Raw genomic sequence first — 225,526 nt, 5'->3', positions numbered from 1 at the left:
TGGGGAGGTGGTGGAGTCGCCATCACTGGAGGTTTTCAGGAGAAGACTTGATGGGGTGCTTGGTGCTGTGGGTTAGTTGTTTGGGTGGTGTTGGATTGGTTGATGGGTTGGACGTGATGATCTTGAAGGTCTCTTCCAACCTGGTTTATTCTATGTATTCTATGTATTCTATGTATTAAATTATAGGCCTTGATTCTTTTCTAAGATTGACGAGTCCTCTCTATAGATTTCATGGAAATAGGGTCAGACCCAATGTTTCTGAGGCCAATTTAGATGTCCTCTCCCAGGCTGAAGTGCCAGCAGCGCTGGTGTTCATGGTCTCAATTTTGCCAGGATGCAGTAATTCAGTGCTGTAGACTACAGAGAAACAGTGCTACAGCATCAGAAAAAACAGAGCTTGTAACGGAGTCTCCCTGCTGTGGTAAAGGCAAATGTAGCACTGAGTAAAGCACTAGACCAGAAAACCTTAGAATAACAAATACCAAACCCCTCCCCTCTGAAAGGTTTAGAGGCAGTGTGCCATGTGGAGCATACAGTGGGGGGAACAAGCAAATATGTATTTACAGCAGAGTCACACTACAGCAAAAAACTACATGGTTTGCATTCTTTAAGTGCACACATACCAATCTTTGTTTCCACCATCATTCTGTGAGGTCTCATCCCAAACTCCGTTCCTGCCCACAGAACCTCAGGCTGAACGGGCGAAGGCAAGTTCTGCTGTTGCCTTTACTTTCAGCACCAGGTACGAGTGTATTTTAACACACAGGATGTTCCAGTTGCACAAATATGCACAGCTATGTGGGGGATATTTTATATAAATACAGAAGGAATTGTTGTTCCTGCTCAGACCCACTGCCAATCCTCCTCCCCCGTCTTTTCCAGGGTATTAAAACTACCGCAAACTACGTTTGTGCTGACTGAAGGAAATGCTGAGCTGTGGTAACAGTAAGGATTTTCATACTAGCTTGTGTCTGTTTTCTTTTCATACAAAAAGTTTGCCTCCCATTAAGACTCAGCTGTTCTGTTTCTGGAAAATTACTCTAAAATCCAGCAGATTTTATCACTATCACAAGCCAGTTACTGGTGATCCCACTGCTCAACAGCCCCCACATGTCCTTTTTTGGATACTCAACCATCTCTCAGGATTAAGTTCCTGTGTAGTCCACAGCAATGTTATGGAGTGTTGAGGCAGGAAACGAAAAACTTGATAAAGCTAATTCATTGCTTTTAAATCAAAACTTTAAATGTACATTGATCTGTTCGTTTGTCTGGAGAATTCATCCACAATGAAGCAGCCTTTCCTTCGCTTGGTCTTTGGTAGGTCAAGAGACACATCAATATTCACACATGGATAATGAATGCCAAGTACAATAAAAATCTGAACCAACCAGCCAGATAGATCCAAGAATGGAGAATTTAAAGTATTGGTTTTCATGATTACCTGCTAACCATTGTTACGTTGTTGGGAGGTGTTTTTCCAACCCCCCAGTACGGTCAGGGCATGTCCAAATTGTAAGCCTGCAGACCATGACCACATTTCAAAATGCACTGCAGATTCCTCTCTCACTAATCTTAGCATATCATTTCCTGACTACCAATGGTGCTATCAAGCATGTCACCTTCTGCTGAAAATAACAAAAATTAGCTCTATAAAAAGAAGGTGATTTAGAAGATTTACTTACTGGTATTAAAAAAAAAAAAAGGTAGTTTAATTTGAGTTCCAAACTCTTGAATTGTTTTATTCTAAATCTGAAACTGGTGTGCCTGCTTGGGGAAAAAAAAGGGAAAAAAAGAAAGAGGGAAAAACCACACACACCCCCACAAAGGAGAAAAATAAGCAAAGAACCCACAAGACTGATCAATGCTTTTCTTAGCAGTTTGTCCCCTCCTGTTCTTCAGAAAAAATTTCTCTTTAAAAACCTAGCTAGTTATGAAGACGTTTTACATTTCTACCATACAATAATTATAGTTAGCTTAGTTTAACCTTTCTATGTCATTCAGCAACACTTTAACTACTGGAAGCCGTAGCAAACTGAGGCTCTAACGATAATATTGCTCCAATGATGCTGAATACTTTTTGCTTCACACAGTATTTCTAGTAGACAGACTACAACAGAAGCATGGGCTAATGCCAAGGATTACTCTCTAAATGGGACCAGTAAACTGTGACAAGTCCATTCCAAAAATGGCAGTATGTTTTTGTAGCTTTTCCACACTGAAGAATGCCATAACCCTAGTCAGTTGTCAAGTCACCAAGATGATGTGTCACACGCTGGCAGTTGCCTATTTGCTCATTCCTGATACTCTTTCAACTGCTCCAATGCAGCAGCCGTGATGCAGACAATGCCTTGTATACAAAGATTTCAAAAACCAGAAAGGAAATAAACAAAAAACAAACCCCCAACAACAACAACAAAAAACAACCAACAAAAAAACCCAACCAACAGGAAACAAAAGAACTGGGCCCAGATAACCCAGTAACAGGGTACAGAGCTACCTTGTGATTCCAAGTTCGTGTGAAGTAAACCACTTTATAGCCATTCAAGCTGAAGCAGTACCCAAACAGTGCACCTAGAATAAAATGTCAGTCCCCCCACCCTGCACCCCCCTCCCTCAAGCACACTTCTTATCAATTTTCTACTGGAATGAGACTGAGATCCTGTAGCTAGCCGTGATGAGGGACGTCTGAGCTCGTTAAACAAATAGAAAACACCTCACCCAAACGACAACAATAACAAAACCCAAAACAAACAAACAAACAAAAAGGACTTTGATGGGTCTGGGAATTTTCTACAAACTATTCTGTGCAGTCATCTTCAAATCACTGTAGTACATGAAATTTATTTCTCTTCGCAAACAGATGAAGGAATCTGAAGACTTACACCGCAAATGTTCTTATAGGAAAAAAAGATCAGTTAGCTGCTTGTTATGAATCCCTCCTCTCTTAGTAGGTAATTCTGCCCAGCAATGATAGCTTTGCCTGCAGCGCGAAACCTGGACAAAAGTGCAGGAAGTATAAGTAGCTCCTCTCAAAACTACTTACATTTTGTCCTCAACTCAAAAGAAGCTCTGCTGCTGCTGCTATAGGCAGTCTTTACAAAGCGCAACCTGCCCCTTAATATAGTCTCTGCAGGGGCAGATTCTTCTGTGGGTTGGGTGGGATCCGGCACAGCTGAACAGTAAGAGGTCACCTTGGAAAACACAGTGCTTCCTTCTTGCATCAAAAGAAGGGACCAGAATATCATTTGCAGACTCCATGGTGAGACATTCGATATTGTGCCTAAAAAGCAAAGTGCATGATCTAAATCACAGTGAAGTTTACAGGAATTTGGTGTGGTTTTCATCCTTCCTCACTAAAAATAAAATAAAATGCTGTATTACATCCTAAATTCAGCACATTTAGAATTGCAGATTCCCAGAACATGACTCTGATTTCTTTCCACCTGCGCAGATTCCCTCTGCAGAGGGCAGTGCAGCCTTTCCAATGCTACTCTGTTTCCTAAAGATTAATGGAAGAAGTTAAAAGGATAAAAATGCTTTTGAGTCTTCTCCAATGTGCAGTATATAAGTACACTATGGGTTTCTAATAAAAGAAACCCAAAGAACCTGAACTCCTGAGGTACTCTCCCTGAATTTAGCAGAGATCTGCCCCAGGCTAGGCACGCTGGCCCAGGCAGCCCTGGGTAGCTCAAGTGCAACCACAGCCAAATTGTGATGACAAGGCAATGCTGCTGTGTTACAGCAGAAGCTGGTCAGAGCAAGACCCACTGCTCTGAGGAACCAGCTGGCTGAAAAAAACCACCACAACAAAAAACCCCAGCCAAAACTCAAGCTGCCATTTTCTGGCCACAAAGCTTAAGCACGAGGGTGGCAATTCCAGCAGAGGCTTGTTTTTCACTTTTGCTGGGAACACTGGCAGCTTTCAGCTTTCGACAGATTTTTTTCTTTTCCCCCCACAGCATTATAATTTTGTCTAGACAGCTAGAAATGAAGCCTGACAAGGTTTTTACGTAAGCTGCTTCTGAAATCTCCTGGAAATTACAACTTTTCAAACAAAATACAAAAATAAAAACATTCTACAATTTAATTTAGCAAAAAGTGAAGCTGGAAAACCTAGGAAGCAGCCTGGTCTTGGAGCTTCAAGTGCTTTGTTTTCATTCTGAAAGCAACACAATCATATTCCCAAAGAGAGAGCACCTGAAAGGAGCATTAATTTCCTTAATGCATAGCTGGTAAGCTTTCTAAATTGGTACTAATACCTCTAATGTACAAGGGTTTACAATTCCCTACCTGGGACAAAACCAACAAAAGGTTTGCATAGGCACTAATTGCTAACTGCCAGCAAATAGCATTTCTGTACAGATGTTAATTGTCATCAGAGGGGGCTCAATAAATACAAGAAAAACAGCATTTTGTAAGTGCTGCATTTTAAAACCGTGTGAACTGAGAGAAATCCCACAAAGTGTGTGTGTGTGTGTGTATTTATCACCGTAAAATGCATTTTGTTTCTTGACCCAGCTGACTGGGCAGAGTTAGGGCTAGCAGTAAGAGTCACATAAGTTCACCAGCTCTCAGAAGGTTATGGGAAAAGCTATGGAGTAGTGCACCATAGTGCAAAGGGTCCATCCAAACACAATCACAGTCCTGGCAGCTGTGATCCCTGCAGCACAACCACCTCTGCCCAGCGCAAGCAGCCTGCCATCAAAGTGCACTGGCTGGGGCCCACACATAGAAGACGGAGGCGAGAAGGAAGAGATTTGAGTTTTGGCCTCGGTGCTATACTCCTCACTGCAAAAACACGTGCTATGTGAAATGCTGCTCCTGGCACAGCAGCAGCTTCTACCATCCACAGCTTCAAAGGACTGACAGCTAACCTCACAGCTTGCTCCAGCCCAGCAGACTCTTGTCGCCCTCCCCACCTTCCCTCCTCACAGAATTCATGCGCTGAACTTCATGTATGGCAAAAAGCAGGGCAACAAAGAGACATAATGCTATGTTTGTGCTTTTGAGTACTTACCTAAGCAGAGCTTTGTCCTTGTTGAGATGCTGGAAGAAGGAAGGTTCACAGATGAGCTGGCTTTCCTGACAAACTTGTTTACAGGATTTTCCAGGTTCAGCAATTTTTACTTGAAGGGCACTTAATGGAGGCCACATCACCTGCCCGTGACAGAAATCCTGCAGTGATAGATCAGATTTTATTATGGTACATCCAGTCCCTTCACAGCAATTTTTTCCCATTACTAAAATAGAATCCCTAAAACCATAGAATCAAATAAGGTTGGAAAAGACCTCAGAGATCATCAAGTCCAACCTATCCCCCAACACCTCATGACTAACTAAATCATGGCTTCAAATCCAATCCTGTTTTGAACACCTCCAGGGACGGTGACTCCACCTCCTCCCCGGGAAATAATTATTATCACCCAAACATTCATTTTGCAGATCATTTTGGTTGCATTCAAAATCAGCACTTTAAGCACATTTGAAAGGAATATTTTTCTTTTAGCATGAGGAAATGATCCCCTTTGATTGCTGCTTGAAATGTAGCAGTATCATTCCTCCCAAAGAATTTTCTTCTTTGCCTGTACCCTTTTCAATTTGTTATAAGCAACTCTACCTAGTCTCTACTTCTGCACCCAAGCCGGTCTGGCTTTCTCAGTGACTCCTGTTTCATTATCTCTGTGCTAGAAGAACCATTTTCCTAACAGCACAAATATCAGGAAGAAGTTCTAGTAGGAGAAGAATTCCAGAGGCTAGTTACCCTGTAGGCAAGAAATGTCTCAAGTGGTCCACGTGGGAAGGGTCAGGGGGCCTGCAGTGTTGTGGAGTGAGCTGAACTCAAAACCCCCTGAAGATTTCTATAAAGCAACCAGGATTCAAAGAGTTTGTTTGACTTTCCTGGTTGAATTGCTAGTAAAAGTGCTCTCTCAACACTAAAACCCCTGACCTGACTATAAATAATGCATGCAGTCAAGTGTCACCACAGTGGAGAGAAGGAAGAAAGAACTGGTGCCTCAACACACCTGCCAGTGAAAACTACTCAAAGATGAGTTCTTAAGGTCTTGACATTTAAAATGAGAAAAAGCAAAGAGAAAATGCTAATCACTGGTTTTATTTCACATGGTGTGATATTCAGACAGTATTTTAACATTTGACAGCTCTCATCCAAAGCTAATCCAAAAATGTGGGCCCAGTCCATCATGGTTTGCTTTCTCCTGGCAAAATTAATACTTGTATGAACAGGTCCCACACTGTGACCCAGAGGTTAGAAAGGCTGAACTACTTAAGTATTAATGAAACTAAGACTCCAAATAATTTATCAGTTCTCAGTATCAGTTTGGTGGTTTGTTTTCTGTTTAGTTTTGGTTTTTGTTCCTTCTGTTTACATTTCTTTGGCTGAAGGAGGAAGTTTTCATACTTCCAGGCCTAACCATAAATTGAATATTATACAATCATCAATCACAGAATATGCTGAGTTGGGGGAGACCTACAAGGACCACAGATTTCGGATCTTGACTCCACACAGGACAACCTAAAAGCTAAGTCATATATCTGAGAGCATTCGTTGTTCAAATACTTCCTGAACACTGACAAGCTTGAGGTAAAGACCACTTCCTGGGAATGCTGTTCCACAGTGCTTAGTCACTCTCTCAGAGGAGAGCTCTTTCCCAGTGTTTTCCCCTGATGCAGCCATTTCCTCATGCCATATTTGAAAAAAAAGACAGACTCATTTTAGAGCATATTTATGGTGGAAAAATTTTAGCAGCATCTAAAAAAAAATCAGCTTAACAATAGATGGTTAGAGGTGTTTTTTTAAGGAGGTTGTTTCAAAAAGGTCATTTTGCTATTTGTATTTACCACTGTGTTTATTCTGTGCTTTTATAAATCAGTATTAAAATACTAGATGCAGGAGGAGGACAACTCAATACTGTAATATTGACTACCTAATACTGTAATATCTACAATATAATACTGCAATATCAGATTGGATTCTTGGCTAGTGCAGGCAGAAGACAAAGGTTTTCAGAGAGAGTGACTTGCTTGTGAAGCTTCACGGTTTGCCAGGGGCTTCAGCTTTTAACATCTCTTAGTTGAAAACTCTCCCAAAAACTGGATGCAGCCTCCTGTTTCCAGTCCCTAGCTTGGTAGGGAGCTCCCTCACCTTATGCCACCTTGAAGCACGTCTCAGCACATCTCCTTCATCGATACCAACATACATGCCTGTGTTTCAGTTTGCTGTTTCTGGCTACTTTTCCTACTAACCATGAAAAGCAACCTAAATTTGCTATCTTCAGCCCACTCTATCTTGCCCCACAACCCTACATAAGGGTAAAATAAAGAAAATATGTTAGGTAAAAGAGAAGGTTAAGTTTCACCAAAGGCTGCATTTGTATTTGTTTCATCTAAAACCACAGTTTCAAGGTGAGACAAGCTTAGCCCTGCCATCAAAGGTATTCCCCCTCCCTCTGGCTTTTCTTGCTCTTGGGTGACCGTCCTCACACCACTCCCTTTGCCAAGCTCTGGTGCTCAGCTGACCCTCTACTGAGCCAAGTCAGTTTGCTAACACAGTAGAGCCCTGCCAAAAACATTTTCTGCTGGGTTCCCAAGTGCTCTGCTTGACCACATCTTTCAAAGTCAGCATGTCTGTTCCATCAGCCCAGCCTGCCTCATCCAACAGCTCCCAAGTTTTCAACAGGGAATCTCACAGCTGCCTCAGCTGCAGTTACCTGGCTGCTCTTTTGACGGCAGTGCCAATTTAAGCAGTTCCACCCTTTGGTTCCCACCCCACACTGCCACTTTGCAGAGCTGACACAACTGTCTGTGCAGCCACAGAGCCAACAGGATCAAGGGATGAATTCATCAGACAGCACAGACGCACCTAACTGCCCCCACCCCGGGCTGCTGGCACTGGCAGGGTGGAGCAGCCTGGAGTGAAAGCTGTTTTAATCCAGCTGAAGACAGTGCTCCTAAATACAAAACCACAGCTCACAGCAGTTGCCTTTCTTCAGGTCCTAAAGACCTTCAGCCCAGCTGCTGGACCTGAAGATTCAGGGCATTCACTGAAACTTTCCTGTGAACACTGCACTCCCCTTCCTGATCCTAAGTTCATGACCCAAAAGAGCAACTCCAGTCAAATCATTCAAATCCCACCATTTCACTGTCCCATAGGGTGACTTGTGGCTGAGTGTATCTGGCCCCATCCTGTTCACATTCAAACCGCCTCTGAAGACCATACTCTTGTGATTAATGCACCCCACAACCTCTGAACCCCATGCATTTTGTTCCAGTGCCAAGTTTGTGCTGCTTCCTCCGATGCCTGCATTCCATCACAAACTCTTCAAAAGAGGGTCTCAACTTGTATTTTTGCTTCATCTGACACGTTAATCAGGCCCAGCGCTAAGCACACGCCGCTAATAATGATGCTTGAGCATCCTGGGGGCTGAGAAGCAGTAACAGCATTTGACAGCTGATCAAAGCAATGAACAAAACTACAATGCTGCATTTATTTCTGAGAAGCTCCCACTACAGGCCAGGGCTTGGCCCTTGGGGGAACTCCAGAAGGGAGAGACAGGTTTGCCCCACTGATGCTATCTCTAGATTGTTTCCTTTTATCGCTTAACTGAGCTCCATTTCCTCCTGTATTGACAAAACCTCTCAATTACAGCTAACTCAGGTAGAAGAATCAAAAGAAGCAGAGATACTTTTACAGGCTATGGCATCAATACAGCATCAAAAAGCATGAAGTGTTCATTGGCAGGAAACTGGAAATAGCTGCATTATGTTAAGGACACTTGTGAGCTGAAGCTGTGTTATTCTGTTTTTCTGCCTGGAATATTGTCCTCTTTCAGCAACACAGGGACGGGAGCATGTGTGGTGCTTTTGAAAGAAATCCTGGATGTCAACTGGCATATCAGAGATACAGGTTTTTCCTATCTCTCTTCTGCAGCAGCCAGAACAAAAGGCAGAGCTGGCTGCTGCAACAGATCTGGCCTTGGGCAGAAGTCCAAGCAAACAGAGTTTCTAGAAATCAGTATCTCACAGAAATCTCTGCCGTTTATTACTCCCAGCTCCATATCTTGTGCTGCTCTCAGCTGGCAATTATTCAGGGGTGCAAAAGCCCCTTAAGTAACTGGTTTCCAAACCATTTAAATCTTCATCAATTGAAACAAAATACTTAGGCTAAAGCTTCTGGGCAGAATTGTCCAAGTGCAACTGGACCACAGGAATACCTCTGTATTTACACGATACTTCATAATCTAAAGATTCTTTGTAAGTACATAATTAAAGAAGTCAAACAGACACTGAAAAATTACTTTGCATTTCTGCTTTGATATAACATCAGAAGGTGGAAGGTTATTTGTCAGTCAAATAATAAATTAACCTCTCCCCTAATTTTACAAGCTCTTACAGCTCCTGAAATTCAGCCACATATGATAAATCAGACACTCAGAGATGAATCAGAAGAAGCAGAACTAACATTCTGGTAGCCAGCACTGTGTCTTAATTTCTAGTCAGTCTCTTTAGATATGAAAAATCCCACTGGTGCCAGATCTGGAAGAAGCCTCCCAATTCCTACATGGCCAAGTCCACAGAAGTGAATCTCTGAGCCCACATGGAATCCCCAAGGGAATTTCATCTCAGCAAGCACCGGCCCAGACAAAGGACTGCACAGTTACTGTTTCTGCTTGAATAGCAACAACACTGAGAAGCTTTGAAATGGAGAGGGTCAACCCTTTGCAAAGTAAAATATACAACTCAGCCACAATTGAAGTTCATACCTGTCTTTCAATAAACACATTCATCCTCTGAAGCATTCCCTCACAGGTAAATTCGTAGGGCAAATAAGGGTCAATCTGTGAAAACAGAGTATGTTATGGTTAGAGGGCTTTCTGGTTCTTTACATGAACTTCATGGTATGCTGTGTGGCAGCAAACAAACTCATTAACAAATCACAATTTTACAAAACCATCAGCAGTTTAAGGTGAATTTTGCTCCTTTGTAGAAGCAATAAAAGCTGCTCACTGATTTTCTTTAAGGAAATTCTGGGTGTACTGCAAAATAATAGATATAAAATAGCTTGAGACCCGATGGGATTCCAGAGCTCCTCTCTTCACTAAGCTACAGCTCTGGACTTGAAGTCAAAACTCCAACATGATGACAAAAAAAAGTAGGGGATGCCTTTGAAAATTACTTCATGCTTGGTTTTTTCCCCCCTAGACATGCCCTCATTACAATTTTGAGCTGCAAGTGCACAAGCCCTTCAGTGGTGGTAAAGTCGAGGCTACAGAATCAGTCACAAGAGCATTTATTTGGGCAGGCTGTGATGCTCGAAGAATCAGCAAGGAAACATCCTCATTGAATGCACAGAAAATGAAGACTGCTGTGTAACTTCCACAGGAAATTTGTATTTCTATACAAATGCACTCGTGCTCATTTTTTCAGGTAAAAACCGGATGTATCCCATACTAGACCAGGACAATCAGATACCACAGATATTATAACAATTTTCTCCCCCAGTATCCTACTGAAGTGCAGCACTCTGCTTCAAGCAGAACATAAGGAATCACTCCACATGAAGTACCCAACACACTCCCTCAAGCAGTGATGATGAGTTGAGGATACATTTATCACCTTTTGATTCAAAATTGATTTCACAGCCTTCTCAACTTCAGAGAGATTGTTGATGTCTACTGTCCAGACGTGGGGCTTCCCAATGTAAACCTCAGCATAGGGATGTTGAGATGTCAACTGGAAGGAAGAAATTATATTGGTAAACTTAATGTGTCAAGATACCCTTCCTTGTCACTCTCCTCATCAGACATTTTGCATGAAATGCACCAGAATAATGTGAGAATTCAGCTAGACTGTAACAGTCAGTACCATTCCTTCTGAGATATCTTTCAGATTTTCTGTCTTTAAGTTTAGAGAGTGAATTTGGTAGGGAAAGTGAAAACCAGGTATTAATGCAGATCATAAGTAACATTGGTGCACCTTTCATTTATGTCTTTGATCCTCATGATGACCCACATGCCTTTTATAAGGTGACCCTACTTTCCTACAGCTCATTCATGGAGCAGCTGTCCAACCCATCCTGCGTCCTGCTACCAGTCTTACCTGTCCTGTTACCAGTCCTGGTTAGACCTGCATGACTGGCTTTGAGAGAGCTCATCCTTGTCCTGTCTCGTCTTCAAACTACTTTCTGTGGGGCCAGTAGCTTAGGATGCCTTTGCACACAGACAGCTTCTGTAGCTGCCTACATTCACTTGCAGCCCACTGCTCCCACTGGCATTTTAAATCCCTCCCAACAGCACAGTGCTTCTCAAGGACTAACCTAGTCTAACCTTTTTCCAGTGGTATTTCCACTGCCACTAAACCTCCATGTATTTAAAAATTTGGTTACCATGACTGAGCTCCCAGGACACTTATTTCTGGACTTCAGATAGCAGAAGCTACATTCCTATTGCTTTCAGTAACAATAAAACCCCTTCCCTAGCACCTTCAGAAATATGAACGTAAACCAGTGTTTTCAGTTCCCCAGAGCTTTAGGAATTGTGCCTTGGACCACTCTTATGCAACCGTCTGAAGCAGTCAGCAACGTTAAAGCCAGATCTGCTCTTCTGACACTAGCAGCTGTTTTAAGTATGAAGAGCAACTAGCAATATATTGTTATGGCACCAATTATTCTGCATCTATATTCTCAAAACCATATTAGGCCTATTTCCTAATACTGAAATGCTTTAATTAGCTGAAGCTCAATGTTTTAGATATTCAGGAGACACTCCCCCAGTCCATTTAAAATCTACACCAATTCTTTCAAATAGATTTGTAATTAATTTCTTGTCACAGTTTTGTTTCCTTCCTAAAAGCAGAAAATGAAAGAAACCACACCCATCAAGTACACATTACAACTACTTTTAGCATATGGGTTTTTTTCCTCCAGGGGAGGTGAGGGAGGGCTGGGGGAAGAAGCAGAATGGAGAGGAAATATTGGTACAAATATTGGCACAAAAGAAGCTGCCTGAAGCTGATTTTTTTTCCCTTTGTTTCTCTTTCCTGGCTCTTTCCCCCAGCAAAATCATGTCCCAAGACAAAGCAACTGCTGGTCTAAAATGAAATTTCTAATTCCCAGCTTTTGTACAGTCTTTGCCACAGGACCCCACCTTGAGAGTTGAGGGGAACAGTCAACTCCCCTCCCAATAAATTCTACCTACAACAAGACAGAAACAGTGACTTGCAATAGTTACTTCACAAGAGTACTAAACAGACTTTATCTTCAGCCTGGTCTATTGATAACCAATTTATCCAATTTGCAGAACTACACAAGTGGTGGGTGGGTTTTTTTTTCCCTTCCCCTTTTCTTTCCTTTTTTTTTTTCCTCTCCCTTAACACTTGAAAAATATGAGAGAAGGCTTTAAGGGCTTTATTAATCCCAGTGAACCAGCACAAGGATTACTCACAATCAGCTCTGAATGCAGTCATGAAAACCAGTTAGAGAAAAGGGTACTCTTAGGATAGGTCAGCAGGGCATGTGAACACAGCAATATCTGGGATGAATGTTCATTATATTATTTCATATTAAAGCAGTCAATAGGGACTATTCTTCTGTGTAGGTCAGGTGCACAGCATTTCTATTAGAGCTGACACATGCCAGTGGGATTTAGCATGGCATTCTGAGCCCTAGAATTCCTATTAAAGAGTTAAGTGGGTCCAGATTATTTATTGAGCCTGACCAGTTATAGTGTCTGGGCACAGAACAACTGGAAATTAGACAAACAGTTGAGTGACCCACAGACAAAAAGCCCTGAAAAGTGCCAAGTCCAAGGAGAAAAGCAGGTTTTTGTGCGTGTGTGTAATTGCTATCTCCTTTGTTAGCAATGCAAGCTGTCAGAAGGGGTGAGTTTCAACTCTTGTCCTGCAGAAGCTGAAAGGCAATTACAGTCCTGGATCATAAAATCATTAGGAATTTATATTCCTAGTTTAAAAGGAAAACTGTCTATTTCTTATCAACTACCTGGCACTGCTCAGTATGTAATTTATATAGCACGTGAGTATCTCGAATTGGGAAATCCAGCTGTGCAAAGTTCTCATATCTAGGTGTTATTTTCTTTACATGGGTATCTGAAGAGAAGGCAAGTTTATACACCTCTGAACTTGCCCAGGGCGCAGGCAGGTAAAGAAAGTAAGTTTATAACCCTCTGAACTCACCAAGGTCACAGGCAAAAGTCCTGAGGTCAGAAATGGCTACATGACTGTTACATGCTTGCAATAGGTGTAGGCTGGATTTTACCTGCATCAAATAAGAAAAATACTCCCCAGCCAGCGCCAGGATGAGGGGCCAGTTTACTTAGCCTCCTTCTTCTCTAACCAAGAGTCTCAATGCACTGGCTGTTTTGCAGCCTGAGGTTTGGTTTTCCTGTTCGCTGAATGTCTTCAGTGTTTATCACAGACACGGTGGGCTGTGACCATTAATACCTTAGCTCAACAGTACCTTGAGCAGGTCTTCTCTGGAGAAAAACACCCAAACTATCCCCGAACACACATCAACCCACAAATGGCACTTTTATAATTTGCTCAAACACACATTTACTTCCTGAACAGCACAGTTCCTTCAACAAAATACCACCGCCTTCAAATGACACATCATTTATCAGATGCCATGATCTCTCCCTGGGCAGAACGTCGGCTTTTCAAGAGAAACTTCAGCTTGTGATCATCTATCAATGAGAATTAGGGAAACCTAGAAGTAAATCTTAACTGTATGCTAATGAAAGATTTTGATTATCCTATAAAAATAAGGACTGACAATGCCACCAAAACGGCTGAAGAAAATGAAAGCTGCATCCCTTTTGCAATAAACCAGGAACATCTTCCTTGTATTTTTTTGACTAAAAAGAAATCAGTAAGACTGATAGAACTTACCTCTCGGAGTGTAGGCTTGCCTTTGAAAAATTCTGTGTTTTTGCTACTTTTTGGTGGGTTGAATCTTAAATTTAGAAAAGCACATCCGTTAGCAATAGCCTCTAAAGGAGCCGGTCCTTCGTATGGAAATCCGAGACCAACGAACAGCTGAAAAGCAGAAAACAAGGGCTGCCTGAAGTTCTGCTTCTTACCAAACCTGAAAGCTAAGAGCTAAGTGAAAATAAACAACAATGTATCCTAAACGTACCAGCCTAAAAAATGTATCCTTAAGAAGCAAATGGGAGAATTTCAGCAGCTCCCCCCCCGCTACCCAAGCAGAAACAGAATGTTCTGTAGCAGACATTAGACAATAATCTTCTGTAATGAGCTGAGGTGGTTTTTCATGGAGCTGAGGCAACAACAGACCCTTTCAGTTATTGTTTTGAAAAAATAACAATTAAAAAAAAAAGTCCTTTGGTGGTTTGACATGAGACTGCTGAGGCTCTCCTGCAGGTACAGGTTTTACCGCAGCACCCTCAAACAGCCACAGTAGTGTTTTCTCCCTCTCCCCATCTGGTTTTGACAGTAGGAAAAGGCTCCTGCCCGGCTGATTTAGCCTGCTCATTAAAACGGTAGATGGCAGCAAACAGCAGCTGAAGACACTACCTACATGCAGACAGAGCTTCCATAGGACTGAGAGAGTTCAGTGCCGCCAAGGTAAAGGAGGAAAAACGCATCAGAAAGCTATTCTTGCATCAGCCCAGCATGCAGGTGCTCTCGAAAAGGCAGTGCTTTTTGCCAGTGTCAAGTAATCTAGTATTTTTCCAGAGTTCCCTCGCTCTTGTTGGGACCTTGACCCCTTTCCTGCCCCAATATAATTAAAAAAATCCCTGAATTAAATTGAGGATTATTCCATCTTTATCTGAACGCATGAGGAATGGGAGAATTAAAAGCTCTGGCTAGGAGCAGCAATTTCTCATCACTGCTGTATGATCTAACATATCTATCTCTCTGTATCTCTCTCTATATGCATACATATATATATAGCTAGCTACCAGGTTTTTTCCCCCCAAGAAAATAGATTAATCTTCCTATTAGGATCATGTATCCAGGATGCACATATTCAAAGAGGTCAAATTATACTATTCTGCTTTAAATTTGCTGCAACATGGAAGTGAATCCCTTGAACAGAAGATTTAGAACTGGAGGCTCTTTCTAGGAGCTGATGCATAAATCTCTAGCTGGTATTGTCATGCACAGGCACTGCAGCATCAATCCTCTCTGACCCATTGCAATGAAAGGATAAAATCTGAGTTGGCTTGTTTTAAACAGCAAGTTAACACTCCCCAGCATAGCTGAGGGCATGCAATTTTCACTGCATGAAGCTGAATATTGATGTTTCAAGTTTTTGAATTTCAGGTTAAGAAAATGCCGCCTACTTGCAGAAAGTTTCTCAGTTCTCTCACAGATTTAAATCTTAAAGGAAACTCTCCAGTGGCTCACCAAAAAAAATCTGGAAGGCTATTTTCACTAAAGCTAGATACCTAAATTTGGACTTTATATATGGCATGAGATACATATATCTTTGAATCAGAAAAACAACACATAGATTTATAGAATAGTTTCAGTTGGAAAGGACCTTAAAGACCATTTCTTTCCAACCCTCCTGCCATTGGCAGGGCCACCTTCCACTACTAGCAGACTGCTCAAGACCTCACCAACCTGGCCTTGAACACCTCCAGGGAGGGAGCATCCATGACCTCCCTAGACAACCTGTTCCAGTGTCTCCCCACCCTCACTGTAAAGAATTTCTTTCTAATTTCCAATCTAAATCTACCCTCCTCAAGCTTCAATCCATTCCCTCTTGTCCTGTCACTACAAGTCTCCTCGTGTCTTTTTTGTAGGCCCCCTTCAGGTACTGGAAGGCTGCTATAAGGTCACCCTGGAGCTTTCTCCTCTTCAGGCTGAACAGCCCCAACTCTCACAGCCTGTCCCCACAGGGCAAGTGCTCTAGCCCTCTGATCATCTTTGTGGCCCTAATACCAAATTTCATCTCACAAGAGGCTTAAAGAAAGGTAATCTCTTGAAAACAATCAGTTACAGACCTGAAACTATTTAACGCACTCTGCACACATTATGTTATTTATTTAAACTACTCTTTAGCTGAGGCAGAAAAACAGCTGAGAACCAGCAATTAAAACCAGCTGAAGTATCAATTCTCCTGTGATCCTGTGTTTGTGTGTTATGTAGAGAATGCTGGTTTGTTTGCTTCATTTTTCACTTTTTTACTAAACGGCTGCTGTGCACTGCTGAACAGTTCTGTGTCTGACTGGTCCGTTTATTTAGGAGGGAGCTCCATGGGGAAAGAAACATGGGTTTATGTTTTGACAGCACAGAGCACACTGTCAACACTTAATCTATAATAAATAGCTTACCACCTGTTTCACATCCATTTTCCAACCTCACCTCTAAGCAGCACCATGCCTTTGAAGGAAGAGAGATGTGTCTGATTGCTAGAATGGTGCCTGTTTGTGTCTGCGCTGCCTGCTGGCCTGAGGTTGCCGCCTGCCTCACAGATGCTTGCAAGCTCCGCCTCCCCCACTCTTTCTTTCAGCCCTCCAAAACCACATCTCCATCAGGTCAGCTGAAATTCCCAAACTGAATCTGAAACTCTGCCCCTGTAAATTGCCCTTTATTAACAGTCCTTGGGTAGGGAGCTAATAGCTCGGTATGGTATAAAGTGCAAAACTCAGGAATATCTTAATTGCCTCGTGAACATCACATTCACTATGATTAAAAAGCCAAGCATTAGAGAACAAAGGTCATTTCTGTAACTCATGACGCTCCAATTTGCTAATCCTTTGAATTATGTGCTGTTCTGTTATTTCCAGAAAGGCTAAAACCGTCTGTCAAGGCACTTCTTAAAAGTATGCAAACAAGGCAAGTCACTAATTGAAAAAGAAGTGAAAAAAAGCAGAAGTAACAGGCAACAATTCTCAGGCACCAGTGAAGCAAGCACCCATCCTCAGTACAGCTGAGGCTGTGTGGAAGACAAGGCTTTGTCCCCCAAAATGGTGAAGATTTAGAGCAGTATGTGTTTCCACTACGTAGTGATATCAGTGTACGCTGTTGCTTCCACCACATAAGGCACTGACACAGGCTTTTTGGGTACTTTCTTACTGGACATTATGTCTGTTAAAACAGTTCAGCATGGAGAAACCCCTTCACCCTATGGCTGAAATTCTATAATGCAAATGCTGGTAATGCTCATGGTTCAGAGCATTAGCCCTGGTCTGGCTTTGCTGGTTGCAGCACAATTGCTATGCAGAGTAGTATTTTGTTGTACTTTACTGGTTGATTAGTGCTTGAAATAATTTTAATTGTCTTTATGTCAGCACTTTTCTCAACTTTCAAATGTTTTTGAAAGCCAGAACCACTATTTTTCATGGAGTGCTCTAAGTGGGCACATGCCACAGTAGGCCTTAGTTTACAGAGCCCCATATATCAAGGTGATGCCAGGACGAACTTACAATATATATCTACAGGAGAGATCAGCGAATAAATACAGATGTAAAATGTCACTGTAACAGCAGTGTGTTATTTGTTTTCCTAAACCATTTCCTTGATTGCAAGGTCTGATACCCAGGTGTGTCATGCCTGCAGGTCTGCATCAATCAACCCGGGAGATTCAGATCTGCAATCTCACTTGGTTAGCTTGAGTAAATAGAATAGAATAGAATTGTCAGGTTGGAAGAGACCTTTGAGATCATCAAGTCCAACCTATCATCCAACACTATCTAATCAACTGAACTATGGCACCGAGCACCCCATCAAGTCTCTTCCTAAACACCTCCAGTGATGATGACTCCACCACCTCCCTGGGCAGCCCATTCCAATGGCCAATCACTCTTTCTATGAAGAACTTCTTCCTAACATCCAGCCTAAACCTCCGCTGGTGCAGCTTGAGACTGTGTCCTAAAGTAGGCATTAAAATTCTTAAGCAGCAATAGTATAGTTTTCATCAGAAAGGCTCCTCAGGAACCTTTTCTGGCTTTGCAGCAAACTGAACCCCTGGTTTGGAATTTCAGGCTCTTCTGTTGGCTACCCAGCATCAGACCAGACAAGACATCATTCTTTTCACTCCTTTCATGGTGTAGTATCTAAGTGGAGACTTCTCTGACATGAGAAGTGCTTCACAACCACTCCCACGAAAAAAACAGTGTGGTTTGTTTATATTTTCTGGAAACCACTGACTTTCAGAGGATGCTGAAAAATTTATTCGCGGAGTTTATGGCACCAGATTGGACCATTATTAAAATGAGTGCTTGAACAAACAGTCTTTCTAAATTATAGCCACAAGTATAAAATAAGGAGTGAATGTTTCACTTCACTGACTGCAATTCTGACTAGCTGGATATTTAAGGGAAAAATTTCATATTCCAGAGACTAAGTGCTCTAGTGCCATAAACAGGAGCATTTATCTCCTCTTCTCCCCTTTCTGACATTACTGTGCTTTATCTAATTTATTCTGTCAGACTGGTAGGCTTTCACCACTTTCACATGCTTCCTCACTAAACTTACATATTCTCTTCCAAACTACAGAAAGAGAATTGTAGCAAAGGTTAACTATCCTGATATATTTTTCTCATGAATATAAAATGCCTTCTGGAAAAGTCAATCCTTTTGTGATGGAAACATCTTTAGAACGGAATTGCTAGTTAAATGCCTGTGCAGCTGATTTTGTGAAGTGTATGGAAGTAAATAATAAATTAATTCATAAAAGGTAGTATGGAAAAAAAAAAAGAAAGAAAAGGCTGTTTTCCAATGTCAGCTTATCCAACAATGCAATGGGATTTTTCCCCAAACTCTCTAAAGAGGCTGCAGCTCCTACTTTTATTAATCACCATTCAGAAATTGTGAAAGAATTTGGATTTCCTCAAAAATTCACAGTGACTCAAAGTAAAAAGCTGCATCTCAAACTTTCTGGTAGGGAGAAGTATTTCTCAAGAATTCAGTACTGGTTCTTCCATGAGAGTCTGGTCCAACTCCTCCAGCTGCCCACTGGGCAAGAAGCCAGGTAAGTTGGCAGGAAGGCTGCCAGCTTGCCTATCCTATTTTCCTCTGATGTGATGAATAGCTTTACATCTTCTCATTAGGAACTGTTGACATGTCTCGTTTTTGTCATGCATTACACAGCTGAACTAACCATGATGAATCTCAAACAGCCTCCGCTTGCTTGGAAAACACACTTACTCTGAAATGTGTTGCTTTACAATACACACCAGAATGAAATGGCAGCTGCATGCTTTTCAGAATAACCGTGTCCTATGCCGACTACTGCAGAGAGACCAACTACATTCTGGGAATGCAAAGCTCCCATCCAGAATTACGCCTGAGCTGTCAACTATTGGTGTTTCACTCTCTCGGGGCAAAATTAGGCAGTGCAACATAAACAGACACTTCTGAACACGCTAAACTTGTTGAATTATTATTTAGCGCTGTTTCTCAAAACCAGATCATTTGTCAGCTGACCTAACAAAAACTTGCTAATGCACTGTTGAAATCACAAGCAACGAAAGACAATCATAGCCCTTGCATCTCCAAACATATATTGAGAAAAAGAAAAAAATCAGAAAAGTTTCTGGAAGCTTAAAGCCAAAGTTTGGTGCTTCGAGGCAGCTAGCAGCAGGCCTAGATGGTTCAAGCGAGCATTGTACCCACGGATGTCACCATCTTGGAGCTACAGCTCTGATTATTCACCTACTTTTCAGAACACCGATTGTCTAGTGACAAAACCCCATAACTAAATTCATTATGAGGCTCTGGTCACGTTGCCTAGCAATTAAAGTGATTAAGCCTAAAAAGTGTCTTTGAAGATCACCGGATGCATGTGCACACATAGCTGAGGCTACCCGGGGCACAAAGCCCCCATTCAAGTCAGTCTGATTTTTGTGGAAAACCTGCACTTATTTTAGCAATTCAATCCATGATCCATTTGATATAAACACAATTGACCCACACAGGCAGCAGATGGCCAGTAGAGACAGGTGAGTGGTGTTTTCTGCTGAGCTACATTGAAGTACTGGCTCTCAGCAGGTATCAAAATCTGAGGCTGTGAACGTACAGACAAGACTTAGAGCGAGGATATCTGTTGATCAACACTGTGAGGCAACTGTGTGCGCAGGCAGAACAGCCAGCACACCTATGAGATACTAAACACCTGCTAGCAAGAAGAAAATCAACCCCAAAGTTCATCTCCAACTGAAAAAGCCCAAATAAATCAGATTGTAAATCTGTTTCCACTTTCAATCTCAGGATGCTGCTGCTTTGTTTTTCGTTAAACTAGATGTATTGGCATAGCATTAGACAGGAATATTAACCAAAATTCCTGATGTCGTACACCATATATTTAATTTCATTTTGTTGTGACATCAAAAACGCTGCACTCCCATTTGCTTGATAACAGCAAGTATTAGGAGAAGCAGATGGATACTTAACTGATTATCATCAGTTCAAAGTTTCGTTAGCCTGGCTGCATCATAAATAAATAATTTCCTTAATAGGAAAAGAGCTTTTGGCATTTGCAAATCTGCCAACAAAAGCTCAGAAAAGCCTATGAAAATATGCTTTGCAAACTTAATTTCAAAAGTTTCTTATGAAAGATTCTATCAAAACAATAATGGGATAAAAACCACTGGCTTCCTGGTACAGAGTTCTGAAACATACTGATGTGTTTCTCAGTGCCATCTACTAAGAAATGCAGCAAATACTCTAAGGATTTTCCCTAATGTAAGGAAATAAAAAACCCCAATAAAGCAACAAATCAAAGCCAAGGCACCACAACAGTATAAAAACATTCTACACATCTAAAATGCTTGTAGGACTCTGAACAGAGTATAGCGGAGATCCCTGCCTTTCACAAAAGTACAGCCTGTGAAATATAAGCAATTTACGATCTCAGTACTTCATGAGATCCTATCTTCCATCTGATATTGCAATTAAAGCTGACTGAAGCTAGTCTGGTTCCTTCCTGTGTCACAAACCCCACATAGCTGCACTGTGAGCTGTATAATGTTTATGGATCAACTTGAATTTGTGCTAAAGCAAGTGCATCTTTACGTTGCATCTTAGAGCATGACAAATATAACCAGTAACAAGTCCATGAGCTGTCTACTTACTGTTGAAAATCAAGCTTTTTGCCTGATGAAGAATTAGAGAAAGACTTAGTCAAACATAACTACTACTATGAGCCATACTTTATAATCTTTACAGACTTCAGTAATTCTGTAGAACGTCCCTTAGCTTATTTTACTATTCTAGCAAATAGAACACTTTTTTCCCCCCCACCCCTAGAATAAAGTCACTGTTTGTGCTTGAGGTTATTACTATGTCAATACACCTCCCACGTTAGTACTATGATTAACACCACGATTCCATGCTCCACACAGGCAAAAGCTGTGTAATCTCGGTCTTATCTATGACAAAAATAAATGTTGACTTGTTAATCTGCAACATTATGTTGTATTTGTATGCATCAAGTACATACACACAGTGGTTGCCTGTAAAAAGTCATAATTTGCCAACAGCTGTCACACAGAGATGTCAAATTACCATCATTTTCCCAAATATTTCAAAAAGGAGATCTCTGCAGTCGTGTGGGAAGACTGAGAGGAGCTTGCTTTTTTTCTTTTCTTTTTTTAAGATTCTCCTGTAGAAGTGCACAGCAAAAAACTATCAACAATAGAGAGTTAAGTGGTGCAGCTCCACAAATTTTGCTAGTTTTACCATAGAAACTATTTCTTTCTTAAGCTAGAAGTTAAGGATCCTATTTAATGTAATTTAACAAACATTTTTTTTAAGTTGTAAAGCGCAGCAAAGATTCTGAGAATGGCACAGAAATCCCCACAAAGCATTCTAACTATGGGGACAAAATTTTTGTTTCAGTGTATATACTGTCCCTTATCTCGAGTTCCCTTGACTAAGGGGCCACAGGCAAAGCACACTACAAAAAGCAGACTCTTTTGCTCACTCTCCCTGCACAGCTGAAGTAGAGGAAGTAACTGAATGGCAAATGAAGTGCTTGCTTTTCTTCTTTTCTCTCCCAGAGAGTGGGGTTGCTCTAGGTTAAAGTCGTTGGCAGGGCAGAGCAAGCGTACCAACTGTAGAGCTGTCAGATATCACCTAACTTCCACACGAGGGATGTAAAAGAAAGCACGTTCTCAGCTGATAATCTCCTGGAGCTGAATACCACATTCAAGAGAATGAAAATTGCATTTATCCATGTTTCTCAAGCTGCTGGTTAGCTGTGCCTGTGGGTTGTCATTTCAATTTTCTAATAATAGCTGTCAATCCACAAAACATGGACACAATGAAAAACATCTTCTTAGCACTGAGAAGACCCCTTAAGCTCCTTTATGTTCGACCATTTCTCTCTCCAACGCTTTTCATTGAAATGCAGGCACTTTAGACGCCGTCTGTCTGTAGCTACTTTTGCCAATACTCGCTCTTGCCAAACTTACTTTGGTTTCTCTCAGCAGAAACTGCAAATCCCGCCCACTGAGTATACCATGGTTTTTTACATAGCCGGGAATATAGATGGTGCTCGTTCCATGAACAGTTCCATGGACTTCCATGTAGGTGTGGATGACGTCCAGATAAGCCTTCTTATCCTGTAAGAATAACAAGAAAATAGTTTCAGTCTTCACTCATTTCAAGTAGTAGTGTTTGATGGTCTAGTCATGGGGTTTGTGGTGTCAGGTTGGACTTGATGATCCTCGAGGTCTCTTCCAAGCTTGGCGATACTGTGATACTGTGACCTGAGATGGTACCACAAAAATCAGGGGGAAAAAATTACTCATTCTTACAAAATTTCCACACTATTTGATCTTTCATTACATTATTAGTCCTGTCTTCCACTAGAGTGGCAGGAAACTACAACTTCTTCATTCACAGAATAAATAAATCAATACCAAGGTCTGATTACTAATTGGGGGAAAAAAAAACCAAACAGGTAACCATGAGATAGTTCTAGTCTCAGCATGCCTAAAGAATATTTTGCCTAAATATACTAAAAAGCCTCCTTTTGAAATACCCAAATATCACTGTTTCTGTCAGAGATGCAAAATACTTAGTAATTATCCTCTTTGTGAATCTCACCATAGTAGGATGCCGTACTGCTAACTGAATAACTGAAAACACATCTTTATCTAAACACCTAGAACTGAGTCCCATGAGATACCTACAAACACTCCACTTACCTAAAGTTTTAAAAGCATTTTGGGAAAGACCCAAAGAAAAATAATGGCTTTAATGTTGCACTAAAGAAACAAACTAAATAAATAAAAAAAAAAATAGTACATAATTGTAGTTTGCAAACAAGAATTACTTTAATTTTCAATGCCATATGTTTTTTTTGAGTTTTAAAGACTACTAGCATTCCAAAAGCAATTAGCTGGAGAGTCTATTTACAGCCAGTAAGCAGCACAGATCAGAGAGACTTTCCCTCAATATTTGCACATAATCTTAGTAATAGCTCTAAAATCAGGCAACAAGTTTCTGTACTTGTTGGCGGCATGACAGTTTTTAAACATTCTACTTTCACTCACTATTTTTGTCATGTAAATTTTGTACACAGCTCTGTGCAAACGATGGCCAGAAGTTCATTCAAAGGGCAAGCAGACTGGTGAAAATTATGGCTTTTCAAATCTAGGAGGCAATAAGGTATCAGGTCTCAGCGAATGAACACAATCAGTCCTTAAACCTTCCTTGCTATATTAATTGTTGGTGTACATTTGAACACACAGGGAATGTAATGTCACATAACAACTGGCATCTAGGTTCAGCTTGCTCTGTTGGAGAAACTGTTTGTGATGAAGTAGATTGTCTGCCTCATTACTAAATCACCCTGTTCTGGTAGTGATGCCAAGGCTGCACCAGTCAGACAATGTCCTGGGCTAAGCATTATATAAAAGAGCCAACAAATGAAGACAAATGTGCTTTCTTGTCTGATGAGACTGCTATTATTGTTAATTAGCACAAATTATTTAAAAAAACTAAAAGCTTGCTCCATTTGCTCCATTTTTATTTTTTCTTTCACTTCAGATCTGAATTACTTTGAAAGAGATGTTCCTCCCATTACTTGTAAAGTAAAATGGTGTAATTAGAAACTGTTGAGAAGCTCATATACTTTGTCATGAGAAAATCCATTGCAGCACTTTTCCTTTGCAAATGGGCATGAGAAATATAGATGGAGTAGGCTGCTCTGGTTTCCAGAGCAGCAGCGGTCTGTCACTAGAGGTATACCTTAACCTGCCTGCCTGGCTTTTAGCACAAACAGGGCATGGGAGTTAGGCTGGAGTGTTCTGAACAGGAGGAGAAAGCAAGGAGCCACAGGTACTGCTGACATGATCTGCCTACAGGAAGAACACTAATGCACTTGCCTCTGATTTTTTTGGCTCACATGACACAAGCTGATGACATGAATGCACTCTAATTCACGGAAAATATGAGAAGCTACAAAGAACAAAACCAGGATTACCTAAAATTGCATGCACTTATTCTAAAGATTTCAACAGCAATTTTACAAACCTGTTATGGAGTATTTGGCTGCTTTAAAATAAACTATTTGACATTAAAATTATTTAGTGTTTATAATCTTTCTAATGGCTCCTGGATGTTGTTTCTTTTTAGCTGCAGAACTGCTGTTGAAGACTTTATATAGGTTCAAAAGAGCAATTATGGAAGAAAAATCATGAATGAACAGATACACACAACTTTAGGCCCAAGAAGCTGATGAACAATTAGTCTTTGGTGAGTGTCAAACATGCCTGATTTCACATTCTTCATCAGACAGCATGTTTTGGCTAGTTTTGCAGTCAGAATACCGAGACAGATAAATCTTTGATCTGAACTGGCCTTATTATCTTTATTGGCTCATTTTCAAAGATGAATGTAAAAGGGACCAGAAGAAACATAACATTTTCACAGGTCTCCTGATTATCTGTGATGTCAAGAAAAATCTAAAGGGATTCTGAACAGGATTTAAAAAAGGAGCATACTAAGATAGGATGAAAAGAAAAAACTTCCATGTTGTGTTTATAGTAGTATTCGGGGAAGGAAGGTGGGCTGTAGGGGGAGGGGTAGAAGGAGAGTTTTTATTTAAACTGCTACAGTTACAACAACATATAATAAAAATTAATAATGTCATAAAATAATAGAATGGCTTAGGTTGGAAGGGACTTCAGAGATCATCTACTTCAACCTCTCTAGTATGGGCAGGGATGCCTCTCAAGAAGACTTGGCTGCTCAAGGCCTTTTCAAACGGGCCTTAAACACCCCTCAGGGAAGAGGCATTCACAATCTCCCTGGGCAGCCTATTTCAGAGTCCCACCACCATCATACTGAAGAACTTCTTCCTAGTCCAATATATTTCCATTAACTAAGCTGACATACAGATTATTTTTAAAACTAATACCTAACAAATCAATACAGCTTAGGAAGACAAAGCAAAAGCAATCATAAAATCAGCACATTTTCAGCATCTCTGCAAGTACAAACAAAAAATTAACTATCCATAACTTTAATTCAGAATATTATTTACTCATATGACTGACTTCTTTCCTGATTCACAGTCTAAAACCACAGATAAAGCATTTAGCATCCCAAACATCATCAATTATTCCGTTCATGATATTTAAAACATAATGGACTTTCAATTGGTGTTGTTGGGCCTCTACCTCTACAAGATAGGGTAACTACTGTAAACTGTGCCATAGAGTCTACAGAAATGATTTTTCCTCACAAAGGCATAAGTAAAAGGATCAATACATAAAAAAGTTATGAATTAATTTTCAAACCACAACAGTAAAACATGAATAAAAGTCCCACAGAAGCAGAGAAAAATCTTTCATCCTCCAAAGGGCAACCTTCTTTGTTTTAATCAAATGAAATTTTACAAGAACAATTGGAATTGAAAGCAGCATCTTTCCTTTGTCCCCTGTACTTAAAACAATTGTTATTAATTTTTCCAAAAGTCTATCTTTCTGAAGGAAACAAACCAAAAAAAGGCCCAACCAAAACCTCAGAAGCACAATCCAAAAAAACAATCACTTGATAGGGTACTTGGTTGCATGGTTTAGTTGATTAGGTGGGTTCGGTGATAGGTTGGACACGATGATCTTGAAGGTCTCTTCCAACCTGGTCTATTCTATTCTATTCTACTCTATTCTATTCTATTCACTCCTTTATTCCCTTGGAGTCAAAAGCAACTTTCATAGTCATCTAAAATGCACCCTATAAATACCATTAATATCATATACTTTGCACAAACCTCACTAACATTCATCTCCTTTTGCATTTGAGTAGCCCTGAATTTCTACCACCCTTGTAGAAAAGCGTTATTTTGGATCATAACAGTATGTATGTATTGTAACAAGCCACTTCACAAAAATAATCAGGACAGATAATTCAATTCTAAACATTAAAATCACTGAATCAGAAAACATGCCATTTATAAATAGAAAGGCTACAAGTAAATAAATCAAGAGGTGTGTTTTTCAAGCAAAATATCAACATTCCTTCAAGTGTTAATTCACTTCCTGACTTTGTTTGCTTGTGTACATATATAAATATTCTTTTATCTTAAATTGCTTGACAGCATACTCTAGATTTTTACCTTCTCCAAAATGAATTCAAGAGGAAAAGATCATGGGCTGCTGGCTAATAATGCAAAATCAACATTCCCTGTGGAGTTTGTAAAAGACTATTTGCCAACGTCTGCTGCCCCTATCACAAATACAGATTTTGAGCATGAAAGACAACCACATTGGGGGGAAAAAAAAAGGCAAATTATTTCCCCTCAGAATCAAAATGGAAGTCTAATGGTGAGTAACAGTCACACAAACCTTTTCTGAAACAATTTTTCAGCAGCTAAAATAAACATGCCACTTAGGAAAGTGCTTTTTGCTGTTCACTGACTTCAGAACTGTTATTACTGTTCATCAATTATTTCCACCTACTTTTAAAAGCATTATGGTAAGGCCTTTCTCATCAAAGAAGTCGAATGACAACTGTCTGATAAGTCTTTCCCTGTGACAATGTTGACAAGATTCAGTCTGAAGTGCTGAAATTTTAAGTTTGGTAGGTGAAAAATTTAAGTATAAAAGCTACAAAACTACATGGTCGAAACACAATGTATTAAGAGCTAAACTCTACTTTTCTTGATGTAGCAAATGGTGCTAATCAACAGCTCTGCTTCACCATTAATTTGTCAGTTCAAGGTAGCAAGAATATTTTGCAATTTCAGACCATTAAGTAATGGTCAGAAATTCAAAATACCAGAAATAAAGCACAGAATGAAACCAAGCACTATATAAGCAGGCAAACTACATGACCAAAGAGCTTGATTCAGAGTCCTAAATTGGTTTATGGGTAGAACATTCAAACTGCAAAATGCATCTAAAACAGCCCAAATACTTAGTGTCGCTTTCTTACATTGAAAAAGTCTGGGGAGAATGATTTTATAAAGCTTGAGAAATGTTAACTTGGGAAAGTAAGTATGATATAGACCTCTGTGTATATTCTAAATGCATACTATGTCTACAAGTCCTAATATTTGGGTGCTTATTTGCCAAACTGTCTAGTCCAAGGTAGGCCAAAATCCACTGGATATGCAATATATGACAACCAAGGTTGTGACACAAACATAAGATTGGAAAACCTCTGTTTTTGAGAGTCACAAAGACTTCTCAAGATAACCTGGAATAATGAAAATCCTGTTTACCATAGAACTCCAAGAGAACACAAATGCTGAAGAACTCAGTACACAACAACATTAAGAGAGATAAACAGATACAGCATTTAACTGTAACAGCTTTACAGTGGTGGATCACAGAGATAATGATGTCTCTTGGAGCTCAAATATGAAACTTTCAAACTTTCAAGCCATGGAGTACTCAATGCAGAGCACTAAATTAATAAATGGATCTGCAGAGGATTCAGTGATTCACAACTAGCAAATGGGAACTCTGAACTGAACATATTATGTGAGATGGAAATAAAGTGCTAACTACATAACTGTAACAAAATTACCATAGTCGATTCTTTCTGTACAAGGAAATCTTCTCTTACTAAATCATTAGAGTTCTCTGAAAAAGCCAGTGAGCATGTAGAAGCTCTTTAAAAAGTTGTTAAAGGAAATAATCTGGACAAGGATAGACTTAAACTGGGTATCAGGAAGAAATTATTTACAGTAAGAGTGGTGAGTGACTGGAACAGGTTGTCCAGCGACATTGTGGATTTCCCCTTTCTGGAAGCGTTCAAGGCCAGGCTGGACAGGGCCTTGAGCCATCCTGGTGTAGTGGAAAGTGTCCCTGCCCATGGCAGGTTGGGTGGAACTAGATAATCTTTAAGGTCCCTTCCAACTCCTACCATTCTATAATTCTATGAACTATGTTGCTTGGGAACAGACAGGAGCCATTCCTGTAAATGCACAGCGATCACGTGGGAGAGAATAGAGAAGTGACAGAGTGTGCTGTCTGTACATGCTCTTCAGAGTAGTAAAACGGAAACTAACTTCAAAACATTCCAGAAAAATACTGAGTGACCAGGAAATGACCAAAAAATTCAGTCTAAATAATGACATCCACGTTGAAGACCAGTTCTGGATTCAGACATGAATAATAGACCTGGTCTAACCAATGCCACTCAAGAATGAAGAAATAAGATCTACATTATGTACTATGATAACGTATGATTAGAGACAACGAAAAAACATGTGATCAGGGACAATGAATAATATCAGTTCAATGCTCAGTAGTAGTCAGCTCACCCACCAGCCAAGCAACTGCCAGAAATTATTTAGAAAGGCACAAAGAAATGAAGGGACTATCATTGAACTGCTCTATAAAGATTTAGGTCACTTCCTCTTCAAACACTGTTGTGATTTTTGTCCCTTTTCTCAAAAAGAAGCAGAGAACAGTGGGCATCGTTCTGAGAGGGCAAGAAGGATCCAAGCTGCAGAAAGGTTTCCACTGTTACATACAGAATCTTCATTAATAATTCTTCAGCTTGGAAAATGGAGAATATGACAGAATATGAAAGAGGTTTACGAAGCTATAATTGGCATGAAGAACAGGGACACTGACTGACTGCTCATAATGCACTAATACAGAAGAAGCCAAACAAAGCTAGCAGAAGGCAGGTTTAGAAAAATCCCTAAGTTAATTGTTCTCCTGCAATGGATCAGAGATTAGAGGGACACCATGACAGAGAATGCTGTGGAGGCAAAGACATTTGCATAGGTTGATGAGGAATCAAAGGCTTTGAAGTGACCTCTTATTGAGATTAAAAAGCGTGTCAACAGTCAGTTTATCAATAGACAAACATATTCAGAAGAACACTCTGGGCTGAAAAAACCTGGAAAGAGAGAATGTGCAAAGGAAGTACTATGTAACTTTGTCATGGCTTTGCTCTTCCCCGAGTGTCCATTTAAGGCTTCTTTGTTCTACATCTACTACATATATTTGCATAACATACACATTAGTACATATATATGTAATTTATTTGCACATATATAATCCCTGGAAAAATAATGAGTCTTGGGTTCCTCAAGATCTGTCAGAAATGCTGCTTATTCAGTTCCTATCCTCATCTTTATATACTTCATTGGTCAATTCTTGCAGTTCTTCATCCATGAAGCCTTTTTTCATTGTCATGTAATCAACACCAATGCCTAACCAGGAATTGTTTGAAATTTCCAGAACTCACAATGAGACATCCCTGGGCCCTGCAAGTGCTGAGGCAGAAAAGAGCAGGGGGAGAGAAGAAAATAGGAAGTGAGACTGCAGGAAGAAACAGGTTGTGTTGGTTTTGTGATAGTCAAACTCCAGTATATGATCACATTCATGGATATTGCACAACCTCATGAATTCATTTTGCAGCTGGAGAGTTCAGCAAAAAGAGAATCTGATCACCGACCTGTCTGGATGTGGAGTATTCATGCATAATATTCTTTTCTTTCTTCATAGTAAGCGATCATTTTCATAATAAATGTTGACCAACAAACTTTCAAAAGCGCACATACATGTATACCTATTTACTGCACCTACAGATTCTCATTTGCTTTGATTTACTTGGGTTTTTTTGATCTGCACTTTCAGAGGCACAGGGTGAATTTCAGAAATGCTGCTTAACTGAACTGTCTGGCACATTTCAATTTGTTGTGTGGCATAAAGCAGGACAGGGCTCCTGGTGCCAGCAACTAGGGTGAGTTTTGATTGATGGATAAGCCCATGGTGCTGCTGCAGAGTTGGAGGAAGACAAAATAAAAACACCTTGAGATAATTTTGTGAATGCACAGACCACGTGGGAGAGAAAAGGTGAGAATAATCTTTCCTTATGTCTCTTTTGGCTTTAAAAAATGGCATTAAAATGTTCGGCCAAAGTATGCTGCTAAATATGAAGCACAAAAACCAATCAAAAGGAAGAGAAAAGGCAATGTTGTCAGCAGCAAGTGTACTTAACAGTTTTATTCCTAAAAGCGTAATTTTTCCTCTCTGACTCCTCATTTTCTTTCCTACCAGTTCACACAAGAGAGCACATGATGGGGAAATTACATGTATCACATGGAGCCATAAAGAGGAGACATTAGTAAGAACGGTCTTGATTATGTACTTTCCTACTGAGAACAAGCTAAATGTAATCATTTTCCATCTTCAAAACATGTTATGTAGAAAGTATATATTTAAGAAGAACACCTATCTTTGTCAAGTTGCATTACTAACAAACTCCCATTATTTTGCCTTTAAGTATACAAATATTTTTAAGGCAACTCTAACACACTATAATAAAATCTACTAAAACAATCATCACTGAATTGTATGTTACACAGATGGCTATTTTCTGACTTCTCTCATAGCACTTCACAAAAAAAGAAATAGCAAATAGCATTAAAAGAATCTTGACTCTTTTTTTCTTTACAGGATTAAGGGTAGAAGTGTTGGAATAGTATGACAGGAAGCTGCAGGAAGAACAAAGCAAAGACGTAGACTGAAACAACAGCTAAGATGTCATGAAAGGCTTCAAACATTCCCTTTTAATTGAAATGTCCTGCAATTAAAGAAAATTTTGATAGTGCAGAGCACTATGTGTTTTATTCTCATATTTTTCATGCCTCCTTTTTCACTTAGGCAGAGATAGGACTCTCTACTACTTAGTAATGTCAGAAATCCCAGATAAAACCCTAAACCTCCGATTACAAAAAACATATCCAAAGCTTGGCAAACATTGCCCTTGACAGCTTACCTCTAAGGATAACCTTTAGAAATGTGGCAAAATCCTCTAGAGCTTCCTATTTGTATTCCTCAACCCACTTAAGACTGATTTAGTTATCAGCGGGAAGTAAACAATACATCTTTTACAGTTTCTACAGCTTACATCCTACCTGACCTTCAGCAAGACACACTCAGACCTGCCCACTGAAATACAGGATGAATGTCACTGGGCTGACAATTTTTTCTGTATGGAGCAGAGCTGAGAGAAGTCATCACTGTATTCCTCCCCCAACAACTCATGATGTTCATAGCAGAGTTTAGCCCCATTGAATTATGTGGGAAGACAGACCATTATCTGTAAGCAATCCATGGTTGTATGGCTATGATAACCTGGTTAGCATACAGAGTTTAAGCAAGTGGGCTGAGCTAGCCTCACCAACCCTGCCCAGCCATGCAGCAGAGCTAGGAATATGCACAGATTTACAGTCGAGATGAAATGATGAGTACTTTGGCAGCTTTTCTTTTTTAATAGGCCTGGGTAGACCCATGTCCATCCACAGCTACACAAAAATGTGATGGCAGTTAGCCATTCTAGTCCTACCCCCAGGGAAAATTGGTCCTGCTCATTTCCATTTAAACCTGCTTGGTTGAAAATTAAACAATTTCTTTGCAAGTGCTATTCCCCAAGAGCACCTCAGTCTGGGGACTGGCACACTCTTCCCTTCACACTGTGCTTCTCTAATGACTGCTCAGTCCCAGCAGTGACACGTGTACTCTGTGGAGATTACACTTTTCGTTAATTGGCCATGTTCAATATAAAGAAAAGGAGCAGGATAAATAGATTAGTCTGCTTCTGTATGAGCCATGGTGGCAGATGAAAAGAGTGTAGAACAGGGAAAATGAAAGAAACATGAAATAAGCAAATTACACAGACACAAGATTAGTTCAGGCTTTCTGCTGATCACAAGAATTGGATTTTATCAGTCCAGATAAGACATCCCACACTGTCACCAATTCAAAGCTTATCTGCAGTGATTGCACCAGCGCGTATGGGCATGACAGCAGCTACAATCTGCAAGCTACAGTATTCAGTTTTTATGTGCTTGCTATTACAAGCATACAGTAAGCATTTTAATATGGTCAGGTATTAAGTCATACATCTTTGATGAAGTCAGACAGGCAGTACTGACAGAACTGAAGCAGTAACTTGAAAAGCAGCAGTTTCAAGAAAGGATACAAGGGTCTTGGCTGAGAAGTCATTGAAACCCAAGTCCCTAATAGTGGAAAGTTGATATGCCTAACAATGCACATAGTATTTCTGTTTGCTTTTGTGCTGGTACAGCCCATATGCCCTTTGCTAATATCCTCAATTCAGGAGGAATGTGAAAAATCTTGCAAAGGTTCAGAGAAAAAAGGACATGTGAGAGGACTTAAGGATTAGAAAGCGTAAAGCTCTCCAGGTTCAGTATATATAGGCTTTTCAGCAGATGACTACAGATTACTTTGACCTCAACCTATATATTCCTACAGGGAAACAGAACAGAAATCAGTCCAGTAGACAGTCTAACTGCTACTAATATTGGAAATTACCATGTAGAAATCTGTAGCAGAACTAATGCAAAGTCTTAAGGGAGAAGGCAATTATTTGAGAATTCTAACAGAGGAAATAGTGGGATTTCTATCGTGTACTATTCAAAAATCAAGATTGAATGTTCTCCAAAAACCCACATTTTTGTCTTAATCAGCCCATGAATATCCTGCATGTCATACAGAATCTCAAACTAGGCAATCACAAATCTCTCCTCTGGGCATATATGCTATGAATACATATTTCTGTACCATTCATACAAACTGAATAAACAAAAAAAGATTTATATGTCAGGTAAAAAACCCCTAGTGTCTAGGCAACTATCTTGTTCTTTAAATCCAACTAGTATTCAACAGGTATTTCTGCTGATATGCACTACAAATCAGGTCAGGAAGTAAATGATTATTACATGCAACTGCTCCTGAGAGACTGATAACAAGACCAGGAACTAAAAGTACAAAAGACTGAGTTAGAAAAGACTCAAATGAATGTTTCCCTGCTCTGCTCCAGCATTCTGCAGACAGGAGAGTGCAGACAGGGCTCTACTAAGTCACTGTGTACCATAAGCCACAGTATTTACTATGATGCAAAGCTAAATTTCCTTTTAAAATACAAATACAAGGCTTTGTGCAATAAGGGCAAGTATATATCTGAGATCACAATCAAACATACACCGCTAATACAGATATTTTTCCCAGCACAGTAGCCAACATTCTGCCATTTCTCTTAAGGTTTTGTTTTGGACCATTTACTTGTAGCTATCATTTTAAAAGAATTTACTTTGTATAATCACAGTTATTAGACTAAATGCTGGTTCTGTGGTTGAGAAAACTGTACAAGACCAATATTCTCATGCCAATGAAGAGTAATGGAAAGAAAATGTGAGACGCAGGTGTTCTCTCACACTGTTACATTGTTTGGTCCTATGTATGTGCTGCTGGTTTTGGCTGGGGTGGTTAATTTTCTTCACAGTGGCGAATAAGGGACTGTGGTTTGGATTTGTGCTGGAAACAGTGCTGGTAACACAGGGATGTTTTCATTACTGCTGAGCAGTGCTTACACAGAGTCAAGGCCTTTTCTGCCTCTCACACCACCCCACCAGCAAGTAGGCTGGGGGTGCGCACAAAGCTGGGAGTTGAAACAACTGAGACAGCTAATCCCAACTGACCAAAGAGATACTCCATACCCTATAAAGCTGGGGGAAGAAGAAAGCAAGGGGACATTTGGAATGATGGCATTTGTCTTCTCAAGTACTAACCATTAATGTGATGGCTTTCCTAGAGACAGCTGAACACCTGCCTACTGATGGGAAGTGGTGAATTAATTCCTTGCTTTGCCTACACACACAGCTTTTGCATTGTCTGTTAAGATGTCTTTATCTCAACCCACAAGTTTTCTCACTTTTACTCTTCTGATTGTTTTTCACATTCCACCAGAGGGGAGTGAGTGAGCAGCTGTATGGGGCTGAGTTGCTGACTGGTTTAAACCACAACAGTATGGCACAACATGTACTGATAAGTTGACAAGTGGCTTAAAATAAGGTCTTTTGAGGCAGGAGGGAAGGCATGCAAGAGTATACAGGCACAGAGAGCTAGAGGTAACTTGGAAGAAATCCAGTTACTGGCAAGTAATCACTTTTCTTTGAAAACTGCATGAGAAAGGCATTCCCAGGTGTGGCAGTCTGGAAGAAGGAGCTCCAGACAAAAAGCAGAGACCACTGTAAGCTTAACAGCACAACATATGTTTAACTTGGTGAAAACAGAATCAAACCTTGGTGGTGTTATTCTGCAGCTCTAGTCAGCAGGTAGGTGATGGTACAGAAAAGTAATTGCAACATTTAAGAAAACAAAACTCTATTGTTATTTCATACAGATATAATGAGATTGGATGCTTTTGGGGTCTGTTGTGAAACAGGTCAAAATAAAGCACATTTTTTGTTGCAGATATAAGAAAAGAAATATCTGAAAGATACATTTGCTTCTGACTGACTCAAGTCCACAAAGTAAGTTAATACCTCCCATTTCCCCTTACCTTTAATGGCTTCTTCATTTTCCAAAATTACCATGGTATCAAGACTAGAAAAAAAAAATTCTGAGGTGTACATAAATAACAAAGGATTCACACTGAGCTAGACAAAAGTTTTCTTATCAAAAACACATCAAAGTGTTCAACTTAATTAAATGTTTATGTACAGAAAAAGAATGTTTTAGAGAGGAGGGCTACTTTTAGAGTTATGCTTTATTACAGAGATCAAAATAAATTTGCTCTAGTATACAGTTACAGAAAACTCACCTTCCAGAAATTATCTACTTTGCCATAAACAAGAGATTGATTCTGCCTTTTGATGTCATTAATGTGTTTAATGTCACTGGAGTTCAGATGTTGCTCTACCACAAATCCAAGGAAGCTGTTATCTGGAGTGTGAGCTGTAAGAAACAAAGCATATTCAAAACCTTTCCAAGTAGCAATTAAGAAAAGCATGATGCTGTCAGAGAAACAGGTATAAGGAACATATTATTGAACAGATCGCTCCACATTCATACTGTAAGATACATTTTCTTGCTTTATTATCAAGAATAGGTCTTCCTAAGTCCTGCTGCATGTGTCTCCTGGCGGAAGCAGTTGTTTTCTGGCTTGTTTCTGACAATACAAATTCTGTAGCTGGACCGAGGCCAATCATAATGATTATTTGTGCACTGAGCTGTCTTACTAGAGATAAGAAAACCACAGGAAAACCTGCTAGACAATCTCAGGGAAGAAAGCCCTGCATTTATTCCTCTTAACAAAGCTTTATATCGCTCAATGTCATAAATAATTTTTAGTACATTTCTTGGGCATACCTCCCACATCGCAAGAGCTAACACCAATCATCCAGCTCACTGCATATTATGTGTACATGCTAATCGTGAGCCTACAAAGTCACACACAGATCACAACACAAATTTCATTGCCTGATTCACGTACATCTGTCATAAATGTGACAGCTGAAGTTGGAAATATTGCTGTTAGTCCAGTACTCAAATAAAAAAGTGCGTGCAAATGATAGACAATTTACTCTCTGTTTTCTATACTAATTTTAGCCTTTGTTGGTCTTTTTCCATCAATGACATCCAGCGATACTAGCCACTGTTCTCCTCCTATATAGACACAGACCTGCAGGCTCATAGACATGAAGAGATTTTGTTTTATAGACAGGATAGAATAGAATAGAATAAACCAGGTTGGAAGAGACCTTCAAGATCATCGTGTCCAACCTATCATCCAACACCACCTAATCAACTAAACCATGCAACCAAGCACCCTATCAAGTCTCCTCCTGAACACTTCCAGTGATGGTGACTCCACCACCTCCTCAGGCAGCCCATTCCAATGGGCTGTTTAATTCCAGGTATGGACTTCAACATTCAAGGCTTCAGGTAAAAATCCATCTCTACTACATAAAAATTACTCCAACATGTGGGATTTTTGTGCATGCCTGTAGTTCCCTAGCCTCTCAAACAGAAATAGGCTGCAATAAACCCTAGGACATCCTCTGTAAGCCTCCCTTTAATTCTGGTACACAAGCTCACAATTTCTTAATAAGCACCCAAAGACAGAGCCCCAGGCACTTACAGTACATGCAGTGCTAAACCTCCAGTCAATAATAAAAAAAAATTTCTACTGCAATTATGAGGTTTTGCTTTTTTGATTCCTGACAATCAGCCAACTGGATAACACAGTAGGAACTGGGAAACTATCCACAGCGTGCATTTCCCTCTGCCATTACTTTTAGTCTCTCAAATAACTACTCTTTCTCTTTTCCTCAGCAACATCTAGGCACTCACTTAGACCAAAGGACTTTTTAGAATTTAGCAGAGCAAATGGCATGTTGCAAATATGCCTAAGAAGGAGCACTTTTCCATCCTTTCGTATTTTTGGATAGGTGCTTGCATTAAAAGGAGAGGCAAGGCAGTACACACTCAAAAGGAAAATAAACCTTTGTTAAAGTTAGCACTTAGAACTGGTGGAATTCAGTGCCTCAAGTATTCCTGACATGAAGCACTCTGATGGATTTTTAAGCAAGATCGTGCAGTTTTAAAGGTGCCAGTGATGTTATGTTGCATAAAAGAACTTAAAAAAACCCACCAACCAACAATCCACCACCACCAAAAAACATCCCCTACAAAAAAACCCCACACAAACAAAAACAAAAAAGAGAAAGGGGGGGGGGAAAAACCTCCTCAGGCTTCCGGAAAGCTCAGAGAACAGTCAAGCTTTTGGTATTATGCCACGGGTTTGAATATGACTTGCCTGTTGCTCAGTAATAATTTTCTGCCCTTATAATCAGAGTTCTCAAAACATAATAGAGTCTGGGGATCTTGGGAAACTGTCCAGGGTTCCAAGCTGTCATAAAATCTTTACTGATGCATGAAATGCACTTTTAATCACAACTCCATAAAGATGGTACTATCAGTGCAGTGGAGGGACAAGAAAAGAAAATATTTGCTGCACCACAAAACACTCTGACTCTTCTCCACCTCGTACATAAAGAGGCAAAATCTTTGAATAACCTATAGCACTGGAATCACTCATGCTTCAGAATGAGATTGTTTCCAATCTATTTATTGTTCTTCCTGCAAAGGAAAACCTGCAGTCACTTCCAGTAATAAAAATTGGAAATGGTTATTCATTGAAATTCCAATATAGTCACACTCCCCTGAAAATTCATTCTGAAGTGACTTGCTCCAAACAAGAAACTGTAACTGTAGTCTATACTGTCACAACTATAGAGATTTATCTTCTTCTGCGTGTCATGGAATGGATTGAGGAGGGCACACACAGAGCACACAGCTGTACCACAAGCAATCATGCAGCTACTTTTCTCAAGCTCATCATCATCCTTGGTGCTGCCTTGAACATGACCTCACACACATTTTTTTTGACAGCTGGACTATTTCAATATAGCACGGCTGGGCTTTCAGCTCTTTTTCCACTTAGGACATAAACCAATAAATATTGGCAAATCGTGTTGATACGGAACATGCACTGTTTACTCATGTCCAAACACAAACTGTGCAACCACTTCCAAGTCACATTTCCCCACCCCACATTTTGTTACTTGCTTTGAAACAACTGTGAATGCAGTCTTTCATCTTTCGAACAACCCTCACTTATATTTCGCTGGAAAAACTTGCACAGTGAATGTTGACAGACAAAATATGCTGCTTCTCAAGAATTTTACAGGGCAGCTGAAATCAAAAGCATGTCAGCCAGGCAGCAGCATGTATAATTCTGCTGTGTAAAGCAGAAAAGTTTGAAAGACTTGACTATGATGTCTGATGAGAGAGAACAGTGCATGCCAAGGCCCTAGTCTCAGGCTCCACCAACAAACTTTTGAGGTCAGGCTGGTCACTACCAAGTGTTTCTTTAGACTTGGTTTGAGAAGTTGCTGCACACAAGAGCATGCACTTCTCTCCTTCCTAAGCCTCACTCACCCTCAAGCTAGCTGGCAGCAGTGCCTCTTTCTGCAGCTTTCAGAGGTAACAGCAGGCAAGAAAAAGACTCTGATTTTAGAACGTAGTGCATAAAGTAACAGACTGCAGCTAGAGCAGGTCACAACAATCATTTAATCTGATACAACTGAGAGAGAATTTTTATTTTTTTGTATCCTGTTTCTTTTTTAGGAAGATATTTAAGAATGCTGAAATCTACTACTTGTGTTTCAATGGCTTTGTAAACTGCTGGCAAAGAAATGTCAGTCAGTTCATCTCAGGATGAAGGCTCACAAGAGGAAAACAACTAGTTGAAAATTTCGAGAAATCCATGTAAAAAGGAGGGAAAAAAATTATTTTCACTGAGTGTTAGTTTATCTTGAGCACAAAGGCATTGCCAATCATCTTCCACATGTACCCTGAGAATGAAGTTACCTGCCACTATTTATATAAAGTTGATATTGTTATTTTTCAATTGCTAGATGGAAGCATGACAGCTTTTCCATGGGCTATGCACACTTACTGACACGATTCTACCCGCTCAGCTGCTGCATTTTGTTAGCCCATGAACATGTCTTTCACAATACAAATATTCTTCTCAATGAGAGGATCCCTTTTCAAAGCTCCCTATTATTTATAAACACAGGGATACTTACGGAACATTGTATAAAACTGCTGTGGATTAAGGTTCCACTTTCCCCATGGTGTCTTGTGGCCTTTGGATTGGGCATAATGGGCATGATTAAACTCTGGCTCAGTTCCAAAGGAGTCCAAAACTCTCAGCATACACCTAAAAGAAAAACATGAATTTACTGTAGGTACACACATGTATATATAACCATATATATATATATGTATATGTCTGTATACACATAGTTATGATAATTAAGAAGATGTGTTTTGGTTTTGTTTGCAACTGATTTTATAAACTGAAGGCACATTTTCATTTTGAACATATCTGCTCATATTGCATTCACAAAGACATTATGAACAGCAAATTCAAGGATGTATCAGACATTCAAACAGCAACCCTGGAGCATATTTTGGGTTTCTTTGTTCTCATGGAACGAATTTATACTTTAACATCCACGTAGAGCTTATGGGAATGCAGCTGTGGTCACCTACATTGCTAAGGCTGTAAAGCAGAACCTAGGCAGAAGAAGAGAGGATTCTTCATCTATTTTCTACTCTCCTCACGCATTAGCACAAAATCAAACGCAACAGCCAAGGGCCACATGCCAAGAAGATCAGAGCAGAATAGTACTTTGTCTTTAGATAATTGTATTTAGTCTCCAGGTTCTGACTTTTGGGTCAATTAGAATTACTGGAGAAGCACTGAAGACAGTTTCATTTGCTGAACGCTTGCAGTTAGTATTTGTTTACAAAACATTTTGTCACAGACTTTTGAAGAAACAATATAGAAGTCAAATGTCTGCAACAACCATTCCACAACTGAGAGAAACCTTTGTACTGGATTACAAAGGGTGTGGGATGAGAGGATCACACTTGGTCCTTTATTTAAACTCCCATTAATTCCTTGAGATAAAATTACTTCATTTGTGACTGGCTGCTTTCAAAAACAGGCTCGTAGCACATGAGAAGAAGCACAAGTCTTGGTATGAAGGTGGCAGCACACACTCTAGCATACAAATCCTAGAACCTATGTTCCCAAAATGCAGCCTGCCAAACTTTTGATATGGCTTGGACAGGAACTCTATGGTTGTGATACCGACCACTGTCTCCAAAGCTGCTGATTCTACCATTCTCAGCCCTCCACAAAGATTTTCAGAAAAGACTTAAAAGCGATGTGTTCCTACATCCTGTGCCACTGTCTTATGATGACATGAACTCTTACCACCGCAGCACATTGTATCACTGGCTTCTGCATGATCAGGAAGAGAAGGGAGACAGCTGCAGAAGTTACTATTAAAAATGGCTAACTTCCCAGTCTTCAACATTTCCCATGCTCCAAGCCCATGTGTATTCGGTAAAACATCAGGATTTTGGCTTTAAAATGGCAAGGAATTTGGCAGCCCAAAAGTGAAATAATTTAGCTGAAACTATTTTTTTTCAGCTTTAAAAGATGAAAGAATTTAGTTTCAAAAGTATATTTATGTATCTCTCATACATTGCTTCTCTCTCTAAAGTATCCATTAAATTGGGAAACAAAAATAACATCGGCAACTTTTAAACTCTCACATGAAATGCCACCTTTGTATGTGAAAGCACAAACAGAGCCATTTTTTTTTTTTAAAATCTTCACAGAGATCTTTCAAGCAAAAAGTAAGTCAAAATATACAACACATTATGAGTCACTAAACAACAAAGCTGACAGATCAGTTTCTGTGCGCTGTTTTATGTCAACTGTTCTCAATGAAAATATTTTACAACAGTGGCAATTATCTCTCCATCATACAAAATACTCCAGCAGGAACAAAACAACTTCTGCACTGATGAATCATTCAGTAATAAAAGCCCTCTTATTTCTTGGCAGGCCTTAAAACAAAATTCATATCAAATATACAGCTTTTGGCCAGGTACTTAAGTACAAGGGAATGAAAAATAGGGGAAAGCTGCTGTAAAACTACGACATTAGTGGAGTTTGTTAAATTATTTATGTAAGGAGTACTACATTGCATGTGGTCATCTGAAAGTGCTTTGTTTCCTTTCTTTTTCCTGTACTCTGATGTGAGATATCTAGCACTAACTGTTCATAGGGATATGTATAACTATGTCCAATAAACAGTCCCTGAAGTAAAAGAGGAAATGTGCAACGGAAACGAAGTTGAATTAGAAAGAAGGGAAAACAAGAAAAAATATTTACATGACTCAAGCATAAAGTATGTCAGAAAAGAGAAAAAGATCACAGCGGAGAAGTGCAAGTGTGTGCAGAAATGGTGCGAGAGATCAAACATTCAAGTGGTGAATCTAAGCTCTGAAATGGAGCAAAAAGGAACTGGTAAAGATTTAAAATTTAGAAATGAATGTCATTAACACCAGTTATGTTGAACCAAGATGTTAATGTAGGTAGGAATACCTCAGTTGTCTGCCCAAGTACCATATCATTCATTTGCTTCACTTAGTGCTTTAAATCTCCTTCGACAGAAATATTTTAAATCAAAAAGTTTTATTTTGCACACAATGTTTAGGCATTTCTAAAGTAAACTAATTCATCTGGAAGATGACAAAGCAGTTTTTGTGGTATTTTTTTTTTTTTTAATATAAAAACAAGGATACATTTTAAATGAAAAATTTAATTTAGTGTGATTTTAACTTCACTTTTTCACTGTTTCCCTTTTCTTCTTAAAATGTCACCTAGCTTTAGCAGTGAAATTGCCCAGAATAACAGTATGCCTTGCAATTGGTGTCAGACTGATTAGTCCATTCACTGAATAATTAAAATGAGGGTTGGTGGGTAGCAAATTGCTTATAGAAACACCCTTAATAAAATCTTCTCTGTTTTAGCATACTAGAAGCGACAATTTTTAGTCTTATAAAAAAAACCAAACCAACTACACAAAAGTAACCCTGGATTCATTACCATTTTTAAAGCAAGCATTTTTTTCCCATAAATATTGAACAAAACTACAATCTTTGCTGCCCTGTTCTAGTGGAAGTATTTTTATGAATTTATTTATGTCTTTTTCCCACCTGTGATGGTAATTTTTCTCTAGTTACATATACTTCATCTCCATTTAAAAAGCAACACTGTCCAGCAGCACCCATCGCTGTCAGTAACCAGTGCTTATGACAGCATAAACTGTTAAATACAGAGTACCTATATGCCAGTCGCTGCAGATATACTCCTAGTGAAACAGAAATAGAATAAACCAGGTTGGAAGAGACCTTCGAGATCACTGCATCCAACCTGTCCTGGGAGCAAGCTGGTCAGAACCCAACCAGTTCTGGTTTGGGAGCTTTGTAGGTGCACTGAGCTCAGGCACAGCAATGTGCCAGCAAAGATACATGGACTCAAGCCTGCTTTGGCTGATGTCCAGCCAGCTCAGATCACGAGCAGCTCATTTCTGCACATACTAACTTTCAGGCCACTCAATACTTGCATTTAAAATGTAAAAACTTAGTCAGAAAATAATCTTCCTAAACCAGATATATTCTGGAGGACATGCATAGAAGCAGGGATGTTGCTCATTTTTCACGATAGCTGTCACGTTAATTTAGTTCAAGAATAAAGCCAGTTGGATTTCTGGCATATGGGAATGAGTCACTGCCAGAGAGACTGTAGAAAAAATTGAGAAAAATACCAGATTCTTATGTGCTGTATGGAGGATGCAGGTGCTAAGAAAGGCACTGAGCTGCACTCCTCAAACTATATTAAGCTACTAATTTTTATGTTGCTTCACTGCACATAAAATGCATTTAAATATTCAGACTTCAAAAATAAAAAATATGATGTGTCCAGACATCCTTCTGCTCAAAAATAAGGTGCACTCAATAAAGTGATCTGTTCTGCTGCATTCATGCTATTTACAGCACCAGTTATGCCACAGATAAAGCATGTACTCCAAGAGTTATTTGTCCTACCCAACACAGACATACAAAATAGTATTTTCGTTTAGAAATACTCAGCCCTCAGAGTAGCAGGGTCATTCTTTTGAACTAGCAGTTCTAGAAACGTGATTTGCAATTAACAAAAACTTCCTCAGGGCTCAAGTTCACTCAAAGATTATATATGGCACTCTTATCAAGTGACTGTTCTGAAGGTGCCTGTTTATTTTACCACTCTATGCAGATCTCAAGGGAAGAAAAAAGTTTTAGTTTATTTGTATTTCGAGTCTAGCCTGCATAAACCAGCTGACCCATACACATCTGCTGGAAAACTATATGGCAGAAAGCAAAACACTTCTCTCTGGTTAAAGCTTTATTCCTAGTGACATGAAATACAACCGAGTGAGAAAGCAAAGTTTGTGAAGATTAAGGGCTATAAAGCTGCTTTATTTGTGACAATGTTAGTTTTACTGGAATTATTAACAAAATAATTATACTTTTATACTGGACTTAGTAGTTTTAACTTAAAAACATTTTGATGACAAAATTTATTGCAAGAGGGCCCTCAAATAGGAGATGATGTGGATGAAGCTGTGAATTAATTCCTCTGCTCCAATTAGTTCTGGTAGTCTCTGGTAGACTCTGGATCTTGTTTTGTACCTGGAACTTGAGTATCAAGTAATTACATAAATTCTCAACAAATGCAACAGTTTGGTAAAAGACTTACTAAACCAGAATGACAAGCAATGATCTTAAAACTCTAAACTTAGTTTGAAGAAAAGCCAGTTGAAAGAATTCTAGGGACTGGTGGAGAGTGGAAGGAAGTAATTTATTCCTCAGAACCATTTCAGAATAAGCAGTAATGGGCAGCTGAAGAAAACACTTTAAAGAAAAGCTTAACACTGTAAGACAATGTCTGGGGCATCTCTCAATGACAAATACATCTGATCCACATTACAGCAAGGCTATGGAGTAGGTGAGGTCCATAGCCTCATCTGGACAGTAGCTCTTCCATCTCTAGAAAGTGAATACCGTAGAGCAGAGGCATTAAGATTTTATTTTTTTCTTGTTCAAGAGCCTAACCAAAACTCCTATACTACCTATGGTATTTATTTAGAGGTAAATTTAATGGTACTTTTCTAAACCAGATAAAGTCAGTCATTGCAACGAATTAGGAATCGATGAAAACCAGACTAGCAACTTAAGATTTAATGATTCATGAAATAAGCAAGAAAAACTAAAGAGTTAACCTAATAATCTAAAATGTAATGGTGTATTTCCATATCCCCATCACACAATACATTAAAGAGGAAAGTGAAAGAAAACCGGAAGGAACTTTAAAACATTTAAGTATGTTTTTATATCCTGACTACAACACTGTATGTGATTGCCTAGTGACAGCTACATCTGGCAGGCAGACAACTAACCGTAGCTCAGGAGAAAATGGGATTATCTTTATTAGCAGGCTCCTAAAAACCAGAATATCCGTTTACTCCTCTGCTTCAAAAAGAGATTAGGAGTAATCTAATCTGCAATGTTGATCACAGTACTCTCATTTAAAATTATGCTGGGACGATCCAATGCTCTAGAAAATCTTCAGGTTGAGAGAACACAATTTTTCTGCCTGCAGTGAACACCTTCCAATACTTTCCTTCAAGTAGGATTTACTAGAATTTACAGATCATAAAACACAGCTAATTCAATTAGTTACAGAAAAATCAAAGTCAGTAATTTAGATTTGGAGTTATTTCATGCTGCCACATACAACACAACTTGCTGATTTAAAGTTATTGACAAAAAGAAATGTAGTTCTAAATCTGCAGACACTAAGAAGGCTGTGCAAAGTAATTTCTTGTGACCACCATCTTCCACTTCTAATGGAAAGATGTTTACAGATTACAGAAGCGACGACTGCAATTTAGACCTACCCCTGGAGACAACTCTGCTGAGTGTCTTAAGAGACGGAACAGAAAAAATTGCATTGTGATATAATTAGAATAGATAAATCTCCACAATCATCAATCCAGTATGGCTACTAACAGTGACAAGCAAAACATGCATTTGGTAGTCCAATTACACAACAAAATCCAATAATACTTATTTACAGAACAAAATTAATAGGATGTACAGAAGAAAGGGAAAGAAAGGCAAAGATGATGACTCAAGATAATATAATTTGTATAGAGTACAAAAAAATGCTTGAATCCATGAATCCCAAATTTGTTTGGTATGCAACATACAGGTAATAGCCCCCTTATTCCCAAGAGTGAAAGTCAATAAAGAATCACATTTTCACTTTAAAATAAATTCAAGTTCATATGAATGTACTCACCTCAGCATTTTGATATGTGTTACTCAACAGAAGCTCTTTAAGAAAGCAGTTAAGAGGTCAAGTAATTGCCATACTTACTGGTAGTGTACCCATGATGGTCCAAGGGTTTTCTTAAACTGAGTGAGTCCCACAATATCAATGTAAATGAGTTCTACAACTTTATCCCCCTGGGTAGGGCAGCCAGATCTGTTACCTACAACCTTCTTCATAATCCTAAATAAAGAAAGAAGGAATATGGAAAAATATTATTTTCCAAATACCTTAAACAGATGCTGTAATACTATTTTTATCAATAAATTCTCTTTCCAGAAAAGCTTTACTCTTATCTTTTCCAGATCAGGAACCATGTAAGAACATGCAAATGTTAAAGATGGTCAGCATTTAGTAAAAAAATGCTTACACAAGTAAAAACCTCATCTACTGTAAACAATAGAATAATATGGTTAGAAGGTTTAAAAATAGTGTACTTTGAATTTATTTGAAATAATTTCTGTCTTCTCTTGACAGCTTTTAAGACATCTCTACAAAATGATGCTGTTATTAGTCAAACAAAACCTGAAAACTACAGAAAAATTGTATATGCTCATCTTTAAACAGATGTTTTATGCCTTATGCTGAACTAGAATGCAAATCAAGAGAACAATAAGCGATGGCCTAGTGTATGCAATTAACTACAGCAAAACTAATGCATTTAAAGGATTAAAATCTTTATTTTAAAGTAAAACACTGAGCAAAGAATGGCAGAAACTGAAGAAAAGGACACAGAATTAGGCTAGTCCGTAACATTTCCTATTGCAGCTGGTTAAAGCACCTGGAATGCTAGAGTAAGCTGCTTAGTTTGAATTTTACAACATTCATTTATAAAGTCTCAGGAGCCTGAAGCAACAATGAAAACACATTATCCTTTTCATAGCAGATATACTTAGCTCATGAAAATAATCTTATCGTCTGTTTAGTGAATTATCACTTTCATTTTACGCTTCAAGAAATTATATACTGTTAATAGAAGCTTCAAGAATTTACAATTCATTTTTTTTTGTATTCCAGTTTCAAAAGTGAAAGTAATCTCCTTACTCCTTGAGCTCTGCCAATGAAGCTGAAATCCGGATGTCATGGCCCAGTAAGTAGAGAGATGTAATTAAATCACTCCACTGGACTAATTCACCAAGTGGGCCACCACTAAACGCATTTTCTGCAATCTTGAATCCAGATTCTTTTGTCAAAAGCCCCAGATGAACAAGAATCTGGAAAGGGAAGTCATATGTTAACATTATCAACATTAAACGTGCTACTGTTAAATCTCACAGCACTTTTTGTTTTCATTAGATTCCAACAGTGCCCAAAAAGAAAATCAACCGAAAAAGAGAAATTCAACACTCTCACCTCAAGAATTTAAATTTTGCAATGGAGCTCTAGGACAGTAACTGTAAAAACCTTACTGCATTATTTTGCACTATTATCTGTGACCAGATGAGTAATTAAACAAACCCCAGAACTGATGCTATACAAAGCAGTCTGAAATTCTGCACTGAAATTGCGGCTTACATTAACTTACACTGAATAACCACTTATATTCTCTAGTAGGATATACTTGCTTTTGAAAGACAGTATAGTTAAGGAAGGGTTTGCTGTTGAGAGCAAGAGATTACTTGAAAGGCTGTGTAAGAGTAACAAGATGCTTTCCAAACCTCTCCTCTCCATGGCCATGGAGGAGTTTTCTCTGCTGTTCCTTGAAAGCTGTGCTTGCTTTTCTAACAAAATACACACGTTGAGGTCCAAACACTTTGCTACATATCTGGACTGTTATTTGAGTGTGGGGACATAGAGTGCCAAGCACAAAAACTCCCAAACAGGAAAAATATTTCCCCTTGCTCATTACAAAGAAGCAATATTTAAAAAAAAAAGAAAGAAAAAAAAAAAAGGCATTTTGCTCTTATCTCTTGCAGATCACAGAACCAAATGGGATACATTAAAATGACATCATCATATGCTTTACAAAACAATTTCTGTGGACTTCAAAAAGCAAAGAATAAACACTGGAGCATCACATCAAAACTGTCTATGCAGGGGACAGTACTGCTCCTGTTTATTCCTGAGTTCATATATTCTCATGATCAGTATTTCTTTAATAAGACAGACTGGAGAACTGCTTGAAAGAGAGGGGTTGCTCCTTGACAGAAGGTGAGCAGACTTCAGCAATGTAATGCGTGACAAATACTAAATACGTAACATGGACTCTAGACCTCATGCGAGGGCAGAATCTCAAGCACGGAGCTGATCTGCAGCCAGCCGGGCTAAGAGTGTAGAAACATGACTGTGTATGGCCTGCTGTCACTCAGGACTGGCTCCAGTAAGAACAACAAAGCAGGAAGGTAAATTTCTTGGTTTTGTTTACAACTTCCAACTAGTTGAGGTAATTAAAAAAAAAAAAAGAAAAAGGAATAGAACTTTTTACTTAAAAAAATCTTACAGGTTATAACTGAACTCATTACAAGGGTTCTGAATTGATTCAATCCAAAATTATGGTCAACTTTAATTCTGCTCAAATCCAAAACAGAAATATGCCATTTATTCTCCATTTTGGACAAGAAGATGTACAATTTTGTTTTCCTTGACTACATCAAACATCATACATTTGATATTTGCACTCTGAAGTTACTTTGGGAACACGAAGATTAAAATAGCCTGTGTGATTGCAAGTGGCAGGAATACAAAACATTGTCATTTACCTTTTTTCGTTTTCTCTTCTCCAAATTTTGTTTTTCTGCAAGTGACTTAATTGCTTCAATCCAGGTATCAGCCATTCGTCTGATGCGTAACATCATCCACCTGAACTCCTCATGTCTTGACATCATTTTGTAGAGATTATCAAAGTTGATACGAATCTCAGCCTTCAATGAAAGGATTAAGAAAAACCCACCCAGCAATGAAATGTTGTTCTTCAAATACTGTAATTCCCAGAATTTAGCAAAATTTCTTAAATGTGCACTCTGATTTACATTCATCATTAAAAAACAAATAAATAAATGAAAACACAAAAATTCATCGCTAGCACTAAAGAAAAGACTGTAGTTCAAATAGTTAAGATATTTTTGAAAGGACACTTGTAAGCCAAATAAATTGCTATTATTTCTATTATATGAGGGAGCTGGGGTTGCTTAGCCTGGAGAGGAGGAGACTCAGGGGTGACCTTATTGCTCTCTACAACTACGTGAATGGAGGTTGTAGACAGGCGGGTGTTGGTCTCTTCTCCCAGGCAGTCAGTACCAGAACAAGAAGACACAGTCTCAGACTGCACCAGGGGAGGTTTAGGCTGGATGTTAAGAAGAAATTCTTCATAGAGAGAAAGATTGGCCATTGGAATGGGCTGCCTGGGGAGGTGGTGGAGTCACCATCATTGGAGGTGTTCAGGAGGAGACTTGATGGGGTGCTTGGTGCCATGGGTTAGTTGTTTAGGTGGGTTGGATTGGTTGATGGGTTGGACGCAATGATCTTGAAGATCTCTTCCAACCTGGTCTATTCTATTCTATTCTATATTTTGTGTATATTTGTATTATATTTGGCATTTCTACTTGGTAGCCCTAGAATGTGTTTGCACTGTTTCACAATGTACTTGTATCTACAGTGTAAGATTTGGTTTTATTCATGTCCTTCAAAACAGGATTTTCTCTAAAACATAACAAAATCAGAACACTGCTCTGCAGATTCTTGTGTATCATGCATTTCACAAACACAAGGAAGTTTCTGATTACACCCTGAAGGAAGAAACAGTACTAGAGTATAAATTTTAAAAGGAAATATTAATTCTAAAGATAGACTAACCCAAGAACAATTGGTTTTACAAAATGAGACAGGCTAAATCTAAATTATGCAAGCAATGTGCATATATAGCCCAGTGATTCTCTTAAAATACCTAAGTGCTACATAATAAGGCTATAACAGTTTAGAAACAATTCTGCATGCTGTAGAGTTTTTAGAGGATAAAAAATTAGGAGTAATCAAAATGTACAACAAACCTAAAATGTTATTGTAATGGAATAGGTTTAAATACAAATGACAGTTTCACACATGGTCACATAACACTGGTGAACAGTTTATGGAACTGTAATTTTTCTCAGTATCTGTGCACCATATTTCATGCATTTAAACACAAAAATGCTTTTTAATGGAAATCTACCACCAAGGCTGCAGCACCTTGACTACAGTCAAGGACACTTCTATTCATTTTTGAGGAGCTGAGGAATAAAAACTGTCAATACTAGTCATATTAGTATTTATGTGGCACAGGATTCCAGGATCTTTTGCATGAATCACAATTACTGAATTATTTCTCAGGTTCTAATGTTGCTCTTACCACTGTTTTCTGATCAGTTTCTTCATTAGGATTTTTTGCTCTCCAAGGTAAACGAGGACACCAATTTTCAACCTGTAAACCAAGCACATGAAAATACATCAGTCTGTTCTCCTTGCAGCTGATCTTCCAGCGTCTCTCACTTCCTTTATATTACATCTTTCTAAGTTTTAAATAAGGCATCAGCTGATTAGTAACTCACTGCAAGGTTAAACTGCTTTTGCAAGAAAAGCTGAAGTAGATACTTTGCCTGATAGAGAAAAGAAAGGGCAACAGTTAGTAGTTAGGGAAGGAAACGTAAAATGGATGCAAGTCACTGAGAGCCCCTGGGTTCTCCCTAGGGATCTTGCTTTTCCTGTAGAACCTTTATTATTCACATGCCTTAAGAAATTAGACATTTGCTTTAGGGAAGGAGGAATCTCACTGTTGCAGGCAAAGCCGTGAAAATAAAGATAAATGTACTGTGAAAAGGGAGAAATGCAAAGGCCAGCTAAGATATCCTCCATCACTACTGACTAAGTTCATAATTCCCAGAGAATTAAAAGTCAAGAGTAGCTCTTAGGGTTTGTCCAGTCACAGACTCAACAAAACACAATTTTAGCTTAATCATGCTGCAGCAAGCCTGAAGTATTAGAGATTAAAAGCTTAAGATCATGCCAAATGATTGCTTAGAAAACCAATCAAATGAAAATAAATTAAGAGACATCATAACCTCATTAAAGAGAAATGTATCAAGCTTAGGTTCCTCAGACAAACTATTGAAATGCATTAATTTGAATGCTACAATTTAATCTACTCCACATTTAATACAACATCTGAAAGTAGTGACTTGATCAACCTCATTTGAAAACATCTGATTATTCAGTGGTCTCCAACTCTAGAAGCATACTCAAAATTGCAGCAATCAACAATCCTAACTTTTGCTAATCTAAGTTGTGGAGTCACTGGTAGAAAAGAATTGCAAGCTCCATATTACAAACCATGCACAGTCCCAATGTCCCTCTTTTTTTTTGTTTGTTTTTAATAGTACAAATATTTCTTTATTAGTCTTGGTATTGTAACTGATCTAAATTAATGACATTTCAAGGACTGCTGTACCTGACCCTTTTCTGGCTTCATGTATTTCACATTGCACCATCAGGCATCCTAAAGGAATTGAAGATTTTTCAGAGCTGCCAAGGACAGTGAGCTGCATGCCTCACTGACTGAAAAACAAATACAGATCTTTTGTGCTTTCAGAAATATTCCTTCTAGTCTAAATTAAACTACAATAATTCCAACCACAAACACTTAAGGAATAGCCTCAAAGTAATATCAGTGTACGCAGACAGTCTAGCACTTTTTTTTCCTTATTGATATTCTGTCAATTCCTCTTTTCATTAGAAAGATCAACTTACAGCACCAGTTTTTAAACACATACTCTTCAAAGTATGCCAGTTGTTTTGTTATTTTTAGGACAGATAAATGCACTGGGAAAAATGCCTAGGTGTTCCCTTACAGGAAAAGGGAAGAATTCTGCTAATTCTTAGGAATCAACGGCTCACAAAAAGAGCTGTTAGATGGGGGGATAATAAACACCAAAAAAGCAAAGATCAAGCAGATGAGTCTAATGTACCATGGGAAAGGGAAAGAAGGAAAAACCTTATTAATGTAATGTATTGACACAAGGGAAAGTGGGGGTGGAGAGGCAAATACTGACTGACAAATCAGACACACTTCAGCAGTGAATTCCAGATGCTGGGCAAAAAAGATCAAAGCATAAATGCCCATAAGTAGGAAACATTATGAATAGAATAGAATAGAATAGAATAGAATAGAATAGAATAGAATAGAATAGAATAGACCAGGTTGGAAGAGACCTTCAAGATCACCGCATCCAACCCATCAACCAATCAAACACCACCCAAACAACTAACCCACGGCACCAAGCACCCCATCAAATCTCCTCCTGAAAACCTCCAGTGATGGCGACTCCACCACCTCCCCAGGCAGCCCATTCCAATGGGCAATCACTCTTTCTGTATAGAACTTTTTCCTAACATCTAGCCTGAACCTCCCCTGGTGCAGCCTGAGACTGTGTCCTCTTGTTCTGGTACTGGCTGCCTGGGAGAAGAGACCAACATCCGTCTGTCTACAACCTCCCTTCAGGTAGTTGTAGAGAGATAGCAAAATGTGACTGTTTTAGGCTGTGCCTTTAAGAGACAGTTTGCTGGTACACTTGGGCTGAATGTTTTGGTATTAAAATGAAAACATGATATTCTAAACAAATTTCATTGGTAGATTGGTAGAATGCAACTTTAAGCTTTAGTTCAGTTGGAATCTTTCTCAGTTCCAGTCTGTTCTGCCTGTCTGCTTCTCTCTCTCTCTGAGCAACTAGCTGGAGTTCACCTTGAGTAACAGATAAGCAAAACTAATCCCTGCATGCGGCTTTGAAGCCTAACAAGAATTCTCTTCCTTAATAACTGCCTTTTCTCTCTCTCTAACCCTTTTTGGGAAAAAAGGGAGGTAGGGGGAAGGAGGGGGTACAGGGGGGGAACCTTCCTCTGTCCGGAGGAGGGAGTTTTGTTCTGTATTACTTTCTTTGCTGTATATTTCTGTATATTGTGTATATATCTATTTGCATTTCATCCTGCTTGTAAATATAGCTTTAATTCATTTTGCTTCTCTGAGTTAGCTGTGGTTTCTTTCTTTCGTGGGGGAGGGAGAACTGAGCCTTCTCTCACCACCACACAAAACCAGCCAAAATGCTAATGCAAATTCTGTTGTTCAGAACATGAGTTAATTTAGCAGATAATTAAAGAATTAACTGGAATTAGTAAGTAATTTTTTTCAGAGAAACTGAGGGGAAAATCAGAAAATTAATGCACCAGAAGACACTTTAAAATGATAGTAGGTATTATCAGGTAGATAAAGAGCAAAGAAAGCAGAAGTGAAAAACTACAGCAGGGAAGTCCATACAAGTTGCAGTATCTGTATTTAGAGGTATCTAGTACTGAAAAACATACTTCCAACCACAGCAGGCATCTCAGAGGGCACAGAGATATTTGTCTCTTTCCCCAGTTCTTACTTTCCTGTTCAGTGAGTGCGCAACAGCTGATCAACAGTCTAGATAAGCTTAGGTGAAAGGCAGAGGGGTTTCAACCTATGCAACTACACAAGATACCAAAGACTTCAGAGACAGCCTTTGTAGATCCACTTGAAAAGGTAACCATATCACTGACAGGCTTCTGTTACAGAATTAAAAATTCTGCCAATTTGATGTTACACTAGATATCTAGCAGGCTGCGACGTTTTACTGCTGCTTTCCCTAAAAGCCACCGCAACTGCATTTTTATATGTATTTCAAGTAAAAAAAAATCCAGTTCACTGTGTTTTTACACTGCAAGATGCAAAATTAAAGTCTACAGCGGTACAAAGCCTGCTGAAAAATCCTGTAAAGAAACAGAACTCAGGATTAAAAGTAATAGTCTGCACTAAATCAGATGAGCAGGAAATTAACTTTGAGTAGTGCACAACACATACCACTTTTGCCACACTGCTGGCCTTCTTCAAGACAGCCCCCTTCTATTCTTTCCATTGTTCTCTCTTGGTCTTCCCCTCATGCCAGTGTACCAGTATTCAACTTAAACTGAGCACTTAAGCATTTCCTTGTCCAGAACACACAATTTCTCACCTTTAAACCCAGAACTAACTTTCAATTGCAGCTGTTGGCAGGGCCTACAGTTCCATAAGAACTTCAGATGACCTAGAACGTGGGTGGGTAGTATTTTTTGTGTATTTGTTTTTTAAACAACCAAGAACTATCATTTTGGCTTATTGCTTCAGGGTTTCTCATACAGAACGCCACAAGGATGCCTATAACTAAATATGAAAATGAACTGGTTAAATATTTTTCCTGGTTGTCTTGCATGACCCAAGTATGTCCCACAACAGCAAATCATTGTACTCATCATTTTTGGACAAGTCTTGCAGCTGTTCCTCTGAGAGTCTAACCATTAACCACTTCCACAGGAACGTCTCTGAAAACAAAGGCAGGTGCTATAGATATTGAAACATACAGGAGAATGCTCATAAATTTATATTTTTCCCAGTAAATACCAGGGAAAATTTAATTCATTTTTCTCAGACTTATTGAAGTAAGGTAAGTACAAGTCAGGTTTTATTTCAGTGAGTACAAACTTCCAGCTATAGGTGTGGGACAAAGAAAGGTAAGGAATGTCTAAATTGCTCGGATTGACTGCAGATTCAAAGACTAATGATTTTTTTAGTATTATAAACACTAAGCTATTACTGAGAACACATTATGTTTATCTTTGTCCTCTTGTACTTAGTGTCAAATTCAATGCCAGTCAAATGCATTAGGCAGTCTTTGATGATGCTTAAGAAACTAGATCCACCTGAGAAGTCTACTGTTCCCCAGTTGTTTTTGAATCACAGTAGACACAGCAGAGTCTGGATTACACAGAACCAGCTCCATAAGTTTAAGTTGAATGGTAGTTTAAAAGTTAAAATATTCAGTGCTGCATGATTCCATATATTAGTAAAAAGTCAGTGCACTGAACTGCTTTGGGGTGTTAATGCCTAGATTCTGATGAAACTGAACTCAAGAGTTTCTCTAGTAGCTTTATAGACAATCTGCTTTCAGAGTGACTTTATATAGCTTACTGGTGAGCTAACACAAAACAACCCAAACAAACCTAAGAAATTCAGAGTATATTTTACAGAAGCTTTACAGATACCTGTTCCAGTAACTCTTCCTCAGATACACCATGAAAAATCAAATGAAGTCAAGATTGCAGCACTCTATATTACAGAGCATGCACTTCAAGCACAGTCATAAGAACCTGGCAAAGATCTGTAGCACTTGGGTAGTTTGAGCATATTCCAAACTGAATGAAAGTACGCTCTAACAGCAGCATTCCACATCCAAAATTTCCTGAAGTACTTCATGCTTTTAAAGAATCATAGTGGGAGTTTAATAAAGCAGAAGCTGAAGGGTGCCCTCTCTGAACACCTGAGGTAATCTTCCAAACAGCAGGTGCAGCTCATCTGCAGGGAAACTAAAGCAACTTACTTTGCCCATCAGGAGAAGGGCATTTTTGCTTAGTGCACTTCTATCCATGGCGAAGTGCTGTTGTTAATTATGTCAGTCCCAGAGTGGGAAATAAAAAAGCCAGTGCTGTCATACCTGTTGAAAGAAGATGCATCTTTATATTTATCAGGCATTATGAAGGCAGGCAGAGAACACAGAATGTTCACTTTGAGGATCTCTTTGAGGATTTGATGTGAAAGAACTGTTCCCATTGGGAAGGTGACTTTCCCAACTCCTCTAGAAGCTGTAATGCATATATTTTGTTTAGCATCTCCTCAGTTACAGGTAGTCATTTTGAAGGTGCTACAAAATGTGCAGTGTGCAAGGTGACTGCCTGCCTGGGGGAGTGTAAAATTAACTTTGGATTTGGTTATTTCCAAAGGCAATGTCAAACATTGGGTGTCAGGTCCCACTGATGCTGCAACATGAAATTTTATCCATAACTATCAATCCTCAAATGGTCTCTTAACTAACCTCAGTAGCATGCATTATATTTGATTCATATGCACCTAAGCCTTTTCCAATAAGACAAAAAAAGACTAAACCCAATTTAAAGTGACAGAAGTAGAAAAGATAAGTAAGCCCAAATTGCCCAAATCCAGGCCAGTATAGTAATGGAAAATATGGACACAATGCTAACTACCATTAGCATTTCAATTTCTTAGGGCCACATGTTCACAGTTCAAGTTGTGGCTGCTTTATATTTCAGAAAATAATACTATTTTTATCAATTTTCTGAGTAATGGCGTAGAATTCAAAGATGCTGGTTTGATGTTACATTACACTGAAGAAATGCAAACCATTAATTCATCTCAATGTCAGAAATGAGCTTACACAAGCAGCAGAAGTTGTGGAAAGGGGTCTTCCACACAAATGTCAGCAACTTCAGTGAACTAGCAAAACCACAAGGATTTGAGGAACTTATCTACTTATGATTCACAGGTGTTTTCACTAAAATGTTCTTCAGAATAGAGCTTGAGTTCCGTATACAAACCCACATTCAAAATCACCTTTGGTTTGTGATTTTCTGCTCTATCCCCTCAAAGCAAAAGTAACAGTACAAAGAAAAGCACTCCTGCAAAACATTCATTATGTTTCCATCAAGGCTGGAAGACTGAAAACAAAAATTTTCTCTACTCATAAACTAGCACATGTGTAAAACCTGCAGTAGTCTCAATGATAGGTCTCTGAAACAGTTTTTGTCTTTTGAGGCGCGCTGGATCCACTTCCAAGACAGGTACCAAAAATTGTTCTTGTACCTGAAAGAAGAGCTGCAGACCCAATGCCTGGGATCCTAATGCCCAGCTCCAGCAGGTCAGTGTTAGCATAATGACCCCAGGGTGGTGGTAACAGCTACTGGCTGAGGAGTAGGCGCATCAGCAGTCCCAGTCTGGTGTGGTAAGCAGGCTTCTCAGAGAAAGAAGAGGAGCACTATTTTTCCACTATTTTTGTCCCTTAAACAGGGGAACTGTGTGAAAAATTCATTTCCTAGAAGATATTTTAAAAAGCTTTACTCTTCAGCTACAAGCTGACATTTTGCAGTGAAATATTTTTTTGTACTGTCTAGAAATTATTCCTTCCACATTTCTCCCCAGAGGCAATACCATCCGTGAAAAAGATAACTGTGCCAGTGACATTACTGTGTTAGGCTTTTTCATAACTAAATGCTAAGTTTAAAAGGAAGTAACTCTTCTCAGCAGCAAAGTCTGTTGCATGGTTAAAAGGAAACCAGTCCCAGCTATACAGATTTAGCTTAACTTGCTTTTCAATTTTTGCTACTTCTAATCCCTGTCTAATTCTTAAAGACTTACTTCTTAGAGAGTCTGAGTCTGGTTTTGCTATTCAGGGCATTTATGTCTCCTCCAGCCTCAAAGGCTTCAACACAATTAGTGTTGAGGACTGCACGGCTGTGTATCACCCACCAGGAGTGATCCAGTGCCTGCAGCAAAACAGCAAGACAGAAGGGCAGAAATTCTTGCAGTATTATCTGCAAGTCTGTACAGGGGACAGCTTTAAATAAAAAAAATCATAAGCCTGAATGTGCTGGATTGCTTTTTGCCTTCCTTCTGCTGCCACAGTGAAGAAGATCTGTTGAGCTAGCTGTTTTTTCATTCCTGAAGGAGTGTCATTCAAAACAAACCAGGGGAGGTAGAACTGCTAATGCCTGCACTTGTAACAGCTCTTCAGAAGAGGAGACTTGGGGCAGCCTGGATTTTAACAGATTTGTTTCTATTTTGCAAATGCATAGGATGCAAATATAACAAGGGAACATGACAGACAATGGAAGACTAGGTTTTATTCCTTGCTTTGTTTCTAAAGCTTCACGTAAAACGTGTGTCTTTGTGGTTCTGACTCATCTGACACACCAAAATGTAGGACTTCAGGCCCCTTGGCTTATGTGTTTAAAACTGTATTACAAAGAGGTGTAGCATAATATCATAACTGAACTGCTTCAGAGGTAAAAAAAAAAAAGATCCCAGAAGTGCATGGAAGAGCAGAGACATTTGTCACAGCAGATTTTAGAGGCGATTTTAAGGACAAAAGGAGACATGCACAATTTAATGAATATTGTGTCTTTTCAAACTAAAGTTGTGCACAGTTTGATGCATATATTGTCTTCTCCAGAGCATGTGTACATGATCATTTTTCTCCTTCTCACCTTAATGTAAAAAAGAAAAATCTTAACAGTAATATCCTTCCAGTACCCTAATGCATTTTAATATTTTAAATCAGCAGTTTTGACTTGAGAGCTCTGTAGACACATTTATCATGCAGCTGAGCAACCATACTATAAACTGTCAACTCTTCATCACTGTCCACTTTGACAAATTACTCTTGCAACAGCATTTCCAAGTTATCCTTAGCAGCCAACACACCTCATAAATCCACATCATTGTAGTGTTATTAGAATTTCATTTCATGCTTGCATTTGCAAACATTTAGGCTTTCAACCTCTGCTGCTAGACATTAATCACAGGATGAAGAATGCCAAATTTGAAGACAAGGTTAATAATATGCTCACCCAATATTAGTTTTACATTCTGTCATGGGAAAACACTGTAAAAAGAATAAAAAGTTCAAGACCTTTGTCTGAAGTTACCATATAAACACATAGAGTAATTCTACTGTTGTTCCATCAGGAGAAGAGAAGTTGTCCAAATTCAATATTGCTGCTGAAAGAAGAAATTCAAATCCCTAGACCCTTCTAAAAAAAAACCATTTGGCATCTCTAAACCTGCTTGCAGTTTTCCATGAGGATAAGCTGAAAGATCAGTTAGGAAAAAACTAACAGCATCAGCTGAGTTTTCAGAACTGATGATCAGAGAAGTCTCTCACAGGAAATACTGTGAGATTTAACAGAAATACAAAATAGTAAGTGCTATTGAGAATATTAGATTCTCACATTCAGTTGACATGTATCTTGGTTTTTAAGATACATCTGTATTAAACATATGAAGCACCTGCTGGTTGACAGAATACTAATGTGCAAACAACTCTGCTGGTGCTAAAGCATAGCCTTTTAGCAGAAACTTACATCAACTTCAGATGATTATGAAATCATCTCTCTAGCTTCTATGAAAAATAATGGGATAAATAATATGGTCATCCTGTATCTTTTACTTTCCCAGCTTTCCAGCCCATAAATAAATCAACACTTGGGAGCAGCAATGGAATGACTCAAGTCTGCGATTCGACCCACCTTATTTTACTTCTTCAGATACATGTTTTAGATATGCATTTAGCTATCACTGCTGCTTCAATCAATGCTCCCAAAAGTTCAATGACAGTCAGCTGAGTAAATTAATCAGAGACTGCCATCACTACAACCAAGTTATTTATATACTTTGCATTACAACTGACTCAGACACGTAATTTAAAAACCAAGTCCCACAACCCACAATCCTCCAGAAACTACACAATTACTAGTAGTTTGCAATTCTGCATCCAAATTGGCTCTTGCAGCTCTTTACAAGCAATAAACCAACAGACAATAATATTACTTCCAAGATCAGTTGCCACATATTAAAATTTTACTAATAAGAAAGAGATCAAGTGATCCAACAGACATGACTTTCTGGCACACACACAATGAGCCAATAGGCAGAGCTCATAATAACTGACTGACAAAATTCGTTCTTGGAAAACAAGTGTAACTCAGGAAACAGGAAGTCTGTACAGAAAACCCAAGGTAAGCAGTTACACAGCTGTGTCAAAACTGGGCCTTGGGCTCCAATAGGTACCCAAAAGCTTTAGTAAATATATACATGGGGGTGTTTTTTTGTTTGTTTGTTGGGTTGGTTTTTTTTTTTTTTTTTTTTTTTTTTTTTTTTTTTTTTTTTTGTTGTTGTTTTTTTTTACTGACTCCACAATTCACAAACAGACTCCAATAGGTGGGTCTGCTGCTTAGGCAAATGTACCATTTAGTTCCAATTTCCAAATGCCTCCCTATTACTACCTCAGGAGCTACATAGAGAGCAACAGGGAAATTGTTCAGAGGCAACGGTTTACAGCTGGGTTTTGTACATTAACAGGACACCTAGTGTGGACTCCCTGGAGAGCTGCTGCTTACATCACTTCAGTTATAAACATTAGAATTCTCCAGGTTAGAAACCCCTGGAGGATTTGTGAATATTAGCAACACCTCATAAAAATTCTCTTTTAATAGCTTTTTCCACTTCTGAGAATTTCTCTGAACAAAGTTATGATTTGTTTTGAGAAAAGTTTGGGAACAGATATCAAAAACACTGACACACCACAAGGTTTCCCTTCTAAAGATTATAAGGTTACTGACCTCACTGAGGTAAATAAAAAAGGAGCATGTGGACCCATCCACACCGTAACTCGCATAACAGGGATCCGATCGCCACATATCTTTCATCCACTGTAACAGAACAAAAGCACAGTCTGTTAGGTTTCAGTACCATGTAATGACTCTATACCATTTCACACTGAACTTGGGAATAACAAGGGAAAGCTGTAAGTGGCTACACCTTGCAAGATAAAAAAAAAAATCACAAATAACATAAAAGGAACGCTGTGAATATTCTGCAGCACATTTTATCTCTGCATTCAGCTACCTTTGGAAGAAACTACATAGCATATGTGTTTATACAACCTGGCAGCTAGGCAAGCAGAGACAAATATCAAAAGGAAAATACAATCAGGATCCAGACATGGGTGTGGCTGGAGTTGACTACATTGCCTATCCCTTCCCACCTTCCCTATGTTACACTTGCTTGGGAATTTAACAAATCATTTCAGTGTCCAAGACTGAAATCTTCCCTATTTTGCCAAGCATTTGCCATTTCTGCAGAAGCAAGCAATGAATTTAAATCCATATTTTAATGTCCAAATAATGTTTTAGTCCTTGTGTAGCCAGTTTCTCAAAAAGAATCAAAACACAGACATAAGATTTAAAAATTAGGTCTTTAAAAAAAAATATTATTGTCTTGTAATTTTAGGGAAAAAAGGCCATGAAATTTCACATATACTTGGTATTTATAAATACCAATCTACAAATAAATTGTAGTAATTGATGCAGGCATTTAAGTGTCCCACAATTTTACTTTTGGCTTCCACTAATAAAACATGTGAAATGTTATCTTGGGAAAAAAAATAAACACAAACAAACAGCCCAAAATCATCATCATAGCATCAGTAAGGTTGGAAAAGACCTCAGAGATCATCAAATCCAACCTATCACCCAACACCTCATGATTAACTAAACAATGGCTTCAAGTGCCACTTCCAATCCTTTTTTGAACACCTCCAGGGACAGTGACTCCACCACCTCCCTGGGCAGTCCATTCCAATGGCCAATCACTCTTTCTGTGAAGAGCTTCTTCCTAACATCCAGCCATTTAGTCCCCTGTCGCAGCTCGATACTGTGTGCTCTTGTTCTGCTGCTGTTTGCATGGAAGAAGAGACCAACCCCCCATTTGGCTACAAAATGTTCCCTCTCTGCAAAATTATTGGGTTTTATTTTTGTTGTTTTGGGGTTTTTCCCCCAACCAAAGTTTGATAGCTTTTGGTATTTGGACTTCCCAACTACATTATAAGTAAAACATAGGATTTCTGTAGAATCAACTTCATACCCCAAAGTTCTGGTTGCACACTTAGTGCACTGCCTTGCTTGTGAGCAGAACAGGCAGAATGTTTTTAACAGAACTGGGGAAGGAACCAACAGTTACTGGCAAAGAAGGGTAAACAAATGTCTTGCTGAAACAGAGAAAGGGCTGGAATGAGATACACAAAGGGTCCTGTTTGTGGAGTATGGAAATGCAGAACAATTCTTAAAGGGGCAGAGAACAGAGCTTATCAAAAAGAAGAAGAAAACTGAGCAATAAGATGATATTAAAACAATAAAGGATTTTATTAAATAATACAGTATTTTAATATATGACACTTATTCCTGGTTTAATAGGATGACATTTTATTTCTCTTCAGCTCTATTATTATAGGTGTGAAATGAGCGATGTTGTAGCGACACACACTCCTAAATACCCTCCTTTTTGACCCACTCATTCTTGTTTCACACCACTGTCTGAATAGTGATCTCTGGCAACATAGGTTCAGATTTCAACAGAGTGCACATAAGATTATAAGCTGATCACTCACCTTTATTTTCCCTTCACAGTGAGGAAAACCATCCATAGGAGGCAATTCACACTGTTCTTGGGCTCCATTTATGAGATCTAAAAAGAAACATGGACCATAACTGAATTTTATTTTACAGTTCTGACAGATAGCCTTATGAATGGTTCCTTTTATTTTCATGAATCTACAGTCCAAACTGAGATGAAGAGTCCTAGTGTATAATATTTCATACAACATTAAACCTCAGTGTGCTCTTTTTTGGCTACAGAAGAAAATGGCTGTAGAGATTTCAACTCTGATTTGCAATAAAAGTACTGAATTACAAAAACTGGTCTATGAAAACTTACAAATTAAGCTAACCCATACTGAGAATAATAAAAAGCAAAATATCTCCCTTACCAAAGCATGCTTAAAACTACTGGAGTAATTTGTTTCTAACTGTCAAACATTTATAAGATGTATATTGCTATTAAACATAAAAACTAGCTTTTCAAGGTTTGTTATCACTTTATCAAAATCCATGACCCCAAACTTGGCAATAGATATATGACTGCATGAGGAGAGGCTGAGGGAGCTGGGATTGCTTAGCCTGAAGAAGAGGAAGCTCAGGGGAGACCTTATTGCTGTCTACAACTACATGAAAGGAGGTTGTAGACGGGTGGGGGCTGGTCTCTTCTCCCAGGCAACCAGCACCAGAACAAGAGGACACAGTCTCAAGCTGTGCCAGGGGAGGTTTAGGCTAGATGTTAGGAAGAAGTTCTTCACAGAAAGAGAGATTGGCCATTGGAATGGGCTGCCCAGGGAGGTGGTGGAATCACCATCACTGGAGGTGTTTAAGAAGAGCCTGGATGGGGTGCTTGGTGCCATGGTGTAGTTGATCAGATAGCGTTGGATGATAGGTTGGACTCGATGATCTCAAAGGTCTCTTCCAACCTGGTTTATCCTATCCTATCCTATCCTATCCTATCCTATCCTAATTTTACAGCTGAGTAGCACTGCATCACATGCCATGGAGAGTATTTCCTGTGGTCTCCCAAGATTTATTTTTTTATTTTACCTATTTTAATATTTTCTCATTCTAGATTTTTGCAGCACTTTAAAGAGGGTAATGCAGAGCAATGCTTCCAGCCCATGAGCCAAGAAAAAGCAGTTTTAAAGGACCATACCACATCAACTCCAGAATGGGACTTTCTTCTAAGAAGTTATAAGAACCCTCTAACCCAGGCCTTGAAGGCAAGAAAAATTATTAATGTGGTAGAGAGATCCATGCCAAAGGCAGTGGAGGATAAGGTTTTCAATTAAGGTACTTCATCCCAGAGTTATCTAAATTATACCTGCATCATTTCTGGCTTTTCCCATGGGCAAGAATCAAGATCATTAAAGCCAGCCATCCATCAACCTCAGAACACTTCATGCTATAGCAATCACAGTGCTGGGCTTCACCTAGAATATGCTAATTAGAGATCTCAGAGGACAAAAGAAAAAGTCTGCAGCATTAGAATAGAGTAGCAACAACATCAGTGGATAAAAGGTAGATCAGTGTGTTATGTACAAAAAACACCTCCTGATTTATCTGACTTTTTTCCCTTTTTTAAAATGTTTTTGCAAATAGTTTGAAGATAAAACTTGAAATGCAAGTGAAGCATTGCAAAATGGAGTGGATGAGGAAAGAAGAACCATGCCAGAAAGAAGACATATTTTTGGCAACCTCTGCAGCAGCAATTTGACAAACTGAGCTGTACTGCCAATGACAATAACACTGAAGCAAAGCAGTTTTTAAGATGACTTTGTAATTTCAAATCAATAAGCACTTTCAAAATATTCTCCTTATCTTCTTGTCCTTATAGGATTCTTGCAGATTGGACCACTGACATCAACAGCTCTGATTTCTACTCCAAGCATGAACATGTAGAGTATGCATACAGATATGAACAATTCAAAAGTATGCTCTAAATTTGTTCAGTACAGCTAGATAATAATGGAACTTTTTGCTTTACTACTGTTGGGGGGATCCGACCTTCCACTTGAATCACTCTGAAATTGGTGCTTGAGATCAAAGAGAGGCAGAGTTAAAAGGATCAATTAAAAAATGAAATCAATATAATGATATTAGAAGAGTGAAGAGCATTATGTTCTAAACTGTGGGCCTTTTAAACAAACTCACAAACCTGAATCCAAAATAAGTACTGAGCTTTTTATAAAGTATGCCAAATTCAGAACTTCCTAAAGCATAAAAGACATAAAATCTATGATATAGCATCAGAGGCATAGTTCAACTACAGGGAAAGTTCAACTTTCAGCATCACACTGAACTTAGGGTTGAAAACTGAATGTCTGGGCAATTCTATTCAATCAAACAAGTCTTCCTATCCCTTTCAGTTGCATTTGAGCAATGATACTTGTCATGCTCAAAGGCTTCTTTGCTTTCCCCTCACAGTTACTGTACATCATCATCATAGAATCATCATAGAATCAATAAGGTTGGAAAAGACCTCAGAGATCATTAAGTCCAACCTGTCAGCCAACACCTCATGACTAATTAAACAATGAATTCAAGTGCCATGTCCAATCCTTTTTTGAACACCTCCAGTGACAGTGACTCCACCTCCTCCCTGGGCAGCCCATTCCAATGGCCAATTACTCTTTCTGTGAAGTTCTTCCTAATATCCAGCCTAAACCTCCCCTGTCGCAGCTTGAGACTGTGTCCTCTTGTTCTGGTGCTGGTTGCCTGGGAGAAGAGAACAACCCCCACCTGCCTGCAACTTCCCTTCAGGTAGTTGTAGACAGTAATAAAGTCTCCCCTGAGCCTCCTCTTCTCCAGGCTAAGCAATCCCAACTCCCTCAGCCTCTCTTTCATAGAATCAATTGACTGTAATTAGCCATTTTCAGAAGAGACAGTTGTAAAACCCTTAAAGAGGAGGTATTAATGGTATTCAACATGCAATTCCACATACCTTTTCTTCTGCAACCATGCTTGCTTAAGGGCTATTTTTCCTCAGTCACTACCCACTGAACAACATGCAAGCACTACCATTCAATTGGCTCTTAGTTGGATTACTGATATGGAAACGGTTAAAAATAGTTCTTGGCCAAAAGTACTACTTGATGCTAGAAACAAAATTTTGACTGGCACTACAGAGCAAGTGAAGCAGAGGTGGGAATGACCCCGGGTGCTGCAACTGCAGGGAGTGCAGCTGGCACAGCTTAGCAAAGCCAGTTAAAAGAGGAATATATGTCTTTTGCTTGCTCTGTGCTAAATGGCATTACTCTACAATGGTGCTCATTCCACCCTAGACTTGATATTACTCCTTCAATGTCTTATTTGTCAAAAGTAGGAAAGTACTCAAGAGCTGCTCTTCTGCCCTTTCTGTGGATTGAAAGGTGTAGCTTGTCAACATGAAAGATCCATAAACTGTCAAAAAACCCCATACAACAAAAACATCAAAGCCATGTCTTCTGTCTCCAGCTAACTATGCTATCAAATGATGGCTTTTCACTCAGAAGGTTAGTCAAGCAAACCTGAGGTCCTTTTAAGTACAGGGTAACACAGCACAAGCTGTAATTCTTTAACTTACTGCATAAATACTTAGTGTGGCAAGTCTATCACTTGAAAACATATTGCATTTTAATGGACATCTCATGACCTGTCAAAGAAAGGAGTGATCAAGCCTCGTTTAAGGTAGATACACAACTGTAATCTAGAAAGCTGTTTGCTGTTATCATGTGCAAACAGTTTCTGCACACCAGTGGTTTTGTAGATAGGCAGTGATCTTTGTTACTGTTTATTGTTTACAAGGTTTTAGAGGACCCCTCTATTTGCCAGATCTGCTTGCAAGAATAAAAAACTGCCTTCTTCCAACAGCTACATACTGCAACAGTCATACACTTCAACAACTTGGATCAGCTGCAGCAGCGCTACATACAGATACTTTCCAAGCAGAAAGCCAGCCCTCTCGGTTCTCTCCAAGAAGTAAAAAGCCAGACACTTCTGTCAGCACAAGCTCCAGATTTTCACAGCTTCTGGTTTCCCTTCTGGCCAGCTGCATTAAGGCTTTTCCAGAGCAGCCCCACTCTTGCTCTTCCACTGGGATATTTACATATATGAAGCATACTGATCTCTCCAGGATAATCTGTATGTATAGGGAACACAGAACACTAACACCGACCTTTATCATCTCTATTCATGCTGTAATGTTTGGTGAAGTGTTAATGCCTCTAGTAGTATTTCCAAGAGTAACTGACATCTATCCCTGTCCTTGCCAGAAACACTAAGCACTCCTAAGATTCAACTTTCTCAAAAATGCTAACATCTTTTTTGTGACCATTAGACTCTGAAGATGCTCCAAAGGCTCACCAGCTCCCCACTCAGCTTTGCTCTGGATTTAACCCAAACACCTGTATCAACTTTCATTTGCTTCATTCACAGCTACTAGTCAGGTAATAGCAAGCACAGTGAAGGCAATCCTATACAGCTTAAACTGCTTCACAAAACAGTTTATGTAAAGTATTACGCAGAACAGAACAAAATGTGGCAATATATGTGTATAACAGGGAATGAATGTGAAAGAACAGGAGAAGCAATGGGGAAAAGCAGCTCTGTTTCAGCTGAGTACTCCTTAGACAAGCAATCTTTCCTTCACACCTGCAAATAGCAAGCTAGCTGATGTAACCAGACTGGAAACACATCTACATCAAGGAGAGTTGCCCAAAGCAATGCACCGCCTGCAGAACTGGGAAGATACTGGCTGCTACACGTAACCCTGAGAATTAAATGCAGAAGTTTGAATTAATTTGTGAACATTTTTGATGGCTCCTGCCAACTACTAACTTGTGCTGAAGCTGCACTAAGAGCACAGTGCAACTCCTAGGTTGAGAAATAACCCTCCCAACGTTTTTCTTCTTTAATGATCAGAACCTGTATGAAGAATTATTGCTCTTCATGACAAACCAGGCATAGAGTGTATGCTGAAGCCCAATGGGGCTGTTTGTTACCTGCAGTAACAGCTAGTAGCAGTGCGTGGGCAACACAAAGGCACCTTTCCCAATCTGTACTAAACTAGCTATTCTGAGCTATAGTTAAAAACATAGGAGGCATCCTTGTAAAATACCTGGTTGAAGATGCTGATCAGTCTCTTTAATTCACAGCTACAAAGTACCAGTCCAGCTTGTCCTCTTCAATGGACAGCTTGTCCTTAGACGGACCAGCAGAAGAAGCATAATTGGGCAGTATTGCCTCTAGCTCAGCCTGGGTACAGGCTGCCAAACCAGCCAGCTCCCTTAGCATGTGCATATGCTTCCATCATCCACACTCTGCTCAAACAGGAATCCAGAGGTCAACAAATGCTGTGTATCCCATGGACAGCTGGGATCAACCTCAACCAGATATCAACAGTTTACACTTCTGAATGGATCACAAAGAAGAGGGAGATGGAGCAAATGGGGATGCTGATTGTGATGTTTGTGGCTGGGATAGAGTTAATTTTCTTTACTATAGCTGGTGTGCAGCTGTGATTTGGATTTGTGCTAGAAACAGTTTTGATATACAGGGATGTTTTCATCACTGCTGAGCAGTGCTTGCACAGAGTCAAGGCTTTTTCTGCCTCTCATGCCACCCCACCTGCGAGTAGGCTGGCGGTGCACAAGAAGGTGGGAGGGGACATAGCAGGCACAGCTGACACCAACTGACTAAAGGGATATTCCATATCATAGCATGTCATGCTCAGCATATAAAGCCAGGGGGAAGAAGATAAAAGGGGAGGACACTTGGAGCAACGGTGTTTGCCTTCCCAAGTCACCATTATGTGTGATGGTGTCTGGCTTTCCTGAAGATGGCTGAAACCTGCCTGCTGATGGGAAGCAGTGAATGCATTCCTTGCTTTGCTTTGCTTACACACACAGCTTTTGCTTTGCCTATTAAGCTGTCTTTATCTCAACCCACAAATTTTCTCACTTTTGCTCTTCCAACTCTTTCTCCCATCCCGCCAGGGGAAAAAGAGTGAGCAGTTGTGGGGGACTGAGATGCCAGAAGGGATTAAACAATGAGACTGATCTGCACATCTGGATCTTCAAAACCATGAAAGTATCAAAACAAGTATCAAAACATAAGCCAAGAGTTTGGAGTTTTTCATTATTTGGAGATGACAAAAGACCCCAAACCTTAATATCTGATGAAGTTTCTTGTTAAAAAGATCTGCACAGAAATATTATGCTGTTAGCAAATTCATGTTGGGTAGGTCTTTTCTGAAGGGGATAAACACATTATTATGCCAGACATGGAATTTACTTTTGTTGAAGAATAGCATTTGAGAAACCAGAACGATTTTTATTCTTAAATGTAATTTAAAATGCAAATTCTGAGATCTCTTTTCCCAGCCAAAATGTAGAATTTACAGCCAGAGTTAGAAATGCAGCAACTGTCAAGTCAGCACAAAGCAACAGCCGTTAATATATACACTTTATTCTCTTAAGCTTTGTGTTAGCCACAATATTAATTTCTGTTCTATGCCTAACTGGTTTTGAAGTCACGTGCAGCTTCTCTCTTCTTGGCTGTTGTTATACAAAGACATTAGTATTAAAGATTCCTCTCATATGGTGGCGTTACATCACAAATCAATGCATGACAAACTGAAAATACATATATAAGCACATTACATAGCTAAGAGCACACAGCTGTTACAGATCATTCTGGAAAAAATAGAAAATATTGATAAAACACCAAGCAACTCTAGACATAAAAGAACCTTTTGGAATCCAGTGCTGTGTTTTTGAAGTCCCGAGATGTTCAATATAAAACTAACAAACTCCATCCCCATGTTTAGAAAGAAGCCATATGTTCACCTTGCAAATGTCTGTGGCTGTTTAAAGATAAACAGTTCTGCACCAGAGATCCTTAGTGCACAGCAGGTGAAACTGAACTTGTGAACAATCAGCAGTTATTTCAGTGCAAAGTCTGGCACATTAGCATGAATAATTCGGCAGATTCGAGATAAGCCATCTAACCTGGCACTGGAAAAGATACTTCTCCCTTCTGTGCTATATGAGCAACTATACTAGCTAAATCTCATGACTTTGACACCATCATAGGTTCAGGTCTTCATTGTCCCTTGCAATTAAACTCCATGTCCACAGATGTTGTTCGCTATAGTGAAGGCTGACAACACCCAAGAGAGAATTATGTGGTTAAGAGCACAATCCATGAAAGGGAATTGATTTTTTGTTTGCTCCCTAGTTACTCTTTGACAAAGCAGTAAAAATAAGGAACAGTGAATGCTACATTTGGTCCCTTTCCTATATTACACATCCTTCCAGTAATGCTTTTTGTAGCAGGCTAAAAAAAATCTGCTTCGAATTTTCTGCATTAGACAGGTAGAAATTGTAGAAACAATCCATTAAGACAGTAATCTAAATAACAATTATTAGGTACTCAGCCGTGATTGCTGTTTGATAGGTATTGTAACTGTCAAAGTTTTAAATACTGGTTAAAGCAAACGAAAAAAACTGCTGGAATTGCAAACTGTGACACCAGCAGAGCAACTCGGCTGCTAAGGTGCAACTCTTCATTCTTTAGGGAATGGGAATATCTTTAAGAATTTAACATGACACAAAAACTTGTACACTTTGGAACCCTGAGGCTGAAACACAGCGCAAAAAAAGCATATTAGCATACCTTTTGGTGGCATATAGCAAAGACAGTAAGTCAACTCAAAGTGTTTCCCATCAGCAGATTTCATAAAATTAGGAACCTCCTTAGCACTAAACAGACACAGTAATGATCAAGTCTATTCACTAATTTTCTCTCTGTTTGTTTCCTTTTTTTCCCTGTTTTTGATCATTAAATAAAATTCTTACTTTAATGCATTCTTGTTTCCACCTCAGTTCTGAAATCTGGTATCTACAGTGAGACACAACAGTGTATTACATACACTGGCTTACTTTGGGTAAGGTCTCCTTTCCCTTCTCCAACTGACTAACACAATCTTAATTTAATTTACTTTTTTGGTGTCTGGATAGCATGACTTATTTAAGAAGAGATTTTGCTGTGTGAGCTGAAAGCACTATCAATGTATTCAATGAAATGAGGTAAAGCTTTTGAGAATTTAAATGCAGAGCACAAAATGCTTTCTGGTAACATTTCAGAAAAAGCAAAGCACCGGTAAGATTTAAAGAAAATTAACTTTTCTACTGCTAGTCCATCCTCACACCAGCTGTGCTGCTGTGTTCCATTAATGCTACCAAAATCAATGCAGTGTTAGGAGAATTCGAGTAGTAGTCAAGTGGTTAATCAAAATGCAGCCCAGGGGACCACTAACAGCCCCCTTCAGCATTACTAATAGAGCTTAGTACTGCAGTGGAAAATATTCACGTGTGGTCTTCTGCACAGTCATTACACTGTGCTGCAACAGCAAGGCTTGAAAACACATCATTGTCCCCAGCTCCACCCCATTGCTTTTGTGGGAGGCAAATGGACAGCAAAATGGGAAAAACTGCTTGATACTATATAGAGTGTGGAAAAAGAATACAATGTGTAAGGCATAACAAATACAAGTCAAAGCAAAGCATCGCCATGGGAAAGCTGTACTCTTGGCTATTGGAAACAGTGCAGCCCACATTCTATTATATGCGGTACACACTGACATTCTGTGGGGACAACTGGTTTGGTTTTTAAGGTATGGACACTGTACTACTTTCTGCACAGAACATTGTACATGCTACATTAACTGAAGAAATTCCTACTGTAGTCCTTTTATGACAGAAGAACTTTGGAAATGCAAAATAATATGCAGCACCTTAGCTTTTTAAAATCTAGTTTAACTCTGCAAGCATGGACCATTGGGGCAAACTGTGGCTGCAGGCTGCTCAAACTAATGAGGCTGAGCGATGTGTAAAAGTTCATTGGAAAGAGCTGTGGAAACAGATCAGCTGATCACAAAGTTATCCAAGTCTTCCGCCCCACCTAAAAGGCTTCAATGTTTCATATCAGTCCCAAGTCCTCAGGAAGAAGGGCACAGAAACACCACTACGAAGGTCCTTCTCACCATAGTAACGTTTAAAAAATAGCCCGCTTGCAGCATTGCCAAAGCTGCCTTGTCAGGCTGCCTTGCTATGCACGAAGGACGCCAAATATCTGACAGGCATCCAAGACATCATGTTTAAATGACAAGTAAATACTCAAGTCTGCATCCTAATGAGTGACTTTAAAGATGTTAACTCTAAACTTGTTAAAAGAGAACTCAGCAGCCGATGCAGCAGAACAAGATAATGTCTAAGGCAGAAAAGCTATGGAAACTTTGAAGATACAGCAAAAATACTCTCCCTTACTAAACAGTGCTACATATAGTAACCTGGTACTTCACCATTCTTAGAGTTCTCCAAGTACCAGCTATGTACCAAAGGAGGTGTGGGGGATTTGATGTGAACCTCCACTTGCTCATTTTTATGGGATCAAAGACACACAAAATGTTCCAAAGCAACATTTTTCAAGGCAGAAGAACATTTCGTAAGCAACCAGCCTGGCACAGTGTTTGGTGCAATTATACTATCTGAGGTGTTACATGGTTGGTTATACTTATCAAAAATTTGGATTGTCACTGAACAATCACAGTACAGTGATGACAATGGCCTCAGAGCCTCTTGGCCCTTCCTTCAAAACAAATATTTATTTTAAAATGTTGGTTTGCAACATACATATTCAGAATTAATACCACTGTAATTTAGCAGTGTTTTAAAGCCTGAAGAATTGAAAGTTTCTCTTAGTTTGCTTAAATCAAGTTTTCCCCATAGCTGTCAGAACACAGGAAGAGTTCACAACTCAGAAAAAGAACAAACCTAAACCAAGCCAATCCCCAACACATAAACCCCACACCCCATGATTACCACAAAAATTCACACAAAGAGAGGAGAAGACCGATTCTTTGATCATGTCTGTGCAAGCAGATTGCCCTATCTGATGAAAGGGGCTTAAAGCAATACTATCCCACAAAAATCAAGGATTTCTTTCATAGAAAAGCACAACTGTTAAAAGTCAAGTTGCCTAAACCAAACTGATCTTGTGACTGTCACACAGAACCAAGGATTGAGCTACATCAGAAGCAGCCATTTAGAAAATCTCTGCTTGAAAGTGCCATGGTTTCACATTTCCCCATTTCCATCTAATCACCTCCAAGCCAGCACCTTTAAATTTACCTAGGGTGTTACTGGTGGCAGCAGCTCAAGGCTTCCTTTTCTAAAGCCTGATGAAAACTTTCTTCTGCTAGGCATCCAAGGTCTAGATGAATACTTCCCACAAACACAGAAAGAATGTCTATCAAGTATCTTAAAAGCTTTTCACATACAGCTTGGATAAATATAAACAGGATAGAGACACAGAAAAGGAAAGGGGTCTCTATTGCTTTTGAAACTAATCAGCTGAAACTTTCTCAGCATCTCTACTAACAAGTCACTCTTTCATAAATTAAACGGAGGTTCTGAAAAAGCAGCTGAAAATTAACAGTATCAAAACAACCAGATTGTTTGATGGTTTTGAGGAGGGAAGAAGAAAAACGAAAGCATGCTCTACTGTATACATGCATCGAAAGAGGAAAAATAAGTAACACCTAACCTCCCACACAGGCTACCCAAGGCGCTCCATGGCTTTGCTTTTTAACTTAAACTGTGCAGGCTCACCCCCTGCCAGAAGTCACATCCTCAACTTTTTTGGGATCAGGATTAAAGATATTTCTGATACTAAGAGCTCAAGCTCTTTCACATAACTCAGAAGAGAAAAGCTGTTTTGCTCTTGGGTTTCCTTCAATGATCAGAGGAAGAAACCAAATGTAGCACCATGTTACAAACACTAAACCTAAACCCACTAAGGATACGAATACACAGTGCAGGCTACATATAAATTAACAGTATCGGTTGTCTGAGAGTCTGAAGAGAGCAATTTCTGGTCTCTAAATAGGAACTAAAAAATGAATCTATTAATATTAATCTTAGTTCACCTACTTCAGAGACAACTGAATTACGATCCTTGATAAAATCCTCAAAATCTTCTCCTACCAACTGTTATCACCTTCTTATTACAAACAAGCATAATTCAGATGGATTTTCTTCAAATCCTTTTATATGCCCAAAACTCCACACATCACTGCAGGGTGATAGGTTTCATTGCAGATTTCACCACTGCTGCCTTAGTTTTACACCATGTTTGACAGTCAGAGGTGGAACAACCTCTAAACACTGAGTCACAGTCTTCAGATGTTTGCACGTCTGCCTAAAGTACAATTATAAATCTTGGTCAAAGAATATGTTTTACTTATGCTAGGTAATCTCCAAATACCAGTATATCTCATGATTCAGTATGGTAATAAGGAGTCTACTCTGCAGAAAGAACAAGTCGTGGGTTCTGTACCAAATAATGTCTATCTCATAAATTGCATGTTCAAACTCCTACCTAGGCTAAGCTAAAACTAATGTACATATGAACTGAAGCAAACAACTATAAATACTAATTTAAGAAAGTATTCCTTTTATGCTATTATTCTTGATGTCTACACAGAAAAGGTGGAGAAGAGTGGAATTTTTTTGTCCCATTGTCAGTGTCCTTAATCTCACAGAAAATACTACTGCGATCTATGCATCTGAGTCATGGTCAGCTGTGTTTACTAACGTCAGATGAAAGCCTAGCCTGGACTGATTTCAGTAACTTGACCCTGGAATTAAATCAGCATTTCTGCATTATCACAATCCTCTCTATCTGTGGCATATGGATGCTCTTCTCAGGACTGCTTTCTGAATAGAGCAAGGCCCCTAATAAAAGAAAATTCCACTTGCACAGAGGCTTTGCAAGGAGAAATGTTGACACCACCATCACCACGATGTGCTTTAAAGTGCATAGTTTCATATTTCCCCATTTCCATCCAGTGGCCTCCAAAACAACATCTTTAAATTTATCTGTGATGTTATTTGTGGAAGCAGCTCAAAGCTTCCTGTGACCAACATCAAGCTGTGCAGTGCAGTCAACACACCGGAGAGAAGGGACACCATCCAGAGGGACCTTGACAGGATTGAAACACGGGTCAATAGCAACCTCATGAAATTCAACAGAGCCAAGAGCAAGGCTCTGCACCTGGACTGGGGCAATCCCAAGCACAAATACAGGCTGGGCAGAAAATGGATAGAGAGCAGTGTTGAGGAGATGGACATGAGGGTGCTGGTTGATAAGCTCAACATGAGCCAGTGATGTGCACTTGTAGCCTAGAAAGCCAGCCATATCCAGGGCTGCACCAGAGGAAGCATGGCCAACAGGTTGAGGAAGGCAATTCTTCCCCTCTACTCCACTCCACTCTCCCCACCTGGAGACTGCATCCAGCTCTGGGAACCCCACCACAAGAAAGATATGCAACTGTTAGAGCAGGTCTAGAGGAGCACCACACGATGATCAGAGGGTTGGAACATCCCTCCTATGAGGGCAGGCCGAGAGTTGGGATTGTTCAGCCTGGAGGAGGCTCTGGGGAGACCTTAGAGCAGCCTTTCAGCATATGAAGGGGCTATGGGATAGTTGTGGAGGGACTTTTTACAAAGCCATGTAGAGATAGGACAAGGGGTAAAGGCTTCAAATTGGAAGAAGGCAGGATTTAGATCATAAATAAATTCTTCACCATGAGGATGGTGAGGCACTGTAGCAACTTGCCTAGAGAAGCTGTGGAGGTTCTAACTCTGGAAGTGTTCAAAGACAGGCTGGATGGGTCAATCTGGTCCCTGCCCATTTTCGGGGATTAGAACCATATGGTCTTGAAGTTCCCTTCCAAACCAAACCATTCCATGATCTCTGTTCTTTGTAGTTAGCAGCTAAATGAATACTACTTTTACCATGAATGTGTTACTAATACTTAAAATATACAATAAAGAAAAAGCTCAGCCTGCCACAATAGTCAGTTTTATAATGGAAGAAAAATATTTTGTTTTGCTCTTGAGGTTGTACCCAGTGATAACCAGCAGTGAGGGCAAATATTTATTAGTATAATCATCTTCCTGTCATTTGCTTATGTCTTATTTTATCACTTGTGCCTACTGAGGCAATATACAACACAGTAAACTTTACACCAGGTCAATAGACACTAAATAAAGATTTTAGGATGATGAGTGACTCTGCTTTTTCTACAAAGGTTTACAAGCAGTGTCAATAGATGCTAAGGTGCACCTTAAGCCTGCAGGAAGCTTCATTTACTTCAGAAAGGTTTTTTTGTAAGTAAAGGGATATAGTTTCATAGTTCATAGTTTCAGTCAGGGTTGGAAGGGACCACAAGGATCATCTAGTACCAACCTCCCTGCCATGGGCAGGGACACCCCACACTAGATCAGGCTGGCCAGAGCCTCATCCAGCCTGGGCTTAAACACCTCCAGGGATGGGGCCTCAACCACCTCCCTGGACAACCCATTCCAGGGCTTCACCACTCTCCTGGTGAAGAACTTCCTCCTCACATCCAGCCTGAATCTCCCCACCCCCAGCTTCATTCCATTCCCCCTAGACCTATCACTACCTGATATCCTGAGCAGTCCCTCCCAGCCTTCTTGTAGGCCCCCTTCAGATACCGGAAGGCCACAATTAGGTCACCTCGGAGCCTTCTCTTCTCCAGACTGAACAGCCCCAACTCCTTCAGTCTGTCCTAATAGGACAGGTGCTCCAGCCCTCTGATCATCCCTGTGGCCCTTCTCTGGACATGTCCCAGCACCTCCATATCCCTGTTGTAATAGGGGCTCCAGAACTGGAGGCAATACTCCAGGTGGGGTCTCACCAGAGCTGAGTAGAGGGGGGAGAATCACCTCCCTTGACTTTATACAGATCACAGAACCAGGCCATGGTGTGCTGTGACAGCTCAATCCACATATAAAACATGCATTAAGTAGTTCCACTGGTAGCAGGACTTTTCTGGGAAACTCTTGCACTGATGAAAGAGGCTATGGAATGCTTAATTTAATACAAGCTGTAAGCAGCAACTCTGAGGAAAAAAAAACCAAAAAGATCTGCAAAAAAAAACAAACCTCAAGAAGTCTTAAAAAAAATTATTAAAAATATTAAACATGATGTTAGGATGCTCCATAAATACTACAGCTGTCCAGACAGAGTGAAATTGCTAGCATTAGCTAACATGAATTTGTCTGAAGTCAGCATAAAATACTAGAGCTGATAAAGAGAAAAAAGACAATCTAACACGTTTGCCTTGCGCGATAAATTGATAGTGTAACACTTGAATAAAGTATTATAAAGCAAACAACAGTAGCATCATGTGTATTCTTATACATGCATGTTTCAGCTCCAGTAAAATGACAAACTACTGGGCAATAAAATGCCTTGTCTACAACAATTTTTGAATTATCTTAACTGCTCTAGCACAATAAAAAAGGATGCTGTTGAAATATTACAGACAAAACCAACACTGAGCCTGGCATCATAATCACAATGTTTACTCACCTGGATTATTTTCTGAACAATTCCTTCCTAACAGAGAAGATATTTATCTTGTGATGTTACTGGAATCATATGATTTTTGTTAGGAAACTGCTATGAAGACAGAAGCAGAAGCAAGTTTCTCATTTCCATTTGGTTGCCTCTGATCAGATGAATTTCTACTGATTGCTTCAAATGGATGAATAGTAGGCACTTCCACACTAGGATTACCTTCAAGCTGTATTCTACCCATTGGAACCATCCAGCCTGAAGATACCCAAACAGTACTATTATCCAAACAGGCACATAACAATAATCAAACCTTAAGAAACTGTTGTTGCTGTTCAACATAGTTGATTTGGCTATTTCAAACTTAGTGTACCAAGAGTCAAAGGTAAAAAAATGAAGCTCTAATAAGACAAATAAGTTCTCTGCCACACAGCACACCTCAGGCAGCAAAAAGCTACGTAAACATCACAAACTGCAAACTACCAAGCTCCTTAAATGTTGCTCCCAAATACTAATACTGTAATCCAGCCAACTCCAAGAATAATAAAGAGAATTCAATTCACCCTAGGAAGTGATGAGAGCTGTTTCCTAGTCAGGTAAGAACAATGATCCTCTGCCCGTAAATGCATAAACAACCTGAGCGTGCTTCTTGCAATTATCAACAAATCTTTTGAAATAACAGCATCATGTCTCCCATTTGTCCAGCTACAACAAGAAAATACACAAGGATGTTTTTCTTTCTATATACAGCCCAGAAAATAAAACAACACTATGCTTAGCTTACTTTCCATTTAAGTAGAAGATCTTTCAGTTAAGGTCTTCTGTTGCACTCCTCCTCCTAGCAACATGGCTCACCCTATCTGTACTCTGTAAGTGCTATACCTCTTCAGTCACGTCTTTCTAATCTGCCTTCAGTCTATCCAAGACAACAGACACAGGGAGGGGGAAAAAGATACCATAAGACAAGCAGTAGCAAACCACACATGCAAAGGGCTGTTGTAAATGTCTATAAGCATATTTTACTATGTGGCAAGCGAAACACAAATGTTTGTCTCACCAAGAGATAATACGCCTTTAATGTCCTGGTACAGACTAATGTGGTTAGGACAGAGCAGCTAACACAGAAGCTGTGCTGCTACACTATACTCAGGTAACCACTTGCACATACTCTCCCAGACTTCCTTTCAGTGGTATCACTTTACCAAAGGTAGCATCTACTTCTGTTTTGATAAATTTAAGAGGGTAACACCCTTTCAACAGAAGTGTTTATTTTTACAGAAAACTCAAGCAAAGGCAACACTTGAGAGCACAAAGCTATCAACCTATTTACCAAGTTGCCCAAACTCCAACTTTGCTCTCGTTTTGGAATTGCAAAGAATTAGCAGGGTGGACTTAGACCTTCCTGTGGGTCAAGACAGCCAGTATCTGTTTTGACTTAGTAGATAGCAAAATAAGGGTAATGGATGAGGCAGCATAAACAAGATTTAGTCAGTGTGCCAGCTGCATTCACAGCTAGGAACGCTAAAGGGACTGAGATGTGCAGGTGAAGAAGTAAGCAAGGTAGTCTACCACCACAGTATGATTCAAATGCTTGGAGAAGTTGCAAGGGTAGTGAATACATCATTCACCATTAATGACTTAAATGACATTTTAAAACATCCTTTTTTTTTAAGTTGAAGGTAACAAGTTGTTCATCTCTGTGTGTCAAACCATATAAACTATTCTGTAGAGCAGGGAAAGACATTTTTAAATTATAACCAGTAGTATCATAAGAAATTCTTTTGTTCAGTCAATAACCAAGAAAGTGCATGTGGCAGAAATGCAGAGCAGATTCATACTAACCCAAACAATCAGGCTTAGAGAGAAAACTTCTGCCCAGTTTCAAGGTTCTAAAGTGCAATCACGTAAAGTATGAAACCTCTATTACAAACCACAGGACTTAAGATTGCCATTGATACATGCTAGAATTTGAATTTTGTGTTCTATGACATTCCAAGTATCTTACACTGAAAAATAACATTATGGCCAAGAAAGCAAAATAAAGTCAACAAACATTTTAAAGAGCCATCACACTCACCTGCTACATTAAGCTTTTCAACTGCTCCTAAACTGGGAGCAGGAGTGGTAGTATTGTTGGTAGAGTTTGCTCCTGTTCCATTAAGTACAAGATTTTCCACCTTGGACTCTAGCTTCCCAATACGTTGCAAGATATTATCCAACAAGACTGCAAGTGTCTTCTTCAAATCTACAAATGAAAATGAGAAGTTAAATTGCGTGATGTTGCAATGCACACTGTCAGACAGAACCAAAAAACAGACAGAAGAATAAAGCTGGAATATCTATAGACACTATATACAGACACTTCCTCCGTGCAAATCTTTGTTATTAGCAGCTCTATGCACTAAAGTTCCCTGCTTTGTTCAGCCTCAGATATAAGTTTCCCTGGATGTGGGACTTGTCTGTGTTTTTATAAAGCACACTGCAAGTCAAATATCCTATGGTAAGGGTGAGTGTATGCCTTCATATGTACACACACAGGAACAAAGAAATGAATACTTTGTAATAGCTCAAGTAACAAGAAGCTGCTGGAACAGTACTGAAATCTAAACCTAAATCCATATTCAAGCACTATCAGAGGAGCATTTTATTAGATGCTCAGTCAGTTGGAAACAAAAATCCCCTTCCCAAAAGGGACAGCTTTGAGCCAGGAAAAAAACTTGTTCCTGTTTTTCCTTCACCACAACCAGATTCTGCACTGGCAAAGTAAGTTCAATATTAAGTTCAATCTTTCTGTCATATACATAAAACCCCAAAGACCATCTTCTTTTCTTCACTCTATTGGTGATTTTCTCTACCTATCTATTTGGTCAGCACTTCCTTTACACAAAAAGCAATAAACAACAGCAGGAATTTGCATATCAAATGACAACCCAGGAGTTCTCGATACTTTTTATTTCCCTTTTCTTTTGTTCAGATTTCTTGAAGAAACACAGGCAGTTGGGCCAGCTAAAAGAGCTGTGAGCATGAGGGGAAGAAAACAGACCACAATCAGACTAACCTCTATAATTATAGTGGCAACAAGCCAAAGAAGATGAAATGAGTATTGTTCTTTGTTCATTTACTCTTGTCTGAGGATTAAAGAATTCAGTATGATGAATTTACATTGTTTTCCCATTTAATTACATAAAATAATTACATGTGTGTACAGATGCTTTCTGCTTTCCACAGCTTTAGAATAACTTTCTTATCTCTAATGGAAAATTTTTCCATACATCTGAAGAGATTCCTTTGCCCCTACACGAGCTGTATTTTTGCCACACTTATTTTGTGCTCCCTTTATAATTTTAATCCATGACCAACCCAACTCTTGTGCAAATAAGAAAGTAAATAACAAAAGGCTATTACTTTGTGAAAGTTTTTTTTTTTTCTTTCAAAATAAAATGAGAGTTGTATTTATTCCATGATGCTATAAAGTAGATGTTTTTCTTTGTAACTGTGGGCCTTTAAAGGCCCAAAAATTGAATCTTAAGCACTAATGATCTGGACTATTTTAAAGAGAGTCCCAGAAGCCACTAGTGTAGTGTGTAGAAGAAAAGAAAGGAATGGAGCAGACATTTAACATGAACAAAATCATGATATAGGAAGTGGAAAAAAAGCTACGAAAAAAAAGGTAGTAAAAAAATCAAACCAAAGAAAAAAAACCCAGGGTGCAACGAGGAAGATAAATAGTTTACACATAGGCATACACACAGATCATAATGGCAAAATATTGTTATTTTTAATACTGATACAAAAAAAATTATATGATAGACTGCTTATCAGAACAAAATAAATAATTTTTTTTTAAAACCCAGAAAATTAAGAAAAAAACACAACAAAAATTCCAAACCAGAAACCAACCAAACAACAAACCAAAGACTGGAGGCTAGTTTGAGAAGGGGAGGGCAGAAACAGAAATGCAATAATTTCTATCAAACAGCTGTTTGCTACTACAAAAATCTAATACTCTGTGTATATTTGGACAACTTTTAAAGGGAAAGTATCTTATACCCCTAACCTGACAGCTGAATATACATTAGAAAGAAAAAGTGAGAAAGTTATCAAGCTGTGCAATCACACCTAAGGAATGACTGAAAACCTTCCGCGTCAATGAAAGCAGCCAACTCACACAAACTTTAAACTTACTCTTGAACATGGAAATCATGACTGTGCTCACTAAGAGCAATCAGAGGATAAGATTAAAAGAAAGAGGAAGGGTAAACAGCAAGAGCATTCATTTTTATAATTAGTGAACCAACTTCTACCAATTTTCATTAACATTATTCATTAACGTGTTTATTCCTGAACAGTTAACCTCATCATTTGCTAACAACACATCATTGGGTATGCTAAATAGGACAAACTAACGTATAAATTAATTATCTAACTCAGCTGCATAAAGTATTGTTTAATATGGTGTTTAACATGCTCATTCACAATAGCACTTTTCCCGCTAATTCTTTTAACTAAATACATTACCATTGTTTTGCATCCTTCTAAACTCTTTAACCAAAAACATCTGTCCGAACTTGTCTTTACATTTCAAATTATTCCTAGCCGTTAAACTTGAAATTTCTGCACAAAACTTAGCTTTACCTTCAGAGAAGCGTTACAAAGTTATTTCAGCCACTTTCAAATACAGTGTAACTTCTCCTAGAGAACCTGACCACTGTTTGGCAGCAAATCAACTTACCCCTCAGAGACATTTGGAATGGGAAATGAATGCCAGAGGCAACAAGCTGCAGGGGGAACTTAGCTCAAGGAGATCGTGTACTTTTACACCTAGCTAGGGCACATATTAACACAGTTATCCTTCAGTTTCTCAAGGCGTATTGTTTGGGTTTGCTGCTGTTGTGCTTTTTTTTCTTCTTCTTCAGTTCACCTACCTTCAAGCACCCTCACAAGAAAATGGGACATTGATGATGGCTGCAGAGCAGATAGGGCTTTGTTTCAAGCCTACACACACAATTCTCTAGAGACCTCTAACTGCTCGGAGGTCTTTAATATAAATAGTGATCTAATACCGCTCTATTTAGCTTGTGTTGGTTTCCAAGACTGCCGTTCAACATGCAGTCACAATTGGTAGAATAAGGATGGCTTGTTATTTTTAAAACAAAGCAATAAAACTGCTAGCTATGTTTCAGATGATAATCTCAGGCTTACAGGCAAGCACCTTCTGTACACAAACTTGAAAATTCTTGTTTTAGAGGAGTAACAGAAACCAGACAAGGCGAGAATCTCTCAGTAGGATATTTTCATTACACACATTAAAATGTGAAGAGGATTAAGAGAGAACTAGAGGAAAAGATGCAGCTAATATCTGTTGATAAATCTATCTAGTCTTTAGTCTTTGCCTGAGCCTACAAGAAACACCTATCCAATTTCTTCAGAACTGAATATTAGGGCAACTATAAAAGGAAACAACTCTGGCTGACTAATTAGCCATTAATTTTCCAGATCGCCTGAAAGGACATAGATAAGTATGAAAGAAAGCAAGTTTGCAAAATGCTAAAGCAGCAAGGTGTATGATATGATCTCATGAACTGAAAAAGGGCCACACCTAACCTGCAATTGGATTGTATTTCTATAATGTTTTCAGGCAATATACTTCTTTTCTGCATGCTTTGTCTCACACATGCCACAAAGTTAACTATCAAAACGTACAAAATGAAAGACAGCATTAAAACTTACTGCTGAACAAAACACTGAAATTCACAAAAGGAGTTTTCTACCCTGAGAAAAAGGATATATTTAAGCTTAATTTAAGATTATGACAGATAAACAAACTTAAACATTAAGTAAACTGATTGAACAAAGAAGTGAAATGGGAAAGAAGAAGAAATAAACACAGCAGGTCTCCACTTTATCAGTAAGGGGAGTTCTACATCCACAGGACACACAAACTGAAAAGCCTCCCACGTTTCTCAGAAACAGCAATAAAAGATTTTTTAAAAGAAGTTCTAAGAAGTAACCAAAGATAGAAACTAGATATAGCTACTAGACAGATGCAATAAAAATTAGCAGACAAGTTCATTTCCAAGTGACTGGATGTGTACTATTTGTCCCACTTCATACTCGTGAGTGAAGACTCTTTTCTCCAACAGTGCAAAAATTCCACAGCATTGTCAGTTGAGCAGCATTATGAAGTAAAATGAAGTTAGAAAAAACCTTAATCAGATTATCACATGATCTAGAGCACACACTTACCGTATGCTGTCACTGTCCCAACATAAGGCCCATCAACCACATTTTTATTTTCTTCAGCTAATGCTTTGATGTATCTTTTGCTGAGATCCAAAATTTGCTCACGCAGAACCGAACTGCTTTCATGTTGTGTTTGTTGCTGAATAGTAAAATGCAGAAGCATCATTCCCCAAATGAAACCAAAAGTCACCAGAAAAAAGCCAAGTTTCTGAGAGGACAGCTTCCATGGAGAGAATGCCATGATTTCCAACAGCTTCACACAGCCACTACAAAGATTCCTAAAGCATGAAGTCAAACAGCAAGTCCATGGTTCAGGTATATAAATATCACAGAGCAGGACTCAGTCTTATTCCAACTCCTTAGTCAATGTATATCCGCATTTCACTTCCATCCTGTGCAAAAGGAAAGAAAAGAAGCACAGTTACTACAACAGATCACAAGTTTTTACTAGCTATAATAGGTCTTCACTCTAACTGGTACAAAACAGAAGCAGACAACATGCTTTCTTTGTAAATGTTTAATTTGTATGTATCAACATTGTACTGCATTAGCCAGAGCACAAAGAAGCTGAGAAAAGCACTGGAAAGAGAACAAAGAGGGAGTGATGCGCCTGAGCAGGTGTAGAACATCTCCCAGTATCTGGATCAAATTCAATGCTTGAAGCAGTTTCTAAGCTGAATTTCAAGGTAATGTTGCTTTTACATATTTTTGTGTGTCTGTGTGTGTACACAAAACTCTGTGATGTTGCCAGTGCAGCAATTTAAGACAATTCTCGACATAATTCAGTTCTCAGAAAACAAGTAATTTTAGCTGGCAGTGACACTGCTTGGAGTTCCTGGCAAGAGCTACGGCATATGGCTAGATAGGTGATCAGGAAATCAGACTCCCTCAGGGGTAAAGAGGGAAAAAGAAATCTACATTATTTAAACCAATACACTCTCCTGGCTTACACTGCAAGCAGTCAGAAAGCTGAAATAATCTCCTGTGTGGTCTCTGCCATTTCTATTTCTTACTTAAAAAACACAGTCCAATGAGTTTGCTCTTTACCACTAAATTCAAAACACATAATTATGAACGCTACATGTCTTTTGTACATAAAATTAATACTCTCAAGAGCTTTTCACACACTAAGGGAAAAGAATTCTAACAATGGCCTTCAAGACACTGTAGGACTGTCTTTTTATGGTAAACTCAAAGACAAAGCCTGGTATAAATAATCAAAAATTAAGATTAGGGTGAGAGGCAGGGTCCTTAGCATAAAATCCAGTAAGAAGAATGGTAATTAAAAGGTAATTAAGTGTAACACAGATTTGGTAAAATGTTATCCTTTTAACTTCATAATACTCCAAGACAGGATTAGAGAACATAACGTTCCCTCCCATTCTGCACTTATACAGATAATGCAGATGTTAGTCTGTTTTAATAGGGTAATTACGCAGAGGACTGCTAACAGTGCTCCCCTGTTTGTTAAAATTCCCTTTAGATCTTCTGCTTTCAGTTGAACCAGCAGTTCTGCAGAAGGGCAAAAATACCGTGGGACCACTTAGCTTCCAACATCTGTTGTGTGTGCATTTAGCATTATTGATTACTATCGATTGCAGAAGTGAATGTGCATTACATAACAAACTAAAAGCAGATGAGGCAGCAACTGTACAGTGCTAGAAGAACAATTTGTAGCCATCTTTTGCTTAAAGGAAGAATGATGCAGAAAAATGAATTGCAAGTACAGTGAAAAAGATTATAAAGCCCTCAAGTTGACTTTTTCTACATTAAAATATGTCAGTAAAGAAAATGAATAGTCTCAACAGAGAAAATGAAGGACTCTGTTTAATGCTGTTCTCCATAAACTTAACTTAATTTTCCACGAAATGCCAGATGGAAGTTTCATTTCTTTCATCTTATTTAACTACAGCCTTGGGACACTCTCAGGCCAATGAAAAAGTACAGTATTGTTATTTCATTAAAAAAATGAATGTTTTATTATTCTCCTGCATTTTCTGGTGTGATAAAATACCGAAATTTCCATTGTTTAAAAAAAAAAAAAACCACCAAACTTAACCACTTTAAAAAGAAATTTGAACTATTCAAGATTAATGTCCTCAGTGGCCTAATTTCAAGTAACACTTGACAATGTACTCTATAGCAGCATGATCTCTTTTTATAACAGTCAGTATTTCTTCGCCAATTATCACTTGTTTGTCAAGTGGAAGAAAGTAAATCTATCACCATGATGTTTTAACAGACAAGCGTAAAGATTTTTTTTATGACTAGCTGTTTAAGGAAAAAAAAAACACAGAACAAAATTAACAGTAAAGATGGCAATTAAAAATGCAAGTGTTTCACAGCCTTCTTTTCAAAGTTCTCGAGCAGAAACACGAATGAGTTCAAAAAACAGCGCACGTCTAACCTTTGAAAATAATCTGCTTGAATACAGGTGTTGACTTTTCTATTCTGTTTATCAAGAGAAACAAACAAACAAAAAAGAAGCCTTAAATCCACTCAAGAAGGAAGGTAGACAGGAAAGGCAGACAGGAAGGTAGACAGGAAATGTTAAGTTTTGCCATAGGAACAGATTAAATTTCCACTGACAACTGGAAAAATGGCCCCTACTACTTCAAGCACTAAAAAAAACCCCAACAACAACAAACCACCCAACCACAAAGACCCCCAAACCACCCCTGTTTTTACTGCCATTTAAGCTATTCTAGTGGATAGCAACTTGATGAATGCACAGCAACATGTACTTAACTAATTAACTTTACAGTACTGCTGGTGCCATGGAGATTTGAAAGTGCAGAGAAGATCCCACCACTCCTGGATGCAGACCCACAATCGCTTCAGTGTATGTTTAATCCTAGACTTGACAAGTGTCAAGAAGTGCCACACAACTATTCCACAGTCTATGATTACCACATACCTGTACTGAAACATTTGATAAGTGGACAGTGGTCCAAAGAAATAAAGGAATTATGTGGAGTGCATGAAGACAGAGCACAGGAACACCTCCGTGGCATTTCTGATATAGAGACAAGTAATAGTGGAAGTGAGCAGCTGATGCAATAAACCTACATTTGTCTATTGTAATCCCTCATGGACTTTGTGCCTGCTGCCAGCTATGTCTCTGCTCATAACAAGTAAGCAACTCCCAAAGTACAAGTTATAGGATATTTCCCTTATTCTCCATTTTTCTCTTGCAAGTGCCCTCAAAGGAGCTGATCTCGTTAACTCTTAATGTCTTTTCCTAGTCTGGGCTCCAAAATGCACAATGGGAGTCTTATCTACAGAAGATATGGAAACATGTATTTGTATATTTGTATGTGCCTGTAAAGAATGACAGATTTTTCTTACTAAGCTTTGGAAAGAGGTGGTCTCACTTTAAGACAACTCTTGAAATAATTCCAGCACCCCTCTGGAAACTGGATGTATCACAGTTGTGAAGTTGTTTGTGAAACCGTTAGGAAGATAATTCCTCCTGATTTACTGAGAGTAGCTACCGTATCAAAACCAAACTCCAAGTGTGAAAAGCAGGGTGAAAGTTGAAAAGATACACAACAAATGGCTCAGCTATGTTCTTCCTTAGATTCTACTTCAACTAGTCAAAATCTCACCATAACTGAACTGGTGGTTTGTGTTTTTTTAAACAGACCATTTACATCCTTTGTGATAAACATATCATAATTAAAAATAGAACTGCCTCTACCCTTCACATATTTCTATAGAAAAGGGCTAACCCTACACCCATTTACAAAGCCATAAGAATTTTAATAGTGTAAGTACTTTTGGTATTTAAAACAGTTTCATTAAAAGGACTTTTTTTTTTTCTTTTCTGTCCTACATTTAATAAAATCCTGCTCAGCTGGTCAAGTCACTAGTTACAGAGGACAGCATCATCATGCCTATGTAATGACAACAAAAAATCCTAATTAGAATCATGTCAGGAAAGTAACCCAATACTAACGTGACCTATACGTCAGGGATGCACGTCACACATTTCTCAGCATGTTAAGCCCTTACTTTTTTAATAGAGTACAGACAGTTCATCTTCATGTGAACAGATTTCGGTGACACATATCCATGTATTCCTCTTTATTTTTTATAGAGAAGAATTAATTATCTACAAGACATTAAGTGAAGTCTCTTTATAAGGATGTACATGTATAAAGCTTGAAGCTCTCTGCCCACTCTGTATGTATACAAAAAACGGTACTAAGGGTCAGCTTGGAACAGCACTGTTCTCAGGACAGTCAGGATTCAACTGCTCATCAGTTCACCACACTGTTCATCTCAGGTGTCACAGTTATAAAATCTTATCTAGGTTGTTATGAACTCAGAAGAAAACTAATATACCATGACTAGTAAACAATGTATATGCATTTTTGTATGAAGTGGCTCAGAAAAAATAGTATAGCCACTGCTAAGAACAGGCCTCAGAATTTAGCAACTGTTTTTCTATACCAAATGTGCAAAGCCCAGTTTCTGGCCTCTTATGCTTCTGAAACTATTAGAACTTCTTGTGTGTACAGCTTGATACTGTCCTGGAAGAGGCAGCTAAACCTGTTTGAGCCACTGCCCTTTCTCCTTCCTCCCTGTTTTGCAGGGCCCAGGTTTGAGGTTGAGGAGCCAGTAGGCAGGTGCCATTAAGGCTGCCTGGAGAGGGTGGAAGCTGGACCCCGAGCCTCATGTTTCAGAGAGGCAACTACATGTGTCAGAGGCTATGAGAGAAGGCATGTGCAGTTTTGCCCACCATACAACATTTTGAACTGATTAGTGGGATTTGAACAGCTAATGTGCCATTGGGCTGTCTTCAGGGCAGTTAGCTTTGGTCCTAGCAGCATAGTGCCTAGATCTTCACCACAGCAGGGTGTCTCACTCTCTCACTTCCTCTTGTTTTGGATACTGCCCTTTTGGACTATAAGTATGAATTCATAGCATCACTTTGTCACGCAAAGGTTTTGATAGTTAACAGCTTAGCGGTTTGTGAGTAACTTAGGCTAATTTACCAGGTTATTTCTAAGGTTTATAGCTTGTTTACCTGTTGGTTAGCTCTGTCGTGAACAAAGGCCTTGAAAACCCAGGTAGAAATTGAAAGCAGAGGCCCCAGAACTGTAAGCAACTGAAGAATGGTCAGTTATTTGTTACTGCTGAAGTGCAACCTTGAGATTTGAAAAAAAACCCTGCTTTTCTTTTGATAGCAGTTAGAGCTGAAAAAGAAGAACTGCTAATTTAAAAAGAAAAGGCACCTCAAATATCCTGCCATCAAGGACCACAGCTACCAGTGCTGAAGACACCAGCTCTGTGGTACTGTGCGCTCACCATTAATTTATAATGAGATTGTAACAAACTAATTGCTCTGAACATGCAGTGGTAATGACTAGGAACTAGAAATAACTAGCCATTAGCAACATGCTAATTGTTACTAAGTATCTACCTAGTGAAATTTTGTTGTAAAGTTTAAAGCTGATTTAAAACTGTTTTATCAGCCTTCTAAATGTGTATTCAACTGCAACATCACACCACTGTGCCTGACCCCACACAATGGGTTATTATGTCCCAACCAGCTCAAAGAGGTGCTCTTAAAAATCCACACATCAGGATCCTAATGCAAATACTGATCAATTTTCCCAATTGTTTTCTCAAGAGGGCAAGCTGCACTTCTGTTTGCAACTGTTTGATTCTGTAGAACAACTTGTTACAGAACAACTGAGGACAACCATAAACATATGAATTTCCTCTATTCTTATGAAGGGTGTGTTAACCTAAAAGCTAACGACAATTCAAGTATCAATCCTATGAGCTGACAACACACCAGACCTACAGCCAGAAAACAGCAGTGAGTGAAAACACCTGCTATATCCCAGCACTTCTCTGCTAAAGGATTCCAGGAGTCATGCTTCCTACAGAAGCTGATGTAATGGATCTTAAAATGGATAGACAATCCTCTAAAATCTCCTTTCTAGGAGTCATGAGTCCAAATTAGGGCTGCTAGGTTTTCATAGTTTAAGCCAGACACACATCAACATCCACATAAACTAGAATTCCTGGCTGATGTTAACCACTGTCTCCTACTGCAGCTGCATTGCCTAAACAGATGTGCACTATAACCCAACTGAACAAATTAATGGATTTCCTGGTACCGAAGTTCTTTTTTTCCTGTGGGAATATCTCAGCAGATGTCCCACCCCAGTTGGCCAATCTGTGTTCCGTAAATGGAGCAATCCGTACTGAAGACGCCCCACTGCACCCTGCTCCCCCACCCCCAATGTGCTTATTGCAAAATGTTGGCTTTCTTTGGTCCATTTGGAGGATGAGTCTACCTTTCCTTCCTGCAAAAAACAGCACTGAGAATGGGATAAGCCACAGCTTAATACTTAATAGAGTCAAGTGAAATCAAAGAACAGTCATGTACTGTGTTCGTAGAGGACAAGAAAGGATAAATTAGATCAGAGAAGCACCTTGATTTCTGATAAGAATACTTGCATTTCAATACAATCTGTGCTCATACCATGTCAAGTATCTTTATACCACTTACATTTTGACTCTGGTACTGACATGGCAATTAAATAACCTGTGAACTTAGGAAATACATTCTACTATAAATCATCTAACACACCTAAACAAAACCCCAGGCTCCAGTGGTTACCCTGAGAGATCAGAAGCAGTATAGCTGCCATTTAGTCACTGACCACATAAAATGCATAAAGGGGAGGGCAGACAGTAGGACAGCCAAAGGCTGACTCTGTACCTGCTGAGGGTGAGAAGGGCTGTACCTTGTTCTCCTTGCCTGTCTGGGTCACAGCAAGAAATGAAGAAAACCACAGCCTTTCAACCCTACCAGAACTTACATAAGCTGCTACTTTTTCTTTCTACAGATAAATTCAGCAACATAACATTTTACAAGATTACAGAAGAGACTGAATCTCACACTTTAACCCAAAACACCAACCTGCTGGTTACTTGGAAGCATATGATCAAATCAGAGTTCATTTATAACTAAGACTGGAAGACTCCATTTCAACAGTTCAAGTAATAATTTTTAAAGTAACTCATTTTTGTTAAGATAAACTTCCAACATTCAGCAGAGAACAGTCCTACAAAATACAAGATACATGACAGCATGTTCTTGAAGAAGCAGGAACATGTGAGCAAAGCTGATAATATTAATGCACATTTGCAAATCCAAGGTCTCAGTAAGGCTTCCAACTGGTTGAAGGTGAACACATACCCTACTTACCTCACAGGCAGTCTCCATTCTCAGCACCTCAGTGAGAAGAGGCAGCTGAAAAATCATGCAACTATTCCAGACTCATATGGTAACAGATGTTTAAGTACAGTTTTGCTACCTGTACATTTTGTAAGTGCCTTAATATATAAAATAGATGCAAAAATCCATTTCCTTAGAATTATAGAGTCTTAGTTTTACTCTTCTGCTGCTGCTCAAGTTTATTTTAAGCTGCATTTCTGCCAACCCATTCTTTTCTTCTAGCTGACAGATGTCACTACGTCTTCTCTCTCACCACCCATCTACAGTTGAAATGGCACCATGTACTGTGCCTGACGTGGCAATTTGGGACACAGTCTCATGAAGTGAGAAAAGCAGAACAACACTGGGTCACAACAGTAGAAGCAGGACAGATGGACTGAGGGAGAGTAAGAGTATAAATACTCTGGGTTTGGGGTTTTTTTAGGTTAGGTAGACATGTTTGCTTTCGAGCGTATACATGTAGTAGTAATTGGCAGGAGGTGATGGGATGGTAGTTGAAGAGAAAAGCACAAAACTATGTAAATTTTCTTCTTCAGCAAGCAGTTTGCCTTCACTTTCAAAAATAAATGTCTCCACTTACAAACAGTTTGGGTGCAAGCCCCATCTTCATTTCACATGTGGGTTTGTGATTCCACAGAGTATTCCAAAGTGTTTCTAGTTTTCTACCTAGCCTGTCTTTTTCTGCAGTTCAGTCTTACAGAAATTAAACCATCATACGTTTTTCCTTTCATGTTATTTCTTACCCTGATATTTCAAGGAGGAAAGCTTACACAGAAAAAGGAAAATAGGATTAGAGGAAAATCTATAGGAAAAAAAATTCCTCACAAGTTGAAATCTTTATGGTTCAAATACTGGTTATCAATAAAAAAAACCACTCCAAGCAATGCATTTAAGGCCATAATCACAAATTAACCTGATGTTCTTTTAATGAAGTGCATAGAGATCAATAAACTAAATCAATTTTAGGGCTAGGAATAGGACTTCCCTAACCTTCAGAAAATGAGGAACATTCCTGACCTTGAACAAAGAAAATTCATGTACATTTTCACATCCACTTTCAGGCAAATAACTGGGTATGTTAACAACTGTCGTCTTCTTGCTGCACCAAAACAAGATGCCCAAACCAGCATTTCCTCACTAAAAAAAGAGAACATTTTCGGATGTCAGCATGTTGATTAAGGTGTTAGGAGATTGGGGATTTTTTAATTGTTGCTTTTCAAGAAGTAACTTACAAAGTCCGAGAACACCAGTCATCACCTACAGCATCCCCAAAACCAGTGAAACAAGTATGTGTGGGTCACGCTTTCATGCCTCTAAGACTCCCATGTAAATGAACAAACAAATCTCCAAGTTATTTCATTAAAATTAATTAATTTTTAAAATAGGACTCATGACCAGTAAGTTTGATCATATTTCTAGTGTGAATACAAGCATACAGCTTTTTCTCTCCCTTTTCTCACAACTACCCTCAGTCAAGGGTATACAGTATGATATCCTCTTGTACCATTCTCTATTTTATATTTGACATTTGTCCTGTGGAAGGCATAAATAGGGTACCTGCACAGAAGCATAACCTTATACATTTCAGATCACCTGGAAGTTTTCCAAAAGCATGAGCAAAACATCCTTGGTTCTTACACAGCAATCCCATGTGTGCAGCTTGGCTTCTGGTAATTCTCTCCCATTTCTTTAGGACACTAGCTGTGGTAGCAAGAGTTACAAGCATACTTTCAGCTTATAATCAAAGCAATAAAACCACTTAGCGCTCCAAGAAATAAGTTTATTATACAGAAATTGAATCCATTAGCTCATGTATTGCATCAAGCAGATACTTCAGGCTCTAGTCTTACCCACTGCTATTAACCACAAGTCAGCCTGTTACATCATAGCTTGCAGTCTGTCCAAGAGAAAAAAAAACAAGTAACTCTCAACAGCATCTCTGTCCAACTCTTAGAGGAAAGTCAAAAAGTTCTTTGTATTCAGCAAAAACGCTCTCATCGTTGTGGATGCCCAGCTATCATCCCTTGTCAACTTGATGGTCAACACACTAAAAGTACTCTTTGGCAATTGCACTGGACCCTAGACAGACAACTGAAAATAAAGGACAAGATTTAAGGGAAGATCTAAATGTGTTCATGTACAAAATACTCACTACAACTTACGGAAAAAGTGTTTCAAAAACAGAAGACAAAAATCTAAGTATATCTGTGTAAGAGAATTAACTTGCTTGAATTTCTTACCATTTGTTGGGGATGATGGATTATCAAACCAAAAATAAATTCTCATTAAATTGGGTTTAAATAAATTGTTGCTACAGGATTCTAGATTGAAACTTTCTGTAAGGACAAATGCCAATGGACTAATATAGAAAAGTCAAGTTAAATCAAGAGGAAAAGTAGAAAGACAAACACAGAAATACTATTAAACAAGTGTGTATCAGATCATAGGGAGAAAAAATCCCCACTACTAAGCTGAACATTAAATAAGTCTTTGGAAATATTTATTTCTTGTTGGTTTAGAACATCTTGAACCTGGGTCAAAGTATAACATTTCTTCCAATGGATTTGTTCTTGGCAAGCATTTTGAATGCATTCCAGTTTATGTGGCTATACAAATGGCTGAAAATACAAGCTGTATCTCCAAAGCACAAAAGGTAATGGAATTAAAATTTCAACACAGTCACCTGTTTGGAAGCAACAGTGCTGCTGATTATTCCATTGCTCTAGTTTCTGCATTTAAGTCCTCCTTATTATTGAAAAGGATAAAATTGTAATTTGCTTCATATCTAATTTGAAAGTTAGAAGAACAGCAAAGTATTTTTAACATATTTTCTGCATCACCTATATATATCCTGTTATCAGCATTGGTAATTATCAACAGCTGATACCACCAAAGATTAGAAGAGTACTCTCCTTGAAATGAAAGCTGCTTGTTTTTCTTACTTCTCTTTGAAAGTAACAACAATTTGTCACAGAGATCAACTTTGCATGCTATTTAGAGGCAATCTAGCCCATCCTAACTGAGTGACTGCAGTGCTACTGGGGCAACAGCATCTAAGCTACACAGCCCACTTTTTTTGGTGAAACTGTAACAATGTTTTAACACAAACACAGCATTCCCACTGTCACAGGGTTTAAAGGGACATACCTGTAGTTCTGCACCTGTTCAACAAATCTCAGAATGCTTGGGGGTTGGAAGGGACCTCTGGAGGTCATCTAGTCCAACGCCCCTGCTAACACAGGTTTGCTTAGATCAGGTTGCACAGGAACATATCCAGGTAGGTTTTGAAAGTCTCAACACAAGTAGACTCCACAGCCTTTCTGGGCAACCTGCTCTAGGGTTCCAGCACCCTCAAAGTAATGAAGTTTCTCCTTAAGTGAAAATTCCTGTGTTTTAAGTTTGTATCCTTGTCCTATCAGTGGCCACCACTGAAAAGAGCCTAGACCCATCCTCGTGACTCCCACCCTTTATATATTTCTATGAATTCATAAGATCCCCTTTAAATTTTCTCTATTCCAGGCTAAACAGCCCTAGGTCTCTCAGCCTCTCCTCATCTCAAGAAAGATGCTCCAGTCCACTAATAATCTTTGTGGCACTTAATGAACTCTATCAAATAGTTCCCTGCCCCTCTTAAACTGGGGAGCCCAGAACTAGACACACAGTACTCCAGGTACAGCCTCACCAGGACAGACCAGGGAGGGAGAAGAACCTCCCTTGACCTGCTAGCCACACACTTAATATACCTCAGAATACTGTTGCCCTTCTTGGCCAAAAGGGCACATTGCTGGCTCACAGTGACGTTGTCCACCAGCACTCCCAGGTCCTCTTCCCCAGAGCTGCTTTCCAGCAGATCTACCCCTAACTTGTACTGAGGTATGGAGTTAGTCCTCCCCATGGAGGACTATATATTTGTCCTTGTTGTACTGCTTGAGATTCACCGCTGCCCAACTCTCCAGCCTGTCCAGATCTTACTGTTAGCCACTCTTCCCAGTTCTGTACCTTCAACAAATTTCTTCAGAGTATAATCTGTTCCTTCATCCAGGTTGTTGACTAATATGTTGAACACAAATGGACGCAATAGTGACCCCGAGGGAACACCACTAGCCACAGGCCTCCAACTACACTGTACCATCGATCACAACCCTCTGTACTCGTGTCATTCAGCCAGTTCTCAACCTACCTTACTACCCAATCATTTAATCCACCTTTCCTAAGCTTACCTGTGAGGATGTAATGGGAGACAGTGTCACAATTCTTGCCAAAGTCAAGGCATACAACATCTACTGCTCTCATCTCCCCAGCTGGTCCCACCATCAACAAAACTCAGGCAGAAATTGAGAGTCACAGAAGACACAGGTAAGTGAAGGAGTAATACCACTAATAGCAGTAATACCAGTAAGGAAAAGTAAGTGAAGTAGTAATACCACTTTGTAGTTTTTCTCTCGTCTACTGCTAGGCAGAGAGAGGTGGGAGGACACACAAACCTATCCCAAACAATTCAGGAAATGGCATAAAAAGGCCTAACACTGAGCTGAGATTCTGAGTTGATGTTCTGCAGCATCCAGAAGCTCCCTTTATTGCTTACATCTCATCATTAACAACAATGTTCTTCTTTTTGGCCTCTCCCAAATTTTCAGGTCCTCTTTACAGCTGTAATCTACTATTACTTGAGACAGCTATTTCATCTACTGGTTCTGGGCCACAGTGCAATGATGCTTTAGGTGCCCAGTGCAATGATGCTTTAGGTGTCCAGTTCTGGGCCCCTCAGTTTAGGAAGGATGTTGACTTGCTGGAACGAGTCCAGAGAAGAGCAACAAAGTTGGTGAGGGGTTTGGAACATAAGCCCTACGAGGAGAGGCTGAGGGAGCTGGGGTTGCTTAGCCTGGAGGAGACTCAGGGGTGACCTTACTGCTCTCTACAACTACCTGAAGGGAGGTTGTAGACAGACGAATGTTGGTCTCTTCTCCCAGGCAGCCAGTACCAGGACAAGAGGACACAGTCTCAGGCTGTGCCAGGGGAGGTTCAGGCTGGATGTTAGGAAAAAGTTCTATACAGAAAGAGTGATGGCCCATTGGAATGGGCTGCCTGGGGAGGTGGTGGAGTCGCCATCATTGGAGGTTTTCAGGAGAAGACTTGATGGGGTGCTTGGTGCCATGGGCTCATTGTTTAGGTGGTGTTGGATTGGTTGATGGGTTGGACGTGATGATCTGGAAGGTCTCTTCCAACCTGATTTATTCTATGTATGTATTCTATGTATGTATGTAATGAATGATCCAAATTACTAGACAGGCTTCCTTTCCAAAGTATGTTTTGCTGTGGCTATTGTCAATGCTTCCATTCAAATTTGGTAGTGAAATAGCTTCATTACCAGTGCTGAAAGCAAACCTTATTGCTCCTGCAGTGCAATTCCAAGGTAAATGCAAATGTTAACATTCTGGTAAATTTAATTATTTCCAGTATCAAGTGCTTGAGTGGTCATGAATTCCCTCTTCCTTCTCAAAGGTTCTATTAAAAATTTGCACAAGAAAGTTATCCTTAAATACACCAGAAAATGAAGTCTGAAGTCTGTCTTTAATAGACATAAAATCACACCTTGGGTCTCAAAATCTCTATTTACATTAGCATTACCACAGCAGAACAGAGTGTGACTGCAAAACAGAATGATTGGTTTTGAGGACCTGCCATCACACCATAGGCTTTTCATTTCAGGGGTGTGGGTGTCAGTACTGGGAGGACAGTGCTGTGGATTGTATCTAGTTCAGTCTTAACAACTGAATACCAATAGTTCAAGAACATTACTTGCATTCCCAGAATATTTTCATTAAAGAGGAATTCAGTTTGTCATTTTCAAGAGTACTCTATTTAAACCAAAGTGTCATTAGCAGGGATATCAATTCACTTGAAAAGCAAGTTGCATTCAAACCACACTTAAGCATACCACAGACACTCATCACAAAAACTGCCAAGGAAATAAACTCATAAATCAATTACCTGCAGTTACTCTCTCAAGTAACATAACACAATTTGTGGTCTCAATGGCCAAACAGGGATACAAAGAACCCCAGCCTTTCCTGTACATGTATTTTTGTTATAGACTGGCACACAACAGCAGATTTAAGACAGAACACACTTGAAAACAGACTTCACTTTGTTTGTATAAGCTGTAACTATATCAGAAAAGGTTTCTTGAATTCCTGCAGCATGGTAACATACAAATGCTGCTCAGATCACATATGACCTATTTCACAGGCATTTACCCACCACAACAAAACGCAAATACTTCAAAGAGGAATAATAATTTAATTTTTCTGCATTTCATTTTTTCATCATGTCTTCTGATTCCATGTCTTTCCTTACTGTGCTAGTAGGGGCCTTCTGAGTCAGCTACTAATTTACAGAAAGCTTGTAGCAATTTCACCATCAGCTTGACTGAAATTCCCATGGGAAATAGAAGCTAGGAGGGACAAAATTAGATGACTGAAAGAGCCTGGTTTTATTTCAAATCAGACTAGAAAAATCAAAGAGACAGAAATTTTATAGTCAAACTATTTAGGCATTAAGACATTCCAGAAAATTAGTTATCAATATAAAAATAAAGCTCAGGTCTTTCTTTTAATTTTGAAGAATCATTTGCAAATGTCATTAGCATTACACGGATGCAGTAATTGATGCAACTGCAAGTTATGAGAAGAAAGTTGTACAGAAAACAATAGGAGAAAAAATAGCTTGAAAATAAAAGGAAAAAAATAGTAGCAAATAAAAAAAAATCTCTGTAAGAAAGACATATTAAGCTGGTTAAGAAGGTGAAAGGTGAGGCAAGAAGAAAGGCAAATGTCCTCAGTGAGGACATGAGGTAACAAGACATTTCAATGCAAGTCTAAGAGGGAGAGTAAACAGAACAAATGTTAATCAGATGAAAAGGTACTAGAAGGAACAGCCTGACAGACAAGGATGAAACAAACTGAATGGCTGAATACACTGGATCAAACAACACCAAGAAAAAGATCAACAAACCTTAAATAATACTAAACCAATATCATGATTTAGTGGCATGCCAACAGACACAAAGGAGATTACAAGTGTATCCGGTAATGCGTAACTAATAAGTTTCCATATACAAATAGGACTAACTACTGACAGAGGAATGAGGGCACTTGTCAAAAGAGTTACCAGTATTTCCTCATACACTTAAGCTGCTGCTTTCACCTTGACCTAGAACAGCGATCAGACCTTTCTAATTCAAGAACCTTCTTAAATAAATTAACCAAGATAATGAGAAACTACTTCAGAACTACTATTCCTCAATATTGCTGTTAGCCTTACCAATATACCAACATTTAAAAAATGAAATTCTCATTTGGTCAGATCTCTATGCAAATTACCTTCCTAACACTTGCACTGATTCACATCAAAAGGATCTGGCCCTTAGTATGTAAATAAGATCTGTACTACTACAGGTATACACATTCAGAGGTATGCTCATTTCTGTAGCTCTCAGTAGTTATCAAGGACAAAAATGTAACAGTATCTTTGCATAGACACTATGAGTCTATGTTAAGGCTACTGCACCAGCACTTAGAGGATGCTGGAGACAAGAACAGTAAATAAAATCTCAGGCACTGGAAGGATGTACTCAAAACTTACATGGAGGATTATGAAAATATATGGCATAAATGACATATTAAGCATTTTACAGTTCAGGGCAGCTGAGAGTAACATTAGTTACTTAAATTGGTGAACATTGTCTCCTTACATGAGGCCAGTGACAATTCAGAGTTATTTTAAACTTGCATTTTTTGAAACTGTAAGTAACACTTTCAAAGGTTCCAAACCAGCCACCCTATTCAACACATTCTATACAGAGTCACGTAGCCAGGTACTCAGAAACACTCTACACCAATGTATCTAACCACAGGTGACAAAGAGACAAAACTAACCATCATTCACAGACTTCAATTTCCACTAGTTTCTCCGTGTTTATTTCAATAACAAATTGTGCTCTGACAACACATAATTATGTTTATTGTCTATAGTCTAAACTCAGTATCAGTGACATGTTCTCACATTAAATACTGCACAAGCATCAAGAAGGGAGGTTTTTTATACTGTTCAATCAAAAAAAAAGACAGACAAAAAGGAGTATGTTTTTAAACCTACCCTTGTCCACAGTTGTAGTTTAGCAAGTACCTAGTAAGCAAAGCTTTCTATGGGACAAGGCAGCTGGCTGCTCTTCTTCTCTTACTAGCACAACACTCTCTTCCAGCCTATGTACTACTTTCAAAGTTTGTATGCACTCACATTATCAGGCTTTCAATTCTGCTTGCTAACAAAAAAAAAAAAAAATCTGCTTTCTGAAGGTTAGTAAATATACTTCATCACAAGCAGCAAAGCTTTCCTATCTCGTACTGGGAATCATCCATACCGTCATGTTCTAGCAGGTGACTGTGTAGTGCGTGTCAAGCAAAGAAACACTTCCTTGCATAACATCCTTTCTGCATTTTTATGTAAGCACCTACCAAGAGGCACACACTGCTAGAAAACAGAATGATTTTGGTGCCTATCAGATTTTTCAGATTCCTTTATCAAGTATGATTTAAATATCACATCTGTTCTCTCTTTCCCCTTGCTTATATGCCATCTAAACTTGAAATTTCAATCTGACCAAAAAACCCAACTCACCAAAAACTTCTTTTATAGATGGAACAAGTTTTGTGACCAGGTTTTAGTTTGTCAGATCTGACACTTCGGAAGCCTCAACCAAAGCTCTGCTTCATCTTGCAAGGAAATCAATACTAAACACTGAGAAGCAAACCCCAAATTATCATGTCATTATCTTCATCAATAAACTGAAGTAGTTAGAGGATGATTAAACAGAGAAAGCTTCTATCAGCTTGACCAAAAGAAAAGATACCACCAAAACCAAATCTGTGTCATTAAGCAAAGGCTCTTTCCAACAGACACAATCAATGCCTTCAGTAGGTTTGCAGCCTGCACAGTACAAAGTGCACTGACTGCAGTATATCCTTATGATTTATGCCTGCAAACCAGAGGTTGCTGAAGTTGAGAAGCTGTGGCTTGTTAGGCTCTAATACAGGTAGAAATTCACTTGTTATTGCTACCCCAGTATACGACAGCAGGAGCAGGGAGGTCATGCTGCCTCTGTACACTGCACTGGTCAGGCCACACCTTGAGTACTGTGTCCAGTTCTGGGCCCCTCAGTTTAGGAAGGATGTTGACTTGCTGGAACGAGTCCAGAGAAGGGCAACAAAGTTGGTGAGGGGTTTGGAACACAAGCCCTGTGAGGAGAGACTGAGGGAGCTGGGGTTGCTTAGCCTGGAGAAGAGGAGACACAGGAGTGACCTTCTTGCTGTCTACAACTCCCTGAAGGGAGGTTGTAGCCAGGTGGGGGTTGGTCTCTTCTCCCAGGCAACCAGCACCAGAACAAGAGGACACAGTCTCAAGCTGCACCAGTGGAGGTTTAGGCTAGATATTAGGAAGAGGTTCTTCACAGAAAGAGTGATTGGCCATTGGAATAGGCTGCCCAGGGAGGTGGTGGAGTCACCATCCCCGGAGGTGTTTAGGAAGAGACTGGATGGGGTGCTTGGTACCATGGTTTAGTTGATGAGATAGTGTTGGATGATAGCTTGGACTCAATGATCTCAAAGGTCTCTTCCAACCGGGTTAATTCTATTCTATTCTATGTGTATTTTTGACAAGCATGCACAACACTAGGCAATTTGCACATGTGTACACTGAGATTAAAAAAACCAAACAACCAACCCACCATACAGGACTTTTTGTAAAATGTGCTTTACAGAGATAAAGCAGAAAGAGACCTTTAAGACTGCTTAATAATGAAAAGATAACCATCAGGTCGGCATTTCCCCCCACTTTAGTCTATATTTCAGTCTTCTTTGGAGACAGAAGGAAGCAGGAGTTTGAAGGACAAAGTACAGCAAAGATCTAACATTAGCAGTAGGTGAAGGATAAACGTCTAAAAAGTTTAATGAGCAAAGCTGAAGTGACATTGCAAGCACTGCAAGTAAATAAACACCAGGGAGATTAAAAAGTAAATCATAAAGTCTTAGAAAAGTGTCAGAGAAACCACCACCAAAAAAAAATCTTCCCACACTACAGCAAAATCCAAGAATCTTGTTTTCAAAGAGCTGATAGTTTTTCCCTTTAAAAAGAGAAGGATGCCAAGACATCCCACAATTTTTATTCAAGGAGCTTGTTAAGATTCATTTTTAAACATAGCTTTGCATAACTACTAAAAAAAAAAAAAAAAGTCATCCACTGAATTCAATTTATTTTAAATAAAAATATATTCACTAACATTTCCTATGCTTCCTCCTCCACTGGTTTGGTTTTTTTTAAAAATTTATTTCAATATGGCAAGAAAGTTTCAGAAGATCAGGTCTGGAAAGAAGATTAAATTCAATATCTGTTGCGTAATTTTTCAAGAAAAACAATTAAATGGGACTGGCTAAACCTAAACCAAATCCAAACCAAAACAGAGTACCACAGTACCACTAAGGCTGGAAGAGACCTCAAAGATCATCGAGTCCAACCTGTCGCCGCAAACCTCATGACTAGACCATGGCACCAAGTGTCACATCCAATTCCCTCCTGAACACCTCCAGGAATGGTGACTCCATCACCTCCCTGGGCAGCCCATTCCAATGATGAACGACTCGCTCGGTGAAGAACTCTCTCCTCACCGCGAGCCTAAACTTCCCCTGGCACAGCTTGAGACTGTGTCCCCTTGTTCTGGTGCTGGTTGCCTGGGAGAAGAGACCAACCCCTTCCTGGCTACAACCAGAATGAACTGAGGCAAGCAAAATGAACAGCTTCCAATGGATCATATAAGTTTATATGCTATGTAGAAAAACAGAATAAAAAGAAGCAAACATAATAATAAAGTTTGTAACAAGGTAAAGCTGGTTACAAATTCCAATGAAAGAGATAACACGTTCATCTCCATCTGACTTAAGCTTCCAGTTTAAACAGGAGGGAGAAATTAGCTCATTCAACTATGTGAAAGACAAAATAGTTAAGATGCTTTCAGTCAATTTATAAAATGCAAGGGCACAGCACAAAACTCAAATAACACATATATATGTGAAAAAAAAGAGAGAGATGCTAATAAAATGTGATTCCTGTGAATCTAAAACCAAAGCAAAACCCACAGTCCTAACCACATTTTTCCAAAGTTTCAGCTCTTATACATATTTATCTGTCTGGGAAATTAAATTCTAGGTCCCTCTATGTATCAACCTGTACCATACATCACAGCCTGCAGAACAAGAAAAGTGAAAAAGAAACAAACAGAAATCACCACAACCACTATTGTGTTATCTAGCCACATGGTTGGATTTTACTGGCCTACACAAGTGAACTGTGCCCAAAAGATTTTTAGTTAGACCTACTCCTCTAGATTACTATTTGCATTACAGTAAAACCTATGTATGAATAGAATAGAATAGAATTAACCAGGTTGGAAGAGACCTTTGAGATCATCGAGTCCAAGCTATCATCCAACACTATCTAATCAACTAAACCATGGCACCAAGCACCCCATCAAGTCTCTTCCTAAACACCTCCAGTGATGGTGACTCCAACACCTCCCTGGGCAGCACATTCCAACAGCCGATCACTCTTTTTATGAAGAACTTCTTCCTAACATCCAGGCTAAGCTAACCCTGGAGCAGCTTGAGACTGTGTCCTCTTGCTCTGGTGCTGGTTGTCTGGGAGAAGAGACCAACCTCCACCTGGCTATAACCTCTCTTCAGGGAGTTGTAGACAGCAAGAAGGTCACCCCTGAGTCTCCTCTTCTCCAGGCTAAGAAACTCAAGCTCCCTCAGCCTCTTCTCATAGGGCTTGTGCTCCAAAACCCTCACCAGTTTTGTTGCCCTTCTCTGGACAAGTTCCAGCAACTCAACATCTTTCCCAAACTGAGGGGCCCAGCACTGGACACAGTACTCAAGGTGTGGCCTAACCAGTGCTGAGTACAGGGGCAGAATGACCACCCTGCTCCTGCTGGCCACACTACTGATACAGGCCAGGATGCTATTGACCTTCTTGGCCACCTGGGCACACTGCTGGCTCATGTTCAGTTTACTATCGACCAGTACCTGCATATGCCTTTCTGCCTCGCCAATCTGAAGTCTCCTCATCCCCAGCTAGAAAGCTGACTCAGGACTGGCACTCATGACCAAAGAGCTCAAGAAGAAAGGCAAAGACCCCCAGGTCCCTCCAGGTCCCTTTCTGTCTGGCCACTCTCCAGCCACTCTGACCCCAGAAAGAAAGGATAAGGAGACTTCAGCTTGTCATACACCACCACCAAGGACACAATTATGCCTTGTGCCCAGCAGCCAAACTATACAAAAAGAAATTATAAGAATGGTACATTGGACAGAAAACACAAAGAAACACAACACAGAAAGCAGTGCTAATAAGACTGGAAGTCTCATTTCTCCCCCAGCCCATAGACATCACAGCAAAGTAGAGTTTTTGGAAGTGATCTGAGAAGAGTATTGAAATAATTTTTCCAAGACTGAAGGGAGAATTCCCATCTGTGTTAGGGAAGAACAAGGGAGGGAGCAAAAAGGCACTCTACAGTCTCTCTCTGATAGGAAACTTGTGTGGGCAGCACATGGGTGAGGTGAAGGTAGGAAGCAAGTCCTCACTGCTGAGTAGGCTGGGAGATTGTGAAAGACAAGAAGATTGTGTTTCAGTGAGGAGGAGTGGAAGAAGGATGGGTAAGGGGAGCACAGTCAAACCAGTAGTACAGGGGAAAACAGAACCTAGCTGTCAGCACAGTAAGGCTACAATTGTGAAAGCCAAAGACAAATCTTGCAACATTAAATTGAGTTTGGAAAGGGGGGGAGGGATGTTTGCCTGTTAATTATGTTATGGGGCAGGATGAAAATGGCCATACCTCACAGAAAGTATGTCCAGACACTACATGACTTGGGCTTTTTTCCTTTTAAATATCCTCATATTCAGAATTTGAAAGGCTATTAAAGACTTTAAATGGAGATGAAAATGGTTTCACAAACATGAAGCTTGATTTATTAGCTTAATGGAGTCTTACTGTGCAAGATAGGAATTACATGCAAGAATATGTCAATGCAAAAAAATTTCAACTAATTTACAGTTTTTATTATTAAATAAGAAAGCTATGTTACTATCCACATTTAATCACCACAGCTACTAAGGAATATGAAAAAAATTCTGAATCTCTGCCAACATCGACATTTTCCTTTACTACAAAAGTGTGCCTTAAATGGAAGTAACATACAGAGAAAAATAAGGAGGTTTATGTCAGTCATGCCAGATGACTGTCAATAAAAAATACTCAGAATCTGTTAGCAAATTCTGGAATGTTTTTTCTTCTAAGTTTCAAAGAATAGATGTCTCAGAGGTGTAACTACAGAAATTGCTTGGTTGGGTTTTTTGCTTTGTTTTCATTTGTAAGAACTTTTAGAGCGCAGAAGGTCATTTTCCTGAATGTTAATGTATCAAATAGGTTACATCCCAGAGAAATCCTTTATGTTATGCAAAGTACTGTCCTTGAAAGTTTTTGTTCTTTATATCCTTTAGCCCACAACATTAGGATTTCTTATAATTACTTGAGAACTAAGGCATGCTTGGAAAAAGAAATAATCCCCTTATTTGTGGCAACTGTCAACAGCACAGCAAACCCCAAGAATTTTCAAGAAATCTCAATAAAGATGCAAAGAGGTGTCTAAGAGATTTATGAAGATGCCCAAATACACAACTCCCACTGCACTAATGAGACACTCCTGAGTCCTCCTGAATACCTTCTACAAATCAGATTCTAAGGATATGTCTGAGCATACTTTGCACCTGTAGTCCTCATCAACATCAATTTAGTATTGTGGGCTTTTGGCACCTCTCAAAGAGCCTACACATTTAAGTCACTTCTGATTATCTCCATCTGTGCACATTTTTTCCTTGTATAAAAGTATCTTATCTCTGTTTATAGCTTTAAACCACAAGCCTGGACCTTGGGCTCACACATGGAGACAGGAATACTAACAGCAATTTATAAAAGAGTAGGAGTGAGGTCTGAATTCTTCAACACCAGCCTTCCCCGACATCTTTCTTAATGTGCTAGAGGGTTAAAAAAAAGGATGATTTCTTTTGAATTTCATATATTATGCTTGCTACATTTGGAAAGTCAACTTAAATCACAGTTCTAAATGAAAAATTCATAAGGATAAGAAAACTTTCCTTGAGATGTTTTTTGAGAACTGTTACTGAAAGCTCTCTCTTCAACTACTCCTCATGGTTTGCTTAAACATGGAAAAACTGAGGGGACCCACATTTTAAGCTTTACATATTCCCAGTTTTCCTCAGAAGAAATAGTTCACTGCTCTGTTTTTTGTGTTGTATCAGCTTTGTACCTGATTTTAGGATATTTTAATAGTCATATTCTAGACATTGTATGTTACGAATATAAATACATTCGTTATATACATAAAAATCTGTATGTGAATACAAATGAATGCAAAAATAATTCTAATGCAGGTTAACATCCCAAATGAACAAAGAAGAATCTGTGGAGAAAGGAAACCCCTATCTGATGAAAATCACGGGAAGTCACTTTCCAACACTTGTCTTTTGAGAGGGTGGTCAAAAGGTCTTTAATTTTGGTATTCAGGAAAACTCTATCAGTTCAAGCACTATCTATTCTCATAAAAAGTGTATATATTTAGTAAATACTTTCTTGGCATCATCTTCAGAACATTCATATTAACAGATGGAATAAAAATGTGGCTCACAGGCAGGACATACCGACCTTCTAGGACAGGACTCATTTAACCCATGTGCAGATGGGACAGAACACTTTACTGCAAATTCCTATCACCAGCTCAGTAAAAGACTGGATGAGTCAGCCACTCAAAGCTGAAGACCTAACAATCTTATAACCTCCTGAAGTCCTTGCAGACTTAATGAATTCAGTAAAATATATACATTGCAGCCAGCACATCTTCACCATAATGCTAGTAAGCACCCCTAAAGCAGAATTTGCTGCTACTTCTATAGTTAACATTATTGAGAAATATGACCTTCTCGAAAACAGGACAAGATTGATAAAACTCCTGCACAGGCAGAGACTGCTGTTGTGTTGTCATGAAGCTCATTAGCTTTGCACAGCTGATGCTGCAAAGTGACAGCCCCAAGGGATCTCACACGGGTTGCAGTCAAGGTAAGAAGAGAAAGAGTGGAAAAACTTAAAACACCAAAATGTTTTACCCTTTTCAAAATGAAGCAGATCAAGTTAATAGCAGAAGCAGGTGAACAGGTTACCACTGAAAGGGTTGGCAAGCTTTAGAAAGGTCTGCCCAGGGAAGAGGTTCATCAGCACTCCTGGAGGCATTTAAAAGATGTAGCACTGAGGGACATCATTGAGTGGTGACCTGGCAATGGTGGGTTAATGATTGGACTTGATGGTCATAAGGATCTTTTCTATCCTAAAGTGTTTCCATTATTTGCCTGTCAAGTTCTCTGCCAGGTCTAAATCTGAGGGTTGGACACATCTTAGACTGAGCCTCCAGAGGAACCATACCAAGATTACCTTGCTTTAGAGATGCCAGAGAATTGTAAGTGAAGAGATGGCTTGCCTGCTTGCATGTTAGATGAATGAGGCTATTTTCACTTTGAAGAAGTTGCAAGAGCTCCAAATTATTCCTGTGTGCTCAGAGTGTAATAGTCCATAAGTAATTACAGAATCATTTTGGTTGTAAAGATCATAAAGTACAATCATGAACCCAACCCTGCCAGGTCATCACTAAATCATGCCTTAAGCACCACATCTAGAATAGAATAGAATAGAATAGAATAGACCAGACCAGGTTGGAAGAGACCTTTGAGATCATTGAGTCCAAGCTATCATCCAACACTATCTCATCAACTAAACCATGGCAACCAAGCACCCCATCCAGTCTCTTCATAAACACCTCCAGGGATGGTGACTCCACCACCTCCCTGGGCAGCCTATTCCAATGGCCAATCACTCTTTCTGTGAAGAATCTCTTCCTAATATCTAGCCTAAACCTCCACTGGTGCAGCTTGAGACTGTGTCCTCTTGTTCTGGTGCTGGTTGCCTAGAAGAAGAGACCAGCCTCCAACCTGTCAACAACCTCCCTTCAGGTAGTTGTAGAGAGCAATAAGGTCTGTCTGGTCTTTTAAATCACCAAGTACTATTATCTCTTATCATCACCAGTTCTGATAAATAGGACAGTTGCAGACTTAAAGGTCAGTGTGATGAGTCAGAGCTCACACTAGGGCAGTCTTACTTGTCTGGTTCACTAAATACACAGACTGGCTACCGTAACTCACTAATATGAAAGCAATCCTCAACAACTTTGGTGCTTCTTATCAAAGGATTTAAACAAAACTAGAAAACTACACAGAATTGCTAAACATTATTTGAATGTATGCAGTTTTATTGCTGGATTACTTACAAAGAATTATGTGTATGCAGAGTTGATTTATGTAGCATGGAAAATCAATCTGTTCTTTTCCCAATAATTCACTTGATCTTTACTATCAAGGTCAGCTGTTCAGGGACAGAAAAAGTAATATAGCTGGTACCAAGTAACAGACTCAGTATAAAATTGTTAGAAGCTCATCTAAGGAAATGGATTTAATAAAAAAAATTTAAAAGCAATTAAGGATTGCAATCATTTATGAAAAAATCATCTCCATCATTCAGAAATCCATCTTTACCATGCTACTCAACTTTTAAAAGTGCATTTGTTTACAATAGTGAGAAAATGAAAATAACAATAGAAATCTTCTCTACTCTCATGTTTTTGTTTCTTTTTTATTTCTTTAGGTAGCGAAAAAGGCAGTTTCATTTATGGAAATAAAACATAATACATCAAGTGATTACACTGGTAACACTTGAGAAGAACCCACCATTGAATGCACCTCAGTCTCTCTCTTTCTAAAAGATCATTAGCAATGTACTATTTTGCAGCAGCAGCAGTAGTATGGCCCAAAAGCAGCATCTCTCTCTTTGTATTTTTTGTTTTCACCATCATGCCTGGTATCTCCCATTATCCTTTACCTCCTACTGCAATACCTAGTAATTAGCCATTGCTACAGCCTTGGAAAGTGACTGAGGAACTCTTTAATGAAATCTCTTTTTTGAAAAAATAGGAACAGAAAGAAAATTCATTAACTATGTGTTCCGACAAATGAATGAGTTTTAAAGAAGCCTAAAAAAGTGTTTCCCACCACAAAACCCATGATTGTTTTCAAACACCTGTTAAGTGGTAATTTACCTAAAAGCAAGATAATTTCTGACATTCTGATTTTGTATCCAATTTTTATATGGCAATTGGCCTTTCTCTCCTCCTGCCCCTTGTCAGAATCATTACATGAACATCATGCAACACACCTTCATTACATCTACTTTAAGAACTAATATTAAAATATGACAAGGATTTTTACCTGTGTTCTGAGTTTTTGATTTAGATCACTTGGTTTTTTCCTCCACTGCTGTAAAGCAGAGAGATCAGTTTACTTGTTTTTAAAGAAAAGTTATCATACAATTCACATAAATACTGCAAGGTTTGTGATCAGGCTCACAGATATGCTATGCATCCAGAATACAAAAAACCCACTCAAAGAACTGATGATCTTTGTCAGCCTTTACATTCAAATTGATCTTAGAATCACAGAATCAGTAAGGTGGGAAAAGACCTCAAAGATCATCAAGTCCAACCTGTCACCCAACACCTCATGACTACTAAACCATGGCACCCAGTGCCACATCCAATTCCCTCCTAAACACCTCCAGGGACAGTGACTCCACCACCTCCCTGGGCAGCACATTCCAATGGCTAACAACTCTCTCTGGGAAGAACCTTCTCCTCACCTTGAGCCTAAACTTCCCCTAGTGCAGCTTGAGACTGGGTCCTCTTGTTCTGGTGCTGATTGCCTGGGAGAAGAGACCAGCCCCCACCTGGCTACAACCTCCCTTCAGGTAGTTGTAGACAGCATTAAGGTCTCCCCTGAGCCTCCTCTTCTCCAGGCTAAACAACCCCAGCTCCCTCAGCCTCTCCTCATAAGGCTTATGCTTGAGGCCTCTCACCAGCCTCATTGCCCTTCTCTGGACATGTTCAAGAGTCCCAGAACTGGACCCAGTACTAAAAAATGATAAAGCACACTATCTTGTCACCTGACACCACTGAGAAGAGTCTGGCCCTCCAGGCTGAATGATCCCAGCTCTCTCAGCCACTCCCGTGCCAGATGCTCCCATCCCTTAAAGGTATAACCTCTCCAGTTAAAATTAAGTGGGTAAGGCAACTCATTTCGACAGACTTGAAAACCACTCAAACCTTATCACTTCAAATGAGCCACATCATCCCAAATGTACATGAACATGGAAGTTACGAAAGTATCCATAAGCACGGAAACCCTTTAGTTAATACTCCTGCCAGCATAGCATCATCATGGATCTAAGGGCCAAGGTCAATTGTATGAGATTTAACAACACCAAATGTCGAATCCTGCACTTCAGTTACAACAACCCCATGCAACACTGCAGGTTTGGGGAGAGTGTCTGGAAAACTGCCTGGCAGAAAAGGAGCCCAGCTGACACACTGGCTGAACATAAGCCAGCAGTGTGCCCAGCAGCCCAAGAAAGCCAACTGCATCCTGGCCTGGACCAGGAATAGTTTGACCAGCAGGACCAAGTGAGTGATCATGCCCCTATACTGATCACTGGTGAGGCCACACCTCAAATACTGTGTACAGTTTTGGGCCCCTCAGCGCAAGAAAGACATCGAGGTGCTAGAGGATGTCCAGAAAAGGGCAACACAGCTGTTGAAGGGTCTGGAGAAGAAGTTTCATAAGGATCAGCTGAGGGAACTAGGATTATTTCATCTGGAGAAGAAAAGGCTCAGGGGAGACCTTATTGTTCTCTACAACTATCTGAAACAAGGTTGTAGTGAGGAGGGAATTGGTCTCTTCTCCTAAATAACTAGTGATAGGATGAGAGGAAATGACCTCACATCTCTGTACCAGAAGAGTGGTTAGACATTGGAACAAGCTGCCCAGGGAGGTAGTGATGGAGTCACCATCCATGGAAATATTCAAAAACATGTAGATATGACAAGACAAGATTTAGTGGGCATGGTGGTGTTGCGCTGATGGTTAAACTTGATGATCTCAGAGCTCTTTTCCAAATGTAATGGTTCTACAATCATCTTCGAAAAAAACCCAAATACTATTCCTAACATCAACTTCAATACACTATAACATGAAATGCTAAGCATAAAATGACTCAGTCTTTGAGGATCATTTACAAGTTTCAATTGTGTTGTCAATTGTGAAGGTGTTTTAAAAAACAATAGGTATTTTGTTGTTACTCCCACTGCCTTGAAGAATCATATCATTACCTCCAGGCAGCTATATTTTGCCAGCTCTGAAGTCTTGATCTGCTGTAAGTGAATCTTTCAATTGCAACTGAAATGTAACTAGACTCAGAGTTAGTAACACCAGTCACAGTCAATGCCAACAAATGCAAGAACATACACATTGGACACATGGTCCAAGCTATCAAGCTCACATATTGTGGAGACTTTCAAAGGCTTACTAAAACTTCAAAGAATAGGCTTTTACTAACAACTCATTCAGATAAAGAATTTTGGAACAAATACCACAGTTCTTGCAACCATTTGCTAGAAAAATGTCATTAAAATCTACCAAAACCTTTGTGGATTTTTTTTCAAGCAACAAGCATCCCTTCATCAACACAATTTCTACCAAGCATCAGATGCAAGTAAGTATACTTTGGCCACAAATCTTGGCTGCATTTAGACAAGTAAATGACACAAGTATTTTGAAATTTCTTTGAAAGAACTGTATCCCCAGCATGAAAGAATGGATAGTTATAGACATTACTCCACTCAACAGGTTTCCATAATTACAGCATTTTATCAATGACATTTTATGCAAGTTATTACAAAGCCCATTGTGTTTCCCAGACAGTCCCACGGTACATAGCACAGTATCATTGAACAAGTGTGTGAAAAGCATCTACTTTCATCCTAATCAATTAAAGACAAGTTTTGTCAATTCTCATACATTTAAGCTCAGATATACTGTATTCTGCTGTTGCCATATTTCAGATCCCTTTCTAAATATCAAGCTTCTCACTGACTTTTTTCAATAGTACCTTCTTTTAGGTACCTTCACCCTCAGAGAAAGATTCTGGTTTTTCTGTGTTGCCTGCTAAGACTTCAAAATCCTGCTCTAAAATGTCTGTTCCCAAGTATCCACATAACTCTGTGTTTTTCAAGGAATATGCTGGATATGGCTAGAACCTCCCTAGTAGCTCTTAAGACAGCCAGACATCTCCCCTAGTGTAATAAATGTGCTTAATCCCATGCACCCATGCATAAATTAAAAACCATTCCCACAAATGGCCTCCTTTCGACGCCTCAGAATCAGAGTTGTGATTAAAAAAAATTAATTACCCAAACAAGTGCAGTATCTAGGCAGCATAGCCTCTTCCTGCATGAATACTGCCAGTGTATCTAAACCACATACACAAAGAGCAGAGAGCTGAAGCTCTGTGTGGTTTATGCAATACTCAGATTGGCTGCATACACATAATTAAGTGCCAAATCTCTACAGCTTCAGCTTTTTCAGATTTAGAAAACTTCCACAAATTAATGAAGCTCTGCAGATATTTTATATTCGTTATTTCTATATTGTGGGAAGGAATAAAACCCACAAGTGATACACAGAAACTGAAGAAGAGGGTAAGAGGAAGATAAGTAGGCACGGACAGGTGTTAAGGCAGTTCTGAAGGATCAAAGGAGGCAGAGAAAGCCTCGGTGCAAGATAAAGCGCCATCTACCCCAACAGCTGTGTGATGAGCAGCAGCTGATCAGTTTCTTCCCTGAAAGCACCATAAATAACTCTAGAGCTGGTGTGGAAGGCAACAGGAAATGGAATAATAAAAAGAAAAAAATAAAAAAGGAAGAGAAAACAAAAGGATAAAACCCACACTGCTCTGCAGAACTGCAAAATTTGTCTTGACTTATGTGGGAGAACTCTTGGGAGCTAGTTGCTCTTTTTCACTGTTAACACTGCCCACAGAACTGCAGCATTTTCTGCATTCAGAAGACAAGAGCATGATTGTAACTGTGTGTGCTAGAATGCAGGGATGTCACGCAAAGATTGATATCGCCCATATGAATATGAGATCCTCCTACTTCCCTCCCTTTCACTTCATCTCCCATTACCAGTGAAATGAAGACCTCACCAAACCATCATGGGAATTTCCTGTGTAATGGCAATAGAAGAGGTTTTGGTACACAAAGTGACTAATGCAAGGGACAGTAAATGTTGGGGTGAGGAGGGCACAAAAACTTAAATCAAGCTCAGTCCAGTATAATGCCTTTTCACTGCAAAAAGGCACACCCCATTAATATCAGCATGCCCAAACTGCAACAAAACCCATACAGTTTCGGCAATATCTTCCATTAGAACATAGTATTACACATACACTTCTCATTTCTCCACCTCGCTTTGGTTTCCCGTCTCACCAAGAAGCGTACAACAAAACAGAAATGAAACAGCTACAGGAGCTACAGTCCTATATAAAATACTCCAACATTCAAGTTACAACAGCCTTTATTTTTCTGCTTATTTACACCCTTTTACTAAAAGACTGAAAGGTGACCTCATCCCTAGGACTGCTAAGCATTTTGGATTCAATCTGTCCGAACAGGTGATAAAATGCTTACCTTCCAAATTAATACACAAAGCAGATGGCAACCCCACACTAAATGTGGAACTGAAGAACAGGATTCTCTCTGCCATAGGTTAGAAGCACATGAAAGCAACTGCTAACAACAGGAAAGCATCTGGGAGATAGGCTTTATATATGGAACATAATTGTTGAGTAAGCAAATGGAACTATGAATTTGCATTTGATAGTTTATCTACAGTCTGCTGCTCTGCAAAAAGCTACAAGACACAGTAAGAAAAATCCGGAAGGAAAAGCTCAAAGCAACTTAGGGGCAACACATACACAATGATACCCTTTTAAGAATATGTGCAAAATGAACAAATTCAGTGGAAGGTATTCCTTTTGCTTAAGCATTAAAGTAAAAGAATATTTTCTAAAACCATGGATGGAGAAAATCATTATGCAGAAAACAGTCAAACCACAAGACTCTCTGAAATAAGCAAACAAACAATCCTTTGCTTTTCCTGTGCACTTTCCAGTTGTCACTCTAAAGCAAAACAGGAAGAACTTAAGAACCTGTCAGTTTTTGGATGAAAATCCTTTTTCTAAATAAGATTAGCTGCAAACCTATAAATATAAGCCAGTAGTCTCCAAAAGTCATAAGTTCATGTACCCCACGAAGTCCTATACCAATCACTAACTAAAAGAAATTAGGTCAGAATTCAAATTGGATCACACTAGAGTAGCATCAATCTTCTTATTTCCAAGCTGTCATATTTTAAATCTTTCATACAGTTTCCACACAAATTATTAAAGAGATGAGCTGAGTCTTTGAACAGAGACTAAAAGTGACATCCCAGTTCCATGTTACAGTTTCAGACACTAAAAAGTTTATCTCCAGTCACTTAAGACACACATTTGTAAATGTCCCCCTTGTAAAGCAAACAAAAAACAAAAGCTATTTAACAGACTGCTTTAGTTTTCTTAAAATGATCTGGGATCAGGTGGCACTACTTCTGAAACTGCATTCTGAAAATACAATTTCTTTCTTGACCAAATTCTGTGTCTAATTTATAGTGGATTAACATACTCTGCCCACAAAACCAGAGAACCCGTTCCTTATTTAAATTCTATAGATCCATAGCCTCATCTCACAGATGAGCTGCACACTACAACTTGAGAGACCTATTATCGGTCACTGGTCTGCTGTCCCTGTACATTCTCACATCTTATTTAGTATATTTAAAATATAATAACCAAACAGCATACAACATACCCAAATTGTTGAAATCTATTGATGTAATAGATACCTGTAGGGCCATGGCAACTGGAGCTGGTGCTACTGCATGTATCAAGAGATTTGGACCCAGAATCTGTTAAAATAAATCAGTGTGAAGATTTAGCTTCAGGGAGTTCTGTTCAACTGAACTGGAATTTACGACATAGACCCTGCACAAACCTTCCAGTGTCATTTACCAACAGTTATTTACCAAATAACTTTTTATTATTACAACCTACTAATGTAAAGTACTGAGACTTTTCATTATATTACCAAGTGATAATATCTTATTACAATATCAAGTGATCAACTGGTTGATGTGAATCACTTTCTGTTTCCTTTTTACAATGCCAAGTCTTCTGAGATGCAGACCTCAGGTTCTCACCTATATGCATTATTTGAGCGTATTACAGTAATTTGGAAATCATCAGCTGCCCTATTAAAGAATTAGCCACTTCAGTGTACACTGTTACATTGCAGTGTACACTTGACTGACTGCCATTTGGGCAAAGAACAGAGATTCACTAAAAGCATCTCACTGGTACTGTGTTCCCAGGAGTGACATCACTCACTCAATGATAGTTACCATCACTGAATCTGTACCTTTTAAACTTGGTACTACACATTGACTATCATATAAGGAAAGGCTGAGAGAGCTGGGTCTGTTTAGCTTGGAAAAGAGGAGGCGGGATCTTAATGCTTACAAACATCCAAGGTTTGAGTATTAGGAAGATGGGGACAGACTCTTCTCAGCAGTCCCCAGTGACAGGACAATTAGTAAATTGACATAAATTTGAACAAAGAAAGTTCCATCTAAACGTAAGAAGGCACTTCTTTACTTTGAGGGTGGCAGAGCACTGGAACAGGCAGCCCAGAGAGGTGGTGGAGTCTCCATCTCTGGAGAATGTCAAGGCCCACCTGGATGTGTTCTGGTGATCCTGCTCTGGCAGGGGGTTTGGGACTTGATCTTCAGAGGTCCCTTCCAACCCCTACCATTCTGTGATTCTGTGACTAGTAGTAGCCATGACCAGGAAAAAGTTTCAGTTACAGCTTTTAGATACAGGCTGTCTCGTTCCATAATGAGAAGCACTATGCTCTCCAAGTCTTATGACATTTTCAACTGTAAAATTCACACTTTATCTACAAACTTGTCACCAAACCCAGGCCTACTGGATATCTAATGACAGCAAGACAATTTAACGCTCTTATTTTCACCGATTTTATGCTGACATTTATGTGCTGTAATGAGCTATATCAATCAGTGACATAAACCTACTTAACACATAGTGAACTATAGAGCAAAATAGGTGGTTTGACTGCTAATTAGACAATACTTCACATTTTTGCTATGCAGAATAAACTTCTTATTAAACACCATCATGTTTGACTGCTCTATATAACAAGTTTCTGGCTGTCCCTGGCTGAGTTACAATAAAAATCACAAGTCTATAGGCTGGTAATTCCATTGGGAAGGGACATTTATTGACTGTAGTTTGAGAAAATACAGAAAATGTCGTGAGAAAAGCCAAACAAAATTTTCACTTCTCACATAGAATCACACACACACAATAACCCAAACACCAAAAAACCCCCCACCCTTAACCAATGATATAACCCTTGGCTACTGTCTCAACTTTGCCAGCAGACACAAGCTCCCTTTCATGTTCCCTGACCCCACCAGAAATTAAAGTATTGTCAGCATAACCTGGACATGAACAAATGCTCTGTAAACTCGAGGTGCAATCAGATCCGATCCCTTGGGTCAGTCTGCTTGCAATGGAATATTTCTGCTAATTTCTTTTCAAGTCCTTAGTCGCCCTGGATTCATGAGAAATCCAAATATTTTCTCAAGAACCCATACAGTCATACAACATCACACTGCTTAATTAAGCAGCTGACAAACCAGTTTTGCATTTGTTGTTACAGGCAATGTAGAGAAATCCAAGTTCTCTTCATACCAAAATTCTGTACCACACTAAAAAACAATCCAGAACTGCTGTGAACACCATAATTAGCCTCATGCTACCTTGTGATAGGGTATTACAGATAAGAAGGGATAAAGCAAACAGCAAAAGAAGGCAAAACAAAAGTCTGTTTGAATGCAAGGCACAATGAAGAGATGTGTGACCCAACTTAACCAGCCTGTCACGAGAAACAGACGAGTGAGCCGGTCCCTAGCTACCCACACCCTTCTTCCCAGCAAAATGGCCTGACAAAAAGGTTTACCAGGACAGTTGAATTTTCTGGCAGTCACAACTGCCTGAGCACTCCTACTTGGCTTTTCACCCGCCCTCAGAAATTGTAGAAGAATTTGAACAGAAAGACTTATGCTTCTTTTCTTCATCTATCCCCACCTCTCCTGGGGCTACAAATTAATCATAAAAGCTTAGGAAAATATAAAAGCCATCAACGAGAGACTGACAAAAGTACAATTAAATAAACCCTGTAATGTAAAACCCAAATTGCAAGCAGGCAATTGAACACAGCATCCCAGGATTGATTTCAATATAAGCAAGGTTGCAAGAGCATCACGTTACAATCTAAGCCTTCAGAGCAAGTTTCTTTAGACATAAATATCAAAATATTAATTTTGTAATGCAGAAAAAGAAAGCAGCCCAAAGCTCCAGCTGAAATATGACCATTCTAATATTCATCTAACCTTTGACCACGGTTAAAAGCTTGATCCACACTGTTAATATTCATAATGTTACAAAGCATTAGGCGGCCTCCATGACTTCCATATCTCCTCATTACACATAGAATACATACACATAGAATAAACCAGGTTGGAAGAGACCTTCAAGATCATCGTGTCCAACCCATCAACCAATCCAACACCACCCAAGCAACTAACCCACGGCACCAAGCACCCCATCAAGTCTTCTCCTGAAAACCTCCAGTGATGGCGACTCCACCACCTCCCCAGGCAGCCCATTCCAATGGGCAATCACTCTTTCTGTATAGAACTTTTTCCTAACATCTAGCCTGAACCTCCCCTGGCGCAGCCTGAGACTGTGTCCTCTTGTTCTGGTACTGGCCGCCTGGGAGAAGAGACCAACATTCTGAAATGGGTACCAAGAAAATGTTCCTCTTTAAAGAAAGCATCTTCTAACATACCTTGTCAGTTCTCCCCAAACACATAACCTTCAGGAATACTGAGATCTTTAAAGTTCCAGAACAGTATAGATCCGATGATCCCAGAGCTACTACTTATGAGTTTGTCCTTGAAGAACGTACTGGCAGTGACACAGCAACTGAGCAGGGTAACTCTAAAACAAGCCTAACATGTCTCAGTGGTTACATGGTACTTGTTAGGAACCATACCCATTTTACTAATGTTAATTTAAGAACTATCTTCTCACACAAAATCCCCAGGACTTTCTTGCCACAACTGTAAAGCATTAATTAGACCGTCACTACTCTTAACAGCCTTCAAATCAGAAATATTTAAACAAAGTCCTGCTTTCACAAAGCATGGATGCTCCTTAATAACAGGTCAAATGAATCAACTTATAAAGACCAGCTAATAATGTTCCTATATGCAGTGAAACCTTATCCTGAAAATGTATTAATGGATGTGTGCCAGTCCTACTTCAAACAAAACTACTGTGCGAGTCATAATTAAGTCTTCCTCCTAATCGCAAACAAGCAACTTCCTTAACTACTGGAAATGTGTATTCAGAATTTAAGGGGAAGAGCAGAGAGGAGATTAAAAACCCCATGCATGACTATTTTCTGCCAAGGGCAAAAGCATCAGGAGTTCTAAAAAGGACTGAGATGACTCTGAACATTTTAGAGAAGGATGCTCAAGGCATATTCAGCAAAAATCCACTAAACACTCAGAAGTCAAAGGGAGCTTTCACAACAGTGATAAATGCTCCATTTAAAAAAAACCCACCAAAGTAATCAGAGCAAGTATAGAGGAAAAAGTGCATACATACAAGGAAATCGGATGGGACAGAAGAAGAAAGTAGTTGGCAGAAAAATCAAGTTGTTTAGATTTAAATTGGGAAATACATTTCTTTAGTCTTCCCCACTCCTCTTGAGAGGTTAATAACTTGTAATATATTTTGCATCTTTGTAGTACCACTCTTTCAGAACCAATGCTTACATTAACTAGGAATTACCATAAAGCTTTAAGTACATAACCTAATATTAGATATTCATTCCAAAATAAAGTGAGTGGGTAGTTAATATTTAGTGGGTAGTTTTGCTATCCTCATAATTAAGATCTGAAAAAGTAGAAAAAAACCCTATCAACATTTTGTAAGTATAATAAGCAATAGTGAGGTTTCCTCTGTGTATTTCTTTGGAAGTCATCATAATGGGCCGTAGCAAAGGAATTTTCATCACCTAGGTTAAAATCTGTTGAATTGTAAATAAAGATCACAGCTGAAGTACTTATGTTGGGGAAAAAAGTACATGTCCACCATCTGGTGCACAGTAATTGTTGAAATTAAAACCACATTTCTGTGGCCAGCCTCTAACAATTTTTACTGATACAGTAATACTTGATCTTCTTAGGGACCATAATCTAAACTCATGCTGTTAGATGATCACAGGACTATCTACTGTATGGCGTAAGCACTTCATTAAGCTGAAATCTTTAAAAACACTTGCTTGCTCCCTAGTAATAATGGAAACAGTTTCTGTATTTTTACGTCACGCCGTTAAATTTAATCCACAGTCAAGGCAAGTTAATTTCACACCTGCTGAGTGATATCCTGATGGATGGCACCACAGCAGGTCATTAATCTTCCTTCCTTTTGATTAATTTCACACCATACACTGGACACAGTCTTTTGAGTTACGATGTCTGAGCACAATGCTTACTTCTTGTAAAGGGCTAAATTGGTTTTTGACTGCTAGCCAAAATGCAAAGAACACAGATGTGATACGAGTGAAAGGAAGCTTCACTAGGCTTGGCACTGAACTCTGACACTGCTACAGGTTTGGTAGGACACTCTCAGCAGTATATTTTAAGCGCATTCTTCTCGCGCACCACCTTAAAGCAAAATATTCTGCACGCTCCTTACTTTCGAGGAACTGCTTATAAGAAATTCTGCAGCCTCAGTAATGCAGAAGTGATGCTACTGAAACAATTGAGGAGTTCAAGTTAGCCTTTTCTTTTTTTGCCACAGCGATCCTCCTATCATTTAGTTACTGAATTTACATAGCTAATAAGGTATAAAGATTTGCTACAATTACCATAGCTCGTTTTCAAACAAAACATAAAATAAATTTTAATATTGAAAGAGTTCACAGGGTGAAAGATGGAGAAGGAAAAGATAACATTCAAAATTACAGCATCAGCCACCATTGCCACCAGAGAACAAGGGGAAGTAGAGAGGCATGTTGTCCCTCTGTAGTCAGTCAACAGAGCTGCAGTCCTAGAAGGCCTCAAGAACCACAAGAGAGGGTCCAGCCACACAAGGCGGATGAGCTGAACCAACAGCTCACAGTTGGGGAACAGGCTAATCTCATCCTACACTTCCCATCCTGCTGTTCCAAGCCACACACTCTCACACTCTCCTGTGTGCTAGATGTGCCAAATCAACAGATCTCTTGATGAGCTGATTCAGATCATGAAAACAAAAGAAGCCTTTTACTTACACTAGCTTTCTGCTTGTTTTGCAAACCAAGCTGTCTAACAGATGGGTCAGGTGTGTATCATCTAGTGACAATGAAAAGGAGAAATTGTATTTTTTTGTAGCATAGCTGTTTCTCTTAGTCCTTCTTCCCCTTTTGTGGCGTGATGCAAAGCAGCAGCCTTCAAAGTCTCATCCTATTGGCTACGGAAGGGCCTGACCTTCCAAAGCTCAAATAGTGTGTGCTTTTATCCTTTCCTTCTCCATATCCCCCATATTTTACAGTACACCTGATGCCAAGGAACCATTGGTTCTCATACCTCATGCAAAGCTTCACCTCCTCTATTCCTGCTTTCCAATCTTGTGTGAACAAATGTTTAGACTCCCCTTGATCATGCAGAAGAATTCAGAAAACAAAAAGTTCCTCATGCTTTTTGGTAAACAGAAGGTATTGCAGCGAAGTCAAAATAGAGGAGACAGTGAAATGGAAAATGGTTTTGTGATTTGATAAATGTAAATCACATAGAACAAGTGATTCTGTATGTGTAGATTTAATTTCTGAGCGTGATGGGCTGCAGCCAGGAAGACAGAAGCTGTTCTGGATTAATCTGTGCCAGCAGACTTCTCCAGCCAGAAGTCACTGCCTCCTCACAGCTGCCCATAGAATTAACCTGAGTGTTCCCTAGACATTTTAGTGAAAGTATGTTGGGCAAGAAGTAATTTGCTATTTCATCTACAAAGCTGGTCTGGCTATTTTACCATAGTTCAGACACTATATATGGGTCCTTCCATTAACATTGCATGTATCTTTTCCATCATACTGTTGTTCTCTTCTGGCTCAGCATAATGACATCATGACTTATTATCAAGAACTTGATCAAAGCCTCAGCATAAGGCTGGAATAGATGCTCATTTGATGTGTGTTGAAATGGTTACCTGTTTATTTGCCAACAGGCAGTTTTCAGCATGAACTGAAAAATTTCACTGTCAGCTTCTATAAAGAATTTAAATGCAGGATGAACTAGAAGCTGGATTAATAATAGTTAGGGGTTGAATGGAAAGTCAAAGTAAATTATCTCAATCATCAGAAGTGGCAAGCTGGATTTCTTGGACACAACTCTCTTTGCTGGCAACAAATTATACCAATTCTGACAGTCAGGAGTATCAAAGGAAGAGTTTGAAAATTATTTACATTAGTATGTACCATGGTTCCCTTTATGAATGGAAAAGTAAACATTTCAGTCATTTCCCGAATTATCCAAAACAGTATAAAAACCAGTTTGAGAGATAACTAAGGTTTTGGTACACATGTTTGTTGATGCCTAGAGGACACTTAGGTGCACATCATTTTATATATCTCAGCTCTAAAAGGCTGCTGAAGAAGTCATTCCTTTTCTACCTAAAATCTCTGTACCTGAAATCACTCAGGCCTCCTTCTCCTACAGAAGCATGCTATCACTCTCCTTTTTCCTCATGCTGACCTTCAGATTCTTTTAGCTGGTGCTTCAGAAAAAACAAGTGAACATCACCCAAAAAGTCATAATTAAGCTATAGTCCTATTTGCCCTCAAGCAATATCAGCTTCCTCTCCTTCCCAAAAAAGGCTGGCACTTCCAAAAAAATAGGAATTTAAATTTCCTGTATATAATTTTAAACTAGAAAACAGAACTCCAGTTCTCAAGTAGAGTCTTGGGATATATTTTCCCCCCTCCATCTCACATAAAGAATTATAGAATCATGAATCATTTTGGGTTGAAACAGACCTTTAATGGCACTCTAGCCCAACCCCCCTGCAGTAAGTAAGCTACATCAGGTTGGTCAAAGCCTTGCCCAAATTGACCTTGAATGTTTCCAGGGATGGGATAATAAAGAATTAAGGTTAAATTTCCCCTAAGTGCATTGATCAATACTTACAAAATTCTTTTAATTATTACACCAATTTGTGAACTAAGACCAAAGTGCAATAAAGAATTTTAAGTTGCTGTATGTTTGCATATACTCATTATGCATGTCACCATATGCCAGGCAAAATCTCCGAAGGTAAATCTCAAACAAGTGATTACCACTGAAGCAACATGATGGAGAATAAAGCAGACAAGAGATATATTTAGCTTCATCCTATCTCTGTCCCTAGAGGAACGTGTTCCTTCTAGTGTGGGAAGGACAGAAGAAGAAAGCCACTTATTTGGTGTGTTAAAAAAAAAAAAGCCTAAAAATGAAGGCATGTTTTTCCCCAACACTGATGACCCACTTTAAACCATCTTATATAACTATAAAATGAGATTATATTTGCCTTGCCATGGATTTAATCTTATGTTTTTGAACCTGAACCACATCAAAAGGTGATTTTCCTTACCTGCCTACTACAAATTTCTGAACTTTCTCTGTTTAAGTAATTCTGTCCATCTCCATCTTTTTCAATCAATTAAAAAAGAGACAACCCAGTGAGGTAATTCTGCACTTGTCTGAATTGCACCAGGATTGCATAATGTGAAGCTCTGTAGCTATGTTTAATACCTGTTACCCTCTTAAATTTTCAGCAGGTTTGGAATTTCAATATGCATGGTCTTTGGCATGTTCTCAAGCACGTACATTTAGCTTTTAACTTTCCAGTACTGGGAACAGAAGTCAGCTCTTAGAAAAACCTATAAACTGAATCATTGTCATTAAATGAAATGGTTTTCAAAAACAAGCAGAAACAGAAAACAAGCAGAAACAGATCCACTTCAGTAAGTATTCTCTAAAAGAGCATGTAAAACTTAACATTAACAAATTTCTGCCACTGCAACACATCAGTCTAGATGTGCCCATAGCTGTAGAGATGGGAAACAAGAAAAAAGGCAGGCCCCTTCTAGCACAATCTTCCCATGTGCCAAATAAAGGTTTCCTAACACACTATATGGAGATCATTGTAATTTGAAAATGCCACAAACATATTAAAAAGCTTCCATATAGTTTTCAGACATTCTCCAAATCACAGGGATGAGATTTAAAAGGCAGTTTAGTCAGACTTACATGGTTCACTCAAACACATTGAATCTCAGGTATTAGTTTAGTTCTCCAGTGTTCCAACAACAAACACATTATAAACAATATTAATGTAAGTATCAAGGTTTTTTCCTCCTTCCCCCCAATATGAAAAATAGGTCTAAAAAATGCCTCCAGTTATGGCAAGGGGTGTCATTTACAGCTCAACTGCTACGCCTATCATCTAGATAGAATCTTTCCACTGTAGCTGTACCCTAAACTCTAGCCAACATCTGTGGTAGGACACATCCTACTGCAAACCTCTCAAGTGTCCTAAAGCCAAAAGGGTACTAGAATAAGAAATTCCATAATCAATATTGTCCATCTCTAGAATGGTGTGGGTTTTTCACTGTGAACTTTGAGCTAACAAGAGAAAGTTGAAAGACCTCTCAGCACAAATATAGTGATAGAAGACTTGTCTCAGAGGAATTTCCATCAGTAGCAAGGATGGAATTTATTTGCGGTATACCGTATACCTAATATGAGGTCTTATGAAGAGGACACTTCGTATCGGAAGTATAAACCCAGTGGAATTATTTCTACTTTTTGATTTTCTTCTGGATCTCCACTGCAAGTTCAATACCCAATTTCCTAACCTCCACCAGGAAGTACCTTCCTAGAACCAAGTTTATGTGAGCTAGGTAAAGGCACATGACCTGAAATATAACCACAGCTTGAAGACATCTATATTCATCATGTACCCAAAAAAAATAATAAATTCCCTTTCAGACAATCCATTTGAAAATTATTACAATCCAGCAGCTAATGTAAATGCATAAGGCTGCCAAAAAGATTACTTACAGATCTGAGCAGAATTTAAATGGTCTTGTAACAGCACTGTAGCAGAGAGGAAGAGAGACCACTACATTACCACTGACACTACCACAGCTGAACGGATTTCTTTACTGTTTAGTCATAGCTACTGAAAAGAAAAAGTCAGAGAGACAGAGGAACAGATTTTGTAATATTATGAAAATATTCACTCGTTTACTCAGTGGGGAAATGTACTGGCAAACACATCTTTGAGGACAAGCAGGCAAAAAATAAGTCTCTCTCTTTTACACTCTGTATTACTGGACTAGATTCATTTATCTTTGCAACGGCCAGGATTTGACAGACAACCTGCAGATAACTATTAAAGACATTATCTTAGCACATTTCAACATCTAGAGCAGTCCATTTGCTTTGTAAGCTGCAACTACAAGGATCCTACAGACTACCCTACCACTGTATCACAGCTTACTGGCTTACACTTCTGTTCCACTCTAGAAAGTAGATAAATCTGTACTTGAGCCATGTGCATGCAAAGTGCAATGGTATCTCTACATCAGAGGCGGGGGAAAAGAAACCATTCATTAGGTGTGGTCTTAAAGAGAAGAACTGTTTGTGCTAATAGCCTGACAAAAGGAATGTATTTTTTCAGCAACGTTTTCCTCTGCACTTCAGAGGGATATGATATTTCTTTCTACAGCTTTGGATCACTCAAATAGCTTCCAAGTTCTACTCCAAGTTAGGCTGCCGTTTTAATGATGAGAGAAGTTTGGACTCAACACACAACATGAGGTTTAAGTCTGAAGAGTGCTTTGGAAATCATCTTTATGCTCCTATAATACCTGTTTAAATCCAAAATTATTGGTGAATACAGTTACTTTAGCACATGACTTTTGAGTGACATTCTTGAGAAAATATCTGATGTTCAAGGCAACTAAGTTGTTTTTCCCCATAGGTAAGGTTTCATTTAACTCTTAAGTTCCCTCCCATTAACTGCATTGCTCCTGCCCTTCACACTCAAGCCTGCTCTACCTTGCGAGAGCAGCATCCAGACAGTTAATTTAATAAATCTAGGAACAATTTTACCACCACTACATCTAGATGTCCTTTTGCCTATCATCCAGCAAGATTCATTAGAATTGGAAGGATTTTTCTTTCATTTAGTTTAAAAACATGAAGCAGAGCCAACTTCTGCTTCATTGCTGTAGTATCTATCTGCTATGACATTCACAACTCCACATTAGACAGCTGTATACAATGAAAGCTCAAAGAAAGATTCAAAAAAGCCAGCTTGTGAAAAAAGATGAAGACAACTGTGAAAAGACAATAGCTAGCATGGATTTACCAGACATTTTAGAAGATAGTATTTAAAATATCTAAATTCAGATCTATTTATGCTTTGCTCTTCTCAGCTTTCCTACATTCTAGCAGACCTCTGAGACAATCTAAAAGTAGCAAACTTATATTTTCTCCATAATGTTTTCATTTGTTTATCTCACTGGCTTTTGGGGGGGGGGGGGGGGGAGTATAATGATAACATTAGAAGAAACATTTAAAATAATCAAGCCAAACAAATTTACTAATTATATTAGTAAAAATACAGGAGCTAATTCTGGTGCAAATAACTCGCAGCGAAAAAACCTGCAGATCCAAACAAACTACAGGACACTCAGTGATTACGCACCTCTTCAATGTGCTGCTTTCATTTCCTGTAGACTCAAAACTTGTGCAACATTGGCAGAGAGTCAGACCTTCACCAAAAATGGCCTCAATTACTACAGACAGTTGCTTGAGGTCAGTTGAAAAAGCCACATCAGAAAAAAAGAGGATCTGTGTGAAAGAGTTAATGTGACAAAGATGCAAGATCAACTGGCCTTCTAAGGGCATGCAATTCTTGCTGGAAATCATCTGTTTTGATCATTAGGTAGTAAGCAATCTAACAGAAAGATTCTTGTTCATCTTGTAGGAAAAAAAAGCCACCCAGACTTGGTGGGTGGGGCAGGATGAGGAGCTCTGTTTTAGTCCACTTATGAAAGTCAGATGAGTTCATAAATAAGCACATTTCCTAAATCATTTAATACGGAAACAGGTTACACAAACATGAGAAAGAATTTCAGAAGTACACTTTGGGGGATGGGAAAGAATGCACATGGGAAAGCTTAAGCGCAATGTGTATGAAAAAATTTCAAGTCACATGCTAAAATCTCATCCTTGAAGACAAGATGCTTGGATATAAAAGGCAAAAGCCATTTAAAAGTCTGGATTAAGATGATTTCTTTTTCAGAACATAGCAGACAATACCCAGAACAATTCTCACACATAATTGAAATCCAGTTTGACTAAAAGGAAAAAAAAACAAAACACCAAACAAAACCCAAACAACCATCAAGGCCAAAAAACCCAAACCCACACGCCAAAAAACAAAAGCATAAAAGAACACACTATGATTAGCCCTTCAGCCTTTTAGGATCTGGAATAGCAGAAGCAGTGGGAATAGAAATAATTAAGTAGCAGTGACAAAGAAAACATTCTTCAAATTACATAAAATAGGGAAGGAAGGAGACAGACACAAACCAAGATGGAAAGAAAAGCATGACCAAAACACAGAAATTCTTCAGAATACTATGTAACATGTTTTCAACACTTCTGCCTGTTGATTATTTTAAAATCAGTTTTACAAGTCAAACATTGGTGTACTTTATGTGATATTCTAAATATTTTTTATAGGGAGATAAAGATCTTAACACTGAAATAAACTGGACAACTGTCAGCAATACACTCAGCCACACATATAAGCCAAGCAAGAATATATTAGCCAAAAAAAAAGAAAAGAAAAGTAGGCTAATAACATATGACAGATTTCTTCCTCTATTTGTCAAACACAAGGATGACAGAGCTGGTCAGTACAAAATACATAGAATACATACATACATAGAATAAACCAGGTTGGAAGAGACCTTCAAGATCATCGCGTCCAACCCATCAACCAATCCAACACCACGCAAACAACTAACCCATGGCACCAAGCACCCCATCAAGTCTTCTCCTGAAAACCTCCAGTGATGGCGACTCCACCACCTCCCCAGGCAGCCCATTCCAATGTGCAATCACTCTTTCTGTATAGAACTTTTTCCTAACATCTAGCCTGAACCTCCCCTGGCGCAGCCTGAGACTGTGTCCTCTTGTCCTGGTACTGGCTGCCTGGGAGAAGAGACCAACATCCATCTGTCTACAACCTCCCTTCAGGTAGATGTAGAGAGTAGTAAGGTCACCCCTGAGTCTCCTCTTCTCCAGGCTAAGCAACCCCAGCTCCCTCAGCCTCTCCTCGTAGGGCTTATGTTCCAAACCCCTCACCAACTTTGTTGCTCTTCTCTGGACTCGTTCCAGCAAGTCAACATCCTTCCTAAACTGAGGGGCCCAAATAAACAACGCAAAGGCTTCAATTCTGCATTTTTGTAGCCCTGACAAATATTTTTATCCTGAGCAACAGGCTTGATCCCCATACTACAGGGAAGGTGGACACACCAAGCACTGTAAAGTTCCTGGAGTAATTTCTGCCAAACTACAATTCTGCATCAGCAGCCTTTTTAATGACACGCCAAATTTTAGTTATTTAGAGAATGAGGTGGGTGGCATATTTAAAAATACTCTGTAGCGTGTGAAAGAGCAAGAGTACACCTTCATTAAAAAACTCTTTTCATAGCACACATCCAAATCAATAGTGTGGAATCTGAGTTGCATATCAGGAATCTATACATTGAGAGGGAATGCTTTTTAAATTTGGATAAACAAACATGAAAATGTGTGTTGATAGGCCTTATATAGAATAAGGCTTTTTGAAAGAACAGTAATAATTTGCTAGATAAAACTGGGGCCATTTCGCAGATTCACAGATTGCATCAGGCTGGAAGGTCATCTTGTCCAGCCCCCCTGCAGTGAATAGGGATGCCTCCAACTAAATCTGGCTGCTCAGGGCCACGTCAAGTCTGATCTTGAATGTCTCCAGGGACAGGGCCTCAACCACATCTCTTGGCAACCTGCTCCAGTATTTTACCACTCTTGTTGTAAAGAACTTCCTCCTTTTGTCTAAAACCTAAATCTACCCTGCCCCAGTTTAAAACTACTGCCCTTCATCTTATTGCTACAAGCCCTTCAAAACAGTCAGAGAATCACAGAATGTTAGGGGTTGGAATGAGCCTCAAAAGATCATCTAGTCCAATCTCCCTGCCAGAGCAGGATCACCTATACCAGATCACACAGGAATGCATCTCCAGAGAGGGAGATATTCCCCAGCGTTCCTGTAGGTCCCCTTCAGATATTGAAATGTTGCCATAACGTCTCTCTGGAGCCTTCTCTTCTCCAGGCTGACCACACCCAATTCTTTCAGCCTGTCTACATAGGAGAGGTGGCCCAGCCCTCTAGCCCTGGTCCAATTACAGACCCTTGAGGGATGCCACTTCTCACCCATCTCCATCTGGACACTGAGCCATTGACCATTATGCTTTGTATGCAATCATCCAACCAATTCTTTATCCACTGGAGAGTTCACCCATCAAATTCATCTGATCTACTGGACATTTACCAATTTTACCAATATTAACCCTCTGTTTACCTAACAACTCAAAGAGGAATGCAATCTTCTAAATTAGATTGATGTTCAAACACCACAAGCCAGCACTGTCACTGACAGCACCATCTTTATCCCTCTCCAAACTCCTTCCCCAGCCTACATGGCTAGAAGGTGAAGACAGCAAGGGAGCACTGCTCTAAAACACCAATTCTCCAGAGAGCCATTTACAGCTGTAAGAGTTTGCCATCCAGTTCTGCACTGCCACACGAAAGCACTGACAGGGAATGGGGAGAGATGGGTATGACGGCACAAACTACATCTAACTGCAGCCTAGGTGAACACCAGGAAGACTGATGACATTGCTATATAAAGGCACCACCAAATGCTTGTGAAATTCTCCTGATCAGAGCAAAGAATATCAGAACAGCATAAGGTACTACAAACTATAAAACAATCACAAGACCACTGAGTTAGGTTATTCTGAACACTATATCCCAGAGTATCAAATTATCAGTTGGGCAACTGAATTCAAGTTGTCCATATCCAACAGGAACAATCCTCAAAGGAAGAACAAGACTTTAAGTACAAGCAACAGTCTGAACAGAGACCAAGACAATGTTAACAAAGAAGCATACTAATGGTAGACAGAGGGGAAAAGTAAAAATCAGTTGTTCAAATACATGAGATGCAGAAAACTTGAACTTATAGAAGAGAAAAAATACCCCAGTAATTTCCCGTATTTTAAGCCCAAATTATGATAAATTAGGTTGTTCAGTTCTCCATCTAACCTCTCTTTTTATATCTAAGAAATGCAAACTTTATGCAGCCCAGTTCTCCCCATATATGTAAATTACAATAGTATTTCTCAAAACAGCTTTTTTAAAAGGTATCTTTTTTCTAAGACTGTTTTCTTTGCTCTAGATGTGGCCACATGCATGCCAACAGTATGTAAGAGTGTTTTTAGATATGTTTTAAGTAATAAAGTACATCAATCCTAGCATTCTTTTGTAACATTATACAGTGCACAAGCTATGTAACCAGTACATATGGAGACTATGTCAGGAAATGAATCAAGGTACAAGGAATTTAATAGAAGCTGAACAGAAGCTAAACCTGTTACAAGCTTCTGCTCTGTATCAGCCAGTAGGGCCCTCAAAGGAAAGTTTAAGTGCACACTTGGGCCTCATTGTACTAGTTTCAATACACGGAGCCAGAGGTTTAAATAGCATCAACTCAAAAAGAGCTTAAGTAAACTGCAATATGCCTTTTATGCCAGTATGGAACTTTATCCACTGCAGTTAAACCCTAACTACGTCATTACAAAAATCCGTTCCTTTTGCTGCTGGTAGCATACAAACAGCACTGCAACGACTGCTCACTCACTGGATGTGCAGCAGCAGCAGCATGGATCAGCCAGTGAACTAAAATTCCAAACTTCCAGGAGCAAGTACTATTTTCACATAACTTCATCTCCAGTAGAGAGACCAAAATCTTAATTATCTTCCAGACCCAAGCCATTCTTTGCTCCCTTGAATGTTCTTTAAACTTACATTGGTGAGAATTGGGTTAAAGTTACTGTAACCTTTTCCTCAAAGGAATTACATATAGTACCTTAAGGTTATCAATCCAGAACCTAAGGAGAGTCACTTAAGAATCCCAACCACAGACTAACAAATAGAGCCATAAAGTAAACTCATTAAGCTTCCCCAAACCAGATCTACATTAAGAGATACCCCAAATTGCTTTGTCAAACACACAGCTTGGTTTCATTTCTAACATCATTTTAAAAAATCAGAAGTTTTTACTTTACTGATTATCCAATTCTTTGACTGTTAAGCTACTGGAAAAAAAACTGGAAATGTGTTTTTAACAAGAACTACTTCTTATCTATAAGAAGTATAGTTCATATTTGTCTTTCAAGATAAGTTATTATATCAAAACAAGGAAAAATGTGGGCTTTTTTCTTAACTGATTTTCAACAAACTCAACCAGTATCTAAGAAAATATCCATTAGTAATAATAATTGAATATGTTACTTTAAAGTATAACCATAACATATTCATTTAAATTGATTACAGGCTCTTAAAATTAGATTCAGTATTCAGAAATAGTTGATTTCATCTACAGTAAAAAAGCTGTTAGCTTAAGTAGAAAAACCACTAGAAGTATTTGCAGCATTCTCCTCCTGTATGCTTTTTTCCCCCATCCAGTAAAACAAAAGTAGCTACACAACTCAAATAGGTATGTCAACAAAATGGAGAGAAATACAGGGAAGGAAAGTGTTCACTCTTCAAGAACTGGGGGTTGGGGGGGGTGGGGTAAGTGCATTGGAAAATGTAGCTTTCATAATCTGGTCAAACATCCTGTACAACCAAGGCTGAAGCCTGTGTGGTAAAGACTGAGAAATCTTTGTGTCCTTCCATCCTTTTCCTGAGATTCTGGGGGTGGTTTTGTTGTTTGTTGGGGGTTTTTTTGCTATGTGTGAAGCAGGTAGTAAAGTTTGTACCCACGTATGATGTACCAGTACCTACAGAGAACACTGCTGTGAAGTTCCTTTAAATTAACCTCAGAAGTTTGCCAAATAGCTGTGAAACTTTGTATGTTAAGAACATTTCAGGTTTTCCCCAGGCTTAAAATGGATCTGTCTGCTTAGTTTCCTTGTTCAGCTGGCTCAGAAATTCCCAGATCAGGTAAACAAAGAAAGAAAGACACAGTAAGATAATATTCTATATTCTTCCTAGGAAAAGGAAATATATTTTGATGTACAATTCATACCAAACTCAAGATGGAAAGAAAACTCCTCTAAGAATTTGAAGATGACAAAGATATGGTTGGCACCATTTGCTGAATACCACCAGACAGATTCTATGCCTTCCATATTTACTGCTATTTCAGTTATTAAAATGAGCAAGCTTTAACTGCATCCAGACAGAAATGGGCAACTCAACATCAGGAGAAGCGAACCATTTTGTGGTTTGTGTTACTCAGAGAATTATTTTAGAGGCATTACTACAGGAAACATTTCTTTCAGGCAGATAGCCTTAACACTACAGTGCACTGAAACAGTGTGGGACTTTCATTCTACAGTTAGGTCATGCAAATAGTTTCATTCAGCATTCAATACAACCATCTTACAATGATTTGGTATAGAATGAATAAACAATGTCAAACCTGGACAACTACCAGGTTAGAAACATTCCTCACATTTACTCTAGGTTTGGGTTTGTTTTGTTGGATTTTCTTTTAAATGAGCTTTTAAGCAAAAGTAATGAATTGGTATGTCTGATACAAAGGTATCAGTATACCATAAAACCTTCTCAAGTGCAAATTAAAGTCAGTATTTTCATTCTTCTTAATCCACAATATAGAAAATTAAATCATTGCACACACTACCTGAACAGGACCTAACAAGAAAACCTCATGGAAGTTACTTAACAGCTTGATAGGAGGCAGATGATGTGCTTAAAGATTTTTGCTATGAATCAAACCCACAGAATGAAGGAGCTATGTTTTAACTCATGTATCCCATGTAGAAAAGTTTTCTGTGACTAATGAAAACACTTCAGATAGACCATGTTCAATCAATATATTCTATAGTTCATCTAAAAAAATCGCATAAGAGCAGAAAAAAATACAAGTTTAATTACAGGGATACTCAAAATTATTTTCACAGTGTATCACATGCATACTAGAGTCATGCTCTGCAGAGTTTAAGGGAAACTTCCAAAAGCTGCACTGAACTTATTTCTCTGCAGTAAAGGAACAAACACAGAGAGTGAAAGATGGGACAAAATAAATCAGCAAGTTTAAAAAATAAGAGGGCGAAGACACACCATTTTAAACTGTTGCCTAACTGAATATATGCAGATACCTTTGTACTAACAAGGATCTTATGTAAGAATGTGTTAATCCACTTCAGTCATGCATACTGTAGACAAGAGGAATGCCACATAATGTGTTACAGTCCAAAGGTTCGGTATCTCAAGATGTCACATGTCCAAAAACCAGCCAAATCACAAACTACCACCTTTGGCAGGAGTGATAATTCACTGGAGCTTGTACTTTTTATGACCACTTAGAATCACAGAGTCATTTAAGTCAGAAAAGTCCTTTAAGATCATCAAGTCCAACCATAAACTAAACACTGCCAAGTCCATCACTAAGCCACCATGCCCGCATGTCTTTTAAATCCCTCCAGGGATGGTGACTCAACCACTTCCCTGGGCAGCCCGTGTCCATGCTTGACAACTGAAAGTGAAGAAATTTTTGCTACTGTGCAATCTACTACTTCAGTAATAACTATCAGAAAATACTTTGCTAGGACTTTAGTACAGATTATATACAATGCTATACCAGCCACAGTGCATGTATGACATATCTGTTTCCTAGGAAGAAGAGAAACATCACCTCAACAGGCAATGGGAAGGAAGCTGCAATAAATTTCATTACCTAACTCTAACAGAAGTGAAGAAAAGGTTTTACTTGTAAAACTATTCTAGGGAAATGTAGCCACAAGGAATACGTTATATGGGGGAAATTTACATACATAGAAAAAAAATACATGACCCATGAATAACCTGATTAAAGTAAAATCAGATTCTGTCTGCTACTTGTCATCAACAAAAATCCCTTTGTCTAAAGCATAACAAGGTCAAAAGAGGTGGCTGATAGCTTTCAAAGATTACATGCTTTTATCACGATATAAAAATCAGCAAGACAAACGTCAGTAGGTTAGACTAATAATCAAGGTTAAACATTTTGGAATGCCTGTGGGATGTATGAAGAAATACAGTTGGCTTAACAGGAATAAGAGGACCTTGTGAGACTCAAAGGGCCAGGATCACAAGATTCTTAACTCATACAAACCATAAATAATAAATCAAACGAATCACTGCATTGACTTAAGCTTTCCTCAGGAAAAGGACTTTGCTTAGAGTACTATAAGATGGAATCTCTGTCCCACAAACTAGTTTTCTCTTCTCGTTTTTTTCACTGCAGTGCCTCTCCATAGTATGCAAGATGACACAAACACATGAAAATACCATAATTTTAGCAGAAGTTCCTCAAAGGAGCTATATCCTTGCCTGAGTGCATGCAGAGACTTTGGGCTTGAATGATTCACTCAATTAAAGCACACAAGGCTTCTCCTTGTTGGAAGGCAAGAAAAAAGCACCACAAACTCATCTCAGAACAGCTGAGCTATTTCAGCTTGTACAGAAGGCTACCCTCCTTGATAAACATTTGTGTTTTCAAAAGAAGCTGCTGCCTCACATCTGGGAGATTGTGCCAGCACTTGTGCCACTGATTCTCCACCATTATGGTGGCTACTCTTCAAATGTCATCCAATTACAAAAGCCTATGTTGACATCCAAAACCCTTCACTAAACTAATGTAAATCTCTACAAAATTCTAGTTGCCTTCTCTTTGTAGCCATGGATTACAGTATGTGAATTATCAACTCGCAGAAACAAACAAGAAATAGTCAAAAAAGATGGGGTCAGAAGTGATGGAAATCAAGCCATTACCAAAACACGATCAGAATGAGACTTATTCCTCACAGAAGCTATACATCGTTATATTGCAAAGCTGGGCTCTCCAGATGCCTGTTTAAGTGCACGTGGATATGTGGCACACAAAAGGCAGAAACACGTAAATAGTAAACTCAGCAAAAGCCAAGCAAAAAAGGATGACCTTAATCCACTCCAATCAGTTATGATTTTTTTTTAAACTGAAGATGCAGTAATAGCAAAAGTGCTTGATTCCTGAAAAAGTTTCCATTCATCAGATTCCCAGCTGATTAGCACTGTGCAGTATGTTCATTTCCTTCAGCAGATGCTTCTGATGTTCATTACCAAAAGCCACTGCTGGAGCACTGCCCTCGTTCCAAACCAGGCTAAGCATCAGAGTTCTGCAGACACTTTGGGAATAACATGACATAAATGAAAATAACCATCAAGTAATGCTTGCCAACAAATCTCCCTTATCACTGCTCTTCCCATCAACAGAACTGAACTAATTCTCCCATTCTCTCATGAAACACCAAGACAGTCTTCTTTAGATAGCAATCTGCTCAGAACATGAACACTGCATTCATGTAAACCTTCAAAACATGTACCACATAGCTAATAATCAAGCTACTACATCAGTGACAGGCAGTTAATGCCAACAGCTCCTGAAGTTCTATTAAAATTTGAGAGCTGAGCTGAAGAAGAAAACTAAGCTGTTTTATTAAACAGCAGCAAAACCTGAGTGAACTTAGCTGACAGCAGCATACAATGCCAAAAATATAACTTTGCAAATGTTGAAAGAAAAAAAAAAATCATTTCAAACTTGAAGGGAAATCAGTGGTGCTAATAAAATTCTACATATTATCTCAAGCATAGAAGCTAATGGTATAAAGCTTGCCTTTAACAAGGGAAAGGAAAGGAATCTGGTTGGAAGGAGATGACTTAAAATTGGAAAGCAACTGTCTTTATTCAAAGTAATTTTAGGAATTCAGAACACTTCACTATTTTGCCAGATTCTATTTCATGACGCAGATTAAGGATTTTAGATGATTTGCACCGTGTTGCTGGCTGCTTCTAAGTTTAGGCAGTTTAGTTTTGGGAGCTTAAACAACCTGATCTTCTTACATTCAGTCACTTCGACTTTCAACATCTTTTCAGTCCAGGCTGTATAAGCTGCCTTCCTCCTGGACAGCAAGATGGATTTATCACCCAGAAAAGAAGCAGCATATGTTCTTATTCAATCCTTACTCTGCTCATACAAAATAAATCCGCATGCTACATAAGAGCAACAGAAAATGGTCTGCATACGCTAAATTATGAAGGACAGACATTTCATTTGCTAAACATTCTGCTCCACAGACTATTTTTTAAGAGTTAACAAGATGCTCTACATCATCTCATACAGGTAAAGACCAGCAAGCAGTACTAGAAGTGACAAAACCACCAGAAAAAAAAAATGGTGAAGGTTTATTTCCCTACTATTAAGCTTGGTACAGACACCAGTAACTATGTGAACTGTGGGTGTTCCAGTGAGCAGAGTTTCTCATGAAGAACAGTCAGAATCATTATACAGGGATGAAGAAAAAAGGTAAATCACCCATTCAGACTAAACTGGAGTCAGTGTCCCCAGGCAAAATGGTTTCAATAATAAACAACAAGAACTAACTGGTTCCTCCTTTTTTGAAAGCTTTTCAGTCTTTTATGAAATGGCAGAAGTATTTTGAAAGAACTCAGATCATCTCATTGATTTGGGAGTAAAGACATACTTCTAGCCCGCAAGCAACTTACAAATGCTGTCCTCCTGAGGACAAAGATTAACAGATACGGTATAAGACATTCCCTCCACCCTACTTGCATTTTCTGTACACAAGGCTTTTTGCGGAGATAAAGCACTTACAGTGCACTAAGTCAAAATTCATTCCTGTATTTAGGATTATGAGTCATGCTGTTGAAAAAGCTATCATACTGTTTCATGGGGACAAGGTGACAGAGCTTTTCAGACAAATAAAGACTGTACACTAAAATAACATGAATCTCAAGAGTAAGCCTTTAAAGAGTATTCTATCCTTGCTGCACTTACCAAGAGAGACTGATACATCAAGACCTAATGCAAGCAGTAAGAATTCATTCTGCCAAGTCTGATGACCACAATGCCAGAAAGAGAAATACGCACTCAAAAGATGAGACTGATATTCTACCTTACCTGCAAAAGATGGAACCTACACTCCCTATGTTAATAGCAAGGAAAGCCTCTACCAAGATTTAGTTCCTCAAACCCAAGGCATATTTATTTTCCCTCTAAATATAATAAAAAAGTACGTTTACCTTAAACAGTTGCTAAAACTCAAGGGAGACAATAAAGCAGGTGCCCAAATTACTTTTAATGTAGGTCCACATACCTATGAGACCACATGAGGTCAAACCTCTGCTTTTCACACAAAGAGAAATGTCTACGATCAAACCACTGAACAATGTTGATGCGTAAGAAATACTCAACCTGACAGGAAAAAAAAAGCCATTGTTATTTCCCAAGCAAAGCTCAATACACCGCTGGCGAAGAAGTAGGGGACATGGCACACCAAAGCACAGTTGGCAGAGAGATGACAGTTTTCAGGAACCTTTTTCTCAAATTCTCTTCCTAGAGGTTTACAAAGTCTGAATTGGAATCAAAACCAGCAGCGGGTAGAACCTAATGCTCAGGTTGCAAATCGTACCATAAGGGAGAGATTTCAACAGACTTCCATCCGAGATTCAACCTCCCATACACGGCAACGCTTGCCACCCGTGCTCCGGTAAAACCCCCGGCAGCACTGCTCCGGCCCTCAGAGGCGCGCTTGCCCGTTCGCCCGCCCGCTCTCCCAGGCACACGGCGAGCGCCCACCGCTGGGCTCCTCGGAGGCACCCCGCAGCCTGGGCTCCAGAGGCACCTCCCCGGTCCCGGCTCCCCTCATGGGGCAGCAGCCCCCGCCCGCGGAGGCGCTCTCAGCCGCGCCGGGCACGGAAGGTCGTTACGCAAGGTGACGGGGGCGGCCGGGCCGCGGCAAGGACGGGCCCCGGCACACCGAAGCGGCTGCCTCGGCGATCCCTCTGCCTCCCGTTCCGCACCCACACCCACACCGGCACCGCCTCGCGGCACCCCCTCAGCGCCCGGGAAAAAGCCTCCCCCGCTCTGGGCCGGCTCTCGGAGGGGAACGATGGGGACCGGGGGAGAGAGCAGCCCCCACCCCGTACGGCTGCCGCGGCGGGCTTGGGGAGTGACTGAAGAGACCACCCTCCCTCACGGGCCGCCGAGCCGCAGCGGCCTGAAGGGGGCAACGGAGGCGGCGGAGCCCCCCCACATAGTGAGGCTGAGTGCGGCACCGATCCCCCACCACTCCCAAACCCGGGGCCGCCTCACCTCCTCCGGCGCCGCCTGTGCGCAGCCCCCCGCGCCGGGAGTAGCGCATCGCCCATGGTCCTCGGCGGAGGCCGGGCGCGGGCTGAGAGGCGGCCGCCGCGCCCGCCGTGGGGGCCGGGCCACCTGGAGGCGGGCGGGCGCCAGGGAGCGTCTGCAAACTGCCAGTCGCCAGCGGGCGGGCGAGGGCGCGCGCACGGTGCAGCAGCGCTGCACAGCAGCGCCCGCCCGTGTGCAGGCGGCACGACCGGCGGCCGCGCAGGGCGGGTGGGGGGGCGCGCGCCAACGGCCTGGCCGGGCCGGAAACGCCTGTGACAGGCCGAGACAGGGCGAGGGAGCGTGTGCAAAGTGCCCGCCCGGCTGCGGAGCGCAGGGACGGGTGGAGGGGCCAGGGCGCGGCGCTGAGGGGTGCCAGCGTCCGCGGGCGGGAGGAGGTAAGCGGCGGTCAGCGGCCGCGGCCACTTGTGTCAGCCGCTGCACACTGTGCGAGAGCAGCGCCCGTGGGAAATGCCCGTCAGCGAGGTGACGCCTCGACATGCTTCTGCCCAGTACCTCTGAAGGGCAGCCTTCTCTCCCGCCACCGCCTCGACGTCGCCCTCCTCTGGGCCAAGCCCTTCTACCGCACCTGCCTATAGGCGGTCCTGCGAGTGTGGGGCCTGCTGGGGAACGTCAGAGAGCATTAGGGCCTAGCGAAGTCCCCTGAGGGGCCGGCGGGAAGGAATGGCCCAGGAAACTGCGACTCTGGCGTCACAGTGCTGGGAAGTCTGTCAGGCAGAGTTCAGGAGAGCAGGGACAGCCAGACATGACTGGAAGAACGCGCACCCTGAAACGGCTTCCTACGAGCGTCTGCCTTCCCAGAGCTTGTGTACCAAATTCTTCACAGTCCCGACAAGCACTTAAGGTTAGATATTGTCTTTGGTAGTAGTTGCGGGTTTGGCTGCACTAGGTGCATACGTTACATCCCCTCACGTTTACCTGAGCGTTAGATATGGGTATTTGTGCCAGGAGTTTCAGGGTATCCAGTTACTTCTTAGGTTGCCTTTAAAACATGCTTCACAAGCTACTAGAGCTTCAGTGTTTGGGAGCCATTAGAGCAAAGGAAGATAATGTATTTTTGTGCTGAGGAGATGACTCTTACAGCGGCGCGACAGCATCTACATCTTTTGTAGAGTGGCGGTTTTCCCGAGCCTGCATACACAGGCTTAAGGGTAGCTAACAGGAGGTGGGTGACACCTGGTGGACAATCCTATTCTCCGGTATCGATAGAGGCTTTCCTCTACAACGTAATACAAGTTGAAATAGATATAGTTTGTACTAAGCCGCAGAACTTAGATCAGTGTCTGTTACAATATTCTTCATATGCTGTGAAAATCATCAGAAAATAGGGACACACTAAAACCCCAACAAAACAAAATCAAGGAAGTGGGTATGGGTTTGGTGAAAATTCAAAAAACATAATTTTGAGTTACTCCATGCAAGAAGGACATGGACCTGATGGATTTGGTCTAAAGCAGGGCCATGAAGATGACCAGGGAGCTGAAATACCTATGAGGACAGGCTGAGGGAGCTGGAGTTGTTAGCCTGGAAAAGAGAAGACTCTGGGGAGACTTAATATTGGCCTTCCAGTACCTGAAAGGGGCCTTCAAGAGGGCTGGAGAGGGATTGCTTACAAAGGCCTGCAGTGATAGGACGAAGGGCAGTGGTTTAAATTAGAGAAGAATAGATTTAGCTTTGGATGTTAGGAGCAAGTTCTTTACCATGAAGGTGGTGGAACACTGGCACAGTCCCCCATCCCTGGAGACGTTCAAGGTCAAGCTCGACAAGGCTCTGAGCAACCTGATCTAGTGGAGTATGTCCCCACTCAGTGCAGGGAGGTTGAACTGGATGACCTTTGAAGGTCCCTTCCAACCCAAACCATTCTATGATTGTTTGTACTTACAAGCATCTGCAATAATTCTGTGCTATTTGCAGTTTCACTTTACACCCAGCATTATGCTGTGTTCCTGGTTGGAAACTCTCATGAGCATTAGAGAGGTTAGGGATTTAAAAATTTTACAAGGTATTGAATGATCAAAGCCTTGGGCTGCTTTCTGTGTAAGATGGGTAACTTCTAATGATCTGCTATGATCTCTGGAACGGGCTCTTGTCATGCAGAAACAAGTCAGGTAAAATAATGGCATCTACAGCATTTTCACTCTTTTCCATTTATTATGCCTTCAGTTTAGGAAAGTCACATGAAGTAGCTGATCTAATATTGCTGTCTCTTTTGAGTCTCTTACATTCTGTTACAGAAATACCAGACAATAATAACTGTTTTCCTAACAGAGCTCTTATAGAAGGGAACAGCACATCTTACTGGCTAACAGTTTTCAAACTAAAGCGTAACAACCAGATCCTTCTTTCAGGAATAGGAAGTTACATCATATTTTACAGTAGGTAGGTCTGTCTGACATAGCTAAATGAAAAAAAAAAATAATGGCAGAGGTGAGCAAAGTATGTACATTGATGAAAGAAATGATAACTGAATAGGAGAGTGGGCTCTGCTCATGGAGTGTTTCCTGAGGAAAGGTTGGATTATCGGAGCAAGAGACTGAAAGAAGAGAGAACAAAAAGCCCTGCAGTAATACTTTATTAGGAGAGTTTGAGAGCAGCCTGGCACTTTCATGCTTATTCCATATTTTAGTGACTAACAGGTAGACCACCAATTATTCAGATTTGACTATCTCAGGCCCGTCCCACATTTAGCATGAAGCTCACACAGTTTCACCCATCTCTTTGCTCATTCTGTGCCCATAGGAAGAGGGTGTAGGTGGAGGCCCCAAGTGAGGCTGATTAGGACAGTTAATGCCATTAATGCAATCAGGTCCATCATGCTGGTATTCTGTCTTGCCTGTTTGCATCTCAGCTACAGGCTCTCTCCAGCTCTAGGACTCTGCTTACCCATCCCATCACTGCTGGGTAGAAGTAGGAATGGCACAGGAAGTGCTAGACGGCAATTAAGGGTGCCTCCTTAAGGATGCCCTATCCATGGAAAGATCTGCTAGGAAGCATGCTTCCCAGAGGTAGTCACACTCCACCATGTGACACCATATGTGCTTTCCAAGTTTCACCACATGTAGAGCTGCCCTACATACAAACAAACACTTCCTGTGAGCCAACATTCAGTGATTAAAGAAGATAAGTTGGGGGGTCTGTTGGATGTGTGAAAGCACTTAAGCATTCTCTAAGGCTCAGACTGAGGATCTTGGTTATACACGCTGTTAATGGAGAACTTCTGGGTTACTCTGAGGTCTGTCTTGTTAATGAGAAAAGCTTGCTTACTGTAAGCTCAACATAAAAGGACAGAAAAAGTCCTTAGAAGACATCGAATGCAGTGGGACTGTTTAAGTAATGTTGTGAGACCTGCATATTTCTCTGATTACTCACACACGTACCTACATAAACCTTTCCTTAGGGAGAAAGGAGTGTGTCAGCTGTATTCCCCTTTGACTTGTAACACTGTATAACAAAATTGCAGCACAAGTGTACTTTTAAAGTGTTATTCTTGGAGAAATATACACAGAAACTATTTGTAATATAGAAATCTGTTTCTTCTGAGGCGGACTACATCCAGCGTTCCTGCTTTTGTTTCAGCTGATAGCCCCTCTTGTCCCAGGTAGATAGTGTTACATCCCATAATGCTTCTTGGATCCCTGCAGCACTAAAGCATTTGGGATAGGAACTGGAGAGCATCTGCATTACAATCTGCATCTCCTTCAAAGCCCTGTTGCCTGATCTTTGGAAAGTCTCCATCCCTCTGTGCGGGGTTTCTTACCTGCTTTTACAAACACCCACACACACACCCATATGCTTTTTCTGAACAAAGGTTTAGTTGTTAGCTTTGCAGATACTAAGTGGACTCTGGTGGAAGGCTGAAAATTGCATTATAAATGTTGAACATGACTTCAATAAAATGAAAAAAGGCAAGAGGAAAAAGAAGAATGAAAAACTGAAACTTGAGCCAGAGATAAGATAAAAAAGACCTTCCTGAAAAGTATCTTTGTTGCTTTGCTGCCAAACAGAATAACTATGTCTTGAGACTCCCAACGTGAGCTTTTAAAGCTTTCTGTTTGATGTCTCCCTCAGCTTTATTGGTGCAAATGAATTTACTGCAAAATGATAACTGACTCCAACCTCTGTGCAGGAGATCAGAAAAGCTGGGCATTCTTGTTCAAGAATGTGTCTTGCTTTTGTTGTTTCGTTGGCCTGATTTCACAGGAGCTCATTTATGTGTTTTGAACAACAGTAAAATATAATTCTGAAGAGCTGTCCTATGTATTCAACCCTAATGATATTCTGATCACAAAATGAAATCTTGAAGAGTCACTCTCTCCCTCTCTTTTGCTTCTTACTCACAATTTGAAGTTGCTGTAGGATAACCTTGGTCTAACTGATTAAATAGAAGAGTAGGAAATTGAAAGTGTTCATATCCCTTTTCAATATTCAGGTGACCCCACTGTTTTTTAACATGATCAAGACTTTGCAGTTAGGCTTTATCTTTATGCTCCCCACCAAGTTTTTATAGTTACGAAAAAGTCAGATGTTTAAAAGGTATTATAAACTCTGCCCAGTGCCAAAGAGCAAACCTGTAAATTATTATTTGATGCTTGCCTTTGAAGTTTTTATTCTGTCTTCTGTTCATAAATGTAACAACTGGGCTATAAAATTTTCCATCACCGGAAAATATTGATCTGTATTCCAGCAGATTTTCCCATTGCCACAGACATTGTAAACATAAATTGTACAAACATTTTGCACTTGGTTTTCAGTATCACACCAGACATATATAATAGGTATTTAATACGTGCAACACATGTACTAAGGACCTCCCCCTTTGCAGGAAATTGAGATTTCAGACATCATGATGGCATTTCAGTGCAAAGTGGTGTGTAATTGTGAAATGTGATAGAGTATAAACCTGGTAGAGCTGATTCTCCACTGTCTTCCATTTGTAGTAAGAATGGTCGGTATTTTACATCCACCTTACACAGGCTTGAATGACTGTTCAAGGTACAGGCAATAATCTCTGTTCTCATTTGAATGCAAACTGAAATCACATCATGATTTATTTTAGAGATTTCATTGGACCTGGGGGACTTGAAAACTTTCCTGTGGAAACAACTCACTAACCACTCAGGAAAATTTGTCAAATAGACTGTGTAGCAGATAAGATTGGTCAGGCATTGAAATGTGCTGCCCCGGGAGGTCATTGAGTCACCAGCCCTGGATGTGTTTAAAGGTTGTTTACACATGGTGCTTGGGAATGTGGTTTAGGGATGAACTTTGTAGAGTAGGGTTATGGGTTGAACTTGGTGATACTCAGGGTCTTTTCCAACCTGAATGTTTCTATGATTTCTATAAATTATTAAAGTATAAAAGGAGAAAGACTAAGAACAAAAGCAGGAAGGACATAGATCTGGATAGGTTATTTATATTGGTGTTCACTATTGAGGTATTAATTCTGTAATTTCCCCTCCAGTGTCAACTTTATGGAGCTATTGTCTCATACTGAAGACTCAATAATAGAGTTTTTAGGTGGAATCAATAAAATTAACAGTACCAGGGTTTGATGGTATTTGTCCAAGAGTGTTGAAGCAGCTTAGAAAAGAAATTTCTGAGTGGTTGTTTCTGTTATATTGTCTAATCAGCCTCTTTTCATAAATACTAGAAATAACTAATTTCAGGACATCTGCAGTGGCAACTCTGAAAACTAGAAATGCATGGCTTTATCTGTCACCTGTCCCCATGAATCATCAGGGAATGTACTTGGAATAGATAGCATATATGTAATTGGTTAATATCTATATATGCTTGTTTCTAAAGAGGTAAACAATAAGCTCAGAGGTTGGTTTGTTACTTGAAGGAGTCAGTAACCATGTCTTTCATCTGGATAGTAACATCTGTTCAGATATCCATCATTTTTTTCACAGAAGCCTGCGCCAAATGACTTATTGAAGAAGTGAGATCATAATGGGATTTGGCACTAGATGCTTAAAAGACTGGAGTAGAAAAGTAAAACAGAACTAGGGATATAGGGTCATTTTCACTGTGAGGGGAGTTTATCTTTGGAATCTCTCAGGACCTTGTTTTGCCACCTTGCTTTTCAGTGTATTTGTAAATGGTCTGGAAAAGGAAGGAACATTGTGGTGACAATTGCAGATGAGGGTAATAGAATTTGATTGCAGAATGTCGCAGGAGGATACTGTGATACTACGTGACAAGAAAATAAAGCAGCAGATATAATTTAGTGTTGATATTACTGTGCATGATAAATGCAAAATTACATTTAAAAATGAGAAGTGACTGTCTATATAACTAAATGAACTTTTGATATTAGTAATCAGGAATGAGATTATAGAATTACTTAGAGGAGTCTGAAAATATCAGCTCAGTGTTCAACAGTGATTAAAAAAAAAGATGAAAAGGTTAGGAGCTATTAGGAAAGGGTTTGTGAATAAAACAAAACATCCCTATGTCTGTATAGATCCATGGTACACTCAGATTTGAATCTGGCAGCTCTCTCCCCTATTTCAAAAAAGATACAGTAAAGCAAGAAAGGATGATAAGAGTCATTAGAGACTGTGAATTAGACCTTCTGAGAAGGGGCAAAGCTAACTAGAAATTAGAATAGAGAACTTGGGAAAGAGGTGATAAATATTGATTAAAACAAGATTATGAAATCACAGATCATACAAAGATGAACAGGGCAGAATTCTTCACTATTTGTGACAGCAAAAAAAGCCTGTGGCACCCAATGTAATTTTGAATAGCGTATTTCTTGTGCAGGCAAAATTGGAAGCTAACTTGTTGAAACTGTAAGATTTTCTAGAGGCCAAAAATATGAATGGGTTTTTTAAAAGAAGTTACATAGTTCAAGCATAAGAGGCCCTATGGCGGCTGTTAAATAGGTAACAGCTTCAAAGGAGTTTCTAAGTCTCTGACAGGAAAATGGGAATTTATTCCCTGGGAGACATCATTTTGTATTTGTCCTGTTTCTTACACTGCTCACCAAAATGTCTCTTCATGTTCTTTCTTGGGGATACTCAGCAGTTGGTCCTTCATCTGACACAGTGCAGCTGTTATTGTGTCCTTGTTCCTTCCGTTTGCTGACTTATCTGGGGAGTTGCTGCTTTTCTAAGATCCAGCTTCCTCACCTTAACAGAAATGATCTGAGTAGGACATAACAACCTGAACAGGACATGATTCCTTTCATCTGGAGCGAAATTCAACCTCTTCAAGGTGCAGAATAACTACAATTCAAAAAGGTTTAATAACTTGTAGACTCAGTTCCTCTTTCTGGATTTCATGGGTTCCCATTGCAGCTCCTGATATGTTTTGAACAGTGAACTGGAATGACTTCAAAGAAGTAATTCTGTGACTCTGTGCAACTTACTCTTCCTGAATGTGCAAGTTTTTAAAAATACTCTGGAAATGTTACTCTATCACACTGCTCCAATCCTCTTGACCCCCAGTATATCTCCAGTCATTTGCTGCTGTTGTACAGCATCTCACAGAACTGCACCTCATGGATGAAGTCTGGAAAAAATTGGTAGTGAAGAGTCAAATTCCTGATTTTTAACTGATGTGCACCTGTTGTCTCTGCCTGTGGTTGTGTAACAGCAATGAATTTGAAATGCAGAGTACCTTGCTGCATCTCTGCTACATTATGCCTAGTGTAACAATAGACTCCAGGCTGATGCCAAAATGAAGTCATGAAATGAATTCTTGTTCAGCCTTAGTTAAATGTATCTGTATTTTTGTTGTTATTTGATACTCCAAACAAAAACCAGGAACCAAATATCTAGAAAATACCCTATTTCCTATAAAACTCCAGAACTTTTGACAGTAAGTCACAGTCTGGATAGTACAGTGGTAGATACCTGTGATTGTTCTTAAGTGACTCTTAATTGTTCTTTTTTTCTTTAAAGTGCTTGAATAGCTTGTTCATTTGAAACTCAAAAGGATATACAGACTCAGAAATGTACCTTATCAAGTTCATTCTTCATTAACACTAAATGCATTATCAAACAAGGGTGAAGAAAATACATCATGTAAGCAGTCACTGAAATTGGCACCTTTTCTGTCTCAAGCAGTCAGGTGACACTTTACATTGGGAACTGTTAAACCAGAGTGTTAAAAACTGTTTACTTCGTATCTACTTAAAAGATCTGTTGTCACTATTTTGGCAATTACAGTTTGAAACTGGGATGCATTTCATTTATAGAAGACACTAAAGTGAGGACAGCTTTATAAATCTAAAAAGGACTGATTATAAAACTTCACAGAAAGGAAACTGTTTTAGGTAATTTATGAACTGTGACAAACAGTCTCTTGTTTCAAGAGGAGGTGGGTGAAGCTCCTGTTATTATAAGAAACAAACTCAACCACGAGATTTAGATCGTAACCTTGGAACACTCTTTCCCCTCTCAGCCCCCCAAATGAAGGAAATTTTATGTAATAAAGAGTACTGATTCACTGTAGCGCATCCCATGTTTAAAATACTGAAATATTTTGCTTCACCAACAAATTATTTGCAGTATTATTTCTGTGTTATTTATGAGATGAGCAATGAAGACAGGGGTCTTGGCTCTAAAGTTACCACATAGGAGAGCTTATCTTTAGGTTTTCTGCTGGCTAAGCAGATCTTTTTGTCCCCTTTGGAGGTGGTGGAGTCACCGTCCCTGGAGGTGTTCAAGAGGAGATTGGACGTGGCACTTGGTGCCATGGTCTAGTCATGAGGTCTGTGGAGACAGGTTGGACTCGATGATCCTTGAGGTCTCTTCCAACCTTGGTGATACTGTGATACTTTGATCTATTTCAAAAATAGAAATGGTCAAATGTCCTGTGATCAGTGAATTCCAGGCTGGTGTGCATTTATATTGTTAGTCTCTGCTGTTAATAAATAAAAAATCCATTTGGCTAAAGTCTGGACAATAGCAAGTATGTATTTGCATTGCTTGATGGTATTTTGAAGTTCTAGTGGAATTTTAGTTGCTAAATAGTAACTGAATTTTATGGGTTACCCTCAGTGGTGTCTTCTTAAAAGTGATTTAAAGTGTCATCTGGAAAATTTTAATCTGACTTCTGTGGGAATCTCTTGTCTGGACCTGCTGACATATTGCAATCTGTTGTCCCACCAATTTGTACAAGACTGCATGTGCAACATTTCATGCACTGCAGAAGTCTCAGGAATGCTCACCCATCGCTGAACTGGCAAAATACAATGGAGTTCCTAAACTGACTCTTAGAAGAATTTCTCCAATTAAATGTCTTCATCACGTACTTATCACATCTTCTCTGTCCTACCACTGCCTTCCACCTTTTACCTTCTCCCAAATCTTGTTATTTTAAAGTATTTTTATTCTGTGAAGCTGAAAGTCTTTTAACAAAGGACTGTTGCTTTTGTGCTGATACGAAATACAGTGAGCTTTATGGAAATGGTCTACTCTGACTGTAAAGTATCTTAAACTTAGCAGACAGACTCCTCATTCTGAGATGCTTTTCTTGAACAGTACCATGTCAGGAAAAATTATTTGAAGAGAAGTTTGTAGGAGAAAGGAAGAATTCTGTACAAGGTCTCTTAAAATAATAAGCTCCATGATGGTAACTGCAGCCATTGGACATGCACTGACTCATTTGACCTTATATATATGCCAACCGGCAGTACTGGAGCAAAAGACAGAGAGAATCATTTACAAGTGCTATGAGAGAAGTCTTGCTCTGGGAAGTCAGAAAGTGTAGACATCCTGAAGGGAAAAATATTTCCTTTGTCACACAACCCATTTAAATGGAAAGTGGTCTAACTGGAGAATGGGAAAGTTTTTTCTTACTCAGAAACATAGGCCTTTAAAAAAAAAAAAAAGAAAAAGAAAAAAGGCAGTAACAACCAACTTAAACCTGCAAATGTGAATAATAACAATACACCTTTATCACTTCACCCAGATCTCCCCTCCGGCAATGTACAGAGATTGTGAGGCACATTTGAAAGTCAAAGCTGGATATTTGCTTTCTGCAGCTGTAAAATTCAAAATCTTCAGTATCACAAGAGGAATTGCATCTCTCTCTTACCAAATCAGAAATATTAACAGAAAGAGTCTCAGCAGGGAGTGTTGATCAACACACATGAATTCAGGCAAGTTTTGATTTAAATAATGAATACTGACTGCTTCCAAGGACTAGAATTAATATGGAAGTAACAAAGTTTTAAAAAATTGTTCTTTTCTTTGTCTTTACCCTCTATTAAGTCATTTCAGAAACTCAGTTTCCTTCTTCTGCCATCGCTTCCACTGTTATTGGTATCTGCCACCTTTGGAAGAAGCTCTTTATTGTAGATGGCCAATAAAACCAGTCATCAGTGGAAAATTATACAGTGAAGCTTAAGGAATTCACTTTCTAATGTACTAAGATCCCAGGCTATTCAAGGCTTTGTAAATGTGACAGTAACCAACTTGAACTGCAGCTAGAAAGGAACTGTGACCAGATGTGGAATATGATGCAATGAACTTACAGCAGCTTATCCAGTTTAATCAATGTTATTTTGCTATGAAAGGTTTGCTAGAATATGGGCAAATACTTTTTCTTCTGGAATTCAGGTGTTCTGTGCAAACACTGAAGTAACTAGTTTTTGTTGGGTTTTGTTTTTGTTTTTGTTTTCATTGTTCTTTTCAATCATTACAACACAATTAACATCTGAAGCAGTATTCAAGAGGAGAATCTCCAAATCCATTTCTCATGTCACTTCAATCTGTGACCTATAACAATTCCTGTGGATAGGAAGCATTTAGCACTTGATTATCCCTGGAGATACATCCTAATATTAAGCAGGTGCTCAAGCTTTTGAGTTTTCTGGTAGAGCTCAAAGCCTGAAATTTTAATGTATTCTTAAGTAGGTCTCTGGCTTCAAATGACTTTCCTCTCTGGTTTCCTTAGACATTCTAGAATACATTTCTCATAGGCAATTGTATCTCCTTAGTGTGGTGGGCTGAAGCTTCTCCCCAACATTAACTTTTCCTGGTCAAGAGACCAGGAAAGCTGTTCCACTATCCCCCCAACCCCTGTCCAAGAGAGAGAGGAGTGGAGAGAGAAAAGCAGTGGGTTAGTCTTGGCCAAAGCCAGCCGATAAGCAGATTACCTCTCCTGAGTGAAGCAAATGAGCTGAGATCAGAAGAGAAGAGAAAAGGGAAGAATTGTTATGGTACAGTTCCTCTTATTCCAGATATTTACCCAATGAATTTGTTTAGAATAATCTTTTGTTTTCTTTTTTACACCCAATAGTGATTTTTTTATATTTTTCTACTTTTCTGCTCAAAATCTGTAACTAAATTTTAAAGGCATAGCCTAAAACTACCACACTTAGATATAGATGCCTAACAAGCATGAGATACAAAGAAATATTTGGTGGTTTATCCAAATGTTTGGAAGTGCATAGTGACCACATTTGTAGCTGAGATACTATTTCAGTGTCAGGCTTCCAAGTATTTTTCATACGTTGTTGCTAGAGAAGGATCACTGGACAAAGCCTTTAAATACAGACTCCATCAGCCCAGGTTACAGAGGTGTGACTGAAGGTTTCATGTTATAGCTTACTGACCCTTTGCAGCCTCACCTTTGCACACAGTAGAGGCTCTAGATGGAGTCACTCAGATCTTATTAATCGGGAGAATGTGTCTAAGGTTGGCAATGGATTGCCATTAATTTGCTGTATGTAGTCATATATTTTTAAGTTACCTGTATAGTTTAGGAGAGTAGCAGGTAATTTAAGACATGCCTGTTGAGTACTTGGGTTTTTTTCAGTCATTAAGAGCTAGAGTTATTGTCAAGTGACAAAGGCAAATATTCAATCAAGAGTGTCAGTGTTTACAGAAATGTCATCTTTTAATGTATATTACAGGGAGGTAGATCAATGAGATACAGGATGCTAGCAGGAAAGAAGATATTTATCATATGCTGGCTAATTTACTGTTAGTCATTGCCTCCAAGAAGTGCAGGTCAAGTTACCTCAGTCTGTCAGATCGGGTAGATGAAATATTAACTTCAGTAAATCTCATCTTACTCTTGCCTGCTGAAGCCATGGTTGAAAAACAAGGATAGCATCAATAGTGTATTAATTAGCAAACCCGTTCAGCTCAGATAGGTGCAACCACAAAGAATTGCAGCAGATGCAAAACAAGGTTGAAACTGCTCTTCATTCAAAAAGAGCTTGTAAAGTGACCACAGTTCTAGCCCATAGGCTTGGTCTCTCTGAGATGCATTGGTAGGTCTTTGACATTTTTCTGGGGAGCTCTAGATTTGCCTTGTGTGGTAAATATGCTTCTGAAAACATACAGACAACCTTTAGTTGTCTATTTTATATCAACATTCCTAGATTTTTATATCACTGTCTGGTATGGAAACAGCTGCTAAAATAGAGACTAATCTAACAGCAAACTGGACAAACAGTATTGACTCCTGTAAGCTTAGAAGCTTGTGGGCACTTCCCTTTTAGATGTACTGCACATAACTCAATGCACATTGTTATTTAAAATGCTTATTTTGCATTTACTTTCATGGTAATTAACCATAAATGTACAAATTTGTATGTACTTACCAAAAAAAAGTCTGAAACATTTCATTCTCCTGTTCTATTACTGTCATGCTCAAACTTAAAAACAGCTCTAAACAGAGAAGACCAATCTGGGCATATCTATCCTGCTACAAATGTACAATCTCCTTCTCCCACACTCATGTTGTTTTATGTGATTTTAAGAACTTTCCAGTTTCTTATACTTTATTATTAAACATATAACATTTAACTTCTATTTTGGAAACTAACAGCTCTTTCTTTGCTGTTATCTCATTAATGCCTTCATTTTCAGTTTTATGTAATTGCTTCCATTTTTTTCCATTTGCAGAACTCAGAAAAATTCCTCTCCAGTGCTTTTTGATCTTTCAAATATTTTGAGAACTGCCCTGTCTTGTAAAATACAAAACTAATGACCTTCATCAGGTTTCTAACTTGTCCTGAAAACATACTTATTTTTCCTTTGTAACAAAATTTTTTATGCAACTTACTTTTTCTTAAATGCTGTCTGTGTATTCTTTCTTATTTCTACTTCTTTGGCTCTTTCTTTCCAGTGATTAAGCTCAAATGCCATCAGGGATTAATATCTGACTCCTTTCAAGGGAGGAGATATCAGATTTTGGATGAAAATAAGGGTTCTAACAAATGGAAATATGACTACCCATTAACAGAAAGGAAATCTGAACTCAGTCATCTGATACCTCAATTATTTTTATCACAGCTAGAGAGAGTTCAGATGGTTTGCTGATCTCTGTGGAACATTCTGCATAATCTGCTATAAATTATGGAAAATAATTACCAAGTAGACTGGAAATTACATAAATTTGAGTTATTCCAAGTTTGTCAGTTTGTTCAGCAATAGGTTCCGAAATGCTAGAATATCAGGATAATGAGATTGTGGGCTGCTGCTACTCTTTTGGACAGGCCTTTTCAAAGGAGATGACATGCAAAATACCACTGGAAACATGAATTAAAGCAGTATCTTCATATGAGCGATTGGTGCTGTTAAAGGCCAGTATTCAGTTGTTACTATGGGAGAGCAGGTACATACAGGTCATGGACTCCATGGCTCTTCTAAATGGCTCTTAATATGATCTTAAAATTTGTTTAGTGTATTAGTCACGTGTGAATCCAAAATTATTGGACAGGTTGCATATAAAACTTGAACAAAGTTCAAGTCTCAGAATCCATTTTTTTCTCTCTGTTTCAGGTTTAATTTTGAAAATCAGTTTTATTGGTAACCTAAATTTCTAGTCTGTTTCTTCTTTGGCCAAATTAGATTTTGAGTCTATTAGCTGTGACAGTGTCCTGTTGAATATCAATCATAAGGGAAGAGAGTCTGTCATGCCCAGCATAGGAAACTATTTAAAGGATAATAGCATCTTTTGCTTTGGGGTATTAGCTGATTGTCAAACTAGAAAAGAAATATTGCCCTTATGGGTACCACTGCATAATTGCTTATTGCATTATGAGGGTTTGCACCTTCCTCTGAGAGATAGTAAAGACTTGATGGACCAGTAGTTTGATCTGCCACGACAACTCTTTATGTTCTGATATATGTGACCTGTCAGTATCTATACTGAAAAGATAAAAAATTAAGCTATTGCTGAGTGAAGACTAAGGCATGTGGAAAGAGATTTCTAAACGAACAGTTTTCAGTTGTCAGTATGCAGTGAACCACCATGATGGAAGGGAAGCAATACCTGGCAGCCTGCAATCTATGTAGAACAATTTACCATAACCACTAGAGTTCAGTCATTTATTTTTAGTTACTCAGCAGAGCTATATGAAATAAAGATAAGGCAGCTCTTTCAGGGAAACTTAAACTGGAAAACTATTTGGGGTTGGAGTAGTTCACAGATTAGCTGCTATTATGTTAAGTGGTAAAAATGTCTCAGTACTTCATGAAAAAACTATTTATAATCCAGGAAAACTGATAGACATTTCCTGAGACAAATGCATGTATGTAGATATGGAAGTTGGACATGTAGGTGGTGTCTAGTGGGCATGGCTGATTTTCTCTATTAAGAGGCTTTGTAATTGGAATGTAATTGCATAAATGTATGCACAGATGTCTTGTCTGTTGGAAGAGTTGAGTGCTGTGAGATGCTAAGTACTGAAAGGTCCTGTCATTTCCTAGAACAGAGGTTTACAAGGGCTTTATAGGATTTGCATTAACTGTATTGTACTGCCTGGATAGCAAAATGCATTTTGTACAATAGCATTCCTTCTCTAACAAAAAGGAAAAGATTCCATGTGTCATTTCTTACTTGGAGATCTAAGCTGAATTCAGCTCTGGCATTTAAAACAGCAAATTCAACAAAACAAAAGACATCACTGTTGTAGCTGCTTTTACTTTTGAAATGTTCCATTTTTATTATAAATTGAACAAAATAAATCCAGCTTCAGGTACCGTATTCCTTAAGGCCTGGTAATTCCTGCCAGCTACATGCTTTGAGGAGGAAGGAATAGCAAATCTTATTTAGGGCATCGTTTGCTATCCACCTTTCACAAACCAAAACAGGTTTAATTTGTCACAAGAGGCTGCCATCAGATTCCTCCTGTTAGATGTGACAGTCTGCTATTTCTTTTTGCATTGGAGTTGCTTCAGTCAGACAATTCATGCTTTGTCCTGTTGTCCAACCGTGACTACAGAGATTTCATAAATGTCACATGGAACCACCTGTTCTGGAAAGACTATGTACTGAAGACACTGCTTTAGAGGGGTATTTGATTTTAACTTTTCTAGCAGATATTTAGCTTGATTAAGACCAAAAAAAAAAAAAATCCCTGTTGTGTCACAGAGAATATTGTCATATTACCTGCAGGCAAGTACATTTAAAATGATAGCAGATGAGACAGTTTTACAATATTTATTTTTAAATATTAAAATATTTATTTTTAAATTTAAATTAAATTAAGTTTTACACAATAGAAATGCTTTGGGGACCTAGCAGGTGTCATTGAGGAGTCTGACCTGATCACTTTTATTCTTTCTAGAGTTTTTTCCAGCATTTGAATTAACAACCACCAAAAAAATATTCTCATGTATTTTTAGGTTTTATTAAAATTATTATTCTTAATTTTATTATTTTTTTACTTTGTAAAGATACAGTAAAATTCCTGTTACAGAACTAAATGTGCATAGCATGTTGTTGTCTGGATTTACCATAACAGGATTGTCTGGGGCTGAATAGTGATGTACCCTGGATTTTAGAACAGTGAAATTTGATGCTGAGCTCTCCCACAGAAAGGATGTATGTGACCTTTGTCAAGTCAGTCTGGCTCTGGTCCAGCAAAATTTAAACATTTGTGCAATGAGACACTAACATTTGTATACTTGAAGGTACATCAAGGTATTAATTGCACTGTGGCTTTCTTTTTCTGTTCCTCTTGGTTTTTTATAGTTTAGACAGTAAAAGCTCAACAGACCTTTCAGTGTGTATAAACTCTATCTAGCACAACAGAGTTCCTTGTCCCTGCTGATTTCAAGGAAATGCTATTGCACATCCTGCTCACTGCACTCCCGTTGACCCTAATGGAAATGTTTGCCTGAATAATTTGAGCTCTTTGTATATATTCACATAGGAAAATGGTATTACCCTGGGAAAAAAGAATGGGTACTGCTTTCCTTGCCAGATACGCCTTCTTCATTGTGCTAGGTTTGATCTCTCAGCATAGCTTTCTATTCTCTGACCTCAGTGACAAAAAGCTTCTTTTTTGTTGTTCAGTGTTCTTTAACTTGTTCCCAAATGCCTGATGCAACCAATGGCAATAAAAGAAGTCAAATAAAGAAATTTAGAGTTCTATTAGAGGCTACAGAAACAATTCCCTGAGCTGTCCGTTGGCTTAAATAACTGTGTAAGTAATTTGCCAAAAGACATCTAATGGACTGCTTTAAAAGTAAAATCAGCTACAGCAGTGGTGTCTTTTTTGTTTGTTTTTCCTGCCTCATTATCTCAACAAATACACTGGTTTAGTGCTTTCTTGTATTATGGATGTATGTGCAGTTCAGACCTCTGTAAACCATAAAGTATTATTTATTAAAGAATGAGTGAATGTGCTGTTGGAGTATGTACCATTAAGTGTTGTAGATATGCTGTGAAGTATTTTTATAAATACAATACCAGAGGAAAAACCAAGAAGTACAAACCAATTTAAAGTCCAATTAAAAACAGAAGTGGTCCAAATTGTCAATGAAATTTTTACAATTTGTATTTACAAATCTGAATGCTGTGAATGGTTTCTATATTTTTTGACTACATACACTGAAAGTGTCTTTAAGAACATACCTAAATTTGATACAGTCAGATTCTATAGTGAGAGACTATCCCAATTAGAAGTACCCATCAGCAAAAGTCATTCATACACTTAAACACATGCAAATCCTTGATCATTTATGTATATTTATGCCATTGGGGCAATAATGAGACAAAATACTTTTACGAAATTAGACAAGTGGAGAACACAAAACAGGTTCGTTACACCTCAGCAAATAATTTACCTTTATGCACTAGCACTCCAGTTTCATACCTTTCTCTTGGACCTTGGATCCCTTTGTGACACTTTCTGTAACAGGACAGATACTTGGTTGAAATAGCAGTATTCATTTTGCAGGGAGGAATTCCCTTACATAAACTGGTTCATTGACTCCTTGAGGCAGATTAGACACTGGGCCAAGGGGACAGGGACAAGGGAGTGCTTCTGTGTGGGACATGGTGAAGAAAATATACCTGCAGAGTATGGTGGGGAAGAAGGTGAATGGATGGGGTTTGTAAAGCAGAGTGTGAATACTCCAGCAACTGTTGTATGTTGATGATCTTTAAACACAAACCAGTAGTTCCTATGGAGAAAGTGAAGAGCCTGAACTGAGATGGACTATTACCATGTTAATTTTATTTTAAAAATTAATCTAGTTCTGGAGTTCTCCTACAGAAGCAGTCATACTTGAAGATGACACTGATGCAAGGTCCAGCTTTCATAGTATCTCCCCTATCCTGCTGATGGAGTCAGTGAGCAGCTGTGTGGTACAGCTGCTGGCTGGAGTCAACCCCCACAAGACAGAAGGGTTGAGAATGGGGAAGAAAAGGAGGGCACTTACTGCAACATTTCAGACTCACTTTACTGTGTGGAAATATCTGTATGGATAGTCTACCATGGAAAAACCTTAGAAGCTCTTGACTTTATTACTGTGTTATTTACCAGAAGAACTTTTTAAGAAATCATATTAATGTGCAGAAAAATCACTATTTTGGTGGTTTAGGTGCTGTTAGTGTCGCCTGCAAAAGCCAATAGCATCTAATTGTAAGAAAAGTATATGAACACCATAGTTGCAGACTGGGAAGAGGCTTGGGACCAAGCATGATATATTTACATAAATTTACCTGATAGATGATTTAATAATATGTATTAGTGTAAGAATTCTAAACAGACCTGTGGAATGGCCTAAAGCACTGCAATTAATTTCAATAGGAGGCTGTGTTGAAAGGAGAAGTACAGTACTGGAGAATGAATAATAATGAAGCTTCTCAGTTGAGTGAGTAAGCAACCGTTTGTGTTTTGTATTTTTTTCTAAGGACTAAAATGGTGCCCCAAAGATGGCTGAATTCCACAAAGGGACTTGCAAATGTTTGAGAAGAGCTAAGCCACCTCACTTGTAGAAATGGATTTTAATTTAGTGCTATAAAATGCAAAGTCCTAATTTAGGAAGATAAGTTTTGCTATCAACTGGGAGATTATCTATTCAAAATGCCAGTAGCAGAGAAGGCTTAAATATTATTAACAGTATGACAAACCTGACTATGATGTAGCCATGAAATAAATCTCTGATGAGCTGGGTGGGTAGAGATGAGGAGGCAAAGTTCCATCCTATAAGATCCAGATGCAATAGTATATACTGTTCTCACAATGTACAGGTACTTCCCTTTGAGAAAAACAGTCTATTTATCCTAAGAAAGAAGGAATAACATAACTTGGTTTGTTTAGGTTAACAAAGCAATGGCTTAGAGGAAATGCAGTTCCTGCATACAGCTCAATACGGTTGTATTGGTTGAAAACAGCAGAGACAAAACCCAATCATCTACCCCAAAGGAAAATCTGCTTTAGGAACAAATTGAGTCATAATTACATTTAGGCAGGAAACCTGAAGTTTCTAAGTGTCAAATGTCTGTCAAGTGTCAAAAGTTCTGCAATGTCCTTCTAGGAAAAGTAACAAGAGTAAAAATCCCTCTCTCCCCAGCTAGTTTTGGGGATGTACTTCAATCAGCTTATGAAGGGGATCTTGTGGCATAGCTGGCTGATAGCAGGGGCTGAATTTGTTAATTTAGGAAGTCCATTCTAGTATCTTGCCATATGTATTGATGGTTTCTTTTGGCTGCCAGAAGCAGGTAAGCACATTGTATTGGCTGCATGGCAGGTATTTGTACTGGCTCACAGAGAGCTGTCATGCTGTCAGCATTGTCTGTAATGAAACCACTCATCACTTAGAAGACTCAGAAATGACAGTTGTGATGGTTATAACTCAAAATTTCCACCGTTGGGAAGCATGCCTTATCTTTAGTACATAGCATTTGGAAGCTTCTAGCCTAATCATCAGGCTTAAGTAAAATGTAATTTCCTTTTAATTTTTTCCATTTTTTGGATCCATTGGACATTTTGACTCTGAAAGAGTTTGAGATACACAATGGGATATGGAAAGCTCATATAACTAAGAAGGCAACTGCAGCTTTTCCATTTAGTGTTTTAGTCAGACTTTTCCTTGGAAGGTGCAGTCCATCTTAGAAAGTGCAGAGTGACTGAGGAACTTTTTTTCTTTATCCTTTTTAAGTAGTAGACTCTTCCCTGTAGTTCCCCTGCCTGCCTACTAATGCTCCCAAAGCAATATCCTCTTAAATATATAGAGAGGATTAACCTAAAAGCTCCTAAAAATCCAAGGTGACTAGACACAGATACCCGTGACTTACTGCTTACTAGGTTCAGTTATTTTTACTGAATGCCTTCTAGAGAGCAGCAGATGATAATGCACTCTTAGCATGAGAGAGTGTTCCAGAACTGACAGAATGTCTGGGCTAAGGTCTTAGTCAAGCAGCACATTGAATATCCTTAGAAATTATCTTCAGTTACATAGAAGAATCCAGGAAAACTTTTGAGTGACTAGGCAAGCAAATTTCGTCTCAGTTCTTTATCCTCTCTATAAAAAAATAAGCAAGGTAGATTTTTAATAGAATGTTAAGATGATCTGAGTGGAAGCACAGTCCAGCGTCTAAAGTGGTTTGTAAAAGGTGGAGCACGTATCTGAGGAATATAGAAGGCATTGTCTTTGTAGGTGCTTGTCACAAGAATCTACATTTTTTTCATCTGTTGGTTTTCCCCACCAAGCAATCCCCTATGATCCCAGCAAATACTTTTGCAGTTGATCATCTGGATGTCTCATCTGCTAGGGTAACTTGCTCATTAGGCAAAGCTGCTAATAGCAACTTGAGTCAAGGGAGAGAATTTTTGATTTTATGTTTTCTTGAAACAGGTAGTTTAATTGAAACAAAAGGTTATATGTTAGATAAGGGAAGAAGGAACAGTTAACAGATACATAGACCAGTAAGGTTATTTAAAATAAGATCTTTATTGTAAAGTAAGAAAATACTATCAGTGTAGTGAGGAAGCACAATGCTGAACAGACAAAAAAATTGACTTGTAAATAGGTCTTTGGGAGGCTCTAACTCAAGTTACATTTATTATTCATGTAGTAATAAAGCCTGGAATATCCATTTGGAGATAAATATTTCATTGTGCAATGCATTGCACAGGTGAAATACAGGGGGTGGGAGTTGGGGTGTCCTCTTACCCAATCACCTTTCAATCTAATGAGAAAATGTGTGCAACAAAGAAGCACCGTAACAATGAGCATTTTGAAAACATAGTTTAAGGTTTCCGAAGACATAATGGTATCTCTGGAATTTTAGTTCCTATGCTTTAGCATTTCATGTGTCCCGTTAGTGAAGCACATCTTAATTTTACAGGAACTAAACAAAATGTACCTCAAAGGATGGGGAGGTGCAATCATGATGGGAGTTTTCAGGTATCTTATCTGCAGAATTCCAATTCCTTTTAGGTCAGATTTGTTAGACAATCAAAATCCACATCTATTGTCTTTGATTTAGGTCAATATTTAGCATTCATGTATATGGGCTATTTTTTATTTTTTTTTTTCTCTGAATCTTTCCAGTGCCAGGGAGCAGCTAATACAGTGAGTGTCAGATAGGCAGTGACCCTACAGAGTTTGATTCACCTTCTCATATCCTGCTTTCTCAAAGATTTGCATGGATATTCTGCTAAGAACAGCCACTGACATAATTTGGCAGCTAAATAATTTAAACCTTGTTATTCATTTTGTGGTCTGCTAGATGTTAAAAGGACAGGGAAAAAGAAGAATGAAAGGAGGTAAAAGCTCTGGGTTTGGTTGCTTGTTATTATTCCTTTCAGCTGCTCTTACAAGTACCTTATTTTCCAGCTTAGGCACTAGGGACTGGTAATTTAGAACACATGACAATGGATGATCAATGATCTATGCAAGAAGCATAGGGCACCACTGAGAGTACATGCTATTTATACTAATTAATACAGGAAAAATTGCAAAGAAGTAGACCACTATCTCAGCTTTACCTCACCTTTTGCACAGGAAAGGCACACCAATAAATAATCCAGTCTTTCACTCACCATCTCATTCTGTTGGCAGCCTTTGACAATAGCTTTGATTCAATTTGAAAATACCAACACTACTAAAACACAGAAGTTGTATCCTCCCTTTCACCAGTCTGTGGGCATGGCTCAGATAAATGAATTATTTACATTTGAGTAAGCAGGACTGCGGTCCCTCTGTCAGTAGAAGTGGAGGCTGTGGAAGGGTGAATGCAGTTCACAGCAGTGTGGCATTAATGCACTCCTGCTGGATGTCTTAGGATGCAGGGATTATTGGGCAGGAAAACTCACTCCTCTCTTGATTGCTGCACTTAGGGGTTTCTCTAGGGTACTTATTACATGAGAAAATGCAAACTGTAATCCAAGACATATAGTAATATAAATAAATCCCTGGAGAAAAGTTTTGCTGCTGTCATCTGCAAATTCTGTTATTATGCATAAATGGAGGAAGGAAGTGGAGAGTGCATGGATGAAATAGTGGTTATTCCATTTTAGTATGTGTATGCCTACCTATTCCCAATCTTTGCCATGAATTGCAATGATGTGAATGACTCATTGATTATTAGATATGGGTGGATGTGACCAGGATAGGGAGCAGCATTAAATATTGATCATTTGTGTTATCAGGTGTTTGATGGCACCACAAGCACTCAACAAGGAAAAGATGTGGGGGTTTTTTGTTCGGTTGGTTTTGGTTTTGTTTTCTTAAACAAGACACAAAGATGGTTGATATCAAAGGCGTGATATTAATTACTGAAGTATCATAGTACCTCTGTATGCTCCCTTTTATAGAGCTCTTGCTTCCACTCATATGATACATAGCTGGCAGTTGTTAATCAGCTCTTGGAGATATGAAGGTATTTTGTGCTTTTCACTTTTCATTTTTTTCAGGAAGAGGCATAACCACATGCCTCTAGCTATGATGATGGCTCATACAATGCTACAAATTGTTCTGTTTATCAAAGCATCTCTGGCCTCAGCATCTATGGGCTGCTGTCACTGTCTGCATGAAATATACTGGGGTGATAACATCAGACTTTCTTTTGTTGTTTCTAATTTGGCTCATGTGTACTTACAAATGTCCTGTGACATTTATATCTACACACAACTGTAAAAGTTGTTTTCAGCTATATCAGAAATGCTAGTTGAAGTGGCATTGGCATAAGGCCTTCTGGATACAGTCTTTTGAAACTACTTCCAAAGTTTTTTTCAGTAACGAAAGATAAGAGCAAACAACTTCCAAGTGCTCTAAACGTAGCAAGACCATCTGTTGACTTAAGAAATGAGCTTAGTAACAGTGATGTCTTTCCTGCTGTACGTTCTGGCAACAGCGAATACTTAAATCACTTTGGTTTGGTTTTTGGTTTGGTTTGTTTGTTGCCTTTTTTTTTTTTTTAAGATTTCAAGTGAATTCTTATACTTGTGTTTTAGATTTTAACACTTGTTAAGGGGCATTTCTCGTGTTTTAGCTGTGGCTATAAAAGGGCTTAGAGGTTGGAACCTTGCTTGATGGATATAGGGTAGGAAAGAGCAAGATTACAGTGTCACTATTCTGGTCTGTAAAAATCTTCATCACTAACTATTTCTTGTCTGCCTCTCTCCTGATAAATGTCACTATGCAGACACTGAGCAGACAGTTAGAATGCTTAGTAGTTTATTTTGAGTTAGTGGGCTGGTAGAATTCAAAACTCTGCAATGTGATTAAGGAATCTTTTTTTCTTTGCAGAAGCATCAATAATTCACAACATGGTCATACCTCAGTAAAAGAGGAAGAGAAACAGACTCAATTTATGGAAAGCTCCTCTACAGAGTTGCCAGGAACAAGGAAGGAAAGAATAACAAGTACAAGCTCTTACTGAAGAAGTGTATTTTGGCATACCTTCTGTATTCCAACCTGGTTGATTCTGTGATTCTGTGACTGTAGCTCCATCCAGAGTTGATTTATACCATATATTTGAAAAGGAAACCCGATAGAGTAGGCATGCATTTTTTGGCCAAATGTCCTAAGATGCTATTGGTAAGAGACTTGGGAAAAAAGTCCTATATACATCACATCATCCTGAAGGCAATGAAATATCAATGAGGACAGTGCAACAGAAACTGTGGCTTGAGAGGAAAAAGAATCTTTCATTCAAAGCTCAGAAGATCTCCTTACTATTAAAATTCAGCACACTTTCAGAAAACAGACTGAAGGACGAATCAAATAGAGTTTTATGACTTCATAGCTTTTACAAGTCTCTTTAAACTCTCCATTATTATTTGCTCTTCAAAGACAGTCTATGGCATTACAGAATATCAAAGGGGCAGCTGAAAAAGGCAAGCTTTGAGAACCAGCTACTAGAAAGCAATACTACAAAACACACTTATCAGCTTATCAAGCCTCTGATACAAGGTTTGATTGTGAGAGTAGTGGTGTGCCTTTGTGACATTCACTGGGGATTCATCACCTGTCAGAAGCCCTTCGGGAGTGTGCGTGTCACTAAAATTAGTACATCCTAGTACAAACAACATCTGTGGTGAAAGCTGGCAGAAAACACTGTATTCACATTGATACACCTTCAGAATAAGTCAAGGTAAGTAATAACTGGCTGCGCACCCTGGAGCTCCAGGTTGCCTCTGAATACTGTATTAGCTGAATAATATCTCATCATTTACCCAGCACAAGAAGTCCCTAAGAGGACCGGATGATCTCTTCTTGTTTCTCCCCTTTTCAGGGCCAAAACTCTCCTTGAGAAGTTAATGTGGGATGTAATTTTGCTTTCAGTTTTTAGTAATTTCATCTAGTGTGTGTGTGTGCTTTACTTCAATGTTCTAAAGTTTCCATTGGAAATGTATTTATTCCCTTTCCTTCCACTTCCTGCTTTGTTGCTCCTTGCAATAGATGTGTTTGTGCCTGAGAAGCAGGGATTGATCAGTATTGTGGGAGTTGTTCTTGTCATGAATGGACTTATGTAAAGGAAAGCTTGTCTTGCTGTCTTCTCTAAATATGCCTGGACTCTGAAATCATCTAATCTCCTCTGCAATGTCCACAGCGAGATCCTTCTGACTAACCATGATCTATCCTTAGCTTTCATGTATGTCACCCTGACCTCTGAAATGTGTATTACAAGTCATCCAAGTGTAGTAGCTTTAAAGGAAAATTTTTAATAGTAAGAGGAGCAAGGTAAGAGCAGAGCATGTATGCATGCACATGTGTGTGTTGTGGGAGACATAGATCAAAGGAATTATGTGATACCCAGTCCCCTATCATGAAAAGCAAGCTCTGCAGCCCTTTCCCTACTCCTACTTTGAACATCAACTTCCTATTACAGTTCTTTTATGAAAACAAGCATTGGTATAAGTTTATATGTATTTTTAGCTCTAACACATAAACAACAATAGTATCAACTTCATCAGAGCTATGTAGAAGTCTTTGTTGCATAAAGAGTTGGTACACGCAGTTTGCCATAGTGACTGACAAAGAGATTGACTGAAGCAAGAAAAAATGGGTTGGAAAGAAAGAATGTGTCTTAGACTCTTATATCTACAAGCCTACTTCTGCCATACTGGTGTGTGCCAGTAGGCCAGGGAAGGAAGGGACAAGATGAGATATGCACGAATATGGTTGCAAAGCCAGTTGCTGGGCTGTGGGATACAAGTTTCCTGAGATGTTTTGTCCCTGGGATCAGAGGTGAGGCACTTGGAATTCTTCTAGCCGAGTGTGGCTCAGCTCATGGCCTGTGCAAAGCTTTCATCTGGCTTCCCACTGCTTCTCTGGAGGAGACAGGGAGCAGATGCTCAGAGAACAAAGGTAGCCCACATGGCTAAACCAGCCCTCCTCTACCTGCCACAGTTAGACAGGTAGTGATGGCTGTTGTTATTGCTAAGGTGAGGGTCTGCCAAGTTTAACCCTGACTTTCTGGGTGATGTTGTGGCAGAAACAGGTGTGTGCATTTGATGCTGGCTGCTAGGAGGAATAAAGAGGTAGTGGATGGGGGTAGCAGTGAGTTTGGTTGAGCTTAGAGGCAGGCTGGTCTGTAGATGGGTAGAGGAGAGTCTGTCTTTCCAAAGCATGAATCTGGCCATGATGGAGCTGAAGGCTGGAATGCTCTCTGCAGCATCATGCCAAATGTGCCTGAGGAGACAGTGTAATTTCCTTTCTCTTCTTGTATCACATGGTCCTGCCAGACCAGCAATGCTCACAAGGAGCTCCAAGAGGTAAGTCTGAAATGAACTTTGATTGCATATGACCACTGGTTAAGTAAAGGCAATGCTCTCTGCCCCTCTGTGCACAACCTGTATGAAGTGAGTAAGAACTGAGGATTTGACTCTGCATGATTGATTTTCCATGATTCTTGCTGTACTACAGTGAGACACAATTGTCAGAATGGCTTCTGGAAGGAAGAGCTTACACTACTTAGAGACATGTCTCTCTTGGCTTCTGAGAATCGTGTTTGTTGTCCTGCTTTGCTTGCTTGTACTTGCTAAATGTTAGACTGTAATTGTTTTTACACTGAGGCATTAAATTGAGTGATTCACTGTGGATTTACTAAGAATCTTTTTGCACATCCTGAAGCTATAGATTGTTGTAGATAATAACAGTGGTAATCAAAAATATGAATGCAAGACACAAAAGAAAAGTTCTATTCCATTTTCTATCTTGATTGGGAAACTAAAAATGCTGACAAAAAGAGGAGATATTAATTATTTTCTATTTAACAACATAAGAAAATTGCTTTGATTTTTTGTTTTTAAATTGCAAGACTCTTGGCTATTTGACACAATTATTACTGGTTTGTTTTTGTTGTTTTTTTTTCTTAATATTCCCCATGTATTTTGTAAACCTTTAAACAAGAAGTTTGATTGCAGTTAAGTTTCAATGATACCTCTGCACATTACAAACAGAACATCAAACACCAGTCAAATGACAAATGCAAAGCTCTCCATCTATTTGAGACTTACACAGTTTTATTTACGTGGTTAGTCCTAATCCTTCACTGTGTGTGCACACAAGCACATTGCATGTCCACAGATGGTGTGATATTATCTACCAGCTAGCATCAGAGCAGGGCTGAACCCACCGATGAGATGCTCTGTGACTTGTAGCAACTTCAGTCTTTTTTAAAGGGTATTATAAGGGATTTGAAAGGCCTCATCTTTAGACTGAGAAAGAATTAAAATTATCTTTTGTTTCTCTCCTTCTTTTCCCCCTCTCTTATGACTGGCTCTTTCCAAGGATTTATATTCAGATTCAAACCATAAGTAGTTTCTTCCTGCCCTCAGATCACTCTGCCCTAGAAATACCATGGCAACTCACAAAAGCCCAACATAAGGTGCTTGCATTCATTAGTGCTATAAATTAGTGACACATTATGATAATAAAGAACAAGAGATGTAAAAATGCCTGTGTTAAAAGAAAAAAAAACAAAGTAAAAAGTTTAGATCTAATAAAACCATTGCCCTAGCACAACACACACTCCTCTCTGAAAAACAGTAAAACTAAGTCCTTTTGCTTTGTAATTATTTTTTATTTAAACTGGAATTGTTATAGTTGTTTTTTCATGACCAGAATGTTTTCATCTTGTGTATGACTCATACCACTAACTAAGCAGGCAAGTATTAACTTTGTGATTACTCCCTACCTATTAAATAATTTAGAAATCATTTTATTAACTTCATAAATTAAACAGTAGTACTGCCTTCTGCAAATAGCAAAAATCTCTTTAAATTGCCTTTGGGAATATTTCCTGAAAGTTTATCTGTGTTAGTCATGCAACAAGAAAAAATGTTCTTCTATTTGTAACCAGCTGCCACAAAGAGTAACACTGAAAGCTGCTTCTAACTTTCTCCAACGCTGTTTATATGCCAATGATTGCAAAGAAATCAATCCTTTTGTGTCTGTCAAAAGGCTATTTTAGTTCAGGTAGGCTATATGTATTTATAGTTTACATACCCAGTCATGTGATCATGTCACATTGTTCTAGGATTCAAAGGTAGTCATCTCTCATATTTCAAAAGGGAAAGCTTTATCTGATGATTTAAACAAAAGTAATGTGTCTTCATTAAAGATCTTGGTCACCAAGGCATTAAGAGGAAATATTTGAGTGGTTCCTTTGACTTTTATATGCACAACAGGCATAATTGTCTTGCAGAGTAATTTCACCACATCCATTTTCCCATGCATTAGCAATGAATGCAACATACTTAAGGATTGTTGTTTGTCTCTTCTGCTACTGTGGCAATATACAGCAAGATTTTTTCATTCCACCAAATCAAAACAAAGTTTACTGGAACACTGGCAGTAAAAAGGAAAATTTCCAAGATCAGTAGCTCTAAGGCAGGCCTGCCAGCTAAACGGCTTCAGGCTTGGCAACCCTAAGAATCCAAGCAGGCAGTTTTTCCAGAGATCTCAGGATCTGCACTGGGAAGTTTAAGAGCCCAGTTCTCAGTAGTCGGCAACATAATGCTCCAGGGACAGATAGCTTATTTCATATCTGCAATGTCATTTATATTATTTCTGAAACAAAGTTACTGCCAAATTTCCATCCTTGAAGATTCTTGGATTTGGTCTCAGTGGACTGAAATCTTGTTACAGAAACCAAACTCATCCAAAAACTTTGTAAGAGAAACTTTTCAACTGGTTCTGTTTCTTCTTTGGAAGGAAATATAGCTGTACTGCTTAAGTCTGCAATCTGTCACTAAATCAGTTGCATCATCCCAGCCATACATACATTTATTTCTTCAGATTTTTCATTAAATGCTTAGTGATTTTTTTTTTTTTTAATTCTTTTTGCTCCCCAGTGTCTTAAGCTTGGAATACTTGAATTTAAACAATTGATTTAATTCAGTAGCAGAGTGCTAAATGCTGGTCAGTGACATCTTGCAAGTGATTGCTTTATAATGCCTTTGTTTTAAAACCTGTAGCTTTCTCTTGCGGACAATTATGTCTTTCCTCTCTACACTCCTTCTGATAATATGCACTGCATAATCAATCTACGATCCCAAACTGTCAACCTGGGCACTTTTTTTCCTAACTTATGCATCATCAAGTGTTCTGCTGAAAATATATGACCCCTAAACCAAATACAGGTTGCTGCACTAACCCTGAAAGTCTGTCAAAGGTTGCTGGTAACAACTTATAGTCTGTGTCTTAAAGATGGCTCTCCACAGGCTTCTGTAGAGGTACATCTCTGAAGAGTGGAATTCTGTCTGCTTAATATATAAGGCTGAATTGGGTGTTAGGATAAATAGTTTGAAAGAGCAACAAGCGATTTAGTCTGTCAGCTTTCCTCAGCTGTCAGAGTCAGACTTCCTATACAATCTGTGGTGAGAAGTAGTCTTGACACCAAAACTAAGCTAGCCAGCCGAGGTGCTTAAATTAGGCACTCCAGCAATCTTGTAGCTGAGCTCCCTAGTTATGAAGTGGAGACAAATATACTTCCTGTAGATTGGGTTTTGAGACTATACCCCTCAATGCATATAAATTGTTAAGGCACAGCCTGCTGAACTCAGTAGAAAGGTCTGCAATTCAGAGTATTTGTGAAGTCTTCTATAATCTAGTTTTAAAACATTTACTGCATATCTAATACAAAGAACAAAGAAATACTGTGTGAGCTGCCATTTATATTTTCAAGTTCTGGGATCATCCCTGAAGCCTTCGTGCAGGCAGCCTTCTAGTGTTTTTTTTTGTTCTTCGCTGGGAATTTAAGTTCACCAATGGTAAAATGGTCCTACAATATAAATTCAGTTCATTTGTTTGAGGGTGATAATGCCACCTTTCCCACTGTTCTGCTTGGCACAGCTTCTGCAAGCTCAAGTTCTTTCAGTGGTATTGTGAAGTGACTTATGAAAGACCAGGGAAAACATACATTTAAATTTTAAAATCACAGAGTATAAAGTGCAAATCATGAAAATATACATTCACATTTATATAGGTGATGATTTTTTTTTATGATCCTTAATTATGGAAATAAATTTAAAGTGTGGGTGTTATAATAAGACCTGTCAAATACAGGTACAGAGCAGGAATCACAAAACCATTCATTCAACAAATCCACTATGAACTGCTAAGTCACAACTAACCCAAAATTATTGCAGATGATTTTATTTAGTAATTTAGACAGGTGACTCTGGAAATGGAAGCTCTACTTCCTTTCTTCTCTAGTGATGTAAAAAATCCTAATCATCTTGAGACCAGTGGGGATTGTAGTATGGCGAGGTTCTGGATTAACCCCCAGTTCTTGCTGCTGTGAAAGGAATATCAACACTAGTGAGTCCAGATGCTGGAACTGGCCGTACATCAGTGAGGTGCCCCTGCCCATGGCAGGGGGGTTGGAACTAGGTGATCCTTGAGGTCCCTTCCATCCGTAACAATTCTGTGATTCTATGACTCTTAGAGAATTACTGGAAACTGCACAGCTGGATAAGCGCTCAACAAGGAAGAAAAGCAGGCACAGAAACTAGCAATTGTTATGCTGAAGTAGATGACACACCTGAGATGGGATGGGGAAACAAAGGCATTTTCACAAGAACTGAGCCTATTTCACTTTGGATGGGAAAACCAAGCCAACAAAACCACAAGAAGTTTCCTGTTTAGTTTATTATAAAGTGAAAAGAACGAAATTAATGCTTTTTTGTGTTGGGTCAGGCCCACAAGACATTTGTTGCTGGAAAGGAAGTACTGTGGGAATCACATTCATAACCAAGAAACCAAAATTTCCAGTAAGTAATGCAGAGTTAAAAGCAGTAACTAGAACCATAGGCATGGTGGCATTAAAACTTCACTTTTGCATGAGGCTTGTCCAGAATGCTTCCTCACAGAGGGAAGATGTTTAATTACCATAACTTCCCATGAAGTGCACATGACCTAGATGATTACTTTGTAACTGCCACTGGGCAGGAGACACAGTTTAATCATTTGAAAAGATCAGGTTTCAGCAGTGGCTTTTGTGGTGCATCGAATGAGATGACCTTGGCAAAAGGTCGAAGGTAGATATTTTATAGCGGCAGAGTGAAACTCAAACGTATTGGTATGACACGTGTCAGCCAGCTTTGATCCTTTTGTTTCCCATTAATGCACAGAATAGAGAATGCTTAAAGTCCATTAAGCCTGAGATCTGCATTCAGTGCCCGGCACGTTCAATACCGAAACTTTTTAATCGATATCTGATTTTATAAGATTCTTTACCGTTTCAGCTAAAGTTTGAGATTTCCTGAGACTCTACTCTCGTAGCTGGGAGGCTCTGGGTGGTGGTGACCATGTTTACAGACTGTTGTGCTCTGTTGTGTTCGACACATTTTACAGTGACATCTAGTGACTACTTCAGGTAAATGCAGGCATGTACTTCAGCTCTCGGTTCCGTAGTTGTTAGCTCTACCTCGACTGTGGTAAATCCAGAATCTGAAGTCAAAGGCTGTCAAGCGCACTGTAGTTTCTCCATTGCTGGACTGTCAGTGCCTTCCCCTCACTTTCCCTAGAGGGTTTCCCTGCAAAAAATTTGGCTACAGCTGTGTGGGGTATTTCAGTCTCTGTTCTACATTTGTCATTTGTAGTACCTGTCTAATGTAAATACATTTAAGGACCAGAGGAAACTCCTTGAGCATCTGCAGTAATCCTCCTGCTTACTTTTTGTTTATACTGGGATGCTTGGAACCTGCTTCTCTTTTCTGTTAAGCATAACAGAACTTACATAAACAAATTAAACATAAAATCATAAACATTAACAATATGTCAAAAATTAGAGATAGAACAGTGTCCAAATATTACTATCTGATATATAGATGTTTCTTCAGAAATGCTTTTCACAGGACAGGGAGAATGTAGATCAAAACACACTGAGGTTAGAAGCAACCTTCACGTTCAATGAGGAGTGGACATCTCTTTCCAGGCTGTTTAGAGCCTGCATGCAGCAGCTGCCAAGACCCCTCATCTGCTCCCTGACTCATCTTGCCTGTTCCTCAGGTAAAGGTGGGAGAGGAATCTTGTCTTTCCAAAATGTGGTCGTTTGAGGCTGTGCCTTTAAGAACAAACACTGCTGGAACACACTGGCTAATGCATAATCAAAAAAGTAAATTGTTCACACATTTCAGAAATGGAGCAGCTTGTCTTTTATGGCCTACTTTATGTTGCTTCTCATTTTATAAGGTGGAACAATGTCAGAGATACAACACTTCACTCCAGCATCAGATATCGGTGTTCCTGAGTTTAAGATCTGGGCTCAAACTGAGACATTCCTAAAGTTTGAATTCATCCCAATACAAACACAAGTTTGTTTTTCAAATCAAGACTGTGGTTCATGCCTATCCTTGTCAACAGGTACACTAGTCTGCAAACTTTGATACCGTTTATGCCTTTTGAATTTAAACAGGGTTAGAGCTGAGGGCTTAAACTGAGGAATTTTCTGTACATATTGATTCTTTTCTAGAAGTAAATAAACAGGGGAGTGCTAGTCATGAGCAGTCCTGGTAATCCCTGGAGGTAACTGGTTTGGCCCCATATTGTTATGTTATGATTAACTACACAGATTTATTTCCCCCCCCCCCCCCTTTTAGTTTTCCTTTCTGTAATAAGGCCTGGACTCCAGCAACAAAATGCTTGCTTGTCAATGCAGGCCTTTGCCTTGCTGAATTTATTTCTGTTGCTATGACTCTACACCCTAGAGCTGTGCAGTTCTTTTTTTGCATGAACACTTGATCTCAGTAATCAGCACTACCTTCCTACTCTGTTACCAGAAGCTTTAGTACCATGCCCCCTCTTGGACAATCTTCTCCTTGGACCAATATTATTATTAAAATACTAAGCAGAACTGGGACTGGCCCTGATTTCAGAAAGAAACCCCTTTTCTCTCCAGTAGTATAAACAGTTGTAATATCTTCTTTTTACCTACCTAACAGTTATTCTTTTAATCTCATTTTTTTCCACTTTAATAATTAATCTCCCTTGAGGCAGTGAAAGCAATTCATGGTTTTAGTCTATAGAGATTAGTTCCAGTGCACTGACCTTGTCTGAAAAAACCCAGTTCTCTTATTGAAGAGAGACACTATAGACTGCCACAATCCGCCTTGATAAAGCCATATGGCATTTTATTACAGTTTTCATCTACCTGTCTGTCCTAAATGTACTCATTCTACAATAATGGTCCCAATGTCTTGCAAAATGTCAGTTCCTTGCTTGCTCCTTTTAAAAATACACATAGCGTGGTTTTTTTGCTCTGGGTCACAGGGTGTTGCTGTCAAATTATAGCAACAAATATTCTATCTGCTGAACTGCTGATTTTCTTACACTTTTTGATGGAGAATATTTACCCCTGTATTTTCAGTTTTGTTGTAATTGTCCAAATTTTGCTAATTCATAGGATGTTGTTAAAAGCTTCACTCCCATGAGATGCCTTGTTCTTATGAGTATAATAATCCTTACTGAAAACAGAAAAAAAGAGGAGTTCTTAATTTTTAGACCAAACCTAAACTATCATTTGATTCCACCACATTGTGACTGGATGAAGGCCTCACTTCTTCCCCTTTTAGCCTTTCTCTGTTTATGAATTTAAGAGCCAGGGTTCTGTTTTCTTTGTAAGTCCATCTAAACCATATTGGGTGTATTTCTGTACCTTTCACATCTGCAGAGTGCTTTTTGCCAATGAATGTCCTTTCCATACCTGTACAAACTCTCTACTTAGTCATATTTTACAATAAGATGTCTATTTTGACAAGTTTTCCTTTCATTTGAGATTTTTTTACCCATTATTTACACACTTGAATTATTCTGGGCAGCCTTGCCAAGTAGTTTCCTCAGTTTCTCAAAGTCTGTATTTCAGAGACAAAAATGTAGTAATAAATCTATTTGTGCCTATATTTAAATTTTAAGATGAATTGAAGCAGCTCATGATTGCTCCATTTTAAAGGAATGTGGATGCACCTGAAAACAGAACTGTTGCTCTAGAAGCACTTTTCAGTCGTGCATTGGCAGTTCATTCCCTCTTAGAACTAGACATTACAGTTTGAATTTTCAGGTCAGGGGCAACATACTGCTCTGCTCAGGCCTCCTCTGCTTGGATATCACGCACTGTGGCTAACATAGCTCACAAGGACTGGCTTACTAGCTTTCACAGCTCACAAGGACTGGCTTACTGACTTCCACAAGGCATAATGTGTGTTTAGGAATGAAGTGTTATGAAAGAAAAAGGGAATTAAAGGCAACATCCAAAACAAGATAGAAGTACAATTCAGGACAGTATCTCAGCTGTGTGCTGAATGCAGGGAGACTTGAAATAGACCATAGGAAATTTTAAGTAGTATCCACATCTGAGATTGTTCCCCATCTTTAGGAAGGTTATGACATCTAAAGAGAGCTGAGGCTCTGAAGTTCACAACCTGCTGCCAAATATAGCTGCCAATGACTTGAAGGACTGTAATTTCCCATTTCTTTTTCACCAGTCTCAGTATTAGGCTATAAATGGAAAGAGGAATCTCAAGCCCAGTCTAATTTTGCATGTTTAAAAAGTGGGTCACTGTTCAGTATTCCTGGGGCCAAGAGGAGATCAAACAGAGATGAAAATCATTGTGGCATCTGGTGTTCTCAAGGTGCTTGGCTGCAATGGAAAGCTCCCGTGTCTAGACTCTGCTCTGAGGCTTATTTGTTTTTTATCTAATGAGTGTTTAATATAAATTGTGTGGGCAGTATTGAGAACAGAGACCAGAATAAAATAGAATTTGTTTCCTTCTGTCTTACTCTTCGCTAAGTCCTGCAAGCTCAATGCTGAGATGCATAGGACAGGACAGTCCTGAATGTTTGCTTTGTACAGAACCCCAGAGAGTTACTATTATTGCTTGAAAAATGGTGGTCTGTGTTTCTGATTGTTGAGTATATTGTTCTGTATTGAAATTTTTCCTTTGAACAGGTAAAATTCCTCTTTTACAGATTAAAATCTCACCACTTGCTTTATTTAAAGTACCTATAGATTCTATTCAATCTATTCCGTTACCTTGGGTTTTACACAGCAATTTAATCCATAGGTATCTTGCCAAATCCATGTTTTGTTAGACAGCTGTATTTGTGAAAAAATGAAAGTACAAAGCAAGCAGAGGACAAGGACGGATTCATAACTTCCCAGGCTCCAACAAAAGTTAATCTACTTACTATGGACTCTTCACTGAAACCTTCAGGCATAATACAAATGAATATAATGCACTGTGGGTTTTGACAAATGGAGAACTTTCAAAATAATTAAGAATGCAAACTACTGATTAAAGAGATTTAGAAATGCTGTATCAGTTTGTGATTAATCTGCCCATTGGTCATAATATACAGGCAAATTAAAAATTAGCTGATGTATGAGCAATTTAATTAACAAATTAAAGAAGATTAAAAGGAAAATGCTACTTATCATGAAAGAGAATGGAATGAGCTCATTGTTGAAATGAACCTCTAACACTTTAATAGGTATAAAAGCTTATGATGTGTTTCACTTAAAATTGCAGTGTGGCATTCAAAACAAGCGGAGTGTGCTCCAGAACTGGTCAGCCACTGCTTTATTAAGTGGCCAGTAGAATTCAGAGCCAAAGACAAGGTGGATTTTCCAGATGGATTCTTTAGCTTAAGACTCTGAAAAGCAGAAGTTCTGTCTTTATTTGGAGTCCTTTAGAGAGATCTGTCCCTAACAGTGGGAATATTTTGTTTCTATATGAGTTGCTAAATTATTGTATTTGGCAGCTTTCTGTTTTGCAATAGCAGAACTTAACTGTTGTTTAATGTCCAGGAGGAGAAAATTCTAGATGTTGTGGGTAAGTACCCATTTGGTTTTGGGTAGTCAAACAGACAAGCATATCTCTGCTTCTGTTTTATTCATTTTCTCAAGTGGGATGGTAGTATTTGGAGCATGTAGCAAAGTTGTCTTGGGTTTACAGTGTATCCCTGTAACGCATGAATGAAAGTGCTACCTCCTGTTAAAGCAACTTTCATTAGCGCTCCAGATAGTTTATGTGAAGGCAAATCTATTTTAGGAACCACTTGTGAGTGGGAGAGAGGAGGAAATGAGCTCTCTTTGGCATCCCTCCTTCTAACAGTGCTGCAGTAAACTTTTCTTTCTGAGGAGAGAGAGCCTCCCATTTGCTTTCCATTCACATAATTTAAAATTATTGGAAAAGTACATTACCACTACTGTCAAAATCTAGTACATATTATACCCATATTTCAGTGCACCAGAACCAAACTCAAATCTTGAGTTCATTAGATAACAAGACTAGAACCTGTGAAATATCTCCAAACCTAATTTTCTGCACACTGCCTGGCACTTTTGGACATTTTTGTCATCTAACATATTGAAACAAATATACACAGAAAGGTGGCCAAGTCAAGCCTTAAAGCTTTGGTACTGTTGTGGCCATGGCATTAGACCTATGAGAAAGGCAATCAAAAAGGCTGTCCTGCCTTCAGTTTCTAGTCTGTGCTGGAGTGTGGGCAGAGCTGGAGTGTTTGGAGTGTATGGAGAGTTAGATAACAAACATGACTCAGAAATTGAAGCTAGTTTGGCTGAGGCTATTGGTAACACATTGCAGCAGATGTGGCTGGCTTGAAAAAGGCCTGTTTATTTCCCACCTACAATGGTATCAGAACACAAGAGTGCATGGGTGTCAAACTTAATGGAGAAGAACTATTTCTTTGCTAAGCCCTGTCAGCCTGCAGCTGTTCACTGGTGAAAACATGTTTGCAGACAGGGCTGGATGCCACTGCAGTGTGGATGAAGGATAGTCTGCAAGGCAAGGGGTGCTCATTTCACTGCCATGTGACCTATTTTACATGCACTATTGGCAAGTTCTGGATGTGTAGAAAGTTCTATTGCTGTCAAAATCTGAGAGGAAAAGAAAAACCACAAAATACAGAAATGGATGTCAGAGGGTTATCATTCCTTGTACTGCATGTTCCTCTCATTCATTTCTATTCCTACAGGTATAAGTTCTGCATAGTTAAACACAGGTCATTCATCACAAGAGTGACACTTTCCAGTAAAGGAACCAAAGTGCTGAGAAACTGAAGGAATTGTACAAGGGCATACAAGAAGTTGTGATTAAACAGGTGGATAAACCCAAATTTCTTGTGTTAGGCTAGTGGTCCATCTGCTGGCCCATGTTACTTTGATGGAAGGAAAACTGGCATCTCCCTCAATAGTTTCAGCAAAAGGTGCACCTGGAAGATCAGCACCTCTGTAACTGATGCTGATTCAAATCAGAGAATTCATTTCCTCAAATTGGGCATCCTTTGCAAAGCAAAGCTGGCAGCACAGGACTGATTTGCACTGAAGAAGCACTGTTTTCTAGGCTCCTGCAGCTCTTACCTTCAACGTTCTATAGAGACAACAGAATACCTGCGGGTTTTGCCATTTACCTTTTTCTCCCAGAAATGACATTATCTCTCAGCCTTGCTCTCAGAAATAGTCAGAGTATGCCTTGTCCTAAACTTTGCTCTCCCCTTAGCTCTGCAACTATAAGGACTGTGTACCTGACAAAAGTGCAGGCTGTTGCTATGTGACATTTGGAGATCCTCCACCATGTGAAGCCTTCAGGATTGGTGAGATGTTGCTGGATCCCTTGCTTTAGTAATTCCTTCCTTTTCTTCCTTTCCTATACATGTAACTTTTCCCATTGCATATAGAAGCAAAAATAAGATTCAAGTGCCTTTCTCAACCAGCTGCTTGGTTCCATCTTGATTTCATTTGGAGGATCCTTAAAAGCCTCTTCCATGACAGCAGATTGTGGCAAGGGTTACAGTTAGGGTTAGGCCATTAGGATTAGAGTTAGGGTTAGACCCATCCTAGTCCAGGCTTGGCTGTGACCTCTGGGAGCTGTGGTTGTCTGTAGTGCTGCTGTGTTGATCAGCTTCTCAGAGCTTTGTGAATTCACTAATTTGCAAGGTTTTTGATGTCAACTTTGTTTTGTGGCAAGAAACTTGACTACCCCCTCTCACTGGGTGGACTTCATGCCTGTCTGGCTTCACAGTAGGAGGGTGTACGTGACTCAAAGTTCTGCACTGTTCAGGCTGTCTGACATTTCTTCTCTCCAATCATGAAAAGCTTTCAGCTTTGATACCAAGCTTTCATCTAGCTTCTCTCTATGCCAAACATATATCATTAGTCTGTTTGCTACATTTGAAATGTATCTGTAGAATAGCAGCAGGGTATGCTGGCATGATTACACAAAAGATGTAGTGAGTGGAGGCTCTGCCACATGTACTTATCAGCATACCGATATGTTTGATGATAATGTTCCTCTTTCTGCAGCGTTAGTCAGGAAGTGGTCTCAGATCAAAGTCTGTCATTTCTTTAAATACCTTGCAGTTGCTTCTGCATCTGTAAGCCAAGCTGTTCTCTTCCAGTTCAAAGAAAAGCTGGTTGCTTTTAACCATTCATAGTTTGCACTAAAACAGAAGAGAACACAACTTGTTAAAGGTGACTATTGCTTGTGCCCATTAAAAATGGACTATTTGTGAATGGAGGCCCGTGTTGTAGAGGCACCTTGTCAGTACAAACATTCTCATTCCAGTGCTTAGTGCCTCTGCTTTCTAAAGAGCTTTTCACTCTATTATTTGGAAAGCTGGAGCCCTTCTGAGTGTTAGAGCTGCAGTACATGCTCTGTTGCATTAGTCATGATCACCTTGCCGTCACTTTGTGCCTCTCCCCAGGTGATTGTCTCTCTCTACAGCTCAGCTGTGAGAGCAATCAACAGGCAGTTTGTGGGTCTTTCCTAGCAAGGTGTCAATCTAACTACCCATTGTCTCTCTCACTGTAGTGCTTCACTATAAATGTGTGGTAGTTTTAGGCTATGCCTTTAAAAATTTTCCACAGGTCTTGAACAGAGAGTAGTAAAATGTAAATAAATCACTATTGGGTGTAAGAAGGAAAATAATGATAGTTCTAAACAATCCCATTGGAAAGATAACAGACTTAAACTAGTTGTACAGAACAATCTCTCTCTGTTTCTTTGGCTCTGGCTGATGCTTGTCCTGGCCTTACTGACCTTGACTGCACTGCTTTCTTGTGACTGGTGTTTAACAACAACTTCTCTGCTTTTCTCTTGTCTCTTTCTGTACAGGGTGGGAGGGAAGGAGGCAGGGAAGAGACAAGCTGTTGCAGCTCGTCTGGTCTTTGGCCAGTGGGGTTCTTGTGCTGTTCATTAATTGTAAATATTGTATATTTTGTATATATTCATTCATTGCATTTCATTGTAGATGGTAGTTTTGCTTGTAAATACAGCTTTCATTTGCTTCCAACTGAGCTGGTCTGGCAAATTCAATGTTAGGGGGGAATTTTCAACCCACCACAAAATGTTATGTAGCTACATCAATGCCCAAAGAGCTTTTCTTTAAAAAATGCTTTGCTGCTTTTGAAGTGTGCTTCCTTACTCCTAGGAGTGTCCATCCAACATTAAAGTGACTTAGGAAAAGCTTGGAGCCATTTGTTACCTAGCTTGAAAGATGCGGGTATCAGAGCAGTGGCTCCTGTTCACTTGTGGTCTGGGTGAGGCTTAATTAAAACTGTACATCTTGGATTTGGCTGTTTAATTCTTAGCAGAATTAACCCCAGTCATTCATTTAAAATGATGTGAGACACCATTTAGCCTCTGAACAATGATTTTAGAGTTTCTTCAGTTATTCTGAAACCTTTTCTCATTGTATCTTGCTAGCTTCTCACTAAATGAAAGAAAAGAAGTTAGCTGGCCTAATCTGGTCAGTTTTACATTGGAAAAAAAGGCATTCTGTTCCAAAGCAGGCAGAGGTTCTTTGCCTTAACTGCAGGCATGTTGTAATGTAATGTAGCCATCATGGTCCCTCACCAGCCTGTTTGCCCACAAGGGAGCCTGTTTGCTCAGCAGAGGGGACTAATCCCAGCACAGAAGTGTTGGGGAAAAAAAAAAAGAAGAAAAATAATTTTGACAACTAACATCCGTAGAAAAACTTATTGGTAACTTTAGTGAACTGCAACTTTCATGCAAAGTCTTTTCTGCAAAGAAGCCATAAAGTAAAAGTGAACTATGGTCAGACCCCAGGGACAGATTGTAGAACCAAGTGCCTCTTTCTGCAGGTCTTATCAAAGAACTGGGAAGGCCTGTGGCAAAGGCCTGTATCATAGGCTTGTGACAAAGATAGTTTCTCTGTGTTCCAGCAAGGGTGCTTGCACCTCTTAAAGGCTATAAGTGAGGTGATTCATTATAAGGGCTTGTCCAGTTTTAGAATTCCCTTGTTCCTTCACCTTCATGAATATACTGATTTCTGAAGAAGGGATTCTTGTGCTCTGTGCTGTGCCTCTTGGACACATTGTAGTGTGAAGTATGGAGAGAGCAGAAATGCAGCAAAGGGCACTATGGGCAAAACAAGTAAAAAAAGATCTGTAAGATACAGAAGTCTTTCTATATGTCTGCTAACCCATGGTACTTCAGGAACTAAAATGATTGTGATCCATGCTGTTCCTCACAGCATTATCTGCTCAGCTCCAGTTATTCCTTTCAGATGTGGTTTCAGAAATTGCCTGTTACTTGACAAATCCAGCACTGGTAACTCCAGTCCTAAGATGAGCAATACATTTCATAGGGAAACATGACCAGCTGGCCCAGCCATGTGGGTCTGGTGATTCTTCATAAGTTTGACTAATTTTGATGGTGTCTCTGAGGAACTAAAAATGAACACAGACTTTGCTAGAAGGGAACTTTCACTACCTTTTTGTTTCCTCATTACAAAGACAGCTGAACTCAAATCAAAGTGGTGGTTTTCACCTCTAACTGGAAACCACATCTGAGTCAGTTAATCGAGATCAGTCATTGCCATCTGGGGTAATATGATGACACCTTCCAGGTTGATGGACCAGTTGCTCCACAGTAGAAGCATCAGTAGATAACAGGTTCAGATAAGAGACTTACCAAACACTGCAGATGCTATTTAAGTCTTCTGCAAAGAGCCCATCTTTTGTTTTGGCATGGCAGTTTTGACACCATTTTATGCAAGCCCTTCCTGTGTGTGTAGATGAAACACATCATCTCTCTTTTTGACAGAAAATGCCTTATAAAGATATTTCTAGGGAGCATTCACTTTGCTACAAATCCCTTTCCTGCTAGCGGGATACATGGGAAAGAACTTCTTGTTTAATTCAATCTTCTGTTCTGTAAAATAATGTTTTTAAATCTGAAAATCCTCCTTTGCCCCTTTTCTCTTGTGCACCTGCACAACACTGGATTTATCTTGAAAGTAGTGTTTGGTGTTTTTTTTCCCCTCTGTTTTAAATGTTGCAAAATGCTTCAATTCAGCCCTGACCTGTGCCCTGCCTTAGCAAAACTGCCATTAAGAGACTACTGTTGACTTTTGTCCTAACAGGTCAGTCTACAAAAAATTGCTTAGCAGGTTCTTGTAACATCAAAGATGCCTGAGATGGGATATCAGACATGGTGTCTGTCAGGCTATGGGATGGCTGGAAAACATTAGCCAAGTAGAAGGAGAGCAAGGACAGACTGATCACGGCTGTGGTCTGGTGTAATGCTGTGTGTACCCACCAGATCCAAGGTTCCCAGAAAGAGATGGCAGAATTCTCTTCCCACCAAATTCTCAGGCACTCCATCTATGAAAGTTCTTCTAGGGCAAACAGTGTAGTTGCAGTTTTGCAGCATTCTGACCCAGGGTGGAGAAGGGAGGCAGGAAGTGCTGATTCCAGGGAGGAGCGTGTTGGCAGTGCTGCAGCAACTTCCTCTGATGTCGGGCTGATCTGAAACAATATAGTTAGTTTGATTTTTTCAGGTTACCCCTAGTTTGGAGCAGGTTTCTTTTAGTAAAACAGATATTTTCTGTTAAACCCCAGAAAACCAGTCCATTAGAAATTTCTCATTGTTTTGCTAGCCTTAATAAATTTGCCACCTTTTAGTGTTTTCACTTAACCCCTTCAATTGCAAACTCACAGCAGTAGATTATTGCATTCCTTTCTTATTCTTTTGGTGTTTAGTCTTTAATTCTTTGGTTTGGTTTACAGACCTAAAGATAGTAGAAAAGGAAGTCAAAGTGTCTTTCTGTTGCCCTGACACTGTTCACATTGCTGTTTCCTCATGTGGGGCTCAGGAGGAGGCACAGCTCATTGCAGGATTCCTCTGACTGTTCCTGAACCACTTCATGGAAAAGTGTTTTAATTGCTCATGCAGTAACAGAAGACAGTGGAATGGAGAGCTAGCAAAGCAAAGTGTGCTTAGTTTTAAAGGACTGCACAAACAATAAATGCAAATTATGAAGAGTTGTGAACAGGAGAAGTGTGAAGGACTAAGATGAATTTATGCTTTTCTAGCTCCCTTCTACATGAAAAATGGGCATAAAATCCCCTGTGTGCTGATTTGCTTGTGGGAGAATAGGGGCGCGCTGGGTGAAAAATAGCCTGTAGTGCCCACCTTCACTTGTTAAATAACCTGGACAAAGGAGAGGAGAGAGATTCATCATCACTTGTACCTGAGCGATTTCAGAGCCGTTCTCCCAGACGGATTAGGCGCCTTGGCATCTCTTGTGTAAATTGTTCCGGCTTTGTGCACCTCGCTCGCCGGCACACCGAGGCAATCTGGAAAGAGAAGATAGGCCCGGTTGCAGCTCGTTGTTTCTCAGATACGGAAGGGCACCCCCTCCCAAAGAGGCGAACAGAGGCTGGGTCGACCGTGGCGTGGCGGCCATTGCCCGCCAGGGGGCAGCAAAAGGCCGGGAACGCCGCCGGCCCCGCGTTCTGTTCAGCCGCGGGCTCTGGGGGCGCCTGTGGGTGCTGGGTGGGGACCCCATGGGCGGTGTGGAGGCAGTGGGTACTGTGGGGAGGGGCGTGGGCAGTGGGGAGGGAACGGGTGCTGGTGGGAGGCCATGAGAACTGTGGGGAGCCCGTGGGAGCTGGGGGCAGCTGGTCAGTGCTTTGGGGGCGGGGAGGGGATGGTGGTGTCCGTGGGTGCTGGGGGGTGTGTGTCTGTGGATGCTGTTGGGGTCTAATGGGCGCTGTGGGGTTGCCATCAATGCTGTGGGTGGGGCTGTGGCGGAGCCATAGGTGTTGGGGGGCCATGGGGGGGTAAATGTGTGCTGGGAAGGGGACAAGTCCTGAGAGCACAAAGAACCAACGTTAGTTGGGACAGACACTTTGCGAGTGGCTTGCATGGGCATGCAGGCAGCTGATGTTTCATAGATGAGCTGCATCTGGCTCCAGAGAGGTTAAAAAGGAACACAGAGTCAGTGACACTACTTGCAGTGGCACAAATAATTGTAATCTTTATTTTAAAAAAACCCCAGCAAACAAAACACCTCTTCAAATACATTTGAATATTCTACAGATCAGTTTTGTTTCGCAAGTGACCCTTCAGAGCTCATGTAATAGATATGTGTATTTATGCAAAACTTTGGGAATTAAAAGGAAATGTATAGCAACTAAGATAAACTGGAATGTCTGAGGTGCAGAAAGTTGACAAAGAAAAGCAGAGACATTAAGGAAAAATCTAACAGAGTTAGAAACATTAAAGAAAAATTAGTTCTATGTAAGCAGGAGTGGGAAAAATTCTGGCAACAGTGCAGGCTCATTAGCAGTAAGATACAGTAAGCCTTCTGATGCAGCAAAGGCAGCAGAGCTTGATACAGGTTTATTTAAGTGCGTGCCTGTGTGGAACCCATTCTACAGGTCTTCATAGTTCAGGTTACTGTTAATGGCAGGGTTGAGGGAGTATTACAATCACAGTTGTCAAGAATATAAAAACTCAGGGAGCAGAATTCTGCTGCCAAGTTCATAGTTTGGTGTACTTGGTAGTGTTAGGTTCAACTTTACAGTTCAACTTGATCTTAAAGCTCTTTTCCCACCTAAACGGTGTATTCCCAGTGTAAATGAGCTCTCTGAAACTCACTTGCATTCTTCCTGAGCGTGAGAAATTCTTTAACATCTTTAAAGTGATTATTTCATGTTTCCCTGCCTAGTTGTTCCTAATGAAGGGCATGAATTCATAATACATATTGAGATAACATTAAGTGTGTAGCCTAAAGCGGGAAAAAATTAAATGGCAAATTCTTGGCCTTTGCTGATAACTTGGTTGGTTATAAAGGGAAGGTCAAAATTCATATGCTTTACAATGAATTTCTAGCAACTGTCAGATGCTTCCCAGGACCTCATGGGACTTTACTTACACATGATTTTTATACTTAATGTCTACTTTAAAGTATTTATGAGAGTTCTAAAGCTCCCTGTGTTAACAACAGGTGAAGATGCACTGTCTCAAACCCCTTTAATCCTTATATATATAAATCCAAGCTTTTCAAAAGTTGTGTAGATAGTTTTGTATTAGCCTGAACCTGCCTATTGGCTTTCCTTGGTCTAATGAGAGCATTTTTGGAGGCTGGACTGAAACTGAGAAATGCTGTAGTTGAAAAGATGTTATAACATACACCTCAATCACATATTCATAGATAGTTTAAAAGAAACTTTTTTTGTTGTGTTTTTTTAACAAGGAAAACAATAATGCCAGCCTGTAGATATTAATCAAAAATGTTGAAACTATTTTCACAAATTGCTTGGGTGGCTGGAAAGCTGTCTTATTAGAAGGCAAGGATGGTAAATAACTACTACCCTGCATATCTACTTTTGTGCCATAGCAATGTTCATTCACAGGTCTCAAAACGCTTTCTTTTCAGCAACTTGGGCATTTTTATGATCTGTCTCTTGCATAGGCTGTTGTGTCAGATGAATGACATCTTGTGAATGACTGACAGAGCTAGTAGGAAGTACCCCTCATGATACTCTAGGAAGACAAATTTATCTGTCTCCTTTGAAATGAAGATGCATTTTACCATTGTCCTTAATGGAACATTTCTTCTCTGAATGTGTTCACAGATAGCAAATCCATCTCTTTTCAATGAGCAGAGGGAGGAGTTCGTTGCTTGCTCACTGACATAGTTAGAAACCTTTACTGCAGGTCATTGGACCATGTTATTCCTCAGTGCATAGGGTTGCTTTTCAGCCTTATATATTGTATGATGAACCCTGGGCCAGAAAAAATGATTTTGGGATGCAGGTGAACCAAGTGAGTCAGTCTTCAGCACGCTGTTTCCTTATTTGTTTTTTAAGAGCATGTTTCCCAGCCATCAATATCCAATCAGTGCTTTTGGGTTGTACTGTAATGTGTTTCTAAATGTTTTGGTGAAGGGAAATATGGCAAGACTATATGAGACAGACTTTATAGGTGTATCTGATATACATAGGAGTTAGAATGGGTTGGCACGTTTGCATATCCCAGCTGGTTTCTGTAGGGAATTACTGGGCGGGCACCTGGAGGCTGTGTGGCTGCAGGAGATTGCTGCTAATGCCCTCAGCTGGACCTATCAGGCTGAGCACGAACCATGTGCAGCTGCAGCTCTTCAGGTCCCAGCATCAGCTCAGAGCTGACTTGTAAATACTTACCATAACCAGAGCGATAGGGAAGAATTCAGCACAGTTCTGGGCCCTTACAATGCATTGTTCTTCTTTTCCTGCTTGCCTAGTTAGCATAGTATGGGTCACTATGTTGCAGTGTGGTACAGAGCTGTGTGTTTCTAAAGGGAAAGTTCTTCAGTGACCTCCTCTGCAATTACCACAGCTAAAAGCAGGCACCTGGGATATATGTAGAGCAACTGATGTGCTGCCCTTGTCCAGGTGCTCCTGCCCTCCTTGTGGGACTTTATTTCTGTGGAAACATAGCAGATACTGCTTTGATATTGAGATTTTGCCTTAAATTGAGACAGAAAAAAAAGGGAATAATGTCTTCCCATCTAGCTTCATTGTATCTTCCACTTCAGTAGCAAACTCAAGCACAATCTTATTTGCCTTTTGTACATATTTTTCAGTAATTTTTGCTTAAGAGCTTTACTCATCAATATTTGCATTCAAACAGAGTTAGGACTTCAGCTGAACATTCAATTGATCTGCTCAAAAAAAGATATATTACCACTGAAAATTGATTGAGTTTAACAGAAGAGGCAGAAGATTTGGAAACAAGATGTAATGAGGTCTCAGCCTCTCTCTCTCTCAGGTTTTATTTGCTAAAATCGTAGTATCTTGAGCATAGTAGAACGCAGAACAGGAAAAGGCAGTGTATTATTGTAGAATTAGTTTGAATTTCCTTTGTATAGCATATGAGGGCCACCTTGGCATCTTGATGTGTACGTTTAGAGGATGAAGTACTGAAATAAGCTGAGCTTTCTCTCCTTCACATTGATCCAGAAGAGTTCAACATAACCTATCACCTGGCCAAAAGCTCATTACTGTGTTAAGCAAGTCAGCTGATCTAAGCAGTTCTCCTGCTGAACATGCTGATCCTATGAAGCTGTAAGAGATTTTAAATCTTTTTGTGTTTGTTTTAGCCAGAGAAACAAGGAAGCATATATCACTTCTGTGTTTCTTGGGGTTCACAAAAAACACTTTACAAATGAAAGCGTAAGGCGAAGTATGGCCTTAACTTCTTTGCTGAATGAGTAACAGTACCTGTTTGTGTCAAGGGAGGAGGAAACAATAACAAATACTGCTCCAAGAACACAGGAAAAAGGGAGAATCTCAGTAGGGGTACTGTGAGATGTCAGCACAGAGTTAAGGGGTACCAACAAGGAGACAAGTAAACTGCCTCCAAAACATACCTGGCCCAGCTTGTGCCTGGCTCTGCCCCTCTGTCATTTGTTGTGTCTGGCCTCAGGGCAAGCCCTCAGGAGGAGGGTGGTCAGAACATGTAGGGACCTGTATGCCTGGGCATGTCTGTCATCGTAGTAGGCGTCTGGCATGTGTAGTTAAACTGCAGCACAGTTAGGCTGTGTATGTAGGAGGCTGGCTCTGAGGGCAGGCATAGCTACAGCTGTTCTGCAGGCAGTCTCAGGTGTGTTCCTGTTGTGCTTCCAGAGCTACCTGCATTCCATCTTTGGGACTGCCTGTAAGCTGAGTAACTTGAAAGCAATGGGGAGTCAGCGCTTTGTCCGAGTATAAAAGCTCGTGTAACTGGCTTTTAAAGGGCTCCCAGTGTGCCTCTCAGAAGAATCAAATAATGCCTGATGATATGTCATTTTTCATAGGGTTTTCAGGCAGATTTCGTACTGCTCTGAGACAGACTGTTCTGATTACTTCTGTAGAGAATAATGTGTATTTTAGCAACCTTTCCACCAAGAAGTTTCAGTGGAAAACTGCATAGATGATTTGCCACTGGAAATCTGTGAGACATTGCCCGGTGCTCTGTACAGGACAATGGCATTATACAGTCTTGTAGCTGGTGGCTAAAAATGAAACCTGACTTCAATTAAAGCTCTATTTAGTGATGTTCTCAGGCAAATGCTTGTCCTAAGTAAAACTGCAGCTAGGGGTCTCTGTGTGCATGTTTATAGGCAGCAAAGTGGCAAGCTGAAATGTGTCTCAGAGTTCATTTGCCACTCTCAGAAGTTTGTCTTATATTGGAAGGATTTGCTGATTTCAGATAGGAAAATATAGGTGTAGGCTTTATGTTTCTATGGCATGTGCTCTTAGGCTTAATCCTGCCAACATCTTTCCTCTGTGTGGCTCTACATTATGCATCTATTGGCACAGAACGGATTATGGCAGGAATGCCATTCATTGACTTCTCTAGGATTTAAGGTGCTCCTTCATGGGTTGCCTGTCAAGGAAGGACTATGGCTGTATAGTAGAGTTTGCTGTGTGGCTGCCAAAGCAGCTACTACTCTTGCTTGCTACTTTGCCCAGGAGTGTTCTACCAGAAGTGTTATTTGATGTGAGGTAAAGAGCTCAGATTTTAGCCCTCTGTTATTGAGTGAGCTCTTTCTTTCTGCAGGTCTCCACATCCTGCCTGCTAAAGAGGATCTCCAAGTTTAGCTCAAGTGTCTCCATCCTTGGCTAGAGGTAGTGACATGTCCTTTCAGAAAAGCAGTTGTCCTCAGAAGAAAAGCTTGGGTGATCAAAGTGCAGTATTACTAATTTGGACCCATTCAGCAATGAAACATAGTGTCACAAATGGTATGCACTTGTGTAAGTGTGAGAAACCCAGCACTGAAGTGTTTTGATGGAGCTGTGGGACAGCCAGGAACAGAAATCTCAGTTTCTTAATCTTGAGGTCAGTGGGATTTTGAGAGGCAGTCTCCCCTGCTAATGTCAGTTCTATAATAGCATCTGTGTTTTCCAGATTGACATTAAACTGAATTGTTAAAAAGTGCCTGCAGTAGAGAATGTGCTAAGTACCCAAGAGTGAACAGAGAAGCCATGTAAATCTCCTGGATTGGTTTAGCCCCCAGTGGCAGAGATTTTTTAGATCAAAGAAATGGAAAAGAGTATAGAAGTAGGAACATGACAGCTCCCCAACTGTAACTGCTCCAGGTTTCTCTTTTTGCAGGGGAGCTGACTCACAATGGAGGGAACATGTTTTTCCTTTCATTTTTTCTGTATTTTTGGATCTGAAGATTGTTAGTTTCTCTTTGAAGAGTTTACTTTATAGCTTCATGATGAGCTGCAGGTGGCTTGTGGAATCAACGTGACAATATATCATTCATTATGACACCTTTTGCTGACTAAGAGTGTCTTCTAAAAATGAATTGGTTGATTAATGCATGTTTTTTGTTAACATTATTAATTCTCATCCTACTTTTTTCATGGAACTGACCTGGAAGAAACCTGCTCAAAAAAGCATCAAAGATTTTCTAGTAGCATAAAGTGAAATAGCAGCCTTCTCTATCCTGTGTGCAATCAGCACAAAGGAACTGTTAAACTTAGCAGAACTGGGTATTTCTAGTTCTAAAATGAATAGTGCCATTTTTACTGAAAAAGACATGAAGTATAAACAAACATTTTAGGTGTTATATATGATCTAGCTCATATTAGCTACAAGACAAGTTATCCCTTTTACTGATGCAGAATGCATATGGGAAAGTGCTGAAACACTGAGAGACTTGCCTATTGTAACTGGCCAGCTCGTGGTCTTACTGTCCTTTCCCACAGAAGTCCAGGAAACGTGAAGGCATGGTGCACTTTGCAGCTGGCACTTAGCACATCTCATCTAATCCATTTTTAATGTGACTTTCACTTTGAAGCATCATGCTAGATATGAAAACTAGATAAAGCAATCTGATGTTACTGCTAATGTTTCTAGATGCAGTGAGGTCAAAAAGTACAAAGTCTTATAGCAGCTACATCTGTGACAGCTATAGAAATTAATAAGTTAGACAAAGTTGTTTCCCAATTTTTAATGTTGTTTGAGACATTGACCTTTCCAATTTGCAATAGCAGAATGTCTTCCCCATCAGCAAAGCAAACTTGACCTTTCTTACACTGGTAGACAAAATGTATTTTCTTCTTGACTGTGCTGGGACAATTTTGAGCCTCTGAATTTTCTAAGAGATTAAACAAAGGGATGTGTATTTATAGGTTGTACAGGTGCACCTCTTCAGTGCACACACCAAGGCACATTTACAGCCTTATATAATTGTATTTCAATGTCTGCAGTCAAAGTCTGCTCCCTCTGTCTATGTAGTAGGGACATGTGAAGTACACATGCTCAGTCATTTCTTCCTGTCTTTGCGGGGTACATGGAAGAATGATAAATACAGCCGAAGATGTATTCCAACCATGATCCAACCTACTCACCCGTTAAGAGATGGAAAGGTTGCACATGTATGGGGTGATATGATGGAGTTTTTTAGCTCTTTGATGCCTGCTTGGCATGACTTTGTGCTGTGGAGTTCCCCATCCAAACATAGTTTGGTTTACCAGTCCGCTGCATCTTGATGCTTTGAAGTAAAAGGAGTAATTATGGTGGGTCTTGTCTTTACTTGGTTTCTCTTAACTCTTCGTATAAGCTGCTACTTTCAGCCTTCTTTACTGGTTGGGGGGAAAAAAAAAAAAGGCATGCTTACCCTGATTAACTACAGTGATCATGATCACTCCTTGATTTGCAAACTGGTTCCATAGAAACAAAAAGGGCCCATTTTCCTTTTCCACATCAAAGCACACTAAGCTTCTTGTCTACGCCTCATCAAAGGAATGATTTCAGCACATGTATTCCTCAGAAAATGACAGGAAGAACCAGGAAACAAAATTGAAATGAAACATTAATTTAAAAGAACACAAGCAACCTAATTGGAGATTTACTTTAACAGACTTCCCCATGTCTGAAAAATGATGGCTGGGAGCATTATCAGGCTTTCGTCAGGCACCATCTCTGAACTGTTCATAATAACCCTTAAGTCTGCTTGCTGTGATTTTAAAATGAATTTAGAAGCCATCATCTGTGTGGGTAATCTGAGAGTCCACATCTTGATCCTTTGCTCAGGAAAGATGTATTCATTAAAAACTGCTAAAAAGCAACAGAGAACATAAGGCATGTCAAGGTCACTGTGATATCCTTCTTCTGAAATTACTGCAGTAGTCTCTACAGCATATATATAAATCATATCTGGGCCAGCTAAGTTCCACTGACTCAGCTAACGTTACACCAGGGATGAAGTGGCATAAGGTATCCATGTTTTCTGTGAGAAACCAAATGCAATGTCTCCAAACCACATTCATCTCTCATACAGTTAGAATATAATTGCAAAAGTGAACATCCCAAGTTCTCATCACTCAGGGCTCATGGTGGATATAAGGACTATTCCTGGCAGCTAAGGAGTATGGGCTGTCACCATACAGTCAGCAAAGGAAGCTGCCTCTGTGCCCTTTAGAACGAAAATAGTTGTCTCAATATGAACAAAACATAGCCAGCCACATTTTTCAGGTTAAATTGAAGAACATCATGTGAATGTTTGACTATATTGCAGTTTACATGTGCAAGGACATCCAGTACTAATTCTTTCAGGTTGCCTTGATGATGGAGTTTTGAGTGTTTATAGGCAAGAGATTATAAAAGCCACATGTCGAGAGTGACAAGGAGACAGACAGACAGACAAACACAGTGTCTGGGCTGGAAAAGCATTTATTAATAAAAAGAGACATTCATACAGTGCTGACTGCTAGCAAGTGGTGCACTCCCATGGAGTGGGTGTGAGTTTCCCATGGAATTAAATTAAGTTCCATTTAATCCTGTTTATTATTTAATTAAAAGCCAGGGTAGCAGGAGACCTGCATCTCCTCTGTTGGAGCCCTTCATTTTTTCAGTGCTTAGCTTTATGTCATGCAGTATGAAGTAGAAAGCAGCTGCCCAAGCAGTGTCCTGGATTTCAGGGTACAGTGACATTTCTGTGTGTTTGTGGAAAGGATGTGTATTATTGCCTCTTGTTGCTTCATAACTCATGCTTAGGAGAAGACAATAAGCAAGGCAAACAAATTAGGTGAACAGACAATGTAAGCAGGATGGTGTTTGTACTGGGGAGCTGCTTGCAATTGTCTCTGCTATCACTTTCCTTTTCTAGGCTTAGGCTATGCCTTGATCCAGATTTACTGCCAGCTCTAGCTCTGAGGTGATGGTTGCAGCAGGGCCTACACTAAGCTCCTAATGACAAATATGTTAGGAAAATGATTATTTGGAGGCTACAGAAGAACTTGACCTAGGCCTTTTAAAGACAGTAATGGACAACATGTGGCCTGAAGATAAAGTTTTACATAGTATTTAAAGTCAGGATGCTTATTTTGAGAGTTTCATTTGTTTACTTTTCAGTCTTTCTGATTCCCTAAGGAAAATGCTATAGAATGTCTGTGTTCTTTGGTCAGGTTTCTGATGAAATTCAGGATCTGCAATTTCATTTGAAGTAGTTAAGGAATCTTCTTACAAACCTACCTCTACTGCTACAAGTACTTTAGCAAGGTAATCTTTGCATTAGTTTTCCAGGTATATGAGCTTAGAAAGTTAGCAAAAGGATTATCTTCTAGTTCAGTTCTTCAGGACAGCCGGCTGAACTACTTTAGTGTCTGTGTGAGACGGTTGCAAATGGAAGTGCAGTGAGTCTGGCAGTTTCGTGTGTTTAAATACAACAGAATGCAAATATTGATAGCAAGCTGCTACAACAGATGATGAGATGTGTGTCTGGGCAGCTGGTTGCCCTGATCCTTTGCATTTGCTTCAGTCACAGCTCAGTGATGCAGCCTTGCTGCTTTCTTAGCACCTGATTTAGGGGCCTGGCTCAAAACAAGCTTTCCCAAAGATTAACTCAGACTAGAATGAGATGACTCAAGACAATAAGAAAATGTGTTGAAAGGGATACCTTTTAACGGAGGAAATCCCCTTGGTTAAGGAGGTTAGCAGCTTAAGAGGTGTTTTCTTTTGGGGAGTGTTAGGAAGGTGCAAACTTCGATGGCAGAAAAGGCAAGTAAAATAATGGTTTAGATTTTGTTTGTCTTGGAATTTTCTGGGTGGTTTTGATGTAGACCATGTGATAGTTGCCTGTGTTTTGTTTGACCTCAGGACTGAAGATACTCTGGGTGATCACTTTTAGTGTGGTGTGTCTCAATGCTTCTTCTGCTGTGCTAGCTGTCTGTTTCCAAACACAATGGAAAATGATGACTAATCACTGAGGCTACCTTGCAGACTGTCTCTCCCTTTATTCACCCTCTTGAGAAAACATCTGGGACTCTTCTTCCAAAAGGTCTTTGATTTTAACTCAGGAGGAAGGGGTGCAGGATGTTCTCTGTGAATCAGTCCTAACCCCTATTGGTCTGACAAAGCAAACCCGAAGCTTTTTGACCTTGTTGGCAAGTCTTTTCTGTTTATTCATGAATTTTACTGTGGTCAGGACATGGGAAAGATTTTGGCTTTACATGTTTGCACTGGAAAATGCTTCTGCTTTTGTTCATTCAAATGGAGAAAAGGTTTTTGTTCTCCTCCTTGTTCTGCGAGTCTGAGAGGAAACTGCCTCTATTTCCATTGCTGTTTCTACATTGCCATGGGAACAGATTTGAAGTGCTGCATCCATTAAGTCATTTAATTGAAAAATTGCACAGTTTATCCATTCAAACCACACTTTTTCCACTGCTCTGTGTACGTCTACATGTCACAATGTAGTTTTTGAGCTAGCTTGGCACCAGAACTAATATAGCTGTATTAACTGCAGTTGGGTATGATGGTTTGGGTTGGGATAAATAGCCCAGGCAGGATGCAGAGCTAACATAGCTGTGCTGCCAACTTGGGCTTCTGTGAGGTGACTCAGAGGTATGCAGGTGTATGCACTGATATAATGTAGGCCAGTAAGACACTGCCTTTCACAGGACTTTCTCTTCAGTCTTCTCATAACCCTTTGCATTCAGTTCCTATTTAATGGTGCAAACTTTTAATATCCTACCTACTTCTTCTGTTCATTTTGAGTTGTTTTCTGGTTATGGAATGCTAAATCAGTCTGCATGTTACTAGAATAAAGCTTTTAAAATGTAATTCTTCTGTAGCATAGTAGTTACTGCTTGTTAAGCATGGCAGAGTCAGGGAAGACTAAGGCACAAATTGAGGCAAAATGAGGCCTTCTGAAGAAACTTCAGTGCAGTGCACAATACTCAATTGCTAAAGAATTTCTACATCAGTATGATAAAATCTATCACAACTGCCTGAATTTATGTATTCTTACCTAGTAGGTTGTTGGTTTTTGGTTTTTTTTTGTTCTTTTTCCCTTTTAAAATTTACCTCAAGAGTGGAGAACAGAGAAGTAATTTTTTAGTACATCCATATTTCAAATAAGACCCAACTCATAGCTTTTTAACTTAATCTGCAGGATCTGCTGGTAGGAACATTTTCAGGGAGGAATAGCATTAGTGTTTCTAGTTCTCCATTTAAACAGACACAGAATGTAGAATATTGATTACAAAAGTTTATAGAGGGAGTTGTAAGTACTTGATAAATGCCACTTGTGATCTGCTACTTTGTGTTTGTCGCTCTTGGTGCTTGCAATAAGGTTTTGGCTGGATTCAAAGAGCAATGAATCTGCAGCTAGGTTGGAGAAGATTGGCTGCTAGCAAATCCTACTAAAGTCACAAGAGGAATAAGGGGAGAGAGAAAGGAAGAAAAGAGGAAAATTATATTCCACCCCCCTCCCCACCTTTTTACCTGTGTTACTATTGACAGATCCCTCTTTAGTACAGCCAGCCTTTCCCTAGCGGTCAGTACAATGTAGTATCTCTTTAATGTCTCTTGGACAAACATACGTAGGCTAATTTCCAGATCCCTGTCACTGATAAAGAATTTAAAACTTTTCAGAGAATTTGTGATTTTTTTAAAAATTGTTTAAGCAGTTACCTGACAATTTATAAAGAGAGAACTGGGTGCAGGTGAGAAGCCCTGTCGTAGTAGCTGTGTATTGGAAAAACATTGCAGGGTGATCCTAGAAGGCAAGAACTTGAGAAGGACTAGCCCTGAAATAGCATTTGAAATACTTTTACATTCCCTGTGGATTTGTGGTAGAAATCACTCATCATGCTGATTCTAGAGAACATGGTGTGTTTTGAGGTGCAAGGAAGGAATGGTAAAGTCTGAGCTTCAACTTTTTAACACCAAGGTCCAGGTTAGAGTGAAACTTGTTGCAGAATCCAAATGTCTCCTTTGAGCTTTCTGCAGTGGGTTCTGTGTGAGGGGAATTGTATTTGGTAGCTGATGAGCTGCTCTTCCTCTGGAATCTGCTTAAATTAGGCTGATCCACAGCTGATACCAGTCAGTAGCATGAGGGTGAGTGAATGTGGGTTCATCTGGGACATGTCTCAAAAGAAGTTTTGTGGATTAAAATGAGAACTACCCAGTTACCCAAGTCTTAAGTCAAATCAGTCTTATTTAGTGAGATGAATTCTGGATGTTTTGCTTGAAAAAGATGTAAAAGATAAACAGTGGATTCTGTGAATATCTTATGAAAAAAACAAACCAAAATAAACAAAAGGAAGAAATAAAGGGTCAAGCATACAGGACTGGAGTAGTCAATGCCTCTTTTGTTTTGACCTTCACCAGTTGTGATCAGATGCTTAGTGAAATTGGTTTTAATAAAGGGATAGGTGTGTGGGACAATGAAAGGAAGTAGTAAATTTTGTAGTTTATAGATAAAGGACTTGGTGAACTGCAGGCTTGGGTCTAGAGGACTTTGCTGAAGTGATTTCTCAACTATTAGTGGATATCTGTAAGATTTAATGGATTATATCCCAAAGGAGAGGAGAAAACTGAGCATAGCAATTACCTTTACAGTGAAGAAATGTGGAAGATTTAGTGGATACTAGAGCAGTCACTCAGATTTTGATTCTTACAGTTTCTTAGATAAGGCATTCAAGACTTTTATCTTGACAAATAATGTAATTGTGGTAGAATAACTCAACTACCAACAGGGTGCAAGAAGTATCTTTGGTATACCTGAGAGTTTTTAAGTACTCTCTTGGTAAAGATTTTTTTTTTGACATTCCCAAATGCCATTGCTCATGAGCCAGATAGGTAGGTGGCTCTGGAGGTCACTGCTATAACACAATAGCTTTTGAAAAACATTGTAAAACCAGTTGTCTTGAGTGATGAGCAGCTGCTTAGATTTGTGAGGACTTCTGGAGTTGGGGTACACAAGAGCTTTGGTTCTGGTCAGCATTTTCCTTTAACAACTTAGATAATGAAGTAGCAGATGCAGTTACAAAGTTTGTTATGACTCAAAATGAAGAAGAGGAGGGGAATGAGACACTGAAGGATGGAGGCTAAACTGGAAATAAAGTGAAGTTTTATTTTTGGAAATCAGTTACATATGTACCACAAGGCTTCAGCTACTCAGCTGTGTGCCAGCTACATGGTGCAGCTGTGAAAAGGCAAATATCATTCCAGAAAGTTGTAGGAGGAGTGTCAGATGCAATTACTCTGCTCACCTTGGTGCTGCTGAAGGCTCAGCTGGAATCTTGCCTTCAGCTCTGGGCACCACACTTCCAGAAGCAGTTGGAATGAGCTGAGAGGATAGTGATGAGAGCAACAGGTAGTTTGGAAGACATGAGATTGGAGATAAATGATGATTATTTCTTCCCTCTCAAAGGAAAAAAAAATCACTTACGTGTCAGTAAAGATTTGTACAGGATCTGGGGTTTCTAACTGGATTTCTAATTGCTGTCTAAGGAGAGAGCTGGTTTTGGGTAGAGGTGAGGTGGTGGAGTTGTAGTCAGAGCCTCACTGCAGAACAACAACCTCTCATAAGTAAGTTTCAACACTTTTTGAGAAAATTGTGATTAGTACTAACTTGTCTGAACTGGGGTAAATTTTCAGCAGTCTGGATCCTGCTTCCTAAGCCATCCTGCAGTCAGCTGAGGCAATCATCCTGACTGGACTCACCACCAGAGTTCCTGCCTCTGAGTGCGAGACATTGGAATGGGATTTGGATTATTTCATTAATATCCATGATCTGTTTTGATCCTTTCCCCCCCCAAATGTCCTCTATATTTTTAACAACCTTCTAATGCCATCTAAGTTTCTCCACTAACACCTTTCTTTCTTCTGTGTTATTCAAGATCTTTTTGATTGCTCTGGTTTTGCCAGCCATGCTGCTGGACGTTTCCTTGCTCTTCAAATTCTTGCAACCACAGGACTTCCTCGTGGTGTTGTGCAAAGGGTGTTCATGTGGGAATCTAGAAACCATTTTCTCACTAATGATGGCAAAACACTCGTTTAGACTTTCTTACTCAACCACTCACATGCTGAAACAAAATGCAAGGCAGTGTGGAGATCCATTTCTTTTCCACTTCGGTGGGACTTTTAAATAACATAAAGCCTGTGCAACTTACCTAGGGGAGACACAGTCATGTCTTAATATTTTTCCATGGAAAGATCCTAGGCTTTTCGCAGAAAACATTTTCTCACCTAAATGATTCTGTAACAGTGTCCAACAGATGTTCTTTTACTGTTTATGTGGAACATATAGGATTCTTAATATCTAGGGTGTTCAGGCAGTACCTAAGTTCAAATTTATGTATTTAAACTGAAAAAGGACCTTGAAAGTGTTTCTCTACATACATATTTTAGTCTCACTTACCTATCCCTCTAGGCTAGGTAGGCTGCTACTGTTATCTCAAGCGTTGCCATGGAAACATTTTTACACTCTCCTTCCTTTTCAGTCTGTTTCTCTCAGACAGTATCTATCTCTTTAAAACTGTGGTGGTGCTAAAATGGAACTAACCTCCTAATAATTAAATATTGAGAGTTGCCTCACCAGCTGATACTGAATTAGTAAATTTGTGGAAATCAGTGAAGTAGTGTCAAATGATAAGGGGTGAGAATCAGTCCTTGAATTTTCAACCTTTCCTGTTCCCTTTTTCTCCAGAACTAAATACACAACGGCTTTGAGGTCAAAGCCAGATTGCTAAGGTAGAGGTTTTTCAGGTGATGAATGGGCTCTTTCCCGCTATGGTAGTACATCTTCTTCATCCTGTTGCTGTTCCTGGGTAAAGGCAATGGTTTATGCAAACACAACTGACAGAAGGTGTTAATGATTTTAGACTTTTAAAGTTTCAATGAAGTCTTCAAGAAGATGTTCCATTTGTGTAGCATTTAAATACCAGCATACATGTATGAACTCCATGTAGCAACCAGGTACCTCACTACCCTGAAAAATGTGCCAGATAACATGGGTTTGTAATTTGTAGACATCAAAGCAATCATACAGAACACAACACATTGAAGGGGATGTGGGTTGTCTCATCCTTAAAGCTCAGATTTTAATAGGGGAGTTTGAGATAAAATTAAAGAATCAAGAAAGCTTGTATTCATATGATCCTTTATCTTAGAGGAGAACTTTGATCGGTGTCTAATGAAAGAGGCTCAGCAATACCCAACAAAACCTTAGGATTATATGTTTGCAAAGTGAACTCCTAACTTTAAGGACTATTTGACAGAAAGGAACTGTAGTCAAGGTAACCAAACAGAAAATGACAGCCATTAGTTCAGTCTGTACGCAGGCTCAGGAGGACTGATAGCCTTGCCTCATGTTTTATGATCAGGCAGTGGTAGCATGGTAGTTATTTTTGGGGATATAGTGGTTGCCTTGTTTGTTTCAAATTTATCTAATAGCTGCCAGGTACTATATCAGCATGACTCCAAAACAGTTCTCCATGCAGCTAGTACATGGCTTAGCAGAAACTTAAGACGCCACAAACCACCTTGATTAAATTAAATTTCCTTTTATTTCAAAAATAATTTTATAGCACCTTTAAAGATGAGTGGTTGGCACAAATAGGGGTTCAGAGTACAGAACGTGGTCTAGAGCATGTGTAGAGCAAGGCTGAATTAAGAGCAGGAGGCACAGCTGAAGGTCAAAAAGGTGGATGAACTAGGGTTTGTTTGGACAGATACAGGGTGGATTCCTTCAAGGATTACCAGTTATCAATAAGATAGTATGAACTGACAGAGTGATGACAGAAATTTATTGATGGGGTCTAATAGGGACCTAGAACATCTAGGATTTTTGGTTTGTGACATGAATTACTAGAAGTCAGGGAGAAGAATCTGGTCTGATTTTGGGACTGTTGCTTGCCCATGTAGACCACAAATTCAGTGCTGGGTTAGAAAGAATTACTTGGGTAAATAAAGCAAAGCTTAGGTTGGGTTTGGGGTTAGAACTAGGGTTGTTAGTAGGTTCAGAGTGGCTGCTAGTCTGAGTTAAATATTTTTAGCTCATGAAGCCTTTTATGTGGGCATTATTTCATGCAGACCAAATAGTGTGGCACTTTTTGAAAGATACTAAAATTCAGAAGATCATTAATGTCCTCACAACTGCCTTGTCATGGTATTGCAAAAGATGATCTAAAATAAAGAAACCTCTGCCTTTGGGTATTTATTGTTATTTCCTTTATGAATCCTTTAATTGCAGTGTGACCATTTTAGGTGATATGTCTGTGTGAACATCTGAGCTGTGCTGAAGTCTGTTGATTTCAGCTTGAATATCTCCAGCTCTATAGTTACAGCTGACTTAATTTCTATAAAAATCATCCTGCCATATCAAATCCTGTAGTGAGAGTGCATTGAAATAGAGCTATGGTAAAAGCTATTCCCACACTCTATACGTAGCAATGAACCAAACATCTGTTGGATTTCAGCAGGTTTAGAATTGCTTTTAGGGTTACACAATTTTTTAAGGCAAGATGATACATGTTTTGAGGCCATACTGTGTATTCCTATTAAAAGGGTCATTAAAACTGACTAGTGCAATTACAGCTTGTCAAAATAATTGCAATAATGATAGGAAATATGAGAATTTATCTGCTCATATATAATATAAATGACAAGGGTAGGTAAGAAAATCAGCAAATGCAAGAACTATAACAATTAATACTCTAAAAAAGCAGAAGATATATTATTAGGTGAGGTTTCTTTCATCTTTTTCTGACTACATCTATTCATTTAAGCTTCTGTTGTATTGTACAAACTTCTTTGTATGGTTTGGTGTGTCTCAATTAAGAGTTTACTGCCCCGTCATAAAGCTTATCACAGGCTAAAAGTTTTGTTTTATTTCTCTTTTATGAAGCCTGCCAAGTTCTATCACTCATTGTATTACACTCAGTGGATGAATAGAAGTTTGTTGACAATGAAGTTGTCCTAATTTTCTCAGAGCTTTTTAGACAATTTACCATCTCTCCTATCTTCCCCAATCCCCTGCACAGAGCTTTTGAGTCAGAAAAGATGCTGCTGCAGTGCAAAAAAGCATCATACAATGGACCTGAAAATCTAGTAGGAACCTCTGTAGTTTAATAGGTATTTCTAGCAGCGGCTTCATATAGTTTATAACCAAGAGTCAGGGTATGTTATGATCAAACATTGAAAAACTGATTCACCACTTTAGACTGTAAATATGTAATGTTAGGATTCTTACTAAGAGTGCTGTCCCTTCAACCCAAGACAAAAGCAAGATTTAAGAAATCAGTAACAGTTTCTTATACTGGTCATCTTGACATCACTGCAGTGGTTAGTTACTCTTCTAATATGCACATTAAAGCTGGCACAGAGGCATAGTCCTCCACCTGCAAAATCCTAAATAGATTATGCAGTGTGAGTGATACAGGTGAGGGACACTGAAAAATGTCTACTTGCTTGTATGCACATAGATAAGTACCTTGCAGAAAACGTCACACCAGGTAATAAGTCTTTCTAGTGTCTTTATTTCTGAGGGAAATGACATACAGTAATTCTGGGCTCTGAATGCATAATGGAGGTATATTTGGTGCTGAATTGCTTGAAGACATTAAGCATGAGTAACAATTTAGAGCATTCATGAAGAATTTGCAAAGATACAAAAGCAGACCAGAGTGTTTTTGACAAAAGGCTCACAAAGGGTGCTCACATTTCTCTTTGGCTGCAATGGGGTGAGTGCCCTAGCCCCACTGCCTTCTATGAAGATGCAAAACTAAGATAAGAACAAACGGTATCTCAGTGAGGGAGCACTGGACACTCAAAGATGGGAATTTGTGACAGTGTCATCTGCATCTCTTCTGTGCCCCCTGTTAAAGTGGATGGGAATGTAAAGAATTAGATATTTGGATGACTGAAAAGACTGAGCAGTCTTTCTCCTCATGCTACCTTACTCCCTGTACCCTGAAATAAGTCATGTTGCACAGACAAATAATGTCTCTGATGTCTTTAGGTTTTAATGTGAGTTTTATTTGGTTTTGCTTTCTTGAGTGCACATATATCATGAGGTGAAATTAATGCTCACATTGCCCAAGTGAACTAAGCCATTTACAGTATTTCTTTTAATGAGTTTATTTCCCTAGTGTTATGAAGAACCATGGCAAGGACCTGTATTAAAATGTGTTTCAAGCTGGCTATGATGAATGAATTGAAATGCATTTGACAATTACAAAGTAAGAGACATGAAAAGGAGTATTGCACAGATCGTTGCGAAACTTTTTGAAGCTTTCCTGACATCTGTGCCTTTCTGGGCTGGATAATTTGGAATGATTCATTGTGCTTTCATATGAAGGGCATTGATCATATTCATTTCTAATGCTTTATATCAACTTCTTTTAGTTATCTATGATTTTTAAGGGGTTGACCTTATCTTTGTGTCAGCATCTCAGTGAGATTCAAACTAAAATTCTGGCCTTTCTGAAGTTAAATGGGAGGTTTGCAATTGATGTCAGTATACCCAGGATTTTCACATGGTGTTTTATGACTGTCCTTCTCTCATTATACTTAAATGTCACAAGACGTAGCCAGACCTCAGCAAAGAGAGCTCTATTCTACTGGAGTGTAGTAGTAAGATTCTCAAATTGGGAAGGACAATAACATTTCAGCTGTGAGGTTACCTATGTTTTTTCCTTTACAAGGAAAGATGCAAGTATTCTTGCTATGTGTGCAGCCTCACCACCTCTGTCAATTGTTAACCATTGCCAGAAGCCCATATGATTCTTGTACCCTGAATGAGAGAATAGAAGAGGATGTACTTTTTGTCCATCTTCTCCCATCACTTCCATGATGAGTTGTCAGAGTATGACTTGGCAAGTACTGCAGCAGACTGCTGCAATTCAGATGGTGATTAGAGGACACACTGAAACAAGCCCTGTTTTCAGAGGCATGCCACACAGAGCTAAAGAAGACTGCAGCATTGCTCACAGAATGAGTTTCTATTGTGGTAGTCACTTTGAACAAATATTCTCAGCAGAAGTAACCTAGTTTAAAAAAACAAACACAAAAACAACACACCAAAAAACCAGTCATCAGTAACATTTCGCATGCACACTTCCAAAACAAAACCATTGTGCTGGTAATTGCATCTCCTACTTCCAGTTTTATCTTCCTCAATATCTTCTATGTTGGAATTCCTCTTTCAGAAGAATTATTGGACTATTTATCATCATTCCTGTATTATTTCCCTTGTGAAAATCAAATGCCTGGTCAGGGCCATAAAACAGGAGTGTCTTATTTTTAAAACCACCAGACACTTGCTTAGGAACAAGAGCTGGAAATCAGCTAGAGAGAGACCCCTATTCACTCCCAACCCTGCAGGCCTCCAGTAAGCTGCACAAAGAAATACACTGAGAATCACACACAGGCTTGCAAGATACTTGGGCTGAAGTGGGAAGCTGGGTGTTTAAGGTGTCTGGGTTAGACTGAAACCCACCCCACCCCCCACCCCCTCCCTTGTGAGGGAGAGGTCAGTCCATATAGGTGAGGGCGTATTAACTCTCTCAGCATAGGAGCTGGGGTTTCCTTGGCTTTTGCAATTAGGCATTCAGGGCTTAGTGCTATCACGGTTGTTGCTCTGTTAGAGCTCTGAGGAGTTGGGGTCATTATCCAGATGGGGCTCTGTGTTTTTTTGGGTGCAGCTTTGGCCTGGTCTCTGTCAGAGAAAGCGCTGCTCACACTCTGGATTTGGGTTCAGGTGAACCAGTCAAGACTGAGGATAGATCTCTCTGATAATTTGATCTAGGATAGGAAAAGGTTTGTGAACTGAAAATTATGCAGATAAAGTCTCACAAGAGATGTCTAATTATATGTAGTATTGTTCTACCAAATTGAGAAAGTGTTATGCAGGGTGCATGGCTATCATCCATTCTCCTGCCCGGGATGAAGGCTCTTAATGATTTGGGTGGAAATTGTGTCCAAGAATCTGTGTCTTTCATCAGCTAGAGATCTATATAAATGCAATTATTTTTATTTTAATGAATGATTATGATGAATGGGAGCTCTGTCTTGACCATTTTCTTTGGGCTTTTATGCTTCTTGAATTACATTTTTAATAGCACTGAAGTATCCAGAGAGGGGGTGTGATGAGTTTCCATCCATGAATTAGTTGATGGCACTGACAAAAATATTTGAAGATCTATTTCTTTAATGGGGCACTGGTTAGGCCACACCTTGAGTACTATGTTCAGTTCTGGGTCCCTCAGTTTAGGAAGGATGTTGACTTGCTGGAACATGTCCAGAGATGTTGAGATGCTGGAATGTGTCCAGAGAAGGGCATCGAAGTTGGTGAGGGGTTGGAACACAAGCCCTATGAGGAGAGACTGAGGGAGCTGAGGTTGCTTAGCCTGGAGAAGAGGAGGCTCAGGGGAGACCTTATTGCCCTCTACAACTACCTGAAGGGAGGTTGTAGCCAGGTGGGGACTGGTCTCTTCTCCCAGGCAATCAGCACCAGAACAAGAGGACACAGTCTCAAGCTGCACCAGGGGAGGTTTAGGCTGGATGTTATGGAAGAAGTTCTATACAGAGAGAGTGATTGCCCATTGGAATGGGCTGCCTGGGGAGGTGGTGGAGTCACCGTCATTGGAGGTGTTCAGGAGGAGACTTGATGGGGTGCTTGGTGCCATGGGTTAGTTGATTAGGTGGGTTGGTTTAGTTGATAGGTTGGATGCGATGATCTTCAAGGTCTCTTCCAACCTGGTCTATTCTATTTTTATAAGAAAGATGATTTTGATGAAAACTGTTGATCTTTTATATCTGTGACTCCATCCTAATTTCTGAGCATGAAAAATGTGCCTTTTTTAAGATTTCCACAGATATCTTAAGAGTGTAACTTAAAAAGCTGTCATTTAAAAACAGATTTTATATGGAATTTTATTTGACTTTTGAACACACTAAGAGAATCTTTAAAAGAAAAACTATGCACATAAGCTTATAAAGGACTTCAAATGTATTGACCTGTTTTAGAATGTAAAAAGTAAAATTTTAACCCTTCTAAACTCATAGTGAAGGTAAGTTTACCCTTTACTCTATGCAACTCTGCTGTGAAATATTTTAGGGATCAGTAGCACTGATTTTTGGAAATAAACTCTATGGTAGCTATGGCTCACTTTGTCTTCACAGACTTTACTAACAACTGTAATTCTAAAAGTAATTGCATCCACATAAATAATAGCAAGAGAAAAAAACACATTCTGAATCTCATAAGGGATGAAGGAATTAGTTATCCTTAGGTGCTACCTTTCACTTGTGCCTCAAAAACAATGCATGTCATTAGTAATAATTCTGATAAAAATTAGAGCAAAAGTGATTCTACTCTTAACACCAAGACTCTCAACTTTGTATTTGACTGTATTTATAGGTTGTAATTCTGTAAGATGTATTTCTGTGTTGTTTGGCTGCAGAAACTGACTGAGGGGTTAAAGCACAGCCTTTGAGGAGTACTGTGAGTAGCTTTTCAGTAGATTGTGTATTTTTAAAGCTCTGAGATGAGAAAGACAATGTGTCTCAAATTGATTGGAGAATCTTTTTTACAGTTTGGGATGCTGCATGACTGCTGTGAGTTGTTCATAAATCTTACTTCTTTTTGGCAATGATTTTTATATGTGGTTTGATTTATATTCCGAGGTGGATGCCAAGAGACTAGAACATAAATCATGAAAATTAAGCAGCCTGATATGCAATAGCTAGTTACAGAATTCATTCTTGGTATTAGATGAAATAAAGTGTAAATACTCAGAACATGATAGAGGTGCTAATCTGCAGAGTCAATCCAGCTCTGCATGCAGAAACTTGACAAGATGACTGTGCTGGTTCCTTTGGGCACTGGAACCACAGGGCTGAGTCTTTCCTGCTTTGATGTTAATGGCCACTTGTCATGCCGGAAAGATTTCACCCTGGACCATGATCCTTCCCAAGCACATTTTACCAGGATGAGCAGAAAGATGCTTCAGTTCATCTGACCAATGGAAGATAGGAAGCAGAGCACTGTGAAGGAGGGTTTGCACAAAGACTGTCCGTGGAGCAGATTTTTTACATTGTATGGTGTGATTAACCTGTAACATTCAGTTGTCTGTGGAGTCCTCCTCTGGGTTACATTACAGGAGTTTTTTGTGCTGACAGAGTTGGCACCTCTTTCCTGCCTGTGGTTAGAGATTATATTTATTTGGGAGCTGAGGGAGAGGGCTTTGAAAGCACAACAGATTCTCTTCACGGGAAGTCCAGCAAGCAGTACAAGCCAGCACATTTTTGTACGTGATAGTTTATATGGGCTTTTCATTGCCTATGTAAGTAAAGAGGGAGCATCTCCCCCTCTTTTTCTGCTAAGGATAAGAAAGACTGAAACATCAGCTTTAGGAAATATCAAATATGAAAACATGACATAGGCAAACAAGCCCACAGGGTACAGGATTTATGGAAATGTGCAGCTGGTATGAAAAAGCACTTAATAAACCTTGTAGACAGAAAAATCTGTGCAGTAGAAATGCAATCAAAGAAAGTCCTGGGATTTCCAATTGAATTTTGAGAGAGTGTTGAGGGGGATGAGCCTGATCTTAAGCCTGAAAGTTTCAGATAGCTAATGCCCAAGAGGATCTAAATAGTAGAGTCTTTTGAGAAGAGGTTAATAAATGGAAGAATGCGAATGTGAGGACAATGGAGAAATCAGCTAGTGAAGGAAAACAGCTAAACAGGATGCAAGAGGGAAGGCTACCAGTAGCAGGTAATGGAGTGTCAACAAGAAACAGCCAGCCTGAGACAAAGAATCACAGAATCAACTTGAGGCCACTTGCTCTCATTCTATCACTTGATACTGGTGAGAAGAGACAGACCCCCTACCTCACTGCAACCTCCTTTCAGGTGGTTGTAGAGAGCAATGAGGTCTCCCTTAGCCTCCTCTTCACCAGAGTAAGTCTCACTTCTCTGAGCCGTTCCTCTCTAGAGGGAAGAATGAGAGAATTTCTGAAAGAAAGTATCTATGGAATATACCAGAGATGACAGTGGAGTTGGTGTCAGTCAGTATAGTAATCTATTAGATTACAAGGAAAAATAAGTAAAAGTACTAGATGTGCAGTAATGGGAAAATTGAACTTCCCATAAATATATTAGAGGGTTGAGAGAGGAATTGGCTCTTAACATTGAAGAGTTATTGAACCAATAAGTATCAGTTTTGCCTGGCCATTGACGTCAACCTGGATCAAATTACAAATGAGTTTTGTCCTGTTTAAAGACAGAAATATGTAGGCACGAAAACCTGAGTTTGAGTGCTGCAATGCTTATGGTGTCTTTGGTATTTTCATGGCAGTACCATAAAGACATCAGTCTAGAGACAGCCTGGAATTACTTCCAAGTACAAATACAGAAGCTATAAATCCAGGCAGTCAAAAAAAGAAGAAATGGGGAACAGGACAAATCTCTCTCCGTGAGTAAGAATTCAAAGGTCTGAAAACCTGGTTGAGATGAGTGTCTCACAGAGAGTCACAGTACAGATACACAATCAAAAAGAAAAAGAGCTAAGAGGGCCTGTTGTGCACAGAAGCTCAGGGGTGACCTATGTAAAGTCCTATTCTAAATTATCATTTGACAGAGTTTTCAAAAATGTTGATGGCATCCTTTAGGATAATCTAAGTAATCTCCACTGTAGCATACTGAATGAACTAACAGCATGAACTAAACAGCAGTGGTTTAATCAGTGTGTCAATAGGGAGTTATCTGTGTTTGGTGTTTTCAAACATTAAGAACAGGAGAGTAGCGAAGCATTTTCACAAGCAGAGACATGCTGGTTTGTGCTCTAAAACCATACAAAGGCTTAGAATTTGAAAGAAAACTTATGACATGGAGGCAAACTTGAATTTGGAGTAGCAACAGAAGCAATTCAAAGGTTTTATGTAGCTGTCTAGAGGCAGCAATGTTTTTATAAGGTTATCATTCACACTTAACATTCTGCTATACCCATGCTATCTCTAAATGTACTCGAGGTCATTGAGTTCAAAGGACACAAGGATTAACAAATGGTGTATCATTAACATTGGTGTTGTCTAACCAGTGCCTGGTCTAAGATGGTTGTAAAAATTGCAGTGACCTCACACATACAGAAAAACTTTTTAGGCCTTAGCATAAACAGAATCATAGTGTGTAAGATTTCAAGCTCAAGCCCCCAGTAGCTTATCACTAACATTAAGGCGCTCTCAAACCTATGCAAACTATGTCTTCTGGATTCCTGCCAGCTGTCATGTCACATCTTGCTCTTTCTAGTGCCCCAGCTCTTTTCAGGGCATAACCTGGAGACTAGTAGCAACTTGAAATACACCACACACAAAAGAGTGTTTGTAAGACACAGAGAGATTTTCTTTCCATTATGAGATTTCAAATGGTAGGTGTGGGAAACATCCCCCAATCTTTCTTTTTCTTCCTGTTTTGTTTTGGTTTTAATTTATAACTGTTTCTTTCCATATCACCATTCAATTTGCAGGCTTTGTGCTGGTAGATATATATTTTAGATATATACCACTGAAAACACCTTGGTCACTGAATGAATAAAAAATACTAGTGAGTGGCTCTATGTATGCTGTCTCTGGCTGACCTTGCTGATGAGACCTGTTAGTCAGCAAGGGAGTCATTTGGAAGGGCAAGAGACAAACAATCACAGGTTTATGTGCCTAACCTTATGGACAGGCAGTATCCTGGAGACATTAATAAGATGTGAGATCACAAAACATCTGGACAAATATCAGCTGAAAAAAGCTATCTATCTCTGATTCATAAAGAATAAATTGTGTCTGACAAATGTGGAAATGGAGAAAAGCTGTAAAAATGAGAGAGTGGACTGGCACTTTGAAAAGCCTTGAAGAGGAATGATAACATGTTATGCATAAAGATTTGCAAGTACAGCTGTGGAAGTTACTTCAATAGCCATGCTCAGTTAAGGTGTCAGGCACTTGGTCTGGAGATTTCTTTATATGCAATCTTTAATTAGGCTTTAATTGAATTAAGGTCTTAATTCATCTTTAATCCACAGCTGATCTGTGCTCAGTGGGTGCTGATCACTTCACTCAAACTATAATATTTCCAGGAGGACAGTGTAAGAAAATGTAACTAGTGAAGACAGAATGAAGACAGTATGATCTTTATTCTTAGTTAAATACAGCCCTTCATGGATAGAAGCTTTTTGTAATCACTTGAACCTCAGATTACTTTCCTACCTATGTTTGGATCCTAAAACATACTCATTGTTTGTATCCCCAACAATAACACAAAATCCTTCTCTGTGTGGCTGTGTCTCAAAGGAAATATAACCTCATATAACCCATAAACTTTCATCCATAGGGCAACAAGTTATGTAGCTAAGGAAAGGAGATTGATCTGGTTTTCTACACTATCAGATAACTGATTACTGTTCTGCAACCTGGAAGCAATTTCATACTGATGAACCATGTATGTATATTTGCAATGGGGCTGAAATTAACATTAAATTATTCATTAATTTGGATAAGTAGCTGATAGTGTACTGCAGGGAATTAACTCCAACCACCTACCTGTTATTTTGTCTTTCTGGAAAAGTCTGGAGGAGATTTTCCATGGTGTTCAGGAACCTGCAACACAGTTAACCATATATTCTGGCTGCATATAACAGGCTGTAGTTTATTAAATACTTCCATGCCCATTGAGATTTAAACTGCTGTGCATGTAAATGAGTTGTGTGATCTATTTAATCATGTAGCTGTGGGGATTATTGTACTGCATGCGAAGCACTGAACTCTGTTCAGAGTTCTTGTGTAGGAGCTACAGAAATGATCCTTTTGAGTCCTGTAAGAATGCAGTGTCTTCCTGAGGGTTTTCACAGGTGTGTTTGTGATGTTGATTCTCTGATTTTATACTAGAGGCTTCTATCTTTCCCCAACTACCACACAATTTTAAGCAAGATTTGATGTAAATCTCAGGTCAATGCAGGCTATTTAACATAAAAAATGAATGAGGGCAAATGGATATCTGCTTTCTAATTTTCCTTTTGACAGACATTTAGGAGTCTGAGCTGACTCCCATGAGAAACTTCCCTCCTAACTGTGGTCCTAAATCAATAAAGTACTTGAGCATATACTGAGCCTTAGGTAGGTGTCTCAGCCTTGGAGATTTTCACAAATTCTAAGATTTGGTTTAAACATATGCCTTCTAATTGCAATTGCTTTCCTTAAGCAGCTTATAAATTCTAAACTCCAATTCCACTTCCACTCCTGGAGAAGGCCAGAGTTCCAGTCTTATGTCTTACCAGTGTTATCTAGTGTTTGAGGGATGCCTCCCAGTGGAGACATCTGAAAATAGAGCATAGTGCTTTTTTTTCTAGCTATGAAAGATGAAGTCTATTCTGTAATGATGAAGTTTCTTTATAAATCATAGTTAAACCAGTAAATCTCTTTTTTCCCACTCATTTTTTTCTCCCATAGAAAATACATCTCCCTATTGCAGATGGCTAGCATAGTTTTTGACACAGAAGAAAGTGTATAGTGATGCAGAGATAAGAGTGCTGTGTGGTATCAAACTACTTCTGTATTTCTTAAGGAAGCCTACACTCATCAGTGTTGGAGAAAGCACTTTCCCCTAGGTGCCTAAGGTGGCTGGTGTTTGAGGATGAATGTATTTCCCTAAATGATTAAGAGGCAGTGTTTGCAAAGCACTTCATTATCTTTGGATGGGCAAGAATGCAAATGTAAGAGTATTGCCAATGATTGCTTTGAAATACTTAAGCTATTGTAGGCAAACAGCGTAAACCAGCGAGTGGGGCTATGTTAAGGTAAGAGTGTTAACAGGGAAGATGTTTTTCAGATGATGTCAGCATTTGGTTCTCTTGGTGAAACCATTCATAGAAGACAAAGCAGATTTTGCATATTAAAGCTATAGTAAATAGCTGGTGCTGGATCTGACCATGTGAAGGTCAGTCCCACAAATGGTTACTACTGAGCACAATACTCCCAAGGAACCCTGGCTGGACAAATGATGCAGTACTGTCATGTGTATACCCAAACACAAGCTTTAACTGTGCTGACTGTGAAATCTAGGGCACAATACATTTCTAAAGCTCACATTCCTCCATTTTTGTTGGATTTATTCCTGGTTAAATTTCTGCTTCTCCTTTTATTCGCTACCTCATTATCTTTCTATGAGGACAATAGATGTCATTTTGTGTCATCATTACACTTTCTCTCCAAAAGGCAGAAATGTCTTCTTTTCTTTATACTGTGGGAAGCCAACATAGTTATACAAACATAGAGCCAAAATAATCATATGCTGATAAACAGAGACCTAAAGTACCTCGTGGACAAATAACTGGAATCTGGAATTTTTTCTCTACATGGGAAGTGTTCCAGTAAGTAAGGGTAGGCAAAAATCATGTAATGAATTATAAATGCAGAGTGCTAGCAAACTGTTCAGCAATGTGCTGTAATGTTAAATACAGAAGATATTAACATAAATTTTCTTTGAAAGTTATATACCAGTGCCATGATGTTAAATATAGATGCAGCAAGAGAGAAATGGATTAGAAATTTACAATATTTTATAGCTTTAAAACAAAAACCATAGTGGAATGTTTTCTCTCTATTTTTGTGTTTAAGGTGCTATGTTGTGTAATTAAAACCACAAGACTTCTGCATAAGCAGGCAAGTTAACTAGTTAGTGTAGAAACCATACCCAGAAGCTCTAATGGGGTCTTTTACTTTACAGTAACCACAGTCAATCAGAATCTCTCTAGATGTCTCCAAACTCAGTGTTAGGCTCAATACCACTAGGACATACATCCATCTTATATGTTCAGCTTGGTACTGTTACTGTGGGGCATACTGTGAACTTTATAACAAGTTGGTTCCTAAATTACTAATATGTTCAGTAGTGCACAATAACATTCATTTAACATTTAAATGCATCCCAGTGAGGTACAAAAACTGCATTCAAAGAGAGGCGTTTGAGAAGTACAGAAACAGATGCTAGTACCAGAGCAGGGGTAGCTCTTTACAAAGATGTGTTTCTTGAGATGTATAATGATTGGAGTTTTTCCATGGAGATTAAAAATATAGAAACTGTTGAATGGAGTCTTCGTTTCTTGATGATTAAGGGTGGAGGAATGGCCTTCTGGAAGATATTTGCTAACTGAACTCATTTTGCTGACTCTAGACAGAAGTGCGTGGGTGAAATTCTGGGTGTTTTCTTTGCTTGATTTGTTTGAATTTGTTTGTTATGTTGTGTTTTGTTGTTTGGTGGGTGTTGCTTTTTTTATATTTTTTTATAAAATGCAGGTGTTGGATGAGATGATCTAACGGTCCCTTCTGGCCCTAAGGCAAAGCGCAGCCTCCACTTGACAACATTCATGGAGTTTTCTCAAACCCTTTTTAGCAGGCCTTTGGGGAAGGAGGTTCCTAATGGGATAGAGTTTTATAGAGCAGAAAAGTGTTTGCCAGAAGAAATATTTGCTGTTGGCAGTTGATTTTTTTGGGAGGAGTGGAGGATTGGCAAGATTTTCATTTGAAATGTCTTTTAAATCTTCATTAAAGATGCCTGTGGCAATATTCAGGCATGTCTTTGTATCTGTGTATATTTTGCTCTGGAAAAAAATAATTACCTTTCTTTTTTTCAAGGCAGAGAAACAAGAGTTTACATATTATTTCATGGCAGAGGTAAATTTAGACTCATATTTTTGTGTCTCAGGGAAAAAAATAAGGGAACATGACTAGTGTCTGTCTCCTGTAACCTTTCTTGGAAGCAATGGTTTCCAGGTTTGCTAACTGCATCCATCTCTTGAGCAAACTGTCAGAGATTTAGAGAACCAATGCTGTACTTTTGTTAGCTCTGGTTCACCTAAGAGGATTTTGGACTGCTCAGTTTTGGACATCATGGCCTACAAACATTTATAAAAGTAGCAGAATGAAGTGGTGTGATTTGTAACCATGGATAAGTCATCAAATATACAACCTGCCAGGCAGCCAAGGTGTAAGATAGTCCATTGTTCAGGTTATACTCAATTGCCAGCTGGTTCTGTATCTGCAAAACAATCTGGAAAGCTTAGGATCTCTTATGGGTAGGAAGATGGACAAAATGCTTGCATGCTTTTAGCGGCCTTTATCCATTCATAATTTTGAAATGATAATAGCTTTTTGGGAAATACTTTGCTTGCGACCCGCTCCATTCAGTCTGAGCAGAAGACAGCGCGAGGAGCCATGCTGTGTCGTGCAATCTGTCTCTGAGCTGCATGAATGGTGCCTGCGTCAGCCTTTTGTCCCCAGCCATAACAGAAGCAACTGGCTCTGCCACACGTAGGTGCTGCTGGGGTGGATTGTCCTCCAAAGGCACAGATGTCATTAATGAATGATACAGAGCAGGCAGTGTGGCTTGTGGGGCTTACAATGGCTGCAACATCCAAAGGCCATATGTAGTGATCTCATTAGTTTCTTGATTGCCTTCTGCACAGGCTGTTGGAAATGTTTGAAAGTGCAAGTTCAAATGGGAAAGTAATGTATCATGTTTGGATTTTCTCCTTCAGTCATGCAAAGCAAACAGAGAACCTGCTGAGTTTGGAAGCTAGAAGTTTCAGAGATTAGGACATCTCTTAATTGTGGGTCTTTTAAATGGCTTTGCCTCACGCTGTATTTCACCACCCTCTCCCATGGTCAAAGAGTAAAATAAAGATACTGAAGACATGCAAAGTCCTTTGGGCATTTTCCACCTGAGATATTTATCCACTTGGTTCTGTTTCAGCCCCAGCAGATGTTTATCTTCTGCTAGGAATTTAAGGGAGACATCTGCAGAATTCCTGGGATGTTCAGGTTTGGTTATAGCTGTGAAGAAAAACACATGATGTGAGCAATCTTTTGTTTATTCCTTTAAGTTTTATTTCTCCCTTCTTGATTCCAAATGAATGTTATAAATACAGCCACATTCTACATCTCAGGCTGGTGAGGTAGTTTACCTATACTGTACTTTGATAATTTTGGGAAACCTTTTGATCTTGGTGCTTAGCAGCACTTAGCATTGTCTTTACTCCCTGTACTCAGTGGGAACTTCCCTTCCAGTCCACTTCTTATGTTGTTTAACTGTGCTTTCTCAACTTCCCAGAAGGCTTGTTTCTGCCTGAACAGTTCTGGGCCCCTCAGTTTAGGAAAGATGTTGAGATGCTGGAATGTGTCCAGAGAAGGGCAACAAAGTTGGTGAGGGGTTTGGAGCACAGCCCTATAAGGAGAGGCTGAGGGAGCTGGGGTTGCTTAGCCTGGAGTAGAGGAGGCTCGGGGGAGACCTTATTGCTCTCTACAACTCCCTGAAGGGAGGTTGTAGCCAGGTGGGGGCTGGTCTCTTCTCCCAGGCAACCAGCACCAGAACAAGAGGACACAGTCTCAAGCTGCACTAGGAGAAGTTTAGGCTCGAGGTGAGGAGAAAGTTCTTCACGGAGAGAGTCATTCATCATTGGAATGGGCTGCCCAGGGAGGTGGTGGAGTCACCGTCCCTGGAGGTGTTTAGGAAGAGACTTGATGGGGTGCTTGGTGCTATGGTTTAGTTGATTAGATGGTGTTGGATGATGGGTTGGACATGATGATCTCGAAGGTCTCTTCCAACCTGGTCTATTCTGTTCTTTTTTTTCTTCTTTTCTTTCTCTCCATGGTCTTTCCAAAAAGAGAGTATTAATTCCTTCTACCCACTTTACAGTACATTGTATTCCCTCTGTCTCCAAATTAAATTATCTCTGAAGGATGGCTTTTAGATTAGCACAGGAAAATGGTGTGGTGGTAGATGAGGCTGGAGTCCTAGCCTTCGTGTGTATAAATTTCTGGTGGGATATCCCAGGGCAGCACATTAAAATTTGATGCAGTATTTAATATCCTGGCTGCTCTTTCTCTTTAAAGAAGGCAATATTTATCCCTGTGACATAGGAGTAAATACTTTTGTGTAAATATTTTCCAAATGGAATTACTCATTATTAACACAGACAGCTCTGAAGGCAAATACAAACAACATGTGTCAGCAAAAGCATTATTATTAAGGAATTCGGACATCAAACCACAACATGATTCATAGAGCACCTGACTGCTTTTTTTTTTTTGGCTTCTCAGTTTCTTTTTTCCTCTTCACTAAATATGAAAATGCCTTATGGGGCAGAGTACATCTGATTATGGATCTGACTGATACTATAGCGCAGGTTTACCAAAAGGCTTGTGTTGGTGTCTGTTAAACTAGGAGCATGGGGGAGGATTCCTTGGGTAGCATGTCTGCTCAAATGTTCTGTAAGTGGAGGAGAAATGGAGCAGGTGACATTAGATTAACATAAACTAAAACAGAGCTACAAAAGGTCTACATGAAATGAAACTGTGTGGTGAGGTGGGAAGGCAAACAACGCCTTTGTTACTGTATGGGGAAGGCTGCAGGGCTCATCTCAGTGAAACTGGGTAAGGCCTCTGCACTTTAGTGCTTTCTGGAGCCTAGCCTCAGCTGCTAGCGCCTTGGGTCAATGGCTTTCCTGTAATGCACTAGGAAAGTGCTGAATATTGTAGTAAAAAGAAGTAGTTAAATAATCATTACCTAAATTCTGCATTCTCCTCAAGTTTCCCCTCAGTTTTTCAGTGTGTACTGAGAAACTCTCTTGTGGGCATGGTTAGAGTTTTGCTGCCAGTCTGAACTTCATTTCCCTGGCAGAGGGATAGAGCAGGACTGTTTAGCTCCTGTTGCTTTAGTCTCACTGTGATGCAAAGAGTACTTCCCATTTTAATTTTTTTAACATTTTCTTCTTTAAGAATGCTTTCCATGAAATTGCATCAATGTAGTGGTAGAGTTTTATACGCTTTGGAACACGGGAAGAAGAGAGGATGAAAGAGGTATAATTAATTGCAAATAATCATGTCTACAACATTTTAAGTACCTTTTTTTTTTTTTGTTTTAAAATTTCCTTGGGTTTTATTTCACCAAATGAGCCTGCTGTGCTCTGTGATACCTTCCTGCCTCACGTCTCCTTAAATCACAGCTGAATCTCTTTTATGAGACCTAAGGGAAAGTCGAAGGTTATGTTCCTTGCTTTCTTTTGTAAATATGTTACAGACTATTTCATCTGGAATCTGGCTCTTTTCACAGCTGGTTGTTGAGCCAGTTCAATAGATTTTACTGTGATTTAAATCACTTAATGTCCTCTTTTTTTTTGTTTTTTCCTTTTTGTAATATTTCTTTTTCAAAGATCAAGAAGACTAGCGTTCATGTAGATGTAGATTATAAAAAGTAAAAATGTGGAGTCACTGGACATCTAAAACTACATCATGTATTTACTTTATAGATCTGGTATGTGCAAATTAAAAAATCTTCATCCTAATCCACATGTTTAAAAAAATATATTCAGTTTTAAGTAATATATCCAATAATTGTTACTTGTTTAGCTTATATCCCAAGTTTTATCAGATTCCTTTCTAGCTCAAATGGAACAAGAGGACAAGAAGGTGTATTAAGATGAACAACATGTGACTGGTACACTTTACATTGTCTAAAACTCTTCATGTTCTTGTTTCTGCGATTTTCCTCTCTGCTCCCTCAGTGCTAACCAGTAAATCAGCTTTCAGACCTCACCATAGAAGCATAGAATCAATAAAGTTGTAAAAGACTTCAAAGATCGTCAAGTCCAACCTGACACCCAAGACCTCATGACTACTAAACCAGGGCACCAAGTGCCACATCCAGTTCCCCTCTTGAACCTCTCCAGGGATGGTGACTCCACCACCTCCCTGGGCAGCCCATTCCAGCAGCTAACAACTCTCTCTGTGAAGAACTTTCTCCTCACCTCAAGCCTAAACCTCCCCTGGCACAGCTGGAGACTGTGTCCTCTTATTCTGGTGCTGGTTGCCTTGGAGAAGAGACCAGCCCCCTCCTGGCTACAACCTCCCTTCAGGTAGTTGTAGAAAGCAAGAAGGTCTCCCCTGAGCCTCCTCTTCTCCAGGCTAAGCAACCCCAGATCCCTCAGCCTCTCCTTATAGGGCTTGTGCTTGAGGCCTTTCACCAGCCTCGTTGCCCTTCTCTGTACACGTTCAAGTATCTCAATGTCCTTCTTAAATTGAGGGGCCCAGAACTGGACACAGTACTCAAGGTGTGGCCTAACCAGTGCTGAGTACAGGCGCACAATGAGTTCCCTGCTCCTGCTGGCCATGCTATTCTTGATGCAGGCCAGGATGCCATTGACCTTCTTGGCCACCTGGGCACGCTGCTGGCTCATGTTCAGCCAGCTGTCAATCAGTACCCCTAGTTCCCTTTCTGTTTGGCTGCTCTCCAGCCACTCCAACCCCAGCCTGTAGCACTGCATGGGGTTGTTGTGGCCAAAGCGCAGCACTTGGCACTTGCACTTGTTGAATGCCACCATGTTGGACTCTGTCCATCTGTCCAGCCTGTCAAGATCCCTCTGCAGAGCCCTTCTACCCTCTAACCGTTCAACACCTGCTCCCAGCTTGGTGTCATCTGCAAATTTACTGATGACTGACTCAATCCCCTCATCCAGATCATCAGTAAAGATATGTGTAGATCCATAGAATAACTGCAGATTAATTTTATCATTTTGGTTTTGCTACAGACTTCATCATTTGAGGAAATCAGGAGTTTTGTTTTCTTACATGTCCTTTTTAGCAAAACTAGTTATTTCCACAGATTTGATAGGCTCAGTGAATCTGAATAGAAACATTTTGCTTACAAAGCTGTATCGCAGGATGTTTTCTGAAGTCAAGGGGGTAATGAAGTCAATAGAAGGAAGCAATACTAGTTTACTTGGAAGATTCCTAGTGGCACCTCTGTGCAATTGTGGCTGCTTTACATCTATCACATATGCACTGCAGCTCATACTCTTATCTCAATTTGCCACAACTGCTTTAAGGTCTTTGATTCTTGGGCCAAGTTCACAAGTTTATGGAGACAACTGAATTCCCTAGACCTAAAAATATGAAGTTGGTGTTTTTGCTACTTGTAAAAGAGAAGAAAAGAAAAAAATACACTGAGAAGCACCATGGTCTTGTGTGTAAGGTATTTACCAGTGTTTGTGGGGATGATCTAAACTTTGTGTACTTTGCTAAATTTATCTATGAAACTTAAATCAGGATCCTGTTTTATCTGCAGCTGAAGCTGACAGCTGGTGAAGGAGAATAAAAAACCTTTGGGGTTTTGGCCCATCATTAACTGCTTTATAGTGAGAGCTTCTAAGTGTCTGATCTTAAAAATGCAGTATGCGTCCTCCAGTAGAACATGTTTGTTCTTGACTCTTACATCTTTCATTTTCTTGCCAGAGGGGTAGGTGGATTTGCTGTGCTGGGGAAATATGACTAAACCTGGTCTGAAACTTAACAAATTGTGTACTCTTTGCTTATGATTATTAATCTACAAATTAGCAGATCTATCTTTAAATCAGCGACAGCCCTGAGACTCTGCTTTCTGCACTCAGAGACAATGTGAGTAGGTGATGGAGCTGAAGGAGCAGACCTCTTTGTCATGTGGATCCGAGGAGCCCATCCTGTCTTGTGTTCATCTGTCAGAGGTCTAGTTTCCACTCAGGTCACTGGGTTTTGCTATAGCAGCGTTTCAGGGCTCCATGATCCTTTTCTGTAAAACATTGCTCTTTCCCCTCTCTCCCAAATCAGCTTTACTCTTCTATGGCTTGGTCAGCTTTTCTGCATCTTTTTCATCTATGAAATGACACTGAATCCCACAAATATCCAGTGTTTTCTTCTTGCACAGTAAGAACAGGTACGAATTGTATCATCAACTCCATGGCACATAGAATCCATTTCACAACGCATAATGAAAACAACTCAAGATGATGTGGAGATCCTCAAAGGCTAACATAGCTCTTGTGCTGCAAAGCTGTGGCGTCACTTGTGCAGTGATTGGTAGTTCTGGGTTTTCTCTGACTATTGACCAAATGAATGTATCCTCCTTCTATTGTATTTTCCATCCACATGTACTTTTTCCGTATAAAAAAGTTGCTGACTCCATATAAATTCCCATTGTGCAGTTGCAGGCTGCTGCTTTGGTTCTGTAGACAAACAGTATTGCCATTTTTCTGGGTCAGTGTAATTCCACTTGACAATATCAAGATAAAATCCTCTACTTTTTGTTATAGTCTGTGTTTTGAGTGCTATCTCACATGCCCATTCAACTTCCATCTGGAGATTTTTAATTGGGAAGAAGGAGGTGGCAAATCTTTCCTTTTAATTGCAACACCAGTAGAATAAAAATAGCATATCAAATATGTTAAATCTGCTGTTAAGGTTCATCATCTGGGTCTTCATTTTTAGCTGATTTCTGTGCAATGGAAAGCAGAACTTGTACAATTATTGGGAGGAAGAAGAGTAATAGCCAGTACATAGTGATGATAGTACAGGAAAGAACTAATGTGATGCCCCATGAAGCCCAGTGCCCAATTACTGTAGGGACTGAGTCCAAAGAATAGTGGCAGAAGAAGAGAACAATGAAATGCTCCCTGCATGCTCTCATGATATAGACAAGTCAATCCATCATGAGTGAACAGCCTAGCATCTGGGAGATCGAGATGATACACACTGTAGTTTTCCTGTATCAGCAGTAGCCTCTCTATTGTTGCCTCTTAAAAGCGCTTTCCTAGCGAGGCCTAGGGCATGATTGAAATGCTTGTTATTGCAATTGCTCCAGCTCAATCAATCTTCAAGCGTGATACAAGGCCAACCTGGTTGTGGGCTCTCTATCCATCCCCTCTGCTTGCAATTGTTAAGAATGCACTTACTGACCTAAGAGCCAACAATTTCTTTTATGTGAACCCTATGCATGTACCACACAGTGAAGAGAACACTTTTTAATTGTGATTCTAATTGCTCAATGCAAAAATATTTGTTTTAACCAACTAAATCCCGCTCAAACTTTCATCTTGGTGTGTTTATGGCTGTTTTTCTCTAGCTTACATTCCTGTGGATTATTTTGCAAGCTATCCCATGGGTGTGTTGAGCATCCAACCATCCTTGCAAACAGTTACTGCAGATGCATTGCTATAATTCAGGTGAATCATCATTCCCCTTGTTAAAGTTTTACAGGAAGATATTTGGCTAAATACTAATAGGAGAGGTCTATTTAGGGATCAGAATAAGAGCAACTTAGGTTTGTCATGCAAGTCAAAAAACTGCCTTAGACATGCAGTTTATTTAGATTTAATAAGTCTACAGCTGGGCAGTATATTTAAAAGTTAAGTGCTTTTTACTGTCAAAATACTCAGGGCCTGATTCACTGTCAGCATGTATCAACATAAGACCCCTGAACAGGATTCCTGGTGTAAGCAGTTCTTTGGAGGAACATTGTGTGTCTGGACCTCTGTTGCAAGTGGAGAAGGGTTAATGTGACCTCAGCATACATGGTACTGACCTGGATAGCTAGAGGATGCGTTGACTCAGAGTGTCACTGCTGAGGATCTGGAAACTCCAGCTGTAAACAAAGCCCACATTTGTTCCTGCAGACACCCAGATGTCCTTTTTCAGTCATGAACTCTGAATATGCTTTAAAGTACATCAGGAGATGCTTTAAGTAATCTGTTGCATTATATTGAACTTGGATAAAACTTACCTGTGAAAAGTTGTGTGCAGGCTGTATGGTCAAGAAGGTACAGGACACAATGTCTCATTTGATCTGCAGAATGCTTATTGTTACCTTGGAAATAGAAGCAGAACAGAAAAATCAGCTGCCTGTATTGTAGCACCTAAGAGGCTTCAGAAATGCAGGAGTGATATAAAGAAGGAAAAAAAAAAAAAAGTAAATCCTTAAGCCTGAATTTCAGGTCTGGCAATTTGAAATGCCAAACTGGCTGCTTCTTCCCAGATTGTGACTGGTTTATTCTCATCATTTTTGGTCAACTCTTTTGCCTTTTTGTTTCTGTTGTTTGCTGGTTCATTGACAAAATAATATCTTTCTGGTTGGAGTGTTTATATATGTCTATGTCCACTAATTTGATTAATTGTAAATACCACTATCCTACAGTGCTCTCAGTTTGTTCAGAATTCAACCACATAATTACATGGTGCAGGAAGACTGACCATGTCCTTTTCTCCTGTGTTTGGAAAGCTTCATTGGCTTTTAGAGGAAAAGTGAAACAAGCTAATGTCAGAGCTTTGTGTCCTGATGTAATTTTATTGCCTTAAAAAATGTAGACTAGTTTACCAGTCATGCTGTAACTCTTTCTCCCACTCTTTTTTCCATGCCTCTAGAACAAAGAAAATTCTGCTAAAATACCACCTATGCTCACCAAAATTGAGCATGGTGTTGTGACTAGTATAGATTTTTAAAAGAATAGGATTTATCCCATAATAATACAATATTCAGCTCCTGTAAGTGCTTCCAGCAGAGGATTTCACAGATAAATTCCTTACTTCTTGCTACCACAGTCATTTGAGGAAAAGATTGCCCCTGCAGAGTGAGAAACTGAAAGAAGACACAAGGACAGTAAATTTGTGGCTGACTGGCAAGTGTTGGTTTTCTGGTTTCCACCTCACGGCTGTGATTTGTGGCCCAGCTCTGCCTTTCCAAGCTGAGTTTTGTCTCTGCATTACCCTGAAACTCAAACCAGACCAGCCAGACCAGCAGGTGCTGAGAACACAGGTCCTCTGGACAGAGGTCCAGTCAAATACATTCATGCAATACCTGTAACAGCCACTCAAGCCTGTGCAGCCAAGCCTAAGGCCACCTGTCACTTCACTAAGTCCTATTTTAACACACAGAAGCTCGTTTTCCAAAGTGTTTCTACCTTGTTTTAGGCCCTTCTTTCAGTCCAAGGGGATAGTTCTATGGCAGCCCTAAAGTGGATGTGAAATGAGCAGCTCTCAATATAAATGCAGCCCAGGCTTCCTGGTTATATTCCCTTGGCAAACCCCATTGCTGGTTGGCAGTTTTACCTGGTGAGGGCTCTGAGCAGCAAGAGTGCCCTTCTCTGCAGAAGGAGGGTCTCTGTTCATCTCTGTCAGGGCTTCATCTTGGTACCTAGCTGTAAATTTAGCCTTTAAGAGGGGCTTGTGCCTGAAGCACAGACATCATGTTCATCACAGCTAATAATGAGGGTCTCTGAAGTAGGAACCATGCTCTTGGCATAGGTGTTTGTTGCTGGCTTGCTGCTTGCATAGTGGCACCTTATGTTAACACACTTTATGTGCAGTGTAATAGGTAGCTTCCTCTGGTAGTTTTATGTCTAAGGCTTTTCAGAGAACTGTTATTGCCAAACACCTTTAAGAGAGGAAGCTACAAAAAAGAGTAGTATTAGGCAGAAAGATTTCTGCACAACCCTATACCAGTGCTTCAGATACAAGAGGGACTGAGATTTAATATCTCACTTCATGTTGAAGTCTTGACTTCAGTACATGCTGCTGTTTTGTTGTTGTGTTGCTGTTGTTTTCCTTTTCAGTCTGTCTCCATGCTTTCTACCGGGTACTGAGGCCAGCCATCACCTCAAGAGATCTCACAAACATAAAGCAGCCGACACGGGTTATGTACTGTTCACTAATGTGGTGGCTGACGCTCACTGTTTTGATGTCTTTTCTATACCTTCAGATAGTAAGTGGTGAGCACCACCATAAAGAAACCCAGTTACTAACCAAGAAAGTTAAATAACTTGCCCAAGGACACACTTTGAAGTGGCTGGTTCCACCCAGGTGGATTTTTGTGGTGCACCATTGAAAGCAGTACCGTTTAGCACAAGTAGAAAGGATCACCTATACATTTTTTTTTTTTAGCAGTGTGCTATAAAAATCACAAGCAGATCATGACTGCTTTAGTTCAAGGGATTAGAAATTAGTTCAGACTTCAGTGGGGGCAGGTGGAAGCAAAGATTCCAACTATAACTGTATTTCTCCTTTGCAGTATTGAGCATCTATGGTTGTGTAATCGTGAAGACAATTTTAGACTCTTTTGTACTTGAAAATACAGTAAGTGATGTTTTACCTGTCCGTCTCTGGAGAAGAAAAGCTTTAATTAAGTCTTACTTTAATTATGTCTCATCTATACAGTACCTAAATGCATTATGAGAGCATGACATTTGCTATTTGCCTGCCTTATGGGAAGGTTTAGATGCTGAATCCTCTAATGCTGAATAATGTTTCAAGTGCTATTATTTAAAGAATGTGTGAAACAAGATTCTTAATATATGCATTGTTATAATAATTGCTAAGTAGTGGTGATAACCTGAGTGATTAAAGTATGATCTGGAACTTTCTTCTGACATAATAGAATTCTGTGTTCATATAGAAATTCCCCAATACACTCTGGTGCTGATGATCTGCTGGCATGGCTGGTGTCCTGGGTCAGAGCCTTATTTACAAAAACTTCATGTTTTCCCACTCTCATTGTGCATTGCCATGCAGTGTTGTTCCAATACGGCGTTTCATTAGAAAATCCCCAATCTTTGCAGGTTGTTTTATCTTAATTAAGCTAATGAGAATGACATAGCTTCTAATATTTATTGAAAATAATGTCCTTGAAATGAACTTTCAGGTGTTATTTTACTGCAAGCTGTGAGTGCTTATGACCAAGAGATTGATAGGAATGTGTATAAACAAAACATTCAGCTTTTCTAGAGGTCCTTAATCTCCTGTGCTGAATATCCATTAGTCTTCCTCAACATAACTCTTCACTTAATAGAAATTTAAGCTGATAAAGGTAATAAGAATGAGCAGCCATGGATTTCTGTGTGTTTCCCCTGACTTCTGTACATTAACCCTCAGTGAGATATCCCAGAATAGCAGTAGATATTTTAAGTATTTTTAAATATTGACAACGATGTGTTGTATGTTACCTCTGAGGGAAGATTTTAGATAGAGTTTTTCTATATTCTTTTGTATTTCTTTTCAAGTTGTCACAGCTTGACATGTAAAGTTGCTTGGTTATAAGGTAAGCCAGCATGCAGCAACTGAAAATGATGTTTATCTTAATGCATCAGAGTAAATATTGTTCACTTGAAGATGACACATCTCTCCAGGGCAGCCGACTGACTCCCCTGAAGGTGAATGTGCATCCATGCAGAATGCATAATTTGGATTGTTTTTGCTCCATCTCTGTTTACTTTTGCCCTCCAGTCAATTATGTTGTCCAGGCCTGTTTGTAGTCAGTTGCTTTATCCCACAGCTTTTGGTGTCTCCTGCACACGCCTGTTTTGGCAACCTGAGCACTCAGTCCATGACCTTGCAAATGATTGGGCTGAAGTTTTTCATGTAAATATTTGGTCTCACTCTCCTCTTCACGAGCAGATTACTACCTTCTCTGACAAGGCATGTGATTCCAACAGTTATGAGTGCAAACTCATATTTAAAATATCTTTTACCTTTTCAGGTCGTATGAGGTGATAATATTTTGCAGGGTAAAAACTAGAAGTGATGACAGGAAGTCCATGGACACTAATGTTGCAGTAAGCTTCCAAACTGATGTTAATGCTGAGTAACATGACTTTGTGCCTAAGCAGATTTGCTGAGGGTATGGATTTGGCCTTGGACACAAACTAATCTTTTCCATATTTAGCACTGTTTGGGAACTACTTAAAAGAATGTAATAGTGCTGCAAATATCTCAGCACAGGAGTGTGTGTAGCAGATAATAGACCAAGAGTGCATGCATCTTAGCTTTAGTGAACTGGTCTGTGAAAGGGTGTCTGTCATCTCAGCTGCTGGCATTTCCGTAATGCACCCTGTGCTCTGTGTCCAGTATCAGAGACATTGTCCTTCAAAGGAGGTATAGACAGATGACATTTGAACTGCCAGCAGACTGACAACATGGAAGCATATCTCAGAGTGCTGCTTACTGCAAAGGATTGAGTTTTAACATCCCCAAATCCCTTACTGTTCCTCTCAAGAAGGAATGGTGTTAATGTAAAAGAAGCTGCACAGTATCAAGGTCTTGTAATCAAGTCACTGCCATCCAAAAACAATGCAGATATCTTTTATATACATTCTTTTGTTTCAGGGCCGTGACTTTGCTATTCAGAAGCATAAGACACATCAATAACTGGCCATTTTGCTTTTGTTAAGCCCTGTTTCCCACTGGAAGTATCTCGGCATGAATAAGCAATGCAGTGTAGTAGCAATGGTGTAGTGGAGTATAATTGTGCCAAGGACCTGGCATCCATGCTGTGATTTTCAGGTTTTTTCCATAGGGTCGTCATGAAGATAAGCCTTATATGTACTCAGGGTTGAATTGTCTGTAATTACAGCAAGGGAGAGAGCAAGCCATGCAGAATCAGATTTCAAAAGAAGGAAATGTATGTTCACATCCTTTCCCACACACTATAGCGTGGTGGAGTTTGTGTGCTGTGACACCTCTTGGATGATGCTTAGGAAGATATAGGCCAGTGGGACTTAAGTCATCTGTTATCTTACACATATCTGCTAGATATGAAAACCTTGAAATGTACAGGAGGAAGATGAAGAGGCAGAAAAGTGATGTAAAATGTGCAGGTGTAATCCAACTTTGTGAGCACAGAGGCTGCAATTTGTCCTTTGCCTTCCAGCTCAGGAAGGACCAGGGAGAATCTGATCATCCAATTATTTGCCTTTACAGTGTTTCACATGGGCAATCACATGAGATTAAAGAAAAATAAGTGAGTGGCTAGTGTTCTCACCTAGTTTTTAAGAGTCTGCAATAAGACTTAATGCTTCTACCTCCTGTTTGCTGACATGCTGGCTAGGTGACATATTCTTTTTAGTGTCCTCTTCAGAGACATTGTTCTTCTTTTGTCATGTATTTCACTAAGACTCTTCTGAGCTGCTCTTTTAATAAAGCCTACATGCCTGCATTCTCATAATTTTTAATCATGTATCAGTTACACTAATAGCCTTATATATCTCCTGAAGATGGTTGTTAGGCTGAAAACTGGTTCATTGATGCATAGCATTTGCATCAAGAGAAAACCAGCTCTTCATTCACTGTGGGGTTTCACCTTTGCCATAGTTTGTTTTGCCTGTGCGTACTACTGGAATATTGTTTTTTTCCTCTTGTCCAGCCAAATGCCAGCAGCAGTTAGGGAAGGAAGGCAGTGAAGAATTGCCATTAAGCATGGTGGAAGTAGTCTTTACTGCTTGCTGTCTCTGCTTTTGAAGGATCGATTATCTTTCCTTTGATAGCACCCATATTTTGTCACTGCTTTTTTTCTAATGGTTTCTGAAATGTCAAGGTAATGCTTTTGCTCTTCACTGTGCTTAGGGCTATTAAACGTCTTAATAGTAAATGTTTCGTATACTTAAGTTTTGTCAGTGCAAGGGTGTCTTGCAGAGCTGCTACCAGAAAATCAGTTTAGTGTACAGCTTTTCTGAGGCTTATTGTGTCCATGACTTGAATCTCACATGAGGCTTGAAAATAAATCAGTCCTCCTCTTTTGAAAATCAAACTGCTCCCGTTTCTTTGGAAACATTTGCCAGTGTCTCACATTTAAATAATTGTGAAGATAGATATTGAAGCTAAATAATGGCCAATTGTCTTCAGTGTCCTATAACAATCAATGGCACATCAAGGCTTCATGGCTGTCATCGTGCAGCCCATGACAACACAGGGGATTCCCAGAGTGACAGCATGAATAGAGCACTGACCTTTCTCTTCCTATGCTTGCTGTTTGCCGCTTGGCAGAGGCAGGAGGACAGGAGCAGGCTGTTACACATGCTGCTGTTTGCCCTCCTGTCTAGAACTCCTCTTCATCCACCACACAGTTGATTCTTCCTAGACACTTACACTGTAGCATTTATGTCACAAGGTTTTTAAAATTTGCCTACGTGACTTCATGAGTTTGTTTAAAAAGTGTAAAGTTTTCAATGATGCATAAAGATTTGAATATGATGTATTTTGGTTGCTTATAAAGATCTAGGATTTGTTTTTCATTTCTAGCTGAGGTCACAAATACTTCAGCAATTCTTATCTTCTCTCACCCTTACCACCTCTTGAACTCGGTGGGAATTTGTCATCTGTTTTGGTAGGCTACAGAAGAGATAAAGGTGAGCAGCTCTCTAATCTTCCATTTCTGCTTGGATGAGGGTGAAAGAAGTCTGGATTTAAGCCTCTACTTTTGTTTCCTTTGGCTTTCTAAGATACTTCCTTGTGCTTTTTAGTTGTTAACCTGAGTCATCTCTGATCTGGGTTGTAGCTACATGTGTCAATTGTAGATGCATGACCCATCGGGGGAAGAAAGGCACTGGAGAGATGGGTTCATGTCCTGGTTGGTCATAGGCTTTTTGCCTTCAAAAGGAAGAAGGCAAGAATATTTCTGTATGCCATGAATATATTTGAGGATGAAATGAACAGTGCAATACGCAATGGGTTGCCATCACAGAGCAGACAGTCTGGACAACTGCTTGATCCTCTCTCAGTGCGGTATCATAAGGCGGTTAAAAGGTAACAAATGATTGAGCTTCTCAGAATTTATCATCTGCTTTAGCCATTTCTGCGTGCTTTTGTTTGTTGTTAATTTCAAATGGTACATCCAGTAAGTTCCCTTAAGACCTCAGAACACTGGGAGTTTCTACCTTTTAGGAGTATAAGCCAGTTAACTGTGGAAATTTCTGGAGCTGGATGGAGTCAAAGTATGAAAATCTGCAGCTCTTCTATAGCATAATGGTCTCTCTTTGTGGCATTAATCCTTCTCCTTTTCACACAATGCACTTGAAACGTTGCTATTCTCTGTAGGCGGCAAGTATTGTCATAACTTCACTTCAAGAACTATTCACCTTTTAAATGTAGAAAACAGTTCTCATTGTACTTCAGCTAGAGAATAATCCCTTTTCTTTTGCTCCTCCATCCTCCGTGGTGCGCTGATGATAAGTGAACTCTCAAGCAGTTGCAATTTCACAGGCGCTTTCATGGATTGCGGAACCCTACGCTCAATCAGTATCACTTGGAATGTCATTCTGTTTTTAAATCTGACTTGTTAATGTCTCTACATTCATCCTAAATATTGCATTTTATAGTGTGAATTCTTGTGGTTCTCTCCTTAATATCTTCTCATTCTTTTTTTCTGAGCAGCTGTTGGTAGCTCTCCCTACTGCTGTCAACTCTTAAACCTCTGCATTACAAACTGCAGAGTCGGGTGAATTTACTAGATTAAATTAAGGCACTACAAAGTTGGCTTACAATACACATCAGGAACTCAAAAAATAAAGACAAATGGAAAACTGATCCATTCCTAATGTAATGTACTAAACTTAGTTTATACTTTGCTCCTTGAATAGCTAGCACATTAAAGCTTTTAAAATAATACTATGTTAAAAAATCCAGCTGCTAACATTCTTGATGTGCTACAAGTACAGAAACAATAATACCAGTGTTAGAGCCACATCACTGCTTAGATCAGAAAGAGAAAAAGCACAAGGAAGGCCTCTCTCTGGAAGCACAGTGATGTCTGAAAACTAACACTGAGCACTGAGAATCTGCAGGCTGCTCTGTAAATGTAGCCATTGGTAATAGATTCTGCTCCCAGTACAAGCAAAAATTTAGCAGAGAACTATCAGCTACATCACCTCATCTATATAACAGAGTTCACTGTAGTTATGTAGGAGTCAACTCAAACAGTTTCTCTTGGTGAAGTAATCGGGCTGCTTCTGGAGTCTGTTCAGCTGCTAGGGGTGTGCTTCACATGTAAATGAGTAACAAATGGATTCCTTCTAAATTCCAGCCAATTAAAATACATTTAAAGTGCAGCTGGTGGAAAGCAAAAGGCTTATAATTGCATAAGAAACTTTTGGGCATGAAATAAATCCCTGAAGTTTGGTGAACGACGATTATTAAATAGTGCATTTCTGGAGAAGTAAAGCAGTCAAAGAGCCTCCCAAAACTGCAGTCAGAAGCAGAGATGACACTTTTACCACCACCTTAAATGAGACAAAGCGGGGAGTGTGTTTGTTAGGGTGTCAGTTTTCTACCCTTGGCTCTTTAAACCACGCAAGTTTGGCAGTTTGCCCTATGTGGTGCTGCATACAAATATTGACAGAACAGTGTGGTATTTGTTAAACCCCTTCTTGGGAAACGAATGATTAAAACTCTGAAGGAAGATCTGAGGACCTCAGACATTATATTTTTTCTCAGTACCACTATAATATTTACAGAATCAAACAGAAAATAGTGAATGGGGTGTAATGAATGACCTTCCTTTTCTGCTTTGCCTTGTAAGGATGGACAGATCCTTTGTTTAATGCTTTAAAAGTTATTTTAAGAGGTTTACAGTCAGTAGCGCTGAAGCTGCCATTAACACTTTTGATTTAACCTCATGTTTTGGGAGAAAGCTCAGCTGATGTAACAGACCATGCAAATTAGTGAAAGATGTTGCCCAGGAAGTATCTGTGTGCAGACACTGCAGATACTGTGTGCAATAGATGCACAAAACGTTACAGATTTCTTACTGCACAGCTATATTTGAATGTTGGCACTTTACATACCTGTTACGGTCGTGTCTGCATTTCAACTGTTAATATGCTTTTGTAAAAGTTAACCTTTGTCCACGTGGTGATCGTTATGCTGATTTTAGAAAGGGAAACAAGGGGCTGTATAGAGTCCAGAGTGATTTTCTATGTAATATTTTATCTAAGATTACTGTCTTTAGCCATTTGGTATTAAGGAAACAGTTGAAATTAGGTGAATGAAAAGTGCTTCCTAACCTGCTGCAGGCTTTTCATAACTGTACCATGAAGTAAAAATGAATTCAGAAAAATATCTTCCAGAACTAACAAGTATTGGTTTCTACCTATTGTTATACCTTAACTTATGAAATTCCTATGAAAGAATTTGCAATTCTTGATTGCTTCCTATTTCATCATATCATGGTCAATCAGTCTGTTTTGGCTTCACTTTTGTCAACCATGAGTAAAGTCTCCTGCAAATTTCATAGCAACAGATCATATTGCAGCAGTAGGGGTTCAGTTAAATGTGCCTGGTTGATTGTTAATGTGTAAGTAGCACAGAGTGCGTGATGAGGGCAGGCTCATAAGAAGTAAGCTTATTGCCAAAATAAATGTCAATGAAATTATAAACTCAAGTTTTAAAGGCATTTGTCAAGAACCAAAAACATGAGTACTCATATACTATGAAAATAACTGTAATGAAGTTAAACCAAAGAAAATTCAAGAAAATCAACACTAAAAATATCTAAACTGAGGTATTGTTTTTCCTTTTCCACTACCCTTGTGGACTGGCAATTATTCACAGAGGACAGTCTACTGAGTGGATTGGAATTACTGTTTCATAGAATTGCTTTGGTTGGAAATGACCTCTGAGGTCATTGAGGCCAACCATTGACCTAACACTGCCATGGCCATTAAACCATATTTGGCTCAGTCCTACCTATCACCAGCCACTGTTACAAAATCAGGGTCAATGTATGTTTAATTGCAATGAGTATTATAGAAATTGGTATATAGTGTGCACATGGATAAAATAATACACATAAGTTTTAGCAGCAGCTGGTCTATAACAGCATTAAAGATTTGATACAGGCCCAAAGGCAGAAGGAGTACAGAGGAGTGCCAAGAATATTTAGCTGATCATAATGGAGTGGGATGGACCCAAACAACTAAAATTGTGATAGTTTGCTAAACAGATAGAAATCACTTATGTATGCTATCTGACCTTTAACAAACTGTCAGTTTTTAGGGTATTTTTGAGCTCTAGAGATGAATAATGCAATAGAAGTAAACTGTCAAAATTTACAAAACACCAACTAACCCTTTTGTGAAGTGGGTAAGTGTGGAAGCTGATAACTAAATGTAGACTCACCAGAAAGCAAGCTGTTAGTTGTCTTTTCTTGATGGAACCTCAGGGTTAACAATGACAAAACATGTTTCAAACTAAGCATCTGTCTTAAACAGGCTTGACTCACTCAGCATAAATTAAAAGATGAATCTAGGTTCTCCTGCATAAATACATTTTTCATGTCATTTACTTTTCCTTTGTGCATATGTGCAATGATGGATGCCTCTCTTAGGTCCAGTGATTCATCTAACACACCAGTTACCTTAAGTAACACAAGAGAAGTGCTTAGAAAGTATGCAAACAAACAAAAAGGGACATATTAGCACTTCTTCATTTCCTTCTTGATTTCGTTGTACCACCATTGGGCTGGGGTTTAGTGTTGGCAAATCAGAGCCTCCTTTGCTGCACAGTTGAACAGCAAGCGTCTCTGCAGGGAACTCGCTGACCTCTGAGCACGCTGCTGCCTGGTCTCTGGGGCTCGCTAGAGCTCAAGCACAACTACATGTGAAACTTTCCAAACTGCAGTACAGGTGTTGAGGAAATAGTTTGGGAACACTTTAAAATTTTTAGGTGTCCCTCAGGTTAAATATCGTTTGGAAAGCTGGCTTTCTGGATTGTTTCCTTGGATATTAGCCCTTAAATTCTGCCAAAACATGGGCAGGTTTCTATTGGGCCTTTCCCCAGAATGACTTGCTGAAAAGTTGTACAACTTCGGTGTGTCTCCATGGGGAAAATTACATAAGTCCAGCTGAAGGGTCGGCATAATTTATAATGGCAAACAGATGAGAACTTTCCTGGAGTTTTCCCCTGGGTGGTATTACTCAATGATTCTGCTACAGTAAAAGCCACTACTACTTCATATCTTTGGCAGGTCAGACTCTGAAATCTTTGGGTACTCTCCTTTATTAAAAGACTTGCATGTAGTCTGTAATGGTTATGCTGCCCATAGGACTAAAGAACAGCTATTCTGCTGATTTCCTGAAAAGCAAAGGGCTCTTTGGTTTCTACATTAAAACATCTTTAACTTTAGGCAAAATTGACTCTTCCTTCTAATTTTGCTGGTGCTCTAGAGAGCACTGGGGAACCTGTCCCTGTAGTTAGGGGAAATGGTACAGCAGCAGAGGGATGTCAAGCTAATTAGTGGATAAAGATGAAAGTCTAACTAAACCTGAAGCTTAGCCAGTAGCAAAACTCTTTCTACCTTGGCAGAGGGAGAATGAAAAGGTAATTGTGGCTCTTAAGAAGAGTGGTAGAGAGTAAAGGAAAGTATGATCCTTAAGTCTAGATCCTTTTCCAGAAATGTTTCTAAAAGCTGGACCTTCAGCTGTGAATAACTACAAGACCATTGGGAGTCAGAAAAAATGAAAGAATTAAGCAACTATATGATTGATTTTTGTGACAATTACTATTAACTGGAATTGTGTTGCCTGTATTTAGAATTTTTCAAATGAATTCTTCATTTTACCCTTAGTCATACCACATGCAGATTTCAATAATTTCAGAGTAACTGGTAAAGATGATAGCCTTTTTTAATAAGCTGCTGAATATTTAATTTCCATGACTATTCCAGGGTCCCAGAAAACTATGGTAGGACTTATTGGGCTGATAGTCTCCAAAGAATCTTGAAAAGTAATTGAATGGTTCTGCATGGGCTGGCTTGGGTGACCTTCCATGAAAACCTTGTATCACAGCATCACCAAGGTTGGAAGAGACCTCAAAGGTCATCGAGTCCAACCTGTCACCACTGACCACATGACTAGACCATGGCACCAAGTGCCACGTCCAATCCCCTCTTGAACACCTCCAGGGATGGTGACTTCACCACCTCCCTGGGCAGCACATTCCAATGATGAATGACTCTCTCCGTGGAGAACTTTCTCCTCACCTCAAACCTAAACTTCTCCTAGTGCAGCTTGAGACTGTGTCCCCTTGTTCTGGTGCTGGTTGCTAGAGAGAAGAGACCAACCCCTTCCTGGCTACAACCACCTTTCATGTAGTTGTAGAGAGCAATGAGGTCCCCCTGAACCCCCTCTTCTCCAGGCTAAACAATCCCAGCTCCCTCAGCCTCTCCTCATAGGGCT

General features: G+C 39.4%; 1 protein-coding gene across 5 annotated transcripts; it reads right to left on the bottom strand.

The window, feature by feature from the left end:
• Positions 1-2,692: 2,692 nt before the first annotated feature.
• Positions 2,693-135,044, bottom strand: MGAT5 (alpha-1,6-mannosylglycoprotein 6-beta-N-acetylglucosaminyltransferase). 5 transcript variants are annotated; one of them, XM_054176992.1, is made up of 19 exons: positions 134,931-135,025; positions 133,933-134,030; positions 112,103-112,165; positions 81,790-82,178; positions 77,621-77,788; positions 61,128-61,204; positions 59,302-59,391; positions 49,421-49,492; positions 47,796-47,957; positions 46,141-46,310; positions 45,145-45,279; positions 38,885-39,018; positions 35,050-35,183; positions 22,419-22,568; positions 13,921-14,067; positions 10,633-10,749; positions 9,780-9,854; positions 5,018-5,175; positions 2,693-3,280 (listed from the first exon to the last, which is right to left on the bottom strand). In XM_054176992.1, exons 4-19 carry the CDS (start codon positions 82,025-82,027, stop codon positions 3,082-3,084), a joined length of 2,226 nt encoding a protein of 741 aa, XP_054032967.1. In that variant the 5' UTR covers positions 82,028-82,178; positions 112,103-112,165; positions 133,933-134,030; positions 134,931-135,025; the 3' UTR covers positions 2,693-3,081. The 5 variants fall into 5 exon arrangements, with proteins under 5 accessions (XP_054032967.1, XP_054032976.1, XP_054032975.1 ...); XM_054177001.1 differs by lacking the exon at positions 112,103-112,165; XM_054177000.1 differs by lacking the exon at positions 133,933-134,030 and having other exon boundaries at positions 112,069-112,165; positions 134,931-135,011.
• Positions 135,045-225,526: the final 90,482 nt, after the last annotated feature.

Source organism: Dryobates pubescens, chromosome 2, assembly GCF_014839835.1.
Source record: "Dryobates pubescens isolate bDryPub1 chromosome 2, bDryPub1.pri, whole genome shotgun sequence".
Classification (NCBI taxonomy): Eukaryota; Metazoa; Chordata; class Aves; order Piciformes; family Picidae; genus Dryobates; species Dryobates pubescens.
This window is presented reverse-complemented; position numbering and strand designations above follow the sequence as displayed.

What these genes read in the sequence shown, in the direction of transcription:
- MGAT5 (XM_054176983.1), bottom strand. Translation starts at nt 82,027, where the DNA reads ATGGCATTCTCTCCATGGAAGCTGTCCTCTCAGAAACTTGGCTTTTTT. An exon ending in TCATTGGCAGAGCTCAAGGA is followed by an intron (nt 45,280 to 46,140) that starts GTAAGGAGATTA and finishes TTCTTTATTTAG; the next exon opens with GATTATGAAGAAGGTTGTAG. An exon ending in AAGGACAAAGCTCTGCTTAG is followed by an intron (nt 3,281 to 5,017) that starts GTAAGTACTCAA and finishes TTTGCTTTTTAG; the next exon opens with GCACAATATCGAATGTCTCA.